The 255,960-nt window shown below is 46.3% G+C and overlaps 4 protein-coding genes, 2 long non-coding RNA genes, 2 other non-coding genes and 2 pseudogenes across 19 annotated transcripts; 4 read left to right on the top strand and 6 right to left on the bottom strand.

Annotated features, from left to right (window-relative positions):
- Positions 1–11,280: 11,280 nt before the first annotated feature.
- On the bottom strand, positions 11,281–24,279 carry DDRGK1 (DDRGK domain containing 1). Its single transcript, XM_003905005.4, has 9 exons — positions 24,114–24,279; positions 22,795–22,998; positions 20,247–20,359; positions 19,907–20,008; positions 16,315–16,437; positions 15,915–15,953; positions 12,534–12,590; positions 11,951–11,999; positions 11,281–11,580 (listed from the first exon to the last, which is right to left on the bottom strand). Exons 1-9 carry the CDS (start codon positions 24,202–24,204, stop codon positions 11,414–11,416), a joined length of 945 nt encoding a protein of 314 aa, XP_003905054.1. The 5' UTR covers positions 24,205–24,279; the 3' UTR covers positions 11,281–11,413.
- Positions 24,280–28,352: 4,073 nt separating this feature from the next.
- ITPA (inosine triphosphatase) lies at positions 28,353–45,638 on the top strand. Of its 3 annotated transcripts, XR_002515184.2 has the most exons (9): positions 28,353–29,485; positions 33,331–33,388; positions 33,482–33,546; positions 34,139–34,212; positions 36,274–36,305; positions 39,591–39,706; positions 40,006–40,062; positions 43,320–43,396; positions 45,151–45,191. XR_002515184.2 is itself a non-coding variant. In XM_003905006.5 (8 exons), exons 1-8 carry the CDS (start codon positions 29,420–29,422, stop codon positions 45,287–45,289), a joined length of 627 nt encoding a protein of 208 aa, XP_003905055.2. In that variant the 5' UTR covers positions 28,353–29,419; the 3' UTR covers positions 45,290–45,638. The 3 variants fall into 3 exon arrangements, 2 of the variants coding, with proteins under 2 accessions (XP_003905055.2, XP_031512469.1); XM_003905006.5 differs by lacking the exon at positions 40,006–40,062 and having other exon boundaries at positions 45,151–45,638; XM_031656609.1 differs by lacking the exons at positions 40,006–40,062; positions 43,320–43,396; positions 45,151–45,191 and adding an exon at positions 40,129–40,207.
- LOC116270794 lies at positions 42,734–43,411 on the bottom strand. Its single transcript, XR_004179028.1, has 2 exons — positions 43,240–43,411; positions 42,734–42,984 (listed from the first exon to the last, which is right to left on the bottom strand). It is a non-coding gene; the product is annotated as an uncharacterized LOC116270794 (long non-coding RNA).
- A 3,910-nt stretch (positions 45,639–49,548) lies between the features above and the next one.
- SLC4A11 (solute carrier family 4 member 11) lies at positions 49,549–63,180 on the bottom strand. 7 transcript variants are annotated; one of them, XM_031656606.1, is made up of 20 exons: positions 61,330–63,180; positions 59,760–59,804; positions 56,956–57,129; positions 56,782–56,834; positions 56,311–56,542; positions 56,150–56,231; positions 55,743–55,866; positions 53,410–53,628; positions 53,229–53,322; positions 52,998–53,123; positions 52,797–52,910; positions 52,580–52,712; positions 52,253–52,326; positions 51,600–51,852; positions 51,422–51,528; positions 51,171–51,339; positions 50,914–51,087; positions 50,588–50,783; positions 50,335–50,504; positions 49,549–49,986 (listed from the first exon to the last, which is right to left on the bottom strand). In XM_031656606.1, exons 1-20 carry the CDS (start codon positions 61,370–61,372, stop codon positions 49,917–49,919), a joined length of 2,652 nt encoding a protein of 883 aa, XP_031512466.1. In that variant the 5' UTR covers positions 61,373–63,180; the 3' UTR covers positions 49,549–49,916. The 7 variants fall into 7 exon arrangements, with proteins under 7 accessions (XP_031512466.1, XP_031512467.1, XP_031512461.1 ...); XM_031656607.1 differs by having other exon boundaries at positions 56,782–56,831; XM_031656601.1 differs by lacking the exon at positions 61,330–63,180 and adding an exon at positions 60,110–60,791.
- An 11,143-nt stretch (positions 63,181–74,323) lies between these two features.
- Positions 74,324–241,276, bottom strand: C16H20orf194 (chromosome 16 C20orf194 homolog). 4 transcript variants are annotated; one of them, XM_003905008.3, is made up of 37 exons: positions 241,080–241,276; positions 216,950–217,029; positions 215,909–216,028; positions 210,708–210,832; positions 209,550–209,646; positions 208,246–208,352; positions 194,624–194,701; positions 182,846–182,944; positions 177,898–177,953; positions 175,007–175,142; positions 166,811–166,892; positions 164,541–164,577; positions 159,670–159,757; positions 158,369–158,445; positions 156,119–156,163; positions 155,686–155,731; positions 151,781–151,892; positions 150,227–150,297; positions 149,230–149,280; positions 148,529–148,616; positions 134,684–134,787; positions 128,255–128,401; positions 127,087–127,175; positions 124,764–124,865; positions 124,376–124,493; positions 120,031–120,119; positions 117,654–117,812; positions 111,350–111,475; positions 108,639–108,676; positions 97,495–97,630; positions 90,125–90,211; positions 85,166–85,272; positions 84,724–84,798; positions 81,226–81,431; positions 80,227–80,292; positions 78,740–78,833; positions 74,324–77,696 (listed from the first exon to the last, which is right to left on the bottom strand). In XM_003905008.3, the coding sequence occupies exons 1-37, from the start codon at positions 241,160–241,162 to the stop codon at positions 77,584–77,586; spliced, it is 3,534 nt and encodes a 1,177-aa protein (XP_003905057.1). In that variant the 5' UTR covers positions 241,163–241,276; the 3' UTR covers positions 74,324–77,583. The 4 variants fall into 4 exon arrangements, with proteins under 4 accessions (XP_003905057.1, XP_017800451.2, XP_017800453.1 ...); XM_017944962.3 differs by having other exon boundaries at positions 159,670–159,754; XM_017944963.3 differs by lacking the exon at positions 78,740–78,833 and having other exon boundaries at positions 77,629–77,728.
- LOC103888079 lies at positions 125,747–126,671 on the bottom strand (annotated as a pseudogene).
- Positions 194,708–198,078, bottom strand: LOC108580644 (annotated as a pseudogene).
- LOC116270949 lies at positions 195,131–195,239 on the top strand. The gene has a single exon (XR_004179244.1). It is a non-coding gene; the product is annotated as a U6 spliceosomal RNA (small nuclear RNA).
- On the top strand, positions 218,739–218,950 carry LOC116270925. Its single transcript, XR_004179225.1, has one exon. It is a non-coding gene; the product is annotated as a small nucleolar RNA U3 (small nucleolar RNA).
- Positions 241,277–241,637: 361 nt separating the features above from the next.
- LOC103888078 lies at positions 241,638–255,036 on the top strand. The gene is made up of 3 exons (XR_652439.4): positions 241,638–242,396; positions 253,009–253,069; positions 254,234–255,036. It is a non-coding gene; the product is annotated as an uncharacterized LOC103888078 (long non-coding RNA).
- Positions 255,037–255,960: the final 924 nt, after the last annotated feature.

Here is a 255,960-nt window from a genome sequence, read left to right as displayed (position 1 = left end):
TACTATTAAGAGATAAGCAGGAACTGCTCCTGGTTCATTTGATGAAAGGATTGGCTAGGGGACCTTACCCACAGAACACAGCAGGAGGGCAGCTTACAGCTAGACCATTTGAGGCCCTCTTGATTTTACCAGAAGTCAAGTCAATAATTCTTTTTATTTTTTTAATATTTATTTATTTATTTATTTATGTATTTTTGAGACGGAGTCTCGCTCTTGTTGCCAGGCTGGAGTGCAGTGGCACCGTTTTGTCCCACTGCAACTTTCGCCTCCTGGGTTCAAGTGATTCTCCTGCCTCAGCCTCCCGAGTAGCTGGGACTATAGGCATTTACCAGCATGTCCAGCTAATTTTTGTATTTTTTGTAGAGACAAGTTTTTGCCATGTTTTCCAGGCTAGTCTCAAACTACTGAGCTCAAGTGATCCACCCGCCTTGGCCTCCCAAAGTGCTCAGATTACAGGTGTGAGCCACTGCACCTGGCCTCACATAGCATTTTTGAGGGTATAAATTGGTACAGCCTTTTGGCGGGACAATTGGATAGTATATAAAAATATGAAATGTGTACATCCTTGGACCCAGCAATCTCATTTCTTGGGAAGAGATAACATCACTAATAATATGTCATATGTCTGAAGACAGTAACTAATGTACTGATTGTAAAAGTAAAAAAAGAAAACCTTGTAAATACATTAATCTATTAATAGAAGATTGATTAAATATATTACAAGGCATCCAATGCAATGTAACAATAGACAGCTATTAATATTTAAAAGAAGGACATGAATGCCTATGTGTTGACACAGAAAGATGACCACAGTAAGTGAAAAAAGCTGTGGCATAATCATATGTATAACTATCAACCTATCATGCTCTAATTTTTCTACTATGATTATTTATTTATTGAGCAGCCCCCAAAACAGAGAGTCCCTCTACCTTTTTTTTTTTTTTTTTTTTTTTTTGAGATGGAGTCTTAGTCTGTTACCTAGACTGGAATGCAGTGGCATGATCTCGGCTCACTGCAACCTCCGCCTCCTGGGTTCAAGCGATTTTCCTGCCTCAACCTTCCGAGTAGCTGGGATTATAGGTGCCCGCCACCATGCCTGGCTAATTTTTTTTTGAGACGGAGTTTCGCTCTTATTGTCCAGGCTGGAGTGCAATGGCGCCATCTCGGCTCACCGCAACCTCTGCCTCCCGGGTTCAAGCGATTCTCCTGACTCAGCCTCCTGAGTAGCTGGGATTACAGGCGTGCGCCACCACGTCTGGCTAATTTTGTGTTTTTAGTAAAGACGGGGTTTCTCCATGTTGGCCAGGCTGGTATCGAACTCCTGACCTCAGGTGATCTACCCGCCTGGGCCTCCCAAAGTGTTGGGATTACAGGTGTGAGCCACCATGCCTGGCCATGCCCAGCTAATTTTTATATTTTTAGTAGAAACGAGGTTTTACCATGTTGGACAGGATGGCTTGAACTCCTGGCCTCAGGTAATCTGCCCGCCTTGGCCTCCCAAAGTGCTGGGATTAAAGGTGTGAGCCACCGTGCCCAGCCCCTCTGTTCTTTTTCAAAGAATATATATGTATGTGCATAGAAAATTCAGGAAAGATACATATGAGATTAAACATGGGCTACCTTGAGATTGTGGGATCACAGGTCATATGGCAGAAGAAAGGAGTCTAGGCAGTAATGTAATTTTTGCACTTTGGCACAATCAGCTCACTGCAGCCTCGAATTCCTAGACTCAAGTGATCCTCCTGCCTGCCTGCCTCAGTCTCCTGAGGAGGCAGGACTACAGATATGCCCAGCTTCCTTTTAAAAAAGTTTTTTGTAGAGAAGGGGTCTTGGTAAGTTGCCCAGGCTGGTAATGAATTCCTGACCTCAAGTAATCCTCCTGCCTCTGCCTCCCGAAGTGCTAGGATTACAGATGTGAGGCACCACAGCTGGGCAAATATTTAATATCTTAATCCTTTGCTATTTCTACATTTTCAGAGCTTACTTACCTGTTTATTCTTCCAAATAAACTCATTTTCCTTTTTGACTGTCTTTAGAAACATATTTAAAATATAAATTTAAAAAAATCATATCTCTCTTAATACTCTAGAGTAAGCGGAATAATGCCCCCCACCCAAAATGTCCAAATCCTAATCCCCAGAACCTGTGAATATGTTGTTACATGGCCAACCAAAATTAAGGTTGTAGATGGAATTAAGGTTTTGATCAGCTGACCTTAAAATAGGAAGATTAGCCTGGATTATCCAGGTAGGCCCAGTGTCATCACAAGTATTCTTAAAAGTGAAAGACGACGGCAGAAAGAGTGAGATGGAGATGTGACTAGGAAAGAATGATCAGAGAGATGCAATATAACTGGCTTTGCAGATGGAAGAAGGGGGCCATGAGCCAAGAAATGTGGGTGGCCTCTAGCTGGAAAAGAACCTCCAGAAAGGGAACACAGTCCTTCCTTATATTTTAGCACAGAAGACTCACATTGGACTTCTAAGCTACAGAAGCATAAGATAATAAGTTTGTGTAGTTTTATGCCACTAAGATTTAGTCATTTGTTACAGCAGCAGTAGAAAATGAATACAAATACATAATAGACACAACATTCCTTTGTTGAATGATGAATGAAATCACGAAAACCCTAGGTCTACAGATAAATAGGTAAAAGAAATATATCACTTAGGGCTGGGTGCGGTGGCTCATGCTTGTAATCCCAGCACTTTGGGAGGCCGAGGCAGGTGGATCACCTGAAGTCAGAAGTTCGAGACCAGGCTGGCCAACATGGCAAAACCCCGTCTCTTCTAAAAATACAAAAATCAGCCAGGCGTGGTGGCATGTGCCTGTAATCCCAGCTACTTGGGAGGCTGAGGCAGGAGAATCACTTGAACCCGGGAGGCAGAGGTTGTAGTGAGCCGAGATGCCACTCCACTCCAGCTTGGGTGACACAGCCAAGACTCTGTCCCAAAAAATAAATAAATACAGATATAGATATAGATATATATCACTATGAATCCAGATAGCCAATAAGCAGTTGAAAACATCTATATCCTTATTGATACTGAAGAGATGCAGACCAAAACCTATCAGATTAGGAAAGATTATTGCACTCCTTTGGGGTCCTACCCACCAACTTGTCCAGAAGGGGATCTGGGTTTACCTCTCTGAGATGACTGCTTGCCATTACCTCTGAACAGCAAATTAGGGGGCAGACAAGGCACTTTAATTCATGCTAAAGTTTGAATATTTGTACTAAAGCCTTTTACAGCTGTGCTTACTTTATGAGGAAATGAAAACTTCTGGAATTGGGCCAAAAATTCCTGGGAATTACCAGTAAAGGTCTTGGGGGTTATCTAAGCCAATATAAAAGTAACTGAAATGATTATAATCCAAGAATGCTGGGGTCTTTTATGACTGTTTTATAAGCTGATGTGTTTTCTTTGTGTTTGTTTGTTTGTTTGTTTGTTTGAGACAGAGTCTCGCCCTGTCGCCCAGGCTGAAGTGCAGCGGCACCATCTCGGCTCACTGCAACCTCCGCCTCTTGGGTTCAAGCAATTCTCTCGCCTCAGCCTCTCACATAGCTGGGATTACAGGCACCCGCCATCATGCTCGGCTAACTTTTGCATTTTTGTAGAGATGGGGTTTCACCATGTTGGCCAGGCTGGTCTCGAACTCCTGACCTCAGGTGATCCGCCCACCTTGGCCTCCCAAAGTGCTGGGATTACAGGCGTGAGCCACTGCGCCCAGCCGAGTTGATGTTTATACACACATACACACACACACACACACACACACACACAGGGTCTGTGAAAAACAAAATTTAAGGCCGAGCGTGGTGGCTCACGCCTATAATCCCAGCACTTTGGGAGGCTGAGGTGGGCGGATCACCTGAGGCCAGGAGTTTGAGACCAGGCTGGCCAACATGGTGAAAACCCATCTCTACTAAAAAAAAAAAAAAAAAAAAAAAAAAAAATACAAAAATTAGCCAGGCATGGTGGCAGGCGCCTGTAATCCCAGCTACTCGAGAGGTTGAGGCAGGAGAATCGCTTGAACCCAGGAGGCAGAGGTTGCAGTAAGCCGAGACCGCACCATTGCACTCCAGCCTGAGAGAGCGAGACTCCGTCTCAAAAAGTGAAAATAAATAAATAAATAAATATAAAAGTTAAAGGAAAAATATACAAAAAATTAAAAACTATATTCTCTTTCTTAACACTATTCTTTACTAATTACATTTTACCAAGATAGAAAATGGTTTATGTTTTTTGTATGTTCCACAAGGTCCCCCTGTAACGTCTGATTCTGTTTTTATGTAATTGACGCATTGTTTATATGATACTAACAGACTCATCTGTACCTATACCCTGTAAGCCTCATTTCAAGATATTTAGATACAAAGCAAAAAGGAACACAAGTCACCACTTCAGGTGAGTGCCTCTGCATCATACATGTACCTGTGAAACATGTAGAGCATGTAGGTCCTTTTTTTTTGGTCTCACTCAGCTTCCTGTAGCTGGGACTACAGGTGCACACCACCACACCTGGCTAACTTCTGTCTTTTTTTTTTGGTAGAGATGGGGTTTCACCATGTTGCCCAGGCTGATCTTAAACTCTGAGCTGCGATCCGCACTCCAGCCTGGGCAACACAGTGAGACTGTCAAAAAAAAAAAAAAAAAAAAGCCCACAAAAATTAGCCAGGCATGATGGCAGGTGCCTATAATCCCAGCTACTCGGGAGGCTGAGGCAGGAGAATCACTTGAACCCGGGAGATGGAGGTTGTAGTGAGCCAAGACAGAACCATTGTCCAGCCTGGGTGACAGGGCGAGAGTCCATCTCAAAAAAAAAAAAAAAAAAGACAACTGCCCAACTAGACAGCAAGCACATGTCCACACAACTACACTATTATGTGAACAACACAGGGAACTGTGGAGTTTAGCTCAACAAGGTGACTTGACTTACCTTGCTGAGAAACAGCTAAAGGAAAATCTCCTACAGCAATTGAGGAATTAAGTCTGTTACTCAGTTCTGAACAGTTAGAACATTAAGAGTTTTAGTTTTATTATATTATAGATGTGTTTTTGTGTCATATGGTAGAAATGTAAATAGTAAATGTAAAATAGAAAGTAAGTTAAAATGACTAAAAACCAGTCAGAGTAAATCTACCAAGCTATAAGCAAAAGGTTATATTTAAATAAGTGTAATGTTACAGTATTGGTATTTGTTATGTTTTCTTATAAGGTTCCCTTATCCATTTTGCTGTAATTAATAATCAAATAATGTATTAGCCAGTCAAAAATTATGTATGCTGTCAGGATAAATCAAGTCAAAATGTTTTTCAGTGTCACTACTGAAATTGTTTTTGGTACAACTATATGACTATCAAAGGTTATGTACAACACACAACTCTACCCAGATACTCATCCTTGCCCTGTTCTCAATAAAGGAAACAAGACTCTTTAGTACTCTGTTTTTCAAACTGTAGGTCAAGATCTGTTAGTTGTAAAATCAATTTAGTCACCATTGGCAATAAAACAGAATAGAGAGGCAAGAATCAACATGCATCAAACCAAAAGGATTGTACTGTGAAACGCCTGCTTCATGTATCTATATGCGTAAATGCACACATAGGAAAATGGATTTCTTACTAAGAGATACTGTTAAAAGAATCTGAACAACACAACCTTAGGGGAATAGCTGTCTCCAATCTTGGGGTTGAGGCATGAACGCATGAAGACTTGAGGGATATTCTCAAACAGTCCAGTGGCTTGTGGAGGGAGAAGTTGATGGTGTAATGACAATTTGTGGGATACAGTGATGTAAAGGTTTTAAGATATGAGTTAGGCCGGGCGCGGTGGCTCAAGCCTGTAATCCCAGCACTTTGGGAGGCCGAGACGGGTGGATCACGAGGTCAGGAGATCGAGATCATCCTGGCTAACATGGTGAAACCCCATCTCTACTAAGAAATACAAAAAATTAGCCGGGCGAGGTGGCAGGCGCCTGTAGTCCCAGCTACTTGGAGGCTGAGGCTGGAGAATGGCGTGAACCCGGGAGGCGGAGCTTGCAGTGAGCCGAGATCGCGCCACTGCACTCCAGCCTGGGCGACAAAGCGAGACTCCATCTCAAAAAAAAAAAAAAAAAAAAAAAAAAAGATATGAGTTAACAGATTCAAAACACTAAGTAAATAAACATTCCCACCTCTTCCCCACCCAGGCTTACCAAACATAGCTCAGATCTCCGGGCTCAGTCTTTCCCAGCCAGGTCCCAGCCTCCTTTTCCAGCTTTGTCTCTCATTTGCCCTGGCCTTTCCTCCTCCCAACACTCCATGCTCCCCTCAGGGAACCACAGGCCTTATTCTCCACTCCAGATCTCTGCACCTGTCCTCCCTCTAGCCTGGAAGGTCTCTGCTATTATCCACTGGTCCCTTTCATACACTCCAGCATCTGGCTGTGCACTTGCTGGCTTGTGATTGATTGGTCTCGCTGTCAGATTTAATACCACTGCACTAACCCCTACTTGTGGCTGGGACTGTGTTTTGCTCACTACTTCCCTAGGGTGTTCAAAATCATGCCTTGTACTCACTAAGCTCCCCATAAATTACATTATTTTTTTATGACATATTTCAGATGTGTTTAAATAATGTTCTGTTATAAAGATTCTCAGTACAGGCTGGGTGCAGTGGTACATGGCTATAATCCCAGTGCTTTGGGAGGCCAAAGTAGGAGGATCACTTGAGCCCAGGAGTTCAAGACCACCATGAGCATCATAGTGAGATCCTGTCTCTACCAAAATATATATATATATTTATTAGCTGGGCATGGTGGAGTGCTCCTGTAGTCCTAGCTATTAGGGAGGCTCAGGTGGGAGGATCGCTTGAGCCCAGGAGTTTGAGGCAGCAGTGAGCCATGATCATACCACTATACTCCAGCCTGGGCAAAAGAGTGAGACTCTGTCTCAAAAAACAAAAATCCAACATGCATCCAGTATCAGTATCACTGTGGTAGCCTGGGGGAATCACTGAACTGCCACCATATTACTGGTGGCTTCACATAACCCAGCTATTTTAGCCCCTTTTCTCAAGGTTTAGCATGAGCCAAGGATACACAAGGCCGTCTAGGGCTCTTTATGTTTTGTTATAGAAAAGTTTAAACATGTATGAAAATAGATGGCTGGCTGCGGTGGCTCACGCCTGTAATCCCAACACTTTGGGTGGCCAAGGCAGGTGGATTGCTTGAGCTCATGAGTTCGAGACCAGCCTAGGCAACATGGCAAAACCCTATCTCTACAAAAAATTAAAAAATTAGCCGGGCATGGTGGTGCACACCTGTAAGTCCTCAGCTACTCAGGAGGCTGAGTTGAGAGGATGGCTTGAGCCCATTGAGTTGAGATGCAGTGAACTGACATTGTGCCACTGTACTCCAGCCTGGGCAACAGAGCTAGAGCTTATCTTAAAAACAAAAAAGAAGAGAGAAAATGAGTACAACCTCCATGTACCCATTCCCAGTTTTTCAATAATTTTCAGCTCCTGGTTAATCTTATAAATAACTATTTTTTGAAAAACTGTGTAATATAACTCCAATCTAGAACTTGTCAATAATAGGCCTTGAAGATCCAAAAGAAAGAGAAGTTACTGGACTCTATAGGGCATGAGTGGTATCAAAATAGACCTGTGTTGGGCTGGGCTGTGAGTCAAGGGTTCTAAAATCTAACTATGAAAAAGGCACCACCAGGCTGGGCACAGTGGCTCATGACTGTAGTCCCAGCACTTTGGGAGGTCAACATGGTGAAACCCCGTCTCTACTAAAAATACAAAAATTAGCTGGGCGTGGTGGCATGCACCTGTGGTCCCAGCTACTCAGGAGGCTGAGGCAGAATCGCTTGAACCCTGGGGACGTAGGTTGCAGTGAGCTGAGATCCCGCCACTGCACTCCAGCTTGGGTGACAGAGTGAGACTCTGTCTCAAAAAAATAATACTAATTTAAAAAAAAAAAAAAGAAAGAAAAGAAAAGAAAAAGGGACTACCCAACAAGTAAAAGACTCAGGTGAGAATTACAATGATGTTGGCTGGGTGTGGTGGCTCATGGCTGTAATCCCAGCACTTTAGGAGGCCAAGGCGGGCCGACCATGAGGTCAAGAGTTCAAGACCAGCCTGGCCAACATAGTGAAACCCCATCTCTACTAAAAATACAAAAAATTAGCAGGGCGTGGTGGTGGGCACGTGTAATCCCAGCTACTTGGGAGGCTGAGGCAGGAGAATCACTTGAACCCAGAAGATGGAGCTTGCAGTGAGCCGAGATCATGCCATTGCACTTCAGCCTGGGCGACAATGTGAGACTCCGTCTCAAAAAAATAAAAATAAAATAAATAAAAACTTAAAAGAATTACAATGAAGTCTTGAGTCCTTGGTTCTGAATCATCATCCATCAGTCATACCTATGTCCTCAGCTAATACAGTAATCCTGGTGCTCCAGAGTAATTGAAAACTACCCTCAGACAAAAGTAAAAATTAAAAGCCAGGCATAGGGGCTCATGCTTATAATCCCAGCACTTTGGGAGGCCAAGGCGGGCAGATCACCTGAGGTCAGAAGTTTGAGACCAGCCTGGCAACCATGGCAAAACCCTGTCTCTACTGAAAATACAAAAAATTAGCCAGGTGTGGTGGAGGGCGCTAGTAATTTCAGCTACTCAGGAGGCTGAGGCAGGAGAATCACTTGAACCTGGGAGGTGGAGGTTTCAGTGAGCTGAGATCGTGCCACCGCATTCCTGCCTGAGGGACAGAGTGAGACTTCCTCTCAAATAAATAAATAAATAAATAAATAAATAAAATTTAATTAGAGCTAGCAAGGCCGGGCACAGTGGCTCATGCCTGTAATCCAGCACTTTGGGAGGCTGAGGCGGGGGGATCACTTGAAGTCACGAGTTTGAGACCAGCCTGCCCAACATGATGAAGCCCCGTCTCTAGTAAAAATACACAAATTAGCCAGGTGTGGTGGTGCATGCCTCTAATCCCAGCTATTCGGGAGGATGAGGCAGGAGAATCACTTGAACGTGGGAGGTGGAGGTTGCAGTGAGCCAAGATTGCGCCAGTGCACTTCTGCCTAAGTGACAGAGTTTTCCATCCCAAGAAAAAAAAAAAGTAGAGCTAGTGAAGTGTTTATAATCAGTTTTAGTGTCACATGTACAGATCAGTAATGTAATCATTGTAATACTGTCTGGTCTACAGCCAGGTGCGGTAGCTCACGCCTGTAATCCCAGCACTTTGGGAGGCTGCGGCAGGCGGATCCGTGGATCGCCTGAGGTCAGGAGTTCGAGACCAGCCTGGCCAACAAAGTGAAACCCTGTCTCTACTAAAAATACAAAAATTAGCCGGGAGTGGTGGCATGCTCCTGTAATCCCAGCTACTCAGGAGGCTGAAGCAGGAGAGTCGCTTGAATCTGGGTGGTGGAGGTTGCAGTGAGCCAAGATCACTACAGCCTGGGCGACAGAGCAAGACTCTGCCTCAAAAAAAAAAAAAAAAAAAAGCATTAAATTTCATTTTTTCATTTTTCCCTTTATTTTTTCATTTTTTAGTTGTGAAAGTAGTTTGTATATATTTAGAAAAATGTTTACTTTTATTTAATAAACTATTCATTTAATAAATGTATTAATTGAGCACTAAATAATGCTCAAAGGATCGTAAGTTTTTTTCCTCCACACTAAGCCCATGGGACATGAAGAATATCTGGGTGCTTCCAGGATGTGAGGAAGGAATGTGCCTTTTCCCACTCCTGGCCTTCAGGTGCTGTCCTGAGCACGGGATGCTGGGGCAGGGGCTGCCTTGGCCATCTTGCTATCTGCATGGCAGTGGCAGAGGATGGCTGAGGGAAAGGACTAGAGAGCCCTGGAGCTGCCGCCTTGCTCTGTGAGAAGCCCCTTCCAATGGAGATTTGAATTACTTGCAACTTGTTGGCCTGCCTCTCCACCCCACCCCCATCTGTTCCCTAGCTCTCAACTTTGGCAGCACATTGGAATCTCCTACTGATGCTCCCTGACTGCGCCCTCGGAGATTCTGATTTAACTGGTCCTGGGTGCAACAGGGCTGGCATGAGACTACTAAAAACTCCTTAGGTGAATCCAATGAGCAACCAGGCTAAGGACCAGTGATCTAACTGTAAGTCATCTCTTCCTTTTTTCCCTTTGTAATTTTATGTTTCCATCTCATACTGTGGTTGGCTACATCTGTTTCTTTCCTCTCCTACTAGAATGTAGGCTCCAGATGGCCTGCCAAACAATGCATGTGGCCCTTCACGCTCCAGGTGATGACAAGTACCCGTTGCTGATAGAAGTAGCAGAGTCATACCTTTCTTGGAATTTAGGTTCTACAGTCAACACTTATGGCACCCAATGAGTCAAAAACATCCTTGGCAACTCCTAAGGAAGGCTCTTCCCTGGAACCTGACGTATTGTTTCCCCATCGCCATCCAGGGAGAGTTTCCTCCTGGGCCAGAACAGCAAGCTGCCTCCTCCACCAGGCACCAGAGGAAGTAGGGGGCTTATGTTAGGGATCACTTTGCATAAATACACATTTAAACATGTGCCTCACCCTCCGCACAGCAGGATGCTCATGCCATGAACAGCCCACAGGAACCAGAGTGACCGACCCTCCAGGAGGTACACACCTCCCTCCCATCCCACCCACTCCTGAGCATATGGTTCTCACATCCACCAGTGGGTGGAATCACCCACACCATTTAAACTTTTTGTCAAGGATGTAGAGTTGAATTCATGTGATTTCCCATATGAGCAGTGTCCCTCTGCTGCACAATTATAGCCAGCTCAAGCAGGTCCTCTCCTTCCTTCTACCTGCCCTGCAAATGGCTCTCTCCTTCACTGACCCCCCACCCTGCCTCTTAAAGGCTGATGCTCCCTAGGACTCTATCCTTGATGCTTCTCATTAATTCTTCTCCCCACTGGCTCTCAGCCCTACTTAGGGCTCCTAATCTGTTAAAAAATACCCATAAGACCTCCCTTTCCCAGTTAACAGAGATGTGGCCCAAGAGGTTCCCCACTTCTAATTTGAGTGGGGGCAGAAGAAGAGAAAGACCTTATCTAGGTCTTGGGGGCAGGGCTTCCAGGGCACAAAGGAACAGAGTAAATGTGCAACATGGTATTTTCTTGAATGAATGGATTCATAATAAGAATAGGACTTCACCAGCTTCCAAGGGACCCTCCCCACCTCTCAGATACATTCTGAGGCCTAAATTTCACGTGCTCATCTAGGATCCCAGGCCAAGCCTTCTGCCACACCAAGCCACACCAAGCTCAGCAGTACTCACAGGCCTTTAATCTATAACTGCCTGGCCACACTCTGTCACTTCCCCAGGATGGTGGGAAGGGATGAAGATGTACAGCCAGGTAGGCCACATCAACTCTGAGTCCGAGGGAAGGACTGGGGTCAGGCTGGGGCTTGGGCAGGGGGCTCCCGGCCCCAGGCGATGAGGGAGTTGCTGGCTTGGGCAAGCTCGGCGATGGACACCCGGCCCCGCTGTCGGATGAAGTTGGCCACGGCAGCCAATTCCTCTGGGGTTATGTAGATGAACTTGCCCCGGTCGTCAATCACACCTGTGGGGATATGCAGGTTGTGGGGCTGAGGCCTCCTGGGCGTTCCCCATCTGGCCTGAGAATGCCCACCTACTCCTTCACAGCTGGCTCAGGGCCCTTCAGGCCTCCTGCCTGCCTGGCCTTTCCCGGCTGCATCCAGTCCTGCTAGAGGAGTCGAATCAGGCTGCCCTGTCTGTCCTCTCCCACTGCCACCATCTCCAGGCCCTGGCACGTCCTCCTTGTAACTGCATCCAACAACTCAGTGCCCCTTGTTGCACACCCCTCCCCCGATCTTGGGTGGTCATCCTGCCTCTGCAGCACATCCCTGCAGCCCCTGTGGCTAGACACTCTCCAAGGCCAGGACTGCAGTGATTGGCTCTTATCCTCTCACCTGTTATAGTCCCCTCAGCCAGCAGGTCCTGGATGCGATTTATGGTGTCCTATGAGGAGAACAATTCTCAGAGTAGGGACAGGCACCAATGTCCCCAGAAAAAGCACTGAAACCTCCCTCCCACTACAACCAAATCTCTTTATTTCCCTCTCATGCCAGCCCCTAAATGTGACTCTGTGCTTCGCCTTTGGAAGGGCCCTGGGTAGAAGGGGCTCTGGTCTTGGGCCCTGCAAGCCCCCAAAAGAGGATCTCTCCTGTTAGAAGCAGGGCAGTGGTGATGCTTGCAACATAGGCTGGTGCAGTCTGTGCAAGAGAGTTGTCAAGGTAACTGATTTGGGCTGCTTTGGTCACAGGGGCTGGCAGAGTGATGGGGTTTGGATTTTTTTTTTCTTTCCTGCCTGTTCTTCCATCCATTAAAAATGCAGGATTCCTAGGGTGCCAGGAGACTTCTGTGCACTACTCACTCTTGGTTGGGGACAGGGTAGAGGGTGCATTAAGACTCTGTCTTTAGGGCAGGTCCTCTCTGCTAGCCACACAGACCCCTGGCCACACTGCACACAGCAGGGCACGTTCCAGGGCTTACCTGAGTACGTAGGCCCACCTGGGAAGCCAGGTCTTCCAAGAGCACAACCTTGGACTGCTACAAAAAGGAGGAGGAAAAGAGAGAGAGGCTGAGCTTGGGCATATCCCTCTAGGCATGGGCACCCTCCAGGTTCGCATTCTGATCTGATCTGGGTGGCTGGATAAACACTGTACACACTCCTGTGGGACAGCCTTGCTCCCCTGACACACACACACACACACACACTCTCTCTGTCTCTCTCACAACCACCCATTGACAGAGACCTGCACAATCATAAACCCTCTCATTCCCCTTCTTGCGAGGAAGGAATCTACTCAAAACAACCACCTGCCTCACGGGCCCTGTCCTGGACTCCGAGACACACATGAGTGGAAATCAGAGCACGGCTGCCACCATCCTCTGCATCCAGCCATCTCTTTTTAACATCATGGACAAGTTGAAGGGGACGCACCATAGGGAGGAAGGAGGTGGTGAGAGTCACCAAAAGCTATTTTAAATAACTGTCACCAGGACTTATGTTTGCTGAGGACTTACTAGAACAAGGCCCTAAAAAGGTATGAGGGACACATGCTGAACAAGCCATAGCCCCCGCCCTGGAGCTCGAAGTCTGGCTGGTGAGACAGGTGAGTACATGGACAAGAGGGAGAGCAGATAAAGGCCCGAGCAAGACAAGGTCTCTCAGTAGAGGCCGTGGGGACCCACTCCTGCCTTGCCTTTGCTTGCCGCCCCACTGGCCTGGTCCCCCATAACCTGACACACCCACACTTTTTATCCATCCTCTTCATACCATCTGAGGCACTGAGCCCACCCTTAAAATCACTGTCACTAACACCGCTGAGTGCTTTCCAGCACAGCCGTGTTCCATGCTCCAAGTGCTTCCTCATACCCTCAGTAGAAATCTGAGTTCCCAAGGGTGCGGTGAAGGGTCTGCTGCTGTGTCCACACAGGCACCTGCCCCCACTACCCCAACAGACAGCACAGGACTTGAGAAAAGACCGTTCTTTTGCATTTCTGTGAATCCTCCACCTCAAATGAGCTGGGGGAGGACTGACATGGTGACACCTCCCTGACTGCAAATAGCATGTGACTTGTTTGAAATGCCAAGCCGTATTTGCAAGCAGGAAGGCAAGCGAGAGGCAGCTGGGCCAGGATGGGCAAGGACAAGGTGACGTGGTCAGCTAGCCTCTACCTACAAAACAGGGATCAGGCAGTGGGCTCTCAGTGACAGTGTGGTGCAAGAACATGAAGTCACCCCAGGTGCTCCCCGATGACCTGGCCTGAGGTGCTGCTGGGGCCAAAACACGTTTGATAAAACAAGCTAGGTGTGGAGGCACACACCTGCAGTCTCAGCTACTCGGGAGGTGGAGGCGGGAAGATCACCTGAGCCCAGCCATGGTCAGACAGGAGAATGGAATAAGACCGAGTGAACCCTACACCTCTCATAAACAATGCTGGGTGCAGGCATGTTCCTCCAGTTCTGAAATCTTAAGGCAAAAAGGCCCATCCCTTTGGAGCAAGGAGGAGAGCAGACAGACTGAATTTCAGAAGTCCTCCTTTTCCTTGCAAGATAGCAGCTCTAGAAGAATTAGCCAGCACAGGCTGGAAAAACTATTTTTTCTTTTTTTTTTTTTTTTGAGATGGAGTTTCACTCTGTTGCGCAGGCTGGAGTGCAGTGGCACCATCTTGCCTCACTGCAACCTCCACCTCCTGGGTTCAAGTGATTCTCCTGCCTCAGCCTCCTGAGTAGCTGGGACTACAGGTGTGCACCACCATGCCTGGCTAATTTTTGTATTTTTAGCAGAGATGGGTTTTCTTTTTTTTTTTTTTTCGGAGTCTCGCTCTGTCGCCCAGGCTGGAGTGCAGTGGCCGGATCTCAGCTCACTGCAAGCTCCGCCTCCCGGGTTCCCGCCATTCTCCTGCCTCAGCCTCCCGAGTAGCTGGGACCACAGGCGCCGCCACCTCGCCCGGCTAATTTTTTGTGTTTTTAGTAGAGACGGGGTTTCGCCGTGTTAGCCAGGATGGTCTCGATCTCCTGATCTTGTGATCCGCCCGTCTCGGCCTCCCAAAGTGCTGGGATTACAGGCTTGAGCCACCGCGCCCGGCCAAGAGATGGGTTTTCAACATGTTGCCCAGGCTAGTCTCAAACTCCTGACCTCAAGTGATCCGCCTGCCTCAGCCTCCCAAAGTGCTGGGATTGCAGGTGTGAGCCACTGTGCCCGGACAAGCTGGAAAAACTTCTAAGCTCCAAAAGAGTTTGGAGAACTCCCAGAGAATGGTACCTCCAGGGAGCCACCAAAAGTGAGGGCTAGAACTGGGGACCTTTCTTCTGGTTTCTGCAGAGTAAAGAGAGATGCTGAAGCTGACCCCCTCCTCTAATTCCACCTGGGAAGGCTTCCAGGGAAGGGGCTTCAGGACCATCTTACTGCCTACTGGGTAGGCGGGGACAAGTTCCAAACAGCAGTAGGCAAGTGTGAGAGATATTCTGCCCGGTCGCAGCCCCTAATCAAGTGTGCCAGGGTAGACAAAGGGCTCCATGAGCGGGGAGTGCACACAGCCTGAGCAGACAGGACCCTGTCAAAGCTGCCAGCATTTTCCCCACTTAGGAACCCCAGACTCAAGGCCGTGAGCCCAGTCCCTCACTGTCGGCAGGCGTCTAAACCCTGCTCTCTTTCAGGAGAGGTGGCGGGAGGATTATGCAAGCCCTGGGTCCTTGGCAGCCCCTAGTAGCACCCCCACCACCGCCCCCGCTCCCTCTGCACTCCTTCCCTCAGCCGCCTCTGCACCTCTGAGTTGCACTTGAAAACCTCTCCCCTCATGGCATCCTTCGTGGGAGAGAAGTTGCTTAGCAGCAAAGCAAAGTAGGATGTGCTTATGCAACCTGGAGCAGCATTGAGGCGGCCTGCGCAGTGGCTGCAGACAGAAGGGGACACACTGCCGCCCCACCCTAGACTCCAAAGGAAACACCATCCTGTTTCCTCTGAAAGACCCAAGTTCCCAGTCAGGAGCGCATGGCAGAGGATGCTTGTTTCAACTCAGTGGAGCCTCAGTGTGACAGAACTGACAGAAAACACATGTGAAGAGACTTGAAAACACACTGACTCACTGAGCGTGGGGTCTGAAGAGCAGGGAAACTGTCAAACTGAGTGTGAGGAAGTGATCAAAGGCTTGCACCTCCCACACAGACCCAGGTCCTTCTCTACCTTCGGGGTCGGAGCGGGGAGAAACACTCCTGGCCAGGACCCTGCAGCTCTGCCCCTCTAGGCCCCCCTGCCCACTCTTGCATGAGCCTGAATGCACTGCCTGCAGCCCCTGCTGGAGGCAACCGACCTGCACACACCAGGCAGGGAGCTGACATTCAGGCTCTGTTCCGTGGCTGCTTACCTTGATGTAGTTGATGAACTCTGTCAGGAAGCTCTGGGACTACAGAAGCAGAGAAATCAGGATGAGCACCCCCTAGCAAGGCCACAGGGTTCTGTACCCATCCACTCAAGCACCACCTGCTCACTTGAGGGCCACCTGCCTGCAGCCTGCCTTGGGCCCGCCCGACCACCTGCATGTACCACTTGCTTACACAAGCAGCAGAGCCTTCCAGAGTAAGCGTTTCGGAGGCACCAGCCTCTGCTGAGGACGAGGCCTCTGGCCGCTAAACCCTGCTGGTACTGACACCCACCCACCTCTCACTGCCTGGCCGGGACATCTGGGATGGGGTGGCTAGCCTTGGGTCTGGCACAGGCTGCACTGATGGGTTCAGAGAGGGGCTTCCCAGGGGCAGCAGGCCCACCTGTTCCTCAGTCATGGTCTCTCCCACGCCTTCCTCCTCCACCACAAAGGCCTCCTTCAGTTTCAGGTACTCCTCATGCTCCCGCTGGGCCTGCTCCTCGCGGGCCTTCCTCTCCTCCTCCTCCTGTGGGCACAGGAGGCAAAAGTCAGGAATTCGGGGCAGGTTCCCACCCCATCCCTGTTCTGGTTGCTGCTACCCCTGCAGGACACCAGAGCATACAGCCCAGCGTTTTCTCAGAGACAGAGCTCCTTCAAGACCCCCATTCCTCCATCCCCCAAGCTGAACAATGGGTCGAGACCCCTCTTGTCATCAGTTTCATCATCACCTGGACAAATGCTGCTCAGCCCCTGCTCCTGCCCTTCATGCTCAGGGGATCTTAGCAAAAATCTGTTGAAAACCCCACCATGACCCCACTCTACAATACCCTCCAATCACCTGACCCATCCTTTCCTTGTGTAACTCATTAAGCATACCCCATCATGTCCAAACCTCATGAGCAAATGTGAACCCTGCATTTCCTCACCACCCACTCACCCAGTCAGCCCACTATAGTCTGGCTTCTGTGTTCCCAGTTCTATGAAACAACTCCTGCCACAGTCTCACCCATGCCCTCCACTCACCAAACTCAAGGCACAACCTTCAGGTCTCATATGCCTGTCCTCTCAGTGATCCTTCTTTCCTCCCTTGGCTTCCAGATCCCACCCTCTCCTGGATTTCCTCCTGCTCCTTGGGCCATTCTTCCCGCCTCCTTCATCATTCAGCCCTGCCTCTTCTCTCTCCTCCACATTCTCTGGGCCACCTCGCCCATGCCCAAAGCATCAACCCCTTCCTTGCCAGTGACTACCACACTTGTATCCCCACCCGAATCTCTTCCCCCAAACACACAACGGTCCATGTGACACACCTACTGGGCCATCTCACAGGCAGCAGACAGACCCTAGGACCTGCTCTTCTATGCTTAGACCTCCTCCTGGGTCCCTGGCTCCGTGAATTAACACAGCCAACTGGTCAGAAATGAGGTCCTACTGACCACTTCTTTCTCGAACTTCCAGGAAACTCCCTGGTCTTTTCTTTCTCGAACTTCCAGGAAACTCCCCGGTCTGTCAATGTTGCTCCATCACCACTACTGCCTGGTACAACAGCCTCCCTCAACCCATTTTCCAGAGCACTCAGAAAAATTTTCTTCAAACAGAAAGCTAAAGCTGGGGCAAGTAATATACAAGATGAGTCTGGGGCATCTTGCAGTGCCAGAAACTAAGTACTCAAAAAACAAAACAACGAGTGTGTGTTAAAGGTACACAGGAGCCAAATGAAACGGCTCCCAGTGGTCAAAGCTGGAACAATCTGAACAACACAATAAATAACATGTTGCCAGGCGCAGTGGCTCACGCCTGTAATCCCAGCACTTTGGGAGCCCGAGGTGGGCAGATCACAAGGTCAGGAGATCCGGACCATCCTGGCTAACATGGTGAAACCTCATCTCTACTAAAAATACAAAAAAATCAGCCAGGCATGGCGGGCGCCTGTAGTCCCAGCTACTTGGGAGGCTGAGGCAGGAGAATGGCGTGAACCTGGGAGGCAGAGCTTGCAGTGAGCTGAGATCGCACCACTGTACTCCAGCCTGGGCGACAGAGCAAGACTCCGTCTCAAAAAATAAATAAATAAAATAAAGTAAAATAAAATAAATTAAGAAATAACATGTTACTGGATTACAACACAAAGTACAAAATAAATACTCATGAGTCTATACAGATATAAAAAAAATGGCTGGTCACGCACGATGGCTTATGCCGGTAATCCCAACACTTTGGGAGGCTGAGGCAGGCGCATCACTTGAAGTCAGGAGTTCAAGACCATCCTGGCCAACATGGTGAAACCCCGTCTCTACTAAAAATACAAAAATTAGCTGGGTGTGGTGGCGGGCGCCTGTAATCCCAGCTACTTGGGAGGCTGAGACAGGAGAATCGCTTGAACCTGCAAAGCAGAGGTTGTAGTGAGCCCAGATTGAGCCATTGCACTGTAGCCTGGGTGACAGAGTGGGACTCCATCTCAGAAAAAAAAAAAAAAAAAAAAAGACTGCATTCATATGTAATGAATAGGGAAGAAGAGACATATCTCCTGTAAGAGATTTCCAAATAATTTATGTAAGAACTCCAACCCCCCAACCCTTAAGTGTGGGCTGTGCACAGTGACTTCTTTCCAAAGAAATACGGGAAGAGGGGAAAAAAGCAGTCACATTACAGTGGAGAAAGCTGGCAAACAAAACCGCAGCCAGGCGACCAAGGTTAACAACATTAGGGATAAGTGAAGGGGATAACCTGCGTGCTTAGTATGTTGCATTGAAGATGGAACTTCACTTATTGTCTTCTTCAGTCAGATCCATAACCCCAGTCTAACCATGAGAAAAACAACCAAACTCAAATTAAGGGACCTTCTACAAACTACTTGCCCAGGACTCCTCAAAATTGTTAAGGCTGGGCACAGTGGCTCACACCTGTAATCCCAGCACTTTGGGAGGCCAAGGGAAGAGGATTGCTTGAGTCTAGGAGTTCAAAAGCAGTCTGGGAAACATGGTGAAACCCAATCTCCACACACACACACACAAAATTAGCCAGGCATGGTGGTGCACACCTATAGTCCCAGCTACTCGTGGGGAGGGGGATCTAAGGTGGGAGGATTGCTTGAGCCTGGGAGTCAGAGGTTGCAGTGAGCCAAGATCGTGCCACCGCACTTCAGCCTGGGCAATAGAACAAGACTTGTCCTAATCAATCAATAAACAAAAATCTGAATAATGTTAGAGTTTAGTTACTAATAATGTGTCAATATTAGTTGTGAGGAATGTATTAAAGTGAGGTAAGATGTTAAGGATAAGGGAAACTGGTGACAGGGGAGAAGAGCCAGGATATTTAAGGTACATTAAGTGGGACAAATATTCAGAAAGGTAAAAAACCCTCTCTGCTAATTCCTCCCCTATGCTGTATTCTGGCTTATCAGCCACAGCACCCACATCCAGGATCCTGGGACAACAGGCCAGTCAGAGGTCACAGGTCTTCCCAGCTAGGGCAGCCCTGGCTCTAACCCTACGTACCCAACGTTTTTACGCTGTTCCCTTTTTTGGAAACCTGGTTCTCAGAACAAAGGAAGCATCTGGCAAACAAATGTTCATTAGTCACCTTTACTGCAGTGGTCCCCATTCCCTGAGCACCTCCTCTATGTCAGGCCCTCAATGCAGCCACCATCTCTTACAATGATCTTTAACAGCCTCAAGGCCTTCAGGATCCAGACCCCCATCACCTCTCTGCCATCTCTTCCTCCTCTCCTGGCTTTCTTTGCCCAGCTGCCCTGCCTGCCTCGTGTTCCTCACATGCTCCCTGAAAGTTCAATAGTCACGTGCACAAGAATCCTCACTCTGGGCTCTGCTTTTCAGCAGCTGCTTTTCCAGGCTGTGCTGGAGCCTAGGGAACAAATAAACCAGAACCTGCCCTTGTGCCAGATCTATGGCCCACCTTCTATGTTGGAGGTGCCAAGGAGCTGCATAAGAAGCAAGGCTGCCTGGTCAAGGGTCAGAAGTCAGGGTCGGGGCTGGCCTCACCTTCTGCTCTTCCTCTAGGCGAAGCCGCTCCTCCTCCTTTTTCCACTCAGCTTCGCGCTGGGACTCGAGTCGTTTCCGCTCCTCACGTTCAGCCTCCTCTGCCTAGAGAGAGGTCTTCATAGGGGCACATCCCTCACCCCAGCTAGAGTGTGCCCACCTCCCAAACAGACTAGGGAAGGCAATGCCTGGGCCAGGACACAGACCCAGGCAGCAGGAGACAGAGTCAGGGAGGCAGCAAGCACCAGCCCAGCAGGCAAGGAGCCCTGAGTCTGCCTTAGGGGAAAAGGCAGGCAGGGCCCTTTCCCACTTCCCAGAGCTGCATCCCATCCCTCCGGCTTGCCTCACGCTGGGCCTTTCGTGCTTGTTTCTCCTCCAGCTTCCGCAGTTTCTTAGCTCCAATTTTCCCTGACAGGTGAGTTTCCGCTGACTTCTCAACGTCTTCTTCCTCCTGGGCTGGGTATGATCAAAGAAAGACAGTAGGTTCTGACCAGAGAGGACTGACGATGATGGATCCCCAACCCCTCGTCCCTCTCCTAATGGGGGGGGTCCCCTTCCACCCACCTGCAAATGTCACTAGCCCAGCTCTGCCCTCCAGAGGCATCTGCCATAAGCACATGTGTGTGTGCGGGTGCATGAATATGTAGGGATGGAAGAATGGTGAGGGGCCCACAGGGCAAGGGAAAAGATGAGAACTTTGGGCTAGGTGCGGTGGCTCACGCCTGTAATCCCAGCACTTTGGGAGGTCGCGGCGGGCGGATCACGAGGTCAGGAGATGGAGACCATCCTCGCAATCATGGTGAAACCCCATCTCTATCAAATATACAAAAAAAGGGCCGGGCGCAGTGGCTCACGCCTGTAATCCCAGCACTTTGGGAGGCTGAGGCAGGCAGATCATGAGGTCAGGAGATCGAGACTATCCTTGCTAACACGGTGAAACCCCGTCTCTACTAAAAACACAAAAAATTAGCCAGGCGTAGTGGCGGGCGCCTGTAGTCCCAGGTACTCAGGAGGCTGAGGCAGGAGAATGGCGAGAACCCGGGAGGCAGAGCTTGCAGTGAGCCGAGATCGCGCTACTGCACTCCAGCCTGGGCGACAGAGCGAGACTCTGTCTCAAAAAAAAAAAAAAAAAAAGATGAGAACTTTAGATATTGCATAGTCATAAAAAGGGAGGTATCAGGTTAAAATATGCAAGTGTCTCGGGGTCACAGATAGGGCTGCCTGGATATTTAAGGTACTGTGGCTGATGAGCCAGAATACAGCATGGGGGAAGCATTAGCAGAGAGGGTTTTTGTTTGTTTGTTTCTTTGTGTTTTGTTTTTTGTTTTTTTGTTTTTTTGTTTTTTTTGAGAGGGAGTCTAGCTCTGTCATCCAGGCTGGAGTGCAGTGGCCGGATCTCAGCTCACTGCAAGCTCCGCCTCCCGGATTTACGCCATTCTCCTGCCTCAGCCTCCCGAGTAGCTGGGACTACAGGCGCCCGCCACCTCGCCCGGCTAGTTTTTGTATTTTTTAGTAGAGACGGGGTTTCACCGTGTTAGCCAGGATGGTCTCGATCTCCTGACCTCGTGATCCGCCCGTCTCGGCCTCCCAAAGTGCTGGGATTACAGGCTTGAGCCACCGCGCCCAGCCTTTTTTTGTTTTTTTTTGAGACAGTGTCTCGCTCTGTCGCCCAGGCTGGAGTGCAGTGGCGCGATCTCGGCTCACTGCAAGCTCTGCCTCCCGGGTTCACACCATTCTCCTGCCTCAGTCTCCTGAGTAGCTGGGACTACAGGCACCCACCACCACGCTCAGCTAATTTTTTTTTTTTGCATTTTTAGTAGAGATGGGGTTTCACCGTGTTAGCCAGGATGGTCTTGATCTCCTGACCTCGTGATCCGCCTGCCTCAGCCTCCCAAAGTGCTAGGATTACAGGGATGAGCCATTGCGCCTGGCCCAAGGAGGGTTTTTTTACCTTTGAATACTGGTCCCACCTAATGTACCTTAAATATCCTGGCTAATGAACTACAGAGTTCTCTGGTTTCTGTCTCTGGTGCCAAACCCCCAGAGAAGGGAAGTCCTATGGGGAAATTTATCCTGCCTCAAATCTGAAATCCTCCTCACCATAGTCAGGAGTTGCTGAGGATTCTGGGCTTAGTCCCTGGCTAGGATTATCCCTTTGCCCACCAAAGCCTGGCTGAAAAGACAGTCCCAACACCATGACTACCTCAGGGCCAGCTGCAAGTTAAAGACCCACTGACGCCTGTGCAGCAAGGGTCTTTGAACCCAAGTCTGAGCCAAAAGGTAGGCAAAGAAGGGGCCTCTTTGTGAGCTAAAGGGATAATCCCTAAGGGTACAAGGCAAAAGCCTCAAATGCCCCCAGTTTCTGAGAAAGACCCAGACGCCCCCTCCTCAGGCTCAAGCCAGCTGTCCAAGTACTGGAGAAGACAATCCTGAGGGCTCTCCTGGTCTCCCGGAAGCAGGGATATGGAGACCTCTGTGTCAACAGAATGTCTCCATCTTTAAACTGTTTTCCTGGGGTTGTGGGTGACCCCACTCCAGAACTGCAGAAACTCTTGGCCAGGCACTCTGCCTCTAGGGTGAAATCCTCAGGGAATGAGTGTGCCCATAACAGGAAGGGTGCGAGGATAGAAGGGGTGAATTGAGGAACATTCTGAATCAATCTGAAGACCCTTGCCCTCTGCTTGGACACTGAGAGCCAAGATGAAGGAAGAGGGGGGTTGACCCAGTGGAACAAATGCCAGGTCCCAAGAATCCCCCTACTCTACCGTGTGGCTCCCAGATGTCCCTCCTACCCTGAGGCTTCATATCCTACTCCCCCACTTAGTTTTGGGGGCCTCTCTATCTCCCCCTCTAACCCAGACCCTCTCCCCACCAGGCTGGGCTCCTCTCACCTAGGATGACAGCTTCCTGCTCATTCTCATCTGCTTCTGCCAAGGTCACCCGCTGGGCTCGACGCTGGGCCTGTAGGCGGCTGCCCAGGTCCCTCCGGCGCCGAGGCCTGCCTTCAGCTCTGGGCTCCTCAGGCTCCAGGGGCCTAGGCTGGGCCACCCGGCCTGCTCCTGCCAGCTCCTCATTGTGCAGTGACTCTTGGCTGGCTGTAGGGAAGACAGAAATGACAATGCTGCCTGGAAGCCCAGTCCGGCCCATGGCAGGAGGAGCGGCAGCCTGGAAGCCTCACCTCCTCTGCTCAGTGGTCTGCTGCCCACAGCACAAGGCCCCGACTTCTCAGTCTGACTAGCAAGGCCTTTTCCCCCAGGCCCACAGCTTGGTCCCAGGCGGTGGCTCACCCCTTCCCTCGGACCTGTATGAATACTCTTCTCTCCTCTCCCAGCTCCACCTTTCCAGCTGGCCTGTCAGGAGTCCCCTATCCTGATGTCCCCAGCTCTCATCGAGTACCCGCTGCAGGAATCCATTGATTTCTCGCCTAACACCACCTGTGGTTTTACCTGGCTCCCCAACCAGAGAGTACACTTCCCGGCAGTAGCCGAGCCTTCCCCTGGAAGACTTGCTGGCTCTCCGCCTTTCCTCAGCGTGGTCCTCCCGCCCCTGGGAGCGCGCAGGTGCTCAGAGGCAGCTTGTGGGCCTAGGGAGCAGGAAGACACACAAACCCGCCCGCTGACCAGAAATGGGGGAAAAGAGGGAGGATGGGTGTATCTGTTCTGTGTCCTGGCCAGTGACACGGCCTTTTGATCGGGGAGCAGATTAGGGAGGGAGCGTGGGCGCTCTCTTTGGCGGGAAGGGATAGAGCTTCAGGAGTTTCCTGGAGCCGTCTCGCGCTTCTCCAGCTCGTGGGGGGCAGGCAGAAAATATTCAGATGCCCCCTTCCTGGCACCTGCTCTGGAGCCAGGCTGGGAGGAATGGGAAACCCCTGCGGCCACCTTAACAGGTGCAGAGGGAAAGGGCCCAGACAGTGACGGATGGGAGTGGGCGCCGGCGAGGGCCTGAGGCCTTTGGAGGTACGGAGCTCCCGGGAATGAAGAGAGGGATGAGGCCAGACTCTGGCTTGGGGTCGAGAGAAAGGGGTAGCAGCGCGGCCACCGGTTCCAGGCAGGGCACTACGGAGGCCCCAGTGGGCCCACGAAGCGCGCATGGATGCGCATGCGCCCCGCCCGCCCGGATGCGCACGCGCAGGAGCCGCGACGCGCCGGTCCACAAAGGCTCAGGCCAGAAAACCCGGTACCACCAGTCCTGGCGCAGCGGCATCTCCTACCTGATGCCGCCCGGCCCCGGCTGCGAGTCAGGAAGAGGATAAAGCCGACTAGCAGAGCCGCCGCTACCAAGTACCACACGGGCCCCACCATGACGAGGCCCTCCGTGCAGAACCACTGCGTCCACCCTAAGGCCGGAATCTCCTAGGCCCCGCCTCCATTTGCCAGTCTAGACTCCGCCCACTATTCGGAGCCCCGCCCAGCCGCACTTCACAGAGAGGCTTTAATGTAAAACATTAAAATGAGTTTGGGGGGCGTAAAAAAACCCATAATGTTAAGAGGAAATTATTGCAGATAGTATGTCCAGTAGAAAACATCTATGTATTTTTTTTTGAAACAGAGTCTCTGTGGCCCCGGCTGGAGTGCGGTGGCGCAATCTCGGCTCACTGCAACCTCCACCTCCCGGGTTCAAGCGATTCTCCTGCCCCAGCCTCAGTAGCTGGGACTACTGGCGCCCGCCACCACGCCGGGCTAATTTTTGTATTTTTAGTAGAGATGCGGTTTCACTATTTGGCCACACTGGTCTCGAACTCCTGACCTTTTGTTCCGCCCACCTCGGCCTCCCAAAGTGCTGGGATTACAGGCGTGAGCCACCACGCCCGGACTCTGTATGTTTTAAAATCACTAAATTTTAGTGATTTAAAATCCCACATAGTGTTTATGGAAACAACCTTGGAAAAAGTACGAAGAGGCTTGGGACTGATGCACACCAACTTCAGGACAGCGATTGCCTCTAGGAGGAGGGAAGCGGGTTGGGGTTAAGCCCTGAGCTTTAGCTATATCTGTGACATTGAATTTCTTTCCCTCCCTCCCTCCCTTCCTCCCTTCCTCCCTTCCTTCCTTCCTTCCTTCCTTCCGGAAGGGGAGGGGAGGGCAGTACTGGAATTTATGAAGCTTTTTGTATGCATAATAACAGAAGTAAAGATTTCAGGAGCCAGGCACAGAGGCTGGTCTGTTAACCCAATACTTTGGGAAGTCTAGGTTGGGGGATCCCTTGAGCCTAGGAGTTCAAGACCAGCCTGGGCAACATGATGAAACCCTGTCTCTACAAAACAAAATACAAAAATTAGCCGGGTGTGGTGGCATGCACCTGTAATTCCAGCTACTTGGGAGGATGAGGTGGGAAGATAACCTGAGCCCAGGGAGGTCGAGGCTGCAGTGAGCCATGATCATGCCACTGCACTCCAGCCTAGGTGATAGAGTGAGACCCTATCTCAGAAAAATAAAAAATAAAATAAATAAAAATAAAAATAAATTCAGGACCATTGAACAACAGTGAGAAAGGGGTTTGAAAAAATATGGGCCAGGCGAGGTGACTCTCGCCTGTAATTCTAGCACTTTGGGAAGCCGAGGCAGGCAGATCACTTCAGGTCAAGAGTTCAAAACCAGCCTATCCGACATGATGAAATCCCACCTTTACTAAAAATACAAACAATTAGCGGGGCATGGTGGCACACGCCTGTAATCTCAGCTACTTGGGAGGCTGAGGCAGGAGAATCACTTGAACCCAGGATGCGGAGGTTGCAATGAGCCAAGATTGCACCACTGCACTCCAGCCTTGGCAACAGAGCGAGACTCCATCTCAAAAAAAAAAAAAAAAAAAAAGGAGAAACAGGTTGCTTATATGAGGATTTCCATCAAATGAATGTTTCTGCAGCTTCTGGAGTTCTCCTTAAAATGTGTTTCTCTAATTTGCCTTTTTTGGTTTTTGACTTGTACCACCTCTTGAGACACAGAAGCAGCTTCATCTGGCCTGGGATCTGAAGAGAAACTGCTTCTCGTCCTGAACGATCAATTCCTTGGCTTTAGAAAGTTAATTAGGCCGCGCGGGTGGCTCGTGCCTGTAATCCCAGCACTTTGGGAGGCTGAGGTGGGCGGATCACCTGAGGTTAGGAGTCTGAGGTCAGCCTGACCAACACGGAGAAACCCCGTCTCTATTAAAAATACAAAATTTTTTAGTAGACTGTGATGGTACATGCCTGTAATCTCAGCTACTTGGACGGCTGAGGCATGAGGATTGCTTGAACCTGGGAGGCAGAGGTTGCAGTGAGCCGAGATCGTGCCATTGCACTCCAGCCTGGGCAATGAGAGTGAAACTCTGTCTCAAAAAAAAAAAAAAAGATTATCTAAGGCTGGCACGATGGCTCACGCATATAATCCCAGCACTTTGGGATGCTGAGGTGGGCAGATCACTTGAGGTCAGGAGTTCAAGACCAGCCTGGCCAACATGGTGAAACCCCGCCTCTACTAAAGATACAAAAATTGGCCGGGTGTGGTGGCTCACGCCTGTAATCCCAGCACTTTGGGAGGCCAAGGTGGGCGGATTGTGAGGTCAGTAGATCAAGACCATCCTGGCTAACACAGTGAAACCTTGTCTCTACTAAAAATGCAAAAAAATTAGCCGGGCGTGGTGGTGGGCGCCTGTAGTCCCAGCTACTCAGGAGGCTAAAGCAGGAGAATGTCGGGGACCCGGGAGGCAGAGCTTGCAGTGAGCCGAGATTGCACCACTGCACTCCAGCCTGGATGACAGAACGAGACTCTGTCTCAAAGAAAAAAAAAAAGAAAAAGAAAAATACAAAAATTAACCGACCATGGTGGTGCATGCCTGTAGTCCCAGCTACTCAGGAGGCTGAGGTGGGAGGAGTGCTCGAACCTGATAGGCAGAGGTTGCAGTGAGCAGGGACCACGCCACTGTATTCCAGCCTGGGCAACAGAGCAAGACTCCATCTCAAAAAAAAAAAAAAAAAAAAAAGGAAAGAATGAAAAAGAAAGTTATCTATGGAATTGTAATTATGGATGTCAGTTGTGATCTTTTTGTTTGTTGGTTTTTTGAGTCAGGGTCTCACTTGCATCACGCAGGCTGGAGTACAGTGGCACACTTGGCTCATTGCAGCCTCGACTTCCCAGGCTCAGGTGATCCTCCCACCTCAGCCTCCTGAATAGCTATGACTACAGTTGTGTGCCCCCAAGCCTAGCTAATTTTTTGTATTTTTTGTAGAGACTAGGTTTCACCATGTTGTCTAGGCTGGTCTTGAACTCCTGGGATCAAGTGATCCACTGTACCCAAGCTAGTTGTGATCTTACATTACAGAACACCTACTATGTACCAGGCACTGGGATTTACGAATGAGAGGTGAGGTTGGGCGCGGTGGCTCAAGCCTGTAATCTCAGCACTTTGGGAGGCTGAGGTGGCAGGGAGGAATCTCCTGAGGTCACGAGTTCGAGACCAGCCTGGTCAACATGGTGAAACCCCCACCTCTACTAAAAATACAAAAATTCACTGGGCGTAATGGTGCATGTCTCTAATCCCAGCTAGTGGGGAGGCTGAGGCAGGAGAATCCCTTGAACCCGGGAGTCAGAAGTTGAAGTGAGCCGAGATTGTGCCACTGCACTCAAGCCTGGGCGACAAGAGCGAGACTCCATCTCAAAACAACAACGACAACAAAAAACGCAGTGGCTCACACCTGTAATCCCAGCACTTAGGGAGGCCAAGGTGGGCAGATCACGAGGTCAGGAGTTCAAGACCAGCCTGGCCAACATGGTGAAACCCCGTGACTACTAAAAATGCCGAAATTAGATGGGCGTCGTGGCAGGTGCTTGTAGTCCCAGCTACTTGGGAGGCTGAGGCAGGAGAATCGCTTCAACCCGGGAGACGGAGGTTGCAGTGAGCTGAGATCATGCCATAGAACTCCAGCCTGGGTGACAAGAGCAAGACTCCGTCTCAAAAAAAAAAAAAAAAAAAAAGAAAAGAAAAGAAAAGAAAAAGAAAAAGAGAGGTGAGCAAAAACAGATGTGGTTTTTACCATTAGAATTTTTAGAAAACAGAATCACACAAATGAATATCTATTTGCAGTGGAGAGGTCAGTGGTATGCAAGCAGATGAAAGGGAGCTCAGGGAAGCTTTTCCTGAGCTGGGGCTTGAACTGGCTAAGATCCAAGAAAGGTGTCCATGTAGGGTGGGCCGTTTTTCTTCTTTTCAGGCTCCTCAGGGTAACTGATGTCTTCCAGGCCCTCATCTGCCCCCAAATTCCCATGGCCACTCCTCTAGGTAGTCTGCATAATGGTGTTTCTGCCTCAATAAAAGAAAACAGGTCACCACCCAAAGCAGTGGTTCCCACGCTTTTTTTTTTTTTTTTTTTCTTTTTCAGACGCAGTTTTGCTCTTGTTATCCAGATTGGAATCCAATGGCACGATCTCTGCTCACTGCAACCCCTGTCTCCCGAGTTCAGGTGATGCTCCTGAATCCTGAATTCTCTGAACTGGGATTACAGGCATGCACCACCATGCCTGGCTAATTTTGTATTTTTAGTAGAGACAGGGTTTCTCCATGTTGGTCAGTCTGGTCTCAAACTCCTGACCTCGGGTGATCCACTCGCCTCAGTCTCCCAAAGTGCTGGGATTACAGGTGTGAGCCACTGGGCTTTCCCACACTTTGATGAGCATCAGAATGGCCTGAGGAGCTTGGTAAGAATTCAGACTCCCTCCTTTTCTTGTCCATGGGCAGAAGTGGCCATTCAAGAGGTACTGACCCAGGGTTCCAGGCGGCGGGCAGAAGGCTGAGTCTCTGGAGGAGCGAGTCAGATGACTTGCCGCAAAGAGAGTATCAGCAGAGGTTCAGCAGACACACCTTTGAGAGGGCACTTCCTACTTTCAGTTGTGTTTGGAATGCAAAGGTCTGGCTGAAACGGTGGCCACAGAGAAGGGGTGATGGATTTGAGAGGCTGAAGGGATGAGGAAGTGAGGGAGTCTAGATACTGAGCTCTCAAGCCTAGGTGTGAAACCGGGTGAGAAGTTTGGGCTTGTTTTAGGCTATGCCGAGTTTAAGTTCACGGTCCGGTGGATCAGAGCTGGCGGGTAAGGCTGAAGGTGAGAGCAGGATGAGGGTTTGGAAGCCCTTGCCTAGAAGGAGGCAGTTTTTTGAGACAGCGTAGGACAGCGCAAACCTCCAGGATCACAGGGCTGCAGTCTTCTCCTTTCGGAGACCCCATTGCAGAGAAGAGCGAAACCAGGGGCGGGGTGGGGGTGGTAGTGGTCTCTTCCGGTTCTTGAAGAGAGCGTCCCTTAGGCAGGAGGGACGGGTCTTGGAGCACTCAATCTCCAGGCTTGGGAGGCCCCCAGCAATTCGGACGCGGAGGGCTAGGCCGCCACCGCGAGCCCAGTCGCCCGATACGCGCCTTGGGGTCCGGGTCTGCTTTCCCCCGACCCCTGGCCGGAAACTGAGCCGTTTACTTCCGCCACCAGCCGGAAGTTTTCTGTCACTGGACGCCAAGGAGTTTTCGGTGGCTCAGCTGGGTAACCGGGGCTCACCATGGCGGCCTCATTGGTGGGGAAGAAGATCGTGTTTGTCACGGGGAACGCCAAGAAGCTGGAGGAGGTGCCGGGAGGGTGTTGGGGGCTGACTGGGAGGCAGCTGGGAATACGGCGGAGAAGGGGCTTCCGGGTGGAGGGAAGCACGTGGGAGGAGGCATGGAGAGAGAAGAGAATTCAGCCCGGAAGGATGGGTCCTGACCCGGCTGTGTGGAAAGGCTGGGGCGCAAGAAGGGAGTGGCTATGGAATCGGGGCGCCCCGGGGTTGGCGAAGGAACGAGGGTCTTGACAGATCCCGACACAGAGCTTGTGTGGTCAGCGACTGCGGGACCCGGAGGAGTAGCGGGGCCCTTAGCAACCGCCCCGAAGGTCACCTATTGAAGTAGACCCCAACCCAGTGTCCCAATACTCTTCTGGGACTTACCCACATCCCGCTGCTGGGCCAGGGCTAGCAAGGACCCACAGAGGGCGTGGGGCGGAGTTCCACACTAAGCAATCCGTGCCCCACCACCGTCCTAAAATGTTCTAACCTCTTTTCGCGTGTGTGAAGTGGGGATGTGCAGGACATTTGCTTCACAGCGCTACAGGGAGGAGGCGTAAAGGAGGCAGTGGATCTAAAGTTTCTGTTTGCAGGGACTTTGTGGCTAGCAAGTAACAGAGACACACAGGGAGTTCATGTAAGCCACCAGATGACTCCTGTGGGAATATAGTGTTACCGTGTCCTGCAGGACCTGAGGTTCCCTCAAGAAGCTAACTTGTCCTTGTTCTCTCTGGATGCTGATCCCTATTCCTGTTCATGTATTTCCCCTTTCTTCCCTGCTGGGGGATGGAACAGTGAGACTTCTACCAGATATCAGCTCCGACTGGCTTTGCTTGAATCAAGTGTTTGCCCCTGTTCAATCAGCCATAGCCATGGAGTGGGGGTCTTGTGTGGGGGATCAGGATGACACCCACTGGATATGTCTGAGTCAGACCAGCGGGGTGTAATCACTAGGGAAACCTATATTTGCCTGTAGCGTAGGGAGGGACTGATGTCACTTTGGTGCCAGGACAAAGTGGCCTTGTCAGGAACCAGAGCCTTCTGCTGAAAAAAGGTTTGGGATCCTGAGGCCAGACCAGTCAGGCAGTGCCACCCTGAACAGAGCCCATGCAGGACAATGGGCATGAGACCCCAAACCTCTGACTGAGAATATTGCCCTCATTTAAAGAAGGAGCTGGAGCCTGGGTGCGGTGCCTCACGCTTGTAATCCCAGCACTTTGGGAGGCTGAGGCAGGCAAATCATCTGAGGTCAGGAGTTCAAGACCAGCCTGGCCAACATGGTGAAACTCCATCTCTACTAAAAATACAAAAATTAGCTGGGCATGGTGGCACATGTCTGTAGTCCCAGCTACTCAGGAGGCTGGAACAGGAGAATCGCTTGAAGCCCAGAAGCAGAGGTTACAGTGAGCTGAGATGACACCACTGTACTCCAGCCTGGGTGACAGAGTGACAGAGTGAGACTCCATCTCAAAATAAAAAAAAGAAGAAGAAGGCGGCGCTAGAGTAGCCAAGGGAGACTCCTTGGGGAACATGGACTTGAACTTGGCCTAAAACAGGTAGTCTTTTTTTTTTTTTTTGAGACAGAGTCTCACTTTGTCACCCAGGCTGGAGTGCAGTGGTGTGATCTCTGCTCGCTGCAACCTTCGCCTCCTGGGTTCAAGCGATTCTCCTGCCTCGGCCTCCCGAGTATCTGGGATTACAGGCATGCGTCACCACGCCTGGCTAATTTTTGTATTTTGAGTAGAAACGGGATTTTGCCATGTTGGCCAGACTGGTCTCAAACTCCTGACCTCAGGTGATCCACCCTCTATCCGCTTCTGCCTCCCAAAGTGCTGGGATTACAGGCGTGAACCACCTCGCCCAGCTGTGGTTTTTTTTTTTTTAGACAAGTCTCACTCTGTCGCCCAGGCTGGAGTGTATCTCAGCTCACTGCAACCTCCGCCTCCCGGGTTCAAGCAATCCTCATGCCTCAGCCTTCCCAGTAGCTGGGACTACAGGTGTGTGCCACCACACTCAGCTAATTTTTGTATTTTTAGTAGAGACAGGGTTTCTCCATGTTGGTCAGGCTGGTTGGTCTTGGACTCCCGACCTCAGGTGATCTGCCCGCTTCCGCCTCCCGAAGTGTTAGATTACACGCATGAACCACTGCGCCTGGTCGAACAGGTAGTCTTAACTAGTGGTATGCCATTGGCAGACTGAGGAAACCTATAGAATCTTTCTCAGGAAAATAGTTTCAAATGTACAAAATAAAATACATGGTATTACAGGCTGGGCACTGTGGTTCATACCTATAATCCCAGCACTTTGGGAGACTGAGGCTCAAGGAGGATCTCTTGAGCCCAGGAGTTCAAGACCAGCCTGGGCAACAAAGTGAGACCCTAGCTGTACAAATAATTAGCCTAAGCATGGTACCTGGGCCACCTGTGGTTCTAGGTACATGGGAGGCTGAGGCAGGAGGATCTCTTGGACCCAGGAGGTTGAGGCTCTAGTGAGCTGTGTTTGTGCCACTGTACTCCAGCCTGGGTGACAGAGAGAGATCCTCTCTCAAAAAAAAAAATAAATAAATAAAATACATAGGATTACAAAGGAAATCAACTATAGTGAAGTACAATTATCAAAATGTTACAAATATTTGTGATTTAGTTATCTATACTTTCTTAATGCATTAAAGGATTTAATCTACCAATGTATGAGTAATTACCTTTTTTTTTTTTTTTTTTGAGACGGGGTCTCACTCTGTTGCCTAAGGCTGGAATGCAATGGTGTAATCTTGGCTCACTGTAGCCTCAATCTTCTGTGCTCAAGCAATCCTCCTGCCCCAGCCTCCTGAGTAGCTGGGACTTAAGGCGCATGCCACCATGCCCAGCTAATTTTTGTATTTTTTGTAAAGATGGGGTTTTGCCATGTTGTTCAAGCTAGTCTCAAACTTCTGGGCTCAAGCAATATGCCCACCTTGGCCTCTGAAAGTGCTGAGATTACAAGCGTGAGCCACAGCACCTAGCCCCTTAATTTTAAAATATCCAGATAAATGGTATTTTGAGATATCTGCAGCAGTTGTAATGAGTTATAACAACATCTGTGATTTTAGTAGGTTTAAAAGTCAGGAACTGCTAGTAATATTTTGGTTTGTTACCTATATTCATAATGGAAAAAGATACTAAATTTCTTTTTTTTTTTTTTTTTTTGAGACAGAGTCTCACTCTGTCACCCAGGCTGGAGTGCAGTGGCGCGATCTCGGCTCACTGCAAGCTCCGCCTCCTGGATTCAAGCCATTCTCCTGTCTCAGCCTCCCGAGTAGCTGGTACTACAGGTGCCCGCGACCATGCCAGGCTAATTTTTTGTATTTTTAGTAGAGACGGGGTTTCACCATGTTAGCCAGGGTGGTCTCGATCTCCTGACCTCGTGATCCACCCGCCTCAGTCTCCCAAAGTGCTGGGATTACAGGCGTGAGCCACTGTGCCCGGCCAAAGATACTAAATTTCAATTAAGGTTACTAAGACTAAAGATATTTTTTTTCCAATCCATGTTCACAGGCCTCCTGAATTCTGGGTATCTTCTGATAGAGAATTTCTGGTTTAGGAGGGTGGCTAGGGTTTCTAGGAGCATTGAGAAAGGAAGAGGGTGTTCTGGATGGGGGCTTAGCACAAGCAGAGACCTGATGTAGGAGAGACAGAGAAGTAAGGAGATGGAAGGGGCTGGCTTGCTGGGGTGGGACCCTGAAAGCCGGGGTGAGGCTCACGGGCCTGAGTTGGTAAGCTTTAGGAGATTGGCAGGAGAGTTATCGATGAGAAAGGTGGATGACAGCTCACGTGCTCACATAGTAATGGGGAATCATTAGATGGTGATAAATCTTCTCTTTTCTTTTGAAACAGGTCATTCAGATTCTAGGAGATAAGTTTCCATGCACTTTGGTGGCACAGAAAATTGACCGTATGTCTCTGTTTTGTTTTATTTTTAAAAGATGGTTGGATTTTATCTGTCTTCCTGTGACCTGACTCTCTGTGTGTCTGTTTCCCTGATAAGTGCCGGAGTACCAGGGGGAGCCGGATGAGATTTCCATACAGAAATGTCAGGAGGCAGCTCGCCAGGTGCTTGCCCTGCCCTTGTCCCACACTTGCTCCTCTTGTCCAGGTAGCTTCCAGGGCCTGTGCCTGCTGGAAACAATAGAGTAAACAAGTTTGTTGAGCTTTCTAGGACCGGCCCAGAGCCCTCTAGGGTTCAGTTAATATTGGCTTTGGAACACTGCCTTCCTTTGCCAGCCTTGAATACATGGTATCTCCCCCAGACCATTACTATACACTCCTACATACACACAGACTCTCCTTCCCCCAAATGCTCAGACACATGCATTCCAGCCCTATATCCTCCCCACACACATCCACTGCTGCATTCACACTTGTTTGTGGAACTCAGAAAGCATGCTGTGGAGAGTCAGGCTGAGTGCGAATCCCAGCTCTCCCATTGCTGTGCCTGGAGCAAGCTTTACAATCAGCCAAAGCTTTGGTGTCTTCATAAGATAAGAGATTGGCCAAAGGTAAGAGATTGGCCGAGGGCAGCTCCCAGGGTGCTGTCTGCCACAGATCTCAGCTAGCTGAGGGCTGGCCCCAGCCTGGGTGACCTCGGTGTTCCAGGAGGGGATGGTGATCGTGTGTCTCAGGGCTGCATGTCTTTGTGCTGCAGGTACAGGGGCCCGTGCTGGTTGAGGACACCTGTCTGTGCTACAACGCCCTTGGAGGGCTCCCCGGCCCCTACATGTGAGTGCCCACCTCCACCCCCTTACAGGGCCCCAGGCCCAAAACCACCAGAACTGCAAAATGATGAGGCACCTGATACTGCAGGTCATTCCCTGTCTTCACATCAACAGCCTTTCACGTTGTCCCAAGGAACGATGGGATAGGAGAAGCATGTCTTTCTTTTGTAAAGTGTGAGAATGCGACCTGTAAGTGGAGACGGTAAAGGGGACCCCACGCATTTGAGAAGTACGTTCATAGGTAGATTAATTTCAGGAAAGAGAAAACAAGGAAGTTGGAATCTAAAACTTGATTTCTTTCTTCCTTTTTTTTTTTTTTTGGATACAGTCTCTGTTACCCAGGCGGCTGGAGTGCAGTGGCGTGATCATGGCTCACTGCAGTCTCCACCTCCCAGGCTCAGGTGATCTTTCCACCTCAGCTTCCTGAGTAGCTGGGACTACAGGTGTGCATCACCACACCCAGCTAATTTTTTGTACTTATTTATTTATTTATTTATTTATTTTTTGAGACAGAGTCTCGCTGTGTCGCCCGGGCTGGGGTGCAGTGGCCGGATCTCAGCTCACTGCAAGCTCCGCCTCCCGGGTTTACACCATTCTCCTGCCTCAGCCTCCCGAGTAGCTGGGACTACAGACACCCGCCACCTCGCTTGGCTAGTTTTTTGTATTTTTAGTAGAGACGGGGTTTCACCGTGTTAGCCAGGATGGTCTCAATCTCCTGACCTCGTGATCCGCCCGTCTCGGCCTCCCAAAGTTCTGGGATTACAGGCTTGAGCCACCGCGCCCAGCCTATTTATTATTTTTTTTTGAGATGGAGTCTTGCTCTGTCGCCCGGGCTGGAGTGCAGCGGCGCAATCTCAGCTCACTGCAAGCTCCACCTCCTGCATTCACGCCATTCTCCTGTCTCAGCCTCCTGAGCAGCTGGGATTACAGGTGCCCACCACCACAGCTAATTTTTTGTATTTTTAGTAGAGATGGGTTTTCACCATGTTAGCCAGGATGGTCTCAAACTCCTGACCTTGTGATCTGCCCTCTTCGGCCTCCCACAGTGCTGGGATTACAGGTGTGAGCCACTGTGCCTGGCCTGTATTTATTTACTTTTGGTGTGTTAGACAGCGTCTCAGTCTGTCGCTGAGGTAGGAGTTCAGTGGTGTGATCACAGCTCACTTGCTTGGCTCAAGCTATCCGCCTGCCTCAGCTTCCCGAGTGGCTGGGACTGCAGGCACGTGCCCAGCCAGTTTTTTTGCATTTTTTGTAGAGATGGGATTTCGCTGTGTTGTCCAAGTTTTTCTCAAACTCCTGAGCTCAGCCGGGCATGGTGGCTCACACTTGTAATACCAGCACTTTGGGAGGCCGAGGCGGGTGGATCACGAGGTCAGGAGATCGAGACCATCCTGTGAATGGTGAAACCCTGTCTCTACTAAAAATACAAAAAATTAGGCTGGGCGCGGTGGCTCACGCCTGTAATCCCAGCACTTTGTGAGGCCGAGGTGTGCGGATCATGAAGTCAGGAGATCGAGACCATCCTGGCTAACATGGTGAAACCCTGTCTCTACTAAAAATACAAAAAAATTAGCCGGGCGTGGTGGCGGGCACCTGTAGTCCCATCTACTGGGGAAGCTGAGGCAGGAGAATGGTGGGAATCCGGGAGGTGGAGCTTGTGGTGAGCCAAGATCATGTCACTGCACTCCAGCCTGAGTGACAGAGCAAGACTCCTCCTCAAAAAAAAAAAAAATTAGCTGGGCGTGGTGGTGGGCGCCTGTAGTCCCAGCTACTCGGGAGGCTGAGGCGGGAGAATGGCATGAACCCAGGAGGCGGAGCTTGCAGTGAGCAGAGATCGCCTGGGCAACAGAGTGAGACTCCGTCTCAAAAAAAACTGCTGAGCTCAAGCGATCCACCTGCCTTAGCCTCCCAAAGTGCTGGGATTACAGGTGGGAGCCACCTCGCCTGGCCCTTGGAGGCATTCTTTTTCATTTACCCTTGGCTGTCAATAGGGAACAGCCAGGAAAAGGTGGTAAGAAGATCCAGCTGCTCCTGGTGTTCTGACTCTCCTTTATTTCTCTTGCAGAAAGTGGTTTCTGGAGAAGTTAAAGCCTGAAGGTATTCTGCTTTGTTTCTTCCTTGGATCTGTTGGGAATGAGAATCTGGGCTTGCTCTAGGGGAAGGACCCCAACTAGTAGTCAGGAGTCCCAGGTTCTAGCCCCCACCACGGAGCCTCCACCTCATTTTCCCCATCTAGCACCTGTAGTTCACACTTACCCTGTACTCCAGAGAGCACTGTGTGGGGGAGGGATGGTGGGAGCTGTAGGGTTGAGGAACTTTCAAGAGGGACTTGGCCCTCGTGACTGCTTTAGCCAGGGCCTGCCCTGGGAATTGGAGGACTGCCCCTCCTGGACCCCAGCAGTGCATATCCTGTCACCCACAGTTGCAAGCCAAAATGTCCCCTCTTTATGTGCTTTTATTTATTTATTTAGAGACAGGGTCTCACTCTTGCCCAGGCTGGAGTGCACTGGTATGATCTCGACTCACTGCAACCTCCGCCTCTTGTGTTCAAGCGATTCTCCTGCCGCAGCCTTCCAAATAGCTGGGATTACAGGCGCCCACCACCATGCCCGGCTAATTTTTGTATTTTAAGTAGAGAGGGGGTTTCACCATGTTGGCCAGGCCAGTCTCGAACACTTGACCTCAAGTGATCCTCCTACCTTGGCCTCCCAAAGTGCTGAGATTACAGGTGTGAGCCACCGCGCCCAGCCTATGTATTTATTTATTTATTTATTTGAGATGGAGTCTCACTGTTGCCAAGGCTAGGGTGCAGTGGCTCAATCTCAGCTCACTGCAACCTCTGCCTCCCTGGTTCAAGCAATCCTCCTGCCTCAGCCTCCCAAGCAGCTGGGATTACAGGCATGCACCACCACGCTGGCTAAATTTTTTTTTTTTTTTTTTTTGAGAGATGGAGTCTCACTCTGTCACCCAGGCTGGAGTGCAGTAGCACGATCTCAGCTCACTCCAACCTCCACCTCCTGGATTCAAGCGATTCTTCCGCCTCAGCCTCCTGAGTAGCTGGGACTTCAGGCGTATGCCACCATGCCCAACTAATTTTTGTATTTTTAGTAGAGTTGGGATTTCACCATGTAGGTCAGGATGGCCTCAATCTCCTGACCTTGTGATCTGCCTGCCTCAGCCTCCCAAAGTGCTGGGATTACAGGTGTGAGTTACCACGCCTGGCCTTCTTTTTTTGGAGACAAGTTTCACTGTTGTTGCCCATGCTAGAGTGCAATGGCACGATCTCAGCTCACTACAACCTCTGCCTCCTGAGTTCAAGCGATTCTCCTGCCTCAGCCTCCCGTGTAGCAGATCTCGAACTCCTAACCTCAGGTGATCCACCCACCTCGGCCTTCCAAAATGCTGGGATTACAGGCATGAGTTACCGCACCCGTCCTTATGTGCTTTTAAAAACACTTCACATTGGCCGGGTGCGGTGGCTCACGCCTGTAATCCTAGCACTTTGGGAGGCTGAGGCGGGCAGATCACGAGGTCAGGAGATCGAGACCATCCTGGCTAACACGGTGAAACCCCGTCTCTACTAAAAATACAAAAAATTAGCTGGGCGGCCGGGCGCGGTGGCTCAAGCCTGTAATCCCAGCACTTTGGGAGGCCGAGACGGGCGGATCACGAGGTCAGGAGATCGAGACCATCCTGGCCAACACAGTGAAACCCCGTCTCTACTAAAAATACAAAAAATTAGCCGGGCGTGGTGGCGGCGCCTGTAGTCCCAGCTACTCGGGAGGCTGAGGCAGGAGAATGGCGTAAACCCGGGAGGCGGAGCTTGCAGTGAGCCGAGATCGCGCCACTGCACTCCAGCCTGGGCGACAGAGCGAGACTCCGCCTCAAAAAAAAAAAAAAAAAAAAAAAAAATTAGCTGGGCATGGTGGCGGATGCCTGTAGTCCCAGCTACTCAGGAGGCTGAGGCAGGAGAATGGCGTGAATCCGGGAGGTGGAGCTTGCAGTGAGCCGAGATCGCACCACTGTACTCCAGCTTGGGTGACAGAGCGAGACTCCGTCTCAAAAAAAAAAAAACAAAAAACACTTTGCATTATAGAGCATTTCAAATCTGCGCAGTAGAATATCATAATAGGATAATGGGCATAAATATATACAGTTATTGTTTGTCAATTAAAAAAAAACAGTAGAATAATGAACCTCAGTCACCATCAACCAGCTTCCAGGGTTATCAGCACAATGCCTGTTTTTGTGACATCTATAACCCCTCTTATTTTTCCTAAGTCCAGTATTTTAAGGCAAATCACAGACACCATATCATCAGTAAGTTCTTCAGCTTGTATTTATTTTTATTTGTTTTAATTTTTTTTGGAGACAAGGGTCTCCCTCTGTTGCCCAGGCTGGAGTGCAGTGGCTCAATCTCGGCTCACTGCCCACCATCCGGGCTCAAGTGATCCTCCCACCTCAGCCTCCTGAGTAGCTGGGACTACAGGTGTAAGCCACCATGCCTAGCTAATTTTTGTGTTTTTTATAGAGGTGAGGTCTCACTATGTTGCCCGGGCTGGTCTCAAACTCCTGAGCTCAAGCGACCCACCCGCCTTGGCCTCCCAAAGTGTTGGGATTACAGGTATGAGCCACCAAATGAAGCCACTGTATTTCTAAAAGGTGAAAAGTTAAGAAACTGTTAAATAACTAAAATATAATCATTTTTAATATTACCTAATCATTTTTTGGATTTCCTTGGTTGTAGAAAAAGTGCCTATTAAAGTTGGTTAGTTTTTTTGTTTTGTTTTGTTTTGTTTTTTTGAGACGGAGTCTTGTTCTGTCGCCCAGGCTGGAGTGCAGTGGCCTGATCTCGGCTCACTGCAAGCTCCGCCTCCCGCGTTCACGCCATTCTCCTGCCTTAGCCTCCGGAGTAGCTGGGACTGCAGGTGCCCGCCACCACACCCGGCTAATTTTTTTGTATTTTTAGTAGAGACGGGGTTCACCGTGTTAGACAGGATGGTCTCGATCTTCTGACCTCGTGATCTGCCCACCTTGGCCTCCCAAAGTGCTGGGATTACAGGCATGAGCCACCGCGCCCGGCCTACAGTTGGTTAGTTTTGAATCAGGAATCAAACAAGGTCCACACTGCATTCGCTAGTTTTCTGACTTTAAATAAAGCCTTGTGTCGTCAGCCTGTGCTAGAGGGAAGCGAGAATGCCCAGAGACTTCCATTTCAAGCCTAGTCCCACTGCCTTGGGCTCTGCCGCCCCCGTTACCCCATTTGAGACCTAATTTCCCTTTTTAGGGAATTCCTGCCTCCCCACCCTTAGTGGGCTTCTTGGGAGTGGGGGTGGGAGTTAGCCAGCAGGGATGCCCTGAGCCCTCACTGCCCACCCGCAGGTCTCCACCAGCTCCTGGCTGGGTTCGAGGACAAGTCAGCCTACGCGCTCTGCACGTTTGCACTCAGCACCGGGGACCCAAGCCAGCCCGTGCGCCTGTTCAGGGGCCGGACCTCGGTGCGTAACCACCTTGATGCAGTTCCCGCCGCACGCCGCCAGGGGGTGCCGCGACAGAAGCCGACCGCCCCGGGTCTGCGGGAGGGTAGTGGGAAGGGCGCCTTGGGGCCAAAGATGCCTTGCTGAGAGGCTCCCCTGGGCAGCATAGGTAGAAGTGCTGTCAATCCTAGGAGGGTGGTGGAAAGGGTGCCCTGGGGCCAGAGTAGTTACCTTCGCCTTGCTGAGGGGCGCCCCTGGGCAGGACAATGGAAGTGTTGTCAATTCTGAAACCTGTTTGACCCCTGAGGCTGTTGTTTCAGGGAAAGGCTTGGCTAACAGCTCCTGAGGCCTGATAGACCCAGAAGAGCAAACTGAAGGTGACAACTCCCAAAACTACTTTTTTTCTTTCTTTCTTTCTTTTTTTTTTTTTTTGTTGTTGTTAGTAAGAAACCACACTTGGATCAAAGCTACATGTATAGCCCAGACTTCTCCAAGCTCAGATTTCCTTATCCAACTGCCAAGGTGCTTGACTATCTCTTAGCCTTTCCAACTTTTCGTGTTTATGTATAATAGAATCTTAATTTTTTTTTTTTTTTTTTTTGAGACAAAGTCTTGCTGTGTTGCCCAGGCTGGAGTGCAGTGGTGTCATCTCGGCTCACTGCAACCTCTGCCTCCAGGGTCCAAGTATACAATGTGAATTCTTGGCCAGGTTTGGTGATTTACACCTGTAATCTTGGCACTTTGGGAGTCCCAGGTGGGAGGCTTTCTTGAGCCCAGGTGTTCAAGATTAGCCTGGGCACCATAATAAGACCCCATCTTTACAAATAATCTAAAAATGAGGCCAGGCGTGGTGGCTCACGTCTGTAATCCCAGCACTTTGGGAGGCCGAGGCAGGTGGATCACCTGAGGTCGGGCGTTCAAGAACAGCCTGGCTAGCATAGCTAAACCCTGTCTCTACTAAAAATACAAAAAATAGCTGGACCTGGTGGCAGATGCCTGTAATCCCAGCTACTCGGGAGGCTAAGGTGGGAGAATCGCTTGAACCCGGGAGGCAGAGGTTGCAGTGAGCCGAGATCCCGCCACTGCACTCCAGCCTGGGGGTGACAAGAGCAAGACTCCGTGCTCCCCCCCCCCCAAAAAATGAGGCTGAGCACAGTGGCTCACACATGTAATCCCAGCACTTTGCAAAGCGAAAGCAGGAGGATGGCTTGAGGCCAGGAGTTTGAGACCAGCCTGGGTAACATAGCCAGACCCTGTCTCAAAAATAAATAAATAAATAATTAGCTGGGCATGATGGTGCACACCTGTAGTCCCAACTACTTGGGAGGCTGAGGTGGGAGGATCACCTGAGCCTAGGAGTTTGAGGGTACAGTGAGCTATGATCGCACTCCTGCACTCCAGCCATGGAGTAATGGAGTGAGACCCAGTCTCAAAAAATAATAATAATAATAATAATAATAATAACACCTTAATTATTTGCCCAAACTTATTCCTTCCGTGAGATGTATTCCACACCCCTTACCTGCCTATCAGATTCTGAATTACAGCTGCTTCTCCCAGGGTCCAGACTACCCTCCAGGCTGGCTGCTGCCCCTGTGCCCACCTGCTCTCTCCCTGTGCAGAAGCATGCCTTCTGCCACTTCACTTCTCTGCGCAGTTCCTGCTGCTCAGGACAATGTCCAGAGATTCCACTGGGAGCTGTTCACAGATGTCTTACCTTGTCTGGTAAAAGTTTTTGGTGGTGGTGGTGATGGTTTAAAAAAAAAAAATTACTATCGTGACCATTTTTTTTTTCTTGGTACTCACTGGTTATAGCTTTTTTGTTTATTCGTTTGAGACGGTGTCTTGCTCTGTTGCCAGGCTGGAGTGCAATGGCATGATTTCGGCTCACTGCAACCTCCACCTCCTGGGTTCAAGGAATGCCCGGCTCATTTTTGTATTTTTAGTAGAGATGGGGTTTCGCCATTTCGGTCAGGCTGGTTTCGAACTCCTGACTTCGGGTGATCCACCCTCCTTGGCCTTCCAAAGTGCTGGGATTATAGGCATGAGCCACCGTGCAGGCCCCCATACTTTCATTATTGAACTTAACACCTTGTTCATTCCCTTTAAGGCACTTTGCATTGTATAATCATTACTTTTATTAATTTGTTTACTGGTGTAATGCCTGTTTGGCTTAAGAGGTCTATTGTATGAGGGCAAGGCTAGGCCCACTGTGGGTGCACAAAACACATTTGTTGTATGGTTGAGGTTCAGTAACTGGCCTTGGTCACGCAGCCTCTCATAGCGGAAGTAGAATTTGCCTTTGGGTTTAAATTACTTGGCATTTATGTGACTAATCCCAATCATGTACCACCTCCACTGTAGTTTTTAAAAATTAAAAAAAAAAATGTTTTTAAGACAGGGTCTTGCTTTATCACCCAGGCTGGAGTGCAGTGGCATGGTTACAGTTCATAGCAGCCTTGATCTCTCAGGCTCAAGTCATCCTCCCACCTCAGCCTCCTGAGTAGCTAGGACCTCAGGTGCGAGCTACTACATCTGGCTAATTAAAAAAAAAAAAAAAAAAAAAATTGGTAGAGATAGGGTCTGACTGTGTTGCCCAGACTGGTCTTGAACTCCTGAGTTTAAACCATCCTCCCTTCTCCGCTTCCCAAAGCGCTGAGATTACAGGCATGAGCTACCACACCTGGCCCCTTGTATTTTTTCAGTTAGAATTTTTTGGGTTTTTTTGTTTGTTTTTTGGAATGTTTGTATGTTTGTTTTGATTCAGGGTCTCAGTCTGTCGCCCGGGCTGGATCACAGCTCACTGCAGCCTCGACCTCTTGGGCTCAAGCAGTCTTCCCACCAAGTATCTGGGACTACAGGCTCACACCACCAGGCTAGGCTAATTTTTGTATTTTTTGTAGAGATGGGATTTCGCTTTTGCCATGTTGCCCAGGGTAGTCTCAAATTGCTGGGCTCAAGTGATCTTCCCACCTCAGCCTCTCAAAGTCCTGGGATTACAGGCATGAGCCACCGTGCCTGGCCAGATTGTTTTTTCTTTTTTTTTACTTTGATAACAACATGACATTTCATGTCACTGGATTACAATTTGTTCTTTTTTCTAACATTTTCACTGTGGAATTTCCCTACTACAGCCAGTGTTTACTGTACTCACTTATGTGTTCATGAAGTGGGGAGCTGGGTGCCTGCTTCTGGTTGCAGTGTTTCATCGTATGGTTAAAGTCTTCCTTGCATTTTCAGGAACACGGTCATAGTGGCAGGCATCTGGCTTGTCCACAGACTTCAGGGCACTTAGCTTCCTATTAGGAGAAAACGTTTTCTATCTATCAAAGTAGCCTCATTGTTCTTCAGTGATATCCCAATTTGTCCCGGGTGTGGCGAGGGCACGTGGCCTCGGAGGTGCCAGTGGGCCCATCGGGTGCATGCCTCCTCCCTGTGTGAGGGGAGAGCTGCTCCACTCTGCTTTTTATTGTATTCAGCAAACATTTGCAGGTGCTATAGAGGCCTTGCAACTATTTTGCATAAGTTGGGTCAAATCAAATTCACAAACTCACCAAACTCCTACTGGCCACTGCCCTCCTCATGCTTGTCCTCTGGACCAAGTTACACACCAGTACCCCCTTTCCTTTGGCAGGGCCAGATCGTGGCACCCAGAGGCTGCCGGGACTTTGGCTGGGACCCCTGCTTTCAGCCTGATGGATATGAGCAGACGTAAGGAGCCCTGGTTTCTTCCCTGGGGTGTGGGGTTGGCATAGCCATGGTTTGGGTTGGGCCAGTGCCCCGCCCAAGTGCAGGCATGCGGATATGGGCTGGGGAGGCTCTGAGGGTGCCGTTCCAGCCAAAGGCAGCTCTGCTGGGGTGGACACTAGGAATCTGGGTGGCCTAGTCCATGGTCGGGAAGGCAGCCAGATGGCACTGGGAGTCCTGGGCTCTAAGGCTCCAGGTCACCCCACATCAGCTGTGTAGCCAGTGGTTTCGCCTCTCTGGCCTTGGCTTGTAAGCTGTACCTCTGACTTTTTTTTTTTTTTTTGAGACGGGGTTTTGCTTGCTGCTGGAGTGCAGTGGTGCAGTGGTGTGATCTCGACTCACTGCAGCCTCTGCCTTCCGGGTTCAAGCGATTCTCCTGTCTCAGCTGGGATTGCAGGCATGCACCATCATGCCCAGCTAATTTTTGTTATTTTTAGTAGAGACGGGATTTCACCAGATTGGCCAGGCTGGTCTCAAACTGACCTCAGGTGATCCACCCGCCTTGGCCTCCCAAAGTGCTAGGATTACAGGCATGAGCCACTGCGCCCGGCCACATCTGACAGTTTTATGGCGTCATTTTCTGACCCCCATCTAGGTTGGGAAAATGTCCAGGGTTTTGCAGCCTCTTGTGGGCACTATTTTATGCCCTCAAAGTACCAGTTGTTCTCAGTAGTTCGCACGAATCCCCCCTTATTCACACAAGGCATGGGCCATTGTTGGAATCAGGCTTTCCAGGCTGGAGGGGCCCTGAGGGAGCGCAGTCTGAGGCCCCACAATAGCCCCAGCAGGGGTGAGGACATTGTGGAACCAGCCAGTAGCCATATGGGGCTGTGGAGTACTTGCATGTGGTGAGACCCAGAAATGGAATATTTTTATTCAGTGTTAATTCATTTAAATAGCCACACCTGGCTAGTGGCTACTGGCTGCCATCTTGCACAGAGCAGTCTGCAGGCCACAGGCGGGGTATGGGATTCTCACCTCACTGCCGTGCTGGCACAGAGGTCAGGCCCCTGGCCAGCTGTTCAAGTGCTCCCCCGCCCTCCGCGCATTAGAGGAGACTGCTGTGTTTGCTCTGTCAGGCCCCACTGCTTCCTGTCAACAGATGACAAAGCTGATCAAACATGCAGCTCATCCCCCCTGTCCCCAGCTTCCCTTAATGACTTTTGGGCACACTAGAGTAAGTTTAATATCCCTCCATGCTCATTCATGGGGGTTTCTGCCCCAGGGGAATTGAAAACTTGATCCGATTTTTTTTTTTTTTTTTTTTTTGAGATGGAGTCTCGCTCTGTCGCCCAGGCTGGAGTGCAGTGGCCGGATCTCAGCTCACTGCAAGCTCCGCCTCCCGGGTTCCCGCCATTCTCCTGCCTCAGCCTCCCGAGTAGCTGGGACCACAGGCGCCCGCCACCTCGCCCGGCTAGTTTTTTGTATTTCTTAATAGAGATGGGGTTTCACCGTGTTAGCCAGGATGGTCTCGATCTCCTGACCTCGTGATCCGCCCGTCTCGGCCTCCCAAAGTGCTGGGATTACAGGCTTGAGCCACCGCGCCCGGCCTTGATCCGATTTTTAAAAGTTAACTGGCTGCCAGCAACTGCTGGGCCCCTCTGCTTTTCTGGGGGTCTGTGAGCTTTGGACTCCAGGAATGAGATGAGGTAGGGTAGGGAGGGGGTGCGTTTCCTCCCTGAATCTGGGCTCCCTGAGCTGTTACTGTCATCCCTCAGGTACGCAGAGATGCCTAAGGCAGAGAAGAACGCTGTCTCCCATCGCTTCCGGGCCCTGCTGGAGCTGCAGGAGTACTTTGGCAGCTTGACTTCTGCGGCTGGGGGAGGCCCCTCAGGCCGGGGATCTGGGGAGGGCTAGCCTGAAACCTCCCGCATCAGGCAGGCACCCCTGGAAGTACTTCCTTCAGGGTTTCCCCTTCCTGGAGGTGTCGAGTAGCCTCACCAGCCTGTCTGGAGGAGCAGCTGGCTCTGCTCTGAGAAACTCTGGGCAAGTGGATGCCATTCTCTTGCCCTTAGGATTCACTGCTCTCTCCTACAACCTCCAGGCCTGGGATCCTGCAAGGACCTTGGGTGGTAAAGCTGGACTTGGTGGGAGTGAGGGCTTGGGGAGGAACCATGGAAATCACCTCCCATGTTTTTTAAATGCAATAAATAACACTTCTGGATGAGACTTGTTTCCAAAATAAACCAGCTATATCTGTTTTGAACCCTGCCCCAGGCAGGTGTCTGTCTCAGTCTCCTTTGGCAGGTGCAGGAAGCCTTTTAGGTGGGGGTGGGGATGGGGACACGGGCAGCACTCTGTGGAAGGCGTTCGGATGCCACTGTGAACTGGAGTGTTACATCTCCACTCGCGTTCTTGCCTCACTCAGTGGCATGGATTGTGGGCTGACCTCCACCCTGGATCCATGCTGCCCCCTACCTGCAGGTAGTGCCAGGGCCTCCATGAAGCCTTACTGGGTTGGGGGCTGGGCGGTGTGGCACGCCCAGTGCTTCTGCCTTATGCTGTTACACAGCAGAGCCGCTAAAATGTTGGTTTACAATTACAATGCCCAGTTCATTTTTATGGTGAGGAGGGGCTGGAGTCCTCGACCCCAGTTGGCTTGATAGCCACAGTTCAGCCTGCCGGCTGCAGACCCCTCAGGAGACCTCGCTCACGCCACACACCCTTACTCTGTGCCCTGGAGAAGTCATTGCCTGGAAGGGACTTCCCCAGGTGGCTGCCTTGTCAGAGTGTCCAACCCAAGGACATTCAAGGGGGGCGTGGTAGGCTCAGGCTGGTGGGGCACCTCCAGGCTTGCTTCTGTGCCCACAGGCAGCTCTGGAGAGACCCCTGCAGTCCCTGTGACTCCATCCAGCAGGATGGCCCTGGGTCAGGACAGTGTCGTTCCTTCACTCCCCTCTTGCCTGCAAGCTCCGGCTGGGTTAAATCCCCAGGAGGTGCTGCGTCCCTGCCCAGTCTCCTGAGTCTCCTTGATGGGTGGGAAAAGTCTAGCTGGGCCTCAGACGTGGGGTGCTGGGGGCCTGCCTGCTCCTTGCCAGTTGATCATGGATGCAGCCCCCCTGTGCAGGGAACACCTAGGCTACTGATGAGGGTACTCCAAAGAAGAATCACATGCTGCCTGGGTGGGATGGGGACATAGGCGTGGGGCAGGGCACCTCTCTGTATTGCCTGTTCAGCTCCTCCAGAATTCTGTCCTGGGTGTACATGACACTTTCTGCCCATTTTTTTTTACTTTAGCTACCTGTGATACTCTGAAGTAGGTATCTAGTTCTAGGCAAGGTGGCTCATGCCTGTAATCCCAGCACTTTGGAAGGCCAAGGTGGGAGGATCGCTTGAGCCCAGGACTTCACGACCAGCCTGGGCAACATGGCAAAACCTTGTCTTGGGCCGGACGCAGTGGCTCAAGCCTGTAATCCCAGCACTTTGGGAGGCCGAGGCGGGTGGATCACGAGGTCAGGAGATCGAGACCATCCTGGCTGACACGGTGAAACCCCGTCTCTACTAAAAAACACAAAAAAAACTAGCTGGGCGAGGTAGCGGGTGCCTGTAGTCCCAGCTACTCGGGAGGCTGAGGCAGGAGAATGGCGTGGACCCGGGAGGCGGAGCTTGCAGTGAGCTGAGATCCGGCCACTGCACTCCAGCCTGCACTCCAACCTGGGCTACAGAGCGAGACTCCGTCTCACAAAAAAAGAAAAAGAAAAAAAAAAAAACCTTGTCTCTACAAAAATACAAAAATTTGCTGGGCATGGTGGTGCGTGCCTATGGCCACAGCTACTCAGGATTCCGAGGTGGGAGGATCCCCTGAGCCTAGGGAAATCGAGGCTGCAGTGAGCCATGATCGCACCACTGCACTCCAGCCTGGGCAACAGTGTGAGACCCTGTCTCAAAAAAAAACATATATGTATTTGGTCTTTGACCCCTTTCCTAGCAAACAACTTAAAAACCCTCAGAAACTCCACACTGATGTCTTCTTGTGTGCTAATGAGGTGGCTGGCAGCATCTAGGTAGCTTGGTTATGGAAAGACCAAGACAGGACAAGAGGACTGGGACTTTCGGTCTCCACCCCCCGCCACACCTCCAGGGAGGGGCAGGGCTGAAGGTTCAATTGATCACCAGTGGCCAGTGGTTTATTCAATCATGCCTGCGTAATGAGGCCTCCCTAAAAACCCAAAAGGCCAGGGTTTGGGGAGCTTCTGAATAGCCGAACATGTGGGGGTTCCTGGAGGGTGACACCCCGGGGAGGGCACACAAGCTCTGTGCCCCTTCCCCCACACCTCACCCTGTGCATCTCTTCATCTGAATTCTCTGTAATAGCCTTTTTAATAAGCCAGTAGGGTGGGGGGCAAGGCCCTGGGCCCATTAGCTCTTATTCATCACTGGCAACTCCATCAATGCCCAACCCTTAAAAAATAATTAAAAAAAAAAAATTTAGGCAGGGCATGGTGGCTCATGCCTGTAATCCCAGCACTTTGGGAGGCCAAGGCAGGCAGATCACTTGAGGTCAGGAGTTCAAGACCAGACTGGCCAATATGATGAAACCCCGTCTCTACTAAAAATACAAAAATTAGCCAGGCGTAGTGACATGCACCTGTAGTCCCAGCTATTTGGGAGGCTGAGGCATGAGAATCGCTTGAGCCAGAGGTGGAGGTTGCAGTGAGCCGATCAGGCCATTGCACATTAAAAATGAGACTCTGTCTCAAAAAGAAAAAAAAAATTAAAACCTGCTAAATATAAGTAAATGTTTCCCTGACTTTTGTGAACCACTCTAGCAAATTAATTGAACCCAAAACAGGAGTCGTGGGAACCCCAAGTTGAAGACAGTGTCAGAAGTTCTGCAGGCCCAGACCTCAGACTGGTGGGAAGGAAGTGGTGGTCTTGTGGGACTGAACCCTCAACTTGGGGTTTCTGAAGCTATCTCCTGGCAGGTAGCAGTTGGGTTGAATTGAATTGAATTGGTGGGCACCCAGCAGCTGTCCTATGAGAAATCCCTTACTTGGTCACAGAAATCTTCTGCGTTGACTGTTGTGCACAGTGAGAGTAGAGGAAAACGGTTTGAGTTGGTTTTTCCACACTTGCTACCCGTCCCCAAACAGCAGGGTGGAGAGCATGCGAGCATGCAAGTACGCTCATACTCACCTGGATTAGTTCTCCGGGCCCTGGGGGCTCCTGATCTCCCACTCAGCACCAGGCTACCCAGTGTAAGGTGGCATCTCATGTGAGCTTGCGGTTCTCTAATTACCAAGCGGTCTGAGCACCTCTCGCTACTCCTGTTACAGTTGGGCCTCCTTCCCCTGTTCACGGCCTCTGCCTCTTCTGTTGGGGCTGCTGTCGTTTGTTGGTTTGCAGGAATTCTTTGCATATTTCAGATATTTGCATATTTCAGATATATTTTCAGTTTTAGACGGAGCCAATCTCTTCTGTCTGCTTAGTCCATGGGGCATTTGTCAAGCTAGTCCAGGAGGCGATGTGAGCCCCAGGTGTTCCTGCTGACCACTGTTGCCACGCACAGGGCGCTCCCCTGAGCCAATATTCCCTGTTGTCGGCTGCCACTGTGAGACCCTGACCAACAACAAATGACCAAGCCAGAAACACTGCACCTTCTCCCTCCATCAAACCACTCCCACCCCGTGTCCTGCCATCGGCAGTCCTCCCACCTCCCTCCATCCACACCAGTGCTGCCCCCGCCCTATAAAATCCAGGATCCGCACAACACATGGCATGGTTCATAAGTGCTCCACACGGGGCCTCGGCCTCCCGGCAGGCAGCTTTCATCTGAGAGTCACAGGGCCCTTTGCTGTCACCCTGATGGTCCCTCCCGCCCCACTGCTCTCCACCAGCCACAGCGCCTCAGTGGCCCCAAGCCCTCGCTCCTCTGGACCCTCGCATATGCTATTCCCAGAACGCTTTCCCTGCAGGTCCTGGAAAAATGGCCATGCAAAGGCCTCCTGGATCTTCCATGTTTCACTGTTGGGCCAGTACCCACTGTGTGACGTTGGAGGTGACAGCCCACAAGAGGCATTCCATAGACTCGGTCCCTTGCATTCCACTTCCCCAGGGAGGGCTTCCCCTCCCCAGAGTGTGGGTGGGGTGGCAGTAGCAGAGACAGAGGTAGCACATAGGAGCCTAGAAACAGGAGCTTTATTCTCTAATGTGCGTACGGCAAGTTCCTTACACAATCAAGGAAATGGTTTCTCTTTCAGGCATCGACTCTTTTATCAAAAGAAAATCCATCCTGCTCAGTCCCACCCACCCTGGGCAGAAGTTGCCCTGAGCAATGCTCTTGGCACAAAGCTAAAGGATAATGGGAGGGGTGGGCACATACCACTGCACCCCTACAATGCCCAGATGCCCCAGGCCTGAGTCAGCCATGAGAAGGTGCAGCACAGAGCAGTCACCCACACACCTACACCTCCCCTCACAGCCCCAGAGCCAGCCTGGGAGGACATGGGAAGCTAGCGAATGGGGCGTGGCTAGGGCCTGCCAGTCAAGGCCTGTGCTCAGCATCCATGACATCCAAGTACTTGGCTTCAATGATTCGGGGCAGGAGGATATAGCTGCGGGGAGGGAGGGACAGGAGGATGAGCCTGGATCAGAGAGAAGGCAGTGGGCACCCATCCCAGCCCACCCCAGCCCACCCACAGGGCGAGGCTCTAGGCCTCTCCTCCCCGCCTGCCTATCCCAGCCCGCCCACTCTCCACTCCTAGACTGGAGCCGCTCCTATCCACTACCCACCCCAACCCGCCCACTCTACCTCTAGGCTGGGCGCCTCCTGCCCACCGGCCACCCCAGCCCACCTACTCTCCACCCCTAGGCAGGCCCCCTCCTCCTGGGCACCCAGCCCAACCCACCCATTCTCTGCCTCTAAGTGGGACCTCTCCTGTCCACCGCCCACCCGCCTGTACCGGATGGGGATCATGGCGATCATGATGAGAGGAAAGATCATCTTCATGTAAGGCAGGGAGCTCATGCCGAAGGCGCACAGCAGCAGCAGCTGCAGCACCTGCAGGCCTGTGAAGTAGTGGATCTTCCTCTGGGGCACCCTCCGGATGTAGTGTGTCGGGGGGTATGTAGTCTGTGGGCAGCAGGGACCGGGTGTGGGCAGGCATGGGGCTGTGTCCCCACCCACACCGCTCCCTCACAGGGCCAAGCGCTCACCTGCTCCTTGAGCAGCAGGGCCACGCGCTGGACAAGCTGATTGCCATCGAGAGAGGTGAGCGCGATATAGAGGAAGAGGCCATAGAGCACGGGCTTGGGGATCCACTGAAGCGGGACCGGCAGCAGCAGCAGGGACAGGCCCACCAGGACGCTGGCGCCCAGCGAGGTCAGCCGCGTCTCCTTCACGTTCACAATCCTGCAGCGCCCCGAGCCACCAGCGTCACCTCTGCACCCCTGTCCACAGGGCCTCATTCCTCCCTATGTCCCATGTGGTCAGAGGCTCCCCACTCCTCAGGGTCCATGGTTCTTGCCTGCCTCACACTCACGTGTCATAGATGTGCCCGTTCTCCACACGCTCCTCCACTAAGGCCAGGGCTCGCACATGCAGTGGGGAGTGGGGGTAGGCGGCATGGATCCAGGGCAGCCCAAACAGAGACAGCCCCGTGTTGATGATGGCGAGGAGCAGGAGGTCCCAGTGGTAGGCAGTGCCCTTCACCAGCCTGCAGCAGACGGGCACTCGTGGACAGAGCCCCACAGCAGGGGCCCAGGCCCCACCCACCCCACCCTTGCCCACCCTCCACACCTGTTCTCCGGTGCGTTCACCAAGGCGGCCACCAAGTTCTGCTCGATGAAGAAGAGCATGGACAGCAGGAAGCCGAGGCCCATGGCGCTGCTGATGGCCCTCAGGGACAGCGACTGGATCTGCGCCATCGCAAATGGGCTCTCGCTGGGGTTGTAGCGGAACTTGCTCACTGCAGCAGGCGACAGGCTACTGCTATGCCTGCAGCGCCTGGGGAGCTACCCCACGCCACCCGCCGCCCGGCCCCAACTCACTCTCAATTTCCCGGAAGCCGTGGGAGCTGATGAGGGAGAAGGCGAGCACCGCGATGGGCAGAGCGCAGTCGGACAGGATCTCGCGCACGCAGGGGTGCAGGTAGGGGCTGGGGACAGCAGGTGCATGAGCACAGCCTTTGGCCCATGTGGCCCCTCCCCTCCCCACGCAGCCCCTCACCTCTTCTTGAATTGGTAGAGGGTGTAGCCCAGCCAGAGTGTGCCCAGCATGATGAGGAGGCTGAGCACAGCGGTCGCCTGGCCTGAGTGCGTGGCCAAGGGCAGCTCCGTGGGGCTGGTCCGGAAGCTGGCGTTGAGGGCAGTGTGGAGGCTGGCGTTGAGGCTGGCACCGAGGCCTGACAGGCTGACCAGGGATGAAGTCCTTTTTGTCTGGTAGTCGTCCAAGTGATGCCCATAGTAGTACTTCCAGAAGACTGTGGACACAGACCCACAGGCCTCAGCCCTCTCCAACATGTGGCCCTGGAGGGAGGGGATCTCAGGGAGAAAGGGCTTCAGGGGGAAGATGAGGGGACCCTGCCGACATGCCCATGCACCCACACTCCTGCCTACTGTCCCTGTCCCATCTCTGACACCTCATCACAGTCGGCCCAGTGCCTCTGCCCCCACTGCTGATCCCACCTGCGGTGGCCCCATCACCCTCCAGCGTGAAAGCCTCTGCCTTCTACCAGCCCAGGGCTCCCAGAGCACTGCACCCTTGACCACGGGCACACACTCAGCTTGAGCCGGTCCTATCTGCCCCCAGCCAGGGGCAGTGCAGAACCTCCCATCTTGCCTGAGCGCCCTGTGCAGCAGGTGGCTCCCAGACGCACTCACTTTTAACCATGCCCTTGACAGCATCCAGCACAAATGTGATGGAAATGAAGAGAGCAATGATCTCCTCCGTCGACCTGCCAGGAGGTGATGAGCCTCATCAGAGTGGATGTCATCAGGGGGCAGGTAGGGGAGGCCTCCCTGAGCCCCTGCACAGTCCCCTGCCTCCTCCTGCCAGGAAGAAGACCAGGGCCCTAGGCCTTGCCTGAGTCCACCTCTGCCCCTTGGGGCAGTGATATGGTGGGGGCACCCCATCACCCTGGGGTTCCAGGGGGCTGAGCCAGATCCCAAGCTTTAAGGGTCCCAGAAGCTCACAGAAGGGCCAGTCACCTCTTGAAGAGACTCATGACCAGGCTGAGGTTGAAAAAGGCATAAAGTGTGAGGAAGAAACTATTCCACAGGCCTGTCCACGCGTAGAAGGAGCTGAAGTCCAGGTCATAATCATCACAGATGACACGAATCACTGCGGGCAGGGGGCAGGGCGGGTCAGGGCCTAGCAGGAACCAGGGGTCTCAGGCACCATCTCCCGCCTCAGCCCCCACTGCACCCTGGATGTAGAGCGCCAGGGGCGCGGTGGTCAGCAGAATCACCAGTGGCTGCCCGGAGAAGAGCGCGTAGAGCAGGCCCCCGATGCTCTGCCCGGCTATGGTCTTCTGCACATCTGTAGGGGTGGGGAGGTCAGGCGGGCGCTGCAGCCCAGGGCCCTGCCCAGCATACCCCCACCCACCACCTACCGCCAGCCCCTCACCAATGGCCCCGTCTGTGTTCTCGTCATTGAGGGACCCGAAAGCGATGGTGGGCAGGAGGCAGGCAAAGTAGAGGAACAGGGTGGTGGTGATGTATTTGCCCACAGCCTTGTTTTTCCCAATAATGCCTAGGAATGGGGGACGGGAGACAGGGTTTGCTGGGGATGCAGGACAGGCACACGTGTGGGCCTGAGGCCTGGAAAGCAGAGGCCCAGATGGCCCTGCTGACGTACCGTCAGTGAAATCCAAGGGGTACAAGGGGAACCTGCGTGCGATGTCCTCCCGGATGCCCTTCCCGAAAGGGACAAAGTCCTTGCACTTTGGGGGCTGGAGGAGAGGACAGAGCGCCTGTTAGCCCTGTCCGGCCCAAGCCCCCGCCAACCCTGCCGGTCCATACCGGCCTCCACCCTGTACCTCTGGGTGTCTGTGGGCAGGGAAGGAGACTGTGCTGTGTTCCTTCATTCTCAGCGCCACTGGACCGTGGCTCACCATGGTGAGCAGCTGTCTCTGATGCACCAAGGCCTCCTTGAATTCCTCCTCTGTGCGGGTCTCCAGGAGCTTCTGGCGGAAGGCGATATCCGAGAACATGGTGGCAAATGTGCGCGCCACCTCCATGGCAGTCTTAGTGCTTTTCTAGGGGTGGAGGACGGGAGTCACATCCACCACCCCTGTGGAACAGAGGAGGCCCTGCCCGGGCCCAGCAGCTGGAGGTGCTCTCCCCATCAACTGGCAGTAGGTTTTCTGTCTGTTTGTTTTTTGTTTTTTTGAGACAGGGTCTCACTGTCACCCAGGCTGAGTGCAGTGGCACACTCACGGCTTATTGTAGACTCCACCTCCTGGGCTCAAGCGATTCTCCCACATCAGTCTCCTGAGTAGCTGGGACCACAGGCACACACCACCATGCCAGGCAATTTTTAAATTTTAACTTTTTGTAGAGACGAGGTCTCACTATGTTGACCAGGCTGGTCTCAAACTCCTGGCCTCAAGCAATCCATCTGTCTAGGCCTCCCAAAGTGCTGGGATTATAGGCACGAGCCACTGTGCCCACATGCTGGTAGCAGGTTTTATTCCACAAAGTTCAGGCATTAGTGTACTCTGCCATGATTTCAACCAGGTCGGCAGAACACCACAACTATCATCGATCTATATTTTTCTTATAAACTCCTGATTTCTTATAAACTCAAGATATTACTTTTGTCCTAAGCAACAAAAGTCTGTGTAATCACAGATAATGAAACCACAATGGAGAAAAATGTTTACCCAGCTACGTTTCCCCAGTGGTATTTGCACTGTCTGCAGGTTTGACTTTCAGAGAGGATCCAAGCCCATCAGGCACTCTGTCTCTCGCCTGGCCAAGGTGAAGCCTGTCCATGAACCATGAACTCAAGAACTCAGTGTACGGCCCTCATCACGGCAACCTGCTCACCTAGGGGCAGTGTCTGCCCGTCTGTTGCTCAAACTATAGTCCTGGGACACTGTACATGTTTGCTTTAGAAGAGGGCCATGCTTGGCAGGGCATGGTGGCTCATGCCTGTAATACCAACACTTTTGGGAGGCTGAGGTGGGCAGATCACTTGAGGTCAAGAGTTCAAGACCAGCCTGGCCAACATGGTGAAACCCCGTCTCTACTAAAAATACAAAATAATTAGCTGGCTGCAGTTTTTTGGTGGTGGTGGGGGGCTGTAGTCCCAGCTACTTGGGAGGCTGAGGTGGGAGAATCACTTGAACCTGGGAGGCAGAGGTTTCAGTGAGCTGAGATCATGCCTCCGCACTCCAGCCTGGACGACAGAGCGAGACTGTCTCAAAAAATTCCAGCTACTCGGGAGGCTGAGGCAGGAGAATGGTTTGAACCCGGGAGGCAGAGCTTGCAGTGAGCCGAGATTGCGCCACTGCACTCCAGCCTGGGCGACAGAGTGAGACTCCGACTCAAAAATAAATAAATAAATAAATAAATAAATATAAAAACAAATAAACAAACACAAAACCCCCAAAGAACAGGTCCATGCTGCTGAGGAAGAGCCCAGTGTCAGGGGCTGGGGGATCTGCCTCTAGGCACCAGGCTTTAACTCAGCTCTGAGCTATTGCTCCTTCTGTCAGGGCACCCTGCTGAGGGCCACTCCCTCCAACCCAGGGGCTGCCCTTCCTCTCACACCAGCATAGCAGCATCTGGGGAGGTTCCCGCCATGTCTGAGATCCCTGAGCACCCCATTTTCACACAGAAGGCTGGGGCAGAAGCACGAGAAGCTAAGGGAAGTTGAAGCTGAAGACCCTGCCAAGGCCTTGGGAGGGGTCCTGGCAATCATCTGTTGAGATTTGTTAAATCCTTTTCCTTAAAAGACTCCCGAAATTGTATCAGTTCCGGCTCCCACAAAAATCACAGTGTCCCAGCCAGGGGGTGTGTGGCCCAGGAAGGAGTAGGGCCCTCAGCCAGCAAATCACAAAGTCAGCCAAGTCAAAGAAGGGCTGAAGGGGCAGGCAGGCCAAAGGAAGGCCCCATGTTGGCATAAGGATAATGGTCAAAAGCATTTCCTTTCAGTCAAGGAAATAGAAACTTTTCACCAACCCCTGGGGAAATGAGGACTTGCTAGGCCTAGCAAGATGTTTCTGACACACCCACAGGGCCCAGGTGAAGGGGAGGGGAGAGGACCAGGCCTTCAGAGGCCAGGACATGTGGGAGGGGCCCCCAAGGAGAGGGCGGGTAAGCTGGGGCCCTCCTTCTTCCCCAGGACGTGGCACTACCCACTTACCATCTTGGGTGGGGCCAGCACCAGGATGACGAACCGAACCTCACAGGAATTCTCCCCCCAGTTCTGTGGGCGAACCAGGCGGCTGATGCACACATGCCGCTTCTGTAGGGCCTTCAGGGTGCAGCTGGCGGGCGGGGGAGGACACAGTGCACAGTTGCATCCTGGGGAGCTGGGGCTCCCCCACCCAGAACCCCCTCGACCTTGACCCCTGGTAACCTCTGCTAGGGAGGGCAAAGAAGAGCAAATGGGATGGTTCGTGGCAGTGCTTCAGCCCTCTTCTCCAGAGTTGGTTGGGCCACCAGAGCCCCAGGACTCACAGGTGGGCCAGCCTCTGCAGGGCACAGGGGACATGGGATGCCCAGTTCCACTGTGACAAGAAGCGGGGGCCAAGTGGCCCGGCAACTCACATGATGCAGAGCCACGACTGCTGGTAGCGCACCCCTGTCACTGTGGCGGTGACCCCTTGGATGGTATCTGACAGCAGGTGGACTGCGGAAAGAGTAGGCGGAGGGCGGTGGGTCAGCAGCCCCCACCGACGTCCCCGCCCGGGCTGGGAGACCGGCCTCACCTTTACCCTGCATGGGTGCCCCGGCATCGGTGAAGAGCATGGCCATAAGCAGGTCTAGGTTGCAGTCTGGCTCAGTGTTGTCAGGGTCCTGGGCAAAGCGGTGAAGCATGGACCGCAGCACGTTATCCAGGGAGGTGGCCGTCTCGTTCAGGACGATGCTGGCCTGTGCCAGGAAGCCATCTAGGTCGCGGTGCGCACGGATCTCTTCCTTGAAGTTCTTTAACTTCAGGTACTAAGGGGACCCCAGGGACAGAACCACACGGGCCCATGTATGAGATGCTGTCACTGCTTGGTCCCTCCCACCCAGCCAGCTGCAGCAGCCCAGCCCTCAGCCCTGGGCTGGTGTGGGCTCCCTGTTGAGCTGCTCCTGGAGGCGTGGGAAGAGGTGAGCAGCAGGAGGACTCTCAGGGAAGCCACCACCTCAGCCCCTAGGTAGAGGCCCCAGGACCACCTGCAGGACAGGCTGCTCACCTTTCGGGAGGTGTGTAGGAGCACACAGCCACCGGAAGTCGCTTCATTCTCTGCTGGAGAAAAGTGGGGAGGGCTCAGGGTGCCACCCTTTCCTCAGGTCTTTCTTAGTCAGGCAAGTCACACCTGCCCAGTCCCGTGCCCTCCCCCAGCCTGCCCCTGCTGCAGCCCCCGTACCAGTGTTGGCGGCCTGCATCTTGAGGTTGACATTGACAAAAAAACGGATGCTCTCGCCAGACACAATGGAGGAGTTCGCAGTGTCGAAGGCCTCATCCCCCAGGATCTCCTCTCGGGCTTCGAAGGTGTCATCTGTGCCACACGTGTCACACTTGTAGTAGCGTAGAGACCCAGCTGCTCCCAAGAGAGACCCCCAAGAGCAAGAGGGCCTGGCTGTTAAAGTGCCGCACACAGGAAGGAGGGGCTCCAAGCTCAGGGAGCAAGGACCTCTGGACTGTCCCACTCTCGGGCCGTGATGGGAGAGGCCATCCCACGGGCCAGGAAGGCAGCTTCTAGTCCTGCTCCAGCCTACACAGGACATGGCAGCTGCCACACAGGGACTCTCCAGCATTCCCCAGCCGCTGGGACCAGGACCCTGCGCGGCTTTGACCCTTCAGTGTGAGAAAAACATGTCCACTCCAGACACGCTGCGGCAGGCACGGAGTGCAATAATGCAGGTGAGACTGCCTGGACCCTGCCCTCCCAAAGTAGGGGACACAGGAAAGACAGAGAAGCTGCCGTATCCATGTGGCACTCTCTCTCTCTCTCACACACACACACACACACACACACACACACGCACACACTGCCTTGTGGGCACAGGGTCTTAGAGGTCCCTCTCCACAGGAGGGCAGGTGGGGAGAAGCATCGAGGCTGAGGGACCCAGTACACGTATCAGACAAGGTCTAGGAAGCAGGAAAGCCAGGGAAACAGAGCCAAGGACTGACAGAGGAGAGGACCCCGGGGCCTCATGTCAGCCCTGCCCCCATCGTGCCCCTCCTTCATGTCCTGGGGGCCCTGGGTAAGGGCACATGGAGAGTGAGGATGTGTTATGGCACCTGTGGGATGTGGGACCCCAGAGTTGACAGCCTGCTTCCCTTGGTCCTCAATTCCTGCAGCTGGCCCGCAGCGCAACCCCTGCCTACAGGAAGATTTCCTGGTAACATGCAAATATTCCTCTGCCCTGAGCCCTGCGGGGGTTCCCTGCAGCCTACAGGTCACAGCCTGAGCCAGCTCTGCTCCCCTTGCCCTGACCACTGGCTCCTCAGGCCAGTTGGTCAGCACCCTAGGCATGCCAGGTCCTGTCCTCCAAGCTGAGGGCTTCCCTCCCTGGAGGGCCTTTTTCAAGACTCACTTGGAACCTCCTCCTCCAGGAAGTCCTCCTAGGTCCCTGCCTCACTCCTAGCCACTGGCAGCCCTTCCTGTCTTGTGGGTCCCCTAAGGTTCCTCATTTGTAGGTACTTCCAGGAAAGGGGCCCTTGTAGTTCAGACCCCACTGATGCCTGACAGACACCTGTGCAGAAACAGAGATGGGTCAGCAGCACGCCTGCCCCTGCCAGGGAGTGACTCACCCTGACTCATTTCCACTCCTGCCACCAGTTTCCTTGGCACATCCCAGGCCCTGTTCCCCCAGTGTCCTGAGTTTAGCTTGGGCCCCTTCTGGGCAAGAAGCCCCAGTACCTCCTGCATCAAAGTCCCCAAGGACTGGTGACCCCAGGCCCAGGCCTGCACTACCTCCAGAGCCCAGAGAAGAACTATTAGGTCAAAAGACACCCTTGCGTTTGGGAGGCCAAGGCAGGTGAATCACGAGGTCAGGAGATCGAGACCATCCTGGCTAACACGGTGAAACCCCGTCTCTACTAAAAATGCAAAAAGAAAAATTAGCTGGGCATGTGGTGGGCGCCTGTAGTCCCAGTTACTCAGGAGGCTGAGGCAGGAGAATGGCGTGAGCCCGGGAGACGGAGCTTGCAGTGAGCTGAGACTGTGCCACTGCACTCCAGCCTGGGCGACAGAGCGAGACTCCGTCTCAAAAAAAAAAAAAAAAAGAAAAGAAAAGAAGAAAGACATCCTCGCTGCTTTGGTTCTGGAGCTCATGACAAACTCCTTCCTCCCCGTGTTAGGCTTGCCTTGTTTAAACTGTCTGGTTCCCCTGGCCCGAACTGGTCCTGGTCCTCTGCCCCTCAACCAGCACCCACTAGTCCCCTCCACTGCCCTTCACACAGCCCCATTCTTCCCCCATTCTTTCCCTGATGCCCTGAGCTCTACCTTAGGCTTAGTGCTCAGGTCCCCTAGATTAAGGAAATGCCCAGCTGACACTACCAGGTCCCTGGAGGGCTCCTGCAATGCCAAGTCCTAGTCCCAGCCTCATATGTAACCTGCCCACCAGCAGCCTAGCACACAGAGCCCCCACGTCCTGGGGGCCCTGGGTAAGGGCACATCAGCCCTGTGTCTACGCACTGCTCTACAAACACCCCTCGAATGGTCAGGCCACTCATGGGGCTGGGCACAGGACACAGCCTGAAGCCAGCCCAGAGACATGGGGAGGAAGACAGCTGGACTGGTACAAGCAGGGACAACAGGAAGGTGCCCGAGGGACTGTGCAGCACAGAGGCCTTATATTTCTTTAAAGAGACAACAACAGCCATTCCCTCCAGGGCTGGGTGAGGACAGAGGGATAGGGGCATACAGAATTCCTGGCCCAAGGCTAGTCAGATAACAGGCCATTGTCACAGAAAACCTTGGGAAAGAACCCCAGAGGGTCCACCTGGCCCAAGTAGCCCAGGAGAAGGGGCAGCCTGCCCTCTCAGGTCCACGGGGGATCCGTGTCTAGCTTCCTGGAGAGTGGAAGCCAAAAGCATTCCAGCACTAGAGTGGCCCAGACAGGCGACCAAGGCCACAGGACTCTGGTGGGTAGGCTACAAGCCCTGGAGGCGTTTGCCCGACAAGCTCTCTCTGCACACACATGCTCCCCGAGAGGTACTCACTTGAATCCTCGAAGTATCCATTCTGCGACATGCTGGGAGAGTTTTCTGCAAGGGAAGCCAAAAGGTCACCAGCCCCATGGACCAAGCCCTGGACCTCCTGTGTACACCTGTCTCCCCGTCCCCCAACCTGGCTGATTCCTTCACTCTTCCCAGGGATGCAACCCAGGCCACCCTAGGGAGAAAGGGAAGCAGGGGACAGTGCTCGGGAGGGAGCCTCATGGGGAGCAGGGGAAGCCAGCCTTAATCTCAGAAACTCAATTCCTTAGCCCATCTGCTAGGGGCTGCCCAGGTGGGTCAGAGGCGAGGAGAGACGTTCTAGGGATGTCTTTCCACCGAGTTGGTACCAGTACCATGTTCGCTAATCCAGGCTTTCCTGACAAAACCCTGCCTCGCTGCAGCGGGAGGAAGAGACAGGGCCTGAGCGCTCCTCTCCCCCTCTCTCCTCCGCTGCCAAGGCAGGGGATCTCTCTGCACATCCCTCCTCTCACACTCAGACCGGTCCTGACGGCCATAAACGCCCATTGCAGGCGCAGTTCCCCCGACCCCCGTCACGCGCCCTAGGTCACTCGGGGGCCGACAGGCAACGGTCTCCAGCCCTGGGACCGCGTCCCGACAGCCTGGAAGGCAGAGCAGTTGGTCCAAAAGGGAGAACAATTAGGGGTGGGAGGAGAGTCTGAGGGACACTGGGGTCGGGGGAGGCTGCGCCCTCCCTGGGCCGGGCCCCGGATGGTCCTGGCTGTTTCTGCCTCGCGGTCGGAGGAAGGAAGCGACAGGGGGGGCCGCGTGCACGAGAGGAAAGCGCCTCCAGACTCGGAGACCTGGGGGGTCGGGGCGCAGGATGTGAATGTTGGCGTGGGGCGGGAGCCGGTGCTGCATCCTGAAGTGGGGGGCGGGGGCGCTGGGGCGCGTCCCAGGCCGCGGGAGGGACAGCGGCCGTGTGCGACGAGGGTCTGGGAGGGTTGGGCTGGTGCACACTCCGGCGGCCCACGTGCAGGTAAAGGGTCGTACAACCTGGGTCCTGGCCGGGAGCCAGGGCTGGCCCTCCGGTGTCAGAGCAAGGGAAAAACTGCTGCGGCCGCGTAGGGCACGGTCAGGGGTCCCGGGACTCTCAAGACCGGGCGGCCCCCACCGCGGCGCCGGGCGGGAAGATGCCCGGGCGGAAGGTAAAATGAGACCTTCCGAGGTGGCGGCCCGCCGGGCTCCCAAAAGCTCGGCGCTCGGGGCACTAGGAGCCCCACAGCTCCGCCCTGCCCACTTTCGAGCTCCCCGCCCTCGACCCGCTGCATCATCTGCTCAAACTGGGTAAGAAATTCAAGACGGCGACAGCAGAGCTCTAATGAAACCAAGAGCGCAGTGGCCGCGAAGCCGCGCCCGGGCCTCCCGCACCGGTGCCCTCCTCCCCGCGGCTGGGAACTCCGCAGCCCTCTCGCCCACCGGCCCCGGCCCGCGCAGGCCGACGGCATCCGCGTTCTCCCCGGGGTCCCCGACGGCTCTGCGTCCCCGCCTGGCCGGCCTCGGTGGCGGAGACCTGGGCGGCCTTTCCGCCGCGCCCCCGGGTTCAGGCACCCACCGCACGGCTGGAGATGGAACACGCGCCTAGTGGCCGCGGCCATGGCACACTCGCGCACTCACGACGCGCTCCGGCGTTTCTGGACCCCAAACTAGGCGACTCGGGCAGGCCAGCAGCGGGAGCCGGCGACACACCCCCGCGCCGCGCCTGGGTCCTAATGCCGCTCAGACGCCACGCCCGGGCGCGGGAGGCAGAGCTGCCGAGGGCTGGGACCCGGCCGCCCGCCCGCGCCCTCACCCGCGGGAGGCTGGTCCAGCCGGGCCGGGCTGCTCCCCGCCGCCCGCAGCTGCTGGGCCAAACCGAGTAGACCCGGTTCCTTCGAGCCTGTGCGCACCGGACCCAGCGAACCCAGCGTCGCGGGGTTATGGGCTGGACAGGGCTGGGAGCTTCTGGGAAGACGCTCGACTAGCCCACGAGCCCACCGAGCTGTGCGACTGAGGCAGACCCCGGGAGGGCTTTCCCCGCGTCCGCTTTAAGTACGCGGCCGGCCCCTGTCTCCTCCTTTCGACCGGGGACCTCCGCAGGGCCACGCCCGCTGGCTGCCCCGCCTCCTGCATTTATCCCCGTAGCTCCGGCGGCAAGTCCTCCTCCTCCTCCTCCTCCAGGAAGCGCGCCCCGACTGACTAGACGGACCTCCGTGCAATCCCCGCTACGCCCTGGCCTGCTGAGACGGCGCTCTCCGAGCTCGGCTGCTTTGGGTTTGCTCGCTGCGAGCCTCGCCAGCTTCTCTACCGGCCTCTTCGCGTCCTCCGGCCTTCTATTAGGTGAAGGTCATGGTTCGCCGCCTCTTTCCTTCCCAAAATGGCCCCTGCGCCCTGTCTCCTTTCCTGGACCGGCTGCACCCCGGCCGGGGACGCGCCTATTTGGATGCTTAGTCTCCTGCGAATAGGGCGTGTTCGCGTGTGGCTGCGCGCGCTGCGATGCGGTTTAGCAAATGCAGCTGATGAACCCCTGGCCTGATCCACGGTGGCTCCCAGTAGAAAGCTCCACAGCCCTCGGAAACGGAACACGCGGCTCCGTAAAGCGCTAACCAACCTCCCGATCCCTCCGGCCGCCAGCGCTTTCCGGCTCAGCAGCTCTGGGACGGAGTCCTCGGCCACTGTGCCCCAGCCAGGGCAGAGGAATTGGGTCAGGCTGGGGCAAGCCCACCTCTGCGAAGGAGGGGCTCCTGGCGCGTTGGGGAAGCCTCATGCATAGATTGGGTTAGTAAGGCCGGCCCAGTTCCCCTCCCGGCAAGATAAGAACGCATTAGGAGGGAAGCACTGGAGTGCTCCTCTGGGCGACGGGTGGCCTGGGGCTCCGAGACGGCCCGAGTACACCACCCTCCTCCAGCGCCACTCCAGGAGGCCTTGTGGAAGATCCCAACCCCATGACCTGCAACTGACTTGGGGCTGGCCACATACTATTTTAGCAGGGGTAACTCTGGAGAAACACCAGGTCATCCTGCGCATCCCTTGGGACCTTTCCTAGGTGACCTCTAGCTAGAGCTCCAGTCCAGGCACTGACTCCCGGGTGTGGCCGGTGGAGGCTGAGGAAGAGCTGAAGGACACAGGCGGATGTCGCCCCCGGAGCATGGCTGCATACGTGGCATGCAGACTGGACCCCTGAAAAGCCACCTTGCCAACCCCAGCCTCTCCCATCTGGGAATGCCTTGGCTTCTGCACCTGCTCCCAGTAGCTCCCAAACACCTGGTTCTTCCAACCCACTTGTTCCAGGAAAGCCTCTAGAATGGAGGGTGCTTCCCCTCCCAGAGCCTCCTCAGTGCTCCTCAAAGGACCTAACCCCTCAACCCACTGAGGAAAGAGGAGCCCACAATCAAGTCTCCCCTAGTCGGCTATGGACCCACTCTGTCCGCTCCTGACCGTCTCTCAAAGGAGCTGGCACTGAGCCCTTCTCTGCTACACCTGTGCTCCTCCCCTGCGTTTCTGTTCCCTCGGCCCTCCTGTAGGGAACCCCTGAGGCCCACACCCCTGCTGCCTCCAGAGTGACCCTGTTTCAGAGGCTGTTTCCTTCAGTTCTCCCACCTGCCTCCTGTCCTGTGTAGATCAGATGCGGAAGGCAAATACAGGTGCCCTGGATCTCCTGTCCTGTGCCCCACTGGGTCCTTAACATAGGCAGGCAGGTTGAGGGACCCAGATGCAGGCACCTACTTTCCCTCTCATTCCCTCCCTTGGGGTCTCAGACTTCACTGGGCTGTGGACTTGAACTGTAACCACTGGGTTTCACAAGGTGCACTTAACAGTTTTCTGCTGTCCTCCCCTGATGTCACTTATCTTGCCTGTGGATTGTGGAATCTGGGGTCTGAAGTAAATATATAACATCTCATTTTTAGGCTGGGCTTGGTGGCTCACACCTGTAATCCCAGCACTACGGGAGGCAGAGATGAGAGGATTGCTCAAGCTCAGGAATTTGAGACCAGTCTAGTCAACACGGTGAAACCCTGTCTCTACTAAAATTACAAAAACTTAGCCAGGCATGGTGGCACACGCCTGTGGTCCCAGCCACTCAGGAGGCAGAGGTGGAAGGATTGTTTGAGCCAGGGAGGTCAAGGCTGCAGTGACCCAAGACTGCATCACTGCATTCCAGCCATGGTGACAAAAGGAGACCCTGTCTCAAAAAAAAAAGGGCTCATTTTAAAAACAAAACATTCCCTGGCCCGGCGCGGTGGCTTACTCCTGTAATCCCAGCACTTTGGGAGGCCGAGGCGGGCGGATCACAAGGTCAGGAGATTGAGACCATCCTGGTAAACCAACATGGTGAAACCCCATCTCTGCTAAAAATACAAAAAAATTAGGCCGGGCACAGTGGCTCAAGCCTGTAATCCCAGCACTTTGGGAGGCCGAGACGGGCAGATCACGAGGTCAGGAGATCGAGACCATCCTGGCTAACATGATGAAACCCCGTCTCTAGTAAAAAATACAAAAAACTAGCCGGGTGAGGTGGCGGGTGCCTGTAGTCCCAGCTACTTGGGAGGCTGAGGCAGGAGAATGGCGTGGACCCGGGAGGCGGAGCTTGCAGTGAGCTGAGATCCGGCCACTGCACTCCAGCCTGGGCAACAGAGCAAAACTCTGTCTCAAAAAAAAAAAAAAAAAAAAGAATTAGCTGGGCAAGGTGGCACACACCTGTAGTCCCAGCTACTCGGGAGGCTGAGGCAGGAGAGTCACTTGAACCCGGCAGGCGGAAGTTGCAGTGAGCCAAGATTGTGCCACTGCACTCCAGCCCGGGTGACAAAGCGAGACTCTGTCTTTAAAAAAAAAAAAAAAAAATTCCCTTAAAGCCCCTTCCCCTCTGGGTGCTGCCTTATCCCTCAGCTACATTTAAGAGGAAGTTTCTCCAGAGCTCCATGCCCCTCCTGCTATGTCTCTTCAACTGACTCATACCCGTCTTTTGTCCCCAGCACACCGCTGAAACTGCTGCTGCACAGGTCACCCCACCTTGGCTTTCTTGCCCTCCCTCCAACAATACCTAGTATCACACAGGCCTCTTCTTTCCATTTTATTTATTTTTTTTATGGTATCAGTGTCATTTGCCAAGGGATCCCCTTTTTCTTTTTCTTTTCTTTCTTTTTTTTTGAGACAGAGTCTCGCTCTGCTGCCCAGGCTGGAGTGCAGTGGTACAATCTCGGCTCACTGCAACATCCACTTCCCGTGTTCAAGTGATTCTCCTGCCTCAGCCTCCTGAGTAGCTGGGACTACAGGCGCTCACCACCACGCCCAGATAATTTTTATATTTTTAATAGACACAGGGTTTCACCAAGTTAGCCAGGCTGGTCTTGAACTCCTGACCTCAGGTGATCTGCCTGCCTTGGTCTCCCAAAGTGCTGGGATTACAGGTGTGAGCCACTGTGCCCGGCCAGCTGACTGTTAAGTGTCATATCTCCTGCCCACACACCACAGGCTCTTTAGCCCTCCTCCCCCCATGGCTAATAGACAATTCAAATGAAATTCAGGGAAAATAGGGCTTCTGGCCCAGCGCAGTGGCTCACACCTGTAATTCCAGCACTTTGGGAGGCCAAGGCAAGTGGATCACCTGAGGTCAGGAGTTCGAGACCAGCCTGGCCAACATGGTGACACCCTGTCTCTACTAAAAATACAAAAATTAGCCAGGCATGGTGGTGCATGCCTGTAGTCCCAGCTACTAGGGAGGCTGAGGCGGGGGGATAGCTTGAGCTCGGGAGGCAGAGGTTGCAGTGAGCCAAGATCGTGTCACTACTCCAGCCTGGGTGACAGAGTGAAACCCTGACTTTAAAAAAAAAAGAAAGAAAGAAAATCGGGCTTCTGAGTCTGCTGTCCACCCAGCAGCCCCAGACCTGGGGGTCAGCCCAACTCATCCACATCTAATCCATGAGCAAATTTTGTTCAAAACAGAGTTGGAATCTGCCCGCTTGCACCTCCAGCTTGGTCTATCATCTGTCTCTGACTGGCCCATTCTTTACCTCCAGTGGCTTCTCCAACACAGAAAAGAAAAATGCCAGCTGGGCGCAGTGGCTCACACCTGTAATCCCAGCACTTTGGGAGGCTGAGGTGGGCGGATCACCTGAGGTTGGGAGTTTGAGTCCAGTCTGACCAACATGGAAAAACCCCATCTTTACTAATAATACAAAAAGTTAGCTGAGCTCGGTGGTGCATGTCTATAATCCCAGCTACTCAGGACACTGAGGCAGAAGAATCGCTTGAACCTGAGAGGCGGAGGTTGCAGTGAGCCGAGATAGTGCCATTGTACTCCAGCCTGGGCAACAAGAGCGAAACTCAAGTCTCAAAAAAAAAATAAATAAATAAATAAAAAATAAAAAGAAAAATGCCAAACTCCCTGCTGTGGCCTACAGAGGGGGCTGCTGTACAGCTGCCCCCTGCCTAGTCCCCCACTTCATATCACACCTCTTGCTCCCAGGAGAGAGCACTGCTCCAACCACAGTGGTTGCTGGGGGCTGTTCCACCCACCAGCCTGCAGCCCCTGCCTGCTTCCAGACCTTGATGTCTGTAGGCCAGGAATTCATGAACTCTTACTGAAGCTCGTTTAATTCTTCAGGTCTCAGAGGCCTTCCATGGCCACCCCATCTAAAGCAGGTTCCTACTGTCCTTCCGCCACAGACCTTCATGGCCTTTAACTCTTTGGCAGGGCCACCTTCATCCTTCTTACTGTACTGCTGGGTCCTGTCTCCCTGGCTAGCCCATGAGCTCCCAGAAAGCAGGACTGTGTTTCTCCTTGGCCAGTGCAACTCTGCATATAGTAAGAGCTCAATAAAAACAAAAAGTAGGCCAGGCACGGTGGCTCACACCTGTAATCCCAGCACTTTGGGAGGCTGAGGCAGGCAGATCACCTGGGGTCGGGAATTCAAGAGAAGCCTGGCCAACGTGGTGAAACCCCATCTCTACAAAAATAAAAAAATTAGTTGGGCATGATGGCAGGTGCCTGTAATCCCAGCTACCCGGGAGGCTGAGGCAGGAGAATCACTCGAACCTGGGAGGTGGAGTTTGCAGTGAGCCAAGATCGCACTGTTGCACTCCAGCCTGGGCGACAGAGTGAAACTCCATCTCAAAAACAAACAAAACAAAACAAAACAAAACAAAAAAAAACAAAAAGTAAACCAGGTGCAGTGGCACATACCTATAATCCCAGCTACTAGGGAGGATGAGACGGGAGGATGCCTTGAGTCCAGGAGTGTTGAGACCAACTTGGGCAACATAGGGAGACCCACTCATCTCAAAACAAAAACCCACAGGAGTGTTAAAGGCAGATAGATACCTCTATGGAGGCATTTCAGGCCTATGATGCTCTCCCAAAGCTCTCTTCTCCATCCTCCATCCGCCATTCCACTCAGGCTTTCTGGTCTGGCCTAATGGGCATCCCAGCCAGATACTCCCGATTCCCCTCTGCCTCCTTCCTCTCACCCTGGATGCCCAGATTTCACTAAGCCCTTTTATTTCTTTGATTTTTATTTTGTTGAGACGCTCTCGCTCTGCCAGCCAGGCTGGAGTGTGGTGGCACAAACACAGCTCACTGTAGCCTCGAACTCCTGGCCTCAGGTGATCCTCCCACATCAGCTGGTACTACAGGTGTGCACCACTGTGCCTGGCCTTTTTTTTTTTTTTTTTTTTTTTTTTTTTTTGAGAGAGATGGGGTCTCACTCTGTCTCACAGGCTGGAGTGCAGTGATGCAGTCTTGGGTCACTGCAACCTCCGTCTCCCGGTTCAAATGATTCTCCCACCTCAGCCTCCCCAGGAGCTGGAATTACAGTCATGCACCACCATGCCTGGCTAATTTTTTTTTTTTTTTTGAGACGGAGTCTTGCACTGTTGCCCAGGCTGGAGTGCAGTGGCGTGATCTCAGTTCACTGCAAGCTCCACCTCCCGGGTTCACGCCATTCTCCTGCCTCAGCCTTCCGAGTAGCTGGGACTACAGGTGCCCGCCACCATGCCTGGCTAATTTTTTGTACTTTTAGTAGAGACAGGGTTTCACCCTGTTAGCCAGGATGGTCTCGATCTCCTGACCTCGTGATCCGCCCGCCATGCCTGGCTAATTTTTGTATTTTTGGTAGAGGGGGTTTAGCTATGTGGGCCAGGCTGGTCTTGAACTCCTGGCCCCAGGTGATCCACCGCCTCGGCCTCCCAAAGTGCTGGGATTACAGGCATGAGCCGCCGTGCCTGGCTTTTTTTTTTTTTTTTTTTTTTTTTAAATTTTTTGTAGAGATGGAGATCTCACCATGTTGCCCAGGCTGGTCTCAAACTCCTGGGCTCAAGTGATTCTCCTGCCTCAGCCTCCCAAAGTGCTGGGATTACAGACGTGAGCCACTGTGCTGAGCCTTATTCTTATTTTTTATATTTATTTATTTATTGAGACAGGGCTTGCTGTGTCGCCCAGGCTGGAGTGCAGTGGTGAGATCACTGCTCACTGCAGCCTCTAGCTCCCAGGTTCCCGCAATCTGCGCACCTTGGCCTCCCAAACTGAGATTACAGGTGTGAGCCATGGCACTCGGCTGAGTCCTTTTATTTCTACCTTGGGTCTGCAGCATCCTGGCTGCCATAGCCTTCCTTGGACCCTTGGCAGGCATGGCTTCCCACACCTCGCAGCCAGCAGCTCTCTCTCAAGTCACTGGGATTTTACCAGCCTCTTGGGGTTCCGCTGCCTTGACCAGCATTCCCAGCCCCTGGCAGCCCTTCTCCAGCTGCAGTTGCTCCGCCTCCTCGCTGTTCCTGGGGACCAGAGGTGCTGTTCCCACGCTATCTATCTATGAGTGAGGACTTGTCATCTGTAATGGTTAGTTATTTATGGGAGCCCTATGTCCAGCTCTGAACCAGGCCAAGTGACTGGGCTCAGCTGCCCACTGAATCAACTGCCTGATACTCCCTGGTGGTATCAGGACCCCAGCAATCATGCCAGTCTCCTGTTCACCTCCAGATCCTTTTTAATTTTTTTTTTTTTTGAGACAGAGTCTCGCTCTGTCGCCCAGGCTGGAGTGCAGTGGCGCGATCTCGGCTCACTGCAAGCTCCGCCTCCCGGGTTCACGCCATTCTCCTGCCTCAGCCTCCTGAGTGGCTGGGACTACAGGCGCCCGCCACTGCGCCCGGCTAATTTTTTGTAGTTTTAGTAGAAACGGGGTTTCCCTGTGGTCTCGATCTCCTGACCTTGTGATCCGCCCGCCTCGGCCTCCCAAAGTGCTGGGATCACAGGCGTGAGCCACCGTGCCCGGCCCCTTTTAAAATTTTTTTAGACAGGGTCTTTCTCTGTCACCTAGGCTGGATTACAGTGGCACAATCACAGCTCACTGCAGCCTTGACCTTGCAGCCTTGGTGGGAGGGCTCAACTCATCTTCCCACCTCAGCCTCCCAAGTAACTGAGACTACAAGCAGGTGTCATCACACTCGGCTGATTTTTTTATTTTTACAATTTTTGGAAGAGACAGCCTTGCTTTGTTGCCCAGGCTGGTCCAGAACACCTGGTTTCAAGAGAGCTCAATCTTTGTTTAGATTGTCTTCCGCCACCCCGTAACTCTTCCCATCCTGTCAGCTTTTGTTTTCTATCCATGGGAGCCCAGCATGAGACTGGCTGTCCAGGTAGTGCAGCAGGGTGCTGGGAGGGGGAACATAGCTCCACTGGCTTCCTCTCTTTCCTGGGGGGCATCTCCAGGCCCCTTGTGTAGGTGGGAGGATAACCCTTTGGTGCTCAACAAACACAGCAATAAGCCCTCTCTCAGTTGCCATCTACCCCTACTGAGAGAAAGATCCAGGCTCCTATAACATAAGGGAATCCAGGAGGGCAAGGAGCCCCTGCCCTGCAGAGGGTCAACAAGGACCTGCTCCCCTCAGGATGGCATCTGTCTGCCCCTCTCCTCAGTCCATACTCAGAGTCCAAAGCTAGCATGGGCAGGAGTGGGCTAGGGCTCTTGACTCACTGATTGTAAGAGCTCATGGATTCCAGGCATACAGACTGTCAAGGTCTTGCGGCAGGCAGGCAGCAGACCACTGGGCAGGAAGATTCCAGGGCTGCCCCACTGCCCTCCTGTCAGGCCTCTCTGCCCTCCACAGCCCGGCCTCTCATGACCAAACTCTGGCTTCCTTCCCCACCCTCATCTACCCCCAGGCCCTGCTCCATCAAAATCCCATCACCAGCTACCCAAGGAAGAATTCTACCTGGTGACCCTAAGGTTCTCTGGGTAGCCTGTCACCTCCTGGCCGTCCTTGGCCGATCTGTGTCCCTCATGTCTTCCTCACCCATGGCTCTCCTTCTCGCTGGTCCCCATCCTGTTCAGGGGCCTGGATGTCACCATCGGGGGCTGATGTGGCCTGAGGCCCCATCCAGGTCACCCTCCCCTTCAGCCCCAACTCCTCCCGGGAAGTTGGAGGCACAGGGGAGAGAGAGGTGGTGGGGAGGCCCAGGGCGACACCCTGGAGCAAGACCTCCAGCGTCTTTAGATCTCTGATCATTGTTATCTATAAAACGAATAAGTGGCCGGGCGCGGTGGCTCAAGCCTGTAATCCCAGCACTTTGGGAGGCCGAGACGGGCGGATCACGAGGTCAGGAGATCGAGACCATCCTGGTTAACACGGTGAAACCCCGTCTCTACTAAAAAATACAAAAAACTAGCCGGGCGAGGTGGCGGGCGCCTGTAGTCCCAGCTACTCGGGAGGCTGAGGCAGGAGAATGGCGGGAACCCGGGAGGCGGAGCTTGCAGTGAGCTGAGATCTGGCCACTGCACTCCAGCCCGGGTGACAGAGCCAGACTCCGTCTCAAAAAAAAAAAAAAATAAATAAATAAATAAAACGAATAAGTTGGAATGGAGTTTTCGTAACTAGAAAATTCCATGAATTTTGTCTCAAACTGAAATAATCTTATCAAACTATCTTTCCATTTCCTGTTGTCCTTATTTTTCTATTTGTACATTCATGCAGGCATGACATTTCAGAATAGAGATGTAAAGTTTCTTAAACATGTTCAGTCATGAGAGGAAAACAAAAACCAAACTTTATTGCTGCAGGAAAAGCAGTAGTAATTTGTGGGATAAAATGAAAATATATTCACACTTTATTTGGTTAATTTCTTCCTTTTTTTTTTTTTTTTTTTTTTTTTCAGATTTACAGTCATTTATGAGTAGGACATAAAATTTATTGAACCTGAGGTAATTTTTTAAAAACCAAACCTTTTAACTGGTCAATTTAGGAATGCAGAGGCCTGGGAAATACAGGAATAATTTGTGGATAAACCAATTTATTTTTCGTCAGATTTTTTCAGAATGAAACAAAAAAAGTCTTTGGATTTGTTTCAAAACGTTGGGTTTTTTCCACTTGGGCTTTTTCCACTTATACCTCAAGGTCATCTCCTTAGCTGTTGCCTAGTTAGTCATGGTCTTGTCAATTGTTCCTTCAAAATGGCTCTCCAGTTGGTCCACTTCTCACCTCCACCCACGCAGAGCAGCAGCCCATTCCCCACATTACAGTCTACATCACCTTTCTTTCTTTCTTTTCTTTTTCTTTTTTTTTTTTTTTTTTTTTTTGAGACGGAGTCTCGCTCTGTCGCCCAGGCTGGAGTGCAGTGGCGCGATCTGGGCTCACTGCAAGCTCCGCCTCCCCAGTTCAAGCGATTCTCCTGCCTCAGCCTCCCGAGTAGCTGGGACTACAGGCGCCCGCCACCACGCCCAGCTAATTTTTTATTTTTAGTAGAGACGGAGTTTCACCATGTTGGCCAGGCTTGTCTAGAACTCCTGACCTCAAGCGATGTGCCTGCCTTGGCCTCCCAAAGCGCTGGGATTATAGGTGTGAGGCACCATGCCCGGCCCTACATGACCTTTCTCTTTCTCTCTCTCTTTTTTTTTTTTTTGACCTTTCTTTTGTTTAAGAAAAATAGACTCTCAAACAAGATCCCATGATCACCAGTATCCCTGAGTTGTGTTGAGGCACTATAAAACCAAACAATGGGCTGGGTGCAGTGGCTTACGCCTGTAACCTAGCACTTTGGGAGGCCAAGGCAGGACGATCGCTTGAGCCCAAGAGTTTGAGACCTGCCTGGGCAACATAGATAACATCTCTACAAAAAATGCAAAATTTGGCCCGGCATGTTGGTGTGCACCTGTAGTCCCAGCTATTCGGGAGGCTGAGTGGGGAGGATGACCTGAACCCAGGGAAGTTGAGGCTGCAGTGAGCTGTGATCTGTAGCCTGGGCTAGAGAGTGAGACTCCATTAAAAAAAAAAAAAGTCATGTAGGTTAACTGGGTGAGGTAGCACATGCCTGTAGTCCTAGCTACTCAAGAAGCTGAGATGGAAGATTACCTGAGCCCCAGGAGGTTGAGGCTGCAGTGAGCTGTAATTGCACCACTGCACTCCAGCCTGGGTGACAGAGTGAGACTCTGTCTTAAAAAAAAAAAAAAAAGCCAGGGGTGGTGGCTCACGCCTGTAATCCCAGCACTTTGGGAGGCTGAGGCTGGTGGATCACTTGAGGTCAGGAGTTCAAGACCAGCCTTCCCAACATGGTGAAACGCTGCCTTTAGCAAAAATACAAAAAAACCCCCCAAAACACAAAAAGCTGGGCGTGGTGGCATGTGCCACTCCCAGCTACTCGAGAGGCTGAGGCAGCAGAATGGCTTGAACCCAGGAGGTGGAGGTTGCAGTGAGATCTCGCCGCTGCACTCCAGCCTGGGCGACAGAGCGAGACTCTCAAAAAAAAAATCAAGTAGGTGTCTGACTTATCAGAAAAGCTCAGAAATTGCAGAGAGATGTGTAATGCTGGTTTAGGGGAGCAAGCCCTTCTGTGGGGGGCCACCTCTCACATGGGCCATAGGGGGCCCATGGAAGCACACAGAGACCCAAGGCCAGGCTAATCAGAAAACTCCATTCCTCCTGACCATTGTAACTATTCAGGGATGAGAATGTGATCTTTGCCTTTGGGACCCTGGTGCTGCTGGTGGTGTAGAGGAAGCTTGCTGCAGGGGAAGAATGAAGCCACCAAAGATAGAGAGAGGGTTCTGATGACGTATTAGTGCCTGGGCCCGGCTGACTTGTATCTAGTACTAGTCTGGACTCCTACAGAAACCAAGCTTTCTGTCATGGGCTGGAAGTGGGTCACATGGTCATGTCTTCTTTGGGCATAACTTATCCCTAGAGTGTAGGATAGAGATTAACACTGGTGTTTCTCCGTGTTCCTGGCAGGTTCTCTGATTTTCAGTAGCTCCACATGAGATCTTCTGCTCTAAATCACTTTCCACGATGGATTCTGCCAGGATTCCCTGACTCTGGGGCTCCTACTCTGGTAAGCAGCACTAGGGTTTCAGTAGTCCCCTGTCCCTACTGAGGGCTCCAGGTGGAAGATGGGATCCCTTCCCCATCCTCAGGTTTCCTGGCCTCTAAGTCCTTCTGAGAGCCCTTCACCATTTACTGTCTCCCCATCACTCTGGCAATTCCTAGGGGTTAATTCCCAAACCCTAGAGGTTTTGCCATAATGCAAGCACAGGCATTCCATCAAAGTTCAAACCCCGGCCTGCAGGATGGGGATGCCGGAGGCTTTGGGGAAGAGGTTGTGAAGGGATAATATTGCTGCCGGCTCCCTCCCTCAAGTCTACCAGGCCCTTCCCATGCAGATTTGCATTTGGTTTGCACAGGACTAATTATCTCAAGGAACTTCCAAACCTAAGACCACCATCTCAGTCACCTGAAGCTATCTGCAGAGGCCACACCCTTCCCCCGGGGCCAGCTTCCACATCTGGCCAGTTGGGCATTTCCCCTTGTCCCCCCAGCGACTGGTTGACAGGAAGCAGGGTGTCTATGGACTGGTGGCGGGCGCCCCTTTTCCCCACCTCCCCGCGCGGCCGGCGGGGGCCCGGGGTGTTGTCAGCTGGGAGGCCCACGCCACGTGCGGCAGGAACCGCCTGGCGAGTGGAACTCAAGCTTGCACGGGGACAGCTGATGCATTTCTGGTCTCTCCTCTAGAGCTCCACGGGCTCCGGCAAACCTCCCCGTTAGAACTTGCGGTTCCAACGCGCGGCGCCAAATCCGTCCCATTTGACCCGTCAGCGCCTCCCGTCGTCCCCATGTATAAAGTAGGACCGAGGAGCCACCTCGCCGAGCTTTCACCGCGCGGAAACGCGCCGATCAGGCTGGAAAGGTGTGGTTCCTACTGCAGCCCGGCCGCGGCAGACTGGGGCCAAGAACCGGCACCCGCGCACCGCGGCCTAAGACAAGGGTGAAGGACCCGGGCGGGGCGGAAGGACCCGGGCGGGGCGGGAGGGCCCGGGAGAGCCCCGTTCCCATAGCCGGCTTCCTTGAGCCTCTCCCCGAGTTCTGGGACTTCCCAAGTTCCCACCCCGCAAGCCAGTGTGGTTTCTTCCGATGAATTTTATTCTCCACGGGCTGCTCCGGCGTCTAGAGAGGGAGTGTGAGCTCGGAAGACTCCCCTCAGCATCCCCAGCAGAGGCATCCAGGGGAGGCTGAAGGCCAGCCCCCCTCACCCCCGCTCCAGGAGCACCAGGGGACTGAGTGTATGGCACAGGCATCGTCTGGAGTCCTTGCTTGTTCAGTGATAGTTTATTGGTCCTTAGCATGACATCTCAATTACCAAGGTAAATTCACATACACAACTGCAGGTAAAAACATGTAAAATAATATAAAAATAAATTGAAAGCTACTTTTATATATTTACTGAATTAAGTAATGTAATAAATACTATGATAAGCAAAAAGCTTCAATCACACAATTCAGTTTCACTGAAGTTACAGTAGTGTTTGTAAATACGAGTTTTAAAATTTAAGTTACAAATATTAAAGCACTGAAAAACTAGTATAAAAGTGAATTTTGGCACGTAAGTGAGCTCTTATGTCATTAGTATTTGACAACCTGGGACAATGAGGAAGCCAGTTCTCACCTACTTTTTTGAGGTACAACTATCCAACTATATCAGCAACACTGCTGGAATACTTTGTAGTTTACAATCTTTGAATTGAACTTTTCCCTTTTGAGAAGCCCAAAGAGCAACCCGAAGCTTATTACTGTGCAAACATTCTCCAAAATCCTAACAGAATTTAGGAGGGAACTTTTTCTTGCGACCTGAAGGGCCCAGTGTCCAGGCTTCAGGTCAGAGAGCCCCCAGGGCTCAGAGGTGCCGGCTTGACTCCTTGCCCTTCCCTAGGATAATAATCCCATTTTCTCCAATTTCTGTCTCCTTCTTCCAATCGAAAACAGAAAAATCCCATGTCAAAACATAAAATAACCCATAACTTCAGCGACTTCAACATTATCCCACACACTCTGGGTGATATAAACTGAAGCTGCTAACAGGAAAGTTGGCAAAAAGCACGTAAGCCCCTGGAGGACTGCCTGTCCCTGGGAACCCACCCCCGCTGTTTTTGCTGGGTCCCTGGATCCACTTCTATGGTCAAAAGCAGTGTCATGGCCATTCCTTTGGAGACAGTGGAAGACCCTGCTCCCCCAGACCTGGGAGTGCCACCTGGAGGAATCAAGTGGATACTGAACTTCACAGAACAGAGAGGCCTGGCAGATTCCAGGAGGCATCCCCTGGCCTCAGTCCTCAAAGAGCTCACACAGTGCACCGCTGGTGTGCCTTATCAGTGGGGTAGAGCAAGTGGCCCCAGGAATGCCCTTTCGCCAGCTGCCCCTTCACGTTCCCAAGTAGGCTGAGGAGCATCGACAGAGGCCTCAGCCAGTTTTGCCTTTTTGGCTTTGATGCTTCTTAACGTTTTGACTTTTTTTCAATCACAGTTTCATATTCAAGTTGAGGTAATCACAGTTTTTTCTCTAAGAGGAGAGGAGTTGGGACAGTGGGGCAAGTTGGTGAGAGAGCATTTCTATGAACAGAAACCAAGACCACCACGTAGTACAGCCCCACATGGTGAGAAGACCCACTCTCACAGGTGGGCTCCGACCCCTCTTTAAAAACTCTTGTGCAGCAGCCAGACTGCCAGGCCAGTGCAGTCAGGAAATGGCTCAAGCTCCTAAAGCTAGAGCTTTCATTTAAAACTTCACAGCAGCCCACTCAGAGAAATGGCCTGTGGTTCCCACCCCCCAACCCCTTTTCTAAGGCTGCTCAAGTTTGAGTTTTTAAAAAGAGCTCGGTAGAGATAAAGGAAGCTACAGTAACTCATTGCTTATTAATCAATTGCACTTAAGATCTGTGTTATTGACTCTGAAGCAGAGGCAAGCCCTTGACATACCCCAGCCTCTGGCCAGCCAGAAGTCAGGGGCCTCCCAGACTTAGGTTCCACAGAGGGGCCCTTGTCACCAGTGGCTTTTGGAGCTGGGACTGGAGCACGTGCGTCTTTTCAGAAGCCCTTCTTGATGCAAAATTCCTTAATGGTATCTGGAGTTTTGTTCATTTGGCTTCAAATTGTTTTTTTTCCCTAATATATTTTACTGACAAGCCCTTGAGAGTTGCTTTGCTACTTGCATGCAGGCCTCTGTGTGACCAGGCACACAGACTACCTGTGCTCCATCCTGTCTCTCCGCTGCTCCAGGGGCCTTGCTCAAAACTCCCTACATTACTGGAAACTGCTGGTTTTACCTATGTGCTTCTTCCTAAGGCATGCAAAAAAAAAATATGTGAAATTCAGAAAACATTTACAGTTCAGGTAGCTGAGGCACTGAAGTCCTAAGAGACATCACCTAAATATCAGTGGCTGTGACTCCCCTGTCCCCCACACCAATTATGAAGGTCAGGCATGGGATACACTTGTAATTCCCCTCTGCTTTACGGTCCAGCTGAAAACAATGCCATTGGAAGGAATCTAATTTAGGTATTGCAATTACTTGAAATTCCCAATCCTCGGGAGCCACACAAGCCCGGGGCCAGCAACAATGCTTTGGGGAGCGGGCGGATAAGTTTCCTGAAGTTTGTGGCTGAAAAGCAGGCCTTCCCTGGCAAGGCTTGTGGGAGTGCTGGGTGCTGGAGACTGACCCCACAAGTGATCAGCCACCAGGTCTAAGACTAACCAGCTGCAGGATGCCCTCTTCCACAGTGAAGTGAAGCCTCGCCAGGGGGCCTGAGCAGCAGGTTTCCTCTTGTCCCTACATTAGGACACCCGAATGATGTGACAGGAGAGCTCAAGAACCACCCACAAGAGGGAAAGCTGATGTCAATTTAAGAGCCACACACCTCTGGAAAGCAACAAGTTTCTCCTTCAGTTTAGTCCAGAAGGGAAATTCCCTCATTTGTGAACACATTATTCATCTCAACCCAAGCTGCTGGCTCTGTGGACTGGGCCTGGGCAAGGCTGTGCTGCTCCTCCCAGGACTGCGCCCACGGCCAGTAGGGCCAGCTCCTGCAGGGAAAGGGGCCTAGCAGGGGAGGCAGGCACTCCACTGGGGAAGATGGCTCTTGTGGAGCAGCATCTGAGGCTTGAGGCCTGTGGTGGCCTCGCCTCCCAGACATGGCCACAGTTCAGGCAGCCAGGGTTCCTTCCAAGTCCCACCAACTCCTCCGTACAATCCTAATGCTTCTCCCCAACCTCAAGAGCCCAAAGGAGATCCTGTTATCAGAAACCCAGAGCTCCTGGACTGCCAGTTGCACATGTAGACAGGCAGGCCCCATCTGCTCATCCTTGAGTATTCCCCCCACCCCCCAAGTCAATGGTGCAGGTGATGCTCTTCAGCGCTATACAGGGAATAAAGACAACATGCACTCAAGCCAGGACACATAGGCCAAGGAGAACAAAGACAGCCCCTTAAGGGAGAGGCCTCCAGGAGAGCTGAGGTTAAGACACCCGTTTGTCCATCTCCAAGGTGGACATTCTGCAGGATATAAGGGCCCAGCCTTCCTCTAGGGCTTCAGCTCAAAGAGGTCATGATACTCCTGCTGTTCCAGCTCCCGGTTATACTTCTCAATTTCCCGGTTGGCTTCTTCGACGTAGTCATTCATGAACTGGTCCATGACTGGTATCTCATTAAGGAAGAGAGCTCTGAGCCTGAAGGACAAGGGAGCCTGCCTGAGCCCAGAGGGTCCTGTAGGCAGGTGAGGGGGGTTTGCTGAGGAAGTGAGTGTCTGGCCCATAGAGCGGGTACCTGATGGACTCCTTGTATATACTGGCAGCACCACAGCTACAAAGAATTCGACGGCTGTTGTCACAGGGATGTTAATGAGGTCCTAGAACTGAGCCCTTCAGCTTCAGCCCTATCCATCTTTTCACAGGTTAACTGTTGTAATCAGGCTGTCTTCAACTTTTAATCATGACTCTGATGACTACAGACTTCAGGATATCACCACAGCTGCATCCAAACTATAACCCACAGGCTGGGCACAGTGGCTCACGCCTGCCATATTAGCACTTTGGGAGACTGAGGCAGATGGATCACTTGAGCCCAGGAGTTTGAGACCAGCCTGGGCAACACGGCGAGACCTCGTCTCTAAGCCGGGCAGGGTTTGGCTCATGTCTGTAATCCCAGCACTTTGGGAGGCCGAGGCAGGAGGATCATATGAGGTCGGGAGTTTGAGACCAGCCTGACCAACATGGAGAAACCGCTTTTCTACTAAAAATACAAAATTAGCCGGGCGTGGTGGGAGGCACCTGTAATCCCAGCTACTCGGGAGGCTGAGACAGGAGAATCGCTTGAACCCAGGAGGGAGAGGTTGCAGCGAGCTGAGATTGTGCCATTGCACTCCAGCCTGGGCAACAAGAGTGAAACGCCATCTCAAAAAAAAAGACAAAACCAAAAAACTATAACCCACAGAGTCACATTAGCAACCACTCAATAAAGGAGCAATTTAACTTTAACAGTTATTTAGAGATTGAAATGAAAAGTTTGCCCCCGAGGTTTGCCCCTGTGCATTCCCGGCCCATCAGTAGACATGCAGAGCCCAGCCTGCTCCTGGGGCTCAGACGCATGGCTCTAGCAGACAACTGCTTTACAGACAGGCTCACAAACTCCCAGTCTCACTGCCCGGGATCCACACAGGGACCACGCTGTTCCAAGGATACGGGGGTGAAAATCAGTTTTGTCACCAAAGAAGTTAACAAATTGGGTGCCATTATAAAAGTAGCCTGCAGGTAGGGGTTCCAAGTGGCGTTTTACCTGTAGGAAAAAAGAGTCCTGTAATAATTATCTGACTACTTTCTATACTTCACTCACTCACTAAAAACAAACAAGTCTATTTCCCTAGCAAGACAGACTACTCTGCTATACAGAGGAGCTAGGAAGCTAACACCCCCAGCAACCCTCAAGCCCTGCCTGAGGTGGTGCCCCACCTCTCAGGTGAGGAGTTCTGGGAGGTCCTACTGGGATGAAGCTCCTATGGCACCCAGTGGTACTCATGTTGAACACAGTCATTTTTTTTTTTTTTGAGATGGAGTCTTGCTTTGTCACCCAGGTTGGAGTGCAGTGGCATGATCTTGGCTCACTGCAACCTCCATCTCCTGGATTCATGCAATTCTCCTGCCTCAGCCTCCCAAGTAGCTGGGATTACAGGCGTGCGCCACCACGCCTGGCTAATTTTTGTATTTTTAGTAGAGACAGGATTTCACCATATTGATCAGGCTGGTCTTGAACTCCTGACCTCAAGTGATCCCACCTCAGCCTCCCAAAGTGCTGGGATTACAGGCGTGAGCCACCGTGCCCGGCCATGAACACACTCTTTATTGGCTGGATCCCCCTTCCCTTTCATCCTCCTTTTTCCTATTTAGTGTCTCCTAGAATCACTTCCAAAATAAACTACCTGTACTTAACTCCTTGTTCATGGTTGGCTTCCAGGGGAACATACATTATAAGAACTACCTTATGCCCATGTTGTCCTCCCCAGGAGCATCCAGGGTTGTTCGGGCCTACAGGAGCTGTTCATGAAGGGGGCCTTCTCAAATCGAAAGCAGGGGCTCCTGGAGTCTCAGAATACTTTCCTGCCCCACCTGCTCATTACTGGGGCTGGTGATACAGTCCGTCCTGGGGACCTAGACTCTATGTCCTTTTTAGCTTTTTGTCCCCAAACCCCTTAGGAAAAGGCCCCAGTGGGCATGGCGACTGAGGCAGAGGCTGGGGGTCAGAGCCTGGAGGCTGATCAAGGGGGTCTCCAATCAGCCTCTTATCCTGGCCTCAGGTTCCACAACCTTCCTATGAGCAGCTTCTGGATCTAGACAGTTTTTGCCTGGGCTCTAGCTGGTTCATCTGTAATATAGGTCTTCAGCAGTTGCTTGAACAAGGTTCCAAGGCAGGGACTCTGGTCATTAGCTTCTCCCACAAGTACTGGCTCTACTCAATCTGATGCCCAGGTCACACCAGAGGTCTCCTGTACCCTCCTCACTGAAGCTACAAAGGCCAGAATTCTGTACCCAGCTTCTTTCTGTGGCCTGGGAGAAGCAAGACCTCCAGCATGTCCTAGAAATAGCTCCTCACTCAGATAATCCAAAATACAGAGCTATGCAAGCCAAGGACAGCCCTGGGCCACTGAGGGGAGAAGCCAGGGCAAGGCACTCACGTGGATGCTCCTGATCTCCTGTTGCGTCAGCATCCCCCTGGTCTTCAAGGCTTTCCTCTGAGGCTTCTGCAGAGATGGGGAGTGGAAGGTCAGGTCCCAGCAGAACTCATGGAGTGCATGGGCAGGGGAGGGTTCTCGGCTCTATTACACGACTAAGATCCCAGCAGCGGGGAAAAGCATGTGCACTATGGCCTGGATATAATATTCTGCCTGTCTGCTCTTTGACCACTTTCCCATCATACAGCCCTGTGAGCCAGCAGGGAACAAGCAGCAGAGGACAGCCCAGTGTTTTCATAAATGGGAATGGTCGTGCCTCTTTGTAGATTCTTTTTTTTTTTTGAGACGGAGTCTCGCTCTGCCGCCCAGGCTGGAGTGCAGTGGCCGGATCTCAGCTCACTGCAAGCTCCGCCTCCCGGGTTCCCGCCATTCTCCTGCCTCAGCCTCCCGAGTAGCTGGGACTACAGGCGCCCGCCACTGCGCCCGGCTAGTTTTTTGTATTTTTTAGTAGAGACGGGGTTTCACCGTGTTAGCCAGGATGGTCTCGATCTCCTGACCTTGTGATCCGCCCGTCTCGGCCTCCCAAAGTGCTGGGATTACAGGCTTGAGCCACCGCGCCCGGCCGCCTCTTTGTAGATTCTTATCCCTAAACCCTACCAATGAGAGGCAGACAAAGGGGCAGCCTGAGGTCCCATAGTCAAGAACCATTTAGAAGCTTATCCAAGTGACGTAGCCCATGCCTCAGTATAAAGACAGGTCCCTAGTGAGCATCTACAGAAGACCCAGGCTCACAGAGCAAACAACATAGCAGGCCTGCCTGGAGTTTGCTCTGAGTGGCTTCTTCCCTCTCTCAAAGTGTCCCTGAAAGTGCTGGCTGGGCCAGGGAGGGGAAGCCCAGTGGGGAGGCATTAGGGAGGCAGTGGCGGGGCTTCTCAGGGCCAGCAGCAGCTCTGAGGTGTCTGGTCACATCTGTGTCAGGTCTGTCTGGGCTCTGGAAACCACCTGCTTAGCTGACTGCCGCAGCCAGTCCTTGATGCTGTCTTCCTTCAGGGAGCAGCCGATGAACACAAGGTAGCACTCCTGCTGCCCGCTGCTGTCTTGAGATATGCTTTTGGAGTCCGGTGGTGGTGTGGGTCCTTCCAAAACTGGCATGATGCTCAAGGAGTTGGCCAGTGTGTTATAGCAGACCTCCATGGTCCTCTCAGAGTCTGTAAGGAGAATATACATTAGTCCCTGAGAGCCTGCCTTGAAAGGATACAGCTATGCTAAGACTGTGACAATGCAGATGGTTGGGACAGATTCACGAGAAAACGCAGGAGAGAGAACTGACGTGACTGGTGGCAGCTTAGAAAGGATGGAGTAGGTGGGCACAGTGGCTCATGCTTGTGGTCCCAGCTACTCAGGAGGCTGAGGCAGGAGTACTTGAGTCCAGGAATTCAAGGCTGCAGTGAGCCGAGATTGCACCACTGTACTCCAGCCTGGGTAACAGAAGGAGACCCCATTTTTTTTTTGTTTTCATTTGTTTTTTAAAAAGGAAAGGAAAGGATGGAGTAAGAGAGAGAGAGAGGAACAAAATACATTTCTGGCTTGGCTGATCTGGGTGATCAGGTGGACACTATTATCCCAGAAGGGAAACACAAGAGAAAAAAAAGGTTTATAGGTGGGAGAAGAGGAAGAGTTTGACCCTGCACTTGTGGCATTTGAAAGTCTGTAAGACCCTGAGCGTGAGACATCCACATAGTCCCTGGTGGTTGCTGGAATAGCCATTATGGAAGAGGTTGTTGAGGAAAAGCAAAGAAACCCCCTTGGTAGAAGTCGGGGGCTCTCAGCAGAGGCCTTAAGAGGCCAAGGGAGGAGGGCACAGACAACAGTACAACAAAAAAATTAGCTGGGTGTGATGGTGTGTTCCTGTAGTCCCAGATACTTGGGAGGCTGGGGTGGGAAGATAGCTTGATCCCGGGAGATCAAGGCTGCAGTGACCTAGGATCGCACTACTGCACTCCAGCCTGGGCAACAGAGCAAGACCCTGTGTCAAAAACAAAACAAAACAGACAAAAAACAGTACAGCACTGTTGCATGAAGGTCACACAGATGAGAATGGGAAAAAGTGTTACATGCTAAGGAGATGAGGACTAGGAGTGACTGGAGACCCAAGAAGTGGGCAAGGGCTCCCCAAAAGGCAGGATGAGAAAAGATCCAGAAAAAAGAGAGGTTAAATTTGAACAAAAAAAGAGTCAATAGCAGATCTAAATAAACAAGAGGCTGGGCGTGGTGGCTAATACCTTAATTCCAGCACTTTGGGAGGCCGAGGCAGGAGGATCACTTGAGCCCAGGAATTCAAGACATGGGCAACATAGGGAGACCTCATCTCCACAAAATAGAAAAAAAATCAGCCAGGCATGGTGGTTCACGCCTATAGCCCCACCTACTTGGGAGGCTGAGGTAGGATGATCGCTTGAGCCTGGGAGGTCAAGGCTGCAGTAAGCTGAGATCAAACCACTATACTCTGGCCTAGGTGACAAAGTGAGGCATTGTCTCAAAAAATAAAAAGAAAAAAAGAAAAAAAAATTATTTATTTTATTGAGATGGAGTCTCACTCTGTCACCCAGGCTGGAGTGCAGTGGCGCAATCTCGGCTCACTGCAACCTCCACCTCCTGGGTTTAAGTGATTCTCCCACCTCAGCCTCCCGAGTGCAGCTGGGATTAAAGGCATATGCCACCATGCCTGGCTAATTTTTTTTTTTTTTTTTTTTTTGAGACAGAGTTTCGCTCTTGTTGCCCAAGCTGGAGTGCAGTGGCACAATCTCAGCTCACTACAACCTCCACCTCCCAGGTTCAAGTGATTCTTCTGTCTCACCCTCCCGAGTAGCTGGGATTACAGGTGCCTGCCACCACGTCCAGCTAATTTTGTATTTTTAGTAGAAATGGGGTTTCACCATGTTGGTCAGGCTGGTCTCAAACTGCTGGCCTCAAATGATCCGCCTGCTTTGGCCTCCCAAAGTGCTGGGATTACAGGTGTGAGCCACCGAGCCCGGTCTAATTTTTAAGATTTTTGGTAGAGATGGGGTTTCACCATATTGGCCAAGCTGGTCCCGAACTCCTGACCTCAAGTGATCCTCTCGCCTCAGCCTCCCAAAGTGCTGGGATTACAGGCGTGAGCCACTGCACCCAGCCAAAAAAGAAATAAAAATAAAGAAGAAAAGGAGGTGATGGGTGAGGGAAAAACAAAAATACCAAGACCTCTGAAGCAGCAGGGGCTGGCTGTTGGAGCCTGAGATCAGTGGGCTTCGGTATGGGGCTGCAGTTTCTGATTTGATCACATAAATTAAGCAAAAGCTATGAGCTAAGGACCCATGTAATTCTCCCATCTGAACTATGATGGTTCTATGCTTGAAGCCCTCAGTGGTTCCCTACAGCAGACACTGATAGTTGCCTACCCCCCATATCATCTCCCTCTTCTTCTGATACCAATTCCCCCATGGATGATGGGTCCAGAAAGGCACAGCAATCCAATGAGATAAGTTGGCAGAGAAATTGGGAGGAGGCGCTGCACTGACAAAGGTACCCACAGGAAGAGCCAGCCTCTCCTCACTGGCTGGATGCAGTGTCTGGCTTTGACACCCAGACCTACAGCACCACTTGGCAACCATAAGGGGTAGGAACCTGAAAGATAAGCTGACACACCAAGCATGGGAGGACACGAAGACACACAATACCTGGGTCCTCAGTGGCCTTGCTCTGCTGCTTGAGCGCCTCACTTGTTATACAGCCAACATCTGCTAGCTGAGTGGGGGTTCTCTGTGATAACAGCTGAAGACACCCTAACAGACTCACTTCCTCTCTCCCTACTCCCAGGCTCCAGTCACAGTAAATGCTTTTTGGTTCCTAAAATGTGTCTTTTCTGCCTCTGGATTATAGCAAATGCTATTTCTTTCCCCTGGAATACTGTACCCTTCCTCAACATTGAGTTGACTGACACCTACTTGTTCTAAGGCCTTCTCTGACGCCCACTCCAGGACAGACTATCAGATGCAAGGGCTCCAGAGGTCTATGACTGATCCTCAGGCCTACTTGTCAGAAGAGAGGAGAAGGCAAACGGAAGCTCAAACACTTTGGTCAGAAATAGATCTGGAGCTATAGAGCTCAGCATTTGGGCAGCTCCTGGTTTTAGGTCTAGAGGAGGCCATGACTGGCTCAAGAGGTGTGGAGTGTAAGGCTCTGAACAAGAAAGTCAAAAAGCTGTGAGAAGAGCCCTTGAGCAGGTCATCCAAGAGAGGAGGGCAAACCTCTGCTATGGAACAGGAGAACCTAGACTAAGTAGGCCCTCGGGGGAGAGGGGTGATGGACAAGCCTAATGGCATGAAGGCCCAGGGTGTGGAAGGTTTCTGAGAGTCTGAGTGGCATCAGTGGTCTGCAGAGCACCAGCAGAGGCTCTAAACTCACATCATGAGATGCAAGCACTCCATAGTATAGAGCTCCCAAATCCCAGCCCCTGGTTACCTGAAAACTTCACTTTGCCCAGAATGTGGTAGATGTTTCCAGAGAAGGGACTTGGCTTGATGGAGGACTGAATTGCTGGTGGAGGAAGAGGACAGAGATGTCACCCACATGGAGGCACAGGCCAAATTCAGGATAGCACAGCTGGGAGTTTTAGGGACTGGGGAGGGACCATACACCAGGGTCTAGGGTTCACAGGTTCTACCCGCCACACCCTGTTGCTCCCCTGTGGCTCTGCCACTGTTCCCAGGGGAGGGAAAACCCTTTCACTGGAGTGGAAACCAAATTGTGTGGCCACCCACAATCCTCAAATCCCTCTGTCTGCTTTTGGTTTCAAAAGGTAAGAAGAGACACAGCACACAGAATACTGAAGTGGTACCAGGAGGTAGAATTAACTCTGGGGTACCCTTTTTCCAGGGTCTGGGACATCCCAGTCAAGGCTTACCTTTACATTTGGCCATAAAGCGAGTCTTCTCCAAGGGACGGCCAAACCATACGCAGATCTGAACCATTAGGGGATAGACTGATCCAGCATTCAATTTACCTTCATACCTTAAAAGGTTTAAAAAATTGTAAGCACAAATAATTTGGGTTTTGAGTATTATTATATACTACTTTGAGATGAACTACATACCCCCTATCCTATAATATTTGAATTCTCCCTTACTTGTAAGACATTTTGCACACAGAAACTTGTTTAAATATGTATATGCCTCTTTCACTTTGAGATTGGGAAGCATGACTGCCCAGTTAAATCAGGTGCTTTCTGAGGATGAAGGTTTTACATAACCTTAGACTAGCAGTTCCTTGATGTCCTGTGTGCCTCTGAAGCCTCCCAGTCCCCATCTGAGTTTGGGGGTCCTTTCTGGTACAGTGGGGGGCTCTTGCTCAGGATGCCCTCCCATTTCTTTCTTTCTTTCTTTTTTTTTTTTTTTTGAGACAAGGTCTCCCTCTGTTGCCCAGGCTGGAGTGCAGTGGTGCAGTCTTGCCTCCCTACAATCTCCGCCTCCTGGGTTCAAGTGATTCTCCTGCCTCAGCCTCCTGAGTAGGTGGGATCACAGGCATGTGCGCCACCACACCCAGTTAATTTTTGTATTGTTTGTAGAGATGAGGTTTCGCCATGTTGGCCAGGCTGGTCTGAAACTCCTGGCCTCGAGTGATCCGCCCTCCTCAACTTCCCAAAGTACTAGGATTACAGGTGTAAGCCACTGCAACTGGGCTTGCTCCCATTGCTTTTTTTTTTTTTTTTGGTGACAGAATCTCACTCTGTCACCCAGGCTGGAGTGCAGTGGCACAATCTCGGCTCACTGCAAGCTCGCCTCCCAGTTTCACGCCATTCTCCTGCCTCAGTCTCCCGAGTAGCTGGGACTACAGGCGCCCGCCACCATGCCCAGCTATTTTTTTGTTTGTTTGTTTGTTTTTTTTTGTTTTTTTTTTTTTTGAGGTGGAGTCTCGCTCTGTTGCCCAGGCTGGAGTGCAGTGGCACGATCTGGGCTCACTGCAAGCTCCGATTCCCGGGTTCACGCCGTTCTCCTGCCTCAGCCTCCCGAGTAGCTGGGACTACAGGCGCCCGCCACCTCGCCCGGCTAGTTTTTTTTGTATTCGTTTAAGTAGAGACAGGGTTTCACCGTGTTAGCCAGGATGGTCTCGATCTCCTGACCTCGTGATCCACCCGTCTCGGCCTCCCAAAGTGCTGGGATTACAGGCTTGAGCCACCGCGCCCGGCCTTTTTTTGTATTTTTAATAGAGACAGGGTTTCACCGTGTTAGCCAGGATGGTCGCGATCTCCTGACCTTGTGATCTGCCTGCCTTGGCCTCCCAAAGTGCTGGGATTACAGGTGTTAGCCGCCGCACCCAGCCGCTCCCATTTCTTTAGGGGCTCCAACTATGCCCTGCCATTTTGTTGCAGGCAGCATAACAGGTTGTACATATAGATGTGTACACCTGTCACAGAAGGAACTGGGGCATCTCTGCCCTATTTTCTTTGAGACAGGGTCTTGCTCTGCTGCTCAGGCTGGAGTGCAGTGGTGTGATCATAGCTCATTATAGTCTTGACATCTCAGACTCAAGTGATCCTCCACCTCAGCTTCTTGAGTAGTTGCTACCACACATGCCACCATGCCCAACTAATTTTTATTTTTTATTAGAGACAAGGTCTCACTATGCTGCCCAGGCTGGTCTTGAACTCCTGGCCTCAAGTGATCCTCCCTCCACAGCCTCCCAAGGTGCTGGGATTATAGCCATGAGTCACTGTGCCTAGCCTGTTTCCTTCATTTTAATTAGTTAATTAATTTAATTTTATTTTTTTGACATGTGTCTTGCTCTGTCACCCAGGCTGGAGTACAGTGGTGCGAACTCAACTCACTGCAACCTCCACCTCCCAGGTTCAAGCAATTCTCCACCTCAGCCTCCCGAGTAGCTGGGATTACAGGTGCCCACTGCCACACCCGGCTAATTCTTTTATTTTTAATAGAGATGGGGTTTCACCATGTTGGCCAGGCTGGTCTTGAACTCCTGACCTTGTGATCCACCCACCTTGGCTTCCCAAAGTGCTGGGATTACAGGCATGAGCCACCGCACCTGCCTGTTTCCTTTATTTTAAAACAGCACTGCAATTTTGAATTTTAAATTGTTGAAAGTATCTTATTCTTTGTAATTTCTTTAAAGTACGGTGGTAGGCATAAAATTTTTGCAAGACTGACCTGTCTTCTCCCCACCCAAACAAGTCATTTTGGAGACTGGGGGTTTCTCTGGCCTCTGGCTTCTGTGGTACCTGAATCCTTAGAGGAATTTACAAGGGCCAAGGGAAGGCAGCAAGGTTTCTGCCCAAACTAGAAACAGGCTGTTCTACCAGAAAAGGTGAGAGCAGGGTGGATGGGAACACAGAAAGATGTGGGAGGGAAGTGGCAGAGAATGTGTGCACAGCACAGAGCGGAGCACATCCTGGAACTAAAGTCCATTCACCCTGAGGTGGTGGCTCTGACCCAAGTGGGAGGGGAGTAATATATAGATATGAGTAGGAGACTGATGACTTGCCATCTTGTTAAAGATGAAATTATCTGATTTCTAGAAATGGACTTAGGAGGGGGGGCCTGAAAGAGAATTTTGGGGTCCTTCTATCTCTGATTCTCTATAAGGACTGATCTTCCTGATGAGGAAAAGGTTTTAAACTCTAGGACTGATCTTCCTGATGAGGAAAAGGTTTTAAACTCTAGAATCACATTCTTTTTTTTTTTTTGAGACGGACTTTTGCTCTTGTTGCCCAGGCTAGAGTGCAGTGGCGCGATCTCGTCTCACTGCAAGCTCCACCTCCTGGGTTCACGCCATTCTCCTGCCTCAGCCTCCTGAGTAGCTGGAACTACAGGTGCCTGCCACCATGCCCGGCTAACTTTTGTATTTTTAGTGGAGATGGGGTTTCACTGTGTTGGCCAGGCTGGTCTCGAACCCCTGACCTCATGGTCCACCTGCCTTGGCCTCCGTAAGTGCTGGGATTACAAGTGTGAGCCACTGTGCCCGGCCAGATTCACAGTCTTCTAATGGGCCCCGCTTACCCTATTCTCTCCTGCATTAGCCTGCCTTCAGGTGTCTGGGCCCTGAGCTAGGTTTTTGTGCATGAGTCAGTAAGGACTGGAGAATAGTGCTTCTCTAGGCACCTGGTGGTGATTACAGGAGCTTAGGACCCAGAGGTTCAGGCAGCAAGGGAGTCAGTGGCTGTAGCCATTGGAAAGAAGGTTCCCCCTAGAAGCTCCATTTGTTTATTTTTAGCTAAGATATCATTACCTTGTTCAAGCATAAGGAATGACCCACTTACTCACTGTTTAAAGTATGACGTGACTCAAATCAGAGGTTCCTTCTAAGAATATGCCTGAAAACCTTCAATTTTACATACTGACCCTCTGGGATTTTTTTGGTTTTGTTTTTTACAGCACAGTAGATCATTTTTTATTTTATTTTATTTTATTTTATTTTTTGAGATGGAGTCTCGCTCTGTTGCCCAGGCTGGAGTGTAGTGGCGATCTCGGCTCACTGCAAGCTCCGCCTCCCAGGTTCATGCCATTCTTCTGCCTCAGCCTCCTGAGTAGCTGGGACTACAGGCTCCTGCCACCATGCCTGGTTAATTTTTTGTATTTTTAGTAGAGACGGGGTTTCACCATGTTAACCAGGATGGTCTCGATCTTCTGACCTCGTGATCTGCCCGCCTCGGCCTCCCAAAGTACTGGGATTACAGGTGTGAGCCACCACGCCTGGCCAGATCATTTTTTGTTAGGGAAAAAGTTGGTGGTGTAAGGGGTGGTATGGAGGATGTAGAGAGCTGCTTGGGAAAAGTGAGTAAGAATAACAAAGATAATCCAATTAAACATAAGAGATTAATTCTGGCCAAGCTTTAACAATGGTGTTCCCCTAAACCTTCAACATAGCAGAAACAAACTGTCCATTCTATACAGGAATAAGTGTAGCACGATGCCTAAGAGAAAAAGCACTGAGCCATTCAACCTGGGTTTGAAATCCAGTTCTTTCATTTACTAGCTGTAAACTGTCAAGTCATTAACTCTTTGCTGCCCCGGTACCTTATCTGTAAAATGACAAAATAATGGAATCCACTTCACAGGATTGGTGTAAATGAGACAACACAAACAAGGCCCTCACAACAGCACTATTCAACAGAGCTTTCTGGGGTAATGGAAATGTTCTAGATCTGCACTACTGGACACGGTAGTTGCTAGCCACAGGAAGCTATGGAGCACTTGAAATGTGGCTATGTGGCTGAAAGACTGAATTATAAATTTTGATTTTTATTAATTTACATTTCATTAAATAGCCATGTGGCTAGGAGCTGCCATGTAGAGAGTGGAGTCTTAGAACAACAGCTAGCACACACAGTAAATGCTTCAGTGTGTTTGTATTAGTATGATTACAGTAACTATGCACATTCTCTCCTTTGTCCTCTTCTTCTCTGGAGAGATCCACAGGCTGTGCAGCATCCTACAGAGAACATTCCCTGGGCCATATGAGCAGGGAACCCAGGAGATGGGAACCCTAGAGGACTGACGGTATTGCCAGAAGCGAGTCTCACCTGGGAAAGTTATAGCTCCTTGGTTCTGTGCCAGCCACTTTGCCCTCAGTAGGTGCTGGAGGAACACAGGGCACAGTGGTGCTTATTGCCTACAGGATGACTCCCTAAATTGAAATAACTGAGAAGGCTCCCAGTTTGGAGCCTAAGAGGTGAAGCACTGGGCTCCTGGCAAGGCCAGTAGCTGCTGGACATGCGGGCCGTGCCAGCTGCCATGTGTCATCCTTGCAGAGCACATCTGGTATTTTCACCTTCTCCCTTTTTTTTCCTATAAATAAATAAATCATTGGGTTTACAAAAAAATCTTAGTTATTTTTCAATGATGATACTTACCAGCCAGGATACATTAAATATCGAGATCGCAGCATCTCAGGACTTGAAAAACTATTTTCTGAGAGAATCAGCTCAATGTCTTCATTCCTTTGAAAACACACAGAAAAGACCTAGATTAATTAGGACTGTCAATTTTTTATTTTTATTTTTTCTTGAGACGGAGTCTCGCTCTGTCGCCAGGCTGGAGTGCAGTGGTGCAATCTTGGCTCATTGCAACCTCCGCCTCCTGGGTTCAAGTGATTCTCCTGCCTCAGCCTCCTGAGTAGCAGGGACTCCAGGCGTATGCCACCATACCCAGGTAATTTTTGTACTTTTAGTAGGGATGGGGTTTCACCACGTTCGCCAGGATGGTCTCGATTTCCTGACCTCATGATCTGCCTGCCTCAGCCTCCCAAAATGTTGGGATTACAGGCGTGAGCCACTGTGCTGGGCCAGGACTGGCAATCTTAACCTGCACATTTTGTTTCTTCTTCATGTTCCCTAAATATATACAAGCATTTTTTTTTTTTTTCTGGCAAACCAAATGAAAACTAGTTGTACTCATCATGATATTTTACCCCTAAATACTTCAGTATGCATCTCCCAAGAACAAGGACATTCTCTTACAGAACTACAGTATCATGATCACATGCAAGGAATTTACTGGCTCCCAACAGTCATCTGGGAGCTTGTTAGAAATGCAGAGCCTCAGGCCCCAGCCCAGATGTACTGAACCAGAAACTAATTTTCAACAAGATCTCCACTAGAGATGCATATGCACAGCGAAGTTGGAGAAGCACGAACATATATCCACTTTCAAATTTCCCTTTTTTGGTGGGGGAGGGTCCACTATCCAATCAAGAATCATTCACTAGGCCGGGAGAGATGGCTCACGTCTGTAATCCTAGAATTTTGGGAGGCTGAGGCAGGTGGATCACCTGGAGTCAGGAGTTCGAGACCAGCCTGGCCAACATGGCAAAACCCCATCTCTACTAAAAAAAATACAAAAATTAGCTGGGCATGGTGGCACGCGTCTGTTATTACTTTGATATACAGATACATTCTTTTTTTTTTTTTTAAATTTTGAGACAGAGTTTTGCTCTTGTTGCCCAGGCTGGAGTGAAATGGCATGATCTCATCTCACTGCAACCTCCGCCTCCTGAGTTCAAGCGATTCTCCTGCCTCGGCCTCCCAAGTAGCTGGGACTTCAGGCACCCACCACCATGCCCAGCTAATTTTTGTATTTTTAGTAGAGATGGGGTTTCGTCATGTTGGCCAGGCTGGTCTCGAACTCCTGACCCCAGGTGATCCACCTGCCTTGGCCTCCCAAAGTGTTGGGATTACAGGCGTGAGCTACTGTGCCCGGCCTAAATTTATAATCTTCATTCTCCTTTAATCTGAACAGCTCCTCTATCTTTTGGTTTGTTTGATTCTCATGGTGTTGATATTTAAGAGTACATGTCAGAGCTTTTGTGTCCCACACTTGGATTTGTCTGTTTCTAGTTCTCGTAATTAGATTCAGGTTATGCATTTTTGGAGATTAATACCCAGGTGGTGTTGCATCCTTCCCATTGCATCACATCAAGGAGGTACAGGGTATCAGTTTGTCCCGTTACTGGTCTCATGGAGTTTCATCGTTTGGTCAACATAGGTATACCAGAATTTTTCCACTGTAAGGTATTTTTCCCCCTTTGTAAGGAGTCAGTAGTCTATGGAGTGATACTTTACACAGTACAGGACTAGTAATATTTTTTTTCTTCAACAGTCTTCTACCTAGTGCTTTTAGTATTCATCGATGGTTCCCTAAATCAAATACTGTATTAGACTGAAGGTTACAAAATGATTATTTTCTAGTTCTTTTTTTTTTTTTGAGATGGAATCTCGCTCATCGCCCAGGCTGGAGTGCAGTGGCATGGTCTCGGCTCACTGCAAGCTCTGCCTCCCGGGTTCACGCCATTCTTCTGCCTCAGCCTCCTGAATAGCTGGGACTACAGGTGCCCGCCACCACACCCAGCTAATTTTTTGTATTTTTAGTAGAGACAGGGTTTCACCGTGTTAGCCAGGATGGTCTCGATCTCCTGACCTTGTGATCCGTCCACCTCGGCCTACCAAAGTGTTGGGATTACAGGCGTGAGCCACTGCGCCCGGCCGATTATTTTCTAGTTCTATCAAACCTTATTTACTTGGTATTCTTCTATAAAGGGCTTTGCTATCCTGTCCCCTTCCACTTTTTTTTTGTTTTTGAGATGGAGTTTCGCTTGTTACCTAGGCTTGAGTGCAATGGCGTGACCTCGGCTCACTGCAAGCTCTGCTTCCTGGGTTCAAGCGCTTCTCCTGCCTCAGCCTCCTGAGTAGCTGGGATTACTGGTATGCGCAACCATGCCCGGCTAATTTTGTATTTTTTTTTTTTTTGAGACGGAGTCTCGCTCTGTCGCCTGGGCTGGAGTGCAGTGGCGCGATCTCGGCTCACTGCAAGCTCCGCCTCCCGGTTTCCCACCATTCTCCTGCCTCAGCCTCCCGAGTAGCTGGGGCTACAGGCGCCGCCACCTTGCCCGGCTAATTTTTTTGTATTTTTTTAGTAGAGACGGGGTTTCACCGTGTTAGCCAGGATGGTCTCGATCTCCTGACCTCATGATCCACCCGTCTCAGCCTCCCAAAGTGCTGGGATTACAGGCTTGAGCCACCGCGCCCGGCCATAATTTTGTATTTTTAATAGAGACGGGGTTTCACCATATTGGTCAAGCTGGTTTCGAACTCCTGACCTCAGGTGATCCACCCGCCTCAGCCTCCCAAAGTGCTGGGATTACAGGTGTGAGCCACCGTGCCTGGCCCCTGCTTCGTTTTTGAGGATCACTGTGGACACACATTTTATTCCATGTGTTATAATCCATAGTTCCAGTATTATCATGGTTCTTTCTTATCCCCAAATTGTCCCAAATTAGACTAGCAGGAACTTCTTAAGCTACTTCCCATATCCTTTTGACATATTTCCACTAATCTTTGAGTATTTCCTTGCTTTATTGGCATAAAATGGACCAGGCCTACCTTGTACTTTCCTTGACCTGGCATGCAGTCAGCTAATTCTCCAAGGAGTCCTGATACCTTGCAGTGGGGACTGGTACTTAGAAACCAAGATACAGAGGTAAGGGTATTTGCTGCAACTGTGGTATTACTATTCTGGTCCCTTTCAAAGGAAAGTGGTAGGAAATACACATTTTTAAAAATAATGAATTTATACTGAATCTCCAATTCAAATCAACATTTGATCTTTGGCAGGCCGAAGTGGGTGGATCACTTGAGGTCAGGAGTTCAACACCAGCCTGGCCAACAAGGTGAAACCCTGTCACTACTAAAAATAGAAAAATTAGCCAGGTATGGTGGCGTGCACTTGTAATCTCAGCTACCAGGGAAGCTGGGGCAGGAGAATAGCTTGAATCCAAGGGGTGGAGGTTGCAGTGAGCTGAGATTGTGCCACTGCACTCCAGCATGGGTGACAGAGCAAGACTGTGTCTAAATAAAATAAAATAAAATAAATATTTGAAGGGTTTTTCTTCATCTTCCCCATTTCATATTCATAATCTCCTCTCTTCAATCAGTGATGTTGTTTAGAACCAGGGTTCCAGCAGAGGATTATGTTCAAAAGTTACTTGAATTAAATACTTTTTTTGGTGTGGTTATTACTTTGATAGACACATAGATTTATTTACTTTAATTAATTAATTATGTTAATTTTGAGATGGAGTTTCATTCTTGTTGCCCAGGCTGGAGTGCAATGGTGTGATCTTGGCTTACTGCAACCTCCACCTCCCAGGTTCAATAAATTCTCCTGCCTCAGCCTCCTGAGCAGCTGGGATTACAGGTGCCCGGAGCACACCTGGCCAATTTTTTGTATTTTTAGCAGAGACGGGGTTTCGCCATGTTGGCCAGCTGGTCTCAAATTCCTGACCTCAGGTGTCCTTTTACACACACCTGACATATGGACATTGTTGCACATATACATACAGGCTTTTTTTGTTTTTTTTTTTTTTGAGACTGAGTCTCACTCTGTCACCAGGCTGAAGTGCAGTGGCGTGATCTCAGCTCACTGCTGCAACCTCCAACTCCATGGTTCAAGCGATTCTCCTGCCTCAGCTTCCTGAGTAGCTGGGATTACAGGCACGCACCACCACGCCCAGCTAATTTTTGTATTTTTTTTTTTTTTTAAGTAGAGACAGGGTTTCATCATGTTGGCCAGGATGGTCAATCTCCCTACTTCGTGATCTGCCTGCCTCAGCTTCCCAAAGTGCTGGGATTACAGGCGTGAGCCACCGCACCCAGCCTAGATTCACTTTTTTTGGTTTGTATTTAATTTCGTTTATTCCCTCCTTGATTTAATTTTTGAATACATAAAATATCTACATAGTTCAAAAGTCAAAACTATATAAAAAAGTATATAACCTTTTATCCGAATTGAGCAAACAAAACGGCTACATAACCAGGTGTTTTCTCCTTGTATATGTGTGTACACATACAAACTAATTCTCTATTTTTAGTTTGTAATTTGAACCCAAGTCCATGAAGTAGAGATAATATCTCTATGTTACCCTTTTTTTTTTTTTGAGACAGAGTCTTGCTCTGTTGCCCAGGCTGGCTGGAGTGCAGTGGCACCATCTTGGCCCACTGCAAGCTCCCTGCCTCCCGGGTTCATGCCATTCTCTTGCCTCAGCCTCCCAAGTAGCTGGGACTACAGATGACCGCCACCACGGCTGGCTAATTTTTATATTTTTAAAAATAGAGACAGGGTTCCACTGTGCTAGCCAGGATGGTCTCCATCTCCTGACCTCGTGATCCGCCTGCCTCGGCCTCCCAAAGTGCTGGGATTACAGGCGTGAGCCACTGCACCCGGCCGCTTTTTTTTTTTTTTTAAGAGACAAAGTCTCACTACTTCTTCCAGGCTGGAGTGCAATGGTGTGATCATGGCTTACTGTAACCCTGAACTCCTGGGCTCAGGCAATCCTCCCGCCCAGCCTCCCGAGTAGCTGAGACTAGAGACTTGCTGGCTTTTTTTTTTTTTTTTTAAATTTATTTATTATTATTATACTTTAAGTTGTAGGGTACATGTGCATAACGTGCAGGTTTGTTACATATGTATACTTGTGCCATGTTGGTGTGCTGTACCCATCAACTCGTCATTTACATCAGGTATAACTCCCAATGCAATCCCTCCCCCCTCCCCCCTCCCCATGATAGGCCCCGGTGTGTGATGTTCCCCTTCCTGAGTCCAAGTGATCTCATTGTTCAGTTCCCACCTATGAGTGAGAACATGCGGTGTTTGGTTTTCTGTTCTTGTGATAGTTTGCTAAGAATGATGGTTTCCAGCTGCATCCATGTCCCTACAAAGGACACAAACTCATCCTTTTTTATGGCTGCATAGTATTCCATGGTGTATATGCGCCACATTTTCTTAATCCAATCTGTCACTGATGGACATTTGGGTTGATTCCAAGTCTTTGCTATTGTGAATAGTGCTGCAATAAACATACGTGTGCATGTGTCTTTATAGCAGCATAATTTATAATCCTTTGGGTATATACCCAGTAATGGGACGGCTGGGTCATATGGTACATCTAGTTCTAGATCCTTGAGGAATCACCATACTGTTTTCCATAATGGTTGAACTAGTTTACAATCCCGCCAACAGTGTAAAAGTGTTCCTATTTCTCCACATCCTCTCCAGCACCTGTTGTTTCCTGACTTTTTAATGATCGCCATTCTAACTGGTGTGAGATGGTATCTCATTGTGGTTTTGATTTGCATTTCTCTGATGGCCAGTACAGCCATCTGATCTTTGACAAACCTGAGAGAAACAAGAAATGGGGAAAGGATTCCCTATTTAATAAATGGTGCTGGGAAAATTGGCTAGCCATAAGTAGAAAGCTGAAACTGGATCCTTTCCTTACTCCTTATACGAAAATTAATTCAAGATGGATTAGAGACTTAAATGTTAGACCTAATACCATAAAAATCCTAGAGGAAAACCTAGGTAGTACCATTCAGGACACAGGCATGGGCAAAGACTTCATGTCTAAAACACCAAAAGCAACAGCAGCAAAAGGCTTTTTTTTAAAAAAACTGTTTTGGTAGAGACAGGGTGTCCCTATTTTACCCAGGCTGGTCTTGAACTCCTACAAGCAGTTTTGGGCTCCCTAAGTGCTGGGATTACAGGTTGAGCCACCGCATCCGACCTTTCTCTACGTTCTCTATACCATTTCTCAAACACTTCAATACAAGGACGTTAAGAGAATCTTGGCTACCATCCTTCAATGGAAGAGAATGTGAATATATCAGAACAAAATGCCTCAAAATGGTACACAATGGAGTCTTCTTGCCAATTTTTTTTTTTCTTTTTTGAGACGGAGTCTTGCTCTGTCACCCAGGCTGGAGTGCAGTGGCGCAATCTCAGCTCACTGCAAGCTCCGCCTCCCGGGTTCACGCTATTCTCCTGCCTCAGCCTCCTGAGTAGCTGGGACTACAGGCGCCCGCCACCCCGCCCAGCTAGTTTTTTGTATTTTTTTTTTTGTTTTGCTGTTTTTTTTTTTTGAGACTGAGTCTGGCTCTGTCCCCCAGGCTGGAGTGCGGTGGCCGGATCTCAGCTCACTGCAAGCTCCGCCTCCCGGGTTTACGCCATTCTCCTGCCTCAGCCTCCCGAGTAGCTGGGACCACAGGCGCCCGCCACTTCGCCCGGCTAGTTTTTTTGTATTTTTTAGTAGAGACGGGGTTTCACCTTGTTAGCCAGGATGGTCTCGATCTCCTGACCTCGTGATCCGCCCGTCTCGGCCTCCCAAAGTGCTGGGATTACAGGCTTGAGCCACCGCGCCCGGCCGTTTTTTGTATTTTTTTAGTAGAGACGGGGTTTCACCGCGTTAGCCAGGATGGTTCTTGGCAATTTTTATAGAGCATCAAAAGCACTTCGAAAACTTTTTTTTTTTCCCCAATATATTGTTTCTTTTTTGAGATGGGGTATCACTATATTGTTCAGGCTGGTCTCAAACTCCTGACTCAAGATCCTCCCACCTCAGCCACCCAAAATGCTGAGATGACAGGTATGAGCCATTGTGCCCAGCCTGCCTTTTTTTTTTTTTTTAAGAGATGGGGTCTTGCTCTGTCTCTCAGGCTGTGGAATGCAGTGACACAATCATAGCTCACTGCAGCCTCCAACTCCTGGACTCAAGTGATCCCCTCTCCTCAGCCTCCTGAGCAGCTGGGACTATAGGTGCGTACCACCATACCTGGTTAAAAAACTGACTTCTCCAAATGTTTAGGTCTTAGATACAGTAGAAAGACTCTGGGCCACAGACAGAGTGCTGTATCTGAGAAAGCAACTGGTCTTGCAGAGTGAACGTATAGATTACCTGGTGACAATCCCATTTTCTGCAAGAATGAAGGCTGCAGCAGGATTGGCAGCCCTGATGAGGCTCTGCAGCTGAACAAGGAGAGGGTGCCGCTGCTCCGTGGTGTGACTGGTGAATACCACGTTACTCACCAGGCCTGTGAATAAAACCAAGGACAGTTTAGCCTTCACAGTCTTGGTTAGGGGTGAGGGCTCACACAAACGTGGACCCTTGCTCCATCCCCTAATCATGCCTTCCAGTAGTCTCCTGATGGAGACAACCCTTACATCCCAACACCAACATACACAGCTATCATTCTCTTCCTGCTTCCCAGCACTGCCACCTCTTGGAAAGAATAGTTTCAAGTCTGTAGCTGCCTTACTTCCTAACCTCCTAACTTCCTCTATCTGTTTTTTTTTTTTTTTTTTTTTTTTTTTTTAAAGACGGTGTCTCACTCTGCCGCCCAGGCTGGAGTGCAGTGGTGTCATCTCAGCTCACTGCAACCTCTGCCTCCAGGGTTCAAGCAATTCTTCTGCTTTAGCCTCTTGAGTAGCTGGGATTACAGGCACCCGCCACCATGCCTGGCTAGTTTTTGTATTTTTAGTCGAGATGGGGTTTCACCACGTTGGCCAGGCTGCTCTCGAACTCCTGACCTCAGGTGATCAGCCCACCTTGGCCTCCCAAAGTGTTGGGAATACAGGCGTGAGCCACCGCGTCCGGCCTCCTCTATTATTTTAATTCTGATATCTGGCTGATACTTGGAGTTCTTAGTCAAAGGGCCTTTCCATATCCCCTGTATTTAGCATCATCAGGAACTGGTGCCATTTACCTTCACCAGTTCAGAATATAGTTATCGAAAACTCACTATATATTAGGGCTATTCATTATATCCTCAAAGAGTGCACAGCCAAGACACTGTGCACAGGGAGTCACATGATTCCAAGATAAATGCTAAGAGATTTTACATGGCAACGTGGTAAGAAAGTGTGGCCCATGTAACAAGAGGTTGCAGGGTGGGCCATGATCACTCCCAACCAACCTTTTGGTGAAAATACAGAAGTAAAATTCACAGGACCACAGAGAATTTGGAAATCAGGAAACGTACCACACTTCACCACTCCAAGATAATTATGATACCCCTTCCATATTCATTCCTATTTTAAGACAGTTATAATCAGAGTGTATATATAAGATCTTTTATTTTGCATTTTTGTTATTCAATAATTTTTATTTACTTTTTTTTTTTTTTGAGACTGAGTTTAGCTCTTGTTGCCCAGGTTGGAGTGCAATGTTGCAATCTCAGCTCACCACAATCTCCACCTCCTGGGTTCAAGCAATTCTCCTGCCTCAGCCTCCCAAGTAGCTGGGATTACTGGTGCACGCCACCATGCTCAACTTATTTTGTATTTTTAGGAGAGATGGGGTTTCTCCATGTTGGTCAGGCTGGTCTTGAACTCCAGACCTCGTGATCCGCCCACCTCGGCCTCCCAAAGTGCTGGGATTACAGGTGTAAGCCACCGTGCCCAGCAGTACTTCTTAATATTATAGAAAATTTCAAACACATACACAACTAGAAAAGTAGCAGAATGAACTCCCATCACCTGGTTTCAGGAACTACTAACACTCAGCTAATCGCATTTCATCTACACTCCACCCAGCTCATCCCCGGCTCCCTTGCTGTATGATTTTGAAGTCAATCCCAGACATCCAATTATTTCAAACAAAAATACTTCAACATGTATTTCCATAATATAAGGACTCTAAAAATATTAACAATGAACTCCTTAATATAAAAATATCCAGGCCGGGTACGGTGGCTCAAGCCTGTAATCCCAGCACTTTGGGAGGCCGAGACGGGCAGATCACGAGGTCAGGAGATCGAGACCATCCTGGCTAACACGGTGAAACCCCGTCTCTACTAAAAAATACAAAAACCTAGCCAGGCGAGGTGGCGGGCGCCTGTAGTCCCAGCTGCTCGGGAGGCTGAGGCAGGAGAATGGCGTAAACCCGGGAGGCGGAACTTGCAGTGAGCTGAGATTGCGCCACTGCACTCCAGCCTGGGCGACAGAGCGAGACTCCGTCTCAAAAAAAAAAAAAAAAAAAAAATCCAGTCTGTGTTCAAATTTCTCTGTCTTATAAATGTTTTCTTACAGTTAATAATTTTTGAATCAGGAACCAAAGGAAGTCTACATATTATATTTGTGTTTTTTTTTTTTCCTTTGTGGGACAGTGTATTGCTCTGTCGCCCAGGCTACAGTACAGTAGCCTAAATGTGGCTCACTGAAGCCTTGACCTCCTGGGCTCAAGCAATCCTTCTGCCTCAGCCTCCTGTGTAGCTGGGACCACAGGAGCGTGAGCCACCATGCTTGGCTAATTTTTTGATTTTTTTTTAGACACGGGGTCTCATTTTGTTGCCTAGGCTGGTCTCAAACTCCTGGGCTCAAGTGACCCTCACACCTTGGCCTCCTCTAAAGTGCTGGGATTACCGGCGGGTGTGAGCCAGTGCACCCAGCTTCATTAGCAATTTTAGTTCCTCTAGTGGTCACTTTTATATCTTTAAAGAATATAGTTAACCCTTTATAATTTGATTTAATAGCTTTAAACTTTATTAATCTCCCATTCTGAAAGATGTAAAGAGTATCTCTCCTCTGCTAATTTTTTGTAAAATATAATTTCATACATAGGTTTTCAACATTTATATTTTATTTTGTAACAGAATTCTCACAGGTGTTATAATTCTATACTTAAAAAGATTCAATGCTCATCACTAACCCATTTACTAATAGAGAGTAGTTTTATTATTATTTATTATTATTATTTTGAGATGGAATTTCGCTTTTGTTGCCCAGGCTGGAGTACAATGGTGCGATCTCGGCTCACCACAACCTCTGCCTCCTGGGTTCAAGTGATTCCCTTGCCTCAGCCTCTCAGCCTCCCAAGTAGCTGGGATTACAGGCATCCACTACCATACCGGGCTAATTCTGTATTTTTTAGTAGAGATGGGGTTTCTCCATGTTGGTCAGACTGGTCTCGAACTCCCAACCTCAGGTGATCCGCCTGCCTCGGCCTCCCAAAGTGCTGTCATCACAGGCGTGAACCACCATGCCCAGCGAGAGTAGTTTTATAAACCATTAGTTCTTAAGTGAATATCTCTAAATTATGGAGACTTCTGCTTTCCTAAGTGACCTTGTAATTGCAGAATCTTAAGTAATGAACATTCAGTAATGAAGGCTCTCTATACTGATACTGTTTACTTCAGTCAAGTGTTTAGTTAAAAAAATTAGATGTATTCAGTTACTGAGGGCAAAACTCGCAACATATAGAAAGTGTGTTAGGCTATTTTGGGGTTGCTGTAAAGAAAAACCTGAGGCTAATTTATAAAGAAAAGAGGCTTAATTGGCTAAAGGTTCTGCAGGCTTTCCAGGAAGCGTGGTGCTGGCATCCGCTTCTGGGGAGGCCTCAGGAAGCTTAAGATCATGGTAGAAGGCCTGGAAGCCAGCACATCACAGTGGTGAGGGCAGGAGCAAGGAGGAGTGGGGAAGGTGCCACACTCCTTTAAACAACCAGGTCTCCTGTAAGAGAGTAAGAACTCACTCACTATCACAAGGACAGCACCAAGCCATTCATGAGGGATCTGCCCCCATGACCCAAACACCTGCCACTAGGCCCCACCTTCAACACTGGGGATTATGTTTCAACATGAGATTTGGAGGGGACAAACATCTAATTTATATCAGAAGGGTTCAGAGAAAATAATTCCTTTCCTCTCCAGACACCTAAATTCCCTTCCCAGGAGGCAACTGCAGTTATCAGATTCTTACCTCTTCTTCCAGAAGATCTGCTGAGTATATACAAAAGTGTTGAGTATAATTTTTTCCACAAGTAGTGGCACATTACACTGTTCTGCACCTTTTCCCCCTACTTACCCCCTTTACTTTTTAATTTTGGTAAAGTTTACATCTTCCTTCAAATCTTTCTTAACATCTTACCATCCTAGTCCTCCCCTCATGCCACCCTGCTCTCTCCCCTTCTCTGAACTAAAAAAAAAAAAAAATGAAAAAAGTTCTTTTGAATAACACAGATGGCACTTAAAACATAGGACTTATATTCTTTTTTTTTTTAGTCTCACTGTGTTGCCCAAGCTGGAGTGCAATGGCACGATCTCGGCTCGTTGCAACCTCCACCTCCCGGGTTCAAGCGATTCTCCTGCCTCAGCCTCCTGAGTACCTGGGATTACAGGCGCACGCCACTGTACCCGTCTCACTTTTGTATTTTTAGTAGAGATGGGGTTTTACCATGTTGGCCAGGCTGGTCCTAAACTCCTGACCTCAGGTGATCCACCTGCCTCGGCCTCCCAAAGTGCTGGGATTACAGGTGTGAGCCACTGTGCCTGGCCTGGACTTAATACTATTTATCTTCTTCCTCTATGGGAAAAGCTAGCATAATGTAAATATTAAGGCATTTAGAGCCAGGCGAACCTGAGTTTGAATTTTGAGTTCCGCTAATTACTAATGGGTGATTCTAGACAAATTGCTCTACTTTCTCTCAGAAACCAAATATCTTCCTCTGTAAGACAGGAACCGTAACACATCACTCTAGGTTATCAATAAAACCTAGACTTATCATAGGGCCTACAGAGAGTAAGAATCCATGAAATACAATCTATCATCACCACCACTACCACCATCGGCACTGTCAGCTGAGCAACAGCCTGAGAATTAGACTTCTCCCTGTACATTGAGGGGCCTGTCAGACAGCAGCTGTGGCATTGGGTCTTGGCTATATCAACCACTGGGAAACTAAGTCATACAATTTCCACAAGCCAAGGCTGCTACACTCATGGTTTAGACGAGGGCAAGGAATAGTTTGAAGGCAGATTCCAGGACCCCTGACCCCCTGCCTCTAGTCTCTTCCTTCCTCTTACCAATAACACCTATGAAAAAAGTGTTCCAAAACTCTCAAGACTGAATCTAACCTTACAAATCCATCTGGATGCATTCCATTGAAGACCAGGGAACAGGGCTTAGGAGAGCGCATGCCAATGGTTGGTTGCTTGTGACAATGAGGAAAGGGCCCACACAAAGGTTAAGCTATGTGCCTCCGGAGTTAGGGCTTGCCTACTAAGCACAGAAGCTGCTTCCTAAGTGCTTAGGGACCATTTTGGATCCATTGCTTGGTTCCGAGACATGAGACCTACTCTTCTTAGGTATCTGTAAGTAAAAAATTTCGGCCGGGCATGGTGGCTCATGCCTGTAATCCCAGCACTTTGGGAGGCCAAGGCGGGTGGATCACGAGGTCAGGAGATCGAGACCATCCTGGCTAACACAGTGAAACCCCGTCTCTACTAAATATACAAAAAATTAGCCGGGTATGGTGGTGACTGCCTGTAGTCCCAGCTACTCGGGAGGCTGAGGCAGGAGAATGGCGTGAACTCCGGAGGCGGAGCTTGCAATGAGCCAAGACTGCACCACTGCACTCCAGCCTGGGGGACAGAGTGAGACTCCATCTCAAAAAAAAAAAAAAAAAAATTTTTTTTTTTCTTCCTCCCTCCTCCTCCTGGGGCTTGTTCTCCTCTGGGAGGCAACCACTGATAACTATTGTTTGGGTATACTTCCTCAGATGGTCTAAGCATGCAAATACAAATATATAGGAATATACAGAATCACGTTTTCTTTTTTTTTTTGAGACAGAGTCTCGCTCTAGTACCCAAGGCTGGAGTACAATGGCATGATCTTGGTTCACTGCAACCTCCACTTCTGGGGCTCAAGTGATCCTCCCACTTTAGCCTCCCAAGTAGTTGGAGCTACAGGAATGCGCTACCAGACCCAGCTAACTTTTGTATTCTTTGTAGAGACAGGGTTTCGCCATGTTGCCCAGGCTGGTTTTGAACTCCTGAGCTCAAGTGATTCACCTGCCTTGGCCTCGCAAAGTGCTGGGAATACAGATGTGAGCCACTGCGCCCAGCTCACTTTTCTTAAGCATTCAAAACCTCTATCCTCATCCAGGCACAGTGGCTCATGCCTGTAATCCCAGCACTTTGGGAGGCTGAGGTGGGTGGATCACCTGAGGTCAGGAGTTCGAGATCAGCCTGGCCAATACAGTAAAACCCTGTCTCTACTGAAAATACAAAAAATTAGCTAGGCGTGGTGGTAGGTGCCCATAATTCCCAGCTACTTGGGAGACTGAGGCAGGAGAATCGCTTGAACCAGGGAGGCAGAGGTTGTGGTGAGCCAAGATCACGCCATGGCACTCCTGCCTGGGCAACAAAGGTGAAACTCCTCTCAAAACAAAAACAAAAACAAAAACAAAAAACTTCTGGCCGGGTACGGTGACTCACGCCTGTAATCCTAGCACTTTGGGAGGCCGAGGTGGGCAGGTCATGAGGTCAGGAGTTCAAGACCAGCCTGATCAACATGGTGAAACCCTCTCTCTACTAAAAATACAAAAATTAGCCAGGTGTGGTGGTGCGCGCCTGTAATCCCAGTTACTCAGGAGGCTGAGGCAGGAGAATCGCTTGAACCCGGGAGGAAAAGGTTGCAGTGAGCTGAGATTGCACCACTGCATTCCAGCCTGGGTGACAGAGAGATATTCCGTAACAACCACCACCACCACCACCAACACCACCACCTCCATCCTCAAAGTCTTTGTGGATGGCTTAGTTGTGGTAACAGCACATAACTAAACCAATTCAAATGAAGAATTCATCAACATCTTGTTTATTCCATTTTAAAAGGGTTCCTCACATACCCTTTCTGTTAAGAAGCTTTAACATTAAGACGAAATTCCTAAAACAGTGTCAGAAAAATCTCTAAGCAAGGTAACACTGGTGATTTACATGAGGAGCAAACAACAGTTTGAAGACAGATTCTAGGACCCCTGGCCCCCTGCCTCTAGTCTTTGGTACCTGTGTTCGCATGGCCATTTGGAAAGGTCACTCTGCAGTGCACTCTGGAGGCTGCAGATGAGGCAGCAAAGCCAGCCTGGAAAGCTTGATGCCAGAATCCCATGCCCTGGTGCAGCAACAAAAAGTGGGGCCTCTGGAAACTGAGTAAGGCGAAGTCAGGAGGCCAAGCCCAAAATGTGGCACAGTGGGGGAGGCAAGCAGGATTTAGAAGGCTCAGCACATTCTAGAGATGGCAGACGTGGGAGCCAGATCCTACAAAGGGCCTGCCAGATTCCCAGGGTGGAAGGCAAGGAGAGCTCTGGTGGGTCTGGCAGTGAAGAGCCAACAAAGGTTGAGGGAAGATCTATAAATATGTTAGGACTCTGTTGGGTATCTTCTTGGGCAAAAGAAACAAAGGAGTCAGACTAGTGCAAATGTGGCCATATGAGTGGTGGTGCACCAGGGTCACAAGCACAGGTCTGGCCCGCCCAAGAAAAGGCTGGGATCTGGGTCTCTGACAGACACACCCTGTACAAAGTCCTGTCTGCTGCACATGTACTATATGGACAAACCTTGTGGGGTTGGGATTCTAGGTCAGGAACTGGGCACAGAAAAGGGGCTTTGCTTTATAGGGAAACAAGCAAGAGGATTATCCCCAGCATTCCTCAGGCCAACTATGTAAACTGCCAGCTGCCAAGAGGAAATGCCATCTGTGAGGCAGGTACAGCAGTTATCTGGAGCACAGGGTGAACAGGCCACAGTGAGCAGTTCCACCTTGTTTGGGCCAGGAGCTTCCTTCTGTTCTGTATCAAGGAGTGGACAACCAGATTTGGCCAAGGTCTCACCAGTCTAGGCTGTGAGCGAGCAGGCAGCCTGGTCTATCCTATTCCCAAGAGCAGAGAAACATCCCTATTGTCTGGCTGACCATCCCAGTCTGGGCTAAAGCATTCCAGAAGCCCAGCAGAAAACAAAGGTGACTTCTTCTATTTACAGATGCTTTTAAAAGCAGGCCATGACAGTAAAGTATCTCCACTTTGCTTTCACACCAGCATTATAATGAGTCTTGCTTGCTGTTTAAGCACTGAGGTTGTTTCTTAGTCCTTTGATTTCTGTAACACACATTGTCTTGAGGCTGCAACACAGTCCTTTTCTAACTGGAAAATAATCTCTTATGAATCAGGTAGCCTGACTCATGAACAGGAGCAAAGGGAGGCAATATGCTCCCTTAGGACACAAAGTGTTTGTCTACTGCTGGCAGATCCCACCTTCGAGCCAGCTACCAAATCTCCTAAGAGAAAAGAAATACTTGCCTTTTATCTCCTCCCTCCCCAGATAGCCCATGTCCACGGCAAGTCTGGTCAGGCCAGTCCACAGGGTCCCATGGGCCCAGAAGCAAGGCACCATCACTCCATGAGCCCCCTTGGAGGAGCTCCGAAAACAGCATATGTGACCTGAAGGTGATCAGCCCTCATCTGATCACACCCCTAGCTCTGCACAAGCACAGAGTTTAACACACATTGTCTTTGCACAATGAGTTGGAAGGTAGTATAAATGAAACATGCCTACCAAGTGCCAGAGAGAACACAGTCTGTTTTGGCCTCAAAGGGTTCAGACTAAAAGGGGCTTTCCTCTTGTGAGACAAGCCCAGGGCTGCCCCTGATTCAATGATGATGAAGACAGAACACTTCTCCAAGGCTCTCTGCCAGAGAAGCCCCATCATCTGTGCTTGTTCTTCATGCAAAAAAGAAGGGGGACACTGAGGGAGAATGCCAAGGAACTGAGGTGCACTAGGGTGCCAATCATCACATGGTCGACAAGGGGCTCTGAAAGGAAAAGAAGGCTCCAGCATTTACAAGAATAAGGCAGGGCCTGAGGCTGGACAGGTCAGCAAGTCCTAGGTACACCTGATGGCCAGTACTGCCCCCTAGGCAAACACTTCCTCAACTTCACATGCTTCCAACTAAAGCTCTTCTCAAGGAGGACACTGCTTCTCTGAGTCTATCTTCACTTCCAGTCTGATCTCTGGACCCACCCCTTCCTTCTCAGGGGTCCCCTCTATCAAGTCTAGTATCTCCTTGCAGTCCACAAGCTTTCTCAGTCAGCAAATAAGGAGGAGCCGATCATTCAGAAATGACAATTCTTGGAAATATTCTCCTCTAGCCATCTTCCTTTTTTTTTTTTTTTTTGAGATGGAGTCTCACTCTGTTGCCCAGGCTGGAGTGCAGTGGCCCAGTTTCAGCTCACTGCAAGCTCTGCCTCCTGGGTTCACGCCATTCTCCTGCCTCAGCCTCCCGAGTAGCTGGGACTACAGACGCCCGCCACCACGCCCAGCTAATTTTTTTGTATTTTTAGTAGAGACGGGGTTTCACCATGTTGGCCAGGATGGTCTCGATCTCCTGACCTCGTGATCCGCCCGCCTCGGCCTCCAAAAGTGCTGGGATTACAGGTGTGAGCCACCATGCCCGGCCTGCCATCTTCCTTTTTATAGCCCCAAGCACTCTAGAATATCACCCACACCTGCTGGCTTCCAGTATCTCACTTGGCCACTGGTCTACTTGAAGCTGGCTTCAGCCCTCACCTCTCCACTCAGATCATCCTACTCAGGTCATCAGGGTCCTCACTTGCAGAGCCAGTGGGCTTTTCTCTGTCCTTCCCTCAAAGTCTCTGCAGCATTAGACATTGTGGATCTCTTTTTCTCCTTCCTCAATGTCTCAGGCAATGCTCTTCCCTGCTTCTCTTCCGGTGTCCTGGAACCTCCGCCCTCACCCCATCTCTAGCCTTCTGATCTTTTCAGCTCTACACCTGGATACTGGCTGACTACCGTCTATGCCATTAACTTTGACCATGACTTCCAAATATGTATCTTAGGATGAGACAGCCCTCCTTGGTTATCTCCTGGACCTATGTTTTCTCCTGTGCTTTCTATCTCAAAGACAGGTACCACCAATCTTCCTAATCTCCTAAGCTAGAAACCTAGGAGTCATCCAAGATACCTCTTTTTGCAATGCGTGCTCCACATCTAGTCTGTCACCAGATCCTATTGACCCAACCTCCACAAACTCTCCTTAATCTACCTGGGGTGAATACTGTGGATGGACCTAGCCAACCTCCATTTCATCCTGTTTCTGAGGTGCAGTGCCTAGAAAGTAACAGGGGCCTCTAAAAGCTGGACCTGAGACTACCTGGCACAGCAGCCCAATATACACATTCCTCCCTTCAGGGACCAGCCTCCTGCCCTGGGCAGCATGAGCTCAGCTGTTTCCCAAGACAACAACTTTGGTATGCTCTGTTGTCTCCACTCCCTGTGGACTAGCAGTATGATCAGCAGGGGGAAACTGTGCTGGGGACACTGAGTTGTTTTCTTCCATCTGATTTCTGCTTGCTGGACTAGCTCAGGAAGCCCAGACCCCAGGCATGTCTCCCAATAACAATGAGCATTTCATCACCACTGCAGGGAATTCAGAATTTATTCTGGACCTCCAAACATCACAGATAATATGACTAGAAAGTGCTGATTCCAGGGTTGCCAGGTAGCAGGGCATTGCAAGGTTGAATGCAACCTGCAGGATAGGTGAATTTTTCTCAATGTTATCAAGGAAATGCGGAAAATTCCAGGGTGCATGGGGGTGGGGGGTATTAAGAAAGACAGGTCCTGCTGGGCCAAACTCGGCACTCTTGGGACAGAAGTGAATCAAGATCTTGCTGATCCAGAGGCTAGGAATACCTACTCAGCCCACTAATATTAGCTGGAATGCCAGGGTGGACTTAAGCCCAGCTCAAGGAGAGGTATTACTGTGGCAATTTGTTGCCATAAGAGACAAGTTCAGGCCAGGCGTGGTGGCTCATGCCTGTAATCCCAGCACTTTGGGAGGTCGAGGCGGGCGGATTGTGAGGTCAGGAGTTCGAGACCAGCCTGGCCAACATGGTGAAACCCTGTCTCTACTAAAAATACAAAAATTAGCCGGGTGTGGTGGTGTACGCCTGTAATCCCAGCTACTTGGGAGACTGAGGCAGGAGAATCACTTGAACCTGGGAGGCAGAGGTTGCAGTGAGCCGAGACCACGCCATTGCACTCCAACCTGGGCGACAGAGTAAAAACAGACAAGCTCTTAGAAGAAATGTGCCTATCAAATATGGTAAAAGTAAAGATATCAAAGTTTTTTCTGACCAATTTTGTTTGCTTTAGATTTCAGAATGGTAGGTAAGAGCATGAAGAAAGTCTATTGCTGAATTCTACTGAACTTGCAAGGCATGCAAGCTGGAAATAAAGCATATTACTTACCTTGTGAACACTGGTCAAGACATTTAGGAAAGAGAAATCTAGGAGGAAGAAGGGGGAAATATTTAAAAACCATTCATCTCAGAGTTGTCACTGATTATTTCCCACACAAATAGTACCACTGACAAGCAAACTGACTCACATGATGAGGCAAGTGGCAGCAGCACTGAGCATTAAGGATACCCATGGGACTTCACAGCTTTCCGTCAAAGCTCCCCATGCCAGGAGCCCCACAGAAGTCCCTACATGGCCAATTCTAAGTGGAATGTTGAAGAGGGATACTGGGGACAGGACCAGCTCTTTGGTCTATGGGAGATGGAGAAAGAGCTGGTCTTTTTTGAAAGACGTATGTTTTTGAGTAAAGTGGGTATTTCAAGGGAAAGTAAGAATTACACTCATCTAACTCTACTAGGGGCCTTTAATACCAACTTTGCCATGTTTCTCTTTATGTACACACTAGAATCTCAATTGCCCTTTAATCTCCTTCTTAACTCAGACGGTGAATGAAAAGCAGGAAACTGAATTACAAGTGAAGCAGGAGGTGGGGGTGACTGATCCAAAGTGTGAGTTACTTAACAACTGTAGCACTGCAGTAGGCTCCAGAGAAAAACTCATATTCTCACAGGACTTCAGAACTCCTAAAACATCATAAGGCCTGCCTCACGGAAGAAAGCTAACACTAATGGGGATAGCTGCCTTTTATGGAGTTCCTCCTGTGAGCAAGGCACTGTGCAGGCAGTTCACGAACGTGATCTTGCTCTGTCGTCCTGTCCTCTCTGTGCCTCAGGTATCTAATAGATGAAAGGCATGGGTTTAGGATGGCTCCACACACTAAGTTTGCCCAGTGTCTCACAGGCAGCTGGGAGGCAGCAGGGCTAAGGCAGGGACCCAGGTCTGTTTGGCACCACAGAGGTCCTGTGTTTTCTTCCCTGACAATTGGGATGCTGGCTGAAGTCACTCTTCTGAATGGCTGCTGGTCTAGCTGGCAGGTATTAATGATGTTCACAACGCTGGGGGAGTTTCTCTCCTGGAATTTCCTTGGTGGCAGCAAATCTTCATCATTTTATTTGATTTCTGGCAACAGCCAGTCATACACCATTTGAAACCAAATTTGGTAGATGAGCTAGGTGAATACCAGGTTGGGCTGTGGATCCTGTTCCCTTACCTGACTCCCTCATAGTTTCTGAAGAATTCCAAGGAGGAAAACCCATGTGCTCTAAGCGGGTCAAAGGGGCTGGAACAAGGGAAGATACAGCCACACCAGAGTCTCCCAAGAACAGAACTCACTGACTTCACTGTGCTCACAGTCCACAGAAGGCTGCTGCACAGTAAGCATTCCTTTATTTATTTTAATTTTTAAAGTTTTACTTAAAAAAATTTAAACAGCCTGTAATCCCAACACTTTTGGAGGCTGAGGTGGGCAGATCATCTGAGGCTGGGAGTTCGAGACTAGCCTGACCAACATGGAGAAACCGTGTCTCTACTAAAAATACAAAAAATAAGCCAGGCATGGTGGTGCATGCCTGTAATCCCAGCTACTTGGGAGGCTGAGGCAAGAGAATCACTTGAACCTGGGAGGTGGAGGTTACAGTGAGCTGATACCATGCCACCATTGCACTCCAGCCTGGGCAACAAGAGTGAAATTCCATCTCAAAAAAAAAATAAAATTTTTTTTAAACAATGGAGCAACTGTTCAGTTGGCGAAAGAAGTCAACTCCCTTTTTTTGAGATAGCGTCTCAGGTTGGAGTGCAGTAGCATGAACACAGCTTACTGCAGCCTCATCACGCAATCCTCCAGCCTCAGCCTCTCAAGTAGCTGGGACTACAGGTGCTCACTACCACACCTGGTTAATTTATTTTTTTGGCAGAGACGGGGTCTTGCTATGTTACCCAGGCTGCTCTTGAACTCCTGGGCTCAAGCATCCTCCAACCTTCCATCTTCCAAGTGTGCTGAGATTACAGGCATGAGCCACTGTGCCCTGCCTGATTTTGTTACTTAAATTTTTATATTCCATAATCATGTTCACCCAATTTTAGCCTTATTTCTATATTTAAATAGATTATATACTCAACTTCAGTCCTTTTATGCCTTATAAAAAACATTTTTTTTTTGAGACAGAGTCTTGCTTGCTCTGTCACCCAGGCTGGGGTGCAGTGGCATGATCGCGGCTCACTGCAACCTCCACCTTCTGGGTTCAAGCGATTTTTGTGCCTCAGCCTCCTGAGTAGCTGGGATTACAGGTGTGCACCACCACTCCTGATTAATTTTTGTATTTTTAGTAGAAATGGGATTTTGCCAGGTTGGCCAGGCTGGTCTCGAACTCCCGTCCTCAAGTGATGTGCCTGCCTTGGCCTCCCAAAGTGCTGGGATTACAGGTATGAGCCGCTGCACCTGGACTTAAGTTATTTTTCAACAATATTTAGAACATACATGTTGGAGCACCCATTTATTTAGCAGATATTTCATAAGTCCTTACTATGTACTAACTATTAAACAGAAATAGTTCTCCCTTACAAAAGCTAAGTTTGTCTTCCATAATTCCTCTCTCTTCTTTGGCTACAAGTCCAAAGGGGTCTATTGAGGACCTAGCACTAATAAAAGAACAGCATTTACTACATACAAGGTGACTAATGCATTCCAAAAGATCTGTCTCCTTCTGGTGGGTGGAAACAAATCACTTTCAGTACACTTACACACCATATCCTGTATCTACCTGTGCTCCATGTAGCAACTCATGGGCTCCACACATGCTGTGATGGCACCAATGGTGAAGGAGGCCTTGACATTTGAGTCTGGGTGGGTCTGCAGGGCCTGGACAACATCAATAACATCTGTGTAGCTGGAGAAGGTAAAAAAAGGAATGATTAGTTTACTGACTGGCATTGCAAAGTGGAGGAAGAGGGGAATCCCGAATGGCTGACTGAACAAGGATGGAAAGAAAACCAAAAGGAAGAGCCTGCAATCCAGTCCCTTGGTGTCACTCCACTTCATGACATGCAGCCCCTGGAATCTACAGTGTTTCTACATTCCCAAGTTCCATTAGTCCTCATAACTATGCAAGAGTGAGTGGAAGAACCACCCTGCTCTGGAGGTAAAAGGAAGCCGGTAGGTGACCCTGGAGCTCTGAGGGTGGGACCTAGTGTCCTTAGGCCTGTTTTCTAATCAAGTTAGGAGCTCCTGCCACTTGCCTATTTTCTTTAGTAGTTCCTTTCTCTCCTTCCCACGTCTCAGAACACACAGGCAAGAGTGTGTCTGGACCCATCCAGGTCAGCAGACTCATCCATGTCAAATACAGCTCACATTGGTATCTCCTGCCTGGAACTCTCTCCAAACTCCAAACTCGTTGTCCTTTTCAGCAGATGGACTCTACTCTTTCAGATGCTAAGCTCAAATAATTTTTTTTTTTTTGGTCTCCTTTGACTCCATTTTTTCCTGTCTTCAAAATATAACTAGAAGAGATCACTGCTTACACCCCCACACTCCCACTGGGTCCAAACTGTTATAATCTCTTGCTTAGATCACCCCATCAGCCTCCCAGCTGTCGCTGCTTCTGTCCTTGCCTCTCTCTGATCTGTTTTCAACATAGATGCCAGAGGGATATGCTAAACCCAGAGTCAGATCATGTCATTTCTCTGCTCAAAACCCTCTGGTGGCTTCCATCTCACTCTGTGTGAAAGCCAAAGTCCTTACAATATGCCAGGCAGCTCTCTATGATCTGACCCCCTACGGAGCAGCGAAGAATTTCATCTACTATCACTTCCCTTTCCCTAATCCAGCTACTTTGGTTTCCTGGCTCTTTTCTGAACATGCCAGGCATACTTCTACCTCTGCATTCTTTGCCCCCCTGCCTGGAATGTTCTTTTCCTCAGGTATCTGCATAAGTGGTTCTCTCTCCCTTCAGGTCTCTACTCAGGAGGCATCTTATGGAGAGGCATCCTCTGACTTCATACACCCGGTGTGATCCAGCAACTCTCCCTTCTTGGCATTCTCTGCCTCCTCTTCCAAGTTTCTTCAAAGCCCCAATCAGCAGTTATTTATACCTTATTTTCTCATTTATTTCTTTACTGTCTCCATAATAAGAATGTCAGGTGGTACTGTAATCTCTGCTGCCTAAAGGACGGTAGGTGAATAAACTGGATGTTCAACCCTGAGCAGGCCCCTGGCCACTTCAAGAGGGGGACCTAACCTCTACACCTAGTAGAGGAGAACTCTTTCCCGATTGTTCCAGCCTATCACCAAAAGGTTTGTTCCTATGGAAGAAAGTCAAACCTAATGGGCAGCCCGTCTGATCAGATGGGCCTGGTTTAGTTTGAGCCCTTCGGAAGCCAGTGGTGGTGGTGTGGACAGGTACAGCCTGCTTGAGTTGTTCTTGAGTTCCTACGAACAACTCATCTGTAAAAAGGCCCTTGGCTTTATCTGCAGACTACAATACTCCACCCCACCCCACCCCAGGTTCTCCTGAGTCCTGATCAGCTGGCAGGGCTTCAGTAGAGAATGGGGTGTACTAGGTTCTAGAGTTCCACCAGGGGGGCCTGACAGCCCTCTGCTCACAGCCTTCTCTTCTTCAGGGCTTCTCCCCCTACCTGGGCATGTGTATATGACCACATGGGGCTCTTTCCACTGAGTGCCTGGCTGGGCCTGGATGCCAGGAGAGTCCAATCCACAACATGCACTGCCAGGCCCATACAGAAGCACGCCTGGTAAGCAGGGCTGGCGTGTGCATGCTGTCCCGCATCCCTCTCTGGTGGTGTTTAATGGAGTTAATGGATTTAACTCTTATGGTTAATGTGAAACGTGCTCACTCAGACTGTAGGCTTAAATTGCAAACATAAAACAGCCTACAGGAGACTTCAGTGTAAGCAGTACAGACTCATAGGGGAGCAAAGGACAACTGAAAAGGATTCACAAGTCATGCTTGAGGAGTCATTTTAATGTAACAGGATTTCCCTTAGAGAGGGTGGCTGTGGAATTTCTAGGTTTTCAGAGCATTCCATTAATTTTCATTGACTTTTTTATTTTATTTTATTTTTTTTGAGACGGAGTCTTGCTCTGTCACCCAGGCTGGAGTGCAGTGGCCGGATCTTAGCTCACTGCAAGCTCCGCCTCCCGGGTTCACGCCATTCTCCTGCCTCAGCCTCCCGAGTAGCTGGGACTACAGGCGCCCGCCACCTCGCCCGGATAGTTTTTTCTATTTTTCAGTAGAAACGGGGTTTCACCGTGTTAGCCAGGATGGTCTCGATCTCCTGACCTCGTGATCCGCCCGTCTCGGCCTCCCAAAGTGCTGGGATTACAGGCTTGAGCCACCGCGCCCGGCAATTAATTTTCATTGACTTTAATGGAAAAAGGTTACAGTAAAAAACAGGCTCCTGTCTCCCTGATGAGGCCTCTGCATCTGGGCACTGCCCCAAGAGAGAAGGCCCTGGACCATTCACTCTATCCATTAGGGGAATCCCTGCTAGAACCTCCCTTCCTCCCCAGCCCCAGAATCATCCTGGGTGAGGGCTCCAGACAGAAAGAGCACCCCTCACCCAGAAGGAATCACCACACTCAAGTTACTAGAGCCTTTTTTTTTTTTTTTTTGAGACAGAGTCTTGCTCTGTCGCCCAGGCTGGAGTGCAGTGGCAGGGTCACAGCTCACCGCAAACTCTGCCTCCCAGGCCCAAGCGATCCTCCTGCCTCAGCCTCCTGAGTAGCTGGGACCACAGGTGTGCACCACCACACCCACCTAATTTTTTGTATTTTTGGTAGAGACAGGGTTTCATCATGTTGCTCAGGCTGCTCTCAAACTCCTGAGCTCAAGTGATTCACCCACCTTGTCCTCCCAAAGTGTTGGGATATAGGTGTGAGCCATGGCGCCCGGGCTAGAGCTTGTACTAGACCACCTGGGCTAAACTGACCCAACTGTATGATAAGGGCAAAAAACTGTCTCTTCATGTTTGCTTCCTGTCAGTATTTTCTTTATTAAAAATAAAAACAAAACAAAAACCCAGCAGGACCTTAACTTTCTTTTCTCTAAAGCAACAAATAATCTATTCAAGTCTCCTTTGGGCTCAGTCTTATGTTTGCAATTTAAGCCTACAATCTGAATGGGCACAAGTTTTTACATTAATTAATTTCAAATTTTGTTTTTAATGTAGATAATTTTAAAGAATGATTTTATAATATTCCAGGGTATAAATAAATACAGCCCCTCAAATTCTCTAAAATTAATTTTTTAAAATTCAGATTTTTCCAGTTTTACTTATATTTGTGTGTGTGTATGTGTGTGTGTATTAAGTTCTATTCAATTTTACCACCTGTGTAGGTTCTTATATCCATCACCATAGTCAGGATACTAAACAGTTCCAACACACAAGGATCCCTTGTGTTGCCCTTTTATAAACACGCCCACCTCCCTCCTGCTCTCCACTCCCTTTCTGACCCCTGTCAATCACTAATCTGTCCTCCATTTCCAAAACTTTGTCATTTTAAAATACATAAATTCAATTTTTAAAACAACAACTAACAGTTCCACTTGAAAAGTTTACGTCTATCGCCCCACCACTTCACTAAATTGAGTGGCATCAGGCCACTCTAAGGGCTAAAGAAATCTCTGTCCCATATTACAAGTTTCCCCAAATAATGCTATAAATGAAAATAAAGCCAGGCTGGGCTTGGTCGCTCACGCCCATAATCTCAACACTTTGGGAGGCTGAGGTGCAAAGATTGCTTGAGTTCAAGAGTTCAAGACCAGCCTGGGCAACATAGGGAGACCCATCTCTAAAAACAAAGGCCAGAAACTGGGCATGGTGGCTCACACCTATAATCCCAGCACTCTTGGGAGGACAAGGGAGGTGGAACACATGAGGTCAGGAGTTCAAGACCAGCCTAACCAAGATGGTGAAACCCCATCTCTACTAAAAATACAAAAATTAGCCAGGTGTGGTGGTGAGTGCCTGTAATCCCAGCCACTTGGGAGGTTGAGGCACGAGAACTGCTTAAACCCGGGAGGCGGGGGTTGCAGTGAGCCAAGATTGTGCCATTGCACTCCAGCCTGGACGACAGAGCGAGACTCCAACTCAAAAAAAAAAAAAAAAAAAAAGGCCAGGAGCAGTGGCTCACGCCTGTAATCCCAGCACTTTGGGAGGCTGAGGCGGGTGGATCACCTGAGGTCAGGAGTTCGAGACCAGCCTGGCCAACATAGTGAAATCTGATTTCTACTAAAAAATACAAAAATTAGCCGGGTGTGGTGGCGTGTGCCTGTAATTCCAGCTACTTGGGAGGCTGAGGTGGGAGTATTGCTTGAACTTGGGAGGTGGAGGTTGCAGTGAGCTGAGATTGAGCCACTGCACTCCAGCCTGGGTGACAGAGCAAGACTCCATTTCAAAAAAAAAAAAAAAAAAGGAAAAAAAAAGAGAAAGAAAGCAAATAAAGCCATATTCAAGGAATACAATTCTTAATATGAGAAGCATCTAGGATCTCCCATCACCAACAACCTAAATAATGGGCATGAGGGCCCAGTCCCAAGACAATGGACATGCTATAAAGGAGGGTGCTACATGGGCCCAGCTGGTAAGAAAAGTGTCTTAGTGAAGAGCCACAGCATTTAGCTGGTATTCTGACTGGAGTCCTCTAGGAAATTGACTAGAGGTCCCCATATCCTGGGGCTGTGATGGGGCAAAGGCTGGGTTTGCAGTATAAGAGTGGGCTGGTCACACTAACACTGCAGTTTAGAAGCAGCCAGGAAAGCTGACACTTTTGCAGACTTGTAAAGTCAGAGACAAGAAGTCAGTGATGCTCTCTGAAGAGACAGAAGATGGAAATGACCTCAACTACACATTGTCAAGCTGCTGAATTCATCTGCAGCTCCACACCCTCAGTGACTCTCAACTGGTGGGAGCAGGAGGTGAAGTAGATGGGCCAACCCATTCCTTTGACGAATAGAAACAATGGAAAACCAAAAGAAAACAAGTGGTTTCAACCCCAGACTCTTCCTCTGGTTTCTAGGACCTCAGCCCACAAGCAGGACAAAAGGGCTGATAGAAGGGAAGCTGGAGGCAAGGTGTGAGAACGACGCTCGAAAGGGAAAGCTGGCCTGCTGGGGTACACTGTCCCACCTGCCTCCTTCCTCAGTACCACCCGCCTAGCTTTCCTCCAATTTCCATTATCACAGCCAGGACACGAAAAGGGGCTTTGGATTGGGACCCATTCTTTACTGGAAACAACTAGCCAATTGCAAACACTAACATAGCACAAAAGCACTTTGCAGGAACTGCCAAAAGCTTCTTTATTACCAACCATAACGACACTAGTGAAAAGCACGGCTCCTGTTTTCCTGACTGCGCACTCCCCTCTGGGCCGGGGGTGCTAATGGGTCTGTGAAGGGCTCCTCCTTGAAAGGCCTTAGAACAGGTCAAGAGAACCTCCTTTTAGCAAGGGTCCCCTGGAGCAGTGGTACAAGCTCTGTCAAACCTGCCCTCCCATGTTGCAACTCACAATAATCATGCTTACAGAGACTTCATGAGCTAGTCAGCCTATAATTACAGTTCTGCACACAGCCATGAAAGGGGAGCTTCTTACTCAACATGAATATTCCCACACCTCACTCAAAGTCCCAGTAAACTCTCCTGGGCCAGCCATCCATGTCATGGTGAGGCTGGAGCCTGCAGAGTATGAGGGTCATCTCTGCAATTCCACAAGAGGGAGAACTGAAACAGAAGAAGCTCCCTTATTTAGATGATGAAGGAAGACTTAGGGACCACTACTGTTCCAAGAGTTACCAGTGAATCTTGCCAGGTTCCCTAAATCCCCAACTTGTAGGGATACGATGATGTTAAATCCAAACTTAAAACTTGTGTGCAAGCTATATTAGCCTATAGGCCATAGGGTCATTGCTCACTTAAGGCTTCCCTGTAGTGCAGACACTGTTCACGCATGTGGAGTCTGTTCTGTGCTTCAGGTTTGTTACACATAAAATAAGAGTAATGGCAAGGTCATCACCCTGATTCGACCGTTCCCAGGAGACTTCCAATGCTCACCCTTGTAACACCACCAGCAGTCTGGTCTTCTTGCGGATGTAGGCTGACTGGCGGGCAGAGCGGTTCTGCTGGGCCTCCAGGGCATTGGAAAGGTATCTCTGGAAGTGTGCAGCATGAAAACATTCAGAACTATCCATGATTTGGCGATACACCATCCATCTGGAAAGGGAAAATGTAACCTCAGAATGGGGGCCACCTGATGACCTGGCCCCATATGTTCAGCCATGGATTCAAATGTGACCATGACTCCTAAAGCCATTCTGCCCAGTGAATCCATTCAGGAGAAAGCCATCCTGGCCTCACAGAAAAAAGGCAGAGGGCACTGGATGGGTTGGAAGCCCAGTATCCTGAAACCCCTGTCACTGGGGCTTTTGATAGGAAACCCCTTGCCACAGGGAAAATGGTCAGGTAAGTACTTGACCAACAGACATCAGAAGTAAGAAAGACTCCTTCTGACCAGGCAGTCACTTTCTGAAGGACCATGCAAAAGATGGCTTCAGTTAGTCTCTTGCTAAGAATAAGAAATGGGCAGGGCTGGCCGGGCATGGTGGCTCATGCCTGTAATCCCAGCACTTTGGGAGGCCGAGGCAGGCGGATCACCTGAAGTCGGGAGTTCAAGACCAGCCTGATCAACTGGTCTTGGAGAAACCCTATCTCTACTAAAAATACAAAATGGGCAGGGTGTAGTGGCGCATGCTTGTAATCCCAGCTACTTGGGAGGCTGAGGCAGGAGAATCGCTTGAACCCAGGAGGCGGGTGCTGCAGTGAGCCAAGATCACACCACTGCACTCCAGCCTGGGCAACAAGAGTGAAACTCCATCTCAAAAAAAAAAAAAAAAAAAAGAAATGGGCAGGGTGAATAATTCAGAATGTTTATAGAACAAAAACACTAGACACGAGGAACTGGTTAGACATTTAGTACTTAATAAATGAGGTCCCATATTTCCCGAACATTGCTCTATAATTTGCCTCCCCATTCCCCATAATATCCCATCCTAAACTGCTGACTCTAGGCAATTTCAGACTTCTAAATTTCTTTATGGCCTGCTGCAGGATGCCTTACTTTGGGGTAGGCTGACTAGATATTAAACACCTGGTTCAATCAGCAAAGGTTGTTTAGTAATCTGACAGCCAGGTGGAAGTGAAGAATGAATGATTTTCCTGATTTCACCTGGGCCAACCTGTTCCAGTTGCATCTGAACTCAGGCAGTCTCCTTGTGCTCATGGAAGGATCATCACATCCACCAGCTCCTAAGTTTTTATGACCCTGAATTTCCCTGCTGATCACTCCCAGGCCTCTGCACTTGCTTGACCTGCTGCTACAATGCTCTCCCCCAGTAGCCACATGTTTTATTCCTTAAAGTCTTTGCTCAAATGTCACCTCCTTAGTGAAGTTTTCCCAGACCACCCAATTTCAAACTGGAATCTAAGGCACACAGTAGCATGTGCCTGTAATCTCAGCTACTTTGTAGAATGAGGTGGGAGGATCACTTGAGCTCTGGTTTGAGACTAGCCTGGACAACACAGCAAAACCCCATCTCCAAAAAATTTTTAAAAAATTAGTTGGGTGTGATGGTGCACACCTGTAGTCCTGCCTACTTGGGAGGGTTAGGTGGGAGGATAATTTGAACCCAGGAGTTTGAGGCTACAGCGAACTATGATTGTGCCACTGTACCCAAGTTTGGGTGACAGAGAGAGACCCTATCTCCAAAAACAAAACAGAAAACTGGAACCCCACTTCCAGCCCTGCACTTCCTATAACCTTCTCTGCTCTATTTTCTGTTGTTTTGTTTTTTAATCAGAGTCTCACTCTGTTGCCCAGGCTGGGATGCAGTGGCACAATCTCATCTCACTGCAGCCTCGCCCTCCTGGGTTCAAGTGATTCTCCCACCTTAGCCTCCTGAGTAGCTGGGACTATAGATGCGTTCCACCAAATTTGGCTAATTTTTGTAGGTTTCACCATGTTGCCAAGGCTGGTCTCAAATTCCTGGGCTCAGGCGATCCACCCACTTTTGCCTCCCAAAGTGCTGGGATTACAGGTGTGAGCCACAGAACCCAGCCCCTTCCCTGCTTCATTTTCTTCGTAGAACTTTTCAAAAGTTAATATACTTTTCCTTATCTGTCTGTCTTCCCAAACTAGAATGTAAGCTCCATTAAGGGCAGAGATTTTCTTGTCTGTTTGTTCATCGATGTATTCTCTCATACTCAGACCAGTGCCTGGCATACAGGAAGTGCTCAGTAGAGCATTAAATGAATGGCTGACTACCGTGCTGATACCAGTCCCACCAAGGCCAGTACATGTCTAAGGTTTTCCAATGCCTAAGCAGGCCCAAGTTAGAATCCCTTTCCCCACAGCAAAGGCAGCAGCCATACTAACCTGCCATATTCTTTATGCAGAGTGACCAGAAAAGCACAGAGCTCGCTAGCGTGACAGCCTGGGAGGCCGGTTACAATGCTGATAATTACCTACATGAAGAAAAAGTCATGGGTTTGCAATTCAACTGCATTGCATTGTGTAAGAAGAGGTTAAGAGAACTGACTTCTGGTGCCAAGCATTGTGGGTCTGAACCTCAGTATGACCTCTCACTAACTCTGTAACCTTTGGCCAATGACAGAACCTACATTATAAAGTGGGTGTGAGGATTAACTGGGTTAACATAAGCAAAATGTTTAGAACAGTGCTTGGCACGTAGCAAATACCATATAAAATGTAGTGTTACTAGTCTAATTTTTACTAGAGTAGTAACATTAATTAGAGCAGATTGTGAATAGATTAGTTAAAATACAATGCATTAAAGGACCTACCTGCTTGAGACCACATCTCTTCTGTAAAGCAGACATTCAGGCATATTATGACTTTTTTCCCAGTAGTAACATTTCTTAGGAAAACACTGGGCAGAAAGGAGGTCTGGGACAAAAATGCCCCAGGCTACACTGGTGTGGTAAACTAGGGCAGAGGACAGGAGAGTGGTGCTGGGGATGCTTCTGCCTGGTTGCCTGTGCCCTCTAAGTCATATGGTCAGGGCTAAGCAGGGCTAAGTTTTTTTTGTTTTTTGTCTTTTTTTTTTTGAGATGCAGTCTCACTCTGTTGCCCAGGCTGAAGTGCCATGGTGTGATCTCAGCTTACTACAACCTCCACCTCCTGGGTTCAAGAGATTCTTCTGCCTCAGCCTCCCAAGTAGCTGGGATTACAGGCATGTGCCACCACACCTGGCTCATTTTTGTATTTTTAGTAGAGACGGTGTTTCACCATGTTGGCCAGACTGGTCTCAAACTCCTGACCTCGGGTGATCCACTGACCTTCGCCTCCCAAAGTGCTGGACTTACAGGCATGAGCCGCCGCGTCTGGCCAACCAGGGCTAAGTCTTTTTTTTTTTTTTTTTTGAGACGGAGTCTCGCTCTGTCACCCAGGCTGGAGTGCAGTGGCCGGATCTCAGCTCACTGCAAGCTCCGCCTCCCGGGTTCACGCCATTCTCCTGCCTCAGCCTCCCGAGTAGCTGGGACTACAGGCACCTGCCACCTCGCCCGGCTAAGTTTTTGTATTTTTAGTAGAGACGGGGTTTCACTGTGTTAGCCAGGATGGTCTCGATCTCCTGACCTCGTGATCCGCCCGTCTCGGCCTCCCAAAGTGCTGGGATTACAGGCTTGAGCCACCGCGCCCGGCCTAGGGCTAAGTCTTAACTCACTGTGTGTGTGAAGCACTTGTGATTCTAGAAGAGGAGAAGAGTGGCCATGCTGAACTGTCCTAACTTTATTATACACCCATGGGAAAACAGGTCCCCTTTCAGGTAGATATTCCAAAGCAACTTAAGAAATTCACTGAAAAAGGAGGCATCAGGCAGGTGAGGACAGGAATCATGTAATCACCGAGGGAGGTCTATGTAAATGACTTGGCATGGCAAGTGCCTCTGTAAGTTTTTTTTCTTTTTTTTGAGACGGAGTCTCCCTCTGCTGTCAGGCTGGAGTGCAGTGTGCAATTTTGGCTCGCTGCAACCTCCGCCTCCTGGGTTCAAGTGATTCTCCTGCCTCAGCCTCCTGAGTAGCTGGAACTACAGGTGCCGACCACCATGCCCAGCTAATTTTTTGTATTTTTAGTACAGACAGGGTTTCACCATGTTGGCCAGGACGGTCTCGATCTCTTGACCTTGTGATCCACCCGCCTTGGCCTCCCAAAGTGCTGGGATTACAGGCGTGAGCCACCACGCCCAGCCTGTAAGTTTTATTTCACAATACACAAGACTCACTGGGACAGGCCCAGTCACAAATATGCTAAAGCTAAGCCTGGAAGCACTCATCACTTGAGCTACCCACATCAGCACAGAGAAGATGGCCGTGAATGCCTCTTCTTTTGTAGGACCCAGAAGCTGTCTCTTGTTCCCTCTGACCAGGGCCTCTACACCGTACCCCTTTCTACCCCTCAGGCAGTACTCCATGTTTATCCTCCTCCCATCCAGCTTTCCCTGTCTTCGTTCCTATTCCTCAGTGCCCAGGTCTCAGCCCCTCAAATCACAGCACATGTACATAAAGCCAGACATGTTTTTACTTTAAGGCCAGTCCAAAAGCACCTTTTTTTTTTTTTTCAGATGGAGTCTCGCTCCATTGCCCAGGCTGGAGTGCAGTGGTGCGATCTCAGCTTACTACAACCTCTGCTTCCTGGGTTCATGCAACTCTCCTGTCTTGGCCTCCCAAGGAGCTGGGACTACAGGCACCTGCCACCATGCCTGGCTAATTTTTGTATTTTTAGTAGAGACGGGGTTTCACCTTGTTGGTCAGGCTGGTCTTGAACTCCTGACCTTAGATGATCCACCTGCCTCAACCTCCCAAAGTGCTGGGATTACAGGCATGAGCCATCCCGCCCGGCCAAGCACCTTTGAATAAAATATAAATAAATATTGCACCTTTGAATAAAACATAACAAGTAGGTATTTTCAGATGCTTTACACTCTTGCCTTAGGGAAAAAATGACGTTTCTCATTGCTTAGTGCTTTTATTTCCTTTTGCAGCTGAGTATCTTCTAGACTCGCATGGAAATAAATGCCCTCTTTGAGCCTATTAAGACTTATGGTTCTGGGCTGCGCGCGGTAGCTCATGTCTGTAAACCCAGCACTTTGGGAGGCTGAGGCGGGCAGATCACTTGAAGCAAGGAGATCCAGACCAGCCTGGCAACCTGGTAAAACTCTGACTCTACTAAAAATACAAAAATTAGCTGGGCTTGGTGGCACATGCCTGTAATCCCAGCTACTGGGGAGGCTGAGGCTGGAGAATCACTTGAACCTGGGAGGCAGAGGTTGCAGTGAGCCGAGATCGGGCCACTGGACTTCAGCCTGGGCAACAGAGCAAGACTCCATTTCAAAAAAAAAAAAAAAAGCTGGGCATGGTGGCTCATGCCTGTAATCCCAGCACTTTGGGAGGCCGAGGCAGGTGGGTCACTTGAGGTCAGGAGTTTGAGACCATCCTGGCTAACATGGTGAAACCCCATCTCTATTAAAAATACAAAAAATTAACAGGGCGTGGTGGCAGGTACCTGAAGTTCCAGCTACTTGAGAAGCCGATGCAGGAGAATTGCTTAAACCCAGGTGGCGGAGGTTGCAGATCGCGCCATTGCACTCCAGCCTAGGTGACAGAGCAAGACTCAAAAAAAAAAAAAAAAAAGAAAAAAGAAAAAAAGACCATCCTGGCTAACACGGTGAAACCCTGTCTCTACTAAAAATACAAAAAGTTAGCCGGGTGTGGGGGCGCATGCCTGTAATCCTGGCTACTCGGGATGCTGAGGCAGGAGAATCCCTTGAACCCAGAAGGTGGAGGGTGCAGTGAGCCAAGATCACGCCACTGCACTCCCGCCTGGCCAACAGAGTGAGAGTGAGATTCTGTCTCAAAAAAAAAAAAAGAGACTTATGGTTCTGAAGGAACGGTGGGAGGGGGTCAAGAGGAGGAAAGCGTGAGGCAGGAGTAGATTAAAATCCACTCTGGGGGCCGGGCGCAGTGGCTCACACCTGTAATCCCATCACTTGGAAGCCTGGGGTGGGCGGATTACCTGAGGTCAGGAGTTTGAAACCAGCCTGGTCAACATGGTGATACCCTGTCTCTACCAAAAATACAAAAATTAGCCAGGCGTGGTGATGCATGCCTGTGATCCCAGCTACTCAGGAGTCTGAGGCAGGAGAATCACTTGAGCCCAGGAGGCCGAGGCTGCAGTGAGCCAAAATCACGCCAGTGCACTCCACCCTGGGCAACAACAACAACAAAAAACCAAAACAAACAAACAAAAAAACCTCCACTCTGGGGAAGATAGTGTTTATAAAGTATCACTTTACTCTGCTGATTCCAGCAAGGCCTGAATAACATGGGTGCCCTTCCCTGTATTAAGCACAATGTGTCAACCACTGCCAGGTAAGTTCCTGTCACAATCAGGAAGAGCTGATAGCATGAAAGCACTGAGTAGGAGTTTAAATGTTCTTGAGAGGCCAGGGGAGGGCACGGCAAGATGCCAGGGTTTTGTCACTGTCATGAGGCTTGGCCAGGGTAAATGTAGACACCTGACACAGACATTGTACACAGCAGGTTGCATGTGTATCATTACATTTCAGGATCCAAGGAAGTGGAGAGTCCTGTAACAGGGACTCCATCTGAGTTCTTGTTGTTAACTGACACAAAAGATCCAGGGGCAGGCTCTCAAGATTATCTTCCTGTGAATTCCCAGCATATCTAGTGAGCTCCTCTACCTTGTCATTTTCTACTCTGTGAGTAGGGTTGATTTCAGCTTGCTGCAGCAGGACAGGAAGATGGGTCCTCATCACAGGCTCCTGGCTAATGCTGCTGATGGCGAAATGCTGGAGAAACCTAAAAACACAAAGACAATGCTATTATGTTACCATCCTAGCCTTTCCTGAAGGTGCCTACTCACATGAAAAAGTTTTTACTTAATTGTTGAAAAATAAACCTTGGAGAGATTCTCTCTAGAGAATAAAATTGTGTACAGTGTGTTTCTGCGAAACTTTACAGTGATCTCTAAGAAATTACAAGAAAAAGGAGCTAAAAGGACCAACATTGAGGTTTCTGACATTTCAAAAGCCAGAATATTAAACATCTATAAACAGAACCAGAGCTTACCAGTCTAGCTCTGGGAGTTTGGCTGAGAGTAACTTTAGGGAACTCCGTTTCTCCCCAGCAGGCTGGCTCAGGGCACTGAAGAGCTTCTGTGCACTGGAGTGCCTGGAATAACAAAAGCTCACAGATTAGAAGTCCATCTTCCTTTCGCACATACACTTTACAAAACTGGTTCTGATGTTTTCAAGCCAGAGTCCAGTGACAGAGTCAACTCTTCCAAAACACCCATTTCAGACTTAAACAAAATGAGGTGTTAGTGTATGATGATGGGTACATCCACATAGAAAGGCTGGCCTGAAATCCCTTGATAATACCATGAGTTTCTGATTCTTGGTGGTTTCACTTCTCTTCTTTTTTTTCTTTTTTTGAGACAGAGTCTCACTCTGTTACCCAGGCTGGAATGCAGTGGCACAATCTTGGCTCACTGCAACCTCTGCCTCCCAGGTTCGAGATTCTCCAGCCTCAGCCTCCCGAGCAGCTGAGATTACAGGTGCATACCACCACGACCGGCTAGTTTTTGTATTTTTAGAAGAGATGAGGTATCACCTTGTTGGCCAGGCTGGTCTTGAACTCCCGACCTCAGGTGATCCACCACCTTGGCCTCCCAAAGTCCTGCGATTACAGGCTTGAACCACTGTGCCCGACCTTTTTCTTTTTCTTTTTTTAAAGAAGCCCTTAGGCCGGGCGCGGTGGCTCAAGCCTGTAATCCCAGCACTTTGGGAGGCCGAGACGGGCGGATCACGAGGTCAGGAGATCGAGACCATCCTGGCGAACACGGTGAAACCCCGTCTCTACTAAAAAAATACAAAAAAACTAGCCGGGCGAGGTGGCGGGCGCCTGTAGTCCCAGCTACTCCGGAGGCTGAGGCAGGAGAATGGCGGGAACCCGGGAGGCGGAGCTTGCAGTGAGCTGAGATCCGGCCACAGCACTCCAGCCTGGGTGACAGAGCAAGACTCCGTCTCAAAAAAAAAAAAAAAAAAAAAAAAAGAAGCCCTTGATGTATTATGTTGAATTCTCCATATACAATGAGCAGTCATGAAGATGGTCTTCTTCTGGGCAACATGGTCACAGGACTGGGGCAATCCAGGGGACTGAGAGGGAGCGTGAGGATGGGAGGCGGGGCTACCTCTTGCTATTTCACATTAGAGACAAACTGTAACACAGTCCATGGGCCTGCAATCACCCCCTTTTATCATCTGGCATAATGCTTGATGTAGTTGTCCACTTTATTCTGGAAGTCCTCCTTGTCCTGCAAATGATGTTCTGCAGCTTCAATATTCAGTGGATCATCAAAATTCAAAAGATCAGTAAACAAAGAGTTTAATCCCCAAACGACATCCTTTAATGTTCTCTTGGGAGCCCAGCTGTGCCGTCAATTGAATGTTCTCTCAGTAAACTCAGACATATTTCCCCTATCTCTGTGATGCTGAGGTGCCAGATCTTGGTCAGGCATTTCATTTTGGGAGGCATCATGTTGTACGCATTGGGCACTTCAAACTGAAATTTTCCACCCTGGTAGTAACCCTCATCTGGAGTTACTGTTAGCTGAAAACAGTGAAGCTTGTTTGGATCAGGAAAATGCACTTTACATGTACAAGGTAAATTAGCTTCAAGTTCTGCAACCTCTGTAGTCCCAATTGCTAAGTGGGAGGATCACCCGAGCCTGGGAGGTCGAGGCTGCAGTGAGCCAGGACCGCACCACTGCACTCTACTGTGGGTGACAGAGTAAGACCCTGGGCTCCCGGAGACAGGTGAGACTGGCTCAGCGCCCAACACCATGCCTGGCCCGGGTCAGGGCTATGAGAGGCGGCCCCTCATAGATACACTGGCTCCTGGCAGTGGGGACCTTTTTTTTTTTTTTGAGAAAGGGTCTTGATCCATCACTCAGGCTGAAGTGCAATGGCATGGTCATGGCTCACTGCAACTTTTAACTCCTGGTCTCAAGTAACCCTTCCACCCCGGCCTCCTGAGTAGCTGAAACTACAGGCATGCGCCACTATACCCAGCTAATTTTTAAGTTTTTGTAGGGATGGGGTCTCACTATGTTGCCCAGGCAGGCTGGTCTCGAACTCTTGTGCTCAATTCATCCTTCTGCCTCAGCCTCCCAAAGTGTTGGGATAACAAGTGTCAGGCACTGCACGTGGCCCTCTCTTGCCTTCTATTCTCCCAAGGGCACCGGCTACCTGCAAGTTGGCAGCATTGAAATGTCTGTGTTGACCCTTTCAGAAGCCAAGACCCCTGTGTTACATAATGCGAGGCATCTTGCAGAGAAAGCACGCCCACAAAGCCTAGGGAAGCAAGCACAAATATTGAAGCAGCCACTTACAATCTCTTTTGTTCCACAGATAATCCACCTTCCTGGATCACTTTTAAAGAGAGCCCTGAGTTATCCTGCTGTTGCCAGAGGGAGAAGACCTAAACAAAACAGAATTTGAGCAAAGAACACTTTAAACCCAACAACAGGATATGGAACCCACATGGGGATTTGATGGTTGTTGAAAATCTAGACTGTCACTGCAGAGAAAATGACTATAACAAACAAGTTTGCTTCAAAAATAGAGGCCTGAAGCAATTTTGTTCTGTACTTTTAAAAACCAGAATGTCTTTCTGGGTTACTCCCCCAGGGATTCTGCTCCTTGAGAGGTCAGGAAGCATGGAGAAAGGGGTCGGGTAACACTGTCCTCGCAGCAGAGGCATGTTCTCCTCTAGGGATACGGACAGGAGTGGTTCAAGTAACTCCTGCCTAGAGGCAGAGGGATGGCTGAAGAGAATCTAAAGGGCTGTCTTTACTTTCCCAGATTGAAAGGATAAGCACAAGGAGGTAAAAAGGTCCAGCAAAGCTGGGAGACACAGACTGGGCTGAGAAGCTATTCTACAGCCAAGGTCAACTCTTGCATCCTCTATGGTCTGCGAATCTGACCTGAGGGAGGAACACTGTCCCATCACAAGCTGCTGTAACCACACCTTTCCAAGAATTCCCACTAGTCATGAGGTTAGCCATCAGTTTGGCTTTGGCTATTGCTTGGTCTCTAAGTGGGTCGTATCATTCTTGTAAACTCCCTCATCTATGCAATCTTTGCTGAGCACCTATAATGTGCAGCCTGCCAGGTGGTACCATTCGCAAGAGGGACTGTGACCCATGGGGAAGGAGAGTATAGGGTGGCAAAGAGAACACTAATTCAGTAGGTAGGGCCCAACAATTCAATAAAGTAGCTAAATAAGAGATAACCCTAATTAGGATTTAAAGAGGACAAAGTAGATTTTTCTTAAAGGCTAAAAACCCTCTTGTTCAGTTTCTTTAGACTCTCACCTCTCCCTGCCAACAGCACCATTCCAGAACCTGAAGGGATCAGAAGCAGTCACCGCACACCAGCCAGCCCTCGTAACTCTGCCTCTCATCACTTCACTGTTAGCCCCAAGACGCTGCCTTACCATTTATATTGCTAGGCGGAAAAAAAGTAGTAGTAGTTTTGCTGAATAATGACTGATGTTACCTCTGAGTAAAATGCTTGGTATATCTTCGATTTGGGGAAAAGGGCAATCATCAGAAAACTGCTTGATCCATGGAAATGAACTGGGAGGTGAGGAAGCAATGAGCTTTTGAAGTCTATGAGAAGGGCAGCAACAGTACTGGTGGAATCCTAAAGCGAAAAGGAGGGAGCATCAGCAAGAAGGGCATCTGCGCAATTATAGCACTCACAACTACTGCCAGAACACACAGAATCAATTTCGGTACAATTATTGTCACATTATGTAGCTCACTGGGGTTTGGTATAGATGTGCTTTACTTATAGGAGATACAGGAAATAAAAGGATTTTTTTTTTTTTTTTTTTTGAGACAGGGTCTTGCTATGTCACCCAGGCTAGAGTGTGATGGCTCACTGCAGCCTCAAACTCCTGGGCTCAAGCAATTCTTCTGCCTCAGCCCCTCAAGTAGCTGAGACTACAGACACATGCCACCATGCCTGGCTAAACTTTTCTTTAAACTTTCTGCAGAGACAGGGGCTTTCTATGTTGCCCAGGCTGGTCTCAAACTCCTGGTCTCAAGTGATCCTCCCACGTTGGCCTCCCCAAGTGTTGGGATTACAGGAGTGAGCCACCACCCCTAATCTGGATTTTTTCCCCTAAAGTGAAAATGTCATCTCAAAATTCATTCTAGGATATTAATCCCTTATCAGATAAATGATTTGTGAATATTTTCTTCCATTCTGAGGATTGTCTTTTCACTCTCTGGATAATGTCCTTTAATACACAGAAGTTTTAAATATTGACAGAGTCCAATTCACATATTTTTTCATTTGCTGTCTGTGCTTTTAGTATCACACCCAAGAAATCATTGCCAAATCCAATATCATCAAGATTTTCCCCTGTATTTTCTTCAAAGAGTTTTATCATTTTAGCTCTGTTTTTCGTTTTTTTTTTTTTGAGATGGAGTCCCACTCTGCTGTCCAGGCTGGAGTGCAAAAGCGCGATCTCAGCTCGCTGCAACCTCCGCCTCCTGGGTTCAAGCGATTCTCCTGCTTCCCGAGTAGCTGGGACTACATGTGCGTGCCACCGTGCCCAGCTAATGCTTGTATTTTCAGTAGAGATGGGGTTTCACTATGCTGGCCAGGCTGGTCTCGAACTCCCGACCTCATGATCTGCCTGCCTCGGCCTCCCAAAGTGCTGGGATTGCATATTGTTTTAGCTCTTAACGTTTGTTTTTGATCCATTTTCAGTTAATTTATTGTACAGGGCATAAAGTAAGGGTCAAACTTCATTCTCTTGCACACAGATATCTAGTTTTCCCAGCACCATTTTTTTTTTTTTTGAGACAGCGGGGTCCCACTCAGGGCACCTGTGCCCAGGTTGGAGTGCAGGGGCGCCATCTTGGCTGACTGGCCTCCACCTCCTGGGTTCAAGCGATTCTCATGCTTCAGCCTCCTGCCTGGCTGGGATTACAGGGGTCCGCCCACCACACCCAGCTAATTTCTGTATTTTTAGTACAGACAGGGTTTTGCCATGTTGGCCAGGCTGGTCTCAAACTCTTAGCCTCAAGTGATCTGCCCTCCTCGGCCTCCCAAAGCGCTGGGATTACAGGCGTGAGCCACCGCACCAGGCCTCTCAGCACCATTAGTTAAAAAGACTGTCCTTTTGACATTGAATGGTTCTGGCATCCTTGTCAAAAATGATTCGATACAAAAGTTTATTTCTGGGCTCTCCATGGGTCTAGTCCACTGGTCCATATGCCTGACCTTTTGCCAGTACCACACTGTTAGGTCACTGTAGCTTCGCAGTGAGTTTTGAAACAAGAAAATGTATGTGTTACAACTTTCTTTTTCAAGATTGTTTTAAACAATCAGGGTCCCTTGAAAGTCTATATATTCTATATGAAGTTTCGGATGGGTTTTCCTATTTCTTTCTTTCTTTTTTTTTTTTTTGAAACATAGTTTTCACTCTGTTACCCAGGTTGGAGTGTAGTGGCACAATCTCGGCTCACTGCAACCTCTGCCTCCCAGGTTCAAGCGATTCTTGTGCCTCAGCCTTCCGAGTAGCTGGGATTATAGGTATGTGCCACCACATCTTCCTAATTTTTGTATTATTAATAGAGACAGGGTTTCACCGTGCTGGCCAGGTTGGTCTCAAACTCCTGACCTCAAGTGATCCACCTGCCTCAGCCTCTTAAAGTGCTGGGATTGTAAGTGTGAGCCACCATATCCGGCAGGGTTTTCCTATTTGCAAAAAATGCCATTGGGATTTTGATACGGACGGCACTGAACCTGCAGGTTGCGTTGGGCAGTATTGTCTTAATATTAAGTCTTCTGATTCATGAACATGGATGTTTTTCCTTCATTTAGGTTGTCTTTAATTTTTCTGCAATATTTTACAGTTTTCAGTGTACAAATCTCTCATTTTCTTGGTTAAATTTACTCCTTAGTACTTTACTGTTTTTGATGCTAATGTAAATTGAATTGTTTTCTTTTTTTGAGACAGGGTCTCACTCTGTTGCTCAGGCTGCTCTAGAGCACAGTGTGGCATGATCATAGCTCACTGCAACTGCTGCCTCCTGGGCTCAGGAGATCCCCCCACCTCACCTCTCAAGTAGCTTGGGACTACAGACATGTGCCACCATGCCCCACTAATTTTAAAAAATTTTTTGAGGCTGGGTGCACTCCAGCCTGGGTGACAGAGCAAGACTCCATCTAAATAATAATAATAATTATCATAATCTTTTGTAGAGATGGAATTTCACCACGTTACCCAGGCTTGTTTCAAAGTCCTGGACTCAAGTGATCCATCTGCCTTGGCCTCCCAAAGTGCTGGCATTACAGGCTTCAGCCACTGCATCCAGCCCTGGAATTGTTTTATTAATATCTTTCTCAGATTGTTCACTGGTAGGGCATAGAAATGAAACTCATTTTGAAAAAAATTATAAAAACAGAACAGAGAGGAAAGTTAAAAAAAATTAATCGAAAGTCCCATCACCAAAACCCAACTATAGCTAACATTTAGTACTTTCGTTTTCTGTTTTTTTTTTTTTCAGAGACAGGGTTTTGCTCTGTCTCCCAGGCTGGAGTCCAGTGGTACAATCATAGCTCATTGCAAGTGCGAGCTCATTGCAACCTCGAACTTCTGGGCTCAAGTGATCCTCCCACCTAAGTCTCCCAAATAGCTGTGACTTCAGGCACATGCCATCATGCTGGGCCTTTTTTTTTTTTTTTTTTCTTTTTTGAGATGGAGTTTCACCAGCCTTGGTGCCCAGGCTAGAGTACAATGGTGCAATCTCGGCTCACTGCAACCTCCCTCTCCCGGGTTAAAGTGATTCTCCTGCCTCAGTCTCCTGAGTACCTGGGACCACAGGCGCGCAGTACCATGCACAGCTAATTTCTGTATTTTTAGTAGAGACGGCATTTCACCATGCTGGTGAGGCTGGTCTCGAACTCCTGACCTCAGGTGATCCGCCCTTCTCAGCCTCCCAAAGTGCTAGGATTACAGGCGTGAGCCACCACGCCCAGCCCCATATCCTGTTTTTAAAACTTAATTTATCATTACCATCAGCCATGTTATCATATACTGTCAGTAAACATTTCCAGTGACTGCACTCTCTCACCCTCTTGGGCCACCCCCATGGCTTGACATGAGCTATTCCAGTTTTCCTCTGCCAACAGTTCCTTAGTATAAGTTAGTATACTTTAATACTATATTAGTATAATTTAACAATAAATGCTAGTTTACTGTTACATATGATAGCAGGAGCTTGTTTCTGATGTAACTTCTTCTATCTGTTAAGTAGCCTCATGTCCTCTGAACACCCCTGACCTGGGACTCAGTGTTTCCATGTTAATAAAGATACAACTCTTTGCAGAAAAAAAATATTAACTCATTTGTCTAAATCACCAAAAATGTTTTTCCCAATTTTAAAAATTTGCCTTTTGAAATACTTTTTAAAAATTATTAAAAATATATATATACACACATATATTTTTTGCGACATTCTCACTCTGTAGCCCAGACTGGAGTGCAGTGGTGCGATCTCAGCTCACTGCAACCTCGGCCTCCCAGGTTGATGTGATTCTGCTGCCTCAGCCTCCCAAGTAGCCTCGATTACAGGCGTGTACCACCACGCCCAGTTAATTTTTGTTTAGTAGAGATGGGGTTTCACCATGTTGGCTAGGCTGGTCTTGAACTCCTGACCTCAGGTGATCCACCTGCCCCAGTCTCCCAAAGTACTGGGATTACAGGCATGAGCCACTGTGCCTGGCCATAAAAAATTATTTTTTATTTTTAATTAATACATAATATGCACATATTTATGGGGTATAATGTATTGTTTCAATACATGTATACATTATGTAATGATTAAATCAGGGTAATGAACGAGAAATCCATCACCTCAAACATTTATCATTCAGAATCTTCTCTTCTAGCTATTTTGAGATCTAAACACCTTACTGTTGACTGCAGGCACCCTACTGTGCAACAGAACACTAGAACTTACTCATCCTTTCTAACTTTGTATTCATTGATTAACCCCTCCCCATCCCCTAAAATACTTTTTAAAGGGTTTTGTATTACTAATTAGTCTGATAAATTTTATGATATACCCATACAATGGAATACTACTTAGCAATAAAGAGAACACAGCTATTTACATACTCAACATGGATGAATCTAAAAATCACTATGTTAAGTGGAAAATGTCAGACTCAAAGGATACAGAATAGATGATGTTCATTTATATAACATTTTAGAAAATGCAAACTAATATATAGTGACAAAAGCTAATCAGTGGTTGTCTGAACCCGGGAGTGGAGGGAAAGATGATCTGTAAAAGGGCATGAGGAAATATTTTGGTTTGATTGTAAAGGTGGTTTCATGAATGTACACATCTGCCAAAGCTTTAAATCAATACAGTTAGTTGTATTTACAGTACACTTCAATAAGTTAAACTGTCAGCAAAAAATTTTTAAAAATCAGTAACTGGTCAGCCGGGTGCCGTGGCTCACACCTGTAATCCCAGCACTTTGGGAGGCCGAGGTGGGCGGACCACGAGGTCAGGAGATCGAGACTATCCTGGCTAACACAGTGAAACCCCGTCTCTACTAAAAATACAAAAAATTATCCGGGCATGGTGGCGGGCACCTGTAGTCCCAGCTACTCAGGAGGCTGAGGCGGGAGAATGGCGTGAACCTGGTAGGTGGAGCTTGCAGTGAGCCGAGATGGCACCACTGCACTCCCGCCTGGGCAACAGAGTGAGACTCCGTCTCAAAAAAAAAAATTCAGTAACTGGTCAAATTTGACTAATTTTTCCTTTAGAATTTCTTGTATTGTTTCTAAGCTTAGGAAGTCTTCTAACCCCTAGAAGTTTAATAAATATTCATTTTTATATTCTATTTGTGAAATTTAAATATATTTAATTTTAATCCCTCAGAAGTTCATTTTGATTTTTGGTAGAGGTAAGAATCTATTTTTTGTCAAAATTAGCTACTTATCATCCTAGTACTGTGCTTTTCATGATGCATTCTTTCTTCTCTGATATTGGAAGACTCTTTAACCTAACAGCAAAGCTTTAATCTAATAGGGCCATCCAATGTGTCCAATTGGTCTGCCTACATTTCTGAACAGCCTTTAAGGCTGCGGGCTCTATATGGAAGAAAAACTTGCTCAAAGAATTTGTTTTCTGAGCCATCTGACCAAAATACCTCACATAGTCTCTGTCCTAGTTCCCAGACAGACTGGTTTTGAGGCTGAGACCAGGCAGAGTGGCGGGCCTGCCCTCTGCTCTGGTGTTGCACTGAGACAAGCTGTGCCTTGGCCACAGAGTAAAGGCTAGGAGAAATTCATCGCTACCCTCTTCCCCTTAAGGTGAAGGGGAAGTGTTGGTGCAGCCTGGTGAACTTAGAGGACTGTTACAGGACAGTGGAACTTTTACAGAGCTGGAGAGGAAGTCTGGGTGTATGAGGGAGGAGGGGTTAAACTCTCACAGGGAAAGTGAGCCATTTCTCTCCCTCTCTGGCTCACTTACAATCCTGTCCATGCTAATGTGTATGTGAAGCCTCATCAATACCACAGGATGCAGCTCCTTTCTGGTTTTTCAGTGGGTGAGCCTTGTGTCCCTGGGCCTGGAGGCCAGCTGAGAGGGGCCACTGGAGGCCTTCTCAGTTAGGATGAATGAATTGGGCATGGGGAGCTGCTGGCCCTTCTGACCAGAAGCCCTTTCTAGGTAAGCCCTTTACAGAGCAGTGAGGTTGACGAGGCTCATAAGTGTCTTGAGAATGCCCAGGCCTCTCCACAACCTCCCTCCCTGACTGCCTCAGTGGCTATGCTGGTTCCTGACATACTGCCCTGTGGTAGTGGAGGGGAGACAGGAGTTATTTAGTTTTCCCCTCAAAAGTGTGAGGAACTTTCCGACCAAAAAAGTCACTGACTAGTAAAACACCTACCCCATCATAGAAGGAAATGGAATTCATGTGATCCTTGGAAATGATGATACTTCCATGACGACAGTGAGAAAACAGAAGGCCACTAGAGAAGAAATGAACATTCCCTGGAAGGAAAAGAGAGTTGGTCAGAGCTGGAGGGCTGGGTGCTCTGGGTCAGATTCCAATGTCCTCTTGCACAGCAGTGTGGTAACTAGAGGCCAGTATCAGTAGCAATTACGTTATGCAATTTGTATACTGAGCCTTTTGCTCTGAGGAAGCCAAAGTAACCTCCTAGAGCCTCAGAGGGAAACGAGGCATCAGATGCAGTCTTTGTGTAAGAATTAGAAAAACAAGTGAATAAACTATCAGCTAATGGGGAGAAGCAAAATTCACATTCCCTTATGAGTATCTTCCAGGGAAACACACTAAAAAAGACTTTGGGTATATCTGCTCCATATACTGAGTTTACAGATTTTCCTTTCTTCTGCTTTGCCAGAAGCTGGCTCAGCCCTAGAGAGACCACATCCCTCACTTAGGGCCCGAGAAGGAGCAATCGACTCTCAGCTGAAGACTGGTGAAGGGAGCTTAAGGTCCCTGTGCCCAGCAATGGAACATTTGAGTTAGGTAATGAGTAGGTTCTACAGACACTGGGGGGTTGCTCTTCTGTAGTTCACAAAAGCAAGATGGGTGGCAGGTGGACACGGATGTGGGTTGCTCAGAACAAGGATTCAAGTCTAAGGAGAGCTGTTGTGTCCTGGATGGTCAAGGTCATATACAGCAGCTAGGTATAGGCCCTAGGGAGCAGACCATGGAAAAGATGGACAACTAAGATGACAAAGATTAATGCTGGGCCTGGGCTTGCTTTGGAGACACAAAAGAAGCACCCAGAGCACCCATAAGACTCCTAGGTGAAGCTGCTCTCTGGGGCTGGTCCAAGCTGAATCTTCCATTCCTATAACAGCTTTTCTTTCCATGTTTCTGCATACAGAGAGGAGATGAAGTAGTTCTTAAAGCTCAAGGCACAGGTTTGAGTTTATTGTCATTAAGACCTCATTGCCAAGGCAAAGGTCAAGAGATAAATAAGTGAGACCGATTCCTTGAGTTGTAGCTCCAGAAAAGCAGTGCAAAGCTCTGGAGACTGGAATGACAAGAATAGCGAAGGCCAGGAGTCTGAGGGCTGCATTCGCATCCTGGGTGAGGAATCTAGAGACTGCAAGCTTTGAAGCTTCCTGAGGAGGTGAGGTTTCAGAAGGAAGGGAGGGGCCTAGTTAGTATGTGTTCACAGCAGACAGGAGAAGTGAAGGGAGAAGGAGGCGGTTTTTAGGTACAAGAAGAACTGGCATCTGCCTCCATGGAAGAACCAGATGCCCAGTCAGAGGGACATGCCAACTTTAAAATCTGTGGCAGCCACAGCCAGCAACTATCCAGGTTCAAGCTCTGGAAACCTCTACTCTCCAACAAGTAGCTTGGCTTTCTGTGCATACTGCCTTTTTCTGAGGCCCTCTGAAAAGGAAGCTACTCATGCCTCAGCCTCATCCTGTACCAACCCCAAAGTTCCTCCATGCTGCTCCCAGGCCATTCTCCCCAACACCACAGCATGATACTTTCATTCCTCTAGAGACACAAGCCCCTCCCTCTACCGCTCACACCTACTGCCCTCTTGACCATGCCATATTTCCAATCACTCTGAATGTGCTCAGTCTTCCCCTCCAATGCAAACACTTCCATTCCTTCTTAGAGCAGTAAAGCTGCACCCAGAGTAACTTCTGAAATCTCCAGCCCAGCAGCTACTCTCTGACTCCAGCACACCATCCCCCTTTTAGCTGTCTCCCTCCCCACACTCCATCCTCTGATGTCACTGAGCTTTCACAGTCACGGTATTTGCATTTTCCCCTATTGCTCAGAAATTTCTGATATTCTTCTCATCTACATCAAGGGCAGATCTTCTGGGACAAGACTTACCTTTAATCTTTGTTCTGTTAAAAGAAAGGAATGGGAACAGGTTTCACGCAGTATTTACTAAGCACCACACATGTCATACATTATAGTTTTCTGTTTTCACAATTGTAAGAGGTGGTATTGTTTTTTTCTCATAGGACAGATGAGAAAACTCAAGCTTAGAGAGATTTCCCCCAAAATCACAGTATTACTTGGTGGTGGAGCCAGGTATAGAATACAGGTTTGTCTGATGCCAAAGACACTATACCACGCTGGTGCCTTCAGTTCTCTCATGCCTTTTTTTCTTTCAATTCTCCCCTGTCCAAAGCCCAGCTGTGGTGAATCTGACGATGTGCCTTCTCTGCTCCCTCAACCACAATAGGCCACAGTGCTGTCCCACAGCCTGTTTACTGCTGTCTCCCTACCCCTTCCATCAGCCTACAGAGCTCATTCCAGACCTTTAACACTCTCCTAAAACCACAACCCCACCAACTCCTGCCACAAGATGACTCTACTTACTCTTTCCAGAGATACGAGGGCTCCACAGGTGTCATGAGGTAGAAACTGCTCCTACTGCTGAGTGCTTAGTACCTGCACCCTTCCCTGTCCTGGGTACCTCTCTACCTGTGCACTTTTGAAGTGAACATTTTCAGAAACAAGTCCGGTGCTACTCGAAAGGCCTCCTGGACAAACCTCAAAATCCTGAAGCTTCCAGAAAAAAGCACAGATTGGAGAAGCTGGCACATTCCATCTACTCAATAAGAAGACGGGAAAGGATGAGCGAGGTCATCTCCAGCATTTCCTCTCCCACTAGACTCTGAAGCCTCAAAACAAAATGGAAAAGAGGAAGACAAATTCACAAGACAGTGCTGGAAAAGCACTCATTATGGGGCATGGGCCAAGGCAAGGTCTCAGTAAACAGGATCTAATTTCAGTACTGTCCTGTGATCTGTCCTGTGATCGCAGCTGCCCCTCAGCCTGGCTCTGTGAGCAGTAACTCTGTCATTATTCTCAGAGCACACATGAGATAAGTGAAGTGACTTACTGGGTGGCCCAGTGCCTGTGCTCTGGTCTCAGATCCTAATCCGCTTGAAGCAATAACCCTTCTGGTATCTGCTCTGGACTCTTGACTGTCAGACAGTGGTCTGAGGGCCATGCCTTTGCAGGGGTTCACAGGGGCCAGGGCAGCCAACTCCTGAGGAGATCTCCCTGACTTTTTGTGCCATCCTTGGTGTCCTTAGTGGATGAGCTCTGTCCTTTCTCCTCTAATCTATAAGTCTGAAAATCCAGGATAAGAGGAAGTTTCTCATTACTGCCCCAAAACCAGGAGGACTGCGGTTTGGTTCTGCCTTTGATTGAGCTCTGCATCCCTGGAAGTTCAACAAAAGAGGGATAAGCCCTCAGGGTAAACCAAGATACCAAGCAAATGCCAATGAAGAATTTGGCTTTCCTCTTTCAGAAAACTGGCTGTACAAATACAAATCTTCCAACAGCCCAGTCTATGGGAAGAGGAAACATTTATCACTGCTGGGGCAATTTATGATGCAATGGCTAGATGATTTTCATCCTGTGTCTATATATGTGTGTGAAATGTATACACAAGGTTTAAAGAAAAAAACAAAACAAAACAAAGCAAAAACCCCAAAAAAACACAAAGCAACAACAACAAAACCCAGATGTCTATGCACTCACCACCGGGCCTAAGAAATTGAGCATTACTAGCACCGTTGAAACCCCCTGGATGTCCTTCCTCAATGACAGTCCTTCTCTTCCACCCAAAGGGGAACAGCATCCTGAATTCTGGATGGTTTTACCACACTTGAATGTATCTGTAAACTGTGTATTACTTAGTTTTGTCTGTTTTTGTTTTTATATAAATGAAATCCTAATCATGTATTCTTCTGTGACTTGCTTACTTCTCTTGACATTCTGTTCCTGAATGTGACCCATGTTACAAGTAATAGGCAGCCAAACAGTTCCTTCATGCTCAGTGCTGTACAAAACTTTACTCTTTTTTTGAGAAGCAGTCTCACTCTATTGCCCTGGCTGGAGTGTAGTGGTGCAATCTCGGCTCACTGCAATCTCTGCCTCCCAGGTTCAAGCGATTCTCGTGCCTCAGCTTCCCGAGTAGCTGGGATTACAGGCACGCGCCACCAGGGTCTGGCTAATTTTTGTATTTTTAGTAGAGATGGGGTTTCATCATGTTGGCCAGGCTGGTCTCGAACTCCTGACCTCAGGTGATCTGCCCGCCTCAGCCTCCCATAGTGCTGGGATTACAGATGTGAACCATCGTGCCAGACCAAAACCTTCGTTTTTAAAGTGTCCCTCCAGCCAGGTGCAGCGGCTCATGCCTGTAGTCCCAGCACTTTGGGAGGCTGAAGTGGGAGCTTCACGTGAGGCCTGGAGATCGAGACCAGCCTAGCCAACATGGTGAAACTCCATCTTTACTAAAATAATGATAATAATAATATAAAATAAAAAAATTAGCCAGGCGTGGTGCCATATGCCTGTAATCCAGCTACTTGAGTGGCTGAGGCACAAGAATTGCTTGAACCCAGGAGGCAGAGGCTACACTGAGCCAAGATCACACCACTGCACTCCAGCCTGGATGACAGAGTGAGACTTCTTCTCAAGAAATTTTTAAAAAGTGTCCCTCAATAGCTTCAGGTGGACACAAGTCAACACATGAGAGGGTGCAGAAATATGGCAGCAGAGAGCAAACCTCCGCTGGCCTGGGCCTCTCCAACACACAAAGGTGAAAGCCAGATTGGTCCCCAGGGTTCTCAGGATGTATTCACCGTCCCATGTTTCAATGGGTCCAGGATCCTGCTCTGCATTGCTAACAATTTCTGCCCAATGTAAAAACACTCTGGAATCTGTAAATCACTGTAGGGAGAGTGAAGGAGCTGCCTAAGCACCAACCATTCACTGATGCCTGTAGGAAACAATAGAACCCATACATATATGGTCTACTGATTTTCAACAAAGGTGAAAAGACAATTCAAAAGAGAAAGAAGAGTCTTTTCAACAAATGGTGCTGCAAAAACTGTATATTCATATGTCAAACAGCAAACATCAATACATCCCTCACAATGGAAATTCTGCCCATTCTCATCAGCCACAGAGGAAAACCTCATACTTCATAGGGATATTGGGTAGAGTACTGAAAAGGATTTTGCTACAGTAGTGGGGTAAAATTAGTCCTAAGTCAAATGTTGCTCTGCTTCCTGCCTAATAAAGCTTTAAAAAGCAAGACCAGGTAATAGGATTAGAAGAAAAAGTTATTGGTTGGGCACAGGGGTGCCTGCCTGTAATCCCAGCACTTTGGGAGGCCGAGATGGGTGGACTGTTTGAGGCCAGGAGTTTGAGATCAGCATGGACAACATAATGAGATCCTATCTCTATTAAAAAATAATAATAAAATAAGAAAAAGTTACTAAAACAGATATAACTGTATCACGTTTAATAAGCTGGAGAAAAGAATGAACCATATTAGTTTGAGACATAAAAAATATAAAAAAGATTCAAATCAAACTTCTAAATATGAAAAATACAATGTCTAAGAAGAAAAATACACTGGATGAGATTAATGGCAGTAGACAATGCCGAAGAAAAGGTGAGTAAATTAGAATAAACAGAAGTAGAAACTATGCAAAACAAAACACAAAGAGAAAAAACCCTGATCACAATAGTAGGGAACATCAGGGATCTGTGGGCCAACTTCAAGCAGCCCGATACATATGTAACAGGAATTCCTGAAGAGGAGGGGAGAAATGTTTAAAAAAAAATGGCTGATAAGCTTCTGCATTTGAGGAAGATTATAAACCCACCCATCCAAGAAGCTAAAAAAATCCAAAGCACAAAAACCATGAAGAAGCTGGTGCAGTGGCTCATGCCTGTAATCCCAGTACTTTGGGAGGCTGAGGTGGGCGGATCACCTGAGGTCAGGAGTTTGAGACTAGCCTGGTCAATATAGTGAAACCCCGTTTTTAAGAATACAAAAAATTTAGGCTGAGTATGGTGGTGGGTGCCTGTAGTCTCAGTTACTTGGGAGGCTAAGGCAGGAGAATCACTTGAACACAGGGGGCAGAGGCTGCAGTGAGCCGAGATTATGCCACTACACTCCAACCTGGGTGGCAAGTGAAACTCCATCTTAAAACAAAAAACAAACAAAAAAAACATGAAGAAAACCACACCAAGTCACATCAAAACCAAATTGCTGAAGAAAAATTTTTTAAAACCAAACTGCCTAAAATCAGTGATAAGCAGTTGGGGGAAAAGGGTATCTTACATAGAAACAGCCCGGGCGCAGTGGCTCACTCTTGAAACCCCAGAATTTTGGGAGGCCGAGGAGGGTGGATCACCTGAGATTGGGAGCTCGAGACCAGCCCGACCAACATGAAGAAACCCCATCTCTACTAAAAATACAAAATTAGCCAGGTGTGGTGGCACATGCCTGTAATCCCAGCTACTCGGGAGGCTGAGGCAGGAGAACTGCTTGAACCCGGGAGGTGGAGGTTGCCGGGAGCTGAGGTCGTGCCATTGCACTCCAGCTTGGGCAACAAGAGTGGAACTCTGTCTCAAAAACAAACAAATAAACAAACAAACAAAAAGAACAAAAAAAGAAAGAAGCAAACAAAGATAAGGATAGCAGTAGATTTCTGCTTAAAAATAATACAAAAGCAAGAAGACAGGGGTGGGGCAATGTCTTTAAAGTACGAAAATTTGAAAAATTTTGTCTTTTACCAAAAATCTGAAAAACTTAGATAAAAGGAAAAAAATTCCTAAAAAATTCTAAGTTTCCAAGACTGATCAAGTAGAAATTAAAAACCTGACTAACTCCATAATCATTAAAGAAACTAAATCAGTAGTTAAAAACCTTTCCTTAAAAAATAAATCATGCCTTCAGTGTTTCATAGGCAAGTACTAAGAGTCAAAAAATAATTCAAATCTCATACATAATATTTCACAGTAAGGAAGTACAAAAGAGAATACTCCTTGGCTAGAAAATCTGATCCTAAACCAGAAATTACAATACAAAAAAGGAAAAACAGTTAATCCCATTTATGATGTAATAATCCTAACGAAACTATTAGCAAACTGAGTCTAGCAGTATATTAAAAATAATGATCCAGTTAGCTCTTCCCAACAATGTAGAATTAACATTTAAAAAATCAAGTAATATAGTAGTTTATTATGTTAATAGATTAAAGGAACAAAGTTGTAAGTGCAGGAAAAAAGCACTAATAAAAATCAAGAAACAGTCATGATAAACGCTTATTAAACTTGTAATGAAAGGGGAATGTTCTTACTGCAATAAAGGTAACTACCAAAAAAAAAAAAAAAAAAAACAACCCACAAGTATCAAAACACAGAGGAAGCGGTAAAGCTCTCTCTGCTAGACAGGAATAACACAAGAATGCCTGTCATCATTACTTCTACTCCATGATTTACTAGTGGTCTGAGCCAGTGAAGGCAAGACAAAGAAATATAATAATTGGAAAGGAAGAAATAAAGCCATCATAATTGATAGATCATATGAGTGCCTACAAGTAAAACTCTGAAGAATCTAGATTATTAGAATTAATAAAGAATAAGATTAAGGAATACAAAGTAAATATATGAATATTAAATACAGTTAATCCTATAACCAGCAATTCTACCATAATTTAGGATTATAATCCTAGATAAAGCATCAAAAGTATAATCGTAAAAGATATTTCTGACAGCAAAAAAGATATAAAATAATGAGAAAATTATAACGCTATATTAATAGGCATTAAAAAGACATAAATACACATCACATTCATGAACTGGAAAACTCAGGTTTACTTGACATGGTAAAAATGACAATTCTCTCCAAAGTGATCTTTAAATTGAACACAATTTCAGAAAAAAAAAAAAAAAAAAAACCCCAACAAGTTTTCTGAAAATCCTGAAAAGCCAACACAAAAATGTCAATAACTTTGAGCAAAGTGCTAAGAACAGCCAAGATACTCCTGAAGAAGAAAAAAAAGGTGGGAACTTGCCTTATCACATTAGAGACTGAATGTTTGTGTCCTCTCCAAAATTCCAATGTTGAAGCCTTAACCCCAAAAGTGATGTTATCTGGAGATCGGGCTTTTGGAAGGAAATAGGGGTTAGATGAGGTCATGAATGTGATGAGGTCATGAATGTGGGGCAAGGTCTATTGGGATGTAGTGCCCTTAATAAGAGCTACCAGAGAGCTTAGCTCCTACCATGTATGCACAGAGGAGGAGTCATGTGGGCACACAGTGACAGGCAGCCTCTACTGGTCAAGAGAAGAGGCCTCAGGATGAAACCTCCCTTGCCAGCACCTTGAATCTGGACTTCCCAGCCTCCAGACTGTGAGAAATAAATTTCTACTGTTTAATCCACTCAGTCTGTGGTATTTTGTTATGGTATCCCAAGCGGACTAAGACACCATATAGAAATATGTTATCTATCTAAAATAAGACAATGTGGTATTTTCTCAGGGAGAAACTGAATAATGGAACAGAACAGAGAGCCTGTGAATAGACGCACACATAAAGAGACTTGATTTATAACAAAGCTGGCACTGCCGATCAGTGGGAAAAGAATGATTTTTCAATAATTGTTGCTGAGACAGGTGGCTACCTACATTTAAAAAGTGAAATTAGACTCCTATCTCATATCATTTTCAAAGAGCAATCCAGGTGGATTCTTTGAAAAATTGTATTTTTATAATTCAACAGAAAAAGCCTCAATAGATCTAAAATACATGAATCACATAGGAAAAGATTATCTTGATTACATTAAAATTAAGAACTTTTATTCATTAAAAAGCATCAGAAATAAAATAAGACAAGCCACCAGGTGAAAGAAAATATTTGCAATATACTGAATTGACAAATAATTAGTATCAAAAATCTATAAAAAATTCCTGGCCAGGCACAGTGGCTCACGTGTAATCTCAGAACTTTGGGAGGCTGCGGCAGGCTGATCACCTGAAGTTGGGAGTTCGAGACCAGCCTGACCAACATAGAGAAACCCTACCTCTACTAAAAATACAAAATTAGCCAGGCATGGTGGTGCACGTCTGTAATCCCAGCTACTTGGGAGGCTGAGGCAGGAGAATCGCTTAAACCTGGGAGGTAGCGGTTGCAGTGAGCCGAGATCGTGTCATTGCGCTCCAGCCCAGGCAACAAGAGTGAAACTCCATCAAGAAAAGATGAATGAACAAACGAACTAGAGAAAGAGAGAGAGAGAGAGACAGAAAGAAAGAAAGAGAAAGAAAAAGAGAAAGAGAAAGAAAGAAAAGAAAGAATTCCTAAAATAGGCCAGGCGCAGTGGGTCACGACTGTAATCCCAGCACTTTCAGAGGCTGAGACGGGCAGATGACCTGAGGTCAGGAGTTCAAAACCAGCCTGGCCAACATGGCGAAACCCCATCTCTATTAAAAATACAAAAATTAGCTGGGCATGTTGTTGCGCGCCTGTAGTCCCAGCTACTCGGGAGGCTGAGGCATGAGAATTGCTTGAACCTGGGAGGTGGAGGTTGCAGTGAGCTGAGATTGCGCCACTGCACTCCAGCCTGGACAACAGAGTGAGACTTAGTCTCAAGAAAAAAAAAAAAAAATTCCTAAAATAAACAAGAAAAAGACAATCTAAAAGAAACATGAGCAAAAAACAAGAACAAGCATTTAACAGAAGGGAAGTATAATGGCTTGGCCAATAAATAAAGATGGTTCACTAATAATAAGAGAAATGTAAATTAAAATCCTAATAATACAGCACTGCACACTCACCACAGTGGCAAAACAGCAAGTGTTGGCCAGAATATGGAAAAACTCAAATACCTGTATGCTGCTGTTGGAAGTATAATTTGGGACAATCAATTTGTAAAACAGTTTGGCCTCATTTAAAAAAGCCGTATGTGGGCTCATACTAAAATTCCAAATTTTTACTCCTCATTCCAACTCTACAGAAACATTTGCCCATGTGGACCAAGAGACACGCACAAGAATGCTCATAACAGTACAGTCTGCAATACCTAAAAAAGCCTATATTTACTTATTTATTTTTTAGAGTTAGGGTCTTGCTCTGTGAGCCAGGTTGGAGTACAGTGGTGAGATCATAGCTTACTGCAGCCTTGAACTCCTGGGCTCAAGTCACTCTCCAGTCTCAGTCTTCCAAATATATGGGACTACAGGAATATGCCACCATGCCTGGCTAATTTTTTTTTTTGGTAGAGATGGGGTCTCGCTGGTGTTGAACTGTTGGACTCAAGCAATCCTCCTGCTTCAGCCTCCTAAAGTGCTGGGATTATAGACGCTGGCTAATTAAAAAAATTATTTTGTAGAAACAAGAGTCTCACTCTGTTGCCCAGGCTGGTCTTGAACTCCTAGCTTCAAGTGATCCTCCCGCTTCAGCCTCTGAGAAGCTGGGATTACAGGCACAAGCCACTGCACCTAGCACAAAAACTATAAAAAACCCACATGTCCACCAAGAGTCAAAATGATAGTGCATGCTTGCAAAAACGAATACTATAAGGCCATGAAAATGAGTAAGCTATATGGCTTACATACAACAAACTGGATGAATCCTAGGAATATTGAGCAAAAAAAGCAGGTCTACAGTATGATTCTATTTGTATTAAGTTCAAAACAAGATATTGTCTGGGGATATGGGCATGTGTGGCAAAACTCTAAAGCAGGTTCCTGAGGATTAGGTACTGGGCAGCCTGCCTGGCCACAGACAGCAGGGCGGGGAGGAGAAGGGCACATGAAGGACATGAACGAATGGGAATTTGAAGAGCAAGACATCTTGTGATAGCCGACGCCACTAACTGGTGAACAGAAACAGTTCTAGAGTTGAAAAAACTTCAAGGTAAAGGAAGTACTATTCTTTTCTTTTTCTTTTTTTGAGATGGAGTTTCACTCTTGTTGCCCAGGCTGGAGTGCAATGGCATAATCTCCGCTCACCACAACCTGTGCCTCTCGGGTTCAAACGATTCTCCTTCCTCGGCCTCCCGAGTTGCTGGGATTACAGGCATGCGCCACCGTGCCTGGCTAATTTTGTAGTTTTAGTACAGACGGGGTTTCTCCATGTTGGTCAGGCTGGTCTCAAACTCCTGACTTCAGGTGATCTGCCTGCCTTGGCCTCCCAAAGTTCTGGGATTACAGGCATGAGCCACCGCGCCCTGCCAGGAAGTACTATTCTTTTCATCTGTAAGTAATTGCTGGGTGAAAAATCAGAAGACCTGTACTATTCTCCAGACCTGGACTACCCTCTAGATGCTGCCATTAACTTGTACTACATCTCAGTCAGGGTGAGGGAGCTTAAAAAAAAAAAAAGTATGGAAAAAATAACAACTTGTACAATATCAGGCAAGTTTTCACCTTCTATGGGACTCAGGATATGAAGATCAATCAAGATAATGCATCCTGAGGAGCTGAAGATAAATACCTTCAGGGGATGGGAACAGATAAATTTCAAGCTCATCACAGTCCCAAGTAAAGGCAGATTTATAAAGACATTAAAGACAATAGAACTTCAGGACTCCCTACCTGCCCAAGCCCCCTTCTAAGGCACTAAGAAGAGCCTAATCATTTTGTAGTATTTTCCTTAAGAGAGTCCCCAAATGGTATAAACTTCAAGCCCCACAAAACTTACATCAGCTCCTGACCTGAATCCCAAAGTGGTAAAATGCTTATCCACAGGAAGGGGAGACTCCTGTTTAAATTCTCTGCTTCTATTCAATTTCCCTGCCTCAGAAAACCATCTCCTAATTTAAACTAGATTCCCCTTAGGGACGAAGAAAGTTTAAAATTCAAGTTTTCAAAAGACTACGACTAATAAGGCTCCAGAAATCCCTGGCTGTGCCTTTATTCTCGCACAGAGACCTTAGGATACACTGAATCTTGTTGGATAACTCAGTACAATGCAAGACTATTTTTCTAACAAGGCCCTTTGCTAAGAAGGTGCAAACTAATTTTGGCAAATATCCCTGCTAAATATTATAATTGGCTCAAGGATGACAGAGCACAAACCACCTCTGTGTTGTGCCTACAATCTGCTTTTAAAACACTACGCAATCTTGCCTCAAGGCTGGTAGTATTACCACACACTCCCTGCCTTCAGCAAATGTTCCTAACTCCCGGGTTCTCTGCACCAGGATCTGGAGAGGCAGAAATGCAGAGACAGATGTGATAACAAACGCCATTACCACTCCAGCAGTATGTGGACAGAAAACCAGAACTCCTTGTGCTTTGTCTTCTGTGTGAATGAAGGGGCAGAAGCTGAAGCAGTGGTCTGAGAACAGGGAGAGGAATTTGCCACTGGATAGAATATTTTCACCAAGAAGAACAAATCATCCAGAAAAAGGATTTGCTTAGTTGAGGTTGAGGAATTTGTAGAGTAAGTCAGAACTCCTCCTTCACATAAAGGCTATATTCAACAGGGAAAGAATAGGACTCATAAGAAAATGTTATTCTGAGGAAGCCAAAGAGGAACTTGCAGTAAATCCCTGTAAAATCCATGCAAGACCAACAAGGTTTTTGAGGATTTTATACGAGCAGAAACACTGCCAGTTTGGATTGAAAGGGACAGAGAAAGTATAACATTGAAGGAGACTGTTGGACCCTCAAAATTCTACTGGCAAGAGGCAGGCTGATAAAACTACTCAGCTACAAACAAGGTGCTACCTTTCACTGAAAAAGGAAGGATGACAGCAGTGTAGCCACAAGCCCAAAGGGTGGAGCCATGAGCCCAGAGCAAACCAAGAGCAAACAGGGTAGAACCAAGAGCCCTGAAGCAGAGCTGAGAGCCAGAATTATTCCCAGGCCTTGAAACCTAATCAAGGAACTGAAGTCTGCCCAGCTGGACTTCAAAGCTGCCTTGGGGTGGTGACTCCTTTTTACCTTCTGTTTTTCCTCTTTGTGAACCTGAAGTCTATGCCAGTCCCACCTTGTATGTTGGGAGGGCTGCGGGCAGATGACTTGTCTCTTTAGTTTTGTAGGTCCACAGACACGGAGAGGAACTATGGTCAGGAGCTGTAGACAGATTACTCTCCCAAGCCTCATTTACATGGGACTTAGATGATCTTGATCATGAGATTTCAGATATTTAAGCCCATGAGATTTAGGACTTTGACCTGTAGCCACAATGGGATGAGACCCTCAGTAGGAGGTAACGAGGGACATGAATTATGGGGGCCAGAGGGTGGACTGGGATAGGCAAAAACTTAAGATGCTGATAGCAAAGAAGAGTTAGAGAGACTCCAAGTGTGAGAGAGATTCAATACAAGAAGGTTCTTTATAGCTGAGATGGAGGGGTTTACAAGGGCAAGGACTTCTGGAAGGAGGAGCTGAGAGGATCCCTGTTTGACAATCAGCAACAAAACGGGGACCTCAGTATTACAAGCGAAAGGAACCAACATCCTGGCTGAGATTGGGAGAAGATTCTTCCCCAGAGGCTCTAAATAAGAGTCTAGTCTGCCTGATGCCTTGATTTTGACCTCAAGAGATCTGGGTCCAGCCAAGCCTGCTGGAGACTGTGACCTGGAGAACTGTGAGATAATAAGAGGGTGTTGTTTTAAGCTACTAAATTTGTGGTAATTTGTTACACAGTAAGATAAATGAATCCAGATTCTGTTTAGGTCCACAAATTCTATTTCTGGAAATGCTGCTGCCCTAGCCCATTCGGAGAGCTAACTAACCTCAGGCAGCAACAAAAGGAACAGGTACAGTTCTGTGATCAGCCCTTCCTAGCATAAATTTCCTCATCTACAAAGTGGGTGGGTCAAGAGAGAAAAGCTGTAGGAAAACATTTCTGTACCACAATTATGTTCAAATAGAAGACGTATTATTAATCACAACTCCCATGCTACCATCTGCAAATGAGGGACCCAGACATGGCCAAGAACATTAAAGTCATAGCTCCTTACCTTCTTCAGGCCAGGACTGTAGATTGCTGGAATAAAGATATGCTCCTTCCCCTCCTGTTAGGAAAGTGCCCAGGAAAGACTCATCCCCCTTTAAAAACAACAACAAAAACAAAACCCAAAAAAGAACAGGTGATTTATAGCATAAATATTCACAGAATCAAAAGTCCTGCCCAAATACGTCCATCTACAAAAGCTGAGTCAGGCTCAGACATGCCCAATGTATTCCATGGCCTTTGGCATTGTCTGGCTCTTTGGCAGGTTACTGGCATCCTTGATTTGTGCTGAGAAAAAGAACATTAAGATTCTCTCTGAGTCCAGGCATCAAAGCCTGCAATGCTGGTTCATGTTCCAGTGGATTTATTTCCTTTGTGAAAACGGAGGCAGCTTCTCCTTGGCCTAAAGCCTTGATGTCTCAGCTCTACATGTCTAGGCCAATCTGGGATCTGCTTTTAATACTACGAGGAGATTTAAAAAAAACACCAAAAGGCCCTCATGGAATAAAGAATCCCCCTAATTGTATCCCCCATAAATGGTGATTTCGAAAGCTCTGCTGGGAAGGGGAGGAATGCAAATAGGAAGTGAAGACAACACAGTGCAAATCCTTTAGATTAGTAGTGAGAAGAAGTATTTTAATACCTTTATGAATTGCTTACATTATCTTTTGATATGATGTTAACATTGAGAATAAGAAGGCTGCTTACCCTCACTGCTTGCTGGGTTTTCTCAGACAATTTTACTTCATTATCTTCTACCTGTGTCCAAAAGGAATGCAGATTTTCAGTCAACTACTTCAAGGGAAAACCCCGCTAGGTCTCCCCACTGTGTTCAGATATTCCCAGGACACTGGCTGGGCAGTCTTTCACCATGTCCACGTCCAGTGCTCTCAGGCCCTGACACACCTGAGATGTCTGCTGGTCACCAGGGCTCAGAGCCCAAGGCCATGGTGGGCTCTCTCACTAGGACCTGAGGTCCAGCTAATGAGCTTATGACAAGCAGAGGGGATGTGTTAGTCTCCACCTACATTTCACTTCAGAAAAAAACAACTGTTTTTAGGGATGAAGCAAAGAGAATGTATTAAAATATCTTCAGAGAATGTCTTCTCATTGAAACACGTTCAGATTAGAGGATAACTCTCGGTCTTCCCTGTCTGTGTGGGAACTGTAGAAGCAGAATGTGAGCACTCTCAAGCAGGGACTCAGCCCATTAGCAGACTCATTACTGTCACACCTATGTTCCAAGGCCCCAGTTTCAGACCAAGTCCCTCCCACTGCAGAAGATGGGACTTTTCTACAAGTAGAGAGATGTTACAGTAAAAACTCTGTAGCAACCACTCTACCAGAGAAGCAAGTCATGGGATTCACTTCTCATGATCTGTGTGACCTTGGCCAGGCCATTCAATTTATAAGCTCAGTTTCCTCATCTGTAAAATGAGGTTGTTAATTTCTTCCTTTCACAATTTAATGGTGACCCACATGACTTTGTTCCTTTCTTTTGAAACTTTTCTAAGATTATGAGAGTTAACGAAATTAGGTTCATTTGTATAAAGAGAAAGGGCTGGGATAAAAAATTCCATTCCTGAACAACAGCTAGTTTAGGATCTGACATCCCACCAGGGGCCCAACAAAGAGGCTCTTCCTCAAATGTTCACCCTGATTTCTCCACACGTAGGTCCACTTCCACCTGATGAATGACACTAACCAGCCAGGAGCAGAATCTGGGTACAGCAGCAGTCAGGACTATGGAGCAGGTTTCTGTGGTAACAGTGCCATCTGCAGGAAGAACACACACATGCCAGTTACTCCCCTACCACCTCAGCCTGCCTCACAGGCCCCAGACCCTAAATGCCCTTCTCAGGAGTTAGGGCTTTTTTTTTTTTGAGACAGAGTCTCGCTCTGTCACTCAGGCTGGAGTGCAGTGGCGCCATCTCGGCTTACTGCAACTTCTGCCTAGCAGGTTCAAGCAACTCTCCTGACTCAGCCTCCCAAATAGCTGGGATTACAGGTGCATGCCACCATGCTGGGCTAATTTTTGTATTTTTAGTAGAGACGGGATTTTGTCATGTTAGCCAGGCTGGTCTCAAACTCCTGACCTCAGGTGACCTGCCAACCCCGGCCTCCCAAAGTGTTGGGATTGCAGGCAACATGGCAAAACCCCGTCTCTACAAAAAATATGAAAAATTAGCCAGGCGTGGCGGAGCATCTGTGGTCCCTGCTACTTGGGAGGCTGAGGTGGGAGAATCACTTGAGCCCAAGAGGTGGAGGTTGCAGTGAGCCGAGATCATGCCACCATACTCCAGCCTGGGTGACAGAGCAAGACCCTGTCTCAAAAAGAAAAAACAAACCAAAAACCAAGAAACAAAACTTTTGGGAATTAGTCCATTTTACCATTACATTTTCTTATCAAGATAGTACAGGTAAACATATTAAAGATCAAAGAGAATTATTATTAGGCTCATTCTACCATTCTTTAGAATATTTTCATTCCTTAGAATATAGTAATTCTTTAGAATATTTTGCCAACTTAACAGGTAAAAAAATAATACCTAATTACTGTTTCAGTTTTTTCTATTTTTTTTTTTTTGAGACAGAGTCTCACTCTGTCACCGAGGCTGGAGTGCAGTGGTGCGATCTCAGCTCACTGCAACCTCCACCTCTCAGGTTCAAGCAATTCTCCTACCTCAGCCTCCCAAGTAGCTGGGATTACCAGCACCCACCACTATGTCCGGCTAATTTTTGTATTTTTAGTAGAGATGGGGTTTCACCATGCTGGCCAGGCTGGTCTCAAACTCCTGACCTCAAGTGATTCGCCCACCTTGGGCTCCCAAAGTACTGGGATTAAGGCATGAGCCACCGTGCCCAGCCTTCAAGTTGCTTCTTCTTGACTCCTAGTGAGGTTACATATCTTCATTTATACATAGTCCTCCTCTCTTTTTTGTTTTCCATGTCTGTGAAGTGCCTGTTCATTTTTTTTGCTCATTTTACTATTGGGTAGCTTATCTTTTCTTATTAATTTGTAAGAGTTCTTCATAAATTAGGATGTACACCCTTTGTTCATCATTAATGTTCCTCTTTTTTTTTTTTTTTTGAGACAGGGTCTCGCTGTGTTGCTGAGGCTGGAGTGCAGTGCTGTGATCGTAAGTTCTAATATTTTTACCAGCTTACTGTTGGTCTTTTGCCTTAGTTTATAGCTTATTTTGCCAAAAAAAAAAAAAAAAGGCTTAAGGTTTGCTTTCTAAAGATCACATATACTTACCATTTTCTTTAACTAAGATTTGAGAAGTCAAAAACGATTCAGAGAAAACCACAGATCCTAAGCAACCATTTCCTCCCAGCAAGTCAGGAATGTCATAGACGGTCATACAAGCCTGCATCAAATGAGAAACCAGTTCGATCAGTTACCAGCCCAAAACCATCAGAGAGAAATCCATAAGAACGAGACCACGAAATACTGCCTAAAGGAACATGGCAAAAGAGTACTTAAGAGTTTCTAGGGAAAACTGGAGTTACCCTAAATACATCTTTGAACTGCGAGGTGACTTTAGGATCACCCGGGCTTCCCTGAAATTGCTCCCTGATCAGAGACACACTTGGGCTATAAGGAAAGTATCTTTGTTTCCATATATTCCCTCAAATTGCTTTATACTGACTAGGCACAGTGGCTCATGCCTGTAATCCCAGTAATTTGGGAGTTCGAGGAACCCAGGAGTTTGAGATCAAGCTGGACAACACAGTGAGATCCCCACTCTACTAAAGAAAAATCAGGCTGGGCATGATTAATCATGCCTGTAATCCCAACACTTTGGGAGGTGAGGCGGGTGGATCACTTGAGCCCAGGAGTTTGAGACCAGCCTGGGCAACATGGTGAAACCCCATCTCTACTAAAATACAAAAAAAAATTAGCCAGGCATGGTGGCGCGTGTGCCTATAATCCCAGCTACTTGGGAGGCTGAGGCAGGAGAATTGCTTGAACCTGGGAGGTGCAGGTTGCAGTGAGCTGAGATTGCGTCACTAAACTCCAGCCTGGGAAACAGAGCAAGACTCTGTCTCAAAAAAGAAAGAAAGAAAGAAATAGCCAGGAATGGTGGCATCTGCCTGTGGTCTCAGTTATTCAGGAGGCTAAAGCAGGAGGACTGTTTGAGCCCAGGAGGTTGAGGCTGCAGTAATCTATGACCATGCCACTGCACTCCAGCCTGGGCAACAGAGCAAGACCCTGTCTCAAAAAAAAAAGCAAGAAAGCTATTCAAACTTTTACGGCCAAGATAAATAAAAGCAGAGGCTTCACTAGCCCGGAAACCAAATTAGAACAACTCAGAGAGCTCCCAATGTCCAGTAAGAAAGCCCTAATTTATCAGGTAAAAACTAGTGAAAATGGAACAATTCTGGGAAGAAGCCAGCAGAAGAAAGAGAAAATGATGTCAGCTAGAGCTAGAGTCTTGGATGACCAGGAAGATCTGATGAGGGACATGGGATAAGTAGCACAAGGACCTGTCCCATCCTACCCTGAATAGCGGTGAGCGGTGGGTGCTGGTGCAGATCTCCTGAGACTAAGTCCACTTTCACATATTATCGTTCTAGTGTGGGACCCCTGTCCCACCCCTTAGGACACAGACAAAAGACCTGAGCCTCTTGAATGGATTGCTGAATTTTCAAATAAAAACTTAAAAGAGGGCACAAAGTTGAAAGGAAAAAAACCACAGTTAAAGCCAAAGCCCTTAATTTTCCATATTATGATGATAATAGGATATATAAAAGAGACAAGTAGGCTTCTATATTTGAGTTAACTTTCTTTTCAGATTTGACAACTGGAAGGTTTATCTAAAGCTGTCTCAAAGGATTTCCAGCATCTGAAGACACAGAACCCTCCTGAGCTACATGGTCCCTCTTAAGTGACAATGGCAATCCTACGTCTTTGGTTCCCAGACCAATCAGGTGGACAGATCCTGTGGGTTCCTGATCCTTCATGTTCATATTTGGTCACTGATATTGAGGAAGGGAAAAGAGGATACTGAAAAGATAACATGTAGCGTTTGTTGGACACTTGTTATGTACTTCCCACCATGTGGCACAGGGAAAGAAAAAATATGGTATCGTGCCTGTCTTCAGGAAATCTTAATGTATAGCTGGAGAGACAATGGCATTCGTACACAAAGGTCATCATATGACACATTATGATATCATATGACACATTAGGATAGAATTATTCCTTAATTTGTGTAGTACAACCTGCAACTGCAAGGATTATAGGAATACTTGTAGGGAGAAATCAACAGGGAAGGCTTTGGGGAGGAGATAGAACTTCATCTCTGGATAAGAGGACAGAATGTAGACAGAAAGCATCGACTTGCTGCTTCTTATTTCCTATCTCATTAGCTGTGCATACTTGATGCAAGACTATGATTTTACTGGATTCCTAATCACCTGCTACTATGCAAAGCATCTTCCAAAGCACCATGCAAGAGTCCCAGGAGAGAAGTCAGACTTTAAAGTCAACAAGGAGATAAAGTATGATCACCTAAATATCAGAAAGTATTTCCCAATGTTTTACTAATATCACGAAAAAGTCTGAAATAGTTCTAAAAGAACATCCACACAAAATGTTGACAGATGGGGACCAGGAACATTATAAAAACATAAATTGCAACCTTAAAAAAATTACCCTTGTTGTACTATTCTCTGTAGATGGGTTAACACTACTGACAGGAACTTCCGAGTTACTTTTCCACAGGTGATGGTGATGGGGATGTGCTTGTACCAAATTATCCACAGCTGCCCACCCAGTTCCCTGGGACCAAAGCTTTTTGGAACTAAGGCTCAGGCAGTGGTCACAGAACAGACTCAAGATATAATACACACCACAAACAGAATCTTGGCTGGATATGTACCACCCTCTCATGCACCATTTGCCAATCTTCTTCACATCAGGATGTTCTGGGGTAAACGGAGGACTCAGCCTGTGGCTGAGAGCAACTGGCCTAGAAACTCTGGCTCCCCCAGGCCATGCCATCCCACCCCAGGGACCATTAGCTCAGTGCATCTCCAAACCATCCCCCCAGCACACAGGTTGGAAAACATTGCTCTGACTACTCTACTTCATGGCAGACACAGGTCCCTGTTGATTACTGGTCATTTAAATAATTATAGTCATGTATCACTTAATGACAGGGATACATTCTGAGAAATGTCTCATTAGCTGATTTCATCACTGTGTGAACATTATAGAGTATACTTAAACCTAGATGGTATAGCCTACTATACACCTACGCTAGCTGGTGTAGTCTACTGCTCCTAGGCTACAAAGCTGTACAGCATGTTACTATACTGAATACTGTAGGCAATTATAACACAATGGTAATATTTGTGTATTTAGGCATATATACACATAGAAATGGTGAGTAAAAATACAGTGTTATGATATTATGGGACCACTGTTGTATCTGCAGTCCACTGTTGACCAAGATGTCCTTTTGTGGTACAGGGCTGTAGTTAATTTTCCCAGGTTCCCGGTTTTTGTTTGTTTTCTGAGACTAAATCTCAATCTGTCACCCAGGCTCGAGTGCAGTGGTGCAATCACAGCTCACTGCAGTCTCAAACTCCTGGACTCAAGTGATCCTCCTGCCTTAGCCTCCTGAGGAGCTCAGGCTACAGATGCATGCCACCACACCTGGCTAATTAAAAAAAAATTTTTTTTAGACACGGGGTCTCAACTATGCTGTCAAGACCGGTTTCAACTCTAGGTTCCCATTAAGGACATCAATGCAAGTCTTGGAACTCAAAGATGCCACTGAAAAACTTAAGTCTGTTAGTCAAGGCAGGCTTGTCCTGGACTCACATTTCGACACGAACTCAGAGCAATCTCAGCTACCTATAGGAAGGCTTCATAACCCAGAAAGAGGTGCCTCCCAACACCTCAATTAAGACTCTGGACCCTGGGGAAGCCTAGGCAAGGGAGAATAGATGTGGGTGGGCCTGGCACAGCTACCTGGGTACCCTCAGTAAGCACAGGCTCACCACTGCTATGGCTCGGATAGGACTGAGAACAGATCAGTTTCTTCAGGTGGGGTGGGCTGCCCAAGACCCCCACCCACTCCCACCTCCTAACTTACAGATGTCCCTCTACAGGCCATTCCCAGCCAGCTGACCCATGACAACTCTGCTTACCGTCTTCACAAAGGATAAGCTATCTTCACTGTCCAGCGGTACAATTCTAGAAGAGGAAAGAGATGGAAGACTATGTTAAAGAGTTTTTAAGTGTACTTAAATTCACAGTGTTCGCTTTTTTCAACTTGGTAATGACAAGTCATAGACTCGGATTGCTCTTAGGGTCTTTCAAAACACTGGGTTGCATGTTTGTAGAATTGGTATGTGGGCCACTAAAGTGAGTATGTCCATCCCCACCTCTGCCCCTCAGCTCTGCAGTGGGAAGAACTCAGGGTACAGGGGCTCAGCTCAGCAGTCAGCCCAACCCCAACCCTGGAGTGATGTCACTGCTAGGTGTGGAAGCATGAGAAAACCACTCATGTCAGCAGCCTTCCCCCTCTTTATCTTCCTAAAACTTGCTCCATATAAGGTTATACCACAATCATATACGCACCTTCCCTGACTATTCACAGCATGTATATGAAAAGCCATCTTGGAGCTGTGGACCAGAAACAAAACAAAAGAAAAATCAGTCTGCTCCTGCTCCCCAGACACCTGTGCAGGGTACCTGCTTGGGATTCTCAAGGCCACACAGTGAGGTGTGTGTCATCCTTGCTTTACCCAGATTTACCCTATTTTAGATACTTTCCCCAGGGTCCTACACCACCGGCAGATATGGGGCCAGTGTCTAACTCTAATCACAGCCCTGCCTCTGTGCAAGTCCTAAGGACTATCTTGACTCTTGGACAACAACAGGAGAAAATGACATGAGAGGACTGCTGCTCACTGCAGACTGAGAGTGACCCTCCATCCCTGCTCTAAGCACAAGCAGAGGCCATGTCTCTGCAACTCACAGTCAAATGCTGTGGAGTCAGGGGCAGGGTGAGGCCTTCAGAGCCGAGAAATAACTAGAAAACCCTTTTGGCTTACTCTAACTTGTGTAAGTGTAATTTCTTGCATTAACAAATACTAGATAGCTACACACTAATTCCTGTCGGCATTCATGGCTCCCATTCCTTCCCCTCTTGGGAGAAAGAGATCTGCTAATCTGAAGCAGTTCGAGGGTCCTCACTGAAGTAATATATATATATATATATTTTGAGACAGTCTCGTTCTGTCACCCAGGCTGGAGTGCAGTGGTGTGATCTCAACTCACTGCAACCTCCACCTCCTGGGTTCAAGCAATTCTCCTGCCTCAGCCTCCCCAGTAGCTAGGACTACAGGTGTGTAAAACCACGCCTGGCTAAGTTTTGCATTTTTAGTGAAGGCGGGGTTTTGCCATGTTGGTCAGGATGGTCTCGAACTCCTGACCTCAAGTGATCACCTGTCTTGGCCTCCCAAAGTGCTGGGATTACAGGCGTGAGCCATCGCACCCCGCCCTCAGTGAAGTAATCTTTGTGGTGAGAAAGGGGTGGGGCTCCAGGTGGAAGACTGGCCTGGGAGACTCTTCTCCCATTGACTGGTGTTTTCTCTTTGTGCCTTTCTCCAACTAGGGCAGACACCTAGGCCTAGGAGGTCTTGGGACTTAGAGGGGGCCTGCTCTGGGGAAGCTGAGTGGCCTAGGCAAGGGCCCAAGTAAAGGAGGAGTAGAATGACTATGCTAGCCATATTGATGGTAAGAGAGAATACCCCACTGTGACAGCAGCTAACGTCTATGTGCCCAATTGCTTTACAAGGTGGGTAGTTGAAGAAGCAGAAACAGACAGTTCCCTATCTTGCCCAAGGTCACACAGATGCAGACTGAAGGAGCGTTCTCAAATTCAGGTTGGCCAGAAACAGATAGTAAAGGCCAGCACAAGGTCTTAAGGGAACAGACTTCCTTTATCGTTCCCCTTTCATGGCCAGGACAGCAAGATCCAGAAGACCCAGGGGAGAGAAGACCTGAAGCAAGTCTAAAGCCCTGCACCACAGAGTTCTGGCTTTCTTCCACTCGTGGGGCTGCAGATATAGAATTCTTCTTGTTAGAACAATTAATTGACGAATCTTTCAAATACTCCAACTTATTACCCAGGACTGTAGATGTAAGAAAATGTGGGACATAGACCTGAGGCATCACAGGACATATCCTAGAAGTATTCTTAAATAAATTTCCCAGTATTGGTGCCTTTTGTATCCTTTGTATAAAAGTACACACAATGGTCCTCACATAAAACAGTGGGTTAAGTGGACTGGGTTCATGAAGATTTAGCTATGGATAAAGACTACAAAGAGATACACCGTGACATGCTGGGAGATGTGATGGAAAAATCACCAGATTCTCAGACCATGCAGACCCCAAGACATGGTGGGCTCAGGATTTCTGTCATTCAAGAGACAGATGAGGCCCAGTGCAAGTTTCTTCTAAGCAGTGACTATCTTCCTGTGCCCAGGGCCCCCTGCCCCTAAAAACCTCACCACTCAGGTCCCCAGCTTTGCCTTTCTAGCCTTGGAACCCAGGCTTGTCAAGTCTCTTGTGATGCTGGTGTTAATCTGCCTTGCATTCTAACCTCAGAACATGTGTGTGACTTTCTCAAATAGTTCCTGCATCTTTGGCTCTTTGGCTTCTAAGTAAAGGCTGAATCATGAATGACTCTCCTCCATATATCCCATTATTTTACTGAAACATTTCTCAAAGCGGAGATGAAATCTGAGTTATAAGGGAAAAAAGAAGCTTTCAAAAACAAAGAAAAAAAATTCCTTATAAAAAATATCAGCCATTGCTTACCGCAGGGCTGCCTTAAACGGAATCAACTCAAAGGAATCTAACCCAGATCCCAGAGTCTGCTCTGCTACCTCCTTGGCCTGTAAAATAACAACAAGACAGGGACAATTAGCTTTCACAGCAGGAGAAAGTACACATATCACTGATGGAAGGGCCCTCCTAACACTTGTCCAGGATCACACTATGCCCCAGTGTGCCCTTCCCATCTATGTGACTACTTGGAAGGCATGAATAAAGTGAAAGCATCATGTTAAGGGAAACAAGGGCCTGCTTTCTCCAGGCTAGGTTCACAGGACAAAACTGCATTCAGGCAGGTGTGCACTGGAACCTGACGTGCTGGATCCAGAGAAGTGACCAGCTGTGATGACAGCAGCGGAATGAGAGGTCTGTAAAAGTGCTTTCTCCTCCCCTCTTCCCCGGCAGGAAGAGGAAGGAACCTCTGCCCTCAGAGTTTTAGCCAGATGCTAAGAATATCCAAATAGCAAGAGTTACAAAAGATCAGTTAAAAAACAAAGATGTGAGAACTGATATTGAAGGACACCCCACTGCTTTGGATAAACCTTCTGCATGTAGTGGTTAAAGGGCGGAGAAATCCGGAGTCAGTACTAGGGATACAAGTTCAGTGAGGAGGGGAGATGGCAAGGAGCTGGTGACTACAGCTACAGTCTCTCTGATATCTACATCATACACAACCTTTCCAATGTCAAATGGCTTCCTTCAGAAAAGGTCCTATTGGCATTTGGGAGGCATCAAGCTGACTCTTCTCATCTCCTTACTGGGTCAGATATAGGAATCCAACTCAGGGCAGGTTAACCGCAAAACAGCAAGGAAGATAATGGTCAGAGAACGGGAACACATGTGCTTGTCTAGGAAAAGCAAGTCAGATTTTCTAATCTTTAGCTGTTTTTATTAAACACTGAGTTATAGGAAATTAAACTTACCGAACTTTATTAGAATTCACAGTAGAATAATCTATAGTTTTTTTTGTTTTTGTTTTTGTTTTAGTTTTTAAAAGCCTTTTGTTTAAGCTATTCAACAAAACAATGTGCTACAGAATGATTTTTCCTTAACACAACCAGATGTCTACAAAGAAGCACCGATTAGTTGTCATCTACAAGACAACAGCAGCACAGTCACAGGCAGCAGAAGCTCAGTGCTCTCAAGGCTTCGCTCTGCCTGGTGTCAAAGAGGCCCAAGCACGCACAAAAGTGAGTACTACAAGGTGTCCAAAGAAGAAACACATGGATAGAATGTTTTACATTAAAATAATAACTACTGGAAGAGAAACATGGTATTTAAATTACCTTTGTTAGACTGGAAGTTTTAGCATAACATGCAATGCCAGCCACAACAGCCTCAATAACAGCAGCATATATCTGGGACAACAGCCTACTTCAAAAACAAAAAATAATGGTTAACATTACAGCATCATGAGGTTTTTGTCAAAAGATGCATGCACACAAATGACAACTCCTAAGAAACTGATTTTTAAACAGAATGGAAAAAGGCAAAAATATAACCCACTGATTTCTAAACCTTTTAAAAGTCACATGCCTGGGCCGGGAGTAGTCGTTCAGGCTTGTAATCCCAGCACTTTGGGAGGCTGAGATGGGCAGATCGCTTGAGCCCAGGAATTTGAGACCACCCTGGGCAATACGGCAAAACTCCATCTCAACAAAAAATAAAAATAAATAAAAACAAAATTATCCAGGCGTGGTGGTATGTGCCTGTAGTCTCAGCTATTTGGGAGTCTAAGGCTGGAGGATCACTTGAGCCTGGGAGGCAGAAGAGGTTATAGTGAGCCAAGATTGTGTCACTGCACTCCAGCCTGGGTGACAGAGTGGGACCCTGCTTCAAAAAAAAAAAAAAAAAAAAAAAAGTCATATGCCTGGTTTGACTTATACTTTGCTTTCGTTATCACCTTAAGGAAAGTCGGCTCCTCTGAATTCTGCTAGACTGCCCCTCCCTGTTTGTAATCAAACAGAATAAAACTGTGTAGACTCCTTGACTCCTCTATGTGCAGGAGCAGCTACCTACAGACCAGGAATCCCTTCAGTGTTATCATACCCACTTGCTGCTTTTCCAGGGACCGACCACACTGTAGTTTCATATCGTCTTTTCACTAGACCTGCTGAATGCTGGTCTATTACTGGAACCTCTGGGTAGGAGACCTCAGGGTGGAAGAGAGATGACCAGACTGAGGAGGGCCTGGGTTTTTCTCTGCCAGACTGGACTGCCACGAAGGTCTCTAGAAAAACCAGTCTGGTTCATTTAGGGAATCACCTAAGGTGGTTTTTCCACCTTGGCATTTACGACTGGATAATTCCTTGCTGTGGGGTTTGTCCTGTGCATTGTAGGATGTTCAGCAGCACCCCTGGTTGCTAACCAGCATCCCTACCCACTAGATGTTTGGTAGCATTCCAGTTGTGATAATCAAAAATTTCTCCAGACCCTGACAAATGTTCCTGGGAGTGGGGAAAGATGGGGGAGGGAGCTACAATAGAATTTCCCTTGGTTGAGAATCACTGCCTTGGAGGAAGGAGGTGCAGGCTCTTCTTAGGACACTTATGAAGAGAAGGGGCTCATCCGAGGGGCCCTGAAAGGCCAAGAGAGGCACCTGGCAAGGAAATAACTAGGTCTCACCTAAAAATATGTCTATTTTTAAGTGCTCATCCAAGGGGCCCTGAAAGGCCAGGAGAGGTACCTGGCAAGGAACTGACAAGGTCTCACCTAAAAATATGTGTATTTTTAAGCCCATAAGAATATTTTAACAGGTAAAGGAAGGTGATAGGAGTTCAAAAGTGGGAAAAAATACAGAAATGATTGGTATAATCCTCTCATCTTATAGAATAAGCAGTAAGGGCCTCTGGAAGTAGAATAAGTTGTCTATTAAGTCACAGAAAATTCAAGGCTGACCCAAACTTAGATCTGCTCTCAGCCTGGTGCTTTTCCACTGTGCCACATCACATTGCCATCTCCTTCAATTTCCTTCTTGGCTCCTGCACCACACCTCCACAATGTAGGTAAGAGGTTAGGGTTGAGTTGAAGAAAAAAGAACAAGGAGAGCTCATAAAACAAAATGACAGCTTCGAGTACCAATATATCCTGAAGACTTCTGGCCAGGCCAGGGCAGGGCAGAGGGTATACCCTGGAAGGGGCCTAGCAGACAGATGTGAATGAGCTTGGTGCCTTCCAGGTGAGACCAGAATCCTCTACACTTTGACCCTAGGGTGCAGTTTTAAAAATGCCAAACCCAAAGACATGTAAAGATATTCCTCTCCTCAGCTGATTCAAACATCACTCAGTACCAACGTTGGTCAGGCCTTTCCCTTGCTTGGTCTTCTCCTATACTGATCCTTACACAGGAGCTCAATACACAAGCTACATGACTGCTGACCCATAAAATTAAAAAGCCTGCATGGCTCTGTTGTCACTTTTTTTTTTTTTTTTTTTTTTTGAGAGGGAGTCTCGCTCTACCCAGGCTGGGGTGCAGTGGCCGGATCTCAGCTCACTGCAAGCTCCGCCTCCTGGGTTCACGCCATTCTCCTGCCTCAGCCTCCTGAGTAGCTGGGACTACAGGCGCCTGCCACCTCGCCCAGCTAGTTTTTTGTATTTTTTTAAATAGAGACGGGGTTTCACCGTGTTCCCCCAGGATAGTCTCGATCTCCTGACCTCGTGATCCACCTGTCTCGGCCTCCCAAAGTGCTGGGATTACAGGCTTGAGCCACCGCGTCCGGCCTGTTGTCACTTTTTTGTTTCTTTTTTGAGATGGAGTCTTGCTCTGTCACCCAGGCTACAGTACAGTGGTGCGATCTCAGCTCACTGCAACCTCCGCCTCCCGGGTTCAAGCGATTTTCCTGCCTCAGCCTCCCGAGTAGCTGGGATTATAGGCTCCTGCCACGGTGCCTGGCTAATTTTTGTATTTTTAGTAGAGGTGGGGTTTGACCACCTTGGCCAGGCTGGTTTCGAAATCCTGACCTCGTGATCCACCTGCCTTGGCCTCCCAAAGTGCTGGGATTACAGGCATAAGCCACTGCACCTGGCCTCTGTTGTCACTTTCACTTGAATCCACGTGTTCCATTGGATCTGTGATTTGGCAAATCTTCCAATGTGCACCCGGTTATCACTCAATACCAGTCCCTGACATGGGGCATCAATGGATTTGGTTTAGGCAAAATGTTTAAGGGTCTAGCATAAGTATCCAGAACAGTGGCTAAGCAGCGCTGGCACAGCAGTACAAGCAGGCACAAGGTAAGACTACAACACCCACCAACACTTGAGGAAATGGTTAACTTGTTGCTAAGGAAAGGAAACCCACAAAAGAACTATATACACGTATGACTACAGCTTAATAATTTTTTTAAAAGCCCAGAAAGATACATACATATACATACACATATATACACGTACACATACACATTTTCTTTTTTTTGAGACACAGTCTTGCTCTCTCGCCCAGGCTAGAGTGCAGTGGCACTATCTTGGCTCACTGCAACCTCTGTATCCCGGGTTCAAGCAATTCTCCTGCCTCAGCCTCCTGAGTAGCTGGGATTACAGGCATATGCCACTACACCTGGCTAATTTTTGTATTTTTAGTAGAGATGGGGTTTTGCCATGTTGGCCAGGCTGGTCTCGAACTCCTGACCTCATGTGATCCACCCGCCTAGGGCTCCCAAAGTGCTGGGATTATAGGTGTGAGCCACTGCGCCTGGCCACACACACACATTTTTGAGACAGGGACTCACTCTGTCACCCAGGCTGCAGTGTAGTGGTGTGATCTCACCTCACTGCAACCTTGACCTCCCCAGGCTCAGATGATCCTCCCACCTCAGTCTCCCAAGTAGCTGGGAATACAGGCGTGTGCCACTACGTCCAGCTAATTTTTGTAGAGACAGAGTTCCATATAAGATTTCCCAGGCTAGTCTCGAATTCCTGGGCTCAAGCCATCTGCCCACCTCGGCCCCCTACAGTCCTGGGATTTCAGATGAGCCACTGCGCTCAGTCCCAGAAATATATAAAATAAGATACTAATGGGTAGTGCCAGACAGGAGGAATTATAGCTGATCTTAATTTTTCTCTAATTTCATATTTTCTGTAGTATGATTATATTTCTTCTATTATATTTCTCCCAGTACAACTTTGTGGGCCCTGCCCTAGTAATTCTGATTGTAATCTTGGGATTGGTCCTGGAGAACCTATATTTTAAAGAGATCCTTAGATGATCTTTTGTAGCCTTTCACTGCTGGCCATAGGGAAGTGCTGCTGATCTAGACCCTACCAAGTTAAGCTGCAGTATTTAATCAGGTAATAATAAAATTCCATTATATCCATATTGCTTTTTTGAATTTAATAGTTTCAGCACTAATGAGTTTATTTTCTGTCTGGTTTCCTGCTGTATGTGAAAGAAGAGAAGTCAACACTAGGTAGGCCCTTTCTCAGGTTGCACAGCCAGTGTTCACACCCTCTCACTATGTTCCACAGGCTTAAGTGTCAAATCCAGAGAAAAACACTCTTCAGACCAGTTGGGGTTTCACAAGATTCTCCCAATGGATTTCAGGATGGTTTATTCTTAGAAAAGCCCTTAACTTAAAAATGCATTATGTAGAAAACATATCAAGGGGAGTTACATAATATAAATGCATGGGTGTGCAGGTAGGAAGTCTCTGAGGTCTAGAGAGAAGAGCAGATGGCAAAGCTGGCAGGGTTCTCTGGCCTGAATACGAAGCTGAGAGAAACTTGGGAAACAACACAGTAATGTTCACGCCATAAACCAGATATCTTTTTTTTTTTTTTTACACAGTATCCCTCTGTTGCCAAGAGTGCAGTGGTGCAATCAATCATAGCTCACTGAAATCTCGACCTCCCAGGCTTAAGTGATCCTCCCAACTTAGCCTCCTGAGTAGCTGGGACCACAGGTGTGCACCACCATGCCTGGCTAATTTTTTATTTTCTGCAGAGACAGAGTCTGCTTACGTTGCCCAGGCTTGTCTCAAATTCCCGGTCTCAGGTGATCCTCCCACCTCAGCTTCCCAAAATGTTGGGATTACAGTGCATGCCACCACACCCAGCAAAAGCAGATGTCTTAATCACTGTTGATCTCAAAATGAAGTACACAGGATAGTCACAACTGAGTAACTCGACTTTGAGAAAGAAAAAATAAAATATGAAGACTTACATTTGTTCAGTTTTCTTGGGCAGCTTGCTGTCACCACCTGTGAAAGAGGCCCACTAAGAATGTGACAAGAGCACAGGATATGCACTTAACAAGGAAGCTAGAAATGCTTAATTTACCTGGAAGACATTGTCAAGAACAACATTTCTTTTTCTTTTCTTTTTTTTTTTTTTGAGACACAGTTTAGCTCTGTCACCCAGACTGGAGTGTAGTGGTGTAATCTCGGCTCACTGCAACCTCTGTCTCCCGGGTTCAGGCAATTCTCCTGCCTCAGCCTCCTGAGTAGCTGGGATTATAGGTGCACGCCACCATGCCCCACTAATTTTTGTATTTTCAGTAGAGATGGGGTTTCGCCATGTTGGCCAGGCTGGTCTTGAACTCCTGACCTCAGGTGATCCACCCACCTCGGCCTCCCAAAGTGCTAGGATTACAGGTGCGAGCCACCACGCCCAGACTATTTTTTTCTTTTAAGTTAAACACAGTACAAATACCAACAACAGTGGAACCTGGCCACTCCCAATAGCCTTCTGGATCTTCACGTGCATTTCCCACTTTTACAACCCACTCAGCAACATCACTAAATACCAGAGATACACGGAATCTTAGGTTCTGGAAGGTTTTTGTTTTTATTTTTAATTTTTTAAACTTCGAGGCATCAGTAAACAGGTTCAGTTCTACCTCTTGCTTTATCTCCTTAATAACCTGACCCAAGTTATGCTTCTTTCCAGAGTTTCCTGGCTTATTTAACATCATCCAGAATAAAATATGGTTCCTGATGTATTCTCCTCTGTGTAGCAATGCTGAGACCTGCATTCATTCCAGAGGTTCTTTTCCATGTGACTTTGGATACCTGCAACTTCTGGTTACCCTAGTAAGCAGGGCAGCCCCAGCCAGCCCACCCTTTCTGGATGGCCCCACAGCATGCTCTTAGCTCCTAAGCACTCTTTTATTACGGCCTTTTCTCATTTTCCTCACAAGAACAGTTGAGTGGGCACCTGGCTGAGTCATCTAAATTCCCACTGCGGACCCTACCTCCTGCCTTTTTTTTTTTTTTTGAGACGGAGTCTCACTCTGTTGCCCAGGCTGGAGTGCAGTGCCATAATCTCAGCTCACTGCAAGCTCCACCTCCCAGGTTCACACCATTCTCCTGCCTCAGCCTCCCAAGTAGCTGGGACTACAGGTGACCACCACCACGCCTGGCTAATTTTTTTGTATTTTTTTTTTTTTTTTTTTTTGAGACAGAGTCTCGCTCTGTCCCCCAGGCTGGAGTGCAGTGGCGCGATCTCGGCTCACTGCAAGCTCCGCCTCCCAGGTTCCCGCCATTCTCCTGCCTCAGCCTCCCGAGTAGCTGGGACTACAGGCGCCCGCCACCTCGCCCGGCTAGTTTTTTTTTTTGTATTTTTTAGTAGAGACGGGGTTTCACCGTGTTAGTCAGGATGGTCTCGATCTCCTGACCTCGTGATCCGCCCGTCTCGGCCTCCCAAAGTGCTGGGATTACAGGCTTGAGCCACCGCGCCCGGCCATTTTTTTGTATTTTTTAGTAGAGACGGGGTTTCACTGTGTTAGCTAGGATGGTCTCGATCTCCTGACCTTGTGATCCACCCACCTCGGCCTCCCAAAGTGCTGGGATTACAGGCGTGAGCCACCGCACCCGGCCCACCTCCTGCTTTTTTTTTGTTGTTGTTAAGACAGAATCTCACTGTGCTGCCCAGGCTGGAGTGCAGTGGCTCCATCTTGGCTCACTGCAACCTCCACCTCTCAGGTTCAAGTGATTATGGTGCCTCAGCCTCCTGATTAGCTGGGACTACAGGTGTGTGCCACCACGCCTGGCTAATTTTTGTATTTTTAGTAGAGATGGGGTTTCGCCGTGTTGACCAGGCTGGTCTCAAACTTCTGACCTCAAGTGATCTGCCTGCCTGTGCCTCCCAAAGTGCTGGGATTACAGGCGTGAGCCACCATGTCTGGTCTCTACCTCCTGCTAGCTTAAACTAGGTCTTACTCATCTTGGCCTCCCCTGTGACACCTAGCAAAAGGTTATACTCATGGTTAGACTTAATGTAGGCTGCACCAATCATCCTCCTCTTGAAACACATTCTGTGAGAAATGTGTTAGACACATCAACTATCCAGAAGTAATCAGAGAGGGAGCTGGAGGCCCACAAATTGGGTATCATGAGCTTCCAAGCAAAGCAGTGAATTTTGTGACAACTTTTAATTCATAGGAGAGACTATTCATTAGATAAGCTGATGAGATGACAACTTACAGGGACTTACCTAAGTAAGGAACATGAGTAGCTCCAAAAAAGTATGTTCTTGAACAAGCAAGAGGTCCCTTTGGTGAGACGCACTGGGCTACCTGGATGTCAGAAAAAAATAAAAATAAAAAAGGGGCAATAACTTACGCATGTACTAGTAGATAAACAAAAAGCATAGAGTTAATGGAAATAAATTTTCTTTTGTTTTTGAGACACAGTCTTACTCTGTCGCCTAGGATGGAGTGCAGTGGCATAATCTGAGATCACTGCAACCTCCACCTCCCGGGTTCAAGTGATTCTCCTGCCTCAGCCTCCCCAGCAGCTGGGACTACAGGCACGTGCCATCACACCCAGCTAATTTTTTTTTTGTTGTTGTATTTTTAGTAGAGACAGGGTTTTGCCATGTTGGCCGGGCTGGTCTCGAACTCCTGACCTCATGTGATCTGCCTGCCTTGGCCTCCCAAAGTGCTGAGATTACAGGCGTGAGCCACTGCGCCTGGCCAGAAATAAATTTTCTTCTACAAAACTGATTTATTATTTTTTAAAGACATAGGGGGAAAGATGATCTTTAACTGTTTTTCCAAAGGTATCTTCTGGTGCGTGTGCGTGTGTGTGTGTGTGTATGTGTGGTTTAAACTTTGGCTATACCGTGAGGGTGCTGTTGGATACTCAGTCAGCCCAGGGATGCTAAGGGATACATGACTCAGAAGGATAAAGGAAGCAAGGTGTTTGGGTTTTGACTGTCAATACTCAGTCCAGAGTTTTCACCATGAAGACCCTGGCTGACATGACAGGCAGAGGTGTGGGGCAGCTCCAAATTCAGGAGAGGAGGGTGCTATCCACATCCCCACCTCCATTTGTATTTCATCTCTGTACATAGCCCCTGAGGAAGAGAAAATAAGTTCTTCTAGGTTTTCACATTTTTATTCTTCTTCCCTGTTAAGATGTCCATTGATACAGAGATAAAATAGATGTCCTTTCCTCTTCTGAAAATCCAACATCTCATGAGGGTTCCTAGAATAATAGGTATAAAATGCAAAAATACTACCACTGAGCTAAAGGAACATTAATAAGTACAATATACAAAAATAGCTAAATACAACACAAATATTCATTCCTTCTATTTTACTCAATTGTTTAAGACAACAACACTAGAATTCATGGCATTTTTCTGTAATATTGTGAATCCAAGTTACAGATTGGAAATAAGGACTTATTCTAACTAACCTATAAAAAAATTCACTAATAGTGAATATGATCAATATTGCCATGACAATGAATGAAAACTTAAGGAGGTATTTCTAATTGCTGGCTGATAATGTATTTCCTCAATTAAAACATGTTCCTTGGATCTCCAAATTTTCCCTTATTAAAGGTTTTTTTTTTTTTTTTTTTTAAGGTGCCAAGTGTTTGTGCTATGCATTGAGTTAAAGTCATATGGTTTAAACCCCAGATTTGAAAGGGCACAGTTCTCTTCCAGTTGTGTACACTTGAGTACATGAATCTGAAGTTTATTTCAGTCAGAAGATCAACACACCAGCACAGGTGTTGGCCAGTAGAATGGGATCTATACAGAGTCAACATTTTTCTCAGAAAAGAACTTTGGATTTTCTTAAGCAGTTAAAATAAGTAACTGGTTAAGAGTCTAAACCTTGGTGTCATAGAGCACGACTCTTAAAAACATTTTAAGTCAGGCTGAATCAATTGTGAGCTTTCCTGGAAGACTATAAAAAAACAAGAAGAACCTCAAGATAGCGTCATTGGATGTCTGGCGTAAAGGTACCTATCCTTGTATTTAAAGGAAGATTTTGAAATAAATAAATAACAATATATATCCAGATAATCCTATCTACAGCCTTGGTTTTAATTACCCCCTTCATACCAAGGGAATGCTCAAATGTTTACTTTCAGACAAGACTAACCTCGCGACCCTAGACTTATGTATCTAACCACTGCCGCCTCAGCTCTATTCGGGTGTCTCACAGTCATTTCAAATTCACTATCTAAAGTGAACTTCAAACACATCCAATCTGACTCTCCTCAGTGTTCCCTCTCTAAATGAATAGTTTCTTTGTCCACTCAGTACAGACATCAGAATCTTGGCGCTTCCATGTCTTTCTGTGGCTTGACAGCTCTTTTCTTTTTATCGCTGAATAGCATCCATTCACTTACTGAAAGACATCTTGGTTGCTTCTAAGTTTTGGTAATTGTAAATATCCATATGCAGGTTTTTGTGTGGACATAAGTTTTTAATTCTTTGGGTAAATACCAAGGAGTGAAATTGCTGGATCTTATGGCAAGACTGTATTCAGTTTTGTAAGGAAATGCCAAACTGTCTTCCAAAGTGGCTGTACCTTTTTGCATTCCCACCGGCAATAAATAAGAGTTCCTGTTGTTCCAAATCCTCACCAGCATTTGGTGTTGGACATCTAAATTATTGCTCCAAACATTTCCTAGCTGGCTTTCAGTCAGCCCAGGATGATCAGGAATTCACGACTCAGAAGGAAAAAGGAAGCAATGTGTTTGGGTCCAAACACTTCCCAGCTGGCTTTCCCTGGAGTTTTCAAGTCCATGGGATCCTCGAAGGCAAAGATCATGACTATCCCTTCATCTAGCACAGTGACTGACATTTACCAGACATTCAACAAGGATTACTGAAATAATGAGTGAAAACTCTTTGGCTTTGGAGTGATACAGACCTGAGAGCAGAAACTGCTTGTATAATACAATCTATAATGTGGATATGCACTGGGTGGTTTTTTATTTTTATTTTTTTGCAACTTTTGAGATAAAACCATTTTAAAGTATACAATTCAGTGGTACATTGCCTTGATCATTATGTTCTCTTCCCTTCCTGATGTTCCAAGATTCCTTCTTTTATCATTTCCTCTCTGTTTAGACCAAATTTCTTTAAGTTATTCTTTTAGGTAGGTCTTCCAGCAACCAATTCTTGTAGTTTTCCTTCATCTGTGAATGTCTTGATTTTCCCTTAATTCTAGAAGGATATTTTTATTAGATACAGATTTCTAGGTTGACAATTCTTCTCTTTCAGCATTTGAAATATAAGTGTCACTTCCTTCTAGCCTTCATGGTTTCTGATGAGAAAGAAATACAACTTTCACACAAAAAATTGTCGGCCGGGCATGGTGGCTCACACCTGTAATCCTAGCACTTTGGGAGGCCAAGGCGGGTGGATTACCTGAGGTCAGGAGTTCGAGACCAGCCTGGCCAACATAGTGAAACCCCGTCTCTACTAAAAATACAAAAATCAGCCACGTGGTGGTGGGCGCCTGTAATCCCAACTATTTGGGAGGCTGAGGCAGGAGAATAGCTTGAACCCGGGAGGCAGACGTTGCAGTGAGCCGAGATCACGCCACTGCACTCTAGTCTGGGTGACAAGAGCAAAACTCCGTCTCAAAAAAAAAAAAAAAAAATTGTCTTCCCCCTATGGGTAAGGTGTCATTTCTTTCTGGTTGTTTTCAAGACTTTTTGTTTGGGCTAAGCGTGGTGGCACATGCCTGTAATCTCAGCACTTTGAGAGGCCAAGGCAGGCGCATCATTTGAGGTCAGGAGTTCAAGACCAACCTGGCCAACATGGCAAAACCCCGTCTCTACAAAAGATACAAAAATGAGCCAGGCATGGTGGCGCACACCTGTAGTCCCAGCTACTTAAGAGGCTAAGAGGCTGAGGCATGAGAATTGCTTGAACCCAGGAGGCGGAGGTTGCAGTGAGTCAAGATTGAGCCACTGCACTCCAGCCTGGGTGACAGAGTGAGACCCCATTTTTTTAAAAAAAGATTTTTTGTCTGTAGTTTTCAACAATTTGACTTTGGTATTTATTGGTGTGGGTATTTTGGGGTTTAATCCTGTTTAAGGTTCACTCAGCTTCTTGATTTTCTAGATCCATAGTTTTGTGGGGGTTTTCTTCTGCCAAATTTGGGGGAATTTCAACCTTTATTTCTTCATTTTTTAAGTCCCATCCTCGTTCTCCTCTTCTTCTGGTACTCCAATAATATGAATATTTGGCTTTTTGTGAGAGTCCCACAGCTCTCTGAGGTTCTGTTCAGTTTTTCTTTTCAGTCTATTTTCTGTTGTTCAGATGGATGATTTCTATTGTTCTATCTTCAAGTTCATTGATTCTTTATTCTCTCATTTCCGTTTTGCCATTGAGCCCATTCACTGAGTCTTTAACTTTGACTAATCTGTTATTTATTTATTTATTTTTGAGATGGAGTTTCGCTCTTGTCTCCCAGGCTAGAGTGCAATGGTGCAATCTCGGCTCACTGCAGCCTCTACCACCCAGGTTCAAGTGATTCTCCCGCCTCAACCTCCCAAGTAGCTGGGATTTTACAAGCGCCTGCACCATGCCTGGCTGATTTTTGTATTTTTAGTAGAGACGGGGTTTCGCCATGTTGGCCAGGCTGGTCTTGAACTCCTTACCTCATGTAATCCACCTGCTTTGGCCTCCCAAAGTGCTGAGATTAAAGGTGTGAGCCACTGAGCCCGGTCTATTTTTACTCTAAAATCTCAATTTGGTTTTTCTTTTCTTTCTTTTTTTTTTTTTTTTGAGATGGAGTCTCACTCTGTCGCCCAGGCTGGAGTGCAATGGCGCGCTCTCGGCTCACTGCAAGCTCCACTTCCCGGGGTTCATGCCATTCTCCTGCCTCAGCCTCCCGAGTAGCTGGGGACTAGAGGAGCCTGCCATCATGCCCGCCTAATTTTTTGTATATTTAGCAGAGATGGAGTTTCACCATGTTAACCAGGATGGTCTCGATTTCCTGACCTCATGATCCGCCCGCCTCGGCTTCTCAAAGTTGTGGGATTACAGGCATGAGTCACCGTGCCTGGCCTTGATTTGGTTTTTCTACACATCTTCTATTTCTTTGCTGAAACTTTCTAACATTTACTCAGGGGTATTTGTAGTTGCTCACTGAAGTGGTTTTTTTTTTTTTTTTTTTTTTGAGACGGAGTCTTGCTCTGTCGCCCAGGCCGGAGTGTAGTGGCGTGATCTTGGCTTACTGCAACCTCCGCCTTCCAAGTTCAAGCAATTCTCCTGCCTCAGCCTCCAGAGTAGCTGGAACTCCAGGCACGTGCCTCCACGCCCAGCTGTTTTTTTGTTTTTTTGTGTGTTTTTTTGGTATTTTTAGTAGAGACCGGGTTTCACCATGTTAGCCAGGATAGTCTTGATCTCCTGACCTTGTGAAGTATTTTTATGATGGTTGCTCTAAAATCCTTGTCAGTTAATTCTCACATCTGTGTTCTGCTATTGCTGGCACTGATGACTGTCTTTTCTCACTGGGTTTGAGAGCTCTAGTGATTTTTCAATTGAAACCTGGACATGTTTAGTGGTTTCCCTGGAGTTTGTGACATAAATTAATAACTAATCTAAGTCCACCTTCAAATTACACTCTATCACTTTGTGTGTAGTGCATAAAACTTGTATCAGAGTACTCCTATGTCCTCCCTCCTGTGCCTTATTACATTGCTGCCACTCACTTATCTATATGCTGTAATCACTTATACACTGTTACTATTACAAGAATAAGGAATAAGAAAAATAATAAGGAATAAGAAATATTCCTTCTTTGATGCTCTTCCTTTCTTCATGTGGATCCAGGTTTCTGATATATATATTACATATTTTATATATATATATTTTACACATATAAATTATATAAAATTAAAATATGTAATATATATACACACACACACACATACATAAAGAACAACTTAACATTTCTTACAGGGCAGATCTGCTAGTGATAAATTCAATTTTTTTGTTTGGATTTTTTGTGACAGTCCCACAGACTCTCACAAAACAAAAGAGAAAGCATTTCTCTTTTGTTTCTTCCCTTTCCTTTTGAAGGATAATTTTGTTGGATATAAAATGTGGTTTAGTTGGTGGGTTTTTTCATTCAACACTTTAAAATATCATTTCACTCTTTTCTTGTTTGTATGGTTTCTGATAAGAAGTCCACTGGAACTTTTATCCTTGTTCCTCTCTATAGGTAAGGTGTTTTATTTCCCGCTTTGGCTTCTTAAGAGATTTTCTCTTTGTCTTTGATCTTCTGAAGTTTGAACAGGATAGGTCTAGGCATATATATTCTGGTATTTACCCTGCTTGTTGTTCTCTAAGCTTCCTGGGTCTGTGGTTTTGTGCCTTTGTCATGAATTCTGGAAATTTCTTGGCCATTAATACTTCAAGTACTTCTTCCATTTCCTTCTTTTTCTTCTTCAGGTATTCCCCGTACATGCACATTATACCTTTTGAAATTGTCCCAGGGTTCTTGGATGATTTCTTTTTTTTTTTTTTCTGAGACGGAGTTTTGCTTTTGTTGTCTAAGCTGGAGTGCAATGGCATGTATACCTTTTGAAATTGTCCCAGGGTTCTTGGATGATTTCTTTTTTTTTTTTTTCTGAGACTGGAGTGCAATGGCATGATCTCGGCTCACTGCAACCTCCGCCTCCTAGGTTCAAGTGATTCTCCCACCTCAGTCTCCCTAGTAGCTGGGATAACAGGCGCCCACCACCATGCCCAGCTAATTTTTTGTATTTTTAGTAGAGATGGGGTTTCACTATGTTGGCCAGGCTGGTCTCAAACTCCTGACCTCAGGTGATCTACCCGCCTCGGCCTCCCAAAGTGCTGGGATTACAGGCATGAGCCACTGTGCCCAGCTGGTTCTTAGATGATTTTCTTTTTCCTCATTGTTTTCTTCTCTTCACACTCCTGTTCAGGAATTTTCTACTGACTGATGTCACACTTACTGATTCCTTCTCTGGATATGTCTGCTCTACTAATAAGCCCATTAAAGGCATGCTTTGTTTCCATTACAGTGCTTTTGAATCCTAGCATTTCCTTTTGATTCTATCTTCAAGTTTCCACCTTCCTGCTTACATTATTCATCTCTTCTTACATGTTGCCTATGTTTTCCATTAGAGCCTTTAACATTAATCACAGTTATTTTTAATAATCTGTACATTACAAAATATGAGTCATATCTGGGTCTGGTTCTGATGGTTGCACTGTCTCTTCAAATAGTGTTTTTTCTTGCTTTTTAGCATGCTTTGTAATTTTTTGTTGAAAGCCAAAAATGATGTATCAGGTAACAGGAACTGAAGAAACAGACTTTTAATGTGGGATTTTATGTTAATCTAGCTGGGAGTTGGGTTCTATTTAATGTTTTTTGAAGCTGTAGGTGCCAGGGACTTCAAATCCCTCTAGTATTCTTCTATTTTTCTTCCCCATTTTTCTTCTTTGGGTTCCCTGTGAACTCCACCTTAGATGGACTGTACCTTGCAGCTCTGTCAGCAGTAACCCGCTGTTATATTGTAGACTTGTGCTAAGGTAATGGGGAAGGGAAACATTCCATGATTTTACGGTTAAATCTCAGTCTTTTAGTGGGCCTGTGTCTCCAGGCTGTGACCATCAAAGGTGTTTCTTAGCTATTTCCCCCTCCCCTAGGGAAGACAGGAAGGTTACAGTGGCATGTGCCTGTGGTCCCAACTATTCAGGAGACTGAGGTGGGAGGATCACCTGAGCCTGGGAGGTCAAGGCTGCAGTGAGCCACGGCTGTGCCACTGCACTCTAGCCTGGGTGACAGAGACCCTGCCTCAAAAAATAAACAAACAAAAAAACCAGTACCTACTAACCACAGCTTTCCTGGTTGCCAGAGACATTTTGAAAATACTTAAAATTCCACTGAGATAGCACAGACTTTCACAGTCATTAGAGTCTTATATTCAGGTCTAATATTTTCTTTAAAAGAACGCAGCAGACAATCTGCCACCAAATGCAAAAATCTTCTCTCTGGCACTCTCAATAAACAATGATCATCAAGGTTGGTTTCTGTCCTTAAATGTAATAGTCAAGGGGTAACAAACTTAGGCTTGGAATAACTATCCTCAAATTATTTTGAATTTTAAAAATTCTATTGATAATATTACTCTGACAACTTAAAGACTGGTTTGTGAAACTATATTCTTAACGTTTTTCCTTCAAATATTTCAAAATTAAATGTGATGTTTTCAAATCATACCTAGTACCTACAGAAAAAAGTACACACAGTTTCTAATCACTTCTTTTCACTCTAAAACAACTTCAAGTTCAGGGTTAAATCAACACACTAACTGGAAAAGGTTCCTTTTGTTTAGCTCCCCCCCCCCCCCCCCCCCCCACAATAAAACTAACCAAGCACCAGGCAGTCCAGCCACTTACCATGTGCTTGGCAAAGCTCCCGCCAGGACCAGTGCTTCGTACCAGGTGTCCTTCAGAAGGGAAGTTAAAGTTGCCAGCATTCAGGTTTTCTCGTGTGGAGTGATTACCAAAGAGAACAAACGGCTGCCGATTAGGACTAGAGAACGAAGTCAAAAACATGCGATTAGAAAAGAGTTCCTGGCCAAGGCAACATTCCATGACCTTAATAAGTCCTCAGGCTTTTCTGGGCGACACCTGCAGCCTTAGCAAAGCAGTCAGTCAGTACAGTCGACCAAATGTCCTTGGCTGGTTGGAAAGGGATGCCAGTTGTCTCCCTACTGACCCATAGGGATCAGTTAACATTTAGGGACATAACTAAACTCAAGCTAAGTTTGTATTTTCAGCATGTCCCACTTTTTGAGGAATAAGTTCCATAAGTTTGCTGTCCATGATAGAGTGATAGAGCAAAACTCAGGTATTATAAAATAGAATTTTAACAGAAATGAGTCTTAAGGAATGACAGTTATGATACTTGCACTAGACAGACAATAGAGCAGTCATCAATTCCTGAGTAACTTTCAATAGGGAAGGAGCACAGGAGGGTTGCAAATTTTCTCAATACCACACATCTGACTCTGTACCCATCCCCTTCCTCTCTGCCCTCTTGGCTGAACTTTTCCTCTCCCCTACTTTTCCTTTCCCCTACTTTCTCCTACTTTCTGCTCACTCCTCAGCCCACTCTAATCAGCCTCCTCAGTCATTTCATCCAGAGAGTTCTTGCCAAAGTCACCAAGTGACTTTCATGTAGCATAGAGCAAATTCAACAGATGGTCTTCAGGTCTTCCTTCCTTCATTGGTCTCTGAGAAGCACTTGACTCCCTCCACCCTCCAATGCAAGAACTGTTTCCCCTCAGTCTCCCCAGTCAGTCATCCTCCTCTTCCACCTGGTCTCCAAATAGTCCCAGGGTTTACCCGCAGCTTGCTGCTCCCTCCTCTCCTCTGTGATTATGTTCCCTATGTCTCCTCCCCTTCCAGTTCTAAATGGCATCACAATCCACCCAGGAACCCAGCCATCTGAAAGGCCTCCTGGACTTCTGCTTCCTCCCCCTCCAGATATAATCAACCTCCCCAAAAGCCTTCCTATTTAATCATTTTCTTCCATCTTCATGGCCACAACCTTAGTCCATGCTGCCATCATTTCTTCCCTGGACAACTGCAACACTTCCTCACTGTTTCCCTGTTTCCACTCTTGCCCTCCTATTCTCTACACTGCAATGATGATAATCTTTTAAACATGCCAATTTACTGCCTTTATGTTATTTTCTGGAGAAGGGACACAATCTTGAACATGGCTAAAGAGAACTTGTATGATCTAGTGAACTTTCTCAGCTCCATGGAAGGCCACTCAACTCCAACTTCAATACTCCAGCCAAGATCATTTTCTTTGATGTCCCTTATGTTCTTGTCTCAGGGTCTCTGTTCTTCCTCCTACTCCCAGTTATCTCTGTTCATTGTTCAGCTCTCTCCTGGAGGGGGCTGGGCTCTCCTGTGATGGGCTTCAAAGTACTATACTCTTTTCTCCTTCATGGCACCAATCAGAGTTGGTCATAACAGATTTCTTTGTTAAGCTGTGTGATTAATGTCTTTTTCTCCACTACCCTATAAACTTTGAGGGCAGTAATCATATTTGCTTCCTTTTTTTAAACCATGAATCTCTCTTGATTGGTATGTCGTACGTTTCTCAGTGAATATTTGATGACTCTATCCTCTATCTTTTTCCTAAATTGCCCTTAGTGTGTGTCATGTAAAGAATTCTTTGTATTTCTTTTCACTCTCTTAAAAATACTACCTTAAGCTTCAGGCAAACAAGGGCTTTTAAAAGTAAGCATGGCTGATTTTTCTTCTTAAGTTTAATTCAAGTGAGGTGACACTTTGGGCAGAAAAATATGACTCTGAGTCCTAGCCAGGGTACTCTGTTTCACTATTAGATTGGATTGAAATTGGGGGAAGAAAAGAGAGAAAAGATGTCCTCTCTATCCATCAGAGGAAGTTATCTCCTGCTGATCATGACAAAAGAGATGTGGGAGGAAACACTTTTGAACCCTCACTGAACCCATCTTCTTCGTGGGGCTGGACCTTCACATCTGATCCCTTTTATTCCCCTGTTGCTCCCCTGCCCAGCCCTTGGACTATGCATATGTCATATGCATAGTTTGCAAATTCTGAGGATTGTCTGTGTACTCTGATGATTATTTCTATTGCTGTGCAGAAGCATGTTCATTTAATTAGGTCCCATTTATTTATTTTCATTTGCTTCCTGTCATTTTCCTGAGCCAGGAATAAAATTAAAAATTCCTTTCTTTAGATTTTAGCAGACAACAGGGATTTATTTATTTATTTAGAGACAGAGTTTCACTCTTGTTGCCCGGGCTGAAGTGCAATGGCACCGTCTTGGCTCACTGCAACCTCTGCCTCCTGGGTTCAAGCAATTCTCCTGTTTCAGTCTCCCGAGTAGCTGGGATTACAGGCACATGCCACCACACCCAGCTATTTTTGTATTTTCAGTAGAGATGGGGTTTCATCATATTGGTCAACCTGGTCTCGAACTCCTGACCTCAGCTGATCTGCCCACCTTGGCCTCCCAAAGTGCTGGGATTACAGGCATGAGCCATCGCACCCGACCGACAACAGTGTTTTAAAAGCTAGTTTACTATAAAATAATAAAATAAAAATGAAAGCAGTGAAACAGACACATTTACAGAGTATAGATTTCTTACCCTGTGATGACTAAAGTCAACCCATATTTTCCTGACTCTAGCTTCTGAACTTGGATGCACCCCGACAGCCAACCCCCTTGCCAACTCCATTTTCTCTATCTCCATTCACCCTTCTTCCCCAAGAAAGAAACTTACCTGTTTTCAGTTATATGGCTAGAGATCATTCCATGACTGAAATAACTTCTGAATGGCTAAAAAGAAGCCAACATTGTATATATTAAGACCACAATTTGGTAAAACAGTCATAAAACCCCTCACATATGTATGTACACACATGCTTCAGGAGAGTGCATAGTGTGTGAGTGTGTGGGTGTGTGTTTGTGTGTATGCATGTGTGACAGAGAGAGAGAGAAAGCTACAGAAAGAGAGAGATGTTTGTTTGTAGATTACTATAAGAACATGGAAAGATGTGTATGGTGAATAGCAATATGAATTTTAGGAGTAAGTGGCAAACAAAATAATACCAAAAAAGAAAAAAAGGCAAAAACCTGCAAAAAGGAAAATAAAGAAAAAAATCCTTTTATTTTACAGTGTTTAACTACTGAAAGAAAATTGGACCAATCACCATCTATGGTCCAAGTTGCTAATCATGTGGAAATTAAAAAAAAAACTTTTCTACATTTCCAATAAATTAATATATACTATTGTGCTAATTTAAAATCAGTAATGAGGAGGAATCCAAGGAATTTCGAAGTATACTGATGGAAGTTTCCTGGGAAATCAATGAAGTAAGTCTCAGCTTTTGGATGCATAGTGTCAGGCTAAACACTAATCAAAACTTAACACGCATGATCTCATGTCCAAAGGATCCAAAAATTCAAATAGTAATTTTAATCCCACTAAATAATATTTACTGGTTTTTTTTTTTCTGATTAATGTATGTTCATTGTAGAAGACAATAAAAACCACCTATAATGTCTAAAAACTATTAACATTTTGGTAAATTTTCTTCAAATCTTTTCTCTATGGTACACCATAGACAATATATGATTGCACTAAACTTTATTAAACAGTCTTCTGTTCATGGAAATTTATATTATTATTAATTCTTCAATATAATGGAAAAAAATACACACACATACACACACACACACACAAAACACCTCTCATGTAATGAACTTAATAAATTTCATCTGCAGCTCTGATGATTTCCTTAAGGCAGATCTGGAAATGAAATCACAGAACAAAAAGGCAGAACCATGTTGCCAAATTGTTTTTTAAGAAAGTTCTATCCATGTACATGTCTACCTACAATATGAGTGTGCCTGTCTCATGATCTCCTCATAAGCACTGCCTATGAAATGGTTTCAATATATTTGCCAAGTTGACAAATGAAAAATCGGACCTCACTGTTTGTTGTCTCCTTTATACCCCTTGGCTTTGTAATGAAGTAGAGTATTTTAGACATGTTCAGTGGCCATTTGGATTTCCCTTCATTAGTTAACAGTTTATTTACATTCTCTGATATTTATCAATTGGAGTATTTTATTTATTTATTGAGGTGGAGTTTTGCTCTTGTAGCCCAGGCTGGAGTGCAATGGCATGATTTCAGCTCACTGCAACCTTCGCCTCCCAGGTTCAAGCAATTCTCCTGCCTTAGCCTCCCAAGTAGCTGGGATTACAGGCGTGCATCACCACACCTGGCTAATTTTGTATTTTTAGTAGAGACGGGGTTTCACTGTGTTGGTCAGGCTGGTCTTGAACTCCTGACCTCAAGTGATCCACTCGTCTTGGCCTCCAAAGTGCTGGGATTACAGTCGTGAGCCACCGCACCTGGCTCAATTGGAGTTCTAATGTTTGTCTTACTGATTTGTAAAAACTATAGATTAACATAATACTTAAAATTTATTGTGGGCTTACCATGTGACTGTGATAGGCACTTATCATCTCAAGCAACCCTAATAACAACCTATGAGCTTCATTCTATCATTATTTCCCCTCTAGAGATAAGTTGACAAAGATACAAAAGTTAATTTACTTGTCCAAGGTCACAGAGCTAGTGAACTGTATAGCTGGGATTCTAACTTGGTAATCATTTGAGGGAAAAAATAAAAGTAGATCCGTATCTCACAACATATTCCCATGAATTACATTTGGACTAGGGATCTAAATGTAAAAATTTAAGCCATACAAGCACTAGAGGGTGACTTTCAATTATAGCCTTTCCCTGTATAATGACTCAAAATTCAGAGGCAATAAAAGAAAAGGCAGATGAATTTACATAAAAAGAAAAATGTTTGCATGGCAAAAAAAAAAAAAAAAAATTATAAACAAACCAACTGATAAATATGGAAAAAGTATCTGGAGTATATACTAGAGACAAAATGCTAATAGCCCAAATATATAACAAACTTTTAAAAACGAGAGGACATGGGAGGTGGAGGTTGCAGTGAGCCGAGATCGCATCACTGCACTCCAGCCTGGCGACAGAGCGACACTCCATCTCAAAAAAAAAAAAAAAAAAAAACAGGAGACAAAAAACCCTCCTAAAACCTATGCTCTATAGTTCAGTTAATAATACTGTACTAATATTAAAATGGAAAAACAACACGTAAACAACATATAAAATGGCCATCAAATATATGAGGGAATGTTCAACTTAACTAATAGAGAAATGTAAATTAAAACAATACTGATACACTATTTTTCATCTGTGAGACTGAAAATTTTTAAAGTATGAAAATACATTCTATTGGTGAAGTTGTGCAGCAACAGGCGTTCATACAGTGCTGGTGGGAATGCAAACTGGTAAAACCCTTCTGAAGGGAAATTTGGCAATAACTAACAACATGACATACGCACTTACCTTTTGACCCAGCAATCCCATCACTAGATATATATACCTCCAACAACGGGAACATACATAAGCGCTGAGTTATTTACTATGGCTTTGTTTGTAATGGCAAAATATTAGAAACAACCTCAGTATGTGCACACACAAGAGAGGCTGAATAAATTAAGACAAATCCATAAAATGGAGTACTATGAATTCTAACAAAGAATGAGGAAGATCTCAATGAACTGACTTGAATATGTTTACATCGTTAAGAAAACAAAGAAAAAAAAAAGGACTGGGAGAGAGTTCCAGGACGTACTGTTAAGTGGAAATGACTATAAGCTACTCTTCAATGTTAGAAAGGTAACAATATGAGAAAATGCACACGTATTTGCTCATTTGTGCAAATGAAATAGAAAAGATAAATGAGAACCTCAAGAGGTTTGTTACCTACTGTCAATGGAGTGGGGAAAATGGGTGGAAAGAAGGCGGCAATAAGAAAAAAGTAACAGGAAACGACAGTGACACTTGAGTATACCTTTTGGAATCTTTCACTCGTAGAATCATAGTAATAGAAAAAGGAAAAAGAACCCCGAAAACTGAAAAGGATATCAGTGAGATGTGGAACAACTTCAAGTGGTCTAATGTAGAAGCAAATGGAGTCCCTCAAGGAAAGAAGAGAGGTATGGAACACAAAAAACGTTTGAAGAATGAAGAGCGAACACTTTCCAAACTTAAAGAAAACTATAAATCTACAGACCTAAGAAGCTCAACAAAATCCAAGCACAAGAAACATGAAGAAAACTACAGCGAGACACACCAAAATCAAACTACTCAAAATCAGTAATAAAGAGAAAATTTTAAAAGTTGCCAGAGGGAAAAAAAAAAGGCCTGCTATATTCAGAAATTAGGATAAAAGACTACGGTATGTACAAAGATTAGGATGAAGACTTCTCAACAGAAATAATGCAAGCAAGAAGACACTGAAGCAAGATCTTTCGAGTATCAAAAGGTAAAAACTGTCAATCTAGAATTTAGACATGGCAAAAATATATTTCAAAAATGAAGGTGAAATAAAGATTTGTTTTCCAGACATTCAAAAGCTGAAAGAATTAACCATCAGAAGATTAATACCACAAAAAATATTAAAGACCTTCCTTCAAGGAAACGGATGACAAGGAGAAGTCTGGGTCTACACAAAGTAATGAAGAGCACCAGAGAGAGCAACAACATGGGCAAATATACTACATTTGACCTTAGCCAAAAGGCGCAGAAGCAACACACAGGCAAATACGTAAGACCTTTTTCCCCATTATTTAAATCCTTAAAAAAGGTAATTGTTTAAAGAAAAATAAGAGCATTGTATTGTGGGGTTTATAAAATATGTAAAGGTAGCCGGGTGCAATGGCTCACGCCTGTAATCCCAGCACTCTGGGAGGCCGAGGTGGGTGATCACTTGAGATCAGGAGTTCGAGACCAGCCTGGCCAACAAAGTGAAACCCCATCTCTACTAAAAATACAAAAATTAGCTGTGCATGGTGGTGTGTGCCAGTAATTCCAGCTACTTGGGAGGCTGAGGAAGGAGAATTGCTTGAATCCTGAAGGAAGAGGTTGCAGTGAGCTGAAATCATGCCACTGCACTCCAGCCTGGGCGACAGAGCGAGACTCCATCTCAAAAAAAAAAAAAGAAAAGAAAAAAAAAAAAAAGTAAAGGTAAAATGCGTAACAACAAAGATCAATTCCAGCTCCAAACCATCAGCAGGAGGGTTTGCTCTGAGCCACAGGGGAGCACAGAAGAGTTGAGGGCTGCAGCGAGTACCCAAGAAGGCTACAATGCAAGCTTAGAAGGGTTCCTTAGATCCTTCCTGGTGATTAGTTTTTGAGGCTGTCCTGTGTCTTGGTTGTCAATCTAGATACTTCAGGTTTACTCACGAGCCTGGTAACTGCTGACTAGCATCATCTGCTTGGAAAGACATCTTGGCATTCAATATCTGGAGGTTAAACTGACAAAGGTGTGCTACTCCCATGTGGAGAATTATTCCTATGTCTATTAACCAGTGCCCAGAATTCCTGGCACCACCACACTGCAAAGCAAAAATACTTCTAATGGAGAAGCCAGCACACAAAAAAAGAGCTTTTTATAAAGGGTTGGCATGGAGGTGAACTTCTTTATGGTATACAACACAGCTTAAAGAAATGATAAATTAGAATTGATAGTGCTGTATTTTGAAAAAAATTAAATAAAAAATTAAAACAATAAATAAATTAACCATTTTCTTCTTCTTCTTTGACCCTTCCCTTACATACCTCACCCGCCTGAGATTCTGAAAGTTCTAGCAGGAAAGGAATTTCTGTGTCAAAATTAGCGAAGAAGCTAGTCCACTGATGTTCAAAAGCCACCAAATCCTGGGAAAGAAAGGAAAAAGTTAATGTGTTTGGTCACATAAAGGAGGTATTTTAGAAAGCGCAAATTATGAAACTGTAACTGATCTCAAAACACCAGACCATTTATATATGTTATTTTAAAAGGTAGTAGCAAACTACTAGTACATGCTACTTATATGGACGAATCTCAGAAACATTATGCCAAGTGAAAGAGCTAGATATAAAAAAAACTACCTGATATGTGGTCCATTCATGTGAAATATTCAGAAAAAGCAAACCTGTAGAGGCAAAAAGTAGACTAGTAGTTGCCTAGGCTTGGGATGGAGACTGACTGCAAGTGGGCACAAGGGAACTTTCTGGGCTGATGAAAACGTTCTCTATAAATTTACTAAAAATAATTGAGTTGTACACTTAAAATGGATGAATATTATAGTACATAAATTATACTCCAAATAAAGCCGTTTAAAAGGACAGCTAGGAGCAGGGGTTCACGTCTGTAACCCCAGAACTTTGGGAGGCTAAGGTGGGAGAATCATGTGAGCCCCAGGAGTTCCAGACCAGCTTGGGCAACAAGATGAGACCTCGTCTCTACAAAAAAAAAAAAACCAAAAAAAACCAAAAAACCATGAAAAAAAAAGAGCTGAGCTTGATGGTGCGCACCTGTTGTCCCAGCTACTTAGGAGGCTGAGGTGGGGGAATCGCTTGAGTTCAAGAGGACCAAGTTGGAGTGAAGCAGGATTGTGTTGCTACACTCCAGCCTGGGTGACAGAACAATATTCTGTCCGAACAAATGAATGAATGAATGGACAGTAATGATCCTTAAACATCTTACTTTAGCAACCCTATTGGGAGGAATTTATTTACAGGGCACCTAAAGGATGGTACCATGTCCAGTGCCAAAAGGGTCATATCTGAGCAGCTTTGTTGAAGGACTGATTGACTTTAAAGGGCAGGGTGGCACAGAGCCCTCTCCTTTCTTCTGCCCTCTTTCTAGTAACCACATGAGTACTGAGAAACTCTAAACCCTTCTTTGCTGACTCTCCTCTACATGCGGCCTCCATTCCCCACCCCCGCTGCTTTTTAGCATCCTCTCTGAACTCCTTCTTATTCTTAAGCACTACAAATTGCTTTTTGCTATTGGCTTTTCTTGAAGGCATCATCAATTAACAACAACAACAAAAAAACCCACCAGTTAGGACTTGCTTATGATACTCCTCAAGTATTATCCTTGTCCTTATTTTGAAGTTGCTAATAATTTGTACTCAAATTGGACAGTCATCTTCACTGTCAATTTTGCACCATGGAAGGGTATGTATGTTAGGCACCCAGTCTAGTGCCTTGCTCATAGCAGGCATTCTATTTGCTGCACCAAAACTCACTGGCCAGATCTATGCCCTCCTCCTCTCAAGCATATACAAGTACTTAGACCTCTGTGCTAGCCATGTACTGACTCTACTTCTGGCCCTAGACATAAAGCACAAGGCAACACTGCTGGGAAGACAATGTAAACATTCTCTACTTGCTGTCCAGACTACCTATCCATATCTGTATCTATACAGATGTGTGTGTATCTATGTATACATATGTACACATGCATATTATATATGATACTTACCACATACATACACACACACACACAATTCTGGCCAGGTATGGTGGCTCATGCCTGCAATCCCAGCACTTTGGGAGGCTGAGGGGATCATTTGAGCCCAGTAGTTTGAGATCAGCCTGGGCAACATAGTGACACCCCATCTCTACCCACCAAAAAAATTCTTTTTAGTCATCATGTAGGTGACAGTGCTGATAGTGTTTTCTGAGTATGTTTTATATATAATGTAGGATAAAACAAAAAAAATCTGTGCGTATACAGGTATCTATATATACAGACAAACACATATTAGGAGGAGGGAGACAGAGAGAGAAAGAGATAGAAAATATTTCCTAGCTCTATCTACTGAAGAGATCTAGAAACAATGGCCAAACCAGCAGCAATGAGTACTTCTAGCACTCAGACTGGGGTGCTGAAATACCACTTCTCATTCAAAGAAACCAGAACATTTTAGAGAATTGACTGAGTGTGGGTCTCAGACAGGAAATGTACAAGACAAGGCTGGGATATCTTAACATAGCAGCTGGCAAGGAAGTTATCAAAGACTATTAGCATTCTGTTAAAATAAGATTCTGTTAAATTGTGAACCAACTTGAAGGGAGTTCATTATCCAAAGACAGAAAAATTTGAGCATCACTGAAGATGGCAATTGCAATGGATATAAACACATCAAATATGTTTAAATCTGAGTTCAAAATATATACAATATACATATATACAATATATTTATGTATATATACACAATTGGAATAACACCATTGTGCAACGGTGAATTGAGGATCTAATTAATGAACCAAGAATCTAGGGATTACACATCAACTGCTGTTCACAAAGCAAAAAGAGAACCAATTAGACATTATGTGCTTCTTGATAAAGAATATAACACCCTGTAGGAAGTAGTCGTTTCTCCAAAAATCAACCCTGAAACTGATTCAACCTCTAGATGCAATTACCAATGAGCAGGAAATACAGGAGACAGGGGAAAATGTTAAACTACATCATGGGAATACAATTAAGAAAATTTCAACTGGGGCAGGCGCAGTGGTTCATGCCTGTAATCCCAGCACTTTGGGAGGCTAAGGCAGGCAGATCTCTTTAGATCAGGAGTTCAAGACCAGCCTGGCCAACATGGAGAAACCCCATCTCTACTACAAATACAAAAATTAGCCAGGCATGGTGGCACACGCCTGTAATCCCAGCTACTGGAGAGGCTGAGGCAGGAGAATTGTTTGAACCTGGGAGGTGGAGGTTGGAGTGAGCCAAGATCATGCCACTGCACTCCAGCCTAGACAACAAGAGTGAGACTCCATCTCAAAAAAAAAAAAAAAAAAAAATTTCAACTGATGGCAACTATAAGACAAATGATCTAGTTTCTTCAACAGACAGCTAGGGGGCAGGGGAACAAAGAGATAGAGAAAACCTACAGATTAAAAGAAACCTAAAACACACACATGCATACAGGGCAGGCAAACAAAACTAAACTACGTTTATAAAATACATTTGGATGATAAAACTGCAAAGAAAAGCAAGGAAATGACTACCATAGAATTCATGATAGTGTTATTCTTGCGGGAAGAGGAAGGAGATAATGGAGGTTCTGTTGCTTTGCTTTATACTAAATTATTAGATTGTACATCAGTTTTATGCTATTTTCTGAGTCTGTGTTATTTTATTTATTTATTGAGACAAAGTCTTGCTCTGTAACCCAGGCTGGAGTTCAGTGGCGTGATCTCAGCTAAATTTTTTGTATTTTTAGTAGATATGGGGTTTCACCATGTCAGCCAGGCTGGTCTCGAACTCCTGACCTCGAGTGATCTGCCCGCCTTCGTCTCCCAAAGTGCTGGGATTACAGGCGTGAGCCACTATGCCCGGCCATCTATGTTATTTTAATAATGAAAAGTCTTTAAAAGCAAATGCCTAAGTATTATTTGTTCATTACAGAAAACAGAATAAGAATCACTGTAAACACTTTGGGAAATGTTCTCTCAACTTATTTTTACATAGTATTTTATAAATACAAATGTGCATGTACTTGTAACTGGTAATCTGCAGGGTCCTGGGTTAGAATGCCTTGCCATCCCACCTCTGTGGCTTGGCCTGATAAACCAATCCTTTTGGGTCTGGGTTTCTGGCTCACTGCTATCAGGTACAGTCAGTGCCCTGTATCCTGGGCCCAGGGCAATCTTTCCACTTTGGCACTGGATTATCCCTTTCTAGACTCTGGAGATAAATACACTTCCAGCGCTTCCAACTAACACTTTAACTGCAGACCTTCAACGTCTGTCTGACCTCTCTGGTCCCAGATCTACTCTCCTTCTCAAGTTGGCTGTCATTCACATTCCGACAGTTAAAGAAAATTTCAACTCAGAAAAACCTGTGCTTGAATCTCTGCCTCTTACTGGCGTGTGACCTTGGGCAAGGAACTTAACCTGAGCTTCAAATACCTTATATAACTGTGATGACTACTATCTACCTTGCAGAGATATTACAGGAATTAAGTAAAATAACCTGTATCAAGTGCTTATTATCAGATCTTGCACACTAGATATCTTCAGTACTGCCTCTACTGCAGGTCAGCCCAAGGCTGGCTGTGAGAAAGATGGTAATTGCAATGTATATAAACACATGAAATATGTTTAAATCTATGAGTTCAAAATATTTTATATATATACATATATATTAATTGCATGTATGTTATATATAACATATGTATATACAGAAGTATATACATGTTATACATAACACACATAGATATATATAACATATATATAACATGTATATATATGTAAATAAATATATACAACTGCACCTTCCCCTCAACATCCTGACACTTGTCTGCTCTCTCTCAGATACTCATAATGCACATCACTGGCCTCAGGGAAGCTGTGCCCAAAGCCACCCATCTCACAGTGCATCTTTGCCTTCCTTACTTGGCTCTGTCCAACCTCTTCAGCTTTACCAGAATGCTTCACTTTGTGAGACTTAAAAAAAACAAAAAGGGACCGGGTGCGGTGGCTCATCCACTCTGGGAGTGGGCGGACCACCTAAGCCCAGGAGTTTGAGACCAGCCCAGGCAACATAGCGAGGCCCTGTCTCTACAAAAAAACACAAAAATTAGCCAGGTGTGGTGGCAAGTGCTTGTAGTCCCAGTCTCTCGGGAAGCTGAGGTGGGAGAATCACTTGAGACTGGGAGGATGAGGTTGCAGTGAGCCAAGATAGCACTACTGCACATCAGCCTGGGCAATACAGTGAGACCCTGTCCCCCAACCCCTACCAAAAAAAAAAGGCTATTAATACAGAATACACTGTGTTTCAATTCTATTAGGAACAGACTCAGGAGGTATATTTCCACTTAAATGGCCTACCTGGTGACACCCATTTTGGTTTGGGTCTATGACAGGAAGCAGTCAAACAGTTAAGCAATATCAATTCTCTGCTAACTTGTAGGTGAAAAACACTGTGTGCTTTAGGAGTTACAGAGAAGAAGATAGGCACTTTGTTCCCCAAAAAATCACCCCTGAGGGAGGTGGATATGTCAGTACTAATTATAGAATAAGGTAGAATGAATCATTAAGTACTGCCTTTAGCTCCATGCACATTCTATTTTTCCAGTGCAAGATGCAATGACTCATACTAAAAATCACCAGCATTCTATATGAAATGTTGTTTTATGTATATTGTCCTTTTAAATCTTCCTGACATCTTTGTTACTTCTCTATGCCCACTTTAGAGAAGAGACTGAGGCACCAAGCAATAAAGTGACTTGCCTGAGGATTCAATACTAACAAGCAGCAAAAGCGGAAAAATATCTAGACAAGATACCTAGAACCTGTGTGCTTTCCAGTAGGCACACTATTCTCCCAACTTTCCCCAACATAAACACTGAATTTGTGGAAATGGATACTGTTGTAAGTAAGTGGAACTGGTGAGGTGGATGCAAAGTTTATCATTCAGATTCTTCAAGGCCAAATCCAGAAGAAAGAAGCAACAGAAGGCAGGAACCATGCCACTGTGCCTTGGCCCTTAGCCAGAGGACAAGGATACTGAACTTCAAACAGAACTCTTGGCTCTAGGCTGGCATCCAGCAGAAGCAGCTCTTGGGTGGCTCCAAGTCCATATTCATTGTACCCTCCCCAAGTTACACAAGGACTAGCTTAAATACCAGTGAGGGCAAAGCAGCCACATTAGAGCACCTTCTCTCAAAATTCAGCAGAGGACAATTCTGGGGCTTTCAGACAGCCTCCTTCCCTCTCTGTCTAGAAAGTTCTACACCTTCTCCCTTTTCTGGAAAATCTCTGATTACCACACATGACTCCTCTGAGAAACAATCCTGAGCACTTCCAGGCAGAGTTATCACCTTACTTTATTATTTCCAAATACAGTTAAATCTGGCTCTCAGCCTCTACTTTTTGGGATGGAAGTCCACTATCACACATCAAAAGGGCTTCCTTCTCCTTCTTCCAATCACCTAAGAATACCAAGCTCATAGGAAATCAGAAAACTAGGAAAGAGCCTGCTCTACAGCCCATGGTGATCACCACTGCTGCTGCTTCAGTTGCATGATGTCACTGCTGTTCCAGGTGCAATTAAAGATGCTCTCCTGAGTGGACCCTATCCACTGACTCTAGGGACACCAGCAATGTTCTTAAAACTACAGTGCTGGCCGGGCGCGGTGGCTCAAGCCTGTAATCCCAGCACTTTGGGAGGCCGAGATGGGCGGATCACAAGGTCAGGAGATCGAGACCATCCTGGCTAACACGGTGAAACCCCCTCTCTACTAAAAAATACAAAAAAAAAAACTAGCCGGGCGAGGTGGCGGGCACCTGTAGTCCCAGCTACTCGGGAGGCTGAGGCAGGAGAATGGCGTGAACCCAGGAGGCAGAGCTTGCAGTGAGCTGAGATCCGGCCACTGCACTCCAGCCTGGGCGACAGAGCAAGACTCCGTCTCAAAACAACAACAACAACAACAACAACAACAACAACAACCACCACAAAAAACTACAGTGCTATTCTGGCCTCTATGTGCTCTATGTGTGACCTGCAGTCTCCTCATTGAGGAGACTGCATGCAGATACTACTAAATTACCTGTCTCTCTTCTTTATCTGTGGTTAAATTGGTCTTCCTAATTCTTATATTCTCTGTATATTTGTGCATTTTCACTTTTTTTCATAATTAGGTTAGCCAGGGGATGATGATGTTTTTTTAAAAACCAAAAATTTCAGATGTTATTTTTCTTTTACACTCTTCTTTAATTAGAAATGTTTAAACAGAGGCTGGGTTCGGTGGCTAATGCCTAGAATCCCAGCACTTTAGGAGGCCGAGGCAGGCAGATCACCTAAAGTCAGGAGTTTGAGACGAGCCTGGTCAACATGGTGAAACCCCGTCTCTATTAAAAATACAAAAATTAGCCAGGCATGGTGACGCACACCTGTAGCCCCAGCTACTCAGGAGGCTGAGGTATGAGATCACTTGAACCCGGGAGGTGGAGGCTGCAGTGAGCTGAGATTGCACCACTGTATTCCAGCCTGGGTGACAGGGAGACTCTCTTTCAAAAAAAAAAAAAGAAATTTTTAAATAGAACAGATGTTCAGTTTTATCAAATGCCTTTTTTAGTATCTATGGAGTCATTATAAAAGGCTCCAAGAGGAAAAATTCGTATAGCAATTACACTAATAGATTTCCAGATATTTAACTAAATATAGAACCCTTAAAAAACCCTACTTCATAGAATTTTATTTTAATATGATACTAGGTTCTGTTTGCTAATATTTAACTTAAAATACTGGTATCAATATTCATAATAGTGGTCTATAGTCTTCATTTTCTTCAGTTTCTTTTTATGAGTTTTGATAACAGCTAATTTCTTTTTTTTTTTTCAGATCCAGTACTGTCTGAATTTTTTTTTTTTTAGCTAATTTCATTAAAAGTTTGCAAGATGTTCTTTTTCAGTGCTGTCCGGTCTGATTTAGTTCATCACTACATTAAAATGTTTTAATGGTAGGATCTGAACTTTTATTTATTTTTTTAGACAGAGTCTCGCTCTGTTGCCCAGGCTGGAGGCACGATCTCAGCTCACTGCAACCTCCATCTCTCGAGTTCGAGTGATTCTCCTGCCTCAGCCTCCCAAGTAGCTGGGATTACAGGCATGTGCCACCACGCCCAGCTAATTTTTGTATTTTCAGTAGAGAAGAGGTTTCACCATGTTGGCCAGGCTGGTCTCGAACTCCTGACCTCAGGTGATCCACTTGCCTCAGCCTCCCAAAGTGCTGCGATTACAGGCGTGAGCCACTAACCCTGCCTGAATTCAGAACCCAGTTCAGAACCTGGCTGGATCTGAACTTTTAAATAGCTCTCAAACTATATTTGAAGGTTTTAGGAGAATCCACTCATGAAATGTGTTCCTGGTAATTTCTCTGCCTTTTTAAAATCAGTTATTTTAGATTTTCTATCTATCCTGGGGCCTATTTTAATTAACCTTTAACCAAATGTATTTGCATTGAAGTGACGCAATTACTTTCTTATGACTCTTAACTTCCTTGTTCTATCACTGCCCTCTTTTTTCTTCTTTTGAAATTTCTGCTTTCTCCCTTTTTTTCTTGTTAGATGAGTTTATTAGTCAGGTTATTGCTTACAGGTCTGCAGGCTGGCTATGGCTCAGCTGGGCTGTTACAGTCTGTTCTATGTGTGTCATTTCAGGACCGACACATAAAGCAGCAACTACCTGGGAAAAGTTCTCATGGCAAGAGTGTAAGAGGGCAAGAAAAATTACACAAGAACACCGAAGGCCTCTGGTCAGATATGTCATGTTATGACCAATCACCTTCCATATGACCAGGGCCAACAGTGTAAAGGAAAGAATACTCACTGTCAACTACAACAAGGGCATGAAGGGGAAAAAAAGTTATAAAAAAATATATAACCTACCACAATTAAGCTAACGGTTTCTCTACTTCATTATTCTCAGGTTCAAAGTACCAGTGCTGGCATTATGTATGAGTTCTACCACTTTCCTATGTTCTATTTCATTATTTTCTGCTCTCCATGCAGTGAATTCTTTCCTTACTCTTCTCCCCTTCTTCACTTGGCTACTTATTTTCAATTAAAAATTTCTTATAAGCACTCCGTTAGCTGTTTCTCAAATACTCTGATATATAGTGTTTTCATTATTTAAATTATTACTGAGGCCGGGCGTGGTGGCTCAGGCCTGTAATCCCAGCACTTTGGGAGGCCAAGGTGGGCAGATCACTCGAGGTCAGGAATTCAAGACCAGCCTGGCCAACATGGCAAAACCCCGTCTCCAGTAAAAATACAAATTAGCCCGGTGTGGTGGCATGTGCCTGTAATCCCAGCTACTCAGGAGGCTGAGGCAGGAGAATCGCTTGAACCTGTAGGGTGGAGGGTGCAGTGAGCCAAGATCACGCCACTACACTCCAGCCTGGGTAACAGAGTGAGACTCTGTCTCAAAAACAAAACAAAACAAAAAATTATTACTGAGTGCTAGTGTTTACCTTGTAACTAATGTAAAAACCTTAATGCTCGGGCCGGGCGCGGTGTTTAACGCCTATATCCCAGCACTTTGAGAGGCTGAGGCGGGCGGATTATGAGGTCAGGAGATCAAGACCATCCTGGACAACACGGTGAAACTCGGTCTCTACTAAAAATACAAAAAAAAATAGCTGGGCGTGGTGGCAGGCACCTGTAGTCCCAGCTACTCGAGAGGCAGAGGCAGGAGAATGGCAGGAACCCGGGAGGTGGAGTGTGCAGTGAGCAAGATTGTGCCACTGCAATCCAGCCTGGGTGACAGAGCGAGACTCCGTCTCAAAAAAAAAAGAAAGAAAGAAAAACCTTAATGCTCAATTTCCTTAATCTCTGACCATGTTCAATAATAAAATTAGTGTACTTCTTTTTCCTACTCCCTCCTTCCTCACCCATCCACCTTTATCTTTTACTGTTCATTTCACTTTGTGCTGTTATTTATATCTTTATTACTTAGTTTTTCAGGTTTTTTTTTTTTTTAAAGATGGAATCTCGCTGTTGTTGCCTGGGCTGGAGTGCAATGGCACAATCTTGGCTCACTGCAACCTCTGCCACCCAGGTTCCAGCAATTCAAGACCACCCTGGGCAACACAGCAATACCTGATCTCTAGAGAAAAATAAAAAATTAGCCAGGTGTGGTGATGCACGTCTGTAGTCCCAGCTCCTCAGGAGGCTGAGGTGCAAGAATCACTTGAGCTCAGGAGTTCAAGGCTGTAGTGAGCTATGATCACTGCTGCACTCCAACTTGGGCAACACAGCAAGACCCTGTCTCTAAATATATATATATATACACACACACACACACACACACACTTTAAATAAATAAAATAAAATGTGGGTGTTATGTTTTTGTTGAGGATTTTATTATAGGTGTTTTGCTTCATTTTTTTTCTGCTATGGAGAAACTCAAGGCCACCCTGCATTTTTCTAGTTTATCTGTACCTGGATGCCAATGGATTTTACTGTTTTTTGGGGGGATTCAGGGCTTGGGGCGAAGTCTAGTAACTTTATTAAAATATGTCTCAGTGTTGACCATTGTTGGACAATTTTCTCTGGGGCATGATATATCCTTTTCTTTTTTGTTTTCTTGAGACGGAGTCTTGCTCTGTCACCCAGGCTGGAGTGTGGTGGTGGATCTCGGCTCACTGCAAGCTCTGCCTCCCGGGTTCCTGCCATTCTCCTACCTCAGCCTCCCGAGTAGCTGGGACTACAGGTGTCCACCACCACACCTGACTAATTTTTTGTATTTTTAGTCAGGATGGTCTTCATCTCCTGACCTCGTGATCCACCCGCCTTGGCCTCTTGAAGTGCTGGGACTACAGGTGTGAGCCACCGCACCTGACCTCTTTTCTTTTTTATAGATAGAGTCTTGCTCTGTCACCCAGGCTGAAGTATAGGGGCATGATCTCAGCTCATTGTAACCTCCACCTCCTGGATTCAAGCGATTCTCCTGCCTCAGCCTCCTGAGTAGTGGGGATTACAGGAGTGCATCATTGTGCCTGGCTAATTTTTGTATTTTTAGTAGAAATGGGGTTTCACCATGTTGGCCAGGCTGGTCTTGTACTCCTGACCTCAGGTAATCTGCCTGCCTCAGCCTCCTCACCAGGCGTGAGCCACTGTGCCCGGTCTGCACTTTTCAATATGTAGATTCAAACCTTCTGTGCTTTCAAGGAAATACAATTTTTGAAACTGTATCTTTTCCTTTCCTTATGATTCTTTTACTTTATTTTCTCAGCATGCCCACTCAAAGGGCCTAAAACCAATGTCCCCACAGAAGCAAGAAACATACCTAATGCCCAGATCTTGGTAGTTAAATATTGTTCCTCGCTAATTGCACTGAAGCTCCTTGGAGAAATGGCTAATTCTAAGTCCATGACCATGTATATCGATCTACAGCCACCGAGAGACACTACTGACCAGCCTAACCAGAGTACAGAGTCCTAAAGCTTTAGGTCTGTTTGTTGCTCCTCATTGCAAATTTCCCCCCAATCCTGATATAGACAGGCCATGTATTTTTGTAGTTTCCTGGGAACACAGACATACCCATTTGTTTAAAGACTGTCTAGAGCTGTTTTCATGCTACTGTGGCATTGTCAAGTAGTTGCCACTGAGACCGTAAGGCACACAAAGGCTAAAATATCACTAACTAGACTTTCACAGAAAAAGTTTGCCCCCAGCTCTAATCCTTGATTCCTTTAAGCCATAATCTCATCTTTTTATCTTTTCATGCCAGAGAAAGCCTTCTGCATTGTTTTTATAAAGTCCAGTCCAACAGAAAGAACACCTTTAGGTAAAAACCTAAACCTAAGGCCAGGCAGGAGGCCCTGGTTTTGCCTCCAGTGAGATTACCTCAGAGTGGAAGAGGGAGCAGTGTCACTTGCCAGGCTCCTTCATAACCCCAAGGAATTCAAGACAATAATCAAGAAAGAAACTGCTCTATTTTTTGACTAAGGCAAACTAAAGTATACTTTGCATTTCTTCAAATTAAAGATCACTAGCAGGTCACTGAGCTGGACGTATACTAATATTTAAAAGTTACTGTTTGGCTCCTTACATCTGAAAGCAAACTCTCCAGAGACATAGGATCCATCTTGCTGTAGACATTCCATAGATTCAAACTCACATCCTGCAACTGCAACAGAGAGCAAAAACATTGAAATAATTAAGTCAATATCATTAGGACAATCAGAATTATTTTCTGATGTTCAGAAATGACTCTTTTGGTGTAAACTAGTGTGAATAGAATAAATCAAAATTTTATCAATTATATTAGACCTATACATATAATGTTTTCCCATACAAGGAAACTATTTTTTCAGAAATTTTGGTACCGATTATCTTCAATAATGGGCACATATATACTTATACACACACACATGCACATATAGACTTGTATATTGTGTATTTTTTGCCTTTGTTTTAAATAAAATTTTAATCAAAAAATCCATGTCCATGCTTTAAAAATCAAACGGTACAAAAGGCTTATAAAAAAAATGGTAATCCCCAACTCCAACCTTTCACAAACCCTGACTAGTCTCACTCCTCATAAGCAAACACTTAGGTGCTCCCTTCAGCAGCACATATATTAAAATTGGAAGGATACAGAGAAGATTACCATGGCCCCTGTGCAAGGAGGACATGCAAATTCCAAGGATGACATGTAAATTCATAAAGCATTCCACATTTTCAAAAAATAATTTTTTAAAAAACGAAACAACCACTTAGAACTCACTTCATTTTCTTTAGAAACTAAATATTGACTTCTGGCAAAGATGTAGTTCTTCTACATCCATTCCTATTCCCAAACTGTTTCTTTCTCAAACTCTCAGGCTCAAGCAATCCACCCATCTCAGCCTACCAAAGTGCTGGGATTACAAGTGTGAACCACCGTGCCCGGCCCCCAAACTGTTTACACACACATATCCTAACATCATTTAAAACCATAAAATGACTTTTTTGGCTTATTAATAATTTTTTTACACAATGAATTGCTTTTATTTTGGTATGCATCAGCATTTAGTGGTCCTGAACAGAAAGTGGAAAGACGAAGCAATTTGCCAGGAGGTCAAGCCTGCCAATTTCAGGGATCTGCTGTGCACACCTGGTTCGTTCTTAATCCCTGCTGAGGATCTTGAGAAGCAGCAGCAGTACCAAAACCAAGGCATGCACCGGATTCAGGGTTCTTTTTGTTCCAGTTGTCAGATTCCAAACTAGACCCCAGTGGATTGCAAGGATGACCAAATGAAAGCCCTGTTTAAAACTTCGATTTTTAAAAGCAAAAGCAATTACAGGAAAGTAAAACAATTCAGAGGGATCATGTGTGCTTCCAAGTGTCTTTATGTGGCCCTTCTCCAAGTTTAACCACCAAGGACTCTGAGAGCTGGCAGGTCTGAGTAACCCTGGTGACTATTATTTTCACCTTATCAAAACCTGAGTTAAAAACAATGCATCAGCTGATGACAGCAGAGTGGCAGGGCTGAGGACCCAATACCCATTTCCCAGGCTGGTGGAGAGTGAGTAAGTACAGTTTCAAAACTAAACAAAGGGAGGTCAAAGACTCTTTCTAACCTTACCTGATGGCTTCTGGCCAAAGCAAGGAAGTGTCATGGAAGGTGTTAGGTGGTGATGGTGCAAAAAGCAACTTGAGGAGGACGGAATAAAAAACAGCACCCCTTGATAAAGGTGGGGGAGAGAAGATACGGGGAAAGCTCTGAATTCCTCACCAAAGGCCAATCTCAGAGGGGAGTAGAGGGGTTACAATCTATGCTTTGGCCAAAGGCGGAAGCGAAGGAGTGTGGGGGAAAGAATGATGGCTTGGAAGGGGCATCACTTAAGACTTTAAGAAACCAGGAGTGCAGGCAAAGCACCCCACATACCCAGCAGTAGTCCCACAGGCTATGACCTGAAGCCTTCACATCTACTCTAACAAGCCCTCCAGGCCAGAGGGCTGTTGTTGCAGGGAAAGTGGGAGGTGGGAGGATAAGGGGAAAAGGCAGAGACCCCAGGCCATGTAATCAGCAGCAAGGTGATTGTGTGATGTGTCTTTTCACAGTTGAGTTAGATGTGCCCCACCAGTTATGATGGGAATCAATTTAAACAGACTTTCTTGATCCCAGAAGTTCAACTACGTGGACAGTGGCTACACTTGACAGGATGATTTGTTATAGCACAACTTACATATTTCAAATGGACAAAAAATTAGTATCATTTACAGTATCTTAACTTCCTTTGAATGGGAGCTTCCTTTCCAGTACTCCGAGGTCTACAAGACATATCTAGAAAATTTACTACTGTGAAAAATGAAGACGGCTTAAATTCAATGTCGGGGGAAAGGGGAAGGGCTGTGGTTTTTCTTTTTGATTAATTGCTCTAACACTGTCCTTCAGGTGGCTGAGGGAGTTTCATATTTTCTTTAGACATCATTAGGTGCCGACGCTCTTGCAGGACAACTTTGATGCTATATGAATTCTGCCATTTTGATAGCACTGATATGGCTCTTGCGTCCACCCCTCCATTAAAACTATTAACTCCATTCATATTAATTTTTTGTTACAAATCTTACGGGGGGGGTGTTTCTGAGTATTTAGGTCCATATTCTATTTTAAGGCTATATATTCGGTTTTCATAAATTGTTCTTGGAGGCCCAATTATCATCCCTGTCCATGTTGTAAGTGTCATGTCTTCGTAATCTTCCAGACCCCAGCTAACTGTGTCATCTCCTACTCCTTTCTGGCTTTCTTCAAGTTCTTCCAACAGTCAGAAATTGCAAGGGACTTTTACTAGTGAGCCCGTTGTGGCTGTCATCTTGCGTTGCTGTCACTTGAAGTGGTTTATTAATAATTATTGTTTACAATGTTAAAACCATGTAAATAGTATTTACTGCAGGCTAAGTACATTTTACATTCCAATTTGCTTTATTATTATTCTTAGAAGTACTAACAGCTTCATTTTTTTTCACCTGTATATTTTTTTTTACAAATCAATTCTGTTTTTTTCTAACAGCCCCATCCAATTTGCCTACTCCAGGGTGTCTCAACAGTAACACTATTTTCATTTTGGGCTTGATATTTCTTTGTTCTATGGGGTTGCCCTGTGCATTGCAGGCCCTCACTAGCTGCCTAAAACACCTCCCCCACACAATGCAAACCAAAAATATTTCCAAACATTGTCAAATGCCTACGGGGAAGGAGAAGACAAATTCACCCCGATTGAGAACTACTGATTTAAACATATCAGAAACTCTATCAAATTCCCTTTCTTCTTCTACCTCATTCTGGCTGGACATTCACATTCTTTAATATCATCCTGGAGCTCTCAGTTGATGGATTTGGCTCTGTGGTTTACTTGTCTCCTCTTTCTTGGTTAACTACCTTGTTTGGTGGAACACGTTATCCAATAGCTAAGAAAGGATTAATGCAGGCTGGGCACAGTGGCTCATGCTTGTAATCCCAGCAATTTGGGAGGCTGAGGCGGACAGATCACCTGAGGTCAGGAGTTCAAGACCAGCCTGGCCAACATGGTGAAACCCCTTGCTACTAACAATACAAAAATTAGCCAGGTGTGGTGGCACACACCTGTAATCTCAGCTACTTGGGAGGCTGAGGCAGGAGAATCACTTGAACCCAGAAGGCGGAGGTTGCAGTGAGCCAAGATCGTGCCTTTGCTCTCCAGCCTGGGTGACAGAGTGAGACTCCATCTCAAAAAAGAAAGAAAAAAAAAAGATTAACGCAAAGCAAACTTTTCTCACACCTGTAATCCCAGCTCTCAGGGAGGCAGAGGCAGGAGGACAGTATGAGCCCAGGAGTCCAAGACCCGCCTGGGCAATATAGAGAGACCCTGTTCTCCACAAAAAGGAAAACAAAACAAAACAAAAAGACATAAAATGTCTTTATGCTGTCCTCATGACTATGACTTTGGATTCTTTATTTTCTCTGCACTTCACCTTGGATAGTTTCTAATGCTATGGCTTCAAATTCACTAATCTTTTCTTTGGCATTATCCAATCTGTCATTAATCTCATCTAGTGTATATTTCCTCTTAAAAAAATTCTCAATTATTACATTCATTATTATCCAGTGTATTTCTCATCTTAGACGCTGTAGTTTTCATCTCTAGAAGTTTGAATTTTTGTTTTGTTTTGTTTTTGAGACAGCGGTCTTGCTATGTTGCCCAGGCTGGCCTTGAACTCTTGGGTGCAAGTGATCCTCCTGCCTCAGCCTCCTGAATGGCTGAGACTACAGGCACACGGCACTGCACCCAGTTGTGGGTCTCTTTTTATATATTCTATGACTCAGTCTTTTCTCTAGCCTCTTGAACACATGAAATGCAGTTATAATAACTGTTTTAATGTCCTTGTCTTCTAATATTTCTGTCAATTCTAGGCCAATTTTGAAGACTGATTACCTCATTATCAATTGTGTTTTCCTGCTTTTTTAAAGCCTGATGATCTCTGGATGCCAGACACTATGAATTTTACCTTGCTGGGTGCTAAATATTTTGGTATTCCTATACATATTCTTATGCTTTGTTCTGGAAAGCAGTTAAGTTACTACAAAACAGTTTGATCCTTTGGCGTCCTCCTTTTATGAATTATTAGGAAGGTCTGAAGCCACTGCTCAGTGCAGGGTTGATTTTTCCCTGCTACTGAGACAAAATCCTGCTGAGTGCTCTACCCAGGGCCCAGTGAATTACAGGCATACCTGAGAGCTATTGCAGGCTTGGTTCCAAATCACTATAATAAAGTGAATAATGCAATAAAGCAAGTCACACACATATTTTGGTTTCCTAGTACATATAAAAGTTATGTTTACAACGTACCATAGTCTATTAAAGTCTATTTTTAGCAATAACACATCTAAAAAAATCAAATGTACATACCTTAATTTTAAAATACTTTATTACTAAAAAATGCGAACAGTCAACTGAGCCTTCAGTGGGTCATAACCATTTTGCTGGTGGAGGGTCTTGCCTCCATATTGATGCCTGCTGACTGATCAGGGTGTTGGCTGCTGAAGGTTGAGAGGCTGTGGCAATCCCTTTCCCTCCCCTTCCTTTCCTTTCCTTTCCTTCCTCTCTTTCTCTCTCTCCTTCTTTTTGTTTTTTTGAAATAGAGTCTCGTTCTGTTACCCAGGTTGGAGTGCAGTGGCGCAATCATAGCTCACTGCAGCCTTGACTTCTGGAGCAATCCTCCAGAAAGACTGCTTCCTTCTCAAGCAATCCTCCCGGCTTAGCCTCCCGAGTAGCTAGAACTACAGGTGCACCATCATGCCAACTAATTAAAACAAAAATCTGTTTTTGTAAAGATGGGATCATGTTATGTTGCCCAGGTTGATCTTGAACTCCTAGTCTCAAGTGATCCTCTTGCCTCAGTCTCCCAAAGTACTAGGATTACAGGCATGATCCACTGTGCCAGCAGCAATTTCTTAAAATAAGACAACAATGAAGTTTTGCCGCATCAGTTGACTCTTACTTTCACAAAAGACTTCTCTGTAATATGTCAGGCTATTTGATAACATTTTATTTATTTATTTATTTTTAGGATGAGTCTTGGTCTGTTGCCCAGGCTGGAGACCAGGGGCGTGATCGCGGCTCACTGCAACCTCTGTCTCCTGGGTTCAAGCGATTCTCTTGCCTCAGTCTCCTGAGTAGCTGGGATTACAGGTGCGTACCACCACACCCAGCTAATTTTTGTATTTATAGTAGAGGGTTTCACCATGTTGGTCAGGCTGGTCTTGAACTTCTGACCTCAGGTGATCCGCCCACCTTGGCCTCCCAAAGTGCTAGGATTACAGGCGTGAGCCACCATGCCTGGCCTTGCTAGCATTTTACCCACAGTAGAACTTTTTTCAAAATTGGAGTCAATCCTCTCAAACCATGCCACTGCTTTATTAACTAAGTTTGCGGAATATTCTAAGTCCTTTGTTGACATTTCAACAATGTTCACAGCATCTTCAGCAGGAGTAGAGTCCATCTCAAGAAACCACTTTCTTTACTCATCCAGAAGAAGCAACTCCCCATCCATTTCAAGTTTTAAACATGGGATTGCAGCAAGTCAGTCACATCTTCAGGCTCCACTTCTAATTCTAGTTGTCTTGCTATTTCTACCAAATCTGCAGTGACTCCCTTTACTGAAGTCTTGAACCCCTCAAAGTCATTCATGAGATCTGGAATCCACTTCTCACAAACTCCTGTTAATGTCAATATTGTGACATCCTCCTATGAATCATGAATGCTCTTAACGTCATCTAGATTGGTGAATCTTTTTGAGAAGGCTTTCCTTTTTTTTTTTTTGCCCAGATCCATCAGAGGAGTCTATTGCCTAACAAAATGTATTTCTTAAGTAATAAGCCTTTAACGTCGAAATGACTCCTTGATCCATGGGCTGCAGAATGGATGTTGCATTAGTAGGCATGAAACAACATTAATTCTCTTGTACACCTCCATTAGAGCTCTTTGGTGTCTAGCTGCACTGTCAATCAGCAGTAATATTTGAAAGGAATCTTTTTTTCTGAGCAGTAGGACTCAACAGTGGGCTTAAAATATTCAGTAAGTCATGCTGTAAACAGACGTGCTATCATCCAGGCTTTGGTGATCCATTTAAAGAGCACAGAGTAGATTTAGCATAATCCCTAAGGGCCCTAGGATTTCCAGAATGGTAAATGAGCAATGACTTCAACTTAAAAGTCACCAGCTGCAATGGCCCCTAACAAGAGAGTCAGGCTGTCCTTTGAAGCTAGGCACTGACTTCTCTCTATTTATGAAAGTCCTACAGGCTGGGCGCTGTGGCTCACACATGTAATCCCAGCACTTTGGGAGGCCGAGGTGGGAGGATCACTTGAGCCCAGGAGTTCAAGACCAGCCCTGGCAACATGGTGAGACTCCATTTCCACAAAAAATAGAAACGTTAGCTGGGCATGGTGGTGTACCCCTGTAGTCACAGCTAGTTGGGAGGCTGAGGTGGGAGGATGGCTTGAGTTTGGGAGGTCAAGGCTGCAGTGAGCCGTGATAACACCACTGCACTCCAGGCTGGGCAACACGGCGAGACTCTGTCTCAAAAATAAAAAAATAAAATAAAAAAGAAAGTCCTAGATGGCATCATCTTCTTATACAAGGCTGTTGTCCGCACTGAAAATCTGTTGTTTAGTGTAGCCACCTTCATCAAGTATCTTAGGTAGATCTTCTGAACAACTTGTTGCAGCTTCTAAATCAGCACTTACTGCTTCATCTTGCACTTTTATGTTATAGAGACAGATTCTTTCCTTAAACCTCATAAATCAAGCTCTGCTAGCTTTAAACTTTTCTTCTGCGGCTTCCTCAACATTCTCAGGCTTTACATTAAAGAGAATTAGGGCTTTGCTCTGGATTAGGCTTTGGTTTAAGGGAATGTTATGGTTGGTTTGATCTTTTAACCAGACCACTCAAACTTTCTCCATATCAGCAATATGGTTGTTTCACTTTCTTATAATTTGTGTTCACTGAAGTAGTGCTTTTAGTTTCCTTCAAGAAATTTTCCTTTGCATTCACAATTTAGCAGTTTGGTGCAAGAGGTCTAGCTTTCAGCCTGTCTTGGCTTTCGACATGCCTCCTTCACCAAGCTTAACCATTTCCAGCTTTTGATTTAAAATGAGATAATTGTGACTCTTCCTTTCCCTTGAACCTTCATTGGCCACCCGGCTATTTTTCTACTGTTAGTAGAGACGGGGTCTCGCTGTGTTGACCAGACTGGTCTTGAACTCCTGACCTCAGGTGATCCGCCCACCTTGGTCTCCCAAAGTGCTGGGGTTACAATAAAGGTTATTAATTGGCCTAATTTCAATATTGTTACGGTCAAGGAATAGGGAAGTCAGAGAAGAAAGCAAAAAATGAGGGAACAGCCAGTGAAGCGCCAGGACACACCCATTTATTAAGTTCATCATTTCATATGGGTGCTGTTTGTGGCGTCCCAAAACAATTCCGATGGTAACATCAAAGATCACTCATCATGGATTATCATAACAGATATAACAATAATAAAAAAGCTTGAAATATTATGAGAATTACCAAAATGTGACACAGAGACACAAAGTGAGCACATGCTGTTGGAAAAATGGAGCCAGCAGGCTTGCTGGATGCAGGCTGCCACAAATGATCAATTTGTTAAAAAAAAAAATGCAATATCTACAAAGTGCAACAAACCAAGGCACAATAAATTAAGATAGGCCTGTATGTGTTTTTCCAGTCTAACTGGTGAAAACAGGCACTGTTCTCAGCCCTGAACACACACATCAGGCACTATCCTCTAATCCTTTCAGACAGGCTTCTCTTGACTTTGAGTAGTTACCACATACATGACAACATGGATCAATACTCTGCTGAGTACTGACTAGTGAAAGGGGAATCTTTGGATGGTTCTTTCCTCTTTAGTACTCTAACTGCTTTGGTCTCCCGAGACTCCCAGCTGCATCTCCTAACTCAGGGAGTGCACTGGGCTCCACCTGGGTACTCTCTTCTCTATGCTGTGTCTGCAAACTTTCTCAAAGTAATAAGCTAGTACCATCACGGGGCTCACCTTGATTGTTTCCATCACTCAGGGAATCAGGATTCCTCACTGCCTGATGCCTAGTTTCTTGAAGACCATTGTTTCATTATTTTGTTTGTGGTTGTGTTTTTGTTTTGGGGGGGGGGGTTTGTTGGTTTGGGAACCAGTTTTTGTTGTTTTGTGGTGGGTGACTTGTTTTTTCTTCCAGGAAGCTTTTTTTTTCTTTTTTGGCCAATCTTACTGACCACCTTCTTGGAAGCTTTTAAAGATATTCTTTCATCCAGGCTGGGTACAGGTGGCTCATGCCTGTAATCCCAGCACTTTCGGAAGCTGAGGCAGGCAGATCACCTGAGGTCAGGAGTTTGGGACCACCCTGGCCAACATGGTGAAACCCCATTTCTACTAAAAATACAAAATCAGCCAGGCATGGTGGTGCATGCCTGTAATCCTAGCTTCTTGGGAGGCTGTGGCAGAAGAATCATTTGAACCCGGGAGGCAGAGGTTGCAGTGAGCCAAGATTGTGCCATTGCACTCCGGCCTGGGCAACAAGAGTGAAACTCCATCTCAAAAAAAAAAAAAAAAAAAGATTTTCTTTTATCCTTAGTGTCTGAAATGTCACGGACAGATTAAGGTTTTTTTTTTTCTCTTCCCATTCATACCTAAGTGATTTAATTTAAAAGCTTTTATTTCTCTTTATGATTGGAAATGTTTATTTTTTAAAAAGATTTCTTTCCTTATGGTATCCCTGCCTCCTCTTTCTCGAAATTCTACTCATTGGATATTAGAATTCTTAGATCGGTCTTTTAACATTTAAAGTTAACTTTTTTTTTTTCTTTTTTGAGATGGCGTCTCGCTCTGTCACCCAGGCTGGAGTGTAGTGGTACGATCTCAGCTCACTGCAACCTCCACTTCCTGGGTTTGAGCAATTCTCCTGCCTCAGCCTCCCGGGTAGCTGGGACTATAGGCATGTGCCACCACACCCAGCTATTTTTGTGTCGTTAGTAGAGATGGGGTCTCGCCATGTTGACCAGACTGGTCTTGAACTCCTGACCTCAGCTGATCCACCCACCTTGGTCTCCCAAAGTGCTGGGGTTACAGGTGTGAGCCACCGAGCCCGGCCTAAAGTTAACTTTTAAAGTTAAAGTCTTTTAAGTTTTTTCTCATATTTTCTATAACTGTGATGTTTTTATTCTACCTTTCTAAAGACTTTCCTAACTTTACCTTCCACCCCTCTATTGATTTCATCAATTATGATTTTCTAGAGCTCGTATTTTCCACACATTCAGTTATTACAACATTCACTTGTCCTATGGTTGTGAAATCTTACATTTTTCTGGGCATCCAAAAAGGGTTTTATGTCTTTTCTTCTATACCTTAAATTATCTTTGGGTCTTAATGAACTGGTGTTTTTAAAAAAAAAAACTTGATCTTTTTCTTTTGAGTTATTGCTGTTTAATCAAATGTCTGGTGATCTTTGGCTTCCTATTCGTACTTTGAAATGAGGCAACGAAAAGGTTAACTGGAAGCTGTATGTTCCTGATAACTGATAAGCAGAGCTTCTATTACTGGGTCTCCATCCCCTTATATTCTACATGCCAAAATGTGAACAGCTTTACTCTCAGGAAGCAAAAACTACACTAGCCAATGAAATCTTTTTGTTTCGTCTTGCCTTTCAGTTTATTTATTTAATTTTTATTTATTTATTTTGAGACAGGGTCTCACTTTGTTGCTCAGGCTGGAGTGCAGTAGTTCAACCAGCCCACTGCAGCCTGGAGCTCCAAGGCTCAAGCTATCCTCTGGCCTCAGCCTCCCAAGTAGATGGAACTGTAGGCACATGCCACTGTGCCCAGCTAATTTTTTTTTTTTTTTTTGAGATGGAGTCTCACACCGTCACCCAGGCTGGAGTGCAGTGGCACAATCTTGGCTCACTGCCTCCTGGGTTCAAGTAATTCTCCTGCCTCAGCCTCCTGAGTAGCTGGGGTAACAGGTGCCTGCTACCACGCCCAGCTAATTTTTGTATTTTTAGTAGAGATGGGGTTTCACCATATTGGCCAAGATGGTCTTCATCTCTTGACCTCATGATCCACCCACCTCCACCTCCTAAAGTGCTGGGATTACACGCATGAGTCACCGTGCCCAAATAATTTTTAAAAACTTTTTGTTGCCAGGTTGGTCTTGAACTCCTGCCCTCAAGTGATCCTCCCGCCTTGGCCTCCCAAAGTGCTAGGCTTGATTACAAGTGTGAGCCACTCACCAGGCCCTTTTCAGTTTTTTTACAGAACCTCCACCCAGATCTGTTCTTTGTTTTTCCTAGGGTGGAGGTGGCATCTGCAAATGTCTGGTTGCTTGTCACTTGAGGGGAGAGGAGAGTGGTAGAGAGAGGTACAGACTATTACATAACAACCTTCAATTTAATTCTTTCCTTTCAATATCACCAATTTCCATTCTCTACTCTCCACTTCATCATCATCTTCCCCATTGATTTAATCTACTTGGCCCCTTCCTCTGTATTCTGGAAAAGCTTTTCAAGTGTGTCAACTGATCAGATTTTTTAAGGGTATTAAATTTGATATCTATTTTTTAATGCAAGTTTTCATTCTACTAATAAATTCTGAGACTACAATCTTTTCTTATATGTCCTCCATCTCCCTTTTTAATTCTGACTGCTCACCTCATTGATAGATCTCATTTTTTAAATAAATTTTGTTCCTAAAAAGTACCAAAAAGAGACATTTTCTCAATTATTTATTTTGTTCCTTGAAGAAAATCTTTTTTTAAAGCATGCTGATCTATCCCTGCATCCAATATGTTGTGGTCTCTTTCTTACATTTTGTTGACCCTTTTCCTAATTCTTATTCCAGCTTTCAATATGAAGATCTATTTGTCCATAAACAGATGAATGAACGCTCACTGGTTACTCATTATTTAGAAGTTTGCTATTAGGATCCTCCCCTTGTGGAGCTGGTTGATGTAAATTTACATTATCAGATCACAGTTCCAGCAGTGGGAGAGTAAGAAGAAGGAAGTTAGAGGCAGAAAATGCCTTAGCAGAGGAACTTCCCTGTACCGCTTCCCAGGAAGAAATAATTATCTGTATTGATGACTCAGTTTGGCCCAGCATAAATGCCAAGTAAAAGCTGTGTCTGGGCTTGGCTTTCTTTCTCATGCTGGCACCCACCACATGAGGAACAAAACATATCTGGCCTAACGACTTTCTTCTGGGTATGGCCATATAATAAAACACAAGTTTTTAAAAATTAAGCTATAAGTATAGCTCTCCTTCTCTTAGCCTGCAAAGGAAGTAAGAGCCTTTCTGACTCAGGCAGTCATCAGGCCATCAGAGTGGAGTAGACAGGGTATTGGCAGAGCACATCTATAGGCCAAACTGCTCCACACCTCAAAGTACTGGGAAGGGCAGGGGAAAGAAGAAGACTGAGGTGGGGTAGAATGAGATGGAGACAAAAGGAAGTATCTGAAAATAAAAAGGAGCAGCTACAGAAAAGGGCAGGATGTGGAGAGAAGGACCTAGAGAAGACCTATAGTAACTCTTCCTTTATGATGTGTACCATTTCCTCTTCATGGCCCATCCCATTTCCTAAAAACACCATCCTAATGTAAAGATCTACATTACTTTTCAAAGGCTTTTTTTTTTTTGGAAGGAGATAACATTCTTTTTGAATGTGACTTCACAGTGTGACGCACCTTAAGGTCAGAAAACCTCTCTCATTTGGGTTATACCAACTATGTGGCCTCCCAGTGCACTTCTTCCAATGTGATTCTAGCTGCAGCCCAGGGGTGAGGAGCACAGGCTCTGAAACCAGACCATCTGGATCTGGCCCCAGCTCTGCCTTTCTCTAGCTGTGTGAAATCGGGAAATTCATTTAATCAGTCTTAAATGGGGATGTAAAATAGGACCTACCTCAGAGGGTTACTATAAGAATGAAATCAGTCAATTCACATAAAGTGCTTAGAACAGTACCTGGCATATAGTAGGTACTCAGACCTAGTTCATATAATTAATTAAAAATAAATATTACCATTATTAATATTATAAAAATATTAAGTTTCTTCTCTAACCCCTATGGCCTGTCTCCCTTCAAGCCCCCACTCTTCTAAGTTAGAGAGCATTAATTCCCAGTAGGGACAGCTTCCACAGCCTTGTGGATGTTCTGCTACTTGTAGTCAATGTGAGAATACTGTGATTTTGGACAAAGAAAAGTGGAGTCCAAGTGGTATGCTTCCCTTCAGCCCCACAGCCCATGCTGCTCCATTTCAGAGGATGTGATGTGGTTCTCCCAGGCAAGCCTCCAGTCATCTGCTAGGGATGCCAGTACTTCTCAGAGGGGTAGAAATTAGCTCTGTGCCTTGCTTCTAAGGGACCCACTTACTCTCTCCCTAACAGGATGTCCCCACTTCTAGCATGACAATGCTCCCCTTCCCTGGTTTCCTGTACTGGGCAGGTCATTTCAGTGAGGATCCCATGGAGGCACATGGATACTCGTGGTAATGCTGCTAACCTATCAGGCCATTTTCCTTAATCTGTACTCTGGACCACCCCCTGTCCCAGACTCACTTAAGAAATATTTACCGGTCATTTTCTAGATGCAAGGAATGCTGAAATAAAAGACACTGTTCTTACCACAAAAGCTAATCTTTCCATTCCTCTGGTACATTGCCCTTACCCAAATTCTGCACTGTCCCTTTCATTGCTCTTGAACAGTTCTCAATTTATATAACTTATATAAATTTCTGACATACAAACAACAACAAAGTTATGTTTTTGTACTTAAGAAGCCTCCAGTACAAAGACCAGGGTGGGTGGGCTGGTGTGCAAGTGTGACAAATGTGTAGTAACAGGATCATAAAATCTGTAGGAGAAGTCAATCTAGGGTGCTACAGGAGTAGACAGGAACAACAGTTAGCTCAGAATGGGGTAAGGGAGAGGAAGGACGGAGAAAACTCCAAGAAGGACACAGGACCTCAGTCTGGGACTAGCCTTTAGCAGTAACTATTTTCCATTTCAAGTCTTTTAACTTGCTCCACGCCCTTGGGAAGTAACTGCCAGCTTTTTGGTGTCATAATAATGCACACCCACAAGGGTTCTTCATAAAAACCGCCCAGTGGCAGACAAAAACTGGCATACTGCTTTTCATACATACCTCATATTTCATGGTAAAAAATCCATCTCCTCCAATGCCCTCAAGTGCAAAGGCCTGTACAATTGGCCATTTCTCCACCACAAACATATCAAATATCTGCAAGTGACCTAGAAGAATCAAATACAACAATACATATCAAATACCATCCTGAATACAACAGTCTAAACCTGATCTAACATGGTTAGACAGGTATCATTTTTCACATGGTCACCAGGGCCTCACCTAGCAAAATAAAATTCAAACAGATAGAAAGGTTAGAAATTGAAACTAGAAATACAAAATGAAAGCCAAGGAAAATTCAAACCATAAACAAGTTACATTCAGATTTCTCTACAGTATATTGTAACATTCCAGTTTCCTGAGTAATTAAGTAAAAAATAAGAGTAGTCTATTACATCTGACTTGCATCATTCAGTGGGAATAATTATTAACAGAACCAAACTTGGCTCCTTTCCCTTAAGAAACATAGCCAATCGGCCGGGCGCGGTGGCTCAAGCCTGTAATCCCAGCACTTTGGGAGGCCGAGACGGGCGGATCACGAGGTTAGGAGATCGAGACCATCCTGGCTAACACGGTGAAACCCCGTCTCTACTAAAAAATACAAAAAATGAGCCGGGCGAGGTGGCGGGCGCCTGTAGTCCCAGCTACTCGGGAGGCTGAGGCAGGAGAATGGCGTGAACCCGGGGGGCGGAGCTTTCAGTGAGCTGAGATCCGGCCACTGCACTCCAGCCCGGGCGACAGAGCGAGACTCCGTCTCAAAAAAAAAAAAAAAAAAAAAAAAAAGAAACATAGCCAATCAACTTCCTCAAGGGAAAACTACTAAATCAAAAATGTTCCTTTCTTGTAACAATAGCTTCAATGTGCAAGTTTTCTTTTTGTTGTTGTTACAATATAAGCCCTGTTAAACTTGATCGTTTTTCTCCTGTATATTACACATCATTTAAAAACACATCAGCATATCTTTTTAGAAGTTATCAAAACCCCTCTTTCTTATTACCAAGATGCCCCCACATCTATACTATACTCTTTGTACAGTAAGTGATACAGACATGTCAATTGTGCTAAATTCTGTATCAGTTCTTCTACCTCATTTTAGGCAGCCTGCTGTGTTGCTGCAGAAACTTCACAGTACTTAATACAAGCTTACATAGAAAAGTCCCCATACTTAATTCTGCTTGATATCTTTGGTAAAAATAGATGAAGGGGTTTCTCAGCTGAATGCCTCCAATGAAAGGAAAAGCAGTGATGTTCAATTCACACACCATCTAAGCAAGGTTCTAGAAGGCTTGCTGTCAGATACTCACCTTGGGAGCTGTAAGGAATGCCAATTCTACTACAGTCTCGAACCATGTCCACAAAGCTGGCAATTTTAAATTCTTCTGCAGCTTCCTCATCTTCATACTAAAGAGAGATATCAAACGAAAAATAAGCTCTGAAGAGGTATCACACAAAGTCCCATATTTTCTCTGCATTTTATCAATCAGAGTTGTCCCAAATGACATTTACAGAGGACTGCACCCAAGGTGTTTCCAAAGCCAATCTTTTTCATTTGCTAGTCAGAAAGACTTATCATTCCCTTATTTCATATTATACCCGAAAATCAACTGAAAATGGATCAGGAAACCCAAATGCAAGAGATAACCCCCCCAAAAATCCACCAAAACCTCATATGGGAAGAAGTGTTCTTGACCAATATTAGGTCACAACTTTCATGAAATCCTAAATCTCAAATCCCAACTTGATTTCCAGTCAAACCCTTGAAAAGGGCCCAAAGGGAAAGAAAAACAGATACCAAGACATTCAAACACAAGAATGTCAGAAAGCTTAAAAAATTCTCCCACAGGGCCAGGCATGTGGCTTACGCCTGTAATCCCAGCACTTTGGGAGGCTGAAGTGGGCGGATCACCCAAGGTCAGGAGTTTGAGACTAGTCTGACCAATATAATGAAACCCCATCTCTACTAAAAATAAAAAAATTAGCCGGGCGCCTGTAGTCCCAGCTACTCGGGAGGCTGAGACAGGAGAATTGCTTGAACCTGGGAGGAGGAGGTTGCAGTGGGCCGAGATTGTGCCACTGCACTCTAGCCTGGTCGACAAAGCGAGACTCTGTACCCCACAAAAAAAAAAAAAAAAAAAAAAAAAAAAAAAAATTCTCCCAGGGCAGTCCCTAGGCACTAATCCCCTAAGAGAAGGGGTTCAGGATAGTGATGAAGAAGCAGGCAAGAAGTAAGTTCATAAACTTACTACTAGGTCCCAATTTGAATAGCCTCCTTTTGACTCCACAGGCATACAATTTATAAGGTAGCCTCAAAATGAAATATGAAATTCTCCACTTCAAACAGATAACCTTTTTTGTATAATCACACTCTGCAATTTGATTGCCGATCCTATTTCAGATCAACACTTTCCTTACAGAATATTCTTAGAGTGTCTCTGGGTGTCTGTCTTCTCTTTTCTTCTTACCTCATTTTCGGTCATGCAGTGGAAATGCAGATTTCTCCAATGTGCCACGTAAGGTAAGAGATAGCGAAAGTTTACAGGATTACAGTACAGATGGACGCTATCTGATTTAATCAATATAATTACATCTGTGAAAAAAACCAAAATCAAAACACAAGACTGTCAAAAGCATTTCCTTTAGATATTTTCTGCCCACATAATTAGTAAAACCATTGAAACTCCTTCAGAGACAATGTAACAAAACTCTAAACTGAAAATTATTTAATTAAACACTGTGCCTTATAAACCAAAAAGTATCTGAGACAAGTCTTAATCAATTTTGAAGTTTATTTTGCCAAGTTTAAATTAAGGACATGCCCGTGACATAGCCCCAAGAGGTCCTGAGAACATGCACCCAAAGTGGTTGGATAACAGCTTGATTTTAGACATTTTAGGGAAACAGAAGTTACCAGCAGACATCAGTCAACACATGTAAAGTGTACATTTGGTTTGGTCCAGAAAGTCAGGGTTGGGAGTGAAAGGGTCCTTTCCTGTCACAGGTAGATTCAAAGATTTTTTGATTGGCAATTGGTTGAAACAGTTAAGTTTTATTATCTAAAGACCTGGAATCAGGGCTGGGCGCGGTGGCTCACGCCTGTAATCCTACCACTTTGGGAGGGTGAAGCAGGTGGATCACGAGGTCAGGAGTTTGAGACCAGCCTGACCAACATGGTGAAACCCCATCTCTACTAAAAAAAAAAAAAAATACAAAAATTAGCCGGGCATCGTGGCATGCACTTGTAATCCCAGCTACTAAGGAGGCTGAGGCAGGAGAGTCACTTGAACCTGGGAGGCGGAGGTTGCAGTGAGCCAAGATTGCTCCACTGCACTCCAGACTGGGCAACAGAGTGAGACTCTGTCTCAAAAAATAAAAATAAAAATAAAAATAAATACAGACCTGGAATCAACAGAAAGTCTGGGCTAAGATAAGAGATTGTGGAGACCAAGGTTATTATGCAGGTGAAGCCTCCAGGTAGCAGGCTTCAGCAACAATAGAAGGTAAATGTTTATCAGACTTAAAAAGGGACCAGACTCTTAGTTGATCTCCCCTGGATCAGGAAAAGACCTGGAAAGGGAAAGGATTCTCTACATAATGTAGATTTCCCCGACAAGAGATAGCTTTACAGCACCATTTTAAAATATGTCAAAGGAATATATTTTAGGATAAAATACTTACATTTCTTTCACTGTCTGTTATCTGTTACGTGATGTATCTCACTGCTATACAATAGCAATTTGGTTAGTCTTAAGATCTTTTCTTTCTTTTTTTTTTTGACAGGGTTTCACTCCCAGGCTGGAGTGCAGTGGCATGATATAGGTTCACTGCAACCTCTGTCTCCCAGGCTCAAGCAATCCTCCTGCCTCAGCCCCACAAGAAGCTGGGGCTACAGGTGAGCACCACCAAGCCTGGCTAATTTTTGTATTTTTTTGTAGAGACAGGGTTTTGCCATGTTGCCCAGGCTGGTCTCTAACTGCCGAGCTCAAGTGATCCAGCCACCTTGGCCTCTTGAAGTGTTAGGATTACAGGCGTGAGCCACTGCACCTGGCCAAGATCTCTGTTTTAATGTTAATGTTGATCATTTATGCCTGAATTCCAAAAGGAAGAGAACACAATGAGGCACTGCCAACCTCCACTCCCTATCCTGGCTTGAACTCATTTTTCAAGTTTACTTTGGAATGCACTTGGCCAACAAGGGGGTCCATTCGATTAGTAGGAGGGCTTAGAATTTTATTTTTGGTTTACAGCTTCAAAGTGATTTTAGAACTTTCAAATGTTGACAGCAAGAATTTCCTAGTCCCCAAGCAATACTCCCACCACCATGGCCCTCTGGGTCTGGAAATGCAGTTGCAGAACAAGTCAAAGAACAGCCTCCATCTACTGAGGCATAGTGTTCACATAGTCACATCTATGGCACCAGACATGGCTGTGTACTTCACTGTAGAGGTCAATACCATATGGAAACCCCATAGCCTAATGCCACTGAGGCAGGGAAACAGCACCAAATATAGCCAGTGACTAGTTCTTCCTCAGACATCAGTGTCTAAAGCTCTTGGCTGTTGGCTCATCTGGCTCTAAGGCAATTGCAGGCCCAACAATACTGCTTGTCCCTTTAGGAAGAGTTATTGTGTGCGGTGGTGAGTTTTGTACGCAGGAAAGACTGGGAGGAAGGAAGTAGAGGCCAGTGGAAAGAGCTTCTATAAATAGATCAGCAGCTTACAGATTTAAGGAATAGTCATCAGTGCTCGTGGGTCAAATAAATAAAGCAATCCCAAGAATGCAAGTAAACCTAGGTAAACGGAAGAGCCATGGGATGGGGTAGAATATTAAAGCAGTTTGACCACTGAGGACAAAGGCAGTCATACTTCCAGTAGAAAACCAGAGGCCCCATTCTATGGCGCCTCAGAAACCAGAGCCATTAGGCCTCCTAGCAAGATGAAACTAGACATTGTCAGAGGTGAGAAAGGCACATGCACAGGGGCAGAGAACACCTGACACAGCAGGTGTAGGACAATGCCAACAGGGTAACAGACCACACCTGATGAAAACATCTTATAAGCCCAATAAATACTGACCACATCTGACCATACAGCTGAGTGGCCTCCTGAAATAAAACTCCATGGGTCTGGCCTTTTAAGCCACTCTAAGCCCCATGCCTGGTAAGGCCCAGGGTGTTCCAGGGACCACAGGATGTAGCAGCCTCATCACTATTGACTCTTTAGGTAAGCACCAGAGTCAAAGGGAAGCAAAGGGGGGGATGGAGGCCCCTCTCCTCTCTCAGCATATTGGTCTTTCTCACACACTCCCTTCAAGAGCCCTTCCCTGAGTCATTTGTAGACCACCTGCAGAGGAATGAGAGTTGGATATCACTGGAGACTGAGGGCTTTTGGTGTGTATTATACTCTACAGTAAAATATAACATGCCTCAAAGAATTAGAATCCAATAAGAGACATAACACAGTAGTTACTAAACCTAAGTAAGCATTCCCCAAATCTCTTAGAACTCTGGTGTTATCACCATGAACCAAAGTTTAACAGAGTTTACAGTCAGGTAAAAGAGGAAAGCATATGAGAATGGGATGAATACGTAAACTATTTAAAAGTTGCTTTTAGGCTGGGGCGGTGGCTCATGACTATCATCCCAACACTCTGTGAGGCCGAGGCAAGCGGATCACCTGAGGTCAGGAGTTCAAGATCAGCGTGGCCAACATGGTGAAATCCCGTTCCTACTAAAAATACAAAAATTAGCCAGGCATGGTGGCGGGTGCCTGTAATCCCAGCTACTCAGGAGGCTGAGGCAGGAGACTCAACTAGGAGGCAGAGAGCCAGGATCACGCCACTGCATTCCAGCCTGGGTGACAGAGCAAGACTCTGTCTCAAAATAAATAAATAAATAAAAGTTGCTTTTAGAAATAAATTCATGTTGGCCTTTCCCCCTCTCATATGAGATCAAAATGTAGAAATCTGGTGATCTCTGCTTTCCAGCTACTTGTATAGACAAATTTATTAATTTGTAGGAAAATCCTAATTTCCTAAGCACCCACTGTGCCAGGCAAAAAGATAAAAACAGGCTAGGCATAGTGGCTCACAGCTATAAACTCAGCACTTTGTGGGAGGCTGAGGCGGGATCACCTGAGGTCAGGAGTTGGAGACCAGCCTGGCCAACATGGTGAAACCCTGTCTCTACTAAAAATTCAAAAATTAGCTGAGCGTGGTGGTGCATGCCTATAATCCCAGCTACTTGGGAGGCTGAGGCAGAGGAATCTCTTGAACCCAGGAGGTGGAGGTGGCAGTGAGTCAAGATCACACCACTGCACTCCAGCCTGGGCAACAGAGCAAGACTCTGTTTCAAAAAGAAAAGAAGATAAAAACAAAAATAAGCAAAAAAGCACATCTTTGAGAATTTAAACTATTTCCTTAATTTCAGTACTGTAATGTCCTTAGCAATCTCGGCTGTGGTGAAATGTGTGGCTGGTACGAGCTGCCAAGATTACTCTTTTCTAAACCAGCAGATGTTGTATAACGTAAGGAAAAAAATATTTTGTAATCAAAATCGGAAACCAAATTTGAATTGAAAAAAATTTAATGGAAGGAGTAATTTCAGTCTACTCTTTTTGCACTTCCTAATAAAAAGGAAACCTTTAATCAGTCTACAAGAATAAACACTACTAAGGACTTAACCACAGAAGAATTTTCATATACACTAGACCAGGATTTCTCAACCCGGGCACTACTGACAGTTTAGATCAGTGAATTCCTTGTTTTGCGTGACTGTTCTGTGCATTGTAGATGTTTAGCATCATCTCTGGCCTCTATCTACTAGATGCCAGTGGCATCCCCTACCCAGTTTTGACAACCAAAAATGTCTTCAGACATTGCCAAATGTCCCCTGCAGGACAAAACTGCCTCCAGTTGAAAACGACTGCACTAGACACATAGCAATATTCTTTCACATCAGATGTTTGTTTTCATGCCTCCCCCAGCTGCCTCACAGAGATGTCTCTTGTCCATTTTTATTTTGTCTATCCCAATGTCTCCTGACCCATCTGGCATACAAGACATGATTCTAAATATGTGATATCAGAGATGGATCCAGGGCAATAGCCCCCAGCAGCATCAACACAGGCAGAGTGTCTCAGTGCTAAGGAAAGGGGAATATAAACAGAAATCCAGCATTGTAGTCACAGGCATCTTCATGAATTAAAGTCACAGAGAAAATAATTCCCAAAGACAGCAGGACAAAGAGCCTTTGTTCCTCGGATAATAAGCCACAAGAAGTCTTCCTTGTAGGAGCTGCCTGCAGGCCCATCCTTACCTCATGATTGAAGGTGCTTTCACAGGACAACACCATATAATCTGAACCGTTAGCATGTAGAGGCAATGGGCAATAAAGAGGAAAACCAGTACTTTGCCAAAAACAGATAAAGCCAAACACTGATGTTTGTTTCTCTAAAGCTGAATTAGTAAATATATTCTGAAAACTACTTGTTGCTACTAAATGTATCAACAAAGAAAAAACGCTGTGCTTTTTCATTCTTTAAAAAGCAAACATTTACTGGGACTTTGGACTATTTTAAATTTTTTTCTGTAAGCAGACCATAAAACAAGGATCCAAATAAATAAACCTCTTACTCTTCTATCACAGAGTTTACCAATATATACTTACCATCTAGCACTTCTTCAGAAAATCCCGTTTTCTCAAAATCACTGGTATTCTGATTGTACAAACCAAATAGAAGGTAATTTGCCAGCTCTCTGCAGCCTTCATTGTACCTGCTATCGATTCCTGCAAGGCAAAGGAGGCTCTGATCAGCTGTACTGTACTATGGGGAGCAAAGAGGCCAATAATTTGCCCCTCCTCAGCAAAACCCTGATGATTAAGCGGAAGGACGCAGCTCAGACCAGTTTTGTGCCAGAAACCAAGCTAAGCAATTCTGTGAAAGAAACAGGTCTCAGCATCAAGTACCCTTACTTGAATTCCAACATCTTGTAATTGAAATAATCAAACAGCACAGATTATTGAGGCTGTTAATTTCTGAAAATGATTCATCTTGGAATACTTTCAGTTGGCTTAAGAATAGGGGTCAGAAAAATCTTCACCTTTCGAAAAAATCTTTACCAAAACATGCAAACAAAGGCAGATTAAGGTGGCTTGAAAAGAATCCAATAATGTGAAGAAGAGGAAAGTGAGTGGAACCACAAACACCCATCCTTTTACAATTATGAGGCTCAAGGTCTAGCACTGTACTGGATGGTGGGGTATGGTGGTGAACAGGCCTGCAAATGACCCTCATGAAGCTGACAGTCTAGAGGGGCTGAATTAGAGACAAATAAAAAGGAAATTAAACAATACTGTCTTCAATACCATCTCTCAATGCTTCAGGTATATATTTATTACCTAGTTCCTGATGTCTGTGAAGTCTCAGAGTACGGCTCTGGGCAAGAGGGACATGTCATGGCAGGAGGTAGCTATACATGTGAGTCTAAAGGAAAGGCTTAAGGAAGCAGCAGCTCCAAAAATGGGCTTCCTATCTCAGTGATAGCTCATCTAACCTCATTAAAACAGCAACAAATTTCAGGGGAACAAGAACTAGGAGGACACTAACTCACAGCTTATTTCACTTTGGTCCTATTACTAATACCTTCCTGTGAACAAAAAAAGCCAAGGTGCCCCAGCCCTGAGTCCCACCTTGTTAAAAGCACTGACCTAGGATGCACAGGATCCCATCCGGCCGAGACTTGCTGCTCTGGGTCAGGATGCTCTGAACCTGCCGAAGTCGGCTGCAGCTGCAACAAGAACAGAAAATGGTCCCCTGAGTGCCAGGACATCCCCATGAGAAAAGCAGCTTCCTGTGTCCCACAATGGAGGCATGAGGAAGAGGAATGACTTTGCCAGGGATGGAAATTGATTCTTGTGTTGTTCTGGTATCAGAACCATAAAATGCATTGGGAAGGTTTCCTTTCTCTTTTATTTTCTGGAAGAGATTGTGCAGAATTGGTCTGAAGACTAAGTCTGACTTGCTGATTACAAACTCCTCAACAGAGGATGAAGCCAAAGTCCCTCTCTCACGGTCAATGGTGGAAAGCATTAAGACTCAGCAGCTGACTCCAAGAATTTCCAATGACTTTTCATTTTTGAAGACTTTTCAAAGAAGAGTTTCCACACTGATCATTCCACTTGTGGTCCTCATCAGTCTGTCTCAAAAACAAATGCAAACTAAACCCCCAAATTGGCCTGAGGAACTAAACAAAGCTCTAATTCATCCTCACAGCTACCCATATGGGGAGTGTCAGCAGAGAATACTTGCTTCCATTTCTGTGCAGACCTATTATTCCTTCAGCCCTAGGGATAGCCCTTTGCTCAAGTAAAATGTGAGGCACTCTCAGACATTCACATTACTTCTAAGGACCCCATTCTCTCCATACCCATCCCCTTCTTCCCAGAAGCTCCAGAGAGAGGCACCCGATTTCCTGCTCAAGTCTGATCCTTCCACCTGGTCTCCTCATCATCTCCAGGTCCAGGATCTGCCTCTACTATTCATTCCCTAACACTTTTTTATTTTATTTTATTTTTGAGATGGAGTCTGGCTCTATGGCCCAGGCTGGAGTGCAGTGATCTTGGCTCACTGCAACCTCTGCCTCCCAGGTTCAAGTGATTCTCCCGCCTCAGCCTCCCGAGTGGCTGGAATTACAGGTGTGAGCCACCACACCTGGCTAATTTTTGTATTTTAGCAGAGATGGGGTTTTGCCATGTTGGCCTGGTTGGTCTCGAACTTCTGACCTCAGGTGATCCGCCCACCTCATGCCTGCCACCATGCTGGCTTCCTAACACTCTTATATATTTTCTCTACAGTCAATACAATCCCAGTCCTACCACATCATTATTAACTAAGAGCCTCTACAAACCAACTACACTAACTCTGCCACCCATGAAGCTAGGCATCATCCCCATCCCTCACTGAATCTCCTCCAGTACACTGCCTTACATTCACCTCAAAACAGTATTTACAGCCAAACTACAGTATTTCTCTTCACTAATTCCTGAATTCTTTTGCCCCACTGGATTCTTTTTTTCTTTTTCTTTGAAATGGAGTCTCACTCTGTTGTCCAGGCTGGAGCGCAGTGGTACAATCTTGGCTCACTGTAACCTCCGCCTTCTGGGTTCAAGCGACTCTCATGCCTCAGTCTCCCAAGTAGCTGAGGTTATGGATGTGCACCACCATGCCTGGCTAATTTTTGTACTTTTTAGTAAGAAGGTTTCACCACGTTGGTCTGGCTGGTCTCAAACTCGACGTCAGGTGATCCACCTGCCTCAGCCTCTCAAAGCGCTGGGATTAGAGGAATGTGCCACCACACTTGGCTGCCCTGCTGGATTCTTTTTGATGTTCCTATGCCCCAACTCATTCGCTCCATGACTTAGTGGTCTTCATCACTATCTTCCATGAAGAGTTTCATAGTCTTCCATGTGATATCAAAACTAGACAAAGACAGTACCAAAGACTGTACTTTCAGGGATCATTTCTATAATTCATTATTAGAGAGGTCTCTCTGAACGAATAGAGCACTAGAAACCATAGAAAGAGGCACAGTGGTCTCTCCTGAGCATAAATCTGGTTTTTCATGTTGCTTTGCTGCAACTGCCATTCGCCATTGATAACTGTTTTCTTCCTCTGGGAGAGTAAGAGGGAGAGGACGCTGTCTGAGTAGTTCCCTTTTAATCATCAGTCAAAAACAAAAAGTATCAAAAAGAAAGAAACCTACAAACCAAAATCCATCATGAATATAGATTTAAACACCCTGCCCTTTTTTGTTTCTTTTTTTTAAGAGATGGAGGTCTCATTAATGTTGCCTAGGCTGGACTCGAACTCCTGGGCTCAAGCGATCCTCCCTCTTCAGCCCTCCTGAGTAGCTGGGATTACAGGCGTGCACTACCACACCTGGCAAATTTTTTTAAAAATTAAATGTAAACACGCTTAACAAAATATAGTAAGTAAAATTCAGCAACATGTAAAACAACTATACACTAGGACCAAGTGGAATTTATCACAGGGATACCTGAGGCTGGTTCATTATTCATTAATCCATCAATGTAACCCTTCATATTAACAGGCTAAAGAAGAAAAATCACAAAACCAAAAAACTGGTGCAGAAAAATCATTTAATAAAAATCAACACCCATTCAAAATAAAAACACTTAGAATTGATGGATATCCCAACTACATTAATTTGATCTTTATAAATTATATGAATGTACCCTGAAAATGTGTGTATCTATTATGCATCAATTTAAAAAAACAGAAAAAAAAGCCACTCAGAAAACTAGAAATAGTTTCCTCAACTTGATAAAGATCATCTAAAAAAACCCACCAAGCAAAGTTTGTAATTACACATAATGGTCAAAGTCTGAATGTTTTTCCTGTAAGGTCAGGAAGAAGATGAGCATGTCTACTCTCATTATTCCTATTTAACATAATACTGGAAGTTCTAGCCAACAGAATGAGGCAATAAAAGGAAGTAAAAGACACACAGACTGAAAAGAAAGAAAGAAAACTGTTCCTATTTGCAGATATGTCCTATTTGTAGATGACATGATGATCTCTGTAGGAAATCTTAAGGATTCTACCAAAATTCCCAGAACTAATAAGTGACTTCAACAAAGTTTCAAGATACAAGATCAACATATAAAAATCAACTGTAATTTTTTTTTTAGAGACAGGGTCTTGCTCTGTTGGAGTGCAGCAGTGTGATCATAGCTCACTGCAGTCTCTAACTCCTGGATTCATGGGCTCAAACGATCCTCCTACCTCAGCTTCCTAAGTAGCTGGAACTACAGACACATGTCACCACACAAGCTAATTTTGAAAAAAAAAAAATTTGGAGAGACAGGGTCTCACTTTGTTGCCTCCCTAAGCTGGTCTTGAATTCCCAGCTTCAAGTGATCCTCCCACCTTGGCCTTCCAAAGTGATGGGACAATTGTAACTTTATAGGAAACCAAAATTTAAAATATAATACCATTTATAATATCTTAAAAATTAAATACCTAGTTATAAACCTAATAAAACATGCATAGAACTTACATGCTAAAAACTACAAAACTCCGATTAAAGAAATGAAAGAAGAATTAAATAGACATACCATGTTCATGGATTAGGAACCTCAACACAGTACTGATATCAATTCTCCCCAGTGTGATAAGTTTTAACACATATGAAAATCCAATTTTTTTTATAGATGTAGAAGAGATTATTCTAAAATTTACATAAGCCAGGAACAGTGCTACTTGTCTTAGTCCCAGCTATTAGGAGGCTAAGATGGGAGGATCACTTGAGTCCAGGAGTTGGAGGCCAGCCTGGGCAATATAGTGAGACCTCATCTCTTAAAAATAAAATAAACAAATAAAACTTATAAGGAAAAGCAAAGGAACTAGAATAGCTTAAAATTTTTCTGAAAAAGAAAAAGTGGGAGGAATCACTGTACCCAATGTCAAGACTTACTGCATAGCAAAGTAATCAAGACTGAGTGGTACTGGCTAAGGGACACACATATAAGTCAATGCAATAGACAGAGTAACCAGAAACAGACCCACACAAGTACAACTAACTATTTTTTAACAAAGGCACAAAAACAATTTAATGTTGGATGGATAGTCTTTTCAATAAGTAGAGCTAGAGTAACTGGATATCCATAGGCAAAAACATAAACCTCAACCTTATACGTTATACAAAAATTAAAGCATCATAGATCTAAATGTAAAATTATAAAATCTTTGGAAGAAAACAGAAGAAAATATTCTGGATCTAGGATTTGGTGAATAGTTCTTCACACCTGACACCAAAAAGTGTGATCCAGAGCAAAAAAAATGATAATGTGGACTTCATTACAATTTTAAAGTTTTGCTATGAAAGACTCTGTTGAGAGAAGGAAAAGACAAGCTACTGACTGGGAGAAAATATCTGCAAACCACATATCTGAAAAAGAACCTTATATGGAATACATAAAGAACTCTCAAAACTCAACGGTAAAAAAAAACCCAATTAGAAAATAGGCAAAAGGTATGAAGAAACAATTTGTCAAAGAGGATACAGAAATGGCAGAGAAGCCCCATGACAACATGTTCAACATCATTACCCATTATGGAAATGCAAATTAAAACCATGAGATATTACTATACATCTATTAGAATGGATAAAATGAAAAATAGTGACTTCCAAACAGTGAGAATTCAGAGAAACTGGATCACTCATATATTTCTGAAAGAAATTACAGAAGACAGCAATAAATGAAGATACCCTATGTTCATGCATTGGTAGACAATATCGTTAAGCTGTCAAAGTTACCCAAAGCAATTTACAAATTCAGTGTAATCCCTTCTCAAATCCCAATGATGTTTTTTACAGAAGTAGAAAAATCCATTCTAAAATTTATATGGAATCTTAAGAAACTCTGAATATCCAAAACAATCTTGATAAAGATCAAAGCTGTAGAACTCACACTCCCGATTTTAAAACTTATTACAAAGCTACAGTCATCAACAGTGGGTACTGGCATAAGACAGACATACAGACCAATGAAACAGAATAAAGAGACCAGAAACAAACCCTCACATACCTGGTCAAAAGATTTTTGACAAGGATGCCAAGACCACTCAATAAGAAGTCTTTCAAACAAATGGTACTGGGAAAACTAGATATCTAAAGAATGAAGTTGGACCTTACCATACACCATATAAAGAAATTAACTCAAAATGTATCAAAGACCTAAACATAGACCTAAAACTATAAAACTTTCATAAGAAAACAAAAAGGAAAATCTTTGTGACATTGGATTTGGCAATGAATTCTTGAAAATGACACCAGAAGCCCAGGCAACAAATTAAAAAATATATAAACTGGACATTTAAAATTTAGAACTTCTGTGCATCAAATGACACAACCAACAGAGTAAAAAGACAACCCATCTATATAACTCAACCACCACCACCAAAAAATTCAATTCGAAAATGGGCAATGAAGCCGGGCAGGTGGTTCATGCCTGTAATCCCAGCACTTTGAGAGGCCAAGGTGGAGGACCACTTGAGCCTATGAGTTTGAGACCAGCCTGGGCAACATAGGGAGAATCTGTCTCTACAAAAAGTAAAAAAATAAAATAAAATAAAATTAGCTGGATGTGGTAGCACGTGCCTGCAGTTCCAACTACTCACAAGGCTAAGGTGAGAGGATCATTTGAGCCCAAGAGGTTGAGGCTGCAGTGTGAGCTGTGTTCACACCACTGCACTCTGGCCTGGGCAACAGAGCAAGACCCTGTCTCAAAACAAACAAACAAACAAATAAAAAAAGGGCAAAAGACATTTCTCCGAAGAGGATATGGAAATGGCCAAGCACATGAAAAGAAACTCAACACCACTAATCATTAGAGAAATACAAATCATAACCATAATGAAATATGACTTCATATCCATTAGCATGGCTACTACCAAAAAACTAAAAAATAACAAGTGCCATCAAGGATTTGGAGAAATTAGAACCTTTGTGCACCATTGGTGGGAATGTAAAATGGTGCAACCACTATGGAAAACAGTATGGCAGTTTCTTAAAAAATTAAAAATAGAATTATCACATGATCTAGAAATTCCATTTCTGGGTATAAATTCCAAAGAATTGAAAGCAGGGACTGAAAGAAATACTTGTATACCCATCTTCATAGAAGCACTATTTGCAACAGCCAAAAGATGGAAGCAACCCAAAGTGATAAACAAAATATGATATATACACACAATGGAATATTACTTAGCATTAAAAAGGAAATTCTGACACATGCTACAATATGGATGAACCTTGAGAACATTATGCTAAGTGAAATCCAGCCATAAAAGTACAAATTCTGTATGACTCTACTTTTTTATGAGGTACTCAGAATAGTCAACTTCACAGAGACAGAAGGGAGGTAGAATGGTGGTTGCCAGGCGCTGGATGGGAGAGGGAATGGGGAGTTACTGTTTAATAGGTATAGTTTCAGTTTTGCAAGACGAAAGGTTGTGTGGATGGATGGTGGTGATTTTAGTTTAACAATGTGAATGTCCTTAGTGCCACAGAATTGTACACTTAAAAATAGCTAAAATGGTAAATTTTATGGTATGTGTATTTTTCTTGTTTTTTTCTTTTTTTTTTTTTTTTTTGAGACAGAGTTTCGTTTTTGTTGTCTAGGCTGGAGTGCAATGGTACAGTCTCAGCTCACTGCAAATTCTGCCTCCTGGGCTCCAGTGATTCTCCAGCCATAGCCTCCCAAGTAGCTGGGATTACAGGAGCCTGCCACCCATTCCAGCTAATTTCTTTATATTTTTAGTAGACACGAGGTTTCACCACATTGGCCAGGCTGGTCTCAAACTCCTGATCTCAGGTGATCTGCCCTCCTGGCCTCCCAAAGTGCTGGGATTACAGGTGTGAGCCACTGCACCTGGCCTCGATATGTGTATTTTAACACAGTTGTTAAAAAATGGTCTTTGAGATGGGGTCTCACTCTGTTGCTCAGGCTGGAGTGCAGTCGCTTGATCACGACTCACTGCAGCCTCAATTTCCTGGGCTCAGGTGATTCTCCCACCTCAGCCTCTTGAGTAGCTGGGATTACAGGTGCACACCACCACACCCAGCTAATTTTTCTATTTTTTGTAGAGACGGGGTCTCGCCATGTTGCCCAGGCTTGTCTTAAACTCCTGGGCTCAAGCAATCTGCCACCTTGACCCCCCAAAGTGCTGGATTACAGGCGTAAGTCACCGCACCTGGCCAATTTTTAAAATTTTTTTTTTATTATTTATTTATTTATTTATTTTTTTTGAGACGGAGTTTCGCTCTGTCGCCCAGGCTGGAGTGCAGTGGCCGGATCTCAGCTCACTACAAGCTCCGCCTCCCCGGTTCACGCCATTCTCCTGCCTCAGCCTCCCGAGTAGCTGGGACTACAGGCGCTCGCCACCTCGCCCGGCTAGTTTTTTGTACTTTTTAGTAGAGACGGGGTTTCACCATATTAACCAGGATGGTCTCGATCTCCTGACCTCGTGATCCGCCCGTCTCGGCCTCCCAAAGTGCTGGGATTACAGGCTTGAGCCACCGCGCCCGGCCTAAAATTTTTTTAGAAGTTAAAAAAAGTCAGCTGGGCATTGTGGCTCATGCCTGTAATTCCAACACTTTGGGAGGCTGAGGTGGGAGGATCAATTGAGGTCAGGAATTTGAGACCAACATGGGCAACATAGCAAGACCCTGTCTCTACCAAAAAATAAAAAAGAGAAATAGTTTTTTAAAAGTCAGCATTATATAAAACAAAAACAACAGAGAGGGAAAATTCTTATAGTGTAAAAGGGATTAAAGAATAACAACAAAATGCAATCTATGAACTTTAATTTTTTTTTAGAAAAGAAAAACAGGCCAGGCATGGTGGCTCACGCCTGTAATCCCAACACTTTGGGAGGCCAAGGCAGGAGAATCACCTGAGGTCAGGAGTTTGTAACCAGCCTGGCCAACATGGTGAAACCCCGTCTCTACCAAAAATACAAAAATTAGCCAGGCGTGGTGGCGTGTGCCTATAATCCCAGCTACCCAGGAGGCTGAGGCAGGAGAATCACTGGAACGCGGAAGGCAGAGGCTGCCGTGAGCCGAGATCACACCACTGCACTCCAGCCTGGGCAACAGTGCAAGACTCCATCTCAAAAAAGAAAAAGAGAAACAGAAACAAAAACAGGGAAACATCTGTGAGACATCTAAGAAAACTTGAATATGGACTGTGTATTTGATGCCATTAGGGATCTACTGTTAATTTTCTTAGGTATGGCAACATTATCATGGTTATGTAGTAGGATGTCCTCTATCTTAGATGCATAAGGAAATATTTAGAAGTGAAATGTCATGATGTCTGCAACTTACTTCAAAAGGGTTTAACACAGAAGAAGACAGATTGAGGAAAAGAAAAGAGACAAACCACATATGGCAAAATGTTAAAAATTGTTGAATCTATCTGGTGGGTATAGCAAATATTCATTGTACTATTCTCTCATTTTTTTTTTTTTTTTTGAAGACAGAGTCTCATTCTGTTGCCCAGGTTGGAGTGCGATGGCACAATCTTGGCTCACTGCAACCTCTACCTCCCGGGTTCAAGTGATTTTCCTGCCTCAGCCTCCCTGTAGCTGGGATTACAGGCGCGTGCCACCATGCTCAGCTAATTTTTGCATTTTTAGTAAAGACGGGGTTTCACCATGTTGGCCAGGTTGGTCTCAAACTCCTGACCTCAAGTGATTTGCCCGCCTTGGCCTCCCAAAGTGCTGGGATTAGAAGTGTGAGGCACTGCGCCTGGCCTTCTCTCACATTTTATATATGGTTTGAACACTTTCATAATAAAAATATGGGGGTGAGAGGAAAGAAAGTCTCAGAAGCAGCAAGGCTGAAACAGAAAGACGATCAAGATTAAAGTAAGAAAAACTTTTTCTGGGCAATGAAGATTGCCTGCCTTTCCCCACTTTTTCATGTTTAGTAGAAGGCTGATCTCGCAATCATTCTCTGCACTAGAAATAGTTCATCGAGTTGGTCCTCTGGCCCACTTCCCAACCCATCATACAGTAGGCTGCTTTGCTGCCAAGGTTACCCAGAGCTCTCTGGTTTTCAAAGTTACAACCAGCAAGTGACAAAAGCATGAAAAGGTCAGGTGACCAAAAAAAAAACCAGCTCCCCAACTACTGCTGTACAAAGCCAAGACAATACTGAAAACAGTTTCCTTTCCACAACTATGTTATCCAAATAAAGTGCAAGCATATAAAAATGCTGAAAGACCTTCTTCTCAGAAATAAATTGTCCTAATTAGTGTTTTATTTTATTATCAAATGGTGAAACTAAATTCTTTCTTTCCTTTGTATATTTTCTTGCTTCCCAAATTTAATTATTAACCAGAAGATAGTCTTTTATTCATCACTGAACCATGAAATGTGTCACTTAATTATTTACCTTTTAATTAAAAAAAAGAAAACCTAGTAAGTATTTAAAAACCCACAATGACTCCCAGCAGCCGGAATTAACTACCGTTAACATAGTGGCATATTTGCATTTTTCCACATTACGGCTTTTTAAAATTATGTATGTTGAATATTTACTGTCTATTTTGAGGGACAAAAGGGAATATTACCTAAAATCTAAAGTCATCATTGATCCTCACCCCCTAGAGGTCACCACTATGAGTTTGCTGTGTATCCAACCAGTCTTTTTTTCTTCTTTTTTTTTTTTCTTGAGACGAGGTTTCACTCTTGTTGCCCAGGCTGGAGTGCAACGGGGTGATCTTGGCTCACTGCAACCTCTGCCTCTGGGGATCAAGCGTTTCTCCTGCCTCAGGCTCCTGAGTAGCTGGGATTACGGCATGCGCAACCATACCTGGCTGATTTTGTATTTTTAGTAGAGACGGGTTTCTCCACGTTGGTCAGGCTGGTCTTGAACTCCTAACCTCAGGTGATCTACCCGCCTAGGCCTCCCAAAGTGCTGGGATTAGAGGCGTGAGCCACCACGCCCGGCCATCTTTTTTCTTTTAGTAGAAATATTCAAAGATCGGGCACAGTGGCTCACGTCTGTAATCCCAACACTCTGGGAGGCCAGGCATTCAACACCAGCCTTCGCAACAAGACCTCACCTTTACAAAAAATAAAAATAAAAAAATTAGCCAGGCATGGTGGTGTGCGTCCGAAGTCCCAACTACTTAGGAGGCTGAGGTGGGGGAATCACTCGAGCCCAGGAGTTCCAGGCTGCAGTGACTGCGCCACCGCACTCAAGCCTGGGCAACAGAGTGAGCCTCTATCTATAGAAAGAAAAAGGAAGAAAAAAATTTTTTCAAACATATGCCATACCCAGCAATGACACTGCCCTCTATCCCCCAGGTCTACCTGAGCATGGCTGGCACATCCTGGGTAGACAGTCCATGGTCACCAATAACTTTATAAGTTTCACCTTTAGAAGACGCATAGACTCAGCAGACCCAATAACACAGCTTACGTCAAAGATGCTGCTTTCATATTATAACTTATTTCTGATTTTCATTGGATTCAGACTCAGAATTTAGACACGATAGATGACTGACAGACGACAAGAAGAAACCAAGAGCTAAACAGATGTAGTTTGCCGAAGATCACAAAGCTAAGTAAAGATTAACATCATCAGAACCTAAATGACCAGGTACCCTGACTCTGAACTTTTTCTTTCTGCTGAACCCCACTGCTTTCCTGACAATAAAGCCAGTCATGGGTATAATATACTTGAATTCTAAACAATCATCTCTGTTCTTCCCATCTTACATGTAAATAGTTAACTCACTGCTCACTGCTATTATAACAACTGCTGCATGAACAGCCAGTATGTTTTCCTGTTTGTTTATATTTCATTATCCTGCTTCCCTGGAAACGAAGAAAAAAATTGGAAATTTTATTTTTACCCAGTTTTTCTCCAAGATTGATGCTTTCTTTATCTTGAAATTAAACAATTAAAATACTATATATTCTTCTTATATCCTGTACACTTTGTGTTTTGAATGTTTTACAAAGTGAATCCTCATATACCATCTGATTCATCTCATAGAAAACTGACACGAACAATTTGGTATGCAACTCTCAGTAATACATAGTTTGGGTGTTTTTTTGTTGGGGAAGTATTTATTTTTACATAAACAAAACAATAAAATATGTCACTGCTCTGCAACATGCTTTTTTTCACTTAACATTACACCTCGGAGATCTTTCCAGCTTAGTACATAGAACTGAATCTCATTTTTAAAACTGCTGGCCAGGTGCGGTGGCTCATATATGATCACTAATGATGTTGAATACCTTTTATTTACTTATGTATTTATTTATTTATTTATTTATTTATTTTTGAGACAGAGTCTTGCTCTGTTGTCCAGGCTGGAGTAAAGTGGCACAATCTTAGCTCACTGCAACCTCTGCCTCCTGGGTTCAAGCAGTTCTCCTCTTGAGTGCAGGAGTTCGAGACCAGCCTGGTCAACATGGCAAAACTCTGTCTCTACAAAAACTTAGGCATGGTAGTCACAGGGGCATGCCTATGGTCCCAGCTACTCAGGAGGCTGAGGTGGGGAGATTGCTTGAGCCCAGGAGGTTGAGGCTGCAATGAGCTGAGATCGAGCCACTGCACTCCAGGCTGGGCAACAGAGTGACATCTTGTTTCAAACAAAACAAAACAAAAATAAAAAATAAATCACATAAAACTGTTGTACTGTGTTCTTTTGTTTTTATTTAACCAGCTGCTATGATTGAATATTCAGGATTTTTACTCTTTATGTTTGCTATCGCAAACAATGCTATGGTGAGCAACCTTTTATGTCCATCTTTGGCACAAACACAAAAGTTTCTGCAAGGAAGAGATCTAAAAGTAGCACTGCCAGGTTAAGAGGTGTCTGCATTTTAAATTTTGATAGGTGTTGCCAAATTGTTCTTTTAAACCATTTACCTATAATATGCCAGAGTACCTGTTTCCCACAAGTTTCTAAATTATGTGTTACCACTCTTCAACTAATGCCAAATTAGTGGCTAGAATTCTGAGTTACAACTCACACTTCCCTAATTGCAAGGGAAGTTGTCAAATGTTTATTGATTATCTACATTTCTTTTTCTGTGAGTGCATAGTCATATTCTTTACCTACTTTCTAGTCAGTCATTTGAGTTTCTTCAGAATAATTTACATATTTCATCATATTTTAAAAGTGTATTGGGCCGGGTACAGTGGCTCACGTCTGTAATCCCTGAACTTTGGGAGGCCGAGGCAGGTGGATCATCCGAGATCAGGAGTTCAAGACCAGCCTGGCCAACATGGTGAAACCTCGTCTCTACTAAAAATACAAAAATTAGCTGGGTGTGGTGGCACATGCCAGTAATCCCAGCTACTTGGGAGGCTGAGGCAGGAGAATCACTTGAACTTGTAATTTGAATGTCATCAGGAATCTGATATGGACTGGCTGTGTCCCCACCCAAATCTCATCTTGAATTGTAACTCCCATAATTCCCATGAGACATGGGAGGAACCTGGTGGGAGGTAATTGAATCATAGGGGTGGGTTCTTCCCTGTGCTGTTCCCATAATAGTGAATAAGTCCCATGAGATCTGATGGTTTTAAAAATGGGAGTTTCCCTGCACAAGCTCTCTTCTCTTGTCTGCTGCCATGTAGGATGTGCCTTTCACCTTCTGCCATGATTGTGAGGCCTCCTTAGTCATGTGGAACTGTGAGTCCAATAAACCTCTTTCTTTTGTAAATTGCCCAGTCTCAGGTATGTCTTTATCAGCAGCATGAAAACAGACGAAAACAGAGTCCGTTGCATTTTTTTTTTTTAAAGAACTTGCTAAACTCTAATTAGTCCTAACAGTTTTGTCTGTTGTCTTAAGTTTTCTGGTTAGTAAATCAAAGCAGTTTTCTCTCTTTTTTTATTTACAATTTATTTACAGTTTTTATTTCAACTCATTAATTCATCAACTTTTTATTGAGCACCTACTGTGTGCCAGGCACTGTTCAGAGCACTGGGGATTTAGCAATGAACAAAAGGACAAAAAATCCTTGAAACACAACCAGAACTTAATTTTAAGGGAGGGAGGCGTGAGGGAGGAGAGACAAACTAAATAAGTAAAACATACTTGTCATATGGTGATAAGTGGGAGGTTGTGAGTCCTAAGAGGAGGGTAGAGTGCAGTTTAAAAGATGAGGAAAGGCCTCATCAAGAGTACCTTTGCATAAAGACCTAAAGGAAGTGAGAGCACAAGCTATGCAGCAAGGGCAAAAGCCCTGAAGGGAGTGTCACTGAGCCTGTGTGGCTGGAGCAGAGTAGGTGAGGAAAAGAGTAGCAGATGAAAAGGAAAAAAAAAAGTATGTGTGTGTGGGGAAGATTAGTTAAGGTCTAGTACTTGATTATTTCAGCTTTTACTTGTAGTGCTTAGAGTGCTTCAAAAAGAGGTATGACATAAGAAAAGATGTACATTTTAATAATATCACTCTATTTGCTGTGTTGAAAACGGACCGAAGGGGGATAAAAGTTGAACCTGAGAGACCAATTAAGACTCTACTGCTGGAGAGGCATGGTGGCTCATGCCTGTAATCCCAGCACTGGGGGAGGTCAAGGAGGGCAAGGAGTTTGAGACCAGCCTGGGCAACATGGCAAAATCCTGTCTCTACAAAAAACACAAAAATTAGCCAGGTGTGGTGGCACACATCTGTAGTCCCAGTTAGTCAGGAGGCTGAGTTGGGAGGATTGCTTGAGCCTGGGAGGCAGAGGTTGCTGTGAGTGGAGATCACACCACTGCACTCCAGCCTGGGTGACAGAGTGAGACCCTGTCTCAAAAAAAAAAAAAAAAAAAAAAAAGAGTCTACTGTAATAATCCACTCAATAGATGATTATTTCTTTTGCTTATCTTACTACATTAGCTGGAACCTTATTATATTAGCGGTTTAAATCAGGAATGAGTGTTAAATTTTAAGCAGATTTTTTTGGGGGGAGCATCTACCAGTCTATTAACTTCATTAATAGATTTCCTAATAATGAACAATTCTTGCATTTCTTAGACAAAGCCTACGTGTGCATGAAGTAGTACTGTTGTTTTACCATACTTCTAGATTCAATACACTATTGTTTTACTTATGATTTTTGTATTTGTAGCTCTCCTTTGTGCTTTCCTAATCAAGTACCAGGACTATGCCAGCCTCAGAGAATGAGTGGGAAAGCTTTCTGAGGACTATACTCCACTCAGCACACTTTCCATTTCTATCTCTCCTGGTAATACATCCTGTGACCCTTCCAGGCCAGTGTCCCATCATGATTTATCCAGGTGCAAGTCAGGTCAAGTGGAGTCCTTTCCAGGGCTCTCACTCTAAAGCTAGAAGAGAAATGGCCTCCAGGATCACGGTGCAGGAAGAATGTGGTTTGGGGCTACGATAACCATCTTCCCTGCCTTGGGGAAGATATATTCATAGGAGAATGCGCAACCAGGTAGTGAGAAGCAGATGAGAGACAGCATGGACAGAGTTAACGGTTCTGATAGCAGAGTCTTGGCTCCAGTCCCTAAGGCACTAGTTCCAGCAACTCTTCCTATAAGTCTATCTCCCCACTATCCTTTCCAGTCAAATAAGCCAATACATTCCACTTTTTACTTAAATCCTTTGAATTGGATTTCTGTCACTTGCAATGGAAAGCATTCTTAATATAAAATCAATCCCAGGAAGTATATAGGGTTGAACCATACTGGTGTCTACACATTATTTTGAAAAGCTTTAAAAAAAATTGGAAGGATAGAGAAAAGGATCTGCCTTATATAAGGCATATATAGCACATATATTAAGTATAGAATCTAGGTATGGTATATACAAATGTTCACTGAACAATTCTTCAAACTTTTCTGTACTTTTGAAATGTTTCACAGTAAAATGTTGGTGGCATTTGGGAATCAACAGCACAAGTAATAAAAGCCATATTGGCATTAATCTAGACTTTAGGTGCTGATTAAAAAGAGCTCATTGTAGGACTGCTATGGGTTTAAGAAAACTGGCCCTGCATTAACGCAGCAATCATTTACCTCCCTTTGCAAAACTAGAGATATGGAGAAAAGGCAAAAAGGTGGGATGTCCAGTAAGGCAATAAATGACACTTCCCACTGATGTCTTTGCTGGAGGAATAACCTGCAGTGGAAAAAAGCTAGCCAATGTTCCTGCTGTCATAGCTAATACATGGTTGACCGATGACCATAAGGTGTCTCAAACTGAAGGGACAAACACACAGACACATGTGATATGCCTGAAGAATGTGCTTGCATCATTGAATTATTCAATGATTTAAATTTTCTCCCAGTACTTTCATGTAGCTTACTAGACCCATTAGTAATCCTAAGCAATGTAAACTTCATTCCACACAGCTACCTCCCTGGTAAAAATAAACAGTTGACTAATCCGTATCCATTCTCCTCTTCTTTCTTAGTAGAGTACAACTTTATTTGGGGCAACAATAGGTCCAGGTCCTTTGCCTCCAGAGTTGATCAATGTTAGACATACACAGAAGTCATCAAGTAGAAGCTTCCAAGACAGCTCTCTAAAGGGAACTGACTCAACAAGGAAGGAAACCCCTTCTGTTTCCGTTTCTTGTCTGACAGACGTAATGGCTGGAGTTCCTATAGCCATTCTGTGATCATGGAGCTACGGTGAATATAGAAGCCACCTGCTAAAAGACAGCAGAACACAAACATAGAAGAGGCCTGGTTCCCTGATGACTCTGTAACAGGACTGGCCTGCCTTCGAACTAGACAGACATCTTCTTAAAGTCATTATTGTTAAGCATCTTGCCAGCTGCCAAACTTAGTTCCTGATAGGCCACCTTATCTAAAATGGTTAAAACTCATGTCCAGCCGGGCGCGGTGGCTCAAGCCTGTAATCCCAGCACTTTGGGAGGCCGAGGCGGGTGGATCACGAGGTCAGGAGATCAAGACCATCCTGGCTAACATGGTGAAACCCCGTCTCTACTAAAAATACAAAAAACTAGCCGGGCGTGGTGGCGGGCGCCTGTAGTCCCAGCTACTCGGAGGCTGAGGCGGGAGAATGGCGTGAACCCGGGAGGTGGAGCTTGCAGTGAGCCGAGATCGCGCCACTGCACTCCAGCCTGGGCGACAGAGCGAGACTCCGTCTCAAAAAAAAAAAAAAAAAAAAAAAAACTCATGTCCAATAGCAACTCATGTCTACACACATTTCATGAATTGGTATGCATGACACTCTACAAACTAAATTCCAGAACTTCAGAAAATGTTACCCATCACAAATGGAAAATGTTATCTGGAAGTTTGTTCACTATATTCTAGTGTATACAACACTTTATTTTCCATTTTCTTCCTTTTCTCTGGCATTCTCTTAATATTTCCTTACAGAACCTGTTCTTTGTAAAGTCAGTTTCACAGGTCTTCAGTCACAAAGCATTCACAATTCCTTTCCTTCACTTATTTGACCACTAAAAACATGCCAAATCTAAATGCAATGTGAAATCCTGAGTTGGATCCTGGAACAGAAAAGGAATGTGTGGAAAAACTGGGAAAATTCAAATAAAAGCCGGAGTAGTAAACTCCAAGTAAACAAAAATTTACTAAGTAAACAAATCTATTATACCAATATTAATCTCTTAGTTTTGATAAATGCACCAGGGTTATATGTAAGATCTTCATATTAAGGGAAGCTGCATGAAGAGTATATAGGAACACTCTGTACCATATTTGAAATTCATCTATAAATCTAAAATTATTTCAAAATTAAAAGTTAAAAACAAAAAGAATGCCAAACGAGCTGCCTTTTCTTCAAAACAGAGCAAAAAATCACAGATAACAATTTTAAATATCCAAGTTGCAAACCCTGCTTCGATTTTCTTTCTTTTTTAAAAATTTTATGGCAAAAACAATAATTTAAGCTGTGTTACTTAAAGGGCATTTGTGTCTCATTCACGCCCCTCTCCAAAGGTCAGAACCTCAGAGAAGGCCCCACAAGCTGTGAAACACTGTTAAGATAGTATGTACTATTAATGCCACAATACTCACTAAGTAAGAGTCCTCAGTATACTGCCATCACAGATACAAGTGAAAAAGAAGTTATATAGGCCTCTAACGCTGGATCAGAAATAAAGCCATACAAGTCTAAGTAAGCATACCCTTTACAGGCACCACACCAAGCCTTCCTGGCCAGCATCCAAGTAAACTGGAGGCTGAAGCTCCACATTTTCAGGTATTCCAGGGCATTGGCTTGCTTTGCGTTTTGAGTTTTCTTAAGGCTGTGACCATCTGCACTGTAGTTATTACTTCTGTAAATCTGTAAATCCCCCAAGAGAACCAGGGGTAATGGCAGCTGGCTAACACCTGAAGAGATAACTAACCTCTGCGAGGCTTTAATTAAAGTGCTTTCTCTAGAGCATCACTATCATGAACCACTTTCCTTTTTTTTTTTAATTTTTGAGACGGGGCCGGGCGCGGTGGCTGAAGCCTGTAATCCCAGCACTTTGGGAGGCCGAGATGGGCGGATCACGAGGTCAGGAGATCGAGACCATCCTGGCTAACACGGTGAAACCCCGTCTCTACTAAGAAATACAAAAAATAGCCGGGCGAGGTGGCAGCGCCTGTAGTCCCAGCTACTCGGGAGGCTGAGGCCGGAGAATGGCGTGAACCTGGGAGGCGGAGCTTGCAGTGAGCTGAGATCCGGCCACTGCACTCCAGCCTGGGTGACAGCGCAAGACTCCATCTCAAAAAAAAAAAAAAAAAAAAAAAATTTTTGAGACGGAGTCTTACTCTGTTGCCCAGGCTGGAGTGCAGTGGCACGATCTCAGCTCACTGAAACCTCTGCCTCTTGGGTTCAAGCAATTCTCCTGCCTCAGCCTCCCCAGTAGCTGGGATTACAGGCACCCGCCACCAGGACTGACTAATTTTTGTATTTTTAGTAGAGATGGGATTTTTCCAAGGCCAGGCTGGTCTTCAACTCCTGACCTCAGGTGATCCACCCACCTCAGCCTCCCAAGTGCTGGGATTACAGACATGAGCCACAGCACCCGGCCGATGAACCACTTTCTTACCACCTAGCTCACAACTACGACTCTTCATTCTCTGAATACCCATGAAATTTAACATAGCCCACAGCTTCACCTGTAATTATTCTCTATTCATTCAATAAATAATTATTGGAGCAGTGTTTCATAATAGCTAACATTAGCAGTTCAAACTCAGCGAGTTCTACGTGCCAGACACCAATCTAGGCAGCAAGGGAAACAATGTGGGAAATGGCAATTAAAAATAGTCCCAGCCCCCTGGTACTTTCCAGGGGTGATAAAGAAGGTTCTTCCCCATGACCTTCTTGACAATAAAGAAATCCTACCTATGTCACCCAAGCTACCTTGGTATGGGGAGGGGGTGATCGTGGGGAGGGTTCCCCGCCCCCTTTTGATATAGGAAGATCCGTAGAATCTTTCTATAGAAGATGGCAGAAGGGACCCCAGCATAGGAAATCCTTAATCAGATTGTTTTGCTAGAGCACATCCTCCAGTAGCTTCTTCGTAAAACATGCATGGGAGGTCAAATTTTGAGAACTCACATGTGTGAAATACCTTCATCCTTTCTTACATTTGCCTGAGAGTTTGGCTGGGTGCAGAATTCTGGGTGGGAATCTATTTTCCTTCAAAAGGCACTCTTTGCTCCACTACTTCCTAGCTTCCAATCCTGCTAGAATCCTAGGATTCCTGATCCTATCTAGATTCTTTTGTCTTTATGGTGCTAGAAAATTTCATGATGCTATGCCGTGACAAGGGTATCTTTATTTTAAACTGACAGGTAAAACTGTAGGTATGTATATGTGTATCTGATGTTTTGAAGAATATATATACATTGCGGAAAAGTTAAGTCTAGCTAATTAACAAATGTATCACCTCACATAGTTGTTTTTGTGATGAGTACACTTAATATCCACTCTGTTTGCATTTTTCAAGAATATATCATCATTAACTACAGTTACCATGTTGTATAACCAATCTCTTAAACTTATTCCTCTACCCAACTGTAATTATGTATCCTTCAAACAGCATCTCCCCATCCCCACTATACCCTAACTATCACTATTCTACTCTCTACTTGTATAAGATCAACTTTTTTTTTTTTCTTGACCCAGGACCTCGCTCTGTTCCCCAGGCTGGAGTGCAGTGGCATGAACACAGCTCACTGTAGCCTTGACCTCTTAGGCTCAAAAGATCCTCCCATCTCAGCCTCCTGAGTAGTTGGAATCACAGGTGCATGCCACCAAGCCTGGCTAATTTTTTTTTTTTTAATTTTGTAAAGATGGGGTCTCGCCATGTTACCCAGACTGGTCTCAAACTCATGGGCTCAAGCAATCCTCCCACCAGGGCCAAGATCAACTTTTTTAGATTCTACCTACATATGAGTGAGATTATGTGGTATTGGCATGGATATTTTAAAATTTATTGTGCTAGATTCTTGGCAAGTCCTTTCAATCTGGAAATGTATGTCCTTTGGTTCTAAGAAATGTCTTTTTTTTTTTTTTTTTTTTTATCATTTCTTCATGTCTTCAAACAATAACTACTTGCTATCTCTCCCTGTTACCGACATCTACAGATCCCTAGGTCATTCTGTTAATTCATGATAATCTCAATATTCACCACAATCTTTGCCTCTCAGTGCCTTGATTCCCCCGCTTCCAATGGTGGTGTCCTTTACCCTACTTCAGCTATTCCCTTCCACATTGCCCACATCCAAGCAGCTCAACACAGCTGCAGGAAAAGCATACAACTATGCTAACTAGGGTCTCACCTAGGTTTATAACTACAGACATCAAATGGGCATTAGGTGCTGCCTGGAAATTCTAAAACTTTTCCTTATTTTCAACTCATTCTTCCCCATTCTCTTGGATGAATCTGACACCTCTCTTCATTTTTAGCTGAAGACCTTCCTTCTTATTTACCTGAGAACACAGAAGTAATCAGAAGAGAACTTCCACTTTCTCTCACCAACCAGCATTTGGGTTCACATAATCTGCCACCAACGAATTGTCTGCATTGCTCCTATCTAACTTGTGGCCAACATCCCCATTTACGTACTAGATCCCATTCCACCTTACCTACTCAAGGACTTCACCCTTGCAAGTGTCTCTTCTCTTTAGTCATCAATTGTCCCTCCCTACTGCATCAGCCCATCAATTTACAAACATACTATAATGTCTGCCCATCTAAAAACAAAAAGAACTCAAACCTCATGATCTTCCAACTACAGCCCCATTACTCTGCTCTCCTTATAACCATCCTCAAAAGAATATCACTATGACTGTCTATATTCAGTATCTTCAATTCTCCTCTCATTTTCTCCTTTGTAAATTAATCAATTTATTTTTTGAGAGACAGGGGTCTTGCTATGTTGCCCAGACTGGACTTGAATTCCTGGACTCAAGGGATCCTCCCACCTCAGTCTTCCGAGTAGCTGACTTACAGGTGACCGGCTTCATTTTCTCTTGAACCTACTGCACCAAAACTGTTCTTGTCAAGGTCACTAGTGACCTCCACATTATCGAATCTAATTGTCGATTATTAGTCCTTTTTTTTTTTTGACATGGAGTTTCACTCTTGTTGCCCAGACTGGAGTGCAATGACATGATCTTGGCTCCCCGCAACCTCCGCCTCCCGGGTTCAGGTGATTCTCCTGCCTCAGCCTCCTGAGTAGCTGGGATTACAGGTGCCCACTATCATGCCTAGTTAATTTTTTTTTTTTTGAGAAGGAGTCTCGTTCTGTTGCCCAGGCTGGAGTGCAGTGGCACGTTCTCAGCTCACTGCAACCTCCGCCTCCCAGGTTCACGCCATTCTCCTGTCTCAGCCTCCTGAGTAGCTGGGACTACAGGCGTCCGCCACCACGCTCAAACTACTGACCTCAGGTGATCCATCCGCCTGGGCCTCTCAAAGTGCTGGGATTACAGGTGTGAGCCACCGTGCCCAGCCTGATTATTAGTTCTCATCACACTATCAACAATCTCATTCAGCTTTCGATGTCTATTTCCGATTATTCTCCCACCTCAGAGGTAGGAAACCATTTTCTCTCAGAACTTGGAAGACACTGCTACGCTGTCTTTTCTTCTTCTAGTGTTCTTAATACTAATAAATGGTAACTCCATTCTTTCAACAGCTGAGGCAAAAACCGACTAGGCCTTCTTGTGTTATTGTTCCTTCAGCCCTATTTCTTCCTCAGTACTTATATCTCACCATTCTATATTATGATTTTTACTGTTATTGTCTCTTCCCATTTACAAGAGTTATTTGAGGGCAGGGGACTGCTGTATTTATCTGAATCTACAGCACCTAACACAGTACTTGTTGCATTATTTATATAAAGAAACAGTGAAATTTAAGCTATTAAGTCCCAAGCAGGAACAGATCCCTCTACAGAAAAACATTTTGAAGTAGGAAAGTATATTTCAGCTAGATTTCCACTGGTTCCTTAGCATTGGTCCAGATAGGTTAGTTTATACCTTGGTAATAATTCCAAAATCCCAGTGGTGTTTCACTTCTTGCTCAACCTACCTGTCAAGCACAGGTCACCTGGAAGCTCACTCTGGGGCCTCAACTGATGGGTGGCTGCCATTTGTAGCCCCAACAGCTACCATGACAGAAGGAAAGAGAATGGAAAACTACACAACAGAAGCTTGTACCATGAAAGGCTACACAGTATTCCCACACATTTCACTGACCAAAAGCAACTCTCAAGGCCATACCTAACTTCAAAGAAGCAAGCAAGTACAATTCTACTACATGCTCAAGAGACAGAAACCAAAAATACCTGGCAACACTGATGACTATCACATACTTAAAGAGAAGCCTCTAATTCTGAGCAACAATATTTTAATTCTTGATCTCCATTCTCCATCTGTGAAAATGAACTACCGTGCTAGAACCATACACTTGCAGAACTATCTATGGGTCTTAGGAATGTCACTTCACCAGTTAGGTTTGCCCCTTTCATCACTCAGCAGTCAGCAGCCAAGCCATATATGGGTGACAGGAAAGTGCTAGAAACATTCAATGTCAAGAGTAAGGGAAAGGCTTGAATGGGCAAGAAAAGCACGTTCAATCATGTAGAAGTGGGGAAAGGAGGGAAGCCTTCAGCAAATTTCTTTCACCAAAGGTATTGGGCAGCTAGGCCTTGGGGTTCCTTGCACTATTCCTTGTCTGAAATCAAACAAGTTTCATTCAAACCACTTGATAGAGGATTTGGAGTGCGGGTATGATCAGTAAAGTGAGCCAGCATACTTCTGTTAACATAGAATCACTACTTTAAAAGAATAAATAAAAAGCACATGGTCATGCTACTAAAAACAAGAAAGGCAGCAGTTAAGAGATGGATTCTAAGGTGGAGATGATTTTTTTTTCCCCCTAAAGGTCTCAATAGACTCAAATCCAAACTCCTAAGCGCAAAACGATCTGGGATAAACCTCAAGTCTACATAGAGCCTAGGTTTAACGGATGGCTGTTCTAAAGTATCCTATGCAATGTCTATACAAGTTCAAATACTTTGCTTCAGACAGTGAAACTGGCAGAAATGTTGCAAAGGATTGGAGATGGTTACCACAAGCAGTTAAACTTGGAACTGTAAAGCCCACAAGGAATTACATTGAAGGGCAGAGCAGGAGTTCAAAAATGTCACTTGACAGATTAGAAGCAATTTAGGACTCCTAAATGCAATGTTTCATTGGTATCTACCTCCCATCTTCCCTATCCTTTATTTGTTCAACAAACATATATTGGACTCTGGGATGTGGAAAGGAATGCAGGGAAGTAAAAAAGAAACAGGTTTCTAAGAATCAGTTTCTTGTTCTGCAATAATTTGGTCTAGTTAAAGCAAACAACCCCAAAAAACAGATCAGCAAGCAAAGGTAAAACATATGCCTGAAGCACCATAACAAGAATATAAGAAAAGCTGTTTTAACAGATAGACTGGCAACCTCCTTTCAAGGGAACAATACATTTGCTTTGCTATGTGGCCAGAATAAGAAAAAGCAAACAACAACAAAACCCTCTCCTGTTTTAATGACAGTTTAGAGGTACCAAAGCTCATGGCTCGCATTCTCTCTCTCCCTCTCCCTCTCAAAGGTCTCTGCTGCAACCCCTCCATCATTCCAACCTCCACACCGCGCCGGCGCCCCACAACAGCTCCATCACAAACAATGCCCAGACTAACAAGGTCAGCACCAAAGGCATAGGGCACAGAAATCGGAAACGGATCTTCCTATACCTAAAGGGGGCGGGGAACCCTCCCCACGATCACCCCCTCCCCATACCGAGGTAGTCTGGGACTGTGTCTCTACGGTAAGGGGCCCGGCGCCCGCCGCTTTCGGGGGCTCTAAGCCTCTTTTCCCTATTTACCCAGCTTTTCCTCCTGCGTCCCTAATACCTCTACTTCCTCCCAACCTGAGCTCCCTATTGTGGAGTGAGGGGGCGTCGCGATGCAGGCTGAGGCAGGGGGAGCTGGGGATACGCGCAATAGGGGAGATGCTGTCATTATGTACGTAGGGGGCGGCGGACACTCTAAGGAAGCCGTTGTCAAGGGCAAAGGCTCTAGAGACCCACGACAGGGGGCTTTCTAGGTAATCCACTTGGGGATTCTACACAAGGGAGCTACTGTGTGTGTGGAGGTGTGAGTTCTCTAGAGGTAGCAGTTTCTGGGGGAAACATTCCATGGGGAAGGCGAGTGAGTCATTTATAGGGAAGCCTCTGTGGGGTTCTGTGTAGAAGAATGTTTCCTGGGAGAAACGTTCTATGGGGGTGAGGACGTCATAACAGGGTCTTCACAGAGAACTGTTGTCCATAGGGGAGCCATTGTGGAGAAACCGTTGCAGGGTTGTCTATAGGGGAGCCACTGTGGGGAAACCGTTGCAGGGTTGTCTGGGAGCCATTGTGGGGAAACCGTTGCAGGGTTGTCTTTAGGGGAGCCACTGTGAGGAAACCGTTGCAGGGTTGTCTATAGGGGAGCCACTGTGGGGAAACCGTTGCAGGGGTGTCTGTAGGGGAGCCATTGTGGGGAAACCGTTGCAGGGTTGTCTGTCTGGGAGCCATTGTGGGGAAACCGTCGCAGGGTTGTCCAAAGGGGAGCCATTGTGGGGCCTCTACAGAGGGCGCCGTTCCTGGGAAAACATTTCTCCCTGAGCTGTTCAGGAAAGAACCATCCCGAGGAAGCCATGTCGCACCACGCCCTGCGGCGAGAGGCGTCGCCGGACCCCGACAGCCCGCATCCCCCGCCCGGCCGACCCTCAGCTGCCTCTGCCCCGCGTACCTGACGGACGGTGACCCGCGGCTGGAGCCGCCAGGGGACCGAGCGCGGGGCAGCCCCAGCCGGCGCGCGGGGTACACGTCCATGGCGGCGGGCTGCGGGCGGCGGGCGGCGGGCGGCGGAGGAGGACGGTGCCGCTGCGAGGGTCTCTGTGGCCCGCGGGGCGGCTCCAGGCAGGCTGCGGCCGGGCGGGGCGGCAGGGCGTGCCGGGTGGGAGGGGGCGCGGCGCGCGGGGCCCGGCGGGGGCGGGGGCGGGGGCGGGGGCGGGGAGGGGCGCGCGCGCACCGAGAGTGGATGGGGGCGTCGGGAGCGGCTGTAGTTGGGGGTCGGCGCACTGCCACAGGGACCCCACTTCTTAAGCGACGACGCCGCCGGGCCGGATGTTGGGAGCGCGTGTCCGCAGGGTGAGGGTTGCCACAGCGCCGCCCTGCTTCGTCCTCAAGCCCGACATCATAAAGCGGGGCTCTGCGCGGCGCCCCCCGGCCACGCACACTGACGCGCCCGGGGGCGGAGCCTCTCCCAGCCCGGCCCCGCCCCTCCGGCTCTGCCCGCCCCGCCCCGCCTCGCCCCGCGGGGCCAGCCCCCGCCTCCAGCGAAGTCTTCCGCTCCGGCGCCGGGGTCCAGCGCTCCTCCTCCGCACCCGACTCGCTTCCCTACTCTCCGGAACGGGTGTCTTCCCGCCTCCTGCTCATCAATTCTGCACCCACCCTTCAAACGTCCGGTAGATTCCTAGCCGGCCTCGGGTTAGCATAGCAGTGCGCACCCAGCCCTGCGCAGAGCATGAGCGTTAGACGCTCACAGGATCCCGGAAGACCCCTATAACCTTTACTGTTAAGATCCTGGCTCTACCGGTTTCTGCAGGGACATGTACAAGAAACTTGGGAAATACTTCACTGATAGTTGCCAGGCGTCCTGTATATACAGGACGTATTTAATGACTATTGTCCTGCGTCCTTTGTTGACCTTGTCGGAATGCCTTAAATGTCCTATATTAATCTTTTTACAATAAATTGCAATAATTAGAGCTATTTTTCTCCCACAGTAATTGGTGCTAGATGACTTAAATTACAACACTGGCTGAAAATCCTTCCTTCACTAATGAAGATGTGGACAATCCCTATGGTGTCTCCTTCAGGTTTGTCTGAGGGAAGACCAGAAGGGTGTAGGAATTTAAAGTGCTTGTCTTTCATATTCAAGAAAGCAAAATACTTTTTTAGCTCAAGTCCGGAGCCGTGAAGAAATAACCGCTATTATTTAGAGATCACTTCTCGTCGGTGCAACAGCTCTGAAAATCAGCCAATCAGCGATAGCCTCACTCCGGTAACTATGCTTCTTAGTAAATCAATGACTACCTCACGCTTCTGAAAGTCAGCCAATCAGTGACCGCTCTAGGCCTGCGACAATAGCCAATCAACAAGTGCCTGATACCAGCGACCAGGCTTCGGAAAGTCAGTGGGTATTCAACTGCCGCACTCCAGTATCCACACACACAGCCGAGTCAGTCACTCGCTCCACACTTCTGCTTGGGAAAGACAGCCAATCCCTGAAGGCGAATGTTTCCAAAACCATTTTCTTTTCTTTCCCAGACTGAGTCTCATTCTGTCGCCCAGGCTGGAGTGCAGTGGTGCGATCTCGGCTCACTGCAACCTCTGTCTCCCGGGTTCAAGCGATTCTCCTACCTCAGCCCACCGCGTAGCTGGGACTATAGGCTCCCGCCACCATGCCCGGCTCATTTTTGTATTTTTAGTAGAGACGGGGTTTTGCCATGTTGGCCAGGCTGGTCTCAACTCTTGACCTCAGGTGATCCGCCTGCCTTGGCCTCTCAAAGTGCTGGGATTACAGGCCTGAGCCACCCCGCGCCTGGCCTTTTTTAAAGCTCCTTTTTTTTTCTCTTTTTTTTTTTTGAGACAGAGTCTTGCTCTGTTGCTCAGGCTGGAGTGCAGTGGCACGATCTCCGCTCACTGCAACCTCTGCCTCCTGGTTCAAGTGATTCTTGTGCCTCAGCTTCCCAGGTAGCTGGGATTACAGGCCTGTGCCACCACGCCTGGCTAATTTTTTGTATTTTTAGTGGAGACAGGGTTTCGCCATGTTGGCCGGGCTGGTCTTGAACTCCTGGCCTCAAGTGATTCGCCAGCCTTGGCCTGCCAAAGAGCTGGGATTACAGGCGTGAACCGCGCCCGGCCTTCAAAACCTTTTATAAGATCAGCTCTGGCTTTGTTCAGAGAGGCTGTACCTTACAAGTACAGCTGTCCCTTGCAAGCAGAGAAGAAATTCACTTTTTTAAACATCAGCTATTGAGTTCAATTTATTGTTTTGTCCGAGTTCAAAGTTCACAGCTCAAGATTCAATTCCCAGTTACCATTTGGTATGAGTTTGGACTTATGACAGACGCAATGACACCATCATGAGATTTATCAAATACAATTCTCTCAATTCTTTCTATGCTTGCAGTGATCAGTTTTCTAGCTCAAGTCCAGAGTCATGAACGAGTAACGACCATTATTTAGAGATAACTTCCCATCGGTGCAAAAGCTCTGAAAATCAGCTCTAAAAACAATTCAACGGTGCTGGACGTGGTGATGCACGCCTGCAGTCCCAGCACTTTGGGAGGCTAAGATGAGTGGATTTCTTGAGCCCAAGAGTTTGAGACCAGCCTGGGCAACATGGCAAAACCTCATCTCTCTATATATATGTATTTGTGTATATATATTTATATATATATATTTGTTTATTTATAATATATATATTATATTTATATAATATATGTACAAAATATATTTCACATATGTGCGCACACACAAATTGGCCAGGCATAGTGGCATGTGTCTGTAGACCCAACTACTCAGGAGACTGAGTTGGGAGGATCGACTGAGCCTGGGAGGTCTAGGATGCAGTGAGTTGAGATCAGGCCACTGCACTCCAACATGGAGGACAGAGTGAGACCCTGTCTCAAAAAAAAAAATGAGTATAGGCACAGATTTGTGCAACCACCACCACAATCAATTTTAGAACATTTTTGTCAATCCAACAGGAAAATCCTGTACCTGTTAGCAGTCGTTCCCCATTTCTCCCCAACCACCCTAGCCCTAGAAAACCACTAACCTTTTAATTTGCCTATTCTGGACATTTCATGTTATCAGAGTCATTCAATATGTGGTTTTTCATGACTGCCTTCTTCCATTTAGCATAATGTTTATAAGGTTCATCCATGTTGCAGCATGTATCAGAATTTTGTTCCTTTTCATGGTTGAATATTATTCCATTGAATGGATATACCACATCTTGCTTATTCATTTATCTGTTAATGAACAGTCAGATTGTTTCCACTTTTTTGCTGTGTTTTGTAGCTAATGCTATATTAACATTTGTGTACAAGTTTTTGTGTGGACATACAGTTTGTTTCCTTGGAGATCTAAGAGTGAGTTTCTGGATCACATGATAACTCTATGCTTAACCTTTTGAGGAACTGTCAACCTGTTTTCCAAAGTGGCTGCATCATTTATATTCTCACCAGCATGATATGTCAGTTCCAATTTTTCCATTATCTTCCCTAATACTCATTATCTTTTTTATTATAGCCATTTTAGAGGTTATGAAGTGGTATCTCATTGTGGTTTTGGTTTACATTGCCTGATAGCTAATGATGTCAACCATCTCTTCGTGTGCTTATTAGCCATTTGTACCTCTTCTTCTTCTTCTTCTTTTTTTTTTTTTTGAGAGGAAGTTTCACTCTTGTAGCCCAGGCTGGAGTGCAATGGCGTGATCTCAGCTCACCGCAACCTTTGCCTCCTGGGTTCAAGTGATTCTCCTGCCTCAGCCTCCCCAGTAGCTGAGATTACAGGCATGAGCCACCACGCCCAGCTAATTTTGTATTTTCAGTAGAGACGGGGTTTTCCCATGTTGGTCAGGCTAATCTCAAACTCCCGACCTCAGGTGATCCACCCGCCTCAGCCTCCCAAAATGCTGGGATTACAGGTGTGAGCCGCTGTACCTGGCATGTACCTCTTCTTTGGAGGAATGTCTGCTCGAAATTTTTGACCATTTTTACTTGGTTACTTATCCTTTTATTAAGTTGTGGTAGCTCTTTATGTAGTCTAGATACAAGTACCTTATCAGAAATATGATTTGCAAAAATTTTATCCCATTCTGTGGGTTGTCTTTTCACATTCTTGATATTGTTGTTTGAAACACAAAACTTTAAAATTTTAATGATATCCAGTTTGTCAATTTTTTTATTTTGTTGTTTGTGCTCTACATGTCATAACTAGGAAACTATTGCCTAATCCAAAGTCATGAAGACTTACTCTTACATTTTCTTATAAGAGTTTAATAATTTTGGCTCTTACATTTTAGGTCTTTGATTAATTTCGAATTAATTTTTCTATATGAGGTGAGGCAGGGATCCAACTTCATTCTTTTCCATGTGGCTATTCACTTGTCTCAGCACCATTTGTTAAACATACTATTTTTTTCCCATTGAATTGTCTTGGTACCCTTGTTGAAAATCAGTTGTGTTACCCATTTTTTTATTTGTGTATATTTGAATCCACAAATGCCAAATTGCAAGAGTGAATTTTATGACAAATTTTCTGAAGAATGTATATTTATTAAAGGAGGGAAAATCCATTTGCAGCTCTTTGTGTGATATGTAAGTGTTTATTCAATATTGAAAATGGTGGAAAGTCAGATATAAATCAGCACATACTAACGGCTCAGCATAAAAGATACGTGATTTTTGTACCAAAGGAATGGATAAAATGACAAATTTTAAAGACAAATTCAGATTGAGAAGATAAAATAATCACAGCAAAGTTGTAATGGCTCCCACACTGTCTGTTGTCATCATTCAGCTCAACATACTGCTACCAGTAGTATTTTCTAATGCCAATATTGCAAGCAAATTTTCAAATGTCGGGACAAAATCTACTGCAATAATTTGAGATGTAATGACTCCACTTACTACTGTTGCAGTGATTATCAAAGCTCTAAATGCCTCACTGTTTTATAGCATAACTATGGATATGAGTAACCACAGTGAAGAAAAGCTTTTCCTTTGCTTATGCAATCGTTTTCTTGTGAAAAAGGCTTGCTTGTGGGGCTATTTTGTGTAGAATCCCTTCCAGATGAGATTCAGAAATGAGCAAATTGTTGCAGAGATTCTCCTAATGAATTAGGAGTTATTAAAAACTGTAGAGCTTTTGATGGAAATAATACAAATAAAATATTGGTAGATGTTTGCACAATGCTTATTCAAAATTGAAGTAAAGCTTGACTGATTCTACGGAAGCTATTGACTGTCCTGCTCATATTCTGCATAATGTTGCTCAAACAGCATATGATGTCCTTTCCATTGCCTCTGAAGCAACTGTCCTGAAATTGTTCTTATGTCAGCATTTATAATATTTGAACTGAACAATTAAGATATTTATGTAATTTTGTTGGCATTTAGTATTCCTCAATTCTCTTGCATTCAAAAACCTGCTAGCTCGCTCTCTTTTTTTTTTTTTTTGAGACGGAGTCTCGCTCTGTCGCCCAGGCTGGAGTGCAGTGGCGCGATCTCGGCTCACTGCAAGCTCCACCTCCCGGGTTCACGCCATTCTCCCGCCTCAGCCTCCGAGTAGCTGGGACTACAGGCGCCCGCCACCACGCCCGGCTAGTTTTTTGTATTTTTAGTAGAGACGGGGTTTCACCATGTTAGCCAGGATGGTCTCGATCTCCTGACCTCGTGATCCACCCGCCTCGGCCTCCCAAAGTGCTGGGATTACAGGCTTGAGCCACCGCGCCCGGCCTCTTTTTTTATTTTTATTTTTGAAATGAACTTTCGCTCTTGTTGCCCAGGCTGGAGTGCAGTGGCACAATCTCAGCTCACTGCAACCTCCGCCTCTTGGGTTCAAGCCATTCTCCTGCCTCAGCCTCCTGAGTTGCTGAGATCACAGGCATGCACCACCATGCCTGGCTAATTTTGTATTTTTAGTAGACATGGGGTTTCATTATGTTGGTCAGGCTGGTCTCGAACTCCTGACCTCAGGTGATCCACCTGCCTTGGCCTCCCAACATGCTAGGATTACAGGCGTGAGCCACCGCACATAGCCAGCATTCTTTAACATATGGATTTGAGAGACTCCTCAGTTTATTTGAAGTACTGAAAATATATTTTAATTTTAAAGAAAAAGCTCTCGGGTTAGGCACGGTGGCATGCCTATAATACCAGCTACTGGGGAGGCCACAGCGGGAGAATCCCTTGAGGCAGGAGTTCCAGACTAGTCTGGGTAACATAGTGAGACTCCATTTCTATTTGAAAATTTTAAAAATTAACCGGGCATGGTGGCACATGCCCGTTGTCCCATCTACTCAGGAGGCTGAGGTGGGGAGATAGCCTGAGCCCAGGAGTTCAAGGTTGCAGTGAGCTGTGACCTATGTACTCTAGCCTGGGTAACAGAGCAAGACCTCATCTCTCTTTGTTAAAAAAAAAAAAAAAAAAAAAGAGAAAAAGAAAAGATCCCCAAATATCCTATTGACTTTTTTTTTTTTTTTTTTTTTTTTTGAGACAGAGTCTCGCGCTGTGTCACCCAGGCTGGAGTGCAGTGGCGCGATCTCGGCTCACTGCAAGCTCCGCCTCCCAGGTTCAGGCCATTCTCCTGCCTCAGCCTCCGAGTAGCTGGGACTACAGGCGCCCGCCACCACGCCCGGCTAGTTTTTTGTATTTTTAGTAGAGACGGGGTTTCACCATGTTAGCCAGGATGGTCTCGATCTCCTGATCTCGTGATCTGCCCACCTCGGCCTCCCAAAGTGCTGGGATTACAGGCTTGAGCCACCGCGCCCGGCCCCTGTTGACTTTTAAAGTAACCCATTGAGGGAAAGCTTTTTAGTAATAGGGTTATGCAAGTGAAAAAAGAGCAAACAGTGTTATTGAAATACTCCAGTGCTTAAGGGAACTCTTGAATGCGTTAAGTGAATAATTGATGAAGAAAAATGTAACCCTTTAAGTGTCAAGGCTGTTCTTAAAAGGGACAACATTACTTATGAACAAGAAAAAGTCTGACTTGAAGTGAATAATTATTACAGCACTTATCATGATTACCTTTTGAAATGGATTTCAACCCATCAAGAATTTTCTTTTTATTTTTATTTTTGACAAAGACTCACTGCTGCCCAGGCTGGAGTACGGTGGAGTCCATGATCTCAGCTCATTGCAACCTCCACCTCCTGGGTTCGAGCAATTCTTGTGCTTCAGCTTCCTGACATAGCTGGGATTACAGGCGTGCTTTATCATGCCTGGCTAAGGTTTTGTAATTTTAGTAGAGTTGGGGTTTCACCATGTTGACCAGGCTGATCTCAAACTCCTGGCCTCAAGCAATCCATCTGCCTTGGCCTCAAAGTGCTAGGATTACAGGTATGAGCCACCGTGCCCGCCCAAGAATTTTATTCTCTTATATAGATATTACTGAATACTCTTCTAGCATGGGAACAAGCGGAATCCTCATATTTAGTGTTGAAGAAGAAAGGAATAGAAAATGATAATGTTCTTTTTTGTTGGGGGACAGCATTTTTAAGTTATTGATCAAGAGATGAAACAATCCTGAAGAATAGAAAATCAAGTTGTGCCATGAAAGATGGTATTTGCTTTAATGAACCAAATTGGAAGAGCAATTTTCAGGGTTGTTAACTTTATCTTAGAATATGTTCTGTGTATTAGGCCATTCTTGCACTGCTATAAAAAAATACCTCAGACTGGGTATTTTTTATTTTCTGTATTTTATGGACCTGCCACTTCAGGAAAGACTGGGTAATTTATTAAAACAAAAAAAGAGAGAGAGACTTAATTGGCTCATGGTTCTGCAGGCTGTACAGGAATGACTGGGTAATTTATAAAGAAAAGAGGCTTAATTGGCTCATGGTTCTGCAGGCTGTACAGGAAGCATAGTGGCTTCTGCTTCTGTGGAGACCTCAGGAAACTTACAATCATGGCAGAAGACAAAGGAGAAGCAGGCACATCTTACATGGCTAGAGGAGGAGCAAGAGAGAGAGGGGAAGGTGCTACATACTTTTAAACAACCAAACCTCATGAGCACTCACTATTACAAGTATAGCACCAAGGACTTGGTGCTAAACCATTCATGAGAAACCATCCCCACAATCCAATCACGTCCCACCAGGCCCCACCTCCAACACTGGGGATCACAATTTGACATGAGATTTGGTGGGGACACAGATCCAAACCACATCATTTTTCCCCAGCCCCCCCCAAACCTCATGTCCTTCTCACATTTCAAAATATAATCATCCCTTCCCAACAGTCCCCTAAAGTCTTAACTCATTCCATCATTAACTCAAAAGTTCACTGTCCAAAGTGTCATCTGAGACAAGGCTAGTCCCTTCCACCTATGAACCTGTAAAATCAAAAACAAGTTAGTTACTTCCAAGATACTGTGGGGGTACAGGCATTGGGTAAATACTCCCTTCCAAAAAGGAGAAATTGGACCAAAAAAAGGGGCCACAGGCCCCATGCAAGTCTGAAATCCAGAAGCGCAGTCATTAAATCTTAAAGCTCCAAAATAATCTCCTTTGACCCCATGTCCCACATCTAGGGCACACTGGTATGAGAGGCGGGCTCCTAAAGCCTTGGGCAGCCCCACCCCTGTGGATTTGCAGGGTGTAGCCCCTGAGGCTGCTCGTATGGGCTTCTGTTGAGTGCCTCTGGCTTTTCCAGGTGCAGGGTGCAAGCTATCAGTGGATCTAACATTCTACTGCCTAGTGGAGCTGGAAGACAGTGACTTTCTTCTCACAGCTCCACTAGGCAGTGCTCCAGTGGGTACTCCGTGTGGGGGCTCCAACCCCACATTTCCCCTTCACACTGCCCTAGTAGAGGTTCTCCATGAGGGCTCCACCCCTGCAGTATGCCTCTGCCTAGACATCCAGGTTTTTCCATATATCCTCTGAAATCTAGGCAGAGGCTCTCAAGCCTCAACTCTTGCACTCTCTGCACCTGTAGGGCTAACACTACATAGAAGCCACCAAGGCTTATGGCTTACACCCTCTGAAGCAGCAGCCTGAGCTGTACCTGGGCCCCTTTTAGCTGTGACTAAAGCTGGAGTGACTGGGATGCAGGGAACAGTGTCCTAAGGCTGCACAGGGCAGTGGGACCCTGGGCCTGGCCCAAAAAAAAACATTCTTCAGTACTTGGCCTCTGGGCCTATGATGGGAGGGGCTGCCAGGAAGGTCTCTGAAATGCCTGTGAGGCCTCTTTCCCATTGTCTTGGATATTAGCACTTGGCTTCTTTCAGTTTTCCTGCCTCAGCCTCCTGAGTGGCTGGGACTACAGGTGCCTACCACCATGCCCAGCTAATTTTGGTATTTTTAGTGGAGACAGGGTTTTGCCATGTTGGCCAGGTTGGCCTTGAACTTCTTACCTCAAATGATTTACCCACCTTGGCCTCCCAAAGTGCTAGGATTATGGGCATGAGCCACCACAACCTGCCTGGCTTCTGTTTTATTATGCAAATTTATGCAGCCTGCTTGAATTCCTCCCCTGAAAATGGGCTGCACATTTTCCAAACTTTTATATTCTGTTTCCCTTTTAAATATAAGCTCAAGTTTCAAGTCATTTCTTTGCTCACACATATGAGCATAGGTTGTTAAAAGCAGGTGGGCCACATTTTGGATGCTTTACTGCTTAGAAATTTCTTCTATCAGATGCACTAAATCATCACTTTCAAGTTCAAAGTTCCACAGATCCCTAGGCACAATGCATCCAACCTCTTTGCTAACACATAATAAAAGTGATCTTTGCTCCAGTTCCCAATAAATTCGTCATCTCCATCTGAGACCTCTTCAGCCTAGGCTTCATTGTCTGTATCACATTAGTATTTTGGTCACAACAATTTCACAAGTGTTTAGGAAATTCCAAACTTTCCTTCATCTTCCTGTCTTCCTCTGAGCCCTTCATACTCTTCCAACCTCTGTTGATTACCTAATTCCAAAGCTGCTTCCACATTTTCAGGTATCTTTACAGCAGTGACCCACTCCTTGGAACCAATTTTCCGAATGTTTCTTCTCACACTGCTATAAAGAAATACCTGAGACTGGGTAATTTATTTTAAAAAGAAGTTTAATTGGCTCACAGTTCTGCAGGCTCTACAGGAAGCATAGTGGCTTCTGTTTCTGGGGAGGCCTCAGGAGACTTATAATCATGGCAGAAGGTGAAGGAGAAGCAGGCACATCTTGCATGGCTAGAGCAGGAGCAAGAGAGAAAGAGGGGAGATGTTACACGTTTTTAAACAACTAAATCCTGAGAGTACACAATCACTATCATGAGTACAGCACCAAGGGGCTAAACCACCACCACGATCCAATCACCTCCCACCAGGCTCCATCTCCAACACTGGGGATTACAGTTTGACTTCAGATTTGGTGGGAACACAGATCCAAACCGTATCATTCAGTATGCAGCCTCATATTGCTAATGTTGAGCATGTTATCTAACTAATGAATGTTCAATGGACAACTGAAATAAGTTAGATGTTACCGTTGTTGAAGCTATATTACAATGAAAATAACTATAGATTATATCTACAAGGAATTTTATAGGCAAATTTCAAAATCAAGAATCTTAATTACAGTGGTCAAAAATATAATTAGAGAAATATATAATTCAGATACTTATAATTTATTTTCTATAAGCAAGGAAATACTTTTAGTGAATGTCCCACGCAATAATTTTTATATCAGGCAATTAGGTGTAATTCTAATTTAACTGAGTCCTTGTATTTTTATTTGTTAAATCTGGTAACCCTACTAGTGGATGATCTGAGATATTGCATGTAATCGTTAACAATGATCTTTTAAAAATAATATGTAATAAGCCAGGCACGGTGGCTCATGCCTGTAATCCTAGCACTTTGGGAGGCCGAGGCAGGCGGACCACAAGGTCAGGATTTAGAGAACAGCCTGGCCAGCATAGTGAAACCCCATCTCTACTAAAAATACAAAATTTAGCTGGGCATGGCAGCATGTGCCTGTAGTCCCAGCTACTCAGGAGGCTGAGACAGGAGAACTGCTTGAACCCAGAAGGCGAAGGTTGCAGTGAGCTGAGATCGTGCCACTGTACTCCAGCCTGGGCCACAGAGCCAGACCCATCTAAAAAAAAAAAAAAATCTGTAATAATCTTTTTTTTACAGAGGTATAAAATCTTTATAATAAAATGTATATTTCATTTGACAATTTTTGACAAATGTATGCAATTGTGAAACTATTACCACTTTCTCCCCAAATCAGTGCCATTCCATGACCACAGAAAGTTCTGGGAGACTCTCAATGAAAAATAATAACAAAATAACAACACACACACACACACACACACACAAACACACACACGTGAAAGTCAAGACCCTTTTGCAGTCAAATCCCTCACCTAACCCCAGGCAACCACTGATTTCATTTTTTTGTTTGTTTGTTTGTTTTGAGACAGGATCTTGCTCTGCTGCCCAGGCTGGAGTGCAGTGACGCAATCATAGCTCACTATAACCTCAAACTCTCAGGCTCAAGTGATCCTCTCGCCTCAGCCTCCCAAGTAGCTGGGACCACAGGTGAGTGCCACCATGCCTGGCAAATTTTTAAAAAAATTTTTGTAGAGATGGGGTCTCATTGTGTTTCCCAGGCTGGCGTTAAACTCCTAGGCTCAAATGATCCTACCACCTCAGCCTCCCAAAGTGCTGGAATTACAGGCATGAGCCTTCACACCCAGCCCTTGATTTGATTTTAATGTCTGTAGATTAGTTTTGTCTGCTCTTGAAATTTGTGTAAATGGAATCAGCATATTGATTTTTGAGATTCATTCATTATGCTATATGTATCAATAATTTGTTTACTTTTATTGATAATGAGTAATATTTTATAGCTCAAAAGTAACATAATGTGTCTGTCCACTTACTAGGTGGTGAACATTTGACTTGTTTCCAGTTTGAGGATATTGTGTATAAACTCCGATAAAACATGTATGTATAAGTCTTTGTGTGGCCATATGTTTTCACCCTTCTTGGGTAAATAGGAGAAGAATTGCTAGGTTATATGGTACATGTATGTTTATCTTTATAAGATAACCATCTAACAGTTTTTCAAAGTGGTTGTGCCCCATTTTACACTCCCATCAGAAGTGTATGAGAATTCGGTCCTGGGGCAGAGGCTCATGCCTGTAATCCCAGCACTTTGGGAGGCCGAGGCGGGCGGATCATTTGAGGTCAGGAGTTCAAGACCAGCCTAGGCAACATGGTGAAACCCCATCCCTACTAAAAATACAAAAATTAGCTGGGTGGTAGTCACATGCACCTGTAATCCAAGCTACTTGGGAGGCTGAGGCAGGACAATCACTTGAGCCTGAGAGGCAGAGGCTGCAGTGAGCCAAGATCGCACCACTGCACTCCAGTTTGGGTCACAGAGTGAGACCCCAGCAACACTTGGTAGTGTCAGTCTTTAACCTTCGTCATCCTCCTGCGTATGCAGTTGTGTCCCATTGTGATTTTAATTTGCATTTCCCTAATGACTGATGATATTGGGCATCTTGTCATATTCTTATTTACCATCTGAATATCTTCTGTTATAAAATATTTTTAAAGTGCTCTGCACATTTAAAAAATGGGTTGTTTGTGTTTTATTACTGAGTTAAAGGAGTTCTTTATTTTAGAGTATGTTATTTCTGAGACTTTCCTGGATATATGCATTGGGAATGTTTTCTCTCATTGGTTGCATTTACATTTTCTTTTCTTTTTTTTTTTTTTTTTTTTTTTTTGTCTGAGATGGAGTTTTGCTCTTGTTGCCCAGGCTGGAGTGCAATGGCACAATCTCAGCTTACTGCAACCTCTGCCTACCGGGTTCAAGTGATTCTCCTGCCTCAGCCTCCCAAGTACCTGGGATTACAGGTATGCACCACGATGCCCAGCTAATTTTTTGTATTTTTAGTACAAACAGGGTTTCACCATGTTGGCCACGCTGGTCTGGAACTCCTGACCTCAGGTGATCCACCCACCTTGGACTTCCAAAGTGCTGGGATTACAGGCGTGAGCCACCATGCCCAGCTACATTTTCTTAAAAGTGTCTTTTGTGCAGCACATTTTAATTTTCATGAATTCTAATTTATTATTATTACTTTTCATTTATTTTAGAGGAGAGCGTGGCTGGCTCTGATGTTCAATGATATGGGAACAGAAAGAGGTAGGAAGGCCTGAACCAGCCAAGAGACTTTACCAGAAGTAAAAATTCCTCTTCCTTCAATGCCTCAAATCAGGATCTTGAAGTTGGAAAATAACAAAAGCCTGTACAGATTCCACTTTGATTGTTTTTGGCAAGGCTATTTCATAACTACCTGTGGTGATCTAGAGGGTTTCTCAGAAGAAATGACATTTGTGAAAGGAGTCCAGAGGCTGAGTGATAATAAAAGCTATAGTTCAAAACCACACTAAGCACACTTCATGTCATCCTCTGTGTAGCCAGCCTCCAAGGTGGCCTCCAGTGATCCTCAAGTCCTGTGTTCATGCCTTTGTATAGCCTCTCCCAACACTGAATCATGCCTGGCCTGTTACCAGTAGAGTATGGCACACATTGTGACGTCCAAGGCTTGGTCATGAAAGACATATGCAACTTCCTTGTGCTTTCCCTTGCATCATCTGTTCTAGACAAAGCAGCTGCCATTTTATGAGGGCACACTCAAGCAGCTCTATGGAGAGGCCCACATGGTGAGAAACTGAGGCCTCCTGCCAAAAACCAGCATCAACTTGTCAGTCACGTGACTGAACCATCCTGGAAGCAGATCTTCCTGCTCCAGTCAACGCTGCAGTTGATCACAGCCCCAGTGGATACCTTGGCTGCAGAGAGACCATGATCTAGAACCAGTTAGCTAAGTTGTTCCTGAATTCCTGACTCACAGAAACTGATTAAGATAATAAATATCGTATGTTGTAACAAGTCACTAAATTTGAAGGTAATTTGTTATTAAGCAACAGATAATTAATACAACAGTTCTATAAGGTAAGAATGAGGTATTATCTCCACTATACAAATAAGGAAACTGAGCCTCAGAAAGGTTACGTGACTTGCCCACATTAACTGTCAGAGCAGATTTTTTTCCCTTGACAAATAATTTACATTTTATGGCAATTTCCATGGAGAGGCTAGGTGCAGTGACTCATTTCTGTAATCTCAGCACTTTGGGAGGCTGAGGTGGGAGGACTGCTTGAAGACCAGCTAGGGCCACATATTAAGACCCCCCTTTCTACAAAAATTTTTTTTAATTTTTGTTTTTTGAGACAGAATTTCACTCTTGTTGCCCAGGCTGGAGTGCAATGGCGTGATCTCGGCTCGCTGCAACCTCAACCTCCTGGGTTCAAGCGATTCTCCTGCCTCAGCCTCCTGAATAGCTGGGATTACAGGCACCTGCCACCACGCCCGGCTAACTTTTGTATTTTTAGTAGAGACAGGGTTTCACCATGTTGGCCAGGCTTGTCTCAGACTCCTGACCTCAGGTGATCTGCCTGCCTCGGCCTCCCAAAGTGCTGGGATTACAGGTGTGAGCCACTGCAACTGGCCAAAAATTTTTTTTAATTTGAAATGTATATTTTAAATTTAAATTGCTCACACCTGCAATCCCAGCACTTTTGGAGGCTGAGGCAGGTAGATCGCTTGAGCTCAGTAGCTCAAGACCAGCCTGGGCAACATGAAAAACTCCATCTCTGCAACAAATACAAAAGAATTAGCCAGGCATGATGGTGTACGCCTATAGACCCAGCTAACTGGGACGCTGAGGTTGGAGGATCGCTTAAGCCTGGAAGACAGAGACTTAGTGAGCCAAGATTGCACCACTGCACTCCAGCCTGGGCGACAGAGCAAGGCCCTG

The sequence above is a fragment of the Papio anubis genome, chromosome 16, assembly GCF_008728515.1.
Source record: "Papio anubis isolate 15944 chromosome 16, Panubis1.0, whole genome shotgun sequence".
NCBI classification, from domain to species: Eukaryota; Metazoa; Chordata; class Mammalia; order Primates; family Cercopithecidae; genus Papio; species Papio anubis.
This window is presented reverse-complemented; position numbering and strand designations above follow the sequence as displayed.

Bases quoted from the DNA above. Each gene is read 5' to 3' on its own strand.
- DDRGK1 (XM_003905005.4), bottom strand. From the start codon at position 24,204: ATGGTGGGGCCCGTGTGGTACTTGGTAGCGGCGGCTCTGCTAGTCGGC. The intron at 22,999-24,113 runs GTAGGAGATGCC...TCTTCCCTACAG, and splicing joins CCGGGGCCGGGCGGCATCAG to CCAGCCAAGAGTCACTGCAC. The intron at 20,360-22,794 runs GTGAGAGGAGCC...GATCATACCCAG, and splicing joins GCAGGAAGCTGTCATCCTAG to CCCAGGAGGAAGAAGACGTT.
- ITPA (XM_003905006.5), top strand. From the start codon at position 29,420: ATGGCGGCCTCATTGGTGGGGAAGAAGATCGTGTTTGTCACGGGGAAC. The intron at 33,389-33,481 runs GTATGTCTCTGT...TTCCCTGATAAG, and splicing joins GGTGGCACAGAAAATTGACC to TGCCGGAGTACCAGGGGGAG. The intron at 39,707-43,319 runs GTGCGTAACCAC...TTCCTTTGGCAG, and splicing joins TGTTCAGGGGCCGGACCTCG to GGCCAGATCGTGGCACCCAG.
- SLC4A11 (XM_031656601.1), bottom strand. From the start codon at position 60,281: ATGGGCGTTTATGGCCGTCAGGACCGGTCTGAGTGTGAGAGGAGGGAT. The intron at 56,232-56,310 runs GTGAGGCCGGTC...CTCTTTCCGCAG, and splicing joins GGCACCCATGCAGGGTAAAG to TCCACCTGCTGTCAGATACC. The intron at 51,529-51,599 runs GTGAGGGGCTGC...TGCTGTCCCCAG, and splicing joins CTCTACCAATTCAAGAAGAG to CCCCTACCTGCACCCCTGCG.
- C16H20orf194 (XM_003905008.3), bottom strand. From the start codon at position 241,162: ATGGACGTGTACCCCGCGCGCCGGCTGGGGCTGCCCCGCGCTCGGTCC. The intron at 155,732-156,118 runs GTGCGTATATGA...TTCCTCTTCTAG, and splicing joins GCTGTGAATAGTCAGGGAAG to AATTGTACCGCTGGACAGTG. The intron at 124,494-124,763 runs GTAAGCTCTGGT...TTGTGTTTTTAG, and splicing joins AAACTCCCAGAGCTAGACTG to GTTTCTCCAGCATTTCGCCA.